The sequence below is a fragment of the Mytilus trossulus genome, chromosome 3 (assembly GCF_036588685.1).
Source record: "Mytilus trossulus isolate FHL-02 chromosome 3, PNRI_Mtr1.1.1.hap1, whole genome shotgun sequence".
In the NCBI taxonomy this organism is placed as follows: domain Eukaryota; kingdom Metazoa; phylum Mollusca; class Bivalvia; order Mytilida; family Mytilidae; genus Mytilus; species Mytilus trossulus.
The window spans coordinates 52612119-52900476 of NC_086375.1; the positions used below are offsets into that span (position 1 = coordinate 52612119).

The following is a 288358-nucleotide window of genomic DNA, read 5'->3' on the forward strand; positions in this document are numbered from 1 at the left end:
TTTTAATGCCAAATTAGAGTTTTGACCCGAATGATACGGACCACTATGTGGGGTATAAAAGTACAACACTACAAATGACAACACTGATAAGTAATGTGTATTTTTTTATATTTATTTCACATGAAGTGCAAAGAAATGTGTGGCTTTTTGAGTTTTAAGAGGAAAACGTTGTCCTCATAATGCAAATATCCTAGTTATTTCATTTGTAATTTTAATTGTCTACTTAGAATTGTTGTCTACATTGAAAATCATGATGAATATGAGAATGGAATTGATAAAATTGCTTTGGAAGGGTTTAATTTTACGGATTTTTCTTCTTCAAAAGTCATTGTTGAAATAATACAAAATGGTTGAAACGTTATCTTGATGGCATGAATGACATTAATTTTAAAACTGTTCCTAAGTCATTCAACAGATGTTTAAAATTACTTTAAATGTCCGTTTTGTTCAAATTTCTATGTGATATAAGCTTTGTTTGAAAATTCTCATTGTGTATTTCTAATATTATTAACTATTGAGTTTAGAATTGAAATTCGAGATATGACAACAAAATTTTGGCATGTTAGTCTTTAAATTATATAAACAAGAATAAGATGCAGTTTAAAACTAAAACATTCAAATGAAATTTTAACACTATCGACTGTAAGATCCTGTAATGGAGATTTTAATCAACATTTAATTGTCCCCTAGATCTGTTAAAAGGAGGAGATTAAGTCCAGTGATTTGCATAAGCATATTTACTTTCTTTACAAATAAAACTTTAAAATCATGTTTACAAGTATTTTTGGACAGTTATGTTCACGCATGAATACTCAACTATTAACAATTCACGCGTCATTTCATTGGATGGGATTTCATCGTCTGCTGTCTCATAAAATAAATCAAAATAATAAAATAACCCCGTTTTACCTGTTTTCTCACCTGAATACAAACTATCAAATTTTGACAATTGTCCGCGAAGTTGTGTCCTTCACACTACTTTATACTATTGATTTGTGCTGGTGTCATGTTCTTGGACATTTTAATACGAAAACAAAAGTTCATAGATATATTATGAAATATAATTTTAAGTTTGGACAACTAATTTATAATGTCTACATACAGGTATAAAGTAAGTACATTTAAACATATAATGTGTGAAAACATTTGTACATTAAACATTATTTTAATTTTATACATGTAGTATGCCAGGTTTTTTTTTAAAACTATTTCAATGAAGTTTTGACTGAACTTGAAAACTTTTTCAAGTTACACTTTTGTGTTATATTGTTAGGTTTTGCATATTCTGTTTGTCGCAAACATTTTATGTTCAATCTTTCCGAGTCTGAAAAGTTGAGAGAATAAATTTGCATACAACTGTTAGATGTCCAAGACGATTGTCTTAGGTACATTATGATTATATGTATTATTAGTGAAATGCTATTCTTTGAATGGTTATCAAATAAAGACTTCAAAATTAAGGAGACATCTGATATGGCCGATGTCCCCGAATTTAATTCACATGGGGGCCATTTTATTTTAAATGTATTTCAATCAATAAAAGAATCAACATCTACTTGGTTTTTTTGTTATCACGTTACTTGGCGTATTTCAAACATGGAACACAATTATCAATGTCTAAAAGACGAAATAATCATTGTCAGAAGACGGCGCAAAACTGCAACTTTGATTGGTTTTGGAAAATGTTCTTGTATTTTTCTTAAAAATGAATAGGAAAGACATTCTTAATCAAAACTGGAATTATATCGGAAGTAAATGTATTGTTTCCGTTTGGTTAAAGATATCCTTCAATGCTATATGTTTTCTTTAAGAAACCTGTACACTTTGCAATGTTGTATCAAACGTCTCCAACAACAATGGTTAGCATTTCATTCATTATTATGCTGTTGATATTAATAAAACCATTGAAATAGTTGCGAAGCAGATGCATTTGAGTATTGTGGAACTTATAGAATTCCGACAGATTTTTCAACAACTTTCTGATTTTGAACAACTTGAGGAGAAAATTGTCCTTTCTGTTAAAACTTCATCATTCTGAGAATTCACCACTCATGTTTAACGCTGAACTAAAACTGAAATTTGACACTCTTTTTGAAGTGCATGCTTATATTTATCTATATTTTCATACTTAGAAATAATTTTACTGCAATCCCAACACTTTGTCATATATTACAAATTATTATCTATATGTCATAAAATAGATAGATATTTATATGAAACGAATGTTTGTTTTCTATATGGTGGTTCTTATCATTCAGACATTTCAATTTCAAATGATCACTTGTTTGCTTATTTCAATATTACGTCAAGATGAAATATTGTTATACATAAAGATCAGTCAAGAATAACAAATCAATCTGCAACGATGCAATGTAAACAAAGTGGCTAAAACAGTTAGGAAAAATGTGTTTAAAAGGAGATCGTAATGAGGAACTTACTAATCGATTGATCGATACTGTTGTACTTACTGCAATGCTTACTATGGAAAAAAACAATATTTTTCTGTTTGAAATCGGTTGGAGAAAAAAATGTCAGAGCAGTCCTATCAAATCTGAATCTAGACAAATTCTAATTAAAATAGAACTGCTGAGATTTTTTATGTTTTATATTTAATACGATTTTTCAAAAATATCTGCCCCCTCTATTGCCTGAAAACTTTTTTTCTTTTACATTTTTTTTTACCTTTTTATCTAATTTGATTTTTAATTTAGTGGTCTAAAAACGTATATACAATGGCCAATTTCCAAAAGTAAATAGTTCGCATTACAAGAAAGATAATTGCGTAGTATACGTGCAATCCAGACCCCTGTTCTATGCTAATGAAATATTTGAACGCAGCTACTGATAGGATGTTTTCCTTGTTATGAACAAGATGAACATTACGACGAACGCACTGGCATAATTCATGAAAAAAGGTTTAAAAACTGAGAATAAATAGAAGTATTATATGTATGTATGGTCATAAAAATAAAATAATTTTACGACCCTTTCAAAGTTTTTTAAATAAGCAACTTGACGATGAGTGCTATTTCACAATTGACAAATGTGAGCCACTTTGTCAAGTTCAACAAGTCTAAATGAGTTAAACAAATGCGTAAGCCAAACTAAAAAAATATAGCTATTTAATATAAAATTTGGCAAATTTATATCTTTTACCATTGGAAGGGAGATATATATGAAATGAATACTGCAAAAAAAAGAGGATTCACGTTCGGTTTTACAAACAAACAAAATTTGCAAGGACAAAAGAACACCGCCACGACTTATGGTACAGCAGTATGAAACAAGTGGTCGGGGGAAAAATGAACCGATTACGTCCACGCTTTTAATGTCCTCCTTTTTTACTGCACAAAACCTTTCGGAATTTTTCAGTTTTCTTCCTCTTTTGGTTAAGAATAAAAGTTCAATATCAAGCCATTAAATGACTCTCTCTTAAATTCAGTTCTTACCAGACGTTTTTCTTCAGTCAATCCTTTTCTATTCAGAATAAAATAAGCAGGACTAAATGACTTATTGTTCAGTCTTTAATGAGCTCTTCAGATCAAAATGGCTGTTTCTGTCCAAATTGGTCTACTAATGAATCCTGCACCGTTCCATCCACTGTTTCTCTGAAAGTGCGATGAGTTTGGAAGTTTATGCTTAAATGATGCATCGTGATAAATATATCTGTTATAAGTAACTCTTATACCAGCGCCTAAGCTGGATATTATATACCCATAATAATGGTTTTTCAAGTAAATTGTCGCCAGTTTAATCATGGTTTGTTTACTATACAAATCCTTGGTTTAATGCAATTTTGATTTTAACCATTTTCACCATTACTAACTTTTTTCTTTTATCGTAAACGGAATTCTTGATCAATTCAAATGCGTGAAATGGTACGAGTCTGTAGCAATCTGTCTTACAGTTAACTAGGGAAATATTTGGATTGATTGAATGTTTCTTGAAGGGAACATAATCTTAAAATTGAAATCAATACATCTGTATTTCAATCATTGTTGTCCGGTTTAAATGAGATATCGCTTCATCTTGTCTATTTCAATCAATTTCTGCCTGTAACAGTTACAAAAATTTGATTTCATAAGCATTGCATAATTTTTCGGCACCTACGATTTAAAGTTATTTCATGATGTTTCGATTAACTTGTCTTGATGTCCACTTGGGATAGTTTGATAGATATGACCTATTGTACAAATTTAATTAGTTTATAAACATTTGTACTTTTTCGTAAACATTGTGTAACTTGACTTTGCGGACAATTTTGCCCTCGGTGTAGATTGATAGATAGTAAATGAATGACACAGCAATTATGGAAAGCTTTTAGTAACACCAAAGTGACTCACCTGTCCAAAAGGTTTAGATACAGATTCGATAAAATTCAAATGAAATGTACAAAATGTGCCGCTAGTGAACACAATAACAAGTTTTAATTCCGTTTAGATAAAACTGTAATGGTGTTTACTTTGAGTTAATAGATTGTGTTTTATGTTTAGATTTACTGCAAAAAGAGTACATTATTGACTTCAAACAATGAAACTTTTAATTATTTTTTGTCAATTTTGTATAATTAAGACTGCCTAGTGTTGGATGTTTATTACAAATCAATATTATATAGTTGTATTCTTTTCAGATTGCCTGACAGAAAGTACTTTCTTAACTTCTGGACTGACTTATTGTGGACACAAACTGAGTACGTTACAGTTTTCTTTTGTGATATATATAAAACCTAAGCTCGAAGTGTAAACCTGTTAATTATTTAGGAACCAATTCACTGAGAGGAACTCTGGAAAAGCGCTTATTTATCAAAGTCAGAGGTAATTAATTTCATACGTAGTTTTTTATTCTCTGCTGGAGTTATACTATTTTTCTTTTTCACTTAACAACAAAAGCGTCGAGTAGAAAACGTTGTAATAGAAAATTGTGTTCGGTGTTGGCCGAGCGACTTTTACTAGCTCTACTTCACTTTTGTGAACTTTATGTGGAATTAATTTGCATATGAGTGAGAAAAAGAAAAATCGGTTATTTACTTATTATGCAAATTTAACAGCCAGTTGACTTGACCAAAATATTAATTAGAGACTTATTGCAGTACGAGATATCTATATCACAAATTAACAGACGAAAGGTGGAATTAGCGTGTCATCACTGAAGTTGAAATTAACCTACGTTTTACAGGTAAGACAATTTCCCACGGTAGTTTTATTTTTGCCAAGTAATACCTTGTATCTTGTGACAAAAGTGTATGTAGTTTAATTTCATAAAAACTTTGCTTTAGAAAGGCTGATTGCTGCTATTAAAAATTCATTTGTATTAAAATTCCTTGAGGCAGTAAGACAGTAAAATACCAACCTGAAGTTAAAGAATTAAAACATTTAATCTACAAAATGTCACGAAAATCACTGAGGATTAAAAGTTAAGAAACCTTAAAGAAACGTGTAAAATTTTATTACATACAAAAAAGTCATGTAACTCATGAAATCAGACCTATTTGTCGAGTTGTTTTCTTCTTGAGTTTAATACTTAGTACTGTCATCTAATATCTATTTTTTTTTAGCACAATCGCATGCTTAGTTTCTTAGATTTTTTTTATGATATGTATACATAGCGAATGCAAAAGTTGTCAGTAATACTTGTCAAAATTGGTAAAGAGGGAGAAATAAAAATGATATCGTTATGTTATTAATAGTTTCATATGCTTATAATGATTGATTTGAAATTCCTTATTGGATTACCAACTTAAATCATACTGAAGCCATTGGTATTTGTCGTCTGCCGAGCTTCGTCCTGTCAAACAAGCATGGGAATTGTCACTCAGTCAAAAGAAAGATACGTTAAAATAATGAATTGACGAGATTTTGATTATCTGTTTTCTTACTGCAATTTGCATAATAATAGCTAGTGTCGGACAGCAACGCAACGAAATTAACCCAATTATCACAAGCATTTATGTGTTGAAGACTAGTCTTTGACGACAACCTCCCCACCAATTAATAGTAGTTAGTGATCTAACAATATGTTACCAACTCAGGATATGATTCATCTTGTTCTAAGATAATAGCTAGCAAAATATAATTGCTCATTAACTTTGAAGCCGTCCCTCCTCTGTTCCCCGAGTAACAGTGATTTAGCGGCTGTCGTATATTTACGTCAAAATTCTCGAAAATATTTCGAAACTCGAAGCATTGGTTCAGTAAGCTACAAATCTTACTTGATTCTTTAAATATCATGTGTTTGTAAAACATTTTTTATAAATATATATCAACTAATAAATATACAACTCGGATCGTGTAAATGAATATAAATCATAGCTATTAACAGATGTAATGTTAAAAAGCTGTAAAAGTTGGATAATGATAACCCCCTTCGTTTTAAACGCTATCGATTAGGCATTTGAACATTTCCAAATTTTAGACAGAAATGGGATAATAAAGTATTGATGCTTCGCTAAAGACAGAGCAAACTAAAGATGTGTGTAATGTGTTACATTCATATTGTTTAGAGTATACACATCGGAATTGTTCCGTTCAAAACAGAATTTCCATGAAAAGAAAATTCAGAATCTTTAAAGCAACGTCAATGAGACAGCACCCCATAAAATACACAATGGAAACAGGATACGGTCTTTAACAATAAACAGATATCTTGCATCACTCGAGTCGTGAACAAATAAATTTACCAGAGGCCTTTTATAGGTGACTATATATGTGGTATGTCTTTGCTCATTGTTGCAGGCCGTACGATGACATATCATGTTGTTAATTTCTGTGCCATTTTGTTCTCTTGTGTGAAGTTGTCTCATTGACAATCATACCACATCTTCTTTTTTATATTCAACCAATGTACTCACAAACCAGTTCCTGTTATAATTGCTTAAAATATTGGGGACTGGCTAAAAAACAATGGGGGATATGATGAAGAAAAATTGGCAACCAAAGCTTTCAACTTTATTGTGAACCATCTGGTTTGTCTGTTCAAAATGTGTTTCTTAAATATTGACAAAAGTAATACATTGTAGGCTTAGATTTGCAGAAAAAAAAAATATATCAATACCAAAAATAATGCAAGTATAATTTGAAAATGCAGAATTCTTCATTACTGGTGACACTTTCTTTTTCATTGTCAGTGAATTAACATATATGATTTGGGTTTATATATGATACTGTATTGATTTGCATTTTGATATCATGTATTCACGATTTTTAAACCTTCCTAGACTGTTTTTGTACTTTTCCTTTTTATTGTCGACTTTGAAATTTGGTTTTATCAGACATGTGCTTAAAAAGGTTTCTTAAAAAATTATTTTAATGACATAAAAGTGGTCTGGAAAAAAAGTATTTCACATACCGTAATTAAACGTGTTTTACAAAATTGAGATTAGTTGTCAATTTTGTGTACAGATGATAACACAATTTTTCATTACGTGAATCAAATGAAGTGTACTTGGTTTACCTAAATTCTGATACATATTCATTCACTCGAACATACTCAGAATGTTCATGTATGCGTGAAACAGGATTTTATATTGAATTTGTTACATTCACGGATCACGTATTTAAACCTATCATATTGCGTAAAACAACCGAACATATGTATTTGTTTGTGTGTGGTAACGACACTTTATATTCAGTTATAAAATCGTTTCAGACGTATTTCTGCAATACAAGAGATTTATTGAAACGTAACGAAAATATGTGAATCTCATCTAGTCTGATTGTCCAAGGTTTCTAACAGCTATAACATCAGAATATCATCTAGTCTGATTGTCTGAGGTTTCTAACAGTTACAACATCAGAATATCATCGATAGTGTTTGTAGCTAGGTGCTGTGCTGATCAGGCATTTCTGGTTTCACTTTTTACCCAATATAGCAGTAAATGATGTTCGACTTTTTATGACGTCTTTACACTAAATCCATAGGATGTTGAATGTGTACTGCTGATAATTAAGTCTTATATTTATGATTTTTTTTATGATTTGTTATCGGCTTTGAACTAATGTAGTATTTTCAGATCTGTATTTCGTGTCTTTTTTTTTAGATGTAGAAGTACCCGGCCACGTCCACTCTGTGTTTTTGTTAGATGAGTTTCTATTTATACCCATCTGATGAGTCAAGCATTATTTAACTTATTTTTCTAGTTTGTTCGATGTACTGTATCATTACTGTCCCAGGTACGGTGACCTATAGTTGTTAATTTTTGTGTCATTTAGTCTCAAGTGTGAAGAGTTGTCTCATCGGAAATCATTCGGCATCTTCTTGTCTCTCACGGTCAGTCCGCATATCCTACCTAGCCAGTTCGTTAAACACTTACATATATATATTCGCGGTACATTTGAAATTTTTCGTTGCTGTGGTCATCTACCTCTATCTGACGAAACTTGTCACTCACTCATTGGAGGAAGTATTTAAACCTATAAAAGACTCTACTGTAATCTATAGCCCCTAACCTGTAAGGACTGTAGGAACATGTTATTTTTTTTATAAGTGTTTTATTGTTGTTTTTTTTTATCATTAACTTTTTAAACTTCTCAGTGCAAAGCTAACAAAGTAAAAATAAAATGAAACATAGTGTGACGTGATTTTTTTCTATTTAAAAAAAAAAGAAGCTTCAAGCTACATCTCCTGCCAACTCAATTAAGCAAGAATCCGCCTCATGTATCGAAGTACGTTCTCTGATGTTTAAACAGATACCGCTTATGTTTTTTTTGCTGCAAGAACGGATGGTATTTTAGCTAATTTTGCTGAAAATGTCCCGAAGAAAACCCGAATTAGAGAATGCATTGACCATTTCTGTAGAAAGTTGTTTTTCACCTTGTTAAATAACAAAACCCGCAACGATAATGAAGTCACAAGACGTCGTATAATAACATATAATTAGGAATAATTTCTAATCATCTTGAAATATGCTTTTCGTTATAAAATTATTGATAATAAACATCATTGATTCAGGATTAATATCATGCAAAATAGTGAAAATAAGGGATAAGCGGTCCTGTTTATACTTGCAATGGTATCGTTTGCACATTATTTTTTTTCCAATATAAAAACATGTGCAAGAATCATAATAAATAAAGTCAGGAGCATGTTATTCATTGGTTATCGTTTGTTGCCAACATAAATTCCTTTTCGTTCATTATTTTGCTAGTTTTCTCGTTGTAATTGATTAACATTTTTTTGTTATTTTGGGGCCTTTTATAACTGACTATGCGGTATGGGTTTTGCTCATTGTTGAAGGCCGTGGGTAAAAAGAAGAACGATCAAAAACTCAATTTGTGACATGCAATTAAATACCTATGGACGTCCGCTTCAGATACGATTACAGCTTACTTCTTTATGTAGTGTTGGTCTATTACTTAAGAATATCACAATATTAGAAATTATGAGTAGTGAATCGCGGCAAGTGAAACAAAATTTGACAACCAACATGAACTTGTATAGTTACAATGCTAACCAGGGTCGTTAGAACAAAAACAAGGCCTTAAAGGTCAATGAATTCAAAAATCTGTAATCATTACAAAAAAACAAAAAAAAAACAAAAAAACAACAGGTACCAATGGGTCCCTCATTTGGGATAACACGCAGACATGATAAACCTGATACTTTCAGCTATAATGTATCTCTTTATCAAACCGCATAATAGTAACTGGACATAAAATATGAAAATACAATCACTGCAATCTTCTTCATAAGCAATGAAATTATACTCGCTTTTATGAGCAATATCTTTTTTTACACCCTTTTATTTTATATGGAAATTTACATCTAATTCTATAAGGTATAACCAAATAGGAAACTCGATTACGTCCGTTTAATAGCCATATATCTCTTCATCGAGTATTTACGAGTGGGATATTTTGTCTGTGGTTTAATCAGGGGATACAAATTATTATTAAATGACATTATATGAAAACTATCTCTGAGATTCTAATCGAACGTACTAATGAAATACGATGACAATACTATACAACCGTGAAACACTGTTAGGGGTTTTACTGTACTTGTTTCAAGAGACCAAGTTCTCGGATTATATTGACAGAAATACCAGGTCGTTATGGTTCTCAAACAAGGAAAATCTCTCTGTTTTGTTACACCATTGTAATTCATTTTAGCACCCAGAAAACTGTCTTTAGTCTTTTAAAAAAAGTAGTCCTAGATACATGAATATTAATGATTAGTTATTACTGGCTTTGACCTAGCTGCCAGTAACTGAAAGAACTCGCAAAACTGATCTGCACTGTGTGTCTTTCTTTGTTTTTTGGGGATGTATCAAAACCCTGCTACTTCCGGTATGTGTCTTTTGTTAAATGTATTTTCTGTTTTGTATTGGGCTGATTTTAGGGCCTTTCCACTGATTTTAATACCTGCCGACTTTACGGTATGCATTTTCCTCTTTGTTGAAGGTCGAACGATTGTCAACAATTGCTTACATCCTCTTAATTTGATCTTAGTTGATATAATAGTTGTCTCATTGGTAACCATAGCAAAACTCCATATATTTATATTGAGGTAACTGATAAAGTTGCTACATCCATTAAAATTTGCATATATATACAACTAATCAAATTAAATTGAATTCAGATAAAATAAGCCGAGTACACAAAATTATTATATCAGAGAAAGAAAGAATAATTGTATCATTAAACAACACAAATAAAAAAAACAAGACATGAATTAGGTGATATACTGTAGATTGCTGCCTACTACGAAGTTTAAGTGTGAGCTGAGAATTGAATTATTGATCCCTGTTGCAATAAAGATATGGAATGAAACAGGAATCAATGAATATCTGTACTTGCACTTGTTAAAAAGTTCTTACTCGGCATCTTTGCTCAAATCTTGTAAATAAAGAACACCGAATGTTCAAACATTAAAATATATTAGATTTTATTTTCCTCTTTTGAATTTTTTCACTTTTTTGTCGTGATGTGATTGTGAATTCCCTGTTTTCTATGAGACACCTTATCAGATTATAACGGAATTCACTGTTATTGAAAGACATCTCCCTTCAGGTAGCAGAATTTCCTATATTCTTAAAGACGTCTACTCCGAGTTGCTAGCGGGATAACCGGCTTATTAAATTGACCTTTCCTCACACGGTATCGGAATTTCCTATTTTCCTTAGGAAGTTGGTCTGTGTGATGTCACTTGCGAAATTCGCTTTCTCCATTATGACATCTATGACAGATTAGCGGAATTTCACGTCTTCTTCGGAATATCTTCTCTGAGGTGATAGCGAAATCCTGAGTCTTCTGTAGGAAATCTTCTATGAGATAATAGCGAAATCTTGAGTCTTCTGTAGGAAATCTTCTCTGAGGTGATAGCGAAATCCCGAGTCTTCTGTAGGAAATCTTCTATGAGATGATAACGAAATCCTGAGTCTTCTGTAGGAAATCTTCTATGAGTTGGTACCTTGATTGCCTGTCCTCTTTTTGCCAACTTTCCTATAGTGGTAGTGGAACTTCGCGTCATTTTTGGGGGATCGTGGAATTCCTGTTTTCTTTATGACATATTTCTGATGAAGTAATACAATTCACTGTTTCTCTTGGTCTCTCTTTTCTTGGATGTAGTGGAATTTCTCGTCTTATTAAGAACTTCTAACTGATGTGGTAGTGAAATTCCCTGCCTTGTAATACATACAATGTGGTATGATTTCCAATAACACATTAACAAAAGTTCAAATGAAGTATTGTGATAAATGCAATGAACATTCGTCAGTTTAATGTACTTACCTGTTTAATGTGACAAAATAAAAAAATATAAATATCGCTCTGCTATTTAAGGGGGGAAAAGTTTTAGTTTACAAAAAACACTTTCTCATGAAAAAGAAACATCGTCTGGAACTAGAAATTTGATATGCACGATGTTGAATTAATTTTAGATCTTTTTTTCATATTGTCTTTTCAGCTTTATTTTAGCTGTTGCTTTTCTAAGAAAGGAATCAATAAATTAGTAAAGAGTTCAGAAAATTGTCCAATTTTCTATATAAATCAAGTTGCATATATTTGAATAAATAATATTACATGTACAAGAAATTAAAAAATAAAAATTGATTAAATTATTGTGCCTTATATTGATACTTCCTATCCATGTAGGTCACTAAATTAAAATAAGTGTTTTGCATGTTATACCTACAGTTTGGTAACTTTTAAATATACAAATATACCAAGTTCCTTGAATGAGATGACCACCACCTTCAGCTTATTTCTGTGGTTATTTCTGTTGACATATTGTTGATAACGTTAATAGAAAACAACTACACATAACTACTCGGACTTTCCCAAGGCATTTTTTTTTATCAATTCAAATTAAAAAGAAAACAGCCCCAATGTTTAAAGTTACCGACTCTAATAACAAAGTATTGATCAACTATATGGATTTTGTTATTCAAATGACCCAAGCAAGATTTCTCAAAGATAAATAGGAAACAATCAGGGGCTGGTGAAGAAAGCGAAATGAAAAGCCAGCAGACATGCGACCATTATGGATATGACCACTTCATCAATTACAGATTCACACATCATTAACCCTCACCAATAAATCACATGCTATTTTTTCTAAGGACTATCAAACTCAATGGTTTTGCTGTAATAACGAACCTCAAATTACGTTCCGTTGCGAACTAACTTGATAATTTCTTAACTATGTAATTGAGATTCAATTAAAATGCCTTCCATTTTATATATCCATGAACGATTACGGAAAGTAGTTTGGTTGACAATAAAATTGTGCTTTTGTTGAGTTTCCCGAGTCTATCATTAAAATCCTTCTCAATTCCACTGCAGTATTGGAAAACAAGCTTTCTTTAAATATAGATATTTTAGATGGTATATATTGAATTATATTTATATTGAAATTGATTAGATTGAGATAGTTATAAAAACTGGCAGCATTTTTGAATAGTATAGCTAACTTGAATCAACTCTTTTACAGAAAGGAACCTGTTAGGAATGACATTATTTCGTTCAAACTATGATATACTGTTTGTATGTTCATTTTCAACTGATCTTAAAAAATACTTCTTGACATAACTAAATGTATTTGCCGCGAAGGAAAGAAATTTACATATCCTAAATGTTTTATCTGTAAACCCTCATTACCATTCCATAACTTTAAGCATGTGGCGCCGTTCTTAAATTCTTTCAGTTGTGGAAACGTACTTATATTTCTCCCAGCAAGTAGTAAGGTCGCGTTATAAATTTAGAATCTTATTTTTTGCATGGTATGTTTGACATGCTTATCAACAATTAATCACTTTGCATGCTCTAACATTTGTTCTTGCTATTTTACACCTCATTACACCAGGCAATTAGCAGTTTCAGTAGTTTTCTTGAGATGAAAACGCCAGTCCGGTCATTATTACATTACGTTTAAATTAGAATCATGACATCTCATAACTTTTCGTGAGGTTTTATTGATAATCCAGATGAAAACTAATTTTGTGTTCCCTCCGTGACATAACTGTAAGGTTTCGAATATTTTCCTGTAATAATAAACAACTCTGGAAGATTTAAAAGAATAATTAAAAAAAAGTTCAGAAACGAAGCGTTATTTAGTAGAAGTTTCTAATAGGTCAAAAATGTATAAACTGCAGCGTCATCATTCGGTCACAGTATAAAAAAAACCAGAACAACGTACCCTCTCTTTCAATTTACTCCTCATGCATACTAGCATGCATATGCCTGAACCTGAAATAAAGTGGAGGTCATTGCTTGTTTAACGCTGCCTGTCATATTTGTTTCTCGTTTATTGTTTTGCCATAAAACAAGCCTTTGTCTATGTATAGGTTTTTCCTATTTGAAGGCCGTACAATCATACCAATGTGGCACATCGTTTAATTTTTTTCAATTTTCTGAATGTAATTTAAAACTGAGATAAAAGCCTTTCTACGTATCTTTCAAAACGAATTTCAAATGTTTATGATATCTCTCTCATATCGTTCGCTTTTTTGACTGATTATATATTAATCAGATATATGAAGACAAAAACAAACCATAAATTGTTTCAAATAATTGGGCATATTTTCTTATATGGTTAAGTCTTGAAAAAGGTCGTTTAAAACGATTCTCCAACACCAAACTATTTGAAATATTTTGTTCGAACATGCTCTAGTCATAATGTGACTTGTGGTAATATACCAGTATCATTTCATCTCTCCGGAGTACATATTATTTATATCTGATCAATTATTCGTCACTTTAGACCAAAGCAGGTGTTAGAAGTGTACCCTCTAGTCACTGTTGGTTATGATCGGTCCATGATGACCTCCTAATGACATCCTCTGTATTGAACGCTAATGTGATAGGATCGTTATGATATTTGATGTGTATTAGTTAAGTTAAATGGTAAAGATGTCGCATTGTAATCGTTAATAAAATATTCTACTTTGTATTTCCCCATTAAACGACTTCTTTTCAAATTATATTAAAATGAAATATTTGAAATTTCATAATTTTTGTGTAAAGAAAAAAACTAAGAAGTTAACGATGACTTGAACTAGGTAAGTTCATAATCTTATCGATATTTACTAAAAATGAAAGACTTGATATATTATTCCCTGATGCATTTATTCCACAGATTTGAAACGTGATTTAGTTGTAATAGATTTTGAAAAAGCGAGAAATTGATGTATTTTGAATAAGAACAAAATATGTATATCACTATATATTAAATTGAAATTCATTTCCTTTAACTGATAACCTTTGTTAAAGACCACATGTAGGAATTAAGGAAGATGGGATATTAAAGGCAACCCTATAACTGGAAAATTCATAGATAAGTCAACATATGTTAACTTTTTGTGATTAAATTTAACATAGATTATCAACAATATACCATTAGTAACCAATCCTTTTTAGTGCCAAAGCATTTACGATGTAACTACAGACAACCTCTAGTCAAAATTCTGACTTTCGACAGGCATATAAAATCTTTTCTGTTGAAAAACTGAGACTAAAATTTTAGTACGATTAACTAGAATTTATAAAACCAGTAATGGCACCTTTTCTTTCATTCATATTACAGTGATGTTTACTGCTGAATTTTGTCCAAGGTCTTCCCGTTCATGACAAGAAAATAAGGTTTATCTTTCAGAAACGTTAATTTTTATTACATACCATATTCAATTTACCCAATTTTGGTGCTTCAATATGGTATATGTGGTATTTGTAAACTTTTCCAATTTCATCTTTGCTGATTAAATGAGGTTAATGGAAATATGTCTGAAAGAAGCAGGGCAAAAACAAAATCATGAATATTCTGACAGTAGAACCGATAAGTGTGAATGGTGAGAAAATTATGACCTACATTTGTTACATCATGTCTAATATATTGGACAACAGCTTCAGGGAAACAATTTTGCTTCAACTGATAGCCGTCCAAAACTTCTATATAAATTTTGACCATTTATATTTAAAATTGTAACAATAAGGTCAAGGTTGAAAGTAAAAAATGTTCAACCAAATTTCCTGCAATTTAAAAAGACAATTACATTTTATAAGCAATCTTATTACATATTCTTTAAATTGAGTTGGAGTAATCTCAGTATATCTTTTTGTTTCAGATGCATGATTATTTGTTGTTGTTAGTTTGATCCGTATCTTTGCACTATCAGAAAAAAATAAAGAAAAATAAATTAGCATGAACCTATTACTGCAAAAGTACTTAACAGATTATCGCCATGATAATTCAAGCTTAAAGTGCAAACATTTTTCCAATTTTTTTTTTATAGTGAATGCAGTTCGAACTGTAAGCAAATAAAACAACAGGAACAATGAAGAGCTACTTCCTTTATTTTCCTGAGATAGAAGTTTATTTCTCGCTAAACCGGAAGATCGTAGACAATGCCCCCGTCTTCTTCAATGCTGAAAATAGACAGACATGCAACAATTAATATCACTTAAAACACTCCACTTCTCAACACCAGGATATATAAAAACTGTCAATAAACCATTCAATATTTACTGGGCTTATTATCCCAGCTGAGATGTTAATTTTCTCTTAATGAAATTTTGATCAATAGAAATCGAATAAGTTGTACCTGTATGATATATTTAAGTATCTATTTAACCACATATTCCATTAAATAACTTTATATATCAATATTTCGTTAGGATAAACAGGTATTCCTATATATAAGGCTTTTCATTAACAGTTATATTGATCTGTCAATCTTTTGATAAAAAAACGTGGAGATTTCACAATTAATTCAAGAAGGAGGGTTAAGTTTAGTAGTCAAATTGGACCTGCGAGAAACAATATCTGGACTAGACTCAGTCTTGCTGCAAAATAACCAGCATTATCGAAAATATCAATACCTTAGTCAAGATGATTGGTACACGCAAACCTCCACTATATCATTCTACTATATTATAGATCAACTCAAAATCACTTTTGACAGCTGATAACTAATTTAGATCAATGTTACAGTTTTACGCATTTTTGTTTCGGACATCAAACTGTGGATTACGGAATTGGACATCTCCATCCAGTTATGTAAGTCGTTTTCTTTTCCTTCGAGGTTTTTAACTATTCTCTTGTTATAAAACGTTAATGTTTTACGAGAATTGCAATGATTTCGTTTCTTTGTTTGCCATGTTACGTTATTTTATCTTTAAAAAATGGAGCATAAACCATACAATATCAAAGAACTTAATTATTACTTGTAAAGGTCTTTTACATCCAAAAACATTTTTTCCGTTTTTGTAAAACATTTCAAGTGTGAGAAAAAATCCTATCGGAATATTTTTTTATTGCCTTGTGAAAGTTCTAGATATCATTTTACTGTCAATATAACATAGAAATATAATTCTAATGCAACAACGTTTGTAACGTTCATTTTGATTGGATAACGTCACTTATTTACATGGCATCAATTGACAATTGATTCTATGGGACGTACGCGCATGCATAGACGGCATATGACAGATTTTAAATGCTTTTTTTAACGTTGTTTTCTGTCAGTTTCATTAGAATGGAGATGACAATATTTTATTTTAAGCTTCGACGGCATCAATTGGGGATTTGATGGTCGCAAAAACCCGTTTACTGACTCCGCTAACGCGTCGCCAGTAAACTTAATTTGCGACCATCAAATCCCCAATTGATGCCGTCGGAGCTTAAAATACAATGATACAGTTATCTCCTAAATGACGTGTTTAAAGTTAAGTTGCTGTCAAGTGTCAGAATGATTGAAACAAGAACACTATAGGTCTCAACTAAATTCTCAAAAATTAAATCTTAGGATTTGGCAGACTTTCTTAACGTTTGGGAATTGCTGTTTCATTGGCAACCATACACATCTTCTTATTTTCACAATATATCTAATTTCATTTGTGTATTCAAATGTGTTAAGACTAACTGTTCTATTTAGAAAGTAACTCCAATTACACAGTCTACCTGTGATTTGCCTTTAATCCTTATATAAGTTTCATAATGGAATAACATTAACGGAACCTATTTTTCTGGAAGCTGATATTTAAATAGAACACTTTAATATAACAGCACGATGCTGTAATACGAACTTTGATTTTTTGTAATCGGATATATGGTTACATTGCTTTCAATCTCTCAATCCTATGATTCCAAACCATACTTCCTATCAACAAAAGTAATTAATTATTTTATTAATAGTGGGAATATAGCAGATCAAATAGCTAATCCTCATATTGGAAAATACAGAGTGTCACTGACTGGAAAAACTGCATGTGATAATCGTTTACGAGCGATATAGCAACAGGATCTCTTTTCGCTTATCTAAATGTTTGGTTTTATATGTGAAAAATCTTTTATACGTTTGCATTAATATTGATACGTATTCGATTGGTTAAAATTTCATTACGATCAAAAGACAGAAAAATCCGTTTGCAATTGAAGAAATTGCGATAGTAAAGCTCAAAGTCGTTCTACCAAATGTCATAAATACTATTGGGAACCAAGTGGGTGGCGTACAACCTTTTCCAATTTATTCTTTTTCATAAACAAGGATTATATAATTGATTAACTAAAGCAGCAGAAATTGAAATTAACACTAAAAGAGAAGAAAGGGTTATTTGAATCGATTGATTGGTCTGTAATTACGCAACTTTCAGTTATGATCAGTTGCGCCTCGCTTAAATTATGTTAACGGATCTGCGTTGTGTATTTAGACAATGGTTTTATTATTGTCCTGGTTCCAATTGTACTACATGTTCTATTACTGGCCTTTCGTGCATGACAAGGAAATTATTAGATTTGTTTTTTAAAGGGGTGAGATTTTAGTTAAAATCATTAAATAATAATAAGAATTTGTAAATTCAAAGTGAAAATGTGTTCTGTGGAGTGAGCACACGTCATATGAAAACCATATAGATTCAGATTCAGGTTTTAATAGTTTATTAACGCTATGTCCACTTTGCGTGGTAAATAATGCTGTTAAATAATTGGCATAAAAATAACTTATGATTTATCCTCATTGGCAAAGAAATATTAGAAAGATAAAAAAAAACACCTAAATAATGAATACATACAGTCTAAAATTTTAAGTGGTTTAGAAGACCTAACTAAAGGTGGATTCCATCAGTATGTATACCGGACTATATAGAAAGATAACATTGAAAACACCTCCGTTAGTTTTAAATTAATTGAGAGCACAATGACAATTTTTGTACGAACCTTTTTCTAGTTGTAAGAAATTGATTTGCATCCACTTACAAATAGTTGATGCATGTTAAGGAAAAGAACAAATCAACAGTAAATACATATAAGGCAGGTCCTGTAAGATAATCAACCGAGATGAAGGGCGGGGGAATTTAAAATGACACTGCAGACTTCAAATAGTTGTTGCAATGTTAATTTAATGTGAAACGTCGAAGAGAGCTTGCCATTCTCACTTTCAAGTCGATCGAACGGTCAAATTTATCCATATCGCACAGACAAGCGGACTCTCTACTATGTGAAAGGTTTTGATGTCGGTTAGAAGAAAACAAAGAAATGACTATATATCTATGGCATTCTATGCCGCATCCAATCCTTGAGGTTTAGCAGGAAAAAATCATTAACGAAAGAGCAAAGAGTATTCGAATAATATTCTTGCGTCGTTCCGTGTCCAAGCAATTTAAGTTATTCATTGGAGACATTTGCGACAGGAAAGAGTTTTAAGCAATAGAATTAAAAGATATTTAGACTTTTACCGTTTTACTAGGCGCCAGACACGAATGATATAAACGTATAAAAATTATCGTATAACTTTTTAGCCATTTATCGAAATAAAACATTACAATTTATGTTATTTAACCATTACTGGACAAGCAAATCTAATAATTTGATGTGTATAAAACGAACATGAAATGACATAGCCAAAAGCTACTCCGGGTAGATAGTATAATAATTATCAACTCGTAAAACAAATACCTTTTAAGTGATTGGGGATGTATGTATTTACTAAGTAAAAGGTTTTAAATGGGTTGCTTCAAATGCATCATAAAATACCAGTAACAAATTTTATCAAATCGATGGATTTGCACATTTCTATTTATTGCTAAGAGTTCAGACTGGGCGTGTTATCATTTAAATTGCAGATTGATGAAACATTATTATCCAAGTATTGAGCCAGTATCAGTGCATTGAGTTAAAGTTGAAAAACTATACAACAATTGTTAAACGAAAGTTATGCAATATCATTGTCTAATTAACCGTAATCATATTTCTTCTGACGACTGGAGCAATTAATGTTTTTTTCTGGTGCTGTATTCTAATTTTCAAATGCACGCTTTAGATATGCCATGAGAAAGGCATATCCCTGCAATAAAGTAATTGATTTTCCAATGTTATCATTCTCTACCATTAGTGAAAGTTTTTTAGCTTTGAAATCGACAATTAACCTTTCTTGTCAAATAGCTGGTCTCCCGATTCCTAATTCCGTGCTCTATCGCCAACACATCAATTTTATTGAAAAATAATTTGCTGATGCAGTTTAAAGATTAAAATTAATTACACTGATTGTTGCTAATATGATCGATTTGACATCAATTGTTATACTGTCGCGGAAAAAGATATGTTTGTAATACACACTTCTGTAGGTTTCCACTCAAGCGTACAAGTTGCGATTGTCAGCTTAGGTCATTTTTCATCTGTATTAAATCAAGTGAAGTTACAAAGTACATATGATATATTAATAGTTAGTCTTATCAATTCACAATTTTAATTTCACTAACTTCAGTCGAGTCAATCCACTTAGTTTTCACCCGAATAAACCCTTTAATATTAAGTAAAATACCATAACGTTCCAATACTATCCATCCCTATGGCATACTAAGCTCGTTTATTTAAGAAACGTTCAATGTCCAACGATTTGACGGAACATTTGTGATGAAGAAGCCAGTTAGGATATTGGATTGATTGGACCAGGGTAGCATGTGTGTATTAATTAAGGTTTCGGAATAAGTTGTTGGCAGCGGAGATGTTATTCAGACAGAACAATTAGCCTTTCGACCAAATTGGTTTGTTTATGCTGCTCTATGTATATTTAACTTCCAGGGAAATTGATTTAGTGGATTTTAATTGGCTTTTATAATGTGCTTAAATTTTACAAGTTGTTCAAATTTGTTAAAATTTATGAGAAATGACATTTTTTTTTATCTATTTTTCAGTCAGCTATGAGGATTAAGAAAGGAAATTTGTGTTGTCTCTTCCTAATAGGACTTGTTATTCAGATAGGAGCAACGGGTAAGTCAAATTATTGTCTTCTCATTTAAGAATTCAGTCCAAACTAAATTGTAAATCATGTTCGATCTTTTGTGCAAACAATAAATAAAATTGTGAAGCATTCTTAAAAAAAGAAGAAGAAATGTTCTTATCTTTATCGTTTTTTGCTTTACAAATTTATAAGCGTATGCTTCGATTTTTTGGGGCAATATTCTAACTTCAAACTTTTATAAATAGTAAACATATATAATTGCAGTTTTACAAAACTATGTCATACTCAATTATTCAATTGAAATGGTATCAACCAAGGCTAAAATGTTATTTGAAGGATATATACAGATTGATAACAAATACACGCATTATTTTGATATAATGTAGCGTTTTGTACGTCATTATTTTCTTTTGTACAGTAGTTTTGATATAATCTGTACAATTTGTGTATATTATGTGAACATTCCCGATCAGATTACAAACGTATTTAAGATAGAAAAGTAATTTAAATATTTTAAAAAGTTCAAATAAACAAAATTAAATAACCAGTTTACTTATTCAGTCAATAATTGTGATTTAAAAATTGTTATCAACACGATAGCAAATATTTATATTGTCCCAATTCATACAAATACATTGGAAAGCAATGTTGACTGGACTGAAACCTTAAAGTTCAGCTTAGAACAAATTTAAATGCAATTGCATTCTGTGAAAGAAAGAAAGAAAAACAAAAAACAAACCCCTTCGGTTGTTTTGAATAGAAATCGTTGTTAATGGTACAGCTCGATATTCATAATAGATTCTAACATGCAAGAAAGTCATCTAATATATATGCTTGAGGAAATAGTTATAAAATATTAATTGTAAATCAAATCTTTTGTGTGAAGGGTCAAATCTTACATTATTATAACAACCTTTCAGGAAATAATCCAAAAATGGTGGAAATGATTTTTTTTTTTTTATCAATTTATACCATTTGACGGGGCATTTTTTCTTATTTGGTGTACTTAAGCAATCGTACCTATATACTAGTAGTAACTTTGTGACATATTTACATTGAGAAAATTGATAATCGTTGTATGCAATACTTACTTCCAGACAATATCAAAATGACTAGTAGACAGAATTTTAGACTTAAGCCATCAATTTGGGGGATTTTGATCTGAACTGGTCTTTAAAGACTGAACAATATTTTCATGTCATGGTAATTTTTTCAGACATATCTACCATAACAATAATTCAATACTGTTCAGTTTCTTCGGTCATTGTAAATTAATTTCAGATCAGTCTATTTTTAATCTTTCCAAGTAGCTGTTAATTTATCGACGCAAATCAATATGTAGGTATAATGGACAGTACTGGATTGACTGCAAGTATTATGCTTGGAGTGGGTCTCATTGGGGTCTAAGTGTGACGCGGGATTGCCGATTTTTTGTAAGCGTGACACGTGAAAGTCAAAATATTGTGTCGTGAAAACGGGAAATGAGGTCTAGCGGGACACGCGAAATGACAAAAAAAATGAGAATTGCTTACGTACATAGTGTAAGCGGGATACGGGAATCTGACAAAACAGTAAGCGGGATCCGGAATCGGAACCCCCAACGAGACCCCCTTGGATGTACCGCATCGGTGGATATATTTGAAAACATACTCAAAAACTTAACACGACTTGCTTGGTATTTGAAAATAGGTTTTATCAAAACTCGATATTATATTTTAACATGCGTAATACATTGAAACAACTTACTATTTTGAAACATTCTATCTGTTATTACAAAGCGTCAAAATACGATACATTCAGGTTATAGGAAAGTGGATCCAGTTTCACACTGGATGCTGGTCATTTTAGGGGTTTTGTTGTTGGATTAGGTGATAAAAAAAAATGAAAAACATGTGTCACCATGCTATTTAGAAGAAAAATGAGACAAAACTATAAGATTTTTCGCAATTTCGTTACTATGTTTATACTTTATCTGGAGCTTGTAAAAACCAAATTTGTTTATTAAGTTTTATGAAGCTTTTGGGCGAGTAAACACGGTCAATGAGACCAATGAGCTTCATTATGTGTCGAGTAGGTGGTTGTCGTTATCTATCGTAACACGTTATTTAAACAATTGATATACAACAACAATAATTGCCATTAGACCTGGAATAGACACTTAAAGAATGTCTTGCATACAACGCGCTTCAATTCTTTTTAAGTGGTTTATCGAATTCATTATTTTGATTTCATATGTGTCTTTTACTAAAAGACTGGCACTCTGGTAATCATTGCATGATGAAAATGTTCAAATCCATCTGTATTTGAATACATAAATCAAGATCAGTTATGTTTAGACAAAACAAGGAATATTTTTGTACATAATTGATTGTATGTTATACTTTCTTATTTCGATAGGTGTCAGATCATTTAAAAAAGTGCTAAAATATGTATTAGAAACCATTTTAAACGCAACAAAAGACGTACTTTCAAACCCTGTTGAGAATTGTTGATTAAGCAAACATTGTGTCAGCATATTCGCAGACGACTCATTTGGAGTAGCTTATATTGCACAAGATACGCTAAATAATTTAAATTATATACAACATTTAACAATTGACATTACCCGAATGTGGTATACGACTGTGTTTCGGGTATTCTAAATTATTTAAAGAAAAGACAAGCAAGTATATATCAGTTTCGCACGGTTAACTACACACACATTTACAACATAAGATACGATTTTTCACCCCTTCCTATTTCAAACAGTGCGGTTCATTTATCACCTTCGTTCTGTGTATTTATTCTAAATTTCATCTGCTATACCTGTGTCTCACTCTGTAGTGTTGTTTTTAATTTATGAACACAAAGTATACTTTATAAAGTATTATGTAAGGGATTTCATTACCATAAATTACCGGAAAAAAAACATTACTCTATTATTTCATAGATAAACATATTTGGTTTATAGTTTGGCTGTACATGTAGAAATCTTATAACAAACCGGATTTAACATCCAAATTCTAATGTTGAGGTCGTTTAAAGAGCCCGTAAATTGAGAAACGACCCATGTATGCATGGCTTATGTATTGATTCTTTGAATAAACTCACTCAAAATATGACTAAACTATATTGCAATACAGCTATGCAAACGGTTGGTCGTACATCCTGTCGATACCTATGTTTTAGGATTCAACTAGGTTCAACTTTAAGAATGTTTTTAATTCGTGGGATATGTACTGATTATTATTTCAGTTATGAAAATATGGTTTATTTGTTGAAATCTACTTTGAAATATAGCTGTTTGTCACTGTGAGCCTAATTAGATCGGTAATTTGGGTTTTATCTTGTGTTCAAGTTGTATTTGCTGTGTTTTAAAGCATTTTCCATCGGAATTTTACAGCATGTTCTTTTGTTGTGCTGTATATATCGAAACCAGATTAGGAGAGAGTTAAGAACTCATAAAACATATTTTACCCCGCCATATTTTTCCAAGTCAGAACCATTTATATCAGTGGTTGTCGTTGTTTCTGTCTTCTTTATATGTTTTACGCTTTTTTTTAAAACAAAATTAAGGCTGTTGGCTTTTCGCATTTGAACGTTTTTACAGTTTTTAACCGGGGCTTTTCGAAGTCTACTTTATGGTATTGGTTTTGCTCATTGTTCAAGCTATGACTAGGTATGCTTGAATCTCTACAGAACGCACACAGCTGTCTATAAAGAATGAAGTTGAATGACACCAATCCGAATAATTGACATTTTGGAATGCTGTTAATATATATCTACTCTTGACAAATAAGCATTATATTCGGTATTTAGTTTCTATTTTGACTGTTTCTACTTGTTAGAGAACCAAATTATAGCGTCAAACAGTTGTGTTCTAGCAACACCAAATTATGTAAACTGTCATGGCATGACAGTTAGGCGATGTTATTAATTCCACTCTCTAATTTGATGTTTAACTACTAAAGTCTATTTCGGTTTACTTTTTACCAACATGAATGCAAATTCTTGTTTGGGAGTGTCTGACAGGTGAGGAAATTGGTTAATTATATATACTTGCATATGTATATTTTAATTTTTTGAATACATACACTAAAATGAACGGGTCATTTTGGAAAGTGAAAAACTCGCAGTGTTTATATAGAAACCCTTGTAAAAACCCTTGTAAAAACCCAAAGGATGATCTGTTTGTGACATGCTGAAATACCACAGGCGCTAGTTTTACCTATATACCTATATTTAACGAGGGCTAAATGTCATTTTATTTCCAGAGACATGTGTCTATGAAATACCTCATAAACGTCGTTGGCAATGATATTTATTTGAACCCTTTCCCATATAAACACTTTCTAAAAAAACATGATGATTCACAATGTAATCAACATCCTTGCGAGTATATTCTTATACGTAAACAGAACCCGTCATTTTGATGAGATGAAATGATTGCTCGCGTTGAGAGAATATACAGTGATTGATGATAAGGAGATACAATACTGAATTACACAATAAGCCCCTTACTAAGTTATTCTAAATGACCGAAGGCGTTACTTTTAGTGACCAAAATGCTGTTTTAATATTTTATAATGCAAAAAGAAAAAATATGGAATGCTTCATTTTCAAGTTTGATAAAACATTTACCCTTCTCTTAGAAATAAAATTGAGAATGGAATTAGGGAATGTGTTAAAGAGACAACAACCCGACCATAGAAAAAACAACAGCAGAAGGTCACCAACAGGTCTTCAATGTAGCGAGAAATTCCCGCACCCGGAGGCGTCCTTCAGCTTGGCCCTAAACAAATTATTAATATATACTAATTCAGTGATAATGAACGCCATACTAATTTCCAAATTGTACACAAGAAACTTAAATTAAAATAAAAAAGACTAAAAATGTTTGCATTTAACCATGTCCTTGTAATATCATCCCGAGGGGTTTGTTAGAACATGCATATGAAACAGTAGGCACACATTTAAACCAAGAAATAATTATGTTAAAGAAACCTGAACATCCTCACAGTTACTAAATAAAGGCAACAGTAGTATACCGCTGATCGAAAGTCATAAATCAAACAAATCCGGTCGGCAAACTTAAACTGAGGTAAACACATCAACTATTAGAGGAAAACAACGAAACCACAGAAACACTGTAGTGCAACAACAAAAAAAAACGACAATGCAACACACACATAATCGAACTATAAGATAACAACTGCCATTTTCCTGACTTGGTAACATACTTTACAGTTCTTATATATGTTTCGATTAAAAATGTTTTTTTTTTTTTGGAAATGTGTCCAAAATCGTCAGCATGATACGCACGAGTACAAAACAAACGAACAGGCAAAAACAGTTGATAGATATCATAATATAAATCTTGTAAATATTATGTAAAACATTATGAAAAATATTATGTAAAATATACATCATTATAAATGGGAGGTCTTTAATTGTTTCTGTTAAATTTATTCACAATACTTATCAAATATGGTTGATTAAGAACTTAGCATATTATATAGACACATGTGTTACCCTCTGTGTTTGTGTTTGGCATATTTTCGGTGGGTTGCTGTCTCATTGACGTATACATACCTTCATCTCCTCCTTCTATCCATTATCATAGTTGCACTATTTAAAGAATAAGTCAAAGTCAAACATAAAGTCACAAATCAATGTTCTATACATTTATCATTATTTATAAATGACATTTCCATCTAATTGACATCAAGACACTTAACTATCATTATGAGAATGAATTCCCATCAATCAGTAATGGATACATCATCAACATTATTTACACCTTCATATGATTCCATTGAAGCTATTACATAATGTCATGTTCAGCTTTCATAATGGTGCCTATTGGGAAAAGTTTAACGGAATATCTAACAATTTGTGTGTTATACAATTATTTTCCAGACACGACAATTTGTTCGAACTGTCCATCCCCATGTAAGTTCCGAATGTTACAACCCTATAATCAGTACCTGTATGCTGTAATCACACTAACAGCACACTATACTTATTTTGTAATTATATGCTTTGGAAAACCTTTGTATGGCTTAAACTGTAACATATCAGAAGTTTATATACTAAAATGGAAGTATTGTTAAACGAGCTAGCTATTACAATGGTCCTATTTATTTAAACGTATTTTCTGTTTCGGTTATTACCATTTGTAGTTGTTAAGACTTTATTTACACAACTTTGAATTTGTAAGAAGTCAATCCACAACAAATGATTGATTACTTAAATAATGGTGGATTAATGTCCCATCAGTTCACATGGGCAATGTCACGGCGTCGAGATATATAAACGTGTTTGTCATTGCTTTTTGAATAGAATACTGTAAAACTAGTAAAGAATGCTGTTATGAAGTCAACTCATACCCAGAATCTCTGTATGTGCCGTATATGTATAAAGAAAGAATATATATATTAATTGAGTGCCACATCTGGAGCAGGATCTGCCTTACACTCCCGGAGCACCTGAGATCTCCCCACATTTTTGGTGGGGTTCGCCTTTAGTTTTCAATTACGTGTTTTGTAAACTTGTTTAACTGTTTGTATTTTTTGTTAGCAATGGCATTGTCGGCTTATTTTCCACTGAGGAGTGTGAATGTCCCTCTGGTATCTTTCATATCCTTTTAACCAATTAGATGTTTTCGCGATCCTTTGGAGCCTTTTTATACAGAAAAGCCTATCGGAAATTAGTGAAAACTATATGTAACCATGCTAGACTTCTGATAGTTTAATGACAAAAAAGAAGTTTTGTTGGTTAGAAATGAAAAGCATTGCTTATGTTAGCATGTGCATGTTTTTGAGAATAGGTTAAATAGAGCGCATGACCTTAGCTTGATAAGATACTTTTCTTGGAATGAATGTTTGATAAAAAAAACCTTTGGAAGACGACAGAGATTAGTGTACTGATATAGTATTGACGGGACCGTATGAGTATCAGATGTAAGATGACATAAAAGTTAATGAAAATAACCATGAAAAACCTATATTGCCAGCAAAGAACTGTGGCTAGAATCACATTCTGTCAATACTTATTGAAAAAATTGAAACAACCGTATTATTGTTACGAGAATGAATTATTGCTTATATATCATTATTTACTACGTAATTCACAGTATAGCGTCTAATGATAATACCATCTTTTATTTGATTTGATTTTCCCCGTAGGATTCGTTGTATATCGGATTTTTTGTATGATAAGATATTACTTCAAACAAAAACATAACAATGGATTTTGATTTGTTGATAGACAAAAGTTCTATAATGAGAGGTAGAATCAAAAGTTCAATAGTCTGAGATAGAAATTAGAATATCTTTACAATATTATAGAATTTTGCAAGTCAAAAGAAAATCTTAAAATGAAACAGAAACTTGAAGTTAACAAAGTTAATCCGGAGTAGGGTTGTAATATAAAAGTGGACATAATGTTCAAATTGTGTTCTTATTTAACCGAAAATCAAACGCAATCGTTCATGTTCGATTCACATCTAGAATGACATTAAAGCAAATATTGCATTCCTCCTGATATATGCTCTATCTAAAAAAAAAATATATTGTAACAGTGAAAAAAAAAGCAACTGTAGTAAACCGCTGTTCAAAAGAGAGAACACAAATCCCGGTAACAAGCCAAAACCGAGGGAAACACGTTAACTATAAAAGGAAAACAAAGGCACAACAGAAACCCTGAAGTGCAACAAAAACGTGGAAAAAGGGGTCTCCCAACACAATCTTCAATACTTCTAACGTCAAATCTCATTCAATATTATATATTTAAAAAGTATACATGTAATTTGAACATTTTATTACAAACACATATACTTTATTATGTAATATTCTGAAACATTGCAATATACCTTAAAATAAAAATATCAGCTAAATGTTTAAGCTATTATAACATCTTTCTCTCCGTAGTAGATATGAAGAAAGCAATCTTTTGTATTATTGTATGAACATTGCGTAGGTATTTTATTTTGAAAAATATTAAAATCATAATTCTTATCTTCAGATCCCTGTACCACAATATCTTTTGGTAGCTATGAAACTTTTATACGAAACATTCCCGAAGATACTCCAGTTGGTGAGTAAAATGTTTGTTAATTGTATTTAAAATTGAAACATATCTGATACATCCTCAGTAATCTTTAACATGAAGTATCTTTTACTCTAAGAACGAATCAGTGGCTTGTCAGGTGTAAAATATATGGTTTATTATGGAGTTCTCTTAGTAGATATTTTAGCAGGTACTTATATAAATACTGTACTGACTACACATAGTTTTTAGTAAACATCCTTTAAAGATATAGTGAAATCTTCAATGGTTTAATTTGTGTACGAGTGTCTAGGATTGGTATATTAGAAAAGCGATGCCTAATATTATTTAGTGTCCATTAGTATCATGATTATTATGTTGTGTTTTATATCAGCGTCCATTGTCCGTCTTTATTACAATTCTTTGTTTTATTACCGTAATGTCTGAATTCCTTTCTGTCGTTGGTTAAGACAAATTATCCAATATACTGGAAAAGCCTGATAAATGTTTATGTCAGACGTGACTTATCTGGCTTGATAGACTTATATGTCAAACATCATTCTTTGTCTGATCGTTGATATTTCAACAAGTCTATATACGAAGAACGAAAATGAAATATGCATTAATTTAATTGAATTTGAAAACTTTAACATCTTCCTTAATGAAATTTAATTCCTTAGCGGTTTTATTGAACCCCAATTTCTCGCTTCATGTTTTGTCACTGTGCAATAACTATATAATGCTAAAACTTAAGTTTATGTTGTCATAGAACAGGAGATCATAAAATGAAACATGTTTTGTTATATTCACCCTCTCTCTTATTACCATATATGTCGTTTACGATTGTAGATATCGAAAGCTACACTTTAAATGCGCACACAAGTCTCTATTGTCTGTTTAACAGCAATTGTTAGTTTTATTTTTATTTCTTGAAAGGTTCTGTGATCGGTATATTGGATACTTATGGCACTGAGAACGAGATCACTTTACAACCAATCAACAATGCTAACCTTCGGCTAGAACTGCCATCAAGGAACATCACATTACAACAACAACTAGACACAGACAAAGGGTCAAGTTCCCTATCACTACGTATACGATGTACTCCAAAAACAGAGCCTTCTTCTACGGTAAAATGTCACATGTTTTTAAGAAATAAGATGTGAAGTATATTCAAAGGTTTTTACTTCGGGAATTTGTTGATTTGTAAACATTACAATAGCACACCAGAAACATAGAATTTGTTCAAATCTCTCTTGGTTTAATGACTTTTGAACAGCGGCATAGTACTGTTGCCTTTATTTGGAACTATCGTTGGATGCTATTTCTTCTAAAGAGTAGGTGGGCAAAAGTTACGGTACATTTAAAATCAAAAAGATTTGAATCAATATTATTTTGATATATTTGATTTGAGCTTTTCAGCAGATGCTGCAAAATAGTCTAAGTACACGCCCTTTTTTCTTTTATTTATTTAAAAAAAACCTTCATAACAAAGTTGTAATGATCTCGTATGACGATCAAATCAAGACTATACTCCTTTTTTATTAGTGTCCATCACGGTATTTCTCATATTAATAGCTGAAATAGGATATAGTAGCTATATACAGATAATCATAGCTTGTTTTGCAATATTGTGTGAAAAACACCAATTGTGTAAAAATTAGAATTTATGATAGAATGAAAAATATATCTAATACCCTGATGTTTATTAGGCGGATAATTGAGCAGTCTATTTACCAATTTGTTTACCTTGAAATGTATAAGATGCTTTGTCATTACTTGCTTACTTATGATACTTAATCCTCCTTGTAGGTGACTGTAACAATTAGAGTACTCCTGGTCGATGTCAATGACCATGCGCCGACCTTCTCACAAGATCAGTATACGGTAAACATAAGTGAAGTAAGTACATGTATCTGGCAGGCATTAAAATAGAAAAATCTGTTTACTATATATAGACTATACAATACAGAAAAACTATTAACAATTGTTTATATCCCTGCGATAGCACTGACCGAAGATCTTTCATAAAACCGTTATTAGCCTGAAACAACAGAATGTCACAACGTGTTTTGTTGTTGTGTTTTTATTTGTCTGATTCAAAATAGTCTTTCCCAATGCAAGAATGAATAATAACATGTATTCATATAATCTTCATATTCCTAAGATTTAGTAATGAAAGTAATATCATAATCATTCAATGCTTGTTGCCGTAATTAAAAAGATACGAAACAAACGAGATCAGAGTGTCATAGAATAGAAGTTCCTTTATATCTTATTTCCAAAGGGAAGAAAAATTATGAATAGAATTTCCACTGGGAGAAATATAAAAGTATTTGTTCCTGACGAAAAAAGGGTTTGGAATATTATAACAATGTTTATAATACAAAGTTTTCAGAGGAAAGTCTGTTAGTAGGAAATAACATCCATCAATCAATAACCGTCTAAAGACAAAAAATACCAAAAACAGTCTGTGTTTTAGAGAAGGCACCTTCATAAATATACAAATACTTACTATTGCAGCATGAGGAGAAATGAGATTCTGATGTATATACCAATTGATCCCGTTTTGTCCTTTACTGTCTGATGAGCATCGAAATAAAATCATGTTTATTAATATCACCAAATAATTTATTGTTTAATGTTACATATATTTTTGAAGGATGCAGCCCCAGGTTCGACAATTTTTAGAGATGCAAAAGCTCATGATGACGACAAATCTGGAGACGGCAATGATTTGTTTTCATACAGTATATTACCTGGTCCATTCTCGGTAGGAACACTATATTATCAACACTGGTAGAATGTTCAGATACAAAATCAAATTAGTGACATTAATAGTTATTGAATAAAAACAGAAGACGAAATTATTTTTACCTTTTTTTTCAATCTCGGGAACTTCAATTTTCAATTTGGTTCACATTAAGTTAGATAAGGCAAATTGTTTTCAAAGTGATGTTATAATTCATTGTTCTGTTTTTTTTCTCCCTAGAATTGTCTTATCTCTTTGAATATGAATACCAATTACCGAGCTTTCACACAGATTAACCCATTTACTCAATTCATTTCAGGATTATTTTGAATATGAATATCCGTTATACCCAGATATAACACTGAAAAAGAATTTAGATTTTGAACAGACCACTTACATGGAATTAGAAATCATGGCAAAGGTTTGTACAATAATTCATACGCTCATATGAATCAAATGTCAAAAAATATTATTCAACTCGACATGTAGTTCCTTTTTCTGTCTGTTTTGTTGAATTCATCAACTGTGTTATTATCGATATAGGTAAAACTTAATACATATTAATGGTATGGACTCTGAAACCTTATTTAAAAATACGGATGTTGATACGTGTATGCCTTTTTAATGGTTGTGTGTTTGGTTGCCTTCGTATAAACGTTTGCCCAAGAACTTCCTTTAATGAATAGTGCTCTTAATATTACAATAATATTCTGTTGTAAAGACACGGAGTTCACAACATATCATCTAAATAAAGGCAACAGTAGTATACCGCTGTTCAAAACTCATAAATCCATGAACAAAAAACAAAATCGGGGTAACAAACTAAAACCGAGGGAAACGCATTAAATATAAGAGGAGAACAACGACACAACACCGAAACGCAACACACACAGAAACGGACCAAGCATCAGACAAAACACCACGAGAATAACAAATATAACATGAAAACCAAATACATGAATTTGGGATAGACAAGTACCGTGCCACGTCTTATCTCAATATCTCAAAAATAAGAGAAAACACAAACGACTCAACGTTAAAATGCAACACACAGAAACGAACAATACTATAACAATGGCCATCTTCCTGACTTGGTACAGGACACTTTTAAAGGGGAATAAAAGTGGTGGGTTGAACCTGGTTTTGTGGCATGCAAAACCTCGAAATTTAATGGCAAAGTTAAATATAACATTGAAATGACAACATAATATTACAGGACTACAATACAAATAAATAGGAGAACATATTAGTCAAAGAAAAACATGATTAATATATAACAAAAAGCATTAGGTTTAAAATTCAATACGCCAAAAACGCGCCTTGTCCACACAAAACTCCCCAGTGACGCCCAGATATAAATGATCGAAAGTGAAAAAAGGACAAAGTTGTACAGCACTGAAGAACAAAAGTTGAAAAGGTTTCGCAAAATACGGCATTGTTTTTATGCCCGGGATAAGAACATTCTATTTATTTTATTCATTGTAGGATACTCCAGTTCGTGGAAGCAGTTTAAATTCAACTGTAAAATTACGGATTAATGTTAAAGATGCTGATGATTTGAACCCTAAATTTGTGTACGACCAGTATTTTGGAACTGTTAGTGGCAATTCAGTCCCGGTAAATATTTTTAAAATGACATCTTATCATTTGTTTTGACTGATATTTATACAGTTTTATATCACCCTAAAGTATGTTATTTTACAAAATGTTTTTTAAAAAACCTTGATATGGAAGTTAAAGTTAAATCGCAACGAGATGTAAAAAAATGTATTGACAGTTAAAGGAGAAAGTTGTGAAAATATGAGATGATCTAAGAGTGAAAAATTGTAATTGGTTTTTTTTTTAATTACAGGGAACATTGGTTACAGTTTCACCATCATCAGTTTCAGCGTATGATCAAGACACACTAAATGCTGCCGTGAAGTATGAGTTAACAGGTAATACTTTGACATACTAGTATGTTTTTAACAAATACATACTGACATGTTGTGTCTTTGAAAGTTTTTGCTGATGAAGATACTATTTTTTTTTTCACTGTCGTCTCTTTTCCTCTCTTATAATTGGTGTGTTTTCCTAAGTTTTAGTTTGTTACCCGGATTTGTTTTTGTCTCAACCGATTTATGACTTTCGAACTGCAGTATACTACTGTTGCTTTTATTTCTCATATCAATGTACACAGACCTAAACACTGCTGATTTCAAGAAGCAAGAGCCTACGAACATTGTTCTGAAGATATTTACAGGAAACTTATATTCCAGTCATTTTATAATTTTAAAGTTATGTATATTTGTTCTATAGAATGATTGAGATATTTGTCAATTCATTTTCAGATCCGAAAGGAAAGTTTACTATCGATGACCAGACTGGTACTGTAAGGGTAAACGGACCTCTAGGGAGTGACGCTAACGCCATAGTCATCTTAAAGGTAAATATGTCTGATGAAAGTTAATCCAGAAAAGTTCGCCAGAAGCATGAAATTATATATCGTGTTGTTTTTCATTTTTGTACCTGATCTACTAAATATATGATACTTATATACTAAATTAACCAAACTATATCAACTCATTAATTTGAAAATGATACTGTATGGTAAATTGACTTCAGCATACATTACCATCTGTTTCAATGTTTTCACAATTGACCAGTGATAGCTGATATAGCAGCACAAACTTAGTCGGTTGTGATGATTAGAAACAACCAACCATAGCTTAATTAAATTTTTATTACATTTTGTTTTCAAAAAAGCATCGGAATAATTTAGTCACTTATTTTATAATCGATGTGATTTAATTTGAGAAGGAAATAGAAAATTTCACATAACAAAACAGGATGGTAGAAAATTAAAATTAAAATTAAATGCTGAATATAGTATGTTAAACATGCATCTCTTCGAATTAAAACTGCACTTAGTGCAAAGAACCAGTTTGTGGAATTTCACAGAAGTGAGAATTTTTATTAACTGGTGAAGCGTCAAATAGTTACTTAATTGAATTTTCACACATGTTGTGCACTGACGAAAAGTATGATGCCCTGATTCGTTAGGAATTGCCAAGAAAAAAACCCAAAATCTGTATCACTAGAGAGATTTTACTGTCATGTTTAAAACAGTTTCTACATCAACTTGTAATTTCCAAAGTTCTTAGCAACCAGAAATGCATGTATAGTTTATATCACAATTATAGACTTGTAAAATATGCATTTAAATATACTCGCATATTTTGAGTTTTGTTATATTTCGCGGTCTCGTCTGTAATTGAAATAATCATTAACACAGTTAAGATTTTTTTAATCGTTACAAAACTGTAAAAAGATATTTTAAAAATATTTGCCTTATACAGGGAAGATGGATTTTTAAACACTAAATATGATAAACTTTACGGTGAAAAATAATTTTCAGATGCTAAAGTTAACACAATGTGTAAGATATTTTTTATTAGGCCATGTAATTTTTATATTTTCCTTTCCTTTCCTCAGGCAATACAGACAGATAACCCATTTCGCTGGTGTATATCAACACTAGCTATTGACATAACTGGAGTACTACCACCACCAACCCAGAATGAAACACTACGATTTCAGTTTCAGCGGTATAATGTTACATTGTCTGAAAGTACTCCTGTTAATACAATTGTAAAGTCCTTACATCCCACTGGACAAAAGAAGGTATTTATACATTTTTGAATTGTCTTCATTGTGTCATTAGATTTCAAAATATAATCATTAACATTTCCCTTTATCTTTCACAGAAAATAAAGTTATTAAAAGTGTTAATACATTTTATCAATATAACTTATTTTAAATGACATATTACACAGAGAAAGTTTTAAAACACTTAAGGGTCTCTTTATCACATTATCCTCGAGTTCTTTTGTTCTTTTTTTAGTATAACGATCTTCGATATAGACGTCGATTTTAGATCTTAATTTAGAGTGTGCAGTTTAAATATGTTTATGGTGAACCTTTAAATGCAAACAAATAATGTTTTTTTTCTATTTTAGGACAGTACTTTATCATACAGCATAATGGAAAATCAGAATATTTTCATCATACAATCAAGGTTGGGATTTAAGTTATTTCAAAACAATACTAACAAAAGTACCACAATCCCATAACTGAACTAGAGGAAGACAAAATTAACAAAAAAAACGAACTCCAAAGCAAAATGAAAAAGGGGAAATCCATTAAAACTTACACAACGATATCAATTAAGCATTGGTCACATCCTAGAGAATCATCATTGAACTCATGATTACAAAATGTAACCACTAATAAAAGATACCAGACTTATCAGTTTGTACACCAGGCGACTTTCATTCCTTATATTCAGTAAAGACACATGTATATTAATAGCATTGTTTACATTGATACACAACTGTATACTTACTTACTTACTTAATCCTCTTCGTGCTTTGATACACATAAGGCCGACACAACTATATGAGTACTATAAATGTATGAATTGCTGGTGAAAGTATCCCGCTTAGATATGAAGCTAACATAACAAATATCATCATCTCGTCAATGCGGTTTTATATTGCATGGATTACGCAATTTATATTAAGTAATATTTACCTTTTTATTATAAGTGAAGAAAGTAAAATGGTATTTATACATTAAAAAAAACTCGAATATAGTTTTACCAATGTTTAGTAATTCAAGATTGTATGTTTGTAGTGGCGATATTTTACTTGAAAAAGCTTTGGACTATGAACAGAATCAGTACTATAAGATCACTGTTACTGTTAATGATGGAGAAAATGTAAGTACAAGGGTGTACACATTATTATGGGACGGATAAATATATCATTTATAATGATTTTCTGTATCATTAAATCTTACAAACCCAAAATGTATCAGTACGTTGGACAGCATTATGTATATACTAGAATATTAAATAGAGTGTCTGAAAATATAAATGATTATCGTTGTAAATTTATTCAGAGACTGAATATGACCAAAGGAACAATCAAAAAGTAAAAAATAACTACAAAAAACTCAAGTCTTCAAAGCACTACATGGAAAATGAAGATTGTGTATGGTATGAATCGAGAAAAAGAACACGGGATTTATGATAAAATTGCAACATAAAATTAGATTTTTCATACCTTTATTACTTCTTTATAGTTCAAAATGTTCAATTCATTTACAGACAGCCATTACAAAAATTAACTTTTATGTGGTGGATGTTAACGATAACAGCCCTGTTATTGGAACACCAACTGTTAGTCTGTCTGCAGAACGTGTAAAAGGGACGGTTTTAACTGTTATTGAGGTATTTGCTTTATTACTTTATAGACTAGGGTTATTTTTATATCAAACTGAGCATACTATATATTTACTGTAGCCGTTTGGATTGACACTTAAATTTTTTTTTTTTTAATAATTCAGATAATAGTCATTTATTTTTGTAGTCATAATATACACTTTATATATCATTTCGTAAATATAAACCTTGTTTGAAAAAATAATGAATAAGATGTATGCATAATTTAGCATAATTAATTTTTCCTTTGGTAATTTGTTGTATGTTATGATGGTAATATTTATTCAAATTTGCTGTAATGGATGATTTGCAATAATCACGATTCATGAATCTGCATTTGAAATTAATTAATCAGGTGGACAAATCGAATGGTCAATTATATTGTAGGTTACAGATAAAGACTCCAATTCTCAGTTTACATTCCAGTTGTTAAGTCATACAAGGTAAGGTTATTTGAAATTGAATTTCCTTCTATCATTTATTGTTTTTTTACATATTTATTTCTTCGTTTATTATTGAGATAAAATTGATGCATTTTTTTCACAATAATTAAACTCGTTTTTTAACCAATAAAACAGCTACGTTTATAACAGATAATTAATTTCTTTTGTTTTGTGACCAATGCATTCAATGAAGTATCTGGGTGTTGATTCCTCGCTATGTTGAAGACCCATTGGTGGTCATTGGCTGTTTTTAGCTCTTTTGTTGTGTTGTTGTCTCTTTTTCACATTCCCCATTTTCATTTAAAATTGTATCCAAAATTTATTTTTAAATATCCTTAAAGTTTATGTTACTTCAGTTACTCTTATTCATATTCAACTACATATGCGAGACATCATAGTGTGCCATGTCTTGTTTCGTTAAACATCTTCAGCATGTTGATGATATCCTTCCCTCAATTAAAACATTACTTAATTATTTTTAGTTTATTTGCTGTCGACTTGATTGGACAAGTTTCGATAACTGGTTTACCAGAGGAGTTAATCGAAGAAAAATATATTTTGACTGTATCTGTGAAAGATAATGGAGCACCTGTTCGTGAAAGCATTGCCCTGGTAATTGTAAATTTTCCAGCATCTTCACAACCAGTAGCCAAGGCAGCAATTATGACTGAGAGCAGTGATATTTTAGCAATAGGTTTAGGTGCTGCAGCGGCGGTTTTATTCATAATTGTTATTATACTTATTGTATACATTATAAGGAGGTAAGTTGGTGTAACACGTTATAGCTTAGAAAAGTAAAATAAAAACGATACCGACTTCAAGGCAAATTCAAAACGCAAAAGTTCCATAAAAGCTCAAACATTTATAATGATGGATAGCAACTATCATATGTCTGACCTGGTACAGACATTTGTTATGTAGAACATATAATTGTTACAATACAGACCACGCAATGGGTGTGTTTTCTTCTAAAATGTGTAGTCCTTCTAATTCTAACTTTAGTCCTCGGTATATATCTTAAAACTCATCTTTAAAAAATAGAAATTTATGTTATTTCTTCTATACTTTTAACTCGGTTTGATATTACTTCCAGCCAATTTGTATTCTCTTCAAATGCTTGTTTTAAAAACAGCACAAAAACAAGTGCATTCGCATCTACATTTTATAAATGTAATCTATTCATCATTACTTGAAAAAAAAAATCATAATTGAAAATGTTATTATTCTTACACTTAGCCACAATTATTCTCAAATCATTATTCAGCTCACGATTTATATTATTCAACTTCTATTAAATTCTTCATAAAAAAAATCCAGACACTTCCGCTTAATTTTCTTTTTATAGATTATAAGTATACTCGAAACGAAAGCTTAGAAATTTGTTGAAGTATTTTGAATTTGAAAATACACAAATTAATCTGATATTAGTTGCATTATTATTTTGTGTCAGTACAATTTCTTTGAAATTCTCGGAATACTAGACAGTTGGTCTTTGTTAAGGCCTGTTTGTGACACTATTAGTTCGTTATAATCAACACAAGACACAAAATATAAAAAAAATAATCTTATTTTCACTCAGAGAAGTGTTTTGATAAATATTGATATCATTTTATCAATCAATTTTAGTCTGATTAATTTTTTATTCAGTTATAAAACTAACATTGAAATATTACATATGTTCACCCTTAAATAATTTTAAAATATCATTATTTAGTATTTTTTAATACCTGTTCTTTTTAAAGGAAACTATGTGGTTACGTTTGAGCAATTGCGATGGGGACAAACTGTGCTTCCCTTGAATTTGTTTTTTTGTGTCTTCACAGTGATGATGTTTATCATTATTTGGGATTCTTTAAGAAGTATCAGATAACAAATAATAACTTCCATCTGTCGTATCCTTTATTGTGTCTTTTATGAAATAACTGGATGTTACCTATTTATCATTTGTACAACCACCGACGGTTGCCACTATTCGAACAGACAGGGAGCTGCTGACATCTCATAAGCATGAGTTCGAATCCCTTTTATTAGTGTGGTTCTTTTTGTTTAATTATTTGTTGTGTTTTAGTTTAATGATGGCTGTGTTATGGTTAGTTTCTGTTATGGTAATGTCTGTCTAGTTGACACTTTTTATTTGTTTTAATTATCTGGTTTGTAGCGATGTATTACTTTGTCATACAACTGAGAGGTTTCGCTAGCTAAAAAAACAGGTTCAAGCCACTATTTTCTACATCCGAAAGTGCCTGTACCAATTCTGGAATATGAAAGTTGTAATTCATTCGTTTGATCAGTTTGAGCTTAGGGACTTTCCGTTTTGAATTTCCTCGGAGTTCAGTATTTTGTCATTTTACTTTTTGAATGATAGTTCATTTTTTAACTGATCAGGCCTCAATGAAATATCATTTAATATACACTTTTGAAATATCTTTAAATTGAAGAAAAGATACATATATTGTATCTGAAAACCATTTTTGCTGAATATTCTGATTTATTTATATGCATCCACTTGTCTTTACACAGCTTTCATTATTCGTCTTTATATATTCATTTTGTTTCACAAAATATCAATTTTTTAAAAATACAAATGTGAAGACATATTATCTGAAATATCTTCTTTTCAAAGAATGTTAAAACAAAAGATTTACATCCACACTTTAAATCAAAATACAAAACAAAGCAAGCAAGTTTATAAGTTTTTATTCTTTCAAGTCAGCCCAATAATGCATTCTTCTATGAACTTGTTCCACAAATCCATAATGATAAACAATATATGTTTATAGAAAGTAGTGAAACAAAATACAATATTTGGTAAGCAAGTGATAGTTTTATGGCAGTTTATACAAATTCAAATTAAATGTAGAATCAACTTGCCTGAGCTTTGAATTTAAATGCATTTATACAAATCTTACAGAGAAAATATATCATGAAAAGTAAATTTTGCCTTAATTTGAAAATAAAATTAAAAAGAACAACTGACACACAAGCGTCAATATAAAAAAACCTACTTTTTAAAGTTAGTTTGTATAAATTGAAATCGATTAAACTTTAATCTATTTTAATTAATATTAAAGTCATAAGCTGAGCACATCTGTTTAAGATTTGATTTCTTTAAAAGACAATAATATTCATCCAGAAGGAGTAATCAGCGAGTCCGTATACTAAGACAAAACACAAAAATTACAAATTGAAGTTTCATACTATCTCTGATTGTTTCGAAATCTATCAACCTATAAGTTAAATAACTGATTTTCTTGCAGACGCTTATATGCTGCTGAACAACTAGACCGAGTGAAACACCAACGAGGAATGAATCCACGTGGTTTAACATATAGACCTGGAGACCCTTCACCAGTCCCATCTCATTTTGATTTGAAGTTCAATGGCGACCTGGAAGAAACTTCTGAAATAGATGGATCAACAACCATTCAAGACAATCCGTTGTCAGATAGTCGTTATCGATATGGTTATCCAAATTTAAATGGTGACGTAGATTTGGATGCTGGTGATGAAGAGATTCATATTGACACTGCAGTTGTACCCTTTGAAAGAGAAGACTATTTCAGGGGAAGTGGACGAATGAAAACATTCGGTGGCGGTCACGAGGAATGCAATAGTAGTGATAATAGTTACGCTAGCGACAGTACTGGGGATAGTAACAAAGGACTCATGAAAAACCTGAAGAAACAGGCTTTAGCGAATGGGTCAGATAAAATAGGAAATACTAACAGAATACCTTCGTATATGTCGGACGTAAGTGTTCTTTATTAAGGGTTTTGAACACTGTTTATGTACCTTTCATGATAATAAGTTCTGCAAATATATTTTTTTCTATAAAAAAAATCCCAATTCTCGAACTACCCACAAGAACATAATTTGGAGTTTAGTTTGTGGTAAAGCTAAATACAGAAACGCGCTTTGGGAGTACGGAATTAAAACAAGTGTTATTTTAATGCATGTAGACAAAGCATGAACGAAACGGTGTTTGACATGTTCTGAAGATTTTTTCCATTATTATGGCAGCTTATTTTGATTTGCTTTTTCGAAAACACGCTAATACACAAACACACACAAATAACGAATGCAGATTGATAAGATTCGACTAGAAGACAAACTCAATATTCAATGTGAGCTTTCTGCGTGACACAAAGTCAAATATGAAAGACAAACTGTATGTTAACATAGGAGTTTTTGAATTATTTTATTTTTATTTTTTATTCAAACACCAGTTTTTCCTTACAGAGTGTGTTAGATAGTAGACTGGGGCAGAAATCATCGAAAGACAAACCAGAAATAACAGTTTACTTCTGATACACATCTAGAGACGACATGTGCAATAATTTCATTCCTATGTAGGACATAAATATTTTCATACATTAAGTCAGTTCAATTACATTAATAAATATTTATAGTCACGTTTACCTAAATCCAGGTGCTAAATTGTGATTTGTTTACATTATATCAGCATATATTTAAGTTTGTTTCGTTAATGTAAATGATATTATGATCCTTTGCCGATCATGTATAATTTGTAGTTTACTTTGATCTTTTAAATAACATATATAACAGTTTTCAGAATTTTGTGATATTTTTGTACTGTAATTTATGAATATTAATCTTATATTTCTATATAATATCCTTAAGTTTGATATATATATTTTTTTCTCATAGTAAGGTCTTTTGAAGAAAAAATGTTTGGTTCACATGTTTTCTTTTTAAATATGGTAGATGCTGGCATTTGCCATATGCACTGTCAATAGGTATATCAAACACATGTCTTGTTTGTTGGGAATGTTCTACTTCATGCAAGTAGTAAGCAATATGTTCTGTTATTTCAAGTATTTCCAATATGTGTGTAAATTGAAGTAATATAGGTTTTGCTTATTGCAACCAGCTTAACAAAATCGTTCTCTAATTTTCTTTTAATCCCTGTGTTAAGAGATTTTTAGTAGCTGTGTCCATTGCATTCGTTACACAATGAACTTGTTGACTTTTGCCATAGTTCACCACCCTGTATACGAATGTATATTATATTGCATAATCTTCTCGTCTTCATATTATGATAAATTATTATTTTTCTTTTGTACATTAACTTACTCTATAGTTGAAAAACCACTTGTTATTAAATAAAACAAGATTGTTTTTACGTCTTATTTTTTTTTATCTTTGTCTAGAAAGTCTCATTTTGTTACATGTGTCTTTTTTTAAGTTTTTTATGGTTTCTACCCCTTTTACGTGTTATATGATTATGGCAGACATGAAATGAATCATAACAAAACTTATTGATTTTATTGAGATGACCAAATTAACTTATAGTATATTTTTCTAGGACAGACTTAAAGGGATTTATGATCTTTCAAAGAATTGTGATTGACTGTGTATCATGTTGATGCTCAGTGTTCATATGAAATCTTTTATCTTAACTGAATGATCAATTCCACCCCTCCCGAAAAAAAATTCATGAAAATAATAATCTTACTTCATTTGCCGGGATTACAGAAAAAAGTTATTAAAATTGTTTAATTCTCTTTTTTCAAGCAATGTAATACACACCATTATTGAGACAATTAAACTTTATAAACATTAAAGTAGTTTTTATATAATTGTATATATTTATGTTTTTTTACAGAAATCCTATGACTTCTACGTTTAGAAGATATCTGAAGGTTTATAAAAGTCATTCATTGATTTCTGAAATAGTTTCCGTTTTTATTTCATATGTTTAACGGAAATAAAAATGTATTATTTAAAGTACAATCCTTTTTTTCGAAGTGAGCAGAAACTATTTTTTCTGACATTCCCACAGCTACTGAAATTTATAGTTCTTTTTGTTTACTTTTGACAGAATGGGTCAAAAGAGATAGTATTATATATTTTATTTCATGTAAGATGGTTGATTAATTAAACAGATTATTAAATTGTCGACTAAGATATATGTCTTGCCTCGATTGTATGTTGTTTTGATAGTAAAATGCAAATTTGAATTTAAAATGACAAGACTTTTAACTTCAAATATACAAAACAACATAATTTCAATGAACATGAAACATATATCAATGCTTAAATCACTGCATGCCAAATTCCAAAGTCAATAGAACATGACTAAAGGTAGATGGCAAAATAGAACACATGGCATCCACGTATGCTACTACTAAAACAACTCGTACTAAATATCATTGACTTATTTCAACTGGTTATATTTACAAACTTTAATAAATTGTTGACAGTGTCTTCTTCTTAATGGTCATGCCGTAAGCATGCCTTCGCAACTTTGTCGGTCCGAGATGTGTCCATCTGTTAAAAGACAGACTGAATAATTGTTCTGATTGAAGTTTGATCCATTTGGTGACCAACATCATACTACTGACTATAAAAGAGGCAGTAGATAATAAGGGAATATAAAAAACTCTCAAGTCGACAGACAAGGACTAGGACAAATAAAGGATAATTCCTCAGATCACTTCATAGCAAAAACCTGAACAACACGATTCCCATCAAAAGCCTGTGTTCCTGAAAAATAAAAAAATACAGATACTGCTCTACAAGTTTCTTCCGTCCTGTTACACCTATTAAATATGTTGATAGGTTATAACAAATGCTCCGGCACCACAAATAACGGATTGATAACTGACTTATTCAATCATAAGAATGTTCCATAAAAAAATATACCGAAATCCTAGGAAAATTCCAAATCGAAAAGTTCCTTATCATATTACGAAATCAAAAGCTGAAACACCTGAAACATATGGAAAAAAACTGTCATATTCCTAACTTTGTAGAGACGTTTCTTGATGTAAAAAAATGTTTATTAATAGTTATCAAAGGTACCAGGATTATAATTTAGTACGCCAGACGCGCGTTTCGTCTACATAAAACTCAAGAGTGATGCTCAGACCAAAATAGTTATAAACCAAACAAATACAAAGTTGAAGAGCATTGAGGATCACAAATTCCAAAAAGTTTATTAAACATGGTTAAATAGTTATCTAAGACTCTCTTTTATGACCGTTTCATAAAATTACAATATATTGACAACAATGTGTGAACACAAAACTGACATAATAGGTAAAAATGTCAATAAATATGTGACGACAATGGATAGACAATACTGTTGCCAAAAATATTACAACAATTTTTGTTTAGGTTCGTGTTTGCCAGTCTAGTTTTCCACGATGTGTGTGTCTGGCGTACTACACATCAACAAATTAGAAGGTAATATACCAAACGCGCACTTAATTACAATCGGGTTACAAATATAAATGCATTACACTCGTATCAACTTTACCAGTTTTGATAATAAAGACTTTAGTTGACACAGGTTGTCCTTTCTACTATAATTACAGAAGCATAGTAAAATAAAGTTGATACAGTAAGTAATGCAAAATAAAGCAACAGTTATTTATCGTTGTGCAATTCTCATCAATCAGTTTACAAAGGAGATAAGGTAAACACATTGACCATCGGATAAGTATGTTTTCCAGAGGGACAGAGATGAGGAGTCTATAGTGGTCTACTTTTACTTTCACAAATTGTGACTTGTATGAAGAGTTGTCTCATTGGCACTCATAACTTTGTACTTGTTTGGGTTTATAAATATCTTTGATTTGAGCGTCACTGATGAGTCTTATTTAGACAAAACGCGCGTCTGGCGTACTAAATTATAATCCTGGTACCTTTGATAACTATATACCACATCTTCTTATATCTGTTAACCTTTTGTATACCAGACTGGCACTTCGTCTGGTCTGAGACCACCATTGTCGTCCCTTGATTTTCGTTGTTAAAAAATATAGTCCCTAGTGTTGACATTGGGTTACTTGCCATTAATATTTATACCCCTTCCAAATTTATTTCTCCATGTTCAATGCCTCAAATTGCAAGAAGGGGGATGAAATTACACTGTAAGAAAATTTGGGTCCAGAATTTCAAAGGAAAGTAGTGATTTGGTCCAGCTGAAAAAGGTTGAAAATGAGCACTTCGGAAGCTGTCAAAAGATTTCAAGACGCCCTAAACATAAAATTGTCCATATTTTGGGCTAGAGGCGATGAAGTTTTCTATAAATTTGATATAATTTGTCCCAAAAGTAGTACAACACACTGTAAAAGTTTCTTTGAGAAAGCGCAGGTGGGATTTTTTTTATTTTCATTTATGTTCTAAAAGAAATGCACTACGAATTAATTGTGTTCTTGGACAGTCTAAAAAACTCACCAGTGATGCTCGAATAATTTAATATAAAAAGGACAGAAAGGTACGAAGTTCAAGAGCGTTAATGACCCAAATTCCGGAAGGGTTTGAGAAATACAGCTTAGGTGTTCTATTCCTAAGGTTGAAAAACCCTTAGTAGATCTTAGTATTTTGAAAAATTCACAGATCTTTTACAAGTTATTTATCGTGGAAAATTCATGTTAACTCAGAAGTATATGTCATGAAACGTGCACGTCAACAACTATATAATTGTATTAAATAAATCCATTGTAATTTACAACTGACAACATCTTAATTGGTTTGAATCAACTTGGCGGATGATTCCGGCTACAAAATGTCTGCAAACAGGTGGCAACAAAAACAAAACCTCTGTTATTTTCTCTTAGACATATAATAAAACATTATTTTAGTTTAAACCCTCGTTACTTTCTTGAGAAAGTAATCTAGAGTATTGGTGAAATCTGTGTCTTTTTCTTGGTAACGGTACTATTCCAAGTTGGCGTTCTAGTGTTTTAATATTTTCAACGTCACTGTTGTAAGGATTATTTTGCAATGAGTTTTCGACCCTACTAGAAGCGTGATACTTTTCATGCGTTTTCGGTTTGCCTTCATGTAATGACCCTAACAGTCTGGAAATGTCATCTTTTGTGATGGTATTCCCATGAAATATCGGCAAGGGTAACCTTTGAGAAGCTTTCAAAGATTTCATGTAGTTTAATTTTTCAAGAATTTGTAGGTTCAGTTGAAATAACAACATATAATCAGCTGTTTTTGTATCTAATGCTTGTAGACTTGTTTGCACTAATTCATTCATTTCCCTAACATTTTTCCTGCAAGTATCTATTTCGCTTGTCATCCTTCGGGATGCTTCACTTTTCAACTGTTTTAATTTTTCCCTCATTTCTACATGAACTTGGTCAATGTCAGATTTCATTTTAGAGACCCTTTCGTCGATAATATGGCCAATGTCATCGATGTTTTCTTTATAAGCATGTTTTTCAATATGTAAGTCTCGAACAAGCCTGCTCAGCTTGCCAAAGCCTTCCTCACGGATTATGTTGAGGTTTGCAGTGAGCTGATTCAATGAAAGATCTTTTTCGTTTTTACCGCCTGAAATCAAGGGAGATGCTGTGTGTCCATGATCATTAAAGTTAAAGTTCGATGTAGTATTCCTCAAACATCCTGTGCCGAACACCGATAAATTTGAACAATGCTGATCCGAAACCTTTGTAACAGACGTTCCATTGTCTCCTTCGTTAGTAATTTCTTTTCTGACTGTCTTTTTAAACAAAAGTGTGTTTATGCCTGGTATTTTCTCTTCCATCTGTAAACAAAATTTGAAAAATGGTTGAACGAAATAAAAAAAAAAAATCTAGATAAGAGACTTAAATGGCTGAACTGCACGAATGTTACATAACCAATGAAAATTATTCAAATTTATGATTACATATGAAGTGGTCACGGTTAAAAATAATAAAAAAAAAAAACACCGTTTTAAACATATAAAGATATGCGTATTTTATGTGATTGTCAAGTTCAAGAATCTAGGTTGATAGTATAACGTAAAATTGGAACCATCCTTTGAAATTTTACTCATTATACTATCATCCGGTTTGCCTTTAGTACAACCTGGTAAAAATTAACTAACACAAATTCTAATTCTTGAATAAAAATACTTTTTATCTTTTGTCTTTTGTTTCACGGTTTCAAAAGTATGCGAATTTTTACCTTTCTATACATGATATTTTGATGTACACGTTTTTGGACTTTTTGGCATTTGCTTGATTGCTAATTTGAGCTTTGCTTAAAACCAAACACAACTCTCATATTATTTTTGAGAGGTACATATATGAAGAAGAAGTGAGGTAACCATAACGAATCATAAGCTAACGAGAAACATTATAAACATTTAGAATGCAGCAACCAGTGTTCAATAATAGACAGTTGTCCGACTTTATATCGTTTAGAGTCTATAATTAAAAGAATAAATTTATTAAAAAAATATCAAAGATCTATCATCAAAATAAATTCACATATATCGCGAAGAAATATATGACGTACGACAACTACTATCGAGGTCCCTGTTCTCCAGTTTCCAAATCAAACTCCGTTGACATTTGTCACATGACCATTAATGGATGCTTGTTTACATGAGTTGTTGATGTATATACGTTACATGAAGGTTTTTGGTGTAGATTTGTTTGCCCTAGGTCCACAAAAAGTACTCAATAAACTGAAAGATCAGTGTAAGCCAAGTGTTTCGCAAATTTCTGAAAAGCAAATTAACAAAATAAAATTTGCAAATTGAATGATTGTGTACTTAACCTTTAGAAATTATTATTCAAATAAAACTATTGCTTTTGTGCTGTTCAGGATATCAGTTACTAGAAACAAATAGAGCATCGGCTTTTGTTGTGGGATGTATAGATTCGCTGCAACGCCCGGTCAGCGTTTTCGATGATCTGATGTATTAAGCACTTTTTTTTTTTACGTCGTTATACTTTTAAACATTGTCTCAGGTTATTGACATGGTTTGGCGCCAGCAACTTGAACTATTTTAGCCAGATTGAAGTGTTTTAATATTATTCATGTCGGAGCCTTTTATAGCCATCTGTTGTAAATGTGTGTTTTGGTCATTTCCAAGTAAAAGAATATTGTTATCTATTATAATAAGAGAGTTTACATAAGTTGACAGAAGTTATTTCTAGTGTTTAGTATATCGAATGAGTAATTAACGTACGTTTTACTTTATGCTATTAGTTATTAGTTATATCGATAACGTCGTATATGGCGCAACTTTGTCATGTATTGTTCAGAACGTTACCGTTGGGTCAATATTTTAAGGGCATACGATACAGTTTTGATCCTGTATTTACAAGTCCGTGAAAATTTGCATGTAGGCTATTTTTTACCTGATTAAATCAAATATTTAATAAAAAATATACCTTCATGTGCTACTTTTTGAGTAAAATGAGGTCGAAATTTTGTATATTTGCTCAAAATTCAGATTTGTGGCCATAATTTCTTTTTCGAAAGAAAGACATAACTTTTTTGTTATAAAAGATAAACACAAATTGTTTTTTGTTAAATAATCGGAAATTTCTGTATTTTATAAGTATCCGAAAAAATTATGCATTTTTTTTCAGAAATAACTCCAGTTTCATCAAATGTTCATGAATTGAGGAAAATACGTCATTTTTTGCTGCATGTTTATAAAAATTAAAAAAAACCTCTATTTACAGTTTTATAAAATTTGGGTCACATAATCTCCCAGCAAAATGAAACAAAATGCCGTTTTGAAAAATAGGGGTCCATGAACTCGTTTTCAAATTAAATCAGTTTGAATGATCAAAATCAGTCGAAAAATGCATCTTTTCCCGATATGTCACAGTTTGACGTCGCGAAAATAACAAATTACGTTAGCAACGTCATTACCTTTCCTGTAACTGTATCGTATGCCCTTAAGCGTGAACCCAAAAGTGTTCATTTGAGAGCTCTTAACTGGAAGAATTTAAAATGTGTCTAGATTTGATTATTCATAAGATTGTATTATTATAAGCATTTTGAGTCGAGGACTCCTATATTTTATGTAAGCGTTTTACGTTATGTTTTTTTTCCTGCTTAGAATATTTACTTCCGGTAATTTGAAATAAATACGAGTGCAACGTCACGTTAGTCAGTCTTTGCTGTGTTTACCTTTGGGTTGCAGCAAGGCTCGTCCCGGGGGTCCTAGAGGTAAGAAGCAGCGCATTAGCTGTATGCCTTGCATTTATTTACCGTATTTATCATTGTAATATTTTAAAGATAATCCCAGTTGACCCGTACGAAAATACATGATAAAGATTATTATTTTAGTAGTTTCGTCCCGTATGTTTATTATGTATTATTGTTGGAATATTGTACTTGTATGGAAAAATTTCGGCTGTATAATAAAAGTATCATTTTTACTATTGATCATTTATTCACGCTACCAATGACGAGAGAGAACAGACAACAGATTTAATTTGACGTCCGTATTTATTTATTACTCCGTATGTTTACTAGTTTTATGAGTATTCGTATTTGCTGGCTTTATAACTATATCAAAACATAGCAAGAAGCAGAATTTACGACACCATCTATACGGTATGGGTTTTTACTCATTATTCGGAGCTGTACGGTTGCCTATAATTACTTACCTCCACTTTATTTGAAATTAGTTGGACAGTTGTTTCAAAGGCAATCATACCACATGACATGGGAATAAAGTTATAGTCACTACATGTATTCTTCCGATTGGCAGTGCAATTGAAGAGGGGTGTCTGTATGGTTATGCGGGATTTACGAGTTCACAGACAATTCCGGCCAGAATGGGCCGAAGTTAAATCCAATGCCTCGATTTCGCAGTTGTAGTCAAAATTCAATCGTCTTTGAACGACCTTTATTACATGACCTACCTATTGTGTGTATTGGTACTTTGATCGCGTTCTCAACATGCATGAACTATGTGCAAATGGACATTTGGCATCCGTTAATAAATGCATCGATATAAATAACTGTAATGGCAGATAAAGACGAGTGGAACGCGTGCATTTAAAATTGACAGAGGAAAATTCGACACGAACTCAATCGGAGTGGTGTGAATAAGTATTACCTAACTAATAACTTGAAGATTTTTCCGTTTTAAAAACCTTGTCAACAAAGTAACTTCAATTGGCACTCGATATTTACGAAAAAGCATCAAAATGATAAAAAAAATATACGTATGTCTTAACATAAATATTCCTATTATATCAAATTAAACGGAAACAGATTAGTTTAGCAGAACCTTTAAGTATATGTTTATTACATTATCTTAATATTTCAACAGAAAAAACAAAGAACATAATTTACTTTTTGCACATTTTTAAAGCACATAACATATAAAACTCACCATTTGAAATGAACAGTCAATATATTGAAGTTTTATCTATCTTAGTTCTCTTATACCTCAAATGAAAATAACTTTGTATATAATCTTGTTCAGATGTCATTCAAGTAAATATGTATTATTGATAACTTCATAATCTTGTTTAAAGGGCATTAAATTTATTCAATACACATCTATAAAGTATTTATAAAGAATTTACAATTGATTTTTGAACAATAACCAAGTTTTAAACTTAGCAGACCATAACTTAGTTTACTTAATGAAGGATTAATACCGTTTTAATAACAGAATCCCAATTAAATATTAAGACGCTAAAAGCATAATTATTCGAGGGATTTAGCTTCCTCAATGCGATTTTAAAAACATTTTCTTTTAATTATTGAAACTTTTCATACCATAGCTTATTTTTACACAGGAATCAACATGCTGAAATTGTTCTTTTGTGGTTTTCTTCATTTTGTAGTACGTTTCCCCTCGCTTCATTTGTTCCAACTAAATTAACCGTTATTTTCAATTTTGCCTTTTTTTTCATAAAACGACACAATTATATTAAAAGGTAATTATTATTACTTTTTGGAATCGGTAGATTCTACCCGAAATGAAACTTCTCGCTCAAGTCGATCATGCTATAATGATTTAAACAAGCTAAACAGTTCAACCAGAAGTCCCTTATCAATTCGTTTAACTTACATGTAAAGTGATTTAGAGCTTAGGCATTGTTGTGGACCGCATGTTTATCATGTTTTTTATTAAATTTTTTTCGATCGTCTCAAGCATTAAGAGTTGTCATTGATAAATGAATGGTTATAAATAAAGGTTTGGCTAGCTATAATACCAACTTCAATTCCAAGTCAGGAATATGACATTTGTTACCCATTTGTTTGATGTGTGCTTTTAATTTTGTTATCTGATAAAAGACTTTCCAATTCGAATATTCCTCGGGGTTCGGTGATTTACTTATTAACGGAAGCCGATTTTGATTTTAAACATATTTTATTCATTAAGATATGAAAAGGATTGAGCAACAGGCACAGCCTATAAAAGCTCTCTCCATAAAGCTTTTTTTTTATCGGAAGCCGATAAGGGTCATTAAAAAAAAATGTCGTAAATACGACATAGCATGTCGTAAATACGACATAGCATGTCGTAATTTCGACATAACATGTCGTTTAACGACATCGCTATGTCGTAATTTCGACAAAATATGTCGTTATTTCGACATTGCTATGTCGTAATTTTGACATCGCTATGTCGTTATTTCGACATTGCATGTCGTAATAACGACATCGCTACATATATAAAAGAATATGTACTATGATTGCCAAGAGACTAAATGACACAGAAATCAACAACTTAAGGTCATCATAATGCCCCCAAAAATTAGAAAAGCCGCCACATAGTCAGCTATAAAAGAGGAACGAAAGAGAGAGAGAGAGAGAGAGAGAGAGAGAGTCCTCAAATGCTGTGTGGCAGAGAGTGTTATTAATTAATTATTAGCTCCCTTGGTAAAACTCCAAACTTCATATTTAATGTATTTCATTGTTGAATAATTTCATGAAGCTTTATAAGTATATATATATTTGTTAATTGCATAGCTTTTGCTATTTAAATTCATTGGTTAAAGATATTTATCTATATTGTAAAGTTTAATATTTGCATCGTCGCAAAATCTTTCGTCACCTTCTTTGGTTGCCTTTTGTGAGAAACTCTTATATTTTAAAGATTCCGTAATGAATAACACCGACCGTGCAAGGGCTGTTTAGCCAGTCAAGTACGTTATAGATTTGGATTGACATGAAAACGTCTGCGGGCCGGTGGTATGATGGTGGTAATAATCTAGGAATAGTTGGAGCGAATAATAGGTGGAAAATCATGAAATTCAGTCCTCCTAAGGCTAGCTAGCCAGCTTCCACCTCCCTTTATATAAGCGCAAACTACATGCCTCTTGTAATGAGTGTTAATTGATATATTATTTACTCTATATGTACTTTCGAACGGTGGGCACGATGTTCCTACAACCCCTAGGATTTTAAAACAGAATCTTCGAAATTTTATTCACCAAACAAAATAAAAATGTTAGAAAACATGAACCAATATTTAAACAAATTCAATTCATGTTTAAAATTACGTTTGTACATCAATTGATCATACACTTAGTAATATCTAGTATATTTGAGGATTAAAATAACAAAGCTATGTAAAAAAACGGATGTCCAACGTTACATTTATGAAAAACTGTTTTAACTCTTTTGTATAGTGATCCTACTTCTTATTCTCTGATCTTCTTGATTCTTGGAAGGAACAACGACGTGTCGGTTCTTTGTGGCGTTAAAGCCGTTATTTTGCCCAATTTCATTTGACTCGGTGGCTGCATATTAAGCTGTAATTAGAAAAATGTCCAACGACGTTTTTCGTTAACTCAACGACTGAAAGTATTTATAAGCAGATATAGCAGAAAATATGATAAAAAGAGTAAGACAAAATTAATATCTTCCAAAAGTACAAATATGTGCCTCATTGTTTGCGAGTTCAAATAATGCTGATTCATAAAATCTTCTCTACACATTTAAAACGCGATTTGAAAATTCGATTTATATATTTTTTATAATTGATCAAAACAAAAGTTAGATACACGAAGAGTAAAAAATTCCAACATTCTTTTCTTATTAATGCCTCGTTCACACGGACATTTAATTCGAATTGAATTCGAATCGAATGCGAATTGAATTCGCAAATCGCGTTTACACACTCTTCTTTTTTAATTCAAATTGATTCGAATTGGCTAATTCGAATTGATTCAAGTTGGCTAATACCAATGATCTAATTCGCATAAGAAATACGCTTTTGTGAATACGAATTAAAAGTTAACGTCGTTTGGACAGTCAAGCGAATTTGACGCGCATTGTAAAGTCGTCACTTCAGTAAGGTAACTTCGTATTGTAGAAACATCGTGTCTAACGTTTGAAAGTAGATATAGAGCAATCAATTCTTCCATTCACGCTCATATCCAGGAGTCATGTACGTTTCGCCTATTCTCAGGGAGGAGGAATGTTTGGCTTGCCTATGTACTGGCCTCTAAAATGCGAATTGAAATTTATGTTGCGGAAGTACTCCGAAATAGATCAACAATTCAAACGAGAATCTCTTTACTGTATATATATACTCGAAAAAAATACTCGAAATAATTAAATTCTAAAAAAGTTATGGTAGAAAGAAAGTAAGTAGTAAGTAAGTAAATTTTATTGAGAGTCGGCCATGCTATGAACAAATTCACACAGCAAACGTGAGCTCTCTAGAGCTCTAAACCGACTTGATAATTAAGTAACAAATAACAAATTAAAAGCACATTTGACAGACTACACATATAAATAGGGTATGCATGAATTACTGCCTAAACACTCTTATCTTACTCAAAGAACGGACTCACATCCCAATATTTAAATAAACACAATTTCAGATAACGAAAAGCTGTTAAACCAAAAGACATCACTGAAAGATATATCAACTCAATGAAACTAATTTTAAAGTCACTGGTTAGCAAATGTATCTTTTAATTCGCCCTTTTGTGTATTATTTTCGTGATTGTACATAATCCTGTATAAATACATGGCAATTACAACTAAAGTTCAGTACTTAATTTAAATCGTATAAAGTACCTGTCTGGATAACATAACAATGAGATGCTTAACACAATCAAATGAAATTTTAACATATTTGAACAACACTATCAATGAGAGGCGTCATACCAAAACTGTAGTAATGCAGTACATTTTATGGCTCACATATTTTTTTAACGACAGGTTTTTTTTTCTGGTAAAAGGATGACAACTCTTGTGTCTTTTTTCTAGCTGCTTTTAACTGTACTAGTGTGCATAAACGTTGTTTTCGTGGAGTGAATACACTCTGGTCTATATGTCATTGTGTGCTTTGTTACATATTTGTATGTTTATTTTAGTGATTAAGATTATTAACCAATGTTGACTGCTGTAGTTTTGACATTTTTACCTAGTATTCCTGTTTGTTTTGTTCACGTATCGTTGTCAAAATAATGGAATTTGATGTGACTGACATACGAGTGAGAGTTTTAGCTAGCTTGGTTAAAAAGTATTCAGAATGTATACGTGTCATGTAATAAAAGGGAAAATCACAAAAATACTGAAGAAAATTAAAAAACGAGAGTTCCTAATCAAATGGCAAAATCAAAATCTCACACATCAAACGAATAGATAACAACTGTCATATTCCTGACTTAGTACAGGCATTTTCTTATGTAGAAAATGGTGGATTGAACCTGGTTCTATAACTCTTTTGTAAAACTGTCATTCATGATACCATTAATCTCTCATGTAGATATCAGTAAATGCGACTAATCACCAGTTTTTCTTCCTACCATAAGACCCATAAAATTCTACTTATTGAGCATAACATGTTTACCCTTTTGATGACCCTAAGATTACCTGAAGTTTAAGTGGTTTTATTTTTTATTTTTCTGTGTAATTATTTGTATACAATTATTTGTCTCTTCGTCATTTTGATTTCAAACTGGAAACCTAATAGACAGCTAAACACTACTTTCTTGTAGATTACATGAATTTTTTAATTACGCTCTTTACGTTCCCTTTTTAAATAGTATTTTCCCATTTTTTAATATTTAATTCTTATATTAAACAGATAAACAAATTTCACCCAACCGTAAAGTATGATTTTGGCAATATGTGTTGTTACAGTTCTGTATAGAACATAAATCTTTTGACTGTCATGAAGTTGAAGAATAAGATAACCTGTTGTATGAACATGATTCGTTGACGCAAAACACCTCCTTTAAGCGTACTTATATTAAGTTACTATACATCACGAGGGATTTTGATTCACGTTTGTAATGCGTGAACAAGATTGCTGTACACATAAATATTATGAAACATTTATATAAGCAGCTTTTAAAAAACGTTATGCTAAAGTCTTAAGGATATTATTATATCAGTATGTATTTATATTTTGTTGTTGACGTGAATGGTTTTTTTTTAATAATTTTTGACATACAAAATCTATGAAAAGCAAACTAATCCATATACATAACAAAATTCACAAAAAGCATGGAGCTGTACAGTTTTAATCAGATGTTTTCGTGAATTATTATGTTTTAATTTTAAGTAAAATTGAAGATGCAAATTTGTGTAAATTCTCCTTATTTATGTCCTTCTCCGATAAAAAAAATCCTGTAGTAACTTACTAAGAAGACTTTGAAAAAGACGTTACTTAGTAGAAAAACTTATCCATTTGTCTTTTTTAACAATAAATATGTGTAAACTAAAACGTACTAAGAGAATTACACGTTAGCAGTTATTGGGAATGTTTATTCCCCTGTCGACGGAATGGTACAAAAACTGAGACGGTAGCAATACTGTTTTTATCAAACACAGTATCAGTTTGATGACTCAATTTGTCCTCGAATTGTAATTATAAGACAGTCAGTTTTGTTTCTATGTCATTACTGTGTTTATCGTATTGAAGGTGGTCCCGAGCAGGAAGCAGTTCTTAATATGGGGAGGGGGTGTTTCCTCATCTCTATCTGATTCCTATTCACTCATTTCGTCCGAGTTTCATGGCACCCCTTTTAAAATATTTCACTTGTCAATTCAAATGTTCATTTATTTTCGCGTATTTTTCAATTAAAATCTTAAACCTTAAACTCAACACCTTCATTTATACATGTATATGTAGTTGTTGTTGGACTATTAGTAACCGAGGTTAGCAAAAGGTCTCCAGTAAGTACTTTAGTACTTGCTTCTTCCTTGTAATACAGTCTTCAAAAGCAGTCTCCTTTCTAACATGGTAATAAACTCACTGAATTTACTATCATTATAAACTATCAAATGTTCCAGCGGCATGTTATCGGGGATTAAGAAATATTCATTGGGTGAGGTTCTTTATTTGTTCATTTTTTACATAACATCACGACTCACTTATTAGAATGCGGAAGATCAATAATGATCCTCCTTGAATAAATTGCCTATCCTTAAAGAGCTTAATATGATGTCTTCCTTGTAATTACTGTATTTGCAAAGTGGTTACTACTTCAGTAATCTAAAATTCATCTTGAAAAATATCATATTATAATATATGTGTCATTAGAATAAGCTCACAACAATAATGAAATGTCGGACACTTTCATGTATCAGTACTTACCGTAGATATTAAACAATGTCTGTAAAGGCTTGACTAATTGAAAGTGACCAAAAGAGAGTAAAAAAACACAAAAAACAAACATTAAAACTCATGAGACGAAAATAAACTGTTTGAACGAATTTTAGTCTTTAATGCTAGAGCAAATGTTTGTCTACCATAACCCCATAATATTCCGATGCAGTAAAAAATTAAATCACAAAAATACTGAACTCCGAGGAAAATTCAAAACGGAATGCCCCTAATCAAATGGCAAAATCAAAAGCGCAAAAACATTCAACGAATGGAAGCAACTGTCATATTCCTGACTTAGTAAAGGCATTTTCGTATGTAGAAAATGGTGGAGTAGATCTTGTTTTAAAGCTAGCTTAACCTCTCACTTGTATGACAATCGCATCAAATTTAATTTTATTGATAACGATGCGTGAACAAAACAAACAGATATGAAAGGTTAAAATGCAAAATATAGAGCAGTTCACATTATTTTATAATTTTAAATCACTAAAAAAAAAATGTGTAAAAAAGAAGCACAAAATGGCATGTTGACCAAGCATAAAAAAGTAAAAGGCTAAAATATAAATCTTGACTTGCAAATTTTCCATCTCTATTTGAAATACTAACGTGATTGTGTGTGATTATGCCAATACATTCATAGAGTGTCGAAAAATAAAAGTAAATGAGCCTTTGCAATTTTATTATTCAAAATGTGTAGGTATTCTTTTCCATTAGGACTCACAAAAGCAAATTGCTTATTTCTTCATGCCAACTTTGACCAATGAATCAAACGTATTTAACGTTCAGCATCGTGTATGATCCCAAAATACCATAATGATTTATAACTTTATTATAACATTTATTTTATATTTTAATAAGCAAAATAAACGGGCATCACGTATGTTTGTATAAATATGACTGTCTGTATATGCATCAGGAAGTTATCACTTTAACAATTAGATGCATTACTACATAGTATCTACTTTGTGTAACATTTAGATTTCTAAAAACCATAAGAAGGAAGCGCTGCGCCCATGCAATTATCCCTATCCAAATGAGATGCTTTTGATTGGCCATTTAATTGATTATACCACTTAACACTTCATAATAAGGGGTATATAACAACAGGGCAAAACAAAGAAAACATAAGACCACGCAGCAACAACACCGAATTACGTAAGTCTACATCTGATTTTTATGTTAATTTATATGTGCTAATATTGAACGATTGAATATTGTTGCGTTTCCCACAACATAGCTTTAACGAGGTATTTTATACATAAGTATGTGATGAATATGACAGAAAACAGAAAACAATTGAATAATACAGTGATAACTAATTATAACACATGCATTTGTATACCATACTTACTAAGAGTTCTATGTATACGGGACAAATCAACAGAAAATTATAGTCGTCTTCAATATTGTTCATATTACAACATCTACCAAAACTAAGAATTTTGTCATATAGACCTCTTTCTAAATTGAAATTTGTAAGTAATTTTGTATTAACATCATACATATATATATACCGGTCAAGTAAAAAAAACAGATATTTTTTACGTTTGGACCTTTAATGCCTTACTCAAGTGTACAGTACGGATTTTGTGCATTGTTGACAGCCGTATACGTTGACCTATACTATAGCTACTAACATTCACGTCATTTTGTTCAAGGGTGGATAATTTTTTTCGTTTGAAAATTCAAATTATACCAGATCTCCTAATTTTTATTATTATTAATTACATGAACTATTAACATACGGTGTAGTTACCAAATGTCTGCCAAACCCTTTATTTTTATGTTTATTTTTTTCTATTGTATTGACGGTGTAGAATGTTCATTCTTAATAAATGTACAAATGCAATTATTATTTTAATATTCAATATGGATAGTATGCATATTGCTCATAGTGCGATTTGAATTGCCCGCCCATCAATGTCAATATAACGGATCAATTGACAATTGTCATACAAGTGGGAGCTTTAGTTAGCTTTAAAACGTTGTTAAACCTCAAACTTTTCTTTAGAAAATGCCTGTTACAAGTATGGAATATGACATTTGTTTCGTTGGTTGAAATAGTCGAGAATTTGACTTATAAGGTTATTATGAGCTTCCCACTTTTCCCGACGTAGTCGGTATAGTTTCGGTTTGTGCCCTTTGAACTTAAGGACGCTTAACTATGGCAACAGAATACGCATGCTCGAAAATCCTTTCTGTGATTGGACAAAATGCTGTCATGGTGGGTGATTTGGTTGTGTTTCAACAAATGTCTCGTTAATTATATCGTGATGGAAAGCAAGTGAAAAACTATAAATATTTGAACTAGATCTTACAAAGATTTCTATTTCTATTTTATTTATATTTTTATTCAAATAATTGTTTCTCCGCTAGCTCTTTGCATCCATGACAGCTGTTTATTCGGGACAATTATATATTTTTTAATGAAAACTTTGTTGTACGAACGTACATGACTTTTAGAACGCACCTACGCATGTGAGATTTCCGCGGGATTTAATTAAAGAGGTCCTGCATCATTGTGCTTCTAGGGTTATTGAAATGATAGTTTTAAACACATACTCAAATTTAAATACGTCGGATATATTTTTTAAAGATAGTTTTTGTTTAATTTACCTTGGAGTTTGTTATTTTTTAAATTTCAATAAATCCAAAAGTTAATCGACGATAATCCTGTCAACTGGTTTACAATTACCAATATCTTTTAGGTATGCCAATATGTCAAGACTTTCTATTCTGTGCATTGTGTTCGTACTCTGTTTCCAAGGATCTTCGTCACAGACACCTAACTGTAAGTTACCCTATAAGATATGAATGTATACGCTTATAACTTATATTAGAAGCAGTCAGGATCCTACTTCGTAAAAATTATCTCCCCATTACGCCAGTTCATTTTTACAATCGTAGAAACGGAAGCAATTGTAGGGATGACGCGCTACCAATTTTGCTCTTGGAAACCGATAAATATATCCCCATTGCACCATTACGATCCTTATATGTCAGTTGTATATTTAAAGACAAATGTATCAACTAGCTAATGAGCATAAGTTAATAATCTTGTCTGCATTGATTCAACTTAAAACTATTGTCTGATCGGTTGTCAGGTGGAATTTTCGAAAATTCATAAACATTTAAAAAAAATTCTAATTAAATATTTTGTCGAAAGGCAGACTAGATTTTTTTTAGTGTATGAAGACTATAAACTTTAGTTATCACACACAAAAAAATATAATTTTTCGAAGATATGCATTTTCATCATCCAACTTGAAAGACTGTCGTCAAGTACTTTCAGTAAACAAGAGGCTCTCAAGAGCCTGAATCGCTCACCTTAATTTTTTTTGGTTAAATCTCTCATCAATGATTATTTTGGCTTTTCAATTTATTTAAATGTTCTTTGGATCGTCCTATTTTCTTCAAAAGCAAAAAAAAAATCATGTTCTCCTATGTTCTATTTTAGCCATAGGAGCTATGTTTCTTTACATACAAGGAAATGAAAATTTCAAATTTATACTAGATACTCTGAAACTCATTTAGCCTAAGTTTGGCTGAAATTGATACAGCAGTTTCAAAGGAGAAGATTTTTTAAAGTAAGTCAACATGATGAACAAATTGTGAAAAAAAGTCTTTAAAGGGCAATAACTCCTTAAGGGGTCAATTGACAATTTTGGTCAAATTGACTTATTTGTAGATATTACTTTGCTGAACATTATTGCTGTTTACAGTTTATCTCTATCTATAATAATATTCAAGATAATAACCAAAAACAGCAAAATTTCCTTAAAATTACCAATTCAGGGGCAGCAACCCAACAACGGGTTGTCTGATTCATCTGAAAAATTTCAGGGCAGATAGTTCTTGACCTGATAAACAATATTAACCCATGTCAGATTTGCTCTAAATGCTTTGGTTTTTGAGTTATAAGCCAAAAACTGCATTTGACCCCTATGTTCTATTTTTTTAGCAATGGCGACCATGTTTGTTGATAGATCAAAACTTCGGATACAATTTATAAACTAGATACCCTAAGGAACATTCAGTTAAAGTTTGGAAGTATTTGGCCCAGTAGTTTCAGAGGAGAAGATTCTTGAAATAGTTTACGACGACAGACGACGGACGACGACGGACGCCAAGTGATGGCATAAGCTCACATGGCCCTTCGGGCCAGGTGAGCTAAAAAATAGCGATTCGAACACACCTTCTCTGTTTTTGTGACTCATTAGATAGGTATTGCACTTGACCCATATATTTCATCTTTAAGTACTGTGATTTTTTTTTTGTGTTATAACGTCAACCTGTAGCTTTAATATGTAAAAATGATTGAATCTGAAGCGAGACGATGTATGAAATATTCTTACTTTGTACGATATCAAGACAAAATACTGAACTCAAACACGCCCCAACATAAAAAAAAATGCACTCGATTTTCTCTTTTCGATACAATTGCTACCTATTTTTTGGATTTCTTTTCTTCAGTCACATAATGGAAGGGCAGACACGAAAATTACTGAACTTATAGATTGATATGTTTTCCGTCCGTGGTAATTTTTTCAAAAAAATCGGAGGTTATGCATTTTTGTCATCCAACTTGAAAGATACCCATGTCGTCGACTTGATATGATCTAATTGTTCTGCTTAACTATGAACTAGATAAATTGAAAACTTATGCAAGTGGTGTTTTTAGAATAAAACACCTCTTAATTGAGAAGAAAATTGCAATTTTGTTTGATTCTATTCACTTTTAAAAAATTTGTCACTATATAGTAAACAATACAGTAAACATTTATCGCCTTCTCTAAAAAAGAGCTTTGATTCTTTTGTTCTATTTCAACCTGGTTTCCGACTGAGAAGCAAGTGCTCGTATGACGTAAAGTTTTACGACAAAGATCATATATGAAGTTCACTTTTCAATTTTTTATCTCTTATCTTGAATAATATAACTAGATGGTAGAAACTACAAATAACAGAAATGATGAGCAATACAAGTTCTCCATAAAATGCCAATATGTCCGAATCCATTGAATGCCTCCATATAAATGCTCTTGTCCTTGAATGTCAATTTTTGACTAATTTACAAGTGTTTGCCTATTCATAACAGCGATAAGTAGAAATTGTGAACATCAAAAGACAAAAAGCTTAAAGATCTTCAAAATCAAAAATATGATGATAACTATCAGACAACTCCTTTTAAGATTTGTTTGACGATGTTTTACTAATTTTCTAGCAATGTTTGCCCTTTATCTAAATTTATAAGGATAGAAACTTTAAACAGCAAACTTGGTCACATTTATGTAGTATTTGCTGTTATTACTTTCACTAGGTCAGTATTTGTGCTTTTAAACTATCAATAGCCAGTGCTAATTTTCTGACTTGATTTAACTATATATTTTCAGTTTATGACTTGTTGTGTAGTTATAATAAAACTAGTGATGCAACTCCAAAATATAAGTGGACTTAATACAGCTTTAGATGAAAAGATTAGGTCAATTTTGTTGATCACAACCTAGGACAAAAGGGTTGGGGTGGGGTTCCAACTATATGTTCCCATTCTAATGCTTTGATCGTTCAAAAAAAGGGGGAGGTTCCAACCCCCGGACCCCCCTGGGTCCGCCAATGTGAAGGCTGTTCAAGAAACAAGTCATGAAGCACATTGAAATCGGTTCAATAATAATATGCTTTTACAAGTCACTACACAATTACTTCATTTACTTTTTTAGTCAATTATGAAAAACTAGTTTAATCATTTTATAATGAAAAATTCATTAATCATATCAATTAATATATAAAATGTATTATTTTGAAATTAGGGTCGAGAATTTTAGAGCATACTGGGGATCTTTCTGGGAATGTTGGTGGCCTGCGTACATGGCCTAGTGGATCAAACCTTGGAGGTTACCTGCACGGTGATTTAACAAATCCTAATATTATAGACGGTAGGTACAACATGAACTAAGGATAAGAAAACGTATTTATTGTCGCTGGTTTCTGTGCTGCTATTTGGTGTATTTACTGCAAGGCAAACACACTTAAGTCATTTTAAGAATGAATGTCAGTTACCGTTAGTTTTTTTTTCAACAAGGGACAAAATAATACAAAGTACATAATTGCAATCAGATGGCTTCTACATGTGGTTAGATTTGAATAGCATGCATGAAATATTTGTCACTGCTTGGACGTTAAGCAACCAACAATCTACATGTGGAACAGGATTTGTATGATAACGCATACACATTGTACTCTAATTGATTGTTAAAATGCTTTGGTCATTATATATTGTACGCTGTATATGTGTAATGAATAATGCTCTTACCATTGAATTTATAAAAGTAAATATCGAATTTGGTAAGGATAAATGTTCATGCAATCCTTTGCAAGTTATTGGTCGAAAGATAATAAGATCCATTAAAATATAAGTAGAGTTCTATGTAGTTTTCTATATAAAAAAGTATTCATCAACATATGTTGTTATGTACAGGAGGCGGAATTCGAGGCAGATACCAAACAGATCGGTTTCATTTCGGTGGAGACGCCAATGTGAGACAACCTTATGGTCGTCGACCTTCATATGGTAGGTCATACATTTTCATTAAATGAACAATTTTGTATTACTATTGGATCCGTGATGTTTCCACAAGTACGCTGCTTATATGTGATTGTTGTCCTTTCTATAATTTAGTGACATAAACAAACAAAAAACAATTTCAGACATTTTTTCTCTGTAAATTAAAGTCTTATTTATAATTAAGATTTTGCCTAATGAATATCAAATTTAGTAGGGACTGCTAAACCACGAAGGTATTAATACAAAACCCCTGACAACGTTCCTGACTGAAGAAATGCAAGCTAGTATGACTTGTGACGGTGTGAAACTATTTTTACAGTCTCTTTTTTTTTTTTTTTTTATCATTGATAAAACAAAACGAACGTTAAAAAAACGAAAAACAGACAGGTGTAAATATAACAGCACTAAGTAGTACCATATCAAAATATGCTGGCCGTTAATGAATAAGCCTTTAATGAAACGTTGTTATCAGTGCATAAAAAAACACCATCTCCATTTCGATCTTGTGCAATTGACCAAAGCAAGGTTTGTGGAGAAGCGAATTACTTTGTGCTATTTTTATCACCAAAATTATAAGGTCATATGGATTTACATTAACTGTAAGACATCGTCAATTCACTTTAGTGTTCATGCTATCTTATTAGACGGACTTGAATTTGTTCCTTTTTTATATACACTAATAGAAAACACCCGTGATATCGTTGGTCTGTCACTGAATTAAAGAATATAAATATGCGTAAGCCTTATTTTAGTATTGGTATTGTCATCTAATAAAGTCATTCCGATTATAAGATGAACAGTTTTCTCTGCTTTCAACATCTTTCTGTTTGAACCCGTCGACCTGGAACTTATCAATTATTGGTATTATTAATTTTATTTGGAAAACAAAAGGGCCTGGAAAGGAGTATGTTTTAATCAACAGCATTGTCCTTTATGAGTTAATAAATAAAGTTGAACTCTTTGATTCGCTGTTTTACGTCATTCCGGCTAACAAATTGAAAACTGTACATGCTGTACCTATACGCCTTATTTTTATTATTCGTATTGTTATCTTAGATAATCATACTGATTAAAATACTACAATCGGGAACAATGTGACAATGATTGAATTTAGTAGTGCCAACCCTGTGATTACGACCCGTTTATATAGCAAAATCCTAAATACAGCGTTTGGTGGTGCACCTGTCAGATGCGGAACGTAGAGATAAGATAATAGGTAACAGGTGAATATACTATTGGTATCGGTATCGGATTCGACACGGAACTTCTTTTTATTGGCAATATTAATTATGTGGAAAACAAAAGGGTCTGAAGTGGTGTAATTTTTAATCAACAGCATTGTACTCTATTAGTTAAATATAAAGTTGAATTCTTTGATTCTTCGTTTTTACGTGATGACGGCTGACAAATGGGACATCGTTATTTTAGTATTATAGATATTGATTGTGGTCTTGACTTTGTTCTTTGGATGTATTTTTAGCAAAATACTTTAAGATTATTTTTTTTTGGATTTAATGATGTATGATTTTATTTAATAAGGAGTAGAAGCGTATGGCGGTGCTGATTTCGGAAGAGACAGAAGCTGGAACATAGGAGGAAGAGGATTTGCACGTGGGCAGTTTGGAAGCAGACCGAATGATTATGGATGTACGTATATATAAAATTCAAAATAGTGTTTAATAAAAACAAATATCAAAAAGATTTTTTTATGATTGTCAATGAGACATCTATGCACAAGAGACCAAATGACACAGATATCAACAACTATAGGCCACCATACGGTCTTCGTCAATGAGCAAAACCAATACCGCATTGTCAGCTCTAAAAGACCCTGAAATGACAAATGTAAAACAATTCAAACAAGAAAACTAACGACCTTATTTATGAACATGCAGATGTATACGTTGTGTCTTTTCTATTTTTAGAAATGTTAAAATATACTGCGATGACTGGCCAGTGTTTTTGTTAGTTGCTGTTCTGCTTTCTATTGTCTGTTTCTTTTTTTCCTTTTGGTATACAATTATTAAATTTGTGATTGTATGTTACTACCTTATCAAAATGCATTGCCCATTGTTTGTACTGTCTAAATACAATACAAATACAAAAACTAAAAGGGCTAGTAGCTGGGACTAATTTCGATATAAATATACTATTATTACAGTTGGTGTCACTCTCACTAAGAAGTTTGGCAGACGACGTAGATCCATTTCATGCCTCGTACAGTGCAGTACATTATGTGGACGATCTGCAAGATGTAAGAGAAGATGTTTAGGGCGTACCTGTGCAAATTAAAAAGATTTTAGAACATATTAAATTTACTATTTTTTCTACATACAATATAAATAATGGAATACGTTTTCAAAATAGTACAAGATTTATACAAAATTAAAATCATATACAAGTATGAAATACATGTTTACTTATAAATTTGCCACTTGACGTTTAGAAAACAACACCCATTCAATCATATGGATGGCATTGGTTTTATTGCTGAAATGTATTCCAAACCTCAGACATCCTTGGAGTTTTTTTTTCATATTCAAGATGTAGTTTTTAGCTTAAATAAGGTCGTTGGTTTTCTGTTTTGAATTGTTAAACATCTTTCATGCAGGTGCCTCACGGGAGGATTATGTGTGTCCTTGGCATTCATACCAACAATATACTGGTATATATGTATACATTATTTAAACCTCTAAATGACTATGAGTCTATACAAAAAATCCAAGTTGAAATAATGTATGTGTTAACTTCGTTAGCATTGAACTATCATAGACTTATTATTTGCTATCTTTGTGAATCTGACAAAAGTATTGAGAAAGATCCATGCTCTCTGCCTGTTAAAGAACCATTACAAAAATACTGTAGGGTCCGTAGATGGACTGTTAAACCCCTAGTTTTTGGTGGGGTTGTGTTGTTTTTTCTTTAGTTTTCTGTGTTGTGTCATGTGTACTATTGTTTATCTGTTTGTCTTTTTCTTTTTTAGCCATGGCGTTGTCAGTTTATTTTCGATTTATGAGTTTGACTGTCCCTTTTGGTATCTTTCGTCCCTCGTTTACAGCATTTCTTATTCTGTCCTTGCATATCTCGCCCACCTATTAGATTGATGGTCATTTATTATACCCCACAATACGCATGAAATATTTTCTACTGAACATTACGCAAACAATCAATCATATCGATCATATCCCATCCTAAATCGTCCTAAACACAAGGCAGTATTCATTCGAAGCAGCAAATAAAGGCAACAGTAGTATACCGCTGTTCGAGATACATAATTCGATGTTAGAAAAAAAAAATACTGCCTTAACTCCAATTTAAAAGGAGCGAGATCGAGTCCTTCGACAGAACAAGTGTCTCATGCCATGTATCATGCAACTGACGCACCTCCCATGTAAACATTTCATTATATGAAATTAATACACAATCAGTAAACTTACAGATCAAACGACTGATAACTGTGAGATTAAATAGATATAGGAAGATGTGGTGTCAGCGCCAATGATACAAGTCTCCATCATAATAACAATTTAAAAGGTAAACAATTATAGGTCAATGTACGGCCTTCGACAAAAGACTTAAAGACCGCAAAATATATAACTTGTAAGCTCAGATACGTCATCGTATATGTCAAACCAATTCGTGATGGTGACCGTAAAACTTGTGTACTTTCGAAATGGTGGTTCTTCCTAACAACCCTGACAGTGTATGTTTGGTTAAGAGTTCTGCCCTGTTAATGAAGTCCATATGGAGTGGGCCAGCATGTATGTTATTTTACAATTGATTTTGGACTTTCCCTTTGAATTTTCCTCGGAATTCAGTATTTTTGTGTTTTTACTTTTTATGTTACAATTGTGCATGGTATGTTAATGGCATACGATGAATTGAACCTACATGTTTGCAACTATAAATGAACTGACAATGGGAAATTAAAATCGTCATTATTATCATAGATCATACTTTGAAATCTGTTTCAATTTAGGAAAAAGACCCAGATTTGTAGTTAACTTCAGTAGTATCATAATGGCAGGTTAACTGGGATATATGAGATCCAAGTAAACTCTGAAATATGTACTATTGGGTGACAGGATATCATTAATATATCTGAACGTGAAGTCAAAGATCTTTTTTGTCTTTGAAGGAAGGGATTGTATGTATTCTTCTTAAATTCTAAATACAAAAACAAGTCGGTCTGTATAAGAGTCGTAATAATGTATCCTGGTAGGATGACATGACTTTATGCGACCTGTTTCACTTTGAACTGATACATTGCAATTCAATTCAGTGTGACGGTCTGATACAATATATATAGCGTTTACTTGCTCTCTTCTTGATATGCATGTACCAGCAAATAGATCAACACTCAAAGTATTTAGAGACTACTTGAACAAAAATATACTATACAATTGATCTTTAAACTGTTTCGACGATTTGGAATAGTTTCCTTATGAAGGCAAGTTATTCCATATTTATGCAGTTTTATAATTCATACAATTGGTTTTTGGTTTTGGAAGGTGTAATTGGTATTGATGTTAATTTTTAACATTTACATATTCATTTTTTCCTTCCAAATAATCAGGTGTCAATTCAGTAAAAGATTTAAATACCATAAAAGCCTTCTTATATTTAACCTTCTCAAAATATCAATTCATTTCAAACAAGAAAACAGTAATGATGATCTTGTTAAGAAGCCAGCTTCTAAAATAGCCCATGCTGACCTTTTAAAATTTATCTTTAAAAACAATTTCAATCACAGACAAGAAGCAATTTACTTCCATATTTTTGCACCAGAGCACATTAATGTTTTCAACGTAAAAAATTAGTTGTATATATAGGCAGGTGTAAATTTGTATTGTAAATAAAACAAAAACTGATACATTTTAACATTTACATATTGAAAATTTCCTTCTAAATAAGGAATTGTCAGTTTATTTAAAAATTTGAATAACATCATTGCTTTCTAAAATCTTAATTCTCTCTCCATCATGATTTTTGTCATTTTTTAAGGATGATGATGATCGTATTATAACAATTTATGAAATAACATATTATTTGTTCAAATATCATAATTCTCTCTCAATTATGCTTAATTAGTAATGATGATGGTCTTATAATATCATTTTATAAAATAAAATATTGTTCTAACATCATTATTCTCATTCAATGTTGATAATTTAAAAGCTATTAATTTGTAATGATGATGGTCTTATTATCTCATTTTATATAGCCCTTGTTGACCTCTTCACTAATTAGTCCAACTGCAAATATATCTATACAAAAAAAGAAAACAAACCATTTCCATCATTTCAAAAAGGTTAGGATGTATAAACCCGACGAAGTGTAATTTGTCTAATATATCTATTCAGATACAGTTACCGAAAGGTACAGCATTAATGAATTAAGTCGCATTGATTGATGTTATACAGGATGGAAAGTGTACAGGAGGCTCAAATCCATGTTATATACACAGATAATCCATTATTGTAAACCACATACTGACATCGTATACCACATATGGTGTTCGTTACAGATTCAATGATTTGACTATAACTTTACCAATAACACTCTTTAAACTGTTACGGCATTCGCCAATGAAATATATAACATTTAAATGTTTGGTTTTTTTCTTGAAGGACGAGAATATTATACGGTCATATGAAGTTAAAAAAATATTGAAACGAGTCTATCCTATAAAAAATATCATTAAATGATCATAAACATATATAATGATGTACTCTTATCATTTCAATTCAAAATGTCTGTTGACGTCATTTACATGTTGCAATTGACACATTTCACCTTGAATGTCCATTTTGCACGTTCGTTATCGCAATTATATATGAGTCAAGGCCTTGCTAGAAAAAATAATACATCACGATTTATAAACATCTAACATCTACGCATACAACATATTGTTGTCCTAATATTCTTTAGAGTAAGACTTAACTTGGCTCATTTCTTAATATAAAATACAGCTTGTCTCAAAAGGAGGCAAATAAAAAAAATGAAAACTTAAATTTGGCTGACAAAAGTCTTGTTAACACGTAGAAAACATTATATGTAAAGGAAAATTACACTTTTGATTTTCAATTTCATGGAGCAAAAGGTAGCCTAATTATATCTTCTTCTTTCGCCTGTAGAAACACATGCCCCTTGAACATAAACGGTCCATACGGGACCAGAACATAAAATAAGATTTATCATTATGTGTGAGAGGGCATCCAGTCATATCTGTATACACGCGAGCCTTGATACATTATATAAGAGGAAAGAAGATATATAGATAACTATAAAACAGGCGAAAAAAAATACAGACAACATCATGATAAGAGATAAAAAGACAAACACAAAAAAATCATGTTACGAAATAAAAAGACAAACAAACAACATCATGTTAAAAGATTAAAAGACATAAAAACAACATCATGGCAAGAAAAAGACATGCAAACAACGCCATGGCAAGAAAAAGACATACATACAACATCATGGCAAGAAAACAACATACAGACAACATCATGACAAAAAAACGACATACAAACAACACCATGGCAAAAAAAGAAATACAGACAACATCATGGCAAGAAAAAAAGACATATACAGACAGCATCTTGACAAGAAAAAAACATACAGACAACATCATGGCAAGAAAAAGAAATACAGACAACATCGTGGCAAGAAAAAGAATTCTATTTCAACTATTTGTTATATTTACTTCTGATGCCGTTATTCAGTTTGTGCACCAGAGAAAATTAGTGTTGTATATCCTATCGTAGTCTAAAATCGGTCATCTAGTTGGTTCGTTCGGTATTTGTGCTTGAACATAACACACTGTGAAACTACCCATTGGCGTCACTACGTTACTTCTAGCGTAGAAAATTATTGCAGAAAACTTTTTTTCTACTCTTAACAATAAAAAAAACCATGTCTACAGGTAAGTTGTCAGTGTTATTGTCAAGTATTGCTCAAACATGCCATTTTTCTAATGGCCGTTTCAATCACGACTTCCGAATGTCTAAAAACATTCTAGAACTTAAATAATAAACATTAGGCATTGTTTTTGTCTGCAGGTTTAAATTTGTATTGTTGTTGATTTGTGACACTTTTCCTTTATAATAAGACGGTGCCAATTCATTTAAAGAAACTAATAACATTATAGCTTGCTGATATTTAACCTTTTTCAATGGATCAATTCATTTTAGACTATTAATAAGTAATGGGGATCTTGTTAACACATCACCATGCTGACAGTTGAACATTTATCTTTTAAAAACAGCTTCAAAGATGAGGACAATTTTACTTCCTAATTTGTGCAAATTTTCTTCGTAAAATTGAATTTCTTTAGGTGTAAATTTGTGTTGTAAATAAAACCAAACTGATAATTTGAAACTTAGCATGGTGAAAAGTTCCATATAAATGAATAAGTGATATTTCATTTGAAATAATAGCTTGCTGATATTTAACCTTTTTTTCAAATCATCGTTCCGTTTTATACTATTGAACATGCAGTGATTATAATCTAGTTAACGCATCACCCTCTTCATCAGCCAAAGGTGTCATTTTTAGCAATTATATATATCTTTGAAAACAATTTCAAAGGTAAGGCTCTTACTTCCTAGTTTTTTTCACAAGAGTACATCAATATTTTCTTTGTAAAATTGGATTTGTTATGGCAAGTGTAAATTTGTGTTGCGGATCCATGGGGAGGGTTCCGGGGTTGAACCCACCTGTTTTGGGATAATCAATGCATTTGAATGGGAATATATAGTTGGACCCCCCTTTTTTTGTCCTGGGTTGGGACCCCCTTTATTTTAAACGACTGGGTCCACCCCTTGTCCTTCTAAATGAGGAAGTACCATTCCAAATAATGATTTGAAAAACAGAATAGCTTTCGGGTATCTTATTTCTCTCTTTCAATACTTCTCAGTTTCAAAAATATTAATTAGTAAAAATGAATGTGTTATTTTTATACCGGCTTTTCAAAAAGCCTACGCGTCTTGCGTAAATACCAAATTTAAACCTGGTATTTATGATGAGTTTATTTCCAACCTTTTAGCTATACAAAACAATTTCCATTACCATTTTAAAAAGATGGGAATGTATAGACCTGACAAAGTTGGATTTGTCTAATATATATATATATATATATATATGTACATAACAGGGCTTCCCCAAAATGGTACAGCAGTAATCCTATGTTGTATTCGTCGAAGCTATGAGCAGGAATGTGGCTTACATCCTTAAACAATAACCCATAAGTGAATAATGTAATGATAACATGTAATGCTGTCAGTAAAAGTTGCAATATTAATAATTTAAACCTTCTATTCAATAGTTTCATTTCAACAGCGAACTTTTTACTTTGTACTAGGAATCATTAGAAACTCATACAATACAAATTTCTTGCATGAATTAAGTGCATTACTAATATTTTATATGTATATAATTCTTAACGAAAAGCATGTATATATTTGGACTACATGTATCATCTTTCAGACTTTATTTATTATATCTTTAATTGTCATTTTTAGCTCTAATTTCCCCACAAAATTATCTTTTAGTTAAAAATGTATGCTTCTACTGATCTGATGATGCACTCCGTATCTTCGTGTCATGAACAGTTTTCAGCGGATTATCTTAATAATGGACAATAATTGCTTAATCCGTATTTACATGTATTTCTTTGATATTCTGATTTATGCCTCTTGGAAACATGTTATATTCAATCTAGAAAAGGTTGTCGATCCGTAAACACAAGACTAAATATTGTAACATCGTTTAGGCGTTTATATTTTTGTCTGAATGTTTATTTAATTGTTAAACTTTATACCGACTTAAATCTTCATTTGCTAGTCAGCACGTATACCAGTGTTCATTTCAACTTGAGCTCATAGAGAAAACAATTCCTTGTTGTCGTTGCATAAAAAAAATATATAATTATACGTGCGTCATCGACTGAACACCAATGTAATTTCGACCTCATTTGCCTTCAATAACTTCCAACAAGCAATAAGCGAGTATCGTTTTTCAAATAGACTCTTAGCTAATAATTTTTATGTACACACCCAGTATACAGCTATATGATACCATTCGAAATCGGATTATCCTTACTTTCTGTTTTGCCTGGTCGTCTTTACTGAATTTACTTTTTTTAGGCACGACTAAACATGGACATTTGTACCAAGTGAGGAATATGAAGGTTGTTTCCCATTCGTTTGATATTTTTGGGCTTTTGATTTTGTCATTTGTTAAGGGACTTTTCAATTTGAATTTTCCTTAGAGTTCGCTATTTTTGTTATTTAACTTTTATGGAAGCAATGATGCAACATTAAATTGGGGTCAAGAAAGAACTTTATTTTTTCTTTCCAAATCTTTGTTCTTTTGATTAACAAGTGGTGCGAATGATTCCTTACTGGACTTGCTATAAGTGCGGTATCAATTGACATAATTTAGAAATTATACATATGATAAATCATAGAAAACTACAGACATGGGCATAGCAAGCGACTTGGGAAGTATACGAAAGGAAAGAAATATTAGGCAACTAAAATACACCACTTTTGTTGTATATCTTTTTATAAAGTTTCCTGTTTGAAAGAAAATAATTTCTGTTTATATTACATTTGCCTAAAATTCAGTTCACTTGCACTGGCACTTGTCTCAGAATTATTTTGTTTTTCCTATCTGAGACAAGTGTCTGTATTCACTTGGGTAAAGTCTCGAAATACGGTTTGTAAAAGGCGCACGGTTTTTTGTAGGAAGAGGGACTCGGTCTCTTTATGTGTTGAAAACCTTTTGTAACCAGTACAGTTAAGCAAAAAAAAAAAAAAAATCAAGTCATGCACTTATACAATTAAACATAGAAAGCAAGAGAACACGTATAAAATAACAAAAACCCAAACGTTGCAATGATCTACATGTAAACGACATACATGACATAGAAGTATAGGTACAGGGATGACAAAATGTAAAAATAATCAAATTAAAACATTGTAACCAAACTATTTGGTGGCTATTTAAAGGGGAATCAATTCGGTATAACGTTCAACAATTCAATAAACATACCTGCAATGATATAAACGATGTAACAAAAAAGACAACCAAAAAAAATCATGTTACGAGATAAAAAGACAAACAGACAACATCATGGAAAAAAGATAAAAAGACATACATACAACATCATGGCAAGAAAAAGACATACATACAACATCATGGCAAGAAAAAGACATACAGACAACATCATGGCAGGAAAAGACATACAGACAACACCATGGCAAGAAAAAGACATACAGACAACATCATGACAAGAAAAAGACATGCAGACAACATCATGGCAAGAAAAAGACATACAGACAACATCATGGCAAGAAAAAGACATACAGACAACATCATGGCAAGAAAAGACATACAGACAACACCATGGCAAGAAAAACACATACAGACAACATCATGACAAGAAAAAAACACACAGACAACATCATGGTAAAAAAAAGACATACAGACAGACAGCATCATATATAAGAAAAATGACATTCAGACAATGTGGTAAACGAAAAAGGCTTACAGGCAGCATGATAGTGAAAGATTGAAAGACATACCGGTAAAATCATGGTAAAACAACAATAAAAAGACATTCAGACAATAGTATGGAAAAAAACGGGGGTTTAACGCATATGCTGTTTAATGGTTAGGAGTGTTTGCTCTTCAAGTAGCAACCGTTATGTTGCTCATGATGAGTAAATATTCCGTGATAAGTAATTAAATCAATGAATATTTGATGAGCCAAAACTGATATTTCTAGATATTCAGTTTCAACTATTTGGTATATAAATTTACTTCTGACGTCGTTATTCAGTTTGTGCACCAAAGAAAATAAAGGTTTTATAATAAAGATTATGCATTGTTTTTGGCAGGTTTAAATTTGTATTGTTGATGATTTGTGACATTTTTCCTTTATAATAAGACGGTGCCTATTCATTTAAAAATTCTAATAACATTATAGCATGCTGGTATTTAACCTTTTTCAATATGTCAAATCATTTTAAACTATTAATTAGTAATGGCGATTGTGTTAACACATCAGCCCATGGTGTCCGTTTAACATTTATCTTTAAAAGTTATCAAAGGTACCAGGATTTTAATTCAATTTCAACTAGAACACACCCGCGAAATCGCGGGCATTTAGAGCGTATTTGAAAGGATTTAAAGTGTTGTAGAAACAAATTTGTAAAAGATTTAATGACTTGAGAATATCAGGAAAAGTATAAAAAGTCATAGGTACTTGGGGACAGGAAAATGTTTTTTTAACCCTCCTCCTTTATTTCCAAAATGCCCATTTTTTGTTTTCTATTAATTTCATTATGAACATACATTTAGTGTACATGTATTATGAACATTCCAGTCAGGAGCCTGTAATTAAGTGGTTCAGTGATATTTGTTTTTCGTTCTTTTTTTGTACATAAATAAGGCTGTTAGTTTTCTCATTTGAATTATTTTACGTTGTAATTTCGGGGCCTTTTATATAAGACTATGCAGTATCGGCTTTTGCTTATTGTTGAAGGCCGTAAGGTGACCTTTAGGTGTTAATTTCGGTGTCATTTTGGTCTCTTGTGGAGAGCTGTGTCATTGGCATTCATCCCACATCTTCTTTTTTTTGTGAAACATTTAGTGACTTGAGAAATTCAGAAAAGGTATCAAAAGTCATAGGTAATTTGGGACAGGATAATTGTTTTTCTAGCCCGGCTCCTCCTTTTCCACCAAAAAAAAATCTTTTTTTTGTTTGTTTGTTCTCTATTAATTTTAATGACACATGAATAATTTTAGCAGTTATCTGTATATTATGAACATTCATTAAAGGGGGGTCAGGACAGAGGCTGATTTAGGGGACCCGCCCCCCCCCCCCCTTTTTCTGGAAAATAATTGGTTGCTTATATAGGGAATCACTGAAGCATAACCAAATCGGGCCCCTCTTAGGCAGTCAACGGGCCCCTGCGTATGAAAATTTCTGGATCCGCCACTGCGAAGAGGCCCTGATCCCAATATCCCGTGCTTTAAAACATGAAATCCCGAGGCTCTGAATTTATTATACAAATTAAATATCTCGACATCCCGAAATTCGAAAAAAGAAATCCCGGATCCCGAAATGGTCAATCCTTAAATTTCGATCTTAAAAACACCCGTTCCAGACGTCCCGAAAGTGTATTTTCTTCTTAGAGTCAATTCGCAGTTTAATAATTGATCCACAGCAGTAGCTCACCTTTTGCTTATTGTTAGAGGCCGTAAGGTGACCTTTAAATGTTAATTTCGGTGTCATTTTGGTCTCTTGTGGAGAGTTGTCTCATTGGCATTCATACCACACTTCTTTTTTTGTGAAACTTTTAATGACTTGAGAATTTCAGAAAAGGTATCAAAAGTCATAGGTAATTTGGGACAGGATAATTGTTTTTTCTAGCCCGGCTCCTCCTTTTTCCACATAAAAATTCATTTCATTTTGGTCTCTTGTGGGGGTCGGGGCAGAGGCGGATTTAGGGGGCCCGCCCCCCTTTTCTGGAAAATAATTGGTTGCTTATATAGGGAATCACTGAAGCATGACCGGAGACAATAAAAAGACATTCAGACAATAGTATGGAAAAAAAACGGGGGTTTAACGCATATGCTGTTTAATGGTTAGGAGTGTTTGCTCTTCAAGTAGCAACCGTCATGTTGCTCATGATGAGTAAATATTCCGTGATAAGTAATTAAATCAATGAATATTTGATGAGCCAAAACTGATATTTCTAGATATTCAGTTTCAACTATTTGGTATATAAATTTACTTCTGACGTCGTTATTCAGTTTGTGCACCAAAGAAAATAAAGGTTTTATAATAAAGATTATGCATTGTTTTTGGCAGGTTTAAATTTGTATTGTTGATGATTTGTGACATTTTTCCTTTATAATAAGACGGTGCCTATTCATTTAAAAATTCTAATAACATTATAGCATGCTGGTATTTAACCTTTTTCAATATGTCAAATCATTTTAAACTATTAATTAGTAATGGCGATTGTGTTAACACATCAGCCCATGGTGTCCGTTTAACATTTATCTTTAAAAGTTATCAAAGGTACCAGGATTTTAATTCAATTTCAACTAGAACACACCCGCGAAATCGCGGGCATTTAGAGCGTATTTGAAAGGATTTAAAGTGTTGTAGAAACAAATTTGTAAAAGATTTAATGACTTGAGAATATCAGGAAAAGTATCAAAAGTCATAGGTACTTGGGGACAGGAAAATGTTTTTTTAACCCTCCTCCTTTATTTCCAAAATGCCCATTTTTTGTTTTCTATTAATTTCATTATGAACATACATTTAGTGTACATGTATTATGAACATTCCAGTCAGGAGCCTGTAATTAAGTGGTTCAGTGATATTTGTTTTTCGTTCTTTTTTTGTACATAAATAAGGCTGTTAGTTTTCTCATTTGAATTATTTTACGTTGTAATTTCGGGGCCTTTTATATAAGACTATGCAGTATCGGCTTTTGCTTATTGTTGAAGGCCGTAAGGTGACCTTTAGGTGTTAATTTCGGTGTCATTTTGGTCTCTTGTGGAGAGCTGTGTCATTGGCATTCATCCCACATCTTCTTTTTTTGTGAAACATTTAGTGACTTGAGAAATTCAGAAAAGGTATCAAAAGTCATAGGTAATTTGGGACAGGATAATTGTTTTTCTAGCCCGGCTCCTCCTTTTCCACCAAAAAAAATCTTTTTTTTGTTTGTTTGTTCTCTATTAATTTTAATGACACATGAATAATTTTAGCAGTTATCTGTATATTATGAACATTCATTAAAGGGGGGTCAGGACAGAGGCTGATTTAGGGGACCCCCCCCCCCTTTTTCTGGAAAATAATTGGTTGCTTATATAGGGAATCACTGAAGCATAACCAAATCGGGCCCCTCTTAGGCAGTCAACGGGCCCCTGCGTATGAAAATTTCTGGATCCGCCACTGCGAAGAGGCCCTGATCCCAATATCCCGGGCTTTAAAACATGAAATCCCGAGGCTCTGAATTTATTATACAAATTAAATATCTCGACATCCCGAAATTCGAAAAAAGAAATCCCGGATCCCGAAATGGTCAATCCTTAAATTTCGATCTTAAAAACACCCGTTCCAGACGTCCCGAAAGTGTATTTTCTTCTTAGAGTCAATTCGCAGTTTAATAATTGATCCACAGCAGTAGCCTCACCTTTTGCTTATTGTTAGAGGCCGTAAGGTGACCTTTAAATGTTAATTTCGGTGTCATTTTGGTCTCTTGTGGAGAGTTGTCTCATTGGCATTCATACCACACTTCTTTTTTTGTGAAACTTTTAATGACTTGAGAATTTCAGAAAAGGTATCAAAAGTCATAGGTAATTTGGGACAGGATAATTGTTTTTTCTAGCCCGGCTCCTCCTTTTTCCACATAAAAATTCATTTCATTTTGGTCTCTTGTGGGGGTCGGGGCAGAGGCGGATTTAGGGGGCCCGCCCCCCTTTTCTGGAAAATAATTGGTTGCTTATATAGGGAATCACTGAAGCATGACCGGAGACAATAAAAAGACATTCAGACAATAGTATGGAAAAAAAAACGGGGGTTTAACGCATATGCTGTTTAATGGTTAGGAGTGTTTGCTCTTCAAGTAGCAACCGTCATGTTGCTCATGATGAGTAAATATTCCGTGATAAGTAATTAAATCAATGAATATTTGATGAGCCAAAACTGATATTTCTAGATATTCAGTTTCAACTATTTGGTATATAAATTTACTTCTGACGTCGTTATTCAGTTTGTGCACCAAAGAAAATAAAGGTTTTATAATAAAGATTATGCATTGTTTTTGGCAGGTTTAAATTTGTATTGTTGATGATTTGTGACATTTTTCCTTTATAATAAGACGGTGCCTATTCATTTAAAAATTCTAATAACATTATAGCATGCTGGTATTTAACCTTTTTCAATATGTCAAATCATTTTAAACTATTAATTAGTAATGGCGATTGTGTTAACACATCAGCCCATGGTGTCCGTTTAACATTTATCTTTAAAAGTTATCAAAGGTACCAGGATTTTAATTCAATTTCAACTAGAACACACCCGCGAAATCGCGGGCATTTAGAGCGTATTTGAAAGGATTTAAAGTGTTGTAGAAACAAATTTGTAAAAGATTTAATGACTTGAGAATATCAGGAAAAGTATCAAAAGTCATAGGTACTTGGGGACAGGAAAATGTTTTTTTAACCCTCCTCCTTTATTTCCAAAATGCCCATTTTTTGTTTTCTATTAATTTCATTATGAACATACATTTAGTGTACATGTATTATGAACATTCCAGTCAGGAGCCTGTAATTAAGTGGTTCAGTGATATTTGTTTTTCGTTCTTTTTTTGTACATAAATAAGGCTGTTAGTTTTCTCATTTGAATTATTTTACGTTGTAATTTCGGGGCCTTTTATATAAGACTATGCAGTATCGGCTTTTGCTTATTGTTGAAGGCCGTAAGGTGACCTTTAGGTGTTAATTTCGGTGTCATTTTGGTCTCTTGTGGAGAGCTGTGTCATTGGCATTCATCCCACATCTTCTTTTTTTGTGAAACATTTAGTGACTTGAGAAATTCAGAAAAGGTATCAAAAGTCATAGGTAATTTGGGACAGGATAATTGTTTTTCTAGCCCGGCTCCTCCTTTTCCACCAAAAAAAAATCTTTTTTTTGTTTGTTTGTTCTCTATTAATTTTAATGACACATGAATAATTTTAGCAGTTATCTGTATATTATGAACATTCATTAAAGGGGGGTCAGGACAGAGGCTGATTTAGGGGACCCGCCCCCCCCCCTTTTTCTGGAAAATAATTGGTTGCTTATATAGGGAATCACTGAAGCATAACCAAATCGGGCCCCTCTTAGGCAGTCAACGGGCCCCTGCGTATGAAAATTTCTGGATCCGCCACTGCGAAGAGGCCCTGATCCCAATATCACGGGCTTTAAAACATGAAATCCCGAGGCTCTGAATTTATTATACAAATTAAATATCTCGACATCCCGAAATTCGAAAAGAGAAATCCCGGATCCCGAAATGGTCAATCCTTAAATTTCGATCTTAAAAACACCCGTTCCAGACGTCCCGAAAGTGTATTTTCTTCTTAGAGTCAATTCGCAGTTTAATAATTGATCCACAGCAGTAGCCTCACCTTTTGCTTATTGTTAGAGGCCGTAAGGTGACCTTTAAATGTTAATTTCGGTGTCATTTTGGTCTCTTGTGGAGAGTTGTCTCATTGGCATTCATACCACACTTCTTTTTTTGTGAAACTTTTAATGACTTGAGAATTTCAGAAAAGGTATCAAAAGTCATAGGTAATTTGGGACAGGATAATTGTTTTTTCTAGCCCGGCTCCTCCTTTTTCCACATAAAAATTCATTTCATTTTGGTCTCTTGTGGGGGTCGGGGCAGAGGCGGATTTAGGGGGCCCGCCCCCCTTTTCTGGAAAATAATTGGTTGCTTATATAGGAAATCACTGAAGCATGACCGGAGTGGGCCCCTCTTCGGCAGTCAACGGGTCCCTGCGTATGAAAATTTCCGCCACTGCGGAGGGGCCCTGATCCCAATATCCCGGGCTTAAAAAAAAATGAAATCCCGAGATTCTGAATTTTTTATACAAATTAAATATCTCGACATCCCGAAATTCGAAAAAAGACATCCCGGATCCCGTAATGGTCAATCCTGAAATTTCGATCTTAAAAACACCCGTTCCAGACGTCCCGAAAGTGTATTTCCTTTTTACAGTCAAATCTCAGTTTAATAATTGATCTACAGCGGTCATTGATATATTATTCAGACCCTCTCTTTAAAAAAAAAACCCTGTGACTGCCGTGGATAGTAAACTTGAAAATGATATCAGACAGAAAATACACTTTATTCGTAGTATATGTATTTGTTTCAAAGTAAAAATAAAAACTCAAACCGGGGTCTAATCTGACTTTAATGATCGATATAAGACAGAAAATACTGTATTCGAAGTATTAATGTATGTTCAAAGTATACAGAAAAACGTAAACCGGAAGTCTGATCTGACTTAAAATTTCGCCCAATGAAGGAAACATATCCGGACGTCTTTTTTCTCATTTTTCACCCAAAATAACTCAATCTGAATAATCATATGAATGGATGACAAATGCGATTTTGCACTGTACCGATAGGACACAGAGTCATGATGATTAATTTATTGTGGAAAGAAGAGAAGCGACACCCAAAATGAGGTCTTCTCGTTTAATAGTATAGAAGACAAGGAATATTGTTCTTCCTTATTTGTGCACTAGATGACATCAATGTGTTCTTAATAGAATTTAATTTGTATTGGGAGGTGTAAACATATGTTGTAAATAAAACGAAACTGATAATTTTGAAATGTTCCATCTAAATAAAGAAGTGGTATTTCATTTGAAATAAAATCTTGCCTGATATGTAACCTTTTTCAAATCATCATTACATTTTATACTATTGGACAGTGACTATTAACCTGTTGAAAAGGGTCCTTCTAAATAAGGAAAGATCATTCCAAATAATGATTTGAAAAAAACATAATAGCTTTCGGGTATCTTATTTTTCTCTCTAAATTTTCATACCGGCTTTTAAAATAGTCCTTTCTGAAAAATAAGTCCAACCTTTTAACTATATAAAGACAATTCCCGTTATCCTTTTAAAAAGCTGGGAACATACAGACCTGACAAAGTTTGAGTTGTCTAATATATATGTCATAGCATGGTTTCTAGCTCAAAATGGTACAACAGTTATCCTATGTTGTATTCGTCGATGCTATAAACAGGAATGTGACTTAATCCCTTAAACAATAACCCATTAGTGAAACCATATAATGATAACATATAATGCTGTCCGTAAAAGTTGTAATATGCATGAAGAATATAAAACTTCTATTCAATAGGTTCTATCAGAAGTCCATTACTAGTATTTGACTTCTGGTTCTATTCAACAGCGAGCTTTTTACTTTGTACGAGGCATCATTAGAAACTCATATAAATGTCTTGCCAGTGGCGGATCCAGCACTTTTCACAAGGAGGGGCCTGCTGGCTGACCTAAAGGAGGGCTCCAGTCATGCTTCAGTGATTCCCTTTATAATTAACTAAATTTTTCCCGCACACGGAGGGCGCCCCCCACCCCTTGATCCGCCTATGTTTGCATGAATTAAGTTCATTACTGATATCTTATATTTTAATACGTATATAAAACCGGACGAAAAGCATGTATATATTTGGACTATCATCTTTCAGACTTTATTATGTATTTTATTGTCATTTTTAGCTCCAACTTCCCAACAAAATTATCTTTTAATTTAATATGTATGATTCTACTGATCTGATAATGCACTCCGTATCTACGTGTCATGAACAGTTTTTAGCAGGTTATCTTAATAATGGACAATAATTACTTAATCCGTAGTTACATGTATTTCTTTATTATTCTGATTTATGCCTCTTGGAAATTTTGTATATTCAATCTACGAAAGGTTGTCGATCCGTAAAACACATGACTAAATATTGTAACATTGTTTATGTGTTTATATTCTTGTCTGAATGTTTGTTTAATTGTTTAACTTTATACCGACCTGAATCGTCATTTGATCAGTAGTCAGCACGTATACCAGTGTTCATTTCAACTTGAGCTCTTAGAGAAAACCTTTTTTTTCGTATAATTCCCAAGTCGCTTGATTATTGTCCATTGCTATATCTTGTCAGAATAATTTACTGAAACTGCTGTCTTCGAACGTAGATACGAAATCCATTAAACACACGTTTAAACAAGAAAATAATTATGTTTCAACTTTGAACATTTGATGAGCTTTAGGTGAAAATTACTTCGAAACCTTCACATCAGCTCAACATTCATCAAAGATCGTGCCTGTAAAGTATTAGTCAGACCGCAAATGGAATACGCCACGCCAGTATGGGACGTACACACCAGCAAATCCACATAGATAAAATAGAAAAAAGTACAAAGATGAGCAGCACGATATGTAACCAGCAAACATAGAAATAGAGTCAAGTGTCAGCAATATGATAACTGAATTAGATGGAAAAGCATACACTCAAGACGGAAAAGAAGCAATTCATATTCAATTTGACATATAAAAGCAGTGATAATGTGTCAATTTTGTTATGATAGTAAAATAGACGAAATTATGAATGCATTCCAAATTCATAACTTGCTACAACAGGCATCTTCAGAAAGAGTGACTACATCTGGAAATCTGATATAGATATAGTCATATATGATCATATAGGTATTAAATGAAACAAAATAAAAATAGTGTATGTATACTTTAACATGTTTAAAAATAACATTTAGATAAAATTATAAACATTTTACAACAATAATAGTTCAGGATAGAATATAGAGAGAGAGATAGATGAGAGCAAATTCTGGGATCATCATGTGTCTCTTGAATCCCTCAGAACTGTACTGCATATTTTTTGTGACAAATTATGATCAATGATTCCGATCTATAACTATGATAACTGTACGTGGATAAAATGAATATATATATAACTGACTTAGATGTTTGTATTTGCCAAAATTAGTGTGGATTGCTATGTCTGGTTCTATTGTCTAGTGGGATCATAAGGTTAAGGCACTGGCTACGGTTACATGGAAATGTAACAATAATAAAAATATTATTGTTACATTGGAGACTAATTGCCGGAATGCAAAGTTGGGTAAGGAACTGATTAATTATGAATGTAACAATAATTATTGAGGCTACAGTTACATTGCGTTATGTTACACGAAAAACAGTAATGTACGCTAGATTTATTAAACTTAAATTGTTTTGTTGCTTAATTCTTTCATATGTACTAAATAATACTTGTTAAAATGATAAATAATAAATATCATTATTCAAATACAAATGGTGTTTAAATAGTTTAACGTATTAATGGTTTTGATTTTCTTAAAGATACATGTATACTACTTCTGATAAGTAGTGCCAAAGGCTAAAAATATAGTTCATGATGGTTTATTGTTGAGAACTCGGGCTGAGAAAAGTGTGCCCTTCTAAGTATTTAACTGCACAGCTACTTTTATAACTTTCATTATACTTTGAACAATGGACGAAGAGAATCCTATTACCAATTTTGTATTGGGTGAAACTGAGTAGTCTTAGGGTGAAAGCATTAAAACTTGGGATGCGTTTTAAACGAAACTGAAACAATATCAAGACACAAACCTACAATCAAAAGCAAAGTTTGCTAACTGTGAACTTAAATACTATGAACTTCTGTATACATGTTACGATGATGTATCCATCCTCAATCTCGTCCATGGCCAGGATGACGTAATTTCGTTTCAAAATCAGATGGAGCTCACCCAAACCAAAGGTATTTTTTTCTCCTTTTTTAACCAATATACATATATACGGATATTGCTTGGAGTTGTTTCCTCAAAAATTTGTCGGACTTGAACATGCTCCAAAAAAAAACACTTCAATGACTGGATATGAAGAAACTGTCATTCTAAATAAAAAAATCAAGAAAGTGTATGTTATTATTGTGTATATTTTATATAAAATAAATGTCTTTAACATTTATTATCATTAGTACATATATTACTAGCCCCATCGTACATTGCTGTTTTTCATGTAACAATAACGCCATGTAACCGTAGCCTCAATAATTATTGTTACATTCGTAATTAATCGGTTCCTTACCCAACAATGCATTCCGGCAATTAGTCTCCAATGTAACAATAATATTTTTATTATTGTTACATTTCCATGTAACCGTGGCCAGTGCCTAAGGTTAAATGTAGGGACTGCAATAATTTTGCAGAACTACTTTGTTTCAAAGCCTGAGCAAATAACGTTCTATTTGTAATTCAAAATGAAATTACTTGTCAACCTTTTAAGCCAATATCAATTTTTCGGGAAGAAGTCTCATATTTAATACATAAATAGCGTGACCTAGAACAGGTAAGAAGGTAAAAACGTGAAAATCACACACGTGCCATCGTTCGGATTACCTCTAGTTTTATAATAGAGATCAAATGTCCTTGACCTCAGTAATATAATTATTGATATGACAATGTTATATCATACCTTTTGAGGGGGAAACAATCTAAAAAGGTAACAATTTAACGATATTTATGGTTAAGATAGCATGTATATATACAATGTATTCATATTTTCTTATAACTTCAACTTCGGCTCATCATGATATCGTTTACAGTCATAATTATATTTTTGACAGTTTTGTTTACATTTCTCTTTCTGTGTCTGAATGAATATCGTCGTGACGATAACATCGCTGGCATTAATGCCATTAGCCTTTTACGATTTCTGTTCATTACAATAGGTTTAATAGTGAATCGAGGTACCGATTATCAGACTTTTTGTACCAGTTGAAACAAATAAGCTAGCTACTTGGCCATGGTGAGATCTGTACTAGAATACGATTAGCTCACAACCAGGGAAATAGAAAAGATAGAAAGCATACAGTAAAGAGGTCTACATTTCATCTTGCACGACTTCAAGTTCCGAGAAACATGGTACGTAACAAATATGCTTTCAAATCTGGAAGTACCACCTCTTCAAGTACAGTCAGAGGAAACATCAGAGGCTGACTTTGTTCTACAAAGTGGTTTAGGGATTGGTGCTAACTATTAAACCATCAAACTACCTGCAAGAATCCAGAAAAAAACGCCAAGTCAAGGCAAAATTCTTGAGTTAAACTGATCGACTGCTTTTAACAGACATCCAAAATAAAAGAACTCTTTTTTTCATAAAACAATAGTGTAGTAGAACCATTTTGAAGATAAGTTGAACATTGTATGCCAAAAGACAGTTGAGGAATTCACAGGCGCCCTTCAAAAGCTAATAAAGACTAACCAACCAGCTCTCCTTCCAGTGCACATATATATCGATCTGTGATAAGGATCAGGCACTGTGAAACATACAGATACAAATAAAGATCTACATGTTATATATACATATACTTAAACGTAATAGGTAAAACGGGTCTTTCACCCAAAATTCAGATAAATTATACATGTTTTACTTTATCTTTATTAGGCATGATTACTGGTGTATGATTTGTTTTTATTATGGAGTGTTTAAAGTTCCAAAATCTCTACTGATCTTATGTTGTACTGCAGTTCAGGAAAGGTACAAATGCATTAACAAATGTGTCCCCACCCGAACTGTGTTGTATATGTATATGTACTGACTTTACATAATGGGTCTCATTGGTGTCTAAGTGTGACACAAGATTGCCAATTTTTTGTAAGCGTGTCACGTGAAAGTCAAATTATTGTGCCTTGAAAAAGGAAAATGAAGTCTTGTGGGACACGGAAATTACAGAAAAATGAGAATTGCTTACGTACATAGTGTAAACGGGATACAGGAATCTGATGAAACAGTAAGCCGAATTCCAGGATCAGACCCCCCCTTGAATAAGACCCCCTACACAAAACTATAGATTTGCTTTCGCACACATCTATTGGGTCAGGGAAACATGGTTCACAGTATCATAAGGACCATAAGATATGTAGGAGTTATGATTCTGCAGCTAGAAAATACTAGGCATAATTTTTACAGTAATGTATACATGGTATATGGATATTGAAATATCTGAAAACCTGTCTTATAAAAAACTGTTTGCCTATGATGATGTGGTGTTGATGGTGCTTTGATGGAAAAGAACTGTCCACATCTTCCAGTATGTCTTATAGATTCTCCAATCAAGTATATATAAAAAATGATTTTATTAATCAATGTGTGCACCTTCAAGAATTGAAATACTAAAAAATGGTCCAGCTTGGTAAAAAAAACGTTTGGATCAGAACACCAATGATTCTTTGATTTTAATGTCCTCAATCTTCAAGTTGCCAAGCATAACTCTACTTCCATCTAAATTTTAGATAAAATATATAAGTAAACCTCTTATTTTGGTCAATTGGCTTCTGTTGGGTATGGTTGGCATAATTTTAATTATTAATGAAACATTCTGAGCTTAGTAATAAGAAGAATCAATAATTTAATGTAAAAAAATATTGTTTTTATGGAAATAGATAATATTATTGTGTTATTTAAAGAACAAATTCACTATTGCTGAGAAAATTCAATTCCTAGCAAGTTATTTTAAAGCAACATAGTATGCCTTACCAAAATGTAGGTGGCGGATGTTATAATTATGGTTATTGTTTCTAAAAATAGTTCAGTAAAACTAAATACTTTTTCAAAAACACTTCATCTGTAGTCTGAACTGTGATGTAGTAGCATTCCTTTCAGTTTCAAGGAAAAATTTGAGTTTCCACCAATGGTCACCACCTCAGTCATACATTTTTGTATTTCAGAGACTGAGAGATTTTTACATAGAAACAAATTTACATGGCTTTACAAAAAAGGATTGCATTGATTACATGTTGTAGGTCATTGTTACATGTATATTAAAATTCATATGGATCCATGCATTTTTCAAACAGTAAAACTTGTTTAAGCCCCACTGAAGCGAATATCACCAATGTGGCATCAAGTTGTACCATAAGGCCTTGTCTGTATGTTTGGAAATTGATTTATGTTCTATAATTTTAGTTTGCGTCAACCAAGTGTTATGAACATTATACACAATGCTTATTACAAAACACGAATCAAGTTGAATTTGGGTGGCATAGATTTTAGCTGTCCAGTGTTTTGCCCCTTTAAATGAAAATTGCTCTTTTTTTTCATTTTCCAACTTAGATTAGCCTCAACCAAATTTTATGAGATTTACATGATTTATACCCAGTGTTTATCACTACAAAACTCAGATCTATTGTGGATTTAGGTAGCGTCTTTTTTTTATGCTAGCAGGGGCGACATCTGCCATCATCTATCTGTATCCCATGGACACATTCCCCATTTTTTTTTCCATCTTAATTTGTATATTTTGCATGGATTAGTATGATTTGGAAATTGATATGTCTTACATTTGCTGTTACATTTTTCTTCATGATATTGAAGAAAATATTTGAATGCTATTATCATGATTATATGAGCATCTGAATATCTCATTTTTATAAAAAAAAAAAAAATGTGAGGCCAAGTCCCTTGTGTAAGGGTAAAACTGAAGAAAGTAAAAAATATAATTTCAATGCTAAATATTTATCATCTGAATTGTAAGCAGTACTTGGTCATACATGTACCTTTTTCATATAGTACATATTGCTGTGTTAGATTTTGATACAGGAGAGAAATATCAAGTATATATTTTTAAAATGTTTAGTTTCAATAGAAGAAATAAACAACTGGAAACAATGTCAAAGCATGAGCTGTCATTTACACCTTTTTAGCTCACCTGGCCCGAAGGGCCAAGTGAGCTTTTCTCATCACTTGGCGTCCGGCGTCCGTCGTCGTCCGTCGTCGTCGTCGTCGTCCGTCGTCGTCCTGCGTCCGGCGTTAACTTTTACAAAAATCTTCTCCTCTGAAACTACTGGGCCAAATTTAACCAAACTTGGCCACAATCATCATTGGGGTATCTAGTTTAAAAATTGTGTCCGGTGACCCCGCCAACTAACCAAGATGGCCGCCATGGCTATAAATAGAACATAGGGGTAAAATGCAGTTTTTGGCTTATAACTCAAAAACCAAAGCATTTAGGGCAAATCTGACATGGGGTAATATTGTTAATCAGGTTAAGATCTATCTGCCCTGAAATTTTCAGATGAATCTGACATTCCGTTGTTAGGTTGCTGCCCCTGAATTGGTAATTTTAAGGAAATTTTGTTGTTTTTGGTTATTATCTTGAATATTATTTCAGATAGAGATAAACTGTAAAAAGCAATAATGTTCAGCAAAGTAAGATCTACAAATAAGTCAACATGACCAAAATGATCAGTTGACCACTTTAGGAGTTATTGCCCTTTATAGTCAATTTTTAACCATTTTTCGTAAATCTTAGTAATCTTTTACAAAAATCTTCTCCTCTGAAACTGCTGGGCCAAATTATTTGAAACTTGGCCACAATCATCATTGGGGTATCTAGTTTAAAAATTGTGTCCGGTGACCCCGCCAACTAACCAAGATGACCGCCATGGCTATAAATAGAACATAGGGGTAAAATGCAGTTTTTGGCTTATAACTCAAAAACCAAATCATTTAGAGCAAATCTGACATGGGTAAAATTGTTAATCAGGTGAAGATCTATCTGCCCTGAAATTTTCAGATGAATTGGACAACCTGTTTTTGGGTTGCGGCCCCTGAATTGGTAATTTTAAGGAAATTTTGCTGTTTTTGGTTATTATATTGAATATTATTATAGATATAGGTAAACTGTAAACAGCAATAATGTTCAGCAAGGTCAGATTTACAAATAAAGTCAACATGACCAAAATGGTCAGTTGACCTCTTTAGGAGTTATTGCCCTTTAAAGTCAATTTTTAACCATTTTTCGTAAATTTTATATATCTTTTACTAAAATCTTCTTCTCTGAAACTGCTGTGCCAAATTGATCCAAACTTGGCCACAATCATCTTTGGGGTTTCTTGTTTAAAAAATGTGTCCGGTGACCTGGCCATCAAACCAAGATGGCCGCCACGGCTAAAAATAGAACATAGGGGTAAAATGCAGTTTTTGGCTTATAACTCAAAAACCAAATAATTTAGAGAAAATCTGACATGAAGTAAAATTGTTAATCAGGTCAAGATCTATCTGCCCTGAAATTTTCAGATGAATTGGACAACCTGTTTTTGGGTTCCGGCCCCTGAATTGGTAATTTTAAGGAAATTTTGCTGTTTTATTTTGAATATTATTATAGATATAGGTAAACTGTAAACAGCAATAATGTTCAGCAAAGTAAGATCTACAAATAAGTCAACATAAACGAAATGGTCAATTGACCCCTGTAGGAGTTATTGACCTTTGTAGTCAATTTTCAATCTGCTTCCTTTGTTTAATATTCACATAGACCAAGGTGAGCGACACAGGCTCTTTAGAGCCTCTAGTTATTTTGCAGAATGGAAACCTCTATATAACAGTAGGATGTGATTAACTTAGCTGAAGCTGAAAATCAATACAGAGTTTTCAAAGGTCTGTAGATAATTACGCACAATACAGTTGTTAGCATAAGATTACACCTGATATTTAGTCATTTGGTTAGATAGAAATATAGGGAATACAAGTGAAAATAGTTTATTTGTAAAAGTAGTACATTACCAATTTAGTTAAAAAAACTGTTCAGGATTTATTTATTTATTTAAAAATGTGGATTTATTGTTGACGCATAATATAGTGTTAATTTTGTGTTTGTGACAGTTTAATTATAAAGGTAGTGAGATTGTATTTCTTTATTGTTGACACATTCATAATATCTAGTATTGATAACAACTCCTCAAGAAATGGTTGTTGGAATAAATAAAAGTGCTCAATATGATTGTCAGGTAAAGTATAATTACATAAATTAACATTATTAATGTTGTTATCTAAGTCTGCTCATGTGTCAATAATCACATTTATATTTCCTTTTTACGATAAGCGACATTGTAATTGCATGCATTCTGAAGATGACTTTCGTTTAACAGGTAACCATTCTAATGTGACTTCATTTTTTTTTATTAGATTGATTGTTTGCTGAACGATCAGTGTTAAAAATTTCAGGACGATTCCAAAAAAGAAAAAGCATATTCCATGTATAGGACAGGTTCCTAAAATAATGTAAAATACAAATCAAAACCATGCAGTTTTCTGAAACTAACACATGTACAGCAACAGTGTAGTCTGGAGATTAATTTGGAAGGAAAATACTTTATATTAATATCTTTCAATTGTGATAGCATAAAGACTTTGGTTACCTCTGTCTCATGTACACACTAACTTACTAAGTCACTGGACGAAAGATATGACAAATAAAAGGTATACCCAAATAACAACACACTACAATGAAAAAAAAAATACCTATCTTTGTCTTATATAAGTTACTATACCATGAAGTATCACAAAGGAGGGGGTCACTTACTGTGTAAAGAGGGGAAGGGATGAGCTGCAGGAATAGGATTCTATTTGCAGCTTTATGGTCAAGAAATTAAGGTGAAATATATGACAAGGTTGCTGGATAAAATCAGAAGCTATCGAAACGATGACATCAGATAAATAGAGAATATTATATAGCATTTTCAATATCACACCTGCATCAACCCGAGACATCAATATAATCACGAGAGCTCTGCTCGAGGGATTATATTAATTGAGGATTGATACAGTGTGTGATATTGAAAATGCCATATCATATACACTTTATTATATACTTAGTAGTATTTCAGATTTTATTTCTCATAGACTGAACAAATTTCTCGGTAGCTAGAAATATCAAAGTTTGCTTCATCACCACCGTCTTTGAAAAAAAAGCATTATGATATATTATTAAATGAAGTGACGTCATACAGATTAAAGGTGTGATAAAGCCTTTGCAACCATGCTGATATCGATATCATCACGGGTGGTTGATACAGCAAGCTTGCCAATGAGTGTATTACACATACCATTTATCTGTATTTACTACTAAGTATATAATAATGATGTTTTCCATATGTATAAATGCCTAAAAATATAAATTATTGTTGTTAATAAAAGTAAATGCCTTAGGTATCTATCTCTCCATGAAAAAGTGTAATCATGCAAGCTAATAATGAATTTTTAGGTAAAAAATATATGATATGTTTGTTTTTTATAATTCAAGATACATATGAAAAGAGTGGAGTACTGGACGTCTCAGATGCTCAATATCTTATGTAAAAGTATACATATTGTCCTTGAACTTTTGTAAATTTTTCTGCATGTGAACATTGTTTTATATTGAAATGTTTTGTTTCAGAAAGCATTAGAAGCCGATAACAATCAAACCAGCAGCATGGATTGGAACAGAGGAGGATCACATTGTATCATGAATGTTGGGGTTAACAGCATGTGTAGTAACCTTGGTTACTTAGAAGATGGGGAATATATCACATCTGATGATTGTGAAGGTACTTTTATATCCCTGTTTTGATAAATTCCCCTTTAATTATAAGTAAAAAAGATTGAACTGTTATACACTATGTCTATGGTATAGTATGGTTAGCAATTATAGCTCAACTTCTCTACTTAACCCATAATAGATTTACCATAAAATGATAAGTTTTTAATATTTTGCCATTTTTTAATTTATTTTTAACTTTAACGAAAATCATATATAATATCATTATGTTTTCAAGCAACAATCTCTGCAAAATTCTAATTATAAAGTGTTGTTTTCATTTCTTACACAAATTTATTTTTATTCATTATACATGTTATAAAAATATTTATAATAAAAAAAAGCTAAGTGTATACATATAATTCAGAGTTTAATATGACATCCATTATCACTGAACTATTTACATATTTGTGTAGGGGACAGCTGAAGGACTCCCTTAGTGGCCTTTGGCTGATGTCTGCTCTATGGTTGGATTGTTGTCTATTTGGCACATTCCCCATTTCCATTCTCTAATTTCAAATAAAAAAAAAAACATAAAATAGGACTGAGATTATGCATATGTCAATATTGGCTTGTTGGAAGAGCCTACTTATATCTAGTTTCAAATTAATTATGTTTGATCACATTTTAATGCATCAGAGTAGAATTTCAGTTTTACATCTCATATTTTAGATACATTGATAGAACTTTTAAAGAACCTTCAAGAAGAGAACCCCATACAGAGAGCATACAGGAGGCAACTATGTTTCTCCAGAATCATAGAACTGGTAATGATTTAAGATTGCATGTTATTTTTTTAAATTTATTAGGCTCAAAGTATATATATAATTCGTCTAATTAGATCTGTAATGTACTTTCTTTTTAACTGTTCACAATGAATTCAACCTAAATTTGGAATCTTGTCTGTCTGGTCTTGTTTGTCAGATACATCTGACTCCAAACCATGTGTAACATACTACAAGAATAGTATTTGCTAGTGTACATGTTTTATAAGTCTGGATTTAGAAATATGTCTTGCAACTCAATTAAGAATCATGTGTCATGTGTGTATCAATAAGTTTTTTTGAATTTGTTTTTTAACTGACTGATATACTTACAGGATATCATTCCATTGATAAAGTATGTCAGAGACCAACCAGAGATATTCAGTGCTGCAATAAGGTAAATAGAATACTAGTCATGTGAAGGATTATATCAGAACGTCACTGTACCACACTCATTAACATTTCAAATTTTCAATATGTTTCTATGTTTTGTACTGGATTAAAAAAAACCTGAATTTTGGTGAACAGATGGATTCTAGCAGATGATAAATGGTTGAAAACCCTATTTTGACCTCAAAAAGATCTTTTTTTTTTGTCTTGATGGGAGTGCTTCTTCATTATCATATACTGTATGTCAGGTATTAATTCACAAGTTCAAGAGCCAAGGGCAAGTTATATTATAATTTTTGTTATCATTTGCAACTTTGGTGTTGCACGCATATACATTAAAATAATTTTTGCTATTATAGAAAATGTCACAGAGCAATCAAAAACCATGAGAAAAATAAATAAAAGGACAACATTATGATTAAAAGAAAAACAACAAAAAGACAACACTGTGCAAAATATTACACAGAAACACAAGACAACACTATGGCTCAAAGAAAATCAACAAAATGACAACACTCCAAAAAACATTTACACAGAGAGCTAAAAACCAGATACCACTTGCTCAAAGAAAATGTCAAAAAGACAACACTTACCAAAAACAGTACACAGAAAACTCTAAACCTTTAACAGCACAAACTTGAAAGAAAAACCTTGTGTGAACTCATGTGCCTAAGAAGGGTTAGCAATAAAATTAATTCAGAATTTTTCCAGAGTTTTGGAATTTAAAGCTTGACTTGTATAGAAACATGACATTGTATAGAAACATGTCTTGCTAAAGACAGTACCTGTATTTTGGTTATTTTTTATTGTTCATTGACATATATCCCAAATTTCTCCTTTTAATTCATTCTGATTTTTAAAAAGCTACCTCCTTTAAAACACAATTTTGTTTTAGTAAATTTATGTGTAATCCTTATTAACCTACTAATACATAATATATACTTCCTCAGATTACTTGCCTCACTGATCCAACCAGTTGAATGCCTGATTTTGGGTATACCTGTTGATGTTACATTGCCATGGGTTCCTGACGTGAAGAGAATGCTATTTACTACAAGAAAGCTGTGCAATGATAAAGACTTGATTCAAGCTATTGTCACAGAGATTATGACAGTTATAACTGATGTAAGTGGATAAAATGTAGATTTTACTATTGTCACAGAGATTATGACAGTTATAACTGATGTAAGTGGATAAAATGTAGATTTTACTATTGTCACAGAGATTATGACAGTTATAACTGATGTAAGTGGATAAAATGTAGATTTTACTATTTTCACAGAGATTATGACTTTTATAAGTGATGTAAGTGGATAAAATGTAGATTTTACTTTTGGCACAAAGATTATGACAGTTATTACTGATGTGAGTAGATAAAATGTAGATTTTACTTTTGGCACAGAGATTATGACAGTTATTACTGATGTGAGTAGATAAAATGTAGATTTTTCTATTGTCACAGAGATAATGACATTTATAACTGATGTAAGTGGATAAAATGTAGATTTTACTTTTGTCAAAGAGATTATGACTTTTATAACTGATGTAAGTGGATAAACTGTAGATTTTACTTTTGTCACAGAGATTTTTACAGTTATAACTGATGTTTGTGGATACAATGTAGATTTTTCTATTGTCTCAGAAATTATGACAGCTTTAACTAATGTAAGGGGATACAATGTAGATTTTACTTTTGACTGCTGCAATTGAATCAGTGGACACAACATTATATCATAGAATATCCAACAAGTTGACATTTTTCAAGTTGATATTTTCTAAGTTGACATTTTCTAAGTTGACATTTTATAAGATGACATTTTCTTGCTGTGTTGAAAATCCATAGGTGGTCTACAGCTGTTTTCTGTCCTTTGGTCTGATTGTTGTCTTTTTGACACATTCTTCAATTTCATTGTCAATTTTATTACATATTGAACACTTTAAACATGTATTATTTGAAAGAAGACAAAATTCACATACAAAAGGTCAAATGGTTACATGTGTCAAATTCCCCTACAATAGATCAAATGGTCACATGTATGTGTGAAGTGTAGATCATTGGCAATTAGGAAGTACAGTTACAGGATTTAGGTCAGGCATATAAAGTCACACTAATATATAAGACTAATGATATATTTTGAATAGTGATAGTTTTAACAAAGGTTGAACAAATATATATGATAACTTTCACACATTCCTAGTATATATTTTTATGAAAAAATTCACATGTACATTTGTCAAACACATGTGAGGTAAAAATGAAATACTATCTATCCATTCATCTGGGCTTTTAAGGGCTTCCACAAGTGAAATGCTTGCTAGATTTTTGATGAAATGTATATCGAAGGTTTTATATAGAAAATATTAAAATCTATATAGGTATTAATATAGTTTCAGATTAACTATTTTTAGAGGAGTTACACCCTTTGCATGCCTGTTCTTCATGTCAGTGTCTTGTAAGAAGTCCAAAACCAACAATTCTTTGCAGATTGAAAAATGCTATCATAGGTTCAAATCAGCACTGCATAAGCATTTTCCAAAATAAGGGGCAATCTACTTTGAAAAGAGCCATATCCTTGTATATATTAGTTATGAAATTGTTATGCTATTAACAGAACTCTCAATCCTGTTTTTCTTGTAGAATATTTCTGATATTTATATCAATGGTTAATATCGTCTGTCTTAGAAGAGTTAAATAATCAGTGACAATTTACCTGTTTTACAAGAATCACTTTTATATTTAAAATTGCATCGTAATTATTATTATCTGTATTTTACAAAATTTCCTTTGATCTTACTGACTGTCAGATCATTTCCTTTCTCAGCACAGAAGAGTGATAATATAAATTATCGCTAGAAACTTAGGGCCCATGTGCCGCTGTCAATGAAATAAACAGATTATCAGTGGTCATCTCAACCTGATTGCTCTTTTCACTTTTACAGTACCGGCTCAAGTGAGAAAATCAATCTCATTGAGATGACCAATGATAATCTATAAGTAGGCTCACAACTCCATTTTTGTTGTATTTAAAAAAATACAAATCAAAGATTTATATCAGCAAGGTCTTGTAGCATTTGATAATCCTTGTCTATCAACTATAATTGCAGGAGTATTAATGTCCCTTTGAAACAAAATTTTATGAAAAATTGCATTTGAAGTGACATAACATTTATTTATGTATGAGATTGTTTATTTATCATGATATCATATGTTCTCTGTATTGATGGTTCTATTACCTGTTTATCTTAGCATGATGGACAACCAATGCCAGAAGAAACCTGCGACTTTATCAACAAGTGTCTCCTAGTGTTCAGAAACTTGTTGTACATACAAAACATTGAAACCAATCCTAACCAGGAGATTATAGTACTGTAAGTAGATCTGTTCTGCACAACCTGTAGCTTTTTATATGTTTGAAAAAAAGCATGCTATCAACTTGGAAACTAAAATACAAATGTGAAACTGTTAACAAAAAAAAAAGCTTTACTATAGGCAATGAAATTTCTTAGTACTGTATTCAATAATTTTGCCTAGGATATGAGTTCATTGGCAATAAAAAAAAAAGGAACACATGTATTTCTGAGAATTGAAAGTTTGGTTCTTTTTTTATTTCCAATTACATTGTTAAGCTAGTTATTTTGTAAAGATATATAATACATGTATTTCCATTCTTAATTTTATGTCATCTTTAAGATTTAACACACTCAAAGTTAGAAAAGAGCATAAATTATAGTCATGTACCATAACTGAAATGTTGATTTTTTTCAGCTATTTGCTTGAGAGTGGTTTAGGTGAACTTATAAACCGAATAGTTACCCTACCCCAAAGAGTAAGTATGACTAACATATCTAGTACTATTATGCAGCTCACAATCTAGCAATATTTAATTTATTTTCCCATAGGACTAAATCAAATCTTACTGTGTAAGAAAAATGAAATGAGAGTATACATTTCCTTGTTACATACAGGAATATAAAGGATATTGGGGTGAACATGAGATTAAAAAATATATTGAAACACTAGAAAATAGCATACCTATAAAAAATATATTGAAACATTAGAAAAAAGCATACCTATAAAAAATATATTGAAACACTAGAAAAAAGCTTATCTATAAACATATATTGAAATACTTGAAAATAGCATACCTATAAAAATATATTGAAACACTAGAAAAAAGCTTATCTATAAACATATATTGAAACACTAGAAAATAGCATACCTATAAAAAATATATTGAAACACTAGAAAAAAGCTTATCTATAAACATATATTGAAACACTTGAAAATAGCATACCTATAAAAATATATTGAAACACTAGAAAAAATCTTATCTATAAAAATATATTGATACACTTGAAAATAGCATACCTATAAAAATATATTGAAACACTAGAAAAAAGCTTATCTATAAAAATATATTGAAATACTAGAAAAGAGCATATCTATAAAAATATATTGAAACACTAGAAAATAGCTTATCTATAAAAATATATTGAAACACTAGAAAATAGCATATAAACACTAGAAAATAGCATATCTATAAAAAAATATATTGAAATACTAGAAAATAGCATATCTATAAAAATATATTGAAATACTAGAAAATAGCTTATCTATAAAAATCTATTGAAACACTAGAAAATAGCATATCTGTAAAAGTATATTGAAACACTAGAAAATAGCATATCTGTAAAAATATATTGAAACACTAGAAAATAGCTTATCTATAAAAATATATTGAAACACTAGAAAATAGCATATAAACACTAGAAAATAGCATATCTATAAAAAAATATATTGAAATACTAGAAAATAGCTTATCTATAAAAATATATCGAAACACTAGAAAATAGCGTATAAACACTAGAAAATAGCATATCTATAAAAAAATATATTGAAATACTAGAAAATAGCATATCTATAAAAATATATTGAAACACTAGAAAAAAGCTTATCTATAAAAAATCTATTGAAACACTAGAAAATAGCATATAAACACTAGAAAATAGCATATCTGTAAAAATATATTGAAACACTAGAAAATAGCTTATCTATAAAAATATATTGAAACACTAGAAAATAGCATATAAACACTAGAAAATAGCATATCTATAAAAAAATAAATTGAAATACTAGAAAATAGCATATCTATAAAAATATATTGAAACACTAGAAAAAAGCTTATCTATAAAAAATCTATTGAAACACTAGAAAAAAGCTTATCTATAAAAAATATATTAAAACACTAGAAAAAAGCTTATCCATAAAACATTAGAAAATAGCTTTAATATCTGTGATAGGTATACCACAGTGCTTTCATTGTGATTTGTGTTAGTTTGCCTTTTTTAGTACATTTTTACCTGATGATTTCAGGTGATACATCTTTTATTGCTTCAATTATCATTAATCTTAAATGGATGATGCCTTATTTGGGGAATAAACATCAATTTGATTTGTCATATAAACTTATAGTTCCAAGTCACAGCAGATATAAAAAGACTGATAAAAAACACTGTTATTATCAACCTGATTAAGATTTTTTTTGAACCTCAAAATGCATCATCACATTTTGTGCCATTGACAAATTAAGGTGGTACCTAACACTACAGGGAGATAACTCTGCAAAAATCAGCTAAATGTTTTAATTACATTGTGTTGTTACAGGAATATTAGGTTTCTCAATGATCAAAATAAGTGTTTGTCAAACTGCTATATAAACTGTGTATTTTTTCTGATAAAATGGTTGGTTCAAATTTTTTCAAATTTTTATATTATTGTCAAAGGGTCAAAGTAAATACTTTGTAAAATTTTAAGAAAATTAAACCAGCCAAATAAATTTTAGTTAAAGTGTTAGGTACCACCTTAAATTATTTATATCATCGTCTTCAAAAACCAATTTCAAAATAGACAATATAAACAATATTTCACTTTTTAATAGTATAGTCATCCACTTAATTTTATTTTCAATTCATATAGGTATATTAAATCACCTCAGCATGTACTGTGATTGGAAATTATCTATACTTGACCTTCAAGATGTGTTAATTAAATATGTCTATATAAATATTACAGGAATATTGGTGTTCTTCAATCATACAGTTAGTATCCCTGATGTATACAAGACAGGTAAGATGTCTTGACAACATTTTTTTTTAATTTGTAAATAAAACAATTTGTCTCAGCAATGCTAGACATAGCAATTTACTATTCATTCATAGTCCACCTTGTAAAAATTTGTTAAGTCTGTTCAGATATGGAAAAGTTCATGTAATGCTGTTTTAAGTATGATTGATGAATACTCAAAAATTTCCTTTTATTCCAATATCCAATTCAAACTAATCAGATATTGGAATAAAAGGAAATTTTTGAGTATTCATCAATTAGACAGCAACCTAATTGTGCAAAACATATGAGTTTGTATATGAAGCTCAGTATTCACTATGTTTTTATGGATATTAGTGAAAAGCAAATTTTAAACCAATTCTTTACATTTGTTTATCATAAAATTGCCATTATATTTCATCCTGGTTTGTGCATATACCACTATTTGCCATCCTCATAACAGGGACTAAAGGTTCATCTTTTTGCTCACCCATTTAGCATCATCTGTTTGCTCACCCATTAAGCATCATCTGTTTGCTCACCCATTTAGCATCATCTGTTTGCTCACCCATTTAGCATCATCTGTTTGCTCACCCATTTAGCATCATCTGTTTGCTCACCCATTTAGCATCATCTGTTTGCTCACCCATTTAGCATCATCTGTTTGCTCACCCATTTAGCATTTTATTTATTTTTCAGACACTGGATATCCTGAAACCCTGTCTGAGCATTGATACATCTGATGAAGAAAGTTTGTCAGATTATGAGGACAGAGAGCATGACTTTCTTCCAACGACAGCTATGTGTTACAACGACGAAGATGATAAAACTTCTTACACAGCCACATGTTCATTGCCGGGATTATTTGGCAAAACACTTCATATGGACGAATCTGGTGTGACTGATCTAGATACTGGACAGATTGAGAGTTCAGAGGTTAACGGTGATCAGAAAAACACAGAGGAGGACATGCTCACTGAAGATTTATCTGAGGAAAATAAAATTGAACATTTAAGGTAACATCACAACCTAATGATAAATTAGTCAAGTCAATTATAAACAGAATAGTTTTGAATTTGTGATTTTATAAAACAAGGTTTTCTTACATTAAGTTCTTTATTAACTTTCTTCTTGCAGATATTTGTTTGGTTTCCTATGCTTTAATAAAAAAAATCTTTTGACTCTCATGCCTTATATCGGATATGTCCATTACGTCATCCCCTTCCTTTTCATGAATGTGACCTACCGAATAAGACTATTTATCAGATTTGTAATCACATAAGCAACACGACAGGTGCCACATGTGGAGCAGGATCTGCTTACCCTGCCGGAGCACCTGAGATCATCCCTAGTTTTTGGTGGGGTTCGTGTTGCTTATTCTTTAATTTTCTATGTTGTGTCATGTGTACTATTGTTTGCCTGTTTGTCTTTTTCATTTTTAGCCATGGCGTTGTCAGTTTATTTTCGATTTATGAGTTTGACTGTCCCTTTGGTATCTCGTCCCTCTTTTATATCAAGGTTTAATTATTGTCCAGATATGAGAATGAGTTCATATGTTTTTCTGCTGGGGAATAACTATTTGGACATCAAATCTTAAATGATTAAGAAAAATAAATGAAACTGTTCATTGTAAAAAACACACTGACCACTCTCTCTGCCACTTGATAAAATTTGGAACAGGCCTACAGTCAATTTGTTCAGAGGTTAACTGTGAATTTGACTCATTTCATATTTGTTGTTTCAATGTTAATAGGATCATTTCACTACAAAAGTCAAAAAGTCTGAAAAGACTATTTTTTGTCTGAATTTGCATGAATTTTTACTTGACATTCTTAATTTGTCTGCATAATTTTTGAAAATTCTTGACATAGTATTAGTTTGTATGAAAAGGTTCTTGATTTTTCTTGACAAGTGTCTTGACAGTATTAACATTGTCTTAAAATTTCTCGACATTTCCTGTATCATCTGATAAGAGTCTGGATTAGTCTCGACCAATTCTTGACTGTCTTAAATTTGTCTCGATCTGTCTTGACATATTCTTGACATTCTCAATAATGTCTGAATTTGTCTTGACATATTCTTGACATTCTTAATAATGTCTGAATATGTCTTGACACATTCTTGACAGTATTAAATATGTCTTGACACTATCTCAACAGTATAAATTTCGCCTGAACGGTTTATGAAATCTTTTGGGTTTGTGTGGCTAAAAAAAGAGGAGGGGGGCTTTCTAGTTGGTCAAAGAATTTGTTCTCGTCTTGATTCAAACTCTGTATTTTTAGAACAACCCCAAAACATTTTTGTTTTATATTTGGGTGTTGAGTTTTATAATTTTTTATCAACAAAAATTTGTGATAACGGGCTCCTTCCTAAAAAGAAAAAAATGTTTAATTCTATATTATGTATGTTTGTTTGAGACCAATGAAATTATTGATTAAAAATTATAAAATTCAATACTCAAATTTGAAAAGTAAATAGAAATCATTGATGGGACCCATTATGAATACTTTTTTTTATTATTATTTCTGGAGTAGATAATAATTTTCTTTTAATCTTTGGAATGTTTATGGCAGGTCAACTGAAAAGTTGTATGGCTGTTTACATGCAAATCAGTAATTTCTGTTTGACAGTTGCGTGTATTCTGGGGTGTGTTATAACTTAATTTAATGGGGAACATCCTGTCCATGTATAATACTTAATATATATTCCAACAGATGACATTACACAAATTTTTCTTCTGTTAAATGAATGATTTTATATCATCATAATTTGCTATTTATATAAACCACATTTTTGTACAATAATTATTTATCATATTAACATTGGATATTATGAATGTAGAGTGAAATATGTCTACCATATGATTGTTTTTTTATAATTTAATTAATAATTAAGATTTAGGAATCAAAATTTGTATTTTTTACAAAAAAAACAAACATTTAAATTGTTTTATATCAACACACCCTCATTTAAATTATTTTATACATTAGATTTCGTAGCCATATTTGCATTTGTGAAACTATTTAAATACTCAAATTTTCAATTGTTTTACATGCCCAACTTTCATATTTGTTGTAAGGGATGTAACTTAAAAACAACAGTATATTATGTAAAAAGAAATAAAGATTAAAGTTATATTATGCATATTGGTCATGATTTGTAAAACTCAGAACTGTCAAGTAAATTTAAGACACAATTCAAAATGTTCAGAACATGTCAAGCCAAACTGAGAAAGAATAAGAATGTCGAGAATATGTCGAGAAATTTCAAGACAGTATTCAAATGTCAAGAATTTGTCAAGAAATTTTAAGACCATATTCAGAATGTCAAGAATATGTCGAGTAAATTTCATACAAATTTGATATAAATGAGAATTTGTCAAGAAAAATTGAGACACGAGTCATACTTTTGGAGAATGTCAAGTAAAAGTTCATGCAAATCAAGACAAAAACTTTTACTTTTGTAGTGTTTGAACTGCACATTTATCACAAACTGTAAATATTGATATTCTCAAAAATGTTTAAAATTACAGTTGGTGGATTTCTTTTGTTATGACAGATAATCTTTTTATTTCAGGTCACTCCTGTTGCAGTTTACAAATGATTTTATTATTAACTGTTTTGGATTTTTGGTACACGACTTGAAGGTAAGAAATCCTTTTATCATAAATCATCAATATCATTACATAATAATGGAACAATAGTTGACAGAAGTAATACATACCAGTACTGCATATACTTGTGATTCTGTTCTGATTGATGTATGGGGATTCATGTAACAAACAGGGAATTGGCTATTAGCTTGTACATTGCCTTTCTTAATATTTTGGAAAAAAGTGTTATGTAGTATTAGTATTATGGCAAAAATTATCAGTCACTGACTATGCATAAAATAAAGTATATTTAATAAGTAACTTTGTACTTTTCAGAATGTTTTGATCTCAGATGTGAAGGATAATTTAGATGAAACATACTTCTTGTGGGCAATGGCATTTTTCTTAAAAATAGCTAGAAAAGAAAATTTACCATTTAAAGTCATAAGGTAAATATAAATGTCTTTCATAAATCAAGATTATGCTGAGTTCACATGAAATTTGAATTTGATTCGCATTAACTAATTATAATTAGTTTTATTCGCATTCGATACCTTTTACGTCCTAACGTCAATTCTAATTGTATTGAAATGCACGTCAAATTCGCTTTACTGTCCAAACAACGTTAACTTTTAATTCGTATTAACAAAAACATATTTCTAATGCGAATTGACTTATTCCAATTAGTTGATTTTGAATCAATTTGAATTAAAAAAGAAGAGTGTGTGAACGCGATTAGCGAATTTGATTTGCATTCAATTCGAATTGGAATTCGAATTAAATGTCCGTGTGAACAAGGCATGAGTATTATGACTACTATTGGTGTGAATTGGAACCTTATGTTTAAAATGAGTAAACTCTGTTTGTGAAATTAAATGATGATCAAGTCAAAGTAAAATAAAAGTGTTATATACAAATATATCATGCTTACAAGGGGTATTTGCCAAAAATACCGGTTGAGAGGTACAAATTTCCAGAGCCGTTAGGCGAGGGAAATTTGATTACCTCGAAACGGGTATTTTTGGCAAATACCCCTTGTAAGCATGACATAATTGTTTAACTCCACCGAATGTTCAACCTCAGAAAGTTTATTATAATCAGGTATCATATGAAATTTCGACTTGAATGTATAATTATTGTATACACTGCAGCTGTGCTATTTGCGCAGTCAAATTGCATTCAGGGGTTAAAAAATCCACTAGCCCGCACCCGGGACTAGACATTTACGTCTCGGGCAACCAAAACTTATAACCCAGTATGCCCGACGGACTAGTAACAAAAAATTCTTGGCGTGTCTAAAATAGAAAGTGGAAAATCCCTTCATCACTTTTCTGTCTTAGCCAATCAGATTCAATTACGTCATCCGGGATTCCATGAATTTGAACTGGTTTTTACAGGTCCTCACCTCATGCACAGTAACATAACGGAACATAACACAGTAACAGTTTTAAAAATAGAACAAATAACTCCGGGTGGCCCGGTATCATGTATTGATCTCAGTTATTGTACTTTCAATATCGATTTCTCGTTATATGTTATAATGGGGATATTTTTCATTGGTTCTGTCGAGTTTTTCAATTAACGGTACCGGGGGGGGGGGGGGGGGGGGAGGTATAATGTATTGATAGGTATTGATCGGTCTAGACTCTTGTCGGACAACTGTTTAAGCAGGGAGCACGAAACTATGTCAATGCAACAAAATATATCAACATATTTTACTACGGCAAGCGCAGAAACTTCATCAACTTCAAGTTCAAAGCGAAAATCGGCAAATGAAGGGGATTCTAATGAGGCTGATACATCTAAAAAAAAATAGAAAGTACGATCGGGACAAGCGAAAAAGAACGTTCATAGCGACATGGAATGAAAGATTCCCGTGGGCAAGGTCGGTTGTTAAGGATGAAAAGCCCGAGACTATGTACTGTGAATACTGTCGGTGTTTTCCCGAGTATGCAAATAAAAAATACGCCTTGTATGTGGGGACATCAAACATAAGAATTGATCCACTTGTTTCCCATGATAAAACAAATGAACATGTTTTCTGTGCAAGAAAATATTTAACGGCCCGGCAAAGTACTACAACAGATAAAAACAAACTAGTTTATAGAAAAAAAGTGACTCCTGTCGAAAAGCATATTTTTAAAGCTATAGTGAAATTATCTGACAAAGAAAAAAACAAAATGAGATATCTGTTTATATCCTTGTTATAATTAAAAAATAAAACATAAACCTCATTTGATTTATTTTATTAAATTATAGTGTACAAATGCCCTTTCAAAACATGACACACATTCCCAGCGTCTTATGCAGCACACCCTGAGTGATTTGTAAGTGATACTTGGGCTAGCAGGTTGGTTTTGATGGGCTAGCAGTTCTTGAAACAGGGCTAGTAAAATCCTCCTGCCAAAAAGTCCTGGGCTAGTTAGCTGTAACAAAAAATTTTAACCCCTGTGCATTGACAGTATAATCATTTCTTAAAATAAAAAAATTATGTACAGTCACTGACTGTATATATATCTCCCTTTTCATGATAATTAGCTGGTTCTCGGCTGACTACTGCACTTTGTTCATCAGTTTCAGTGAAGCATAAAACAAGTGGATTCCAGTTTTATGTGACCGGTTGACAATTTTTTTTATGACGTCATTCCCTGAATTTTTACGTCATTCGGTCCAAATTCAATACTGATATTTTTTATCCTAAATATTTCATCTGGAACCATATATGTAGAATGACCATAAATTTGTCATATTAGAATAGACATAATTCCTTGAGTTATTTTTAGACATGGTATTCCCCATCTGCCATGGTATTTGCTAGGGTATTTCCCATCATTCATGGTATTTGCTAGCAAATACCCGGCACATGGAATTCCCTAATGGCAAATACCCCGGCAGAGAAAAGAAAATCTCAATATATAGAAATTGGTGAAAAATACCATGTTTCTCATCCAATCAAAATACAGCATTATTACATAAGGTGGAATTATTTTCCAAATACTTTTAAAATCACAAATTCTTGATGCTTTATTCAACTAAATGCCAAATAAAACAATTCTGGCTCAATGTTGTGAAGCAAGTCTTCAATTTATCAGTAGATCAGTTAGTAAGGATTAGACTGGAATCACCATTTTTCATTGCAAAGATAAGAGTAGTTTCTAAAGAACTTAATGGAACAAAATTTGTACTCTTGGATAGCTTAACTTTAAAATGTCAACATTTATAATGCTAATATTGCTTTGGTTAATGTAGGTTGGTTTTGAAGACAGAGTTGTTTGGTTTTCTGACATATCAAGGAGTGGTATTGACAGAACAACTTCTGATAGCACAGAAAAAGAAAAATAATCTCACTAACAATATAAGAAGGTAAACATTTAATTTACATATTTTGTATTATATCTACTGGGTGCCTTGCAATTAAATCATACAATTTCTTTTGTGAAATACAAAACAGATTGCAGGAACAGACATCATGAGCATGACCATGTCATTTTGTCAAGTGAAATCCAGTTATCATTTACAGCTGTCATATCAGCATAGGAATAAAAAAAAATCACTAAGATACAACCAAACAACACAATTATAGAAGACAAATGTCATCATGAAGAGGATAATTTCTGTTTAAAAGTAGGCTCTACATTTCACGAGTTATAATATAAAAAAATTCTTGATGATAGTAGATTGACAGTCTTATCAAATTGATAATTTATATGATCTGTTTAGAACAGTTTTATTTATGATATAGTTACACTACTTTTGATACTTTTTTTTGTGGTTTTAGGCTTCATCTGACTATTACTGCACTTAATGAAATATTGAAGACTTTGTTAAAGTGTTCATCAGATGAAACATTAGAGGACTATGACAAGGAATATTTAGTGGGATTACAGAGTAAGTATATTATAAGTTAGTGTGTACATTCTTCTTGCTCACCAAGCTAAGGTAGTAATGAAAAGACCTAAAATTTTTATGAAAACAACTTTAATCCAGCCATATAAAAAGGGGAAATCATATGTCCCGCAAACATTACTCCTACATAGTCTGAAACCATGGAAACATAAATTCAACATAATTAGTCATCCCTTATTTTTATTATCTTTGTATTTAAATTGTTTCATAGATCAAATTTATTCGTTCATTGTGTGTTAATTTGTGTTTGAATTAAGCCATTCCAATGGATATTTTATAGTTTGTATGTCTACTTTGTGGTGTTACACTTTTGTTTCAGATAAGGGATGAGGTTTGGTACCATTATAAAACGTTTAATCTTGCTGCAATTGTTTGCACCTGCCCTAAATCAGAAATCTGATGTGAGGTAGTTGAAGTTTGTTTATGTGGTTCATAAGTGTTTCTCATTTTCAGTATTTAATAAACATTAGACCATTGCTTTTCCCCGTTGAATTGTTTTCCACTAGTAATTTTTTGGAGCCCTTTATAGCTTGCTGTTGAGTTTAAGCCAAGGCTCTGTGTTGAAGACCTTACCTTGACCTATAATGGTCTACTTTTATAAAATGTTACTTGGCGAGATAGTTGTTGTATTGGCACTCATACCACATCTTCCTACATTTATATATAGTCAGAAACCATGTAAACAACAACCTTACATAGACCAGAACCATGAAAGAATTAACCTTTCACATTATGTAAGCATGGAAACATTAGTCCTACTAAGTCAGGGACCATGTAAACAATTTTGTAATTGTTTTCTAAGCAGATTTAAATTATATTTTTCAGAGGACCTTGCTAATGTGACGGAGCTTAGAATGGTGTTTTTCCTACTTATCAGACATTATCAATCCAAAGATACAAGTTTGTGTTTCCTAGAGGACTTGATCAGTACAAATCATACATATCTATCATTGTTAGATTCCTGGGACAGGAAAGGATGGGTTATTGACAGCTTTAACATGATGGAGCATATTAAATTGTTAGTATATATAGATTGGTTGACATTACAAAAGCACACTTTTAAAAGTTGTTATGGATCATGGGAATTTGAGTAGTTTTAAAAAGTGTGGGTTGAAAGTTATTTCTCATAAAGGTTTGGTGACATCAACTTGAAACCTGGTAAGCATGTTAAATGTATTGTGAATTACACCAACTGGTTTTACACATATTTAGCCCATTACTATACAAGGGAATATGGTAGAGAGAGTAAGGTATACTGTTCTTTTGATACTTATTCTTGTTTTTAAGTGATAGGAAGATCATATTTAACATATTCTGCTAAAATTATGTACTCATTTTCTGAACATGAAAGCTATCACTCATAACCAGTTTCAATCATTTGATGTTCTGTGCGACATGTAAGTAATCAAATGTTTTGGGTATGCAATCGAATTATACAAAGTCCTGAAATCAAGTATCCAGGACAAATTTTGTTTAAAGCCCTGAAAATTGATACACTCCTAAAATAGTTCAAATTTATGGTTTCAGATATGCAAATCGTAACATCATGCAGTATTATGGTACAATGCTTGAGAACTTTGAGAATAACCGATCTGTGGTGAATCTGTATGTGTTTACAATGATGCACCATATAGCTGGAGACTGTGAGAAACCTGAGGTATTGATGCAGATGCCTATTATACAAGCTTTGATGGAAATTGATGGTAGCAAAAACTGCATGACAAAGGTAATACTTAAACTGTACACCCTTTTATTTACTACAAAAGTTAACTAGTAACAAATACGGTTGAGTTAATTGTGAGTAATCTGTCTGTGATATATTACCAAACACTGAAGATGATGTACACCATTTTAGTCTCTATTTAGCAGCAGGATATTTGAATACAAACTAAAACTTTATATAGGATGCTATACTCTTTCTGTCATCTTCAAAGTTACATAAATTAGTAACTGGCGTGTTTTTATTGCCAGATTTTGTATAATTTTGTGAAAGAAATTATGAAATGATTTATAGCTATTTAGAATCTTACCAAATTTGAAACTTTGAATCTATTTTTATAATACTTGATTTTTATCTTGTAGGAGATGAAAGACTTGAAGGAGTTTTTGTTAAACAGATTTGACAATCTGACCAAAACTGACCCATATGCAGCTGCTATGGAATTGTATGGTATTCAGGAAAATAAAGATCAAATGTAAGTTACACTATCCCTGAACAATTTGTTTAAAGGCCAGCTGAAGGACGCCTCCCGGGTGTGGGAATTTCTCGCTACATTGAAGACCTGTTGGTGACCTTCTGCTGTTGTCTTCTCTATGGTCGGGTTGTTGTCTCTTTGACATATTCCCCATTTCCATTCTCAATTTTATACATTATGTTTTGCTGCCTTGTGCAGATGTTTGACGAAAAGGAAAATTTGAATCAAGCAACTTTCCCTAGGAATAATATTTTATATTTTAAGATTCAATCAATCGCAACATGGAAATTAGATCTTTTCGATTTCTTGAGTAATTGAGATTTATCCTAACAAGGCAAGAATCCAAACAACAAAACTTATGAATTACAAATGTTTTTTAACATAATGCACGATTCATCTACAACTTATTATCATATATAATTATGCCCTGTATACTTTACTTAAATTACCATACACACAGACACACACACACACACCTTTCCATTTCATATCCTCTTTGAAATTTTAACCACTGGATGTTAAGCAATTAGCAATCAAATCAACATATCCCTCCCTTTCTTGTTAGCCTTGTAATCTTTCTTTGATAGCTATCTCTCAATATATATTTAAATATATTTTGTTTCAAATACAATAATATCCATGTATGGTGATTAAGTGAACATGTACCACATCATATTTCAGTATTAAGAAACATGTCAATAGACTAATGTCACTAGAATAGAATGTCTTGTATTCAGACATTGCTTTACAGTTTGGATGATAGTAATCACATAATCACCATTTTTTTGCCAATATAATCACATAATCATTAAATATTTGCTTATCTTTAGTAATCAAATAATCATAAACTAAAAATACAGTCCTAGGTAATCAAATAATCATGAAATATTTGGCTTAATAATCAAATAATCATTAAAAAAACCGGCCAAGTAATCACATAATCAAAAACCCCATGAGGGCCCTCTTAAATAGATAGATAATTTGAAGTTTATATTTGAAGTTTATATTACAACATTGTATTTCAGTATTTAGAAACGTGTCAATGGACTAATGGTCACTAATGTCACTAGACTTAAAAGTTATGTATTATGGCATTGATTTACAGTATAGATGAAAGTGTTAATAGACTGATAATTTGAAATTCTGTAATTTGACATTATTATTTTGTATGGAGGAAGAGGTGCTAACAGGCTGATAATTTGAAATTTTGTATTATGACATTGTTTTTCAGTATAGAGGATAGTGTATATAGTTGTCGTAACAGGGGGTTTAGGGGTATGGGTATGTGCACAGACAAACAGGAAAGAAATAGCCATTTCCTAATGAAGGAATTAAAAAAAATGACCAACAGCCTCCAATTTGCCGATTGCAGAAAGAAAACACTCTGAATAATAAACACAATGCATGAAAACACATCAAAATATAAATTGCAAACGTTTTGAATTTTGAAATTTTGTAATATAAAATTGTTTTTCAGTATGGAAGAAAGTGTTGAAGATACCAGTGGACCAACAGATTCTGCCGAGGTGGATGATATGTTGTTTGCATTATATACAGAATTACAGAACACCAGAGACATGGTTGATACAATGGTAGACAGATTTGCTGATATAGGAATCACCATCAATGCACAACAGGTTCGATACCCATGATATCATTTACTTTAAAAAAAATAAAAAATAAAAAAAATATCCATCACAATTTAAAAACTATTGTTTGATTTTTCTTTACACTGAAACACTGACATTTCCATTTGATTCAAGTAGCATTCTTGTCTTTGTTCAGACACACACTTCACTTTATCATTTTCAGAATATAATGCATTTGGTTTTTCACTGTTTGAAAACAAAGGTTGTTTGATTTTTTTCATTCCAAATTACACACACAAAAGTCTTCAATCATGAAATGTTACTTTTTTTTTACCAAGGAAAATTTAAGTTGTTTACATGGCCTAGGGCAAGTAATGAATTTACTTTAACAGTACATTTATTAACATTGTACATTTGAATTATCTTAACATGCCACATCACAATAATTTGAATTGTTTAGGACACCTCACCTGACAGTGAAATGAATGGATCTTATGTATTTAATATAGGTGTTATTTATTTTCAGGTTTGGTCCAGACTTTATGACAATGGTTTGATAGATGATACTGAATACTTTGCAAATAAGGTAGAGTCTCAGATTCCTTTGTTAAGAAGTATTATTAACAGAGTCTTTTCCTAATAAATACACACTTTTTTATATTTAATTGTCAGTTTTCATCCCATGTTTTTAAAAGTTATGAACCGAAAAATAGATTTTCAATAGGAAAAAGTCTTAACAGATATTGTTTGGAATTCAAATGAACAAAAGGTGCATTTAATAATTGGAAATAAATATTATAAAGATAGCATGAATATTGACAGTTTTTGAAAAGTCTTTAACATAAGCTTTAGTACTCACATCAAATCAACACAGCATCTAGCAGTACTTCAATATATATACTACATATTAAGTTAAAGAACATTAATAAAAGATCATGCAAATAAGCTATCATACAACAATGATTAAAATACATTTACTGACTACCACATGGCAAAAATAAAGAAAATAGAAGAGGAAGATTTTCTTAATCATTAATAAGGTTTATTCAAAGAGGGTCATAAAGGGAAGGGGTATCCCCACGGAAGAACAGGAAATAACTTTGCCATTTCAGGATAAACGAACAGTTAAAATTTCCTACACGTTGATCTTTTAACTGACTTCACCAACCCTCTTCATAATACGATGAAACATATAGATTATCTTTCAATAACTGATGATGAGATTTTGGAGATAAAACAAATTTTCATCTTTAAAATATTGATCAACTTTAACAGTAAAAAAGGTTTAAAAGATATATCAATACTATGGTAGTTATAAAACATTTTTTTTTCATATTTCAATTCTATGATTATCTCTCCCAGAAATTAGTGACCGTCAAAGATGAAATAGAGAGTAAACTGTTGGACAGTGAAGATAAGGATGTGATACAGTGGTGTGTTAATGCTCTTAAAGAGAAAAAACAGGACGAGAATCTCAAATGGATCCAAACATTACTATGTGAAACTGCATACGTTAGACTTGGTAGGTTCTCTATTCTGGAATGTTTCTTATTTTTAGACACTCCTGAGTTTATGCTGAGGCGTTCCATACCAGACGCAAAAATGCAATTTGTAAACATTGAAAATTGGATAAATGATATACATGTAAAATAAAGAAATACCTGCAAAATTAATACAACAAAACAAATTTAAGAACTGTTGAGTGAAAATATATATGTATTATTTGAATCAGTATAAACCAAATGATTTTATTTCTGGCAACAATTTATAGAAACAACATTATGAAAATTCCATAGAAATGATGCAGCAAACTTTTGTGCTATTATAAAGGACATCTTTGTCCCTATACACTGACAAATGAAATAAAAGTGAAATATCAAAAAAAAAGCTGAAAAGGCACAACTGTATATGATCTTTTTAAGTTATTCAATATAAAGACTTGTCAGTGTATTTTTGAAATTATATTTTTTTTTTAAGGGAAACAGTGTGAAAGAAATCTTCATTGTCAAGAACCAGTGACAATGTTTCATGTTGGTAAGTAATTGTTTGAAAATAAATCTTTGCTAGTGCTAATGTAAGAGTAATTGCTCATATCATTTGTAGAAATGATTATAATGATTAGACTCAATTTACAAATCTGGCAAAGTGGTCTTTAACTTATAGCAAGTTTACCCTTTAGGCACTAGTTTCAAACATAAAAAAATTAAATTGTAAAAGTAGTATTTAACACAGAGATTGGCTGTATAAGGTGAAAATAACACTTTAACACACATTGATTTGCATGCATTGAAAATAAGGCACTTTTCTTGTGTAATCAACTCTACCTAAATCAATGAACCAGAAGCCTTTATTTTCTAGTATGTTGGCAAAACATTGAAGAGTTGCATCTCATTTTGCACACACTTATATATATATATATATACATGTTATTCAGAATATGCAGATGTAACAAGGGATAATACCAGGTCTATTTTTACTTTCATTCCTGATGGATCAATACCATTTTATGTAGCTTAAATTTCACCTGTATTTTTGTCCATCTGATGAGTTAAGCCTTTTTCAGCTGATTTTGATAGTTCGTTCTTATGTTGTACTGTTATATACCACTGTCCAATGTTAGGGGGAGGGTTGGGATTCCGCTAACATGTTAAACCCGCCACATGCTGTCCCAATTTAGGAGCCAGTTAATTCAGTGGTTGTCGTTTGTTTATGTGTTACATATTTGTTTTTCTTCATTTTTTTACATAAATAAGGCCGGTAGTTTTCTCGTTTGAATTGTTTTGCATTGTCTTATCAGTGCCTTTTATAGCTGACTATGCAATTATGGTCTTTGCTCATTGTTGAAGGCCGTACGGTGACCTATAGTTGTTAATGTCTGTGTCATTTTGGTCTTTTGTGGATAGTTGTCTCATTGGCAATCATACCACATCTTCTTTTTTATACCTACAGTTTTAACCAAGAGCCTTCAAACTTTCTAAATGTTTTATATAAATTGAGTACCTAGACTTCCCATTATGTATAAATTTGGATAATTTTGCAGACTTACCGAAGGTAAATGTTTTATTTTGTATTTTAAATACCTAATAATAGTAATTTCTGTTTACAGTAAAAGGAAGTTCTGTTCCCTTGGTGATATATAAAGAGGAACAAGAGCCAATATTACATGATGAACACTTTACTGTACTCTTACACTACCTTGGATTTCATACACCACAGGATGTTGACATGATATTCCCCAGAATTCCAAGTTTCTGGACATCAGAGCAGCTAATTCAACAAGCAGAAAAACTGGGACCAATTAGTTCAGGTAATACCATAGAAACATTAAAAACATTGAATGAATTGACAGAACTGGATACGTGCATAGTGGAAAGTAAAAGAAAGAACCCTTACTTTCTTAAGCTAATTATAATATGCCACAAAGGTCAATAAAAGCACCTGTAAAAGATTTCCTTTCCATGTAAAAATGTAACTGATATATCAATTTCTGCAGTTTTCAAACCTTATTATGCCCCACCTATGATAGTAAAGGAGCATTATATTTTCTGGTCTGTGAGTCTGTTGTCCATCATCTGTCCTGCTTAAGGTTAAAGTTTTTGATGAAGTTAAAGTTGGAATAACTTGAAACTTAATACACATGTTCCCTATGATATGATCTTTCTAATTTCAATGCCAAATAAGAGTTTTTATCCCAATTTCACGGTCCTTTGAAAAAAGAAAATAATAGTGTGAGTGCGGCATCCGTGTACTATGGACTCATTCTTGTTTAATAATACTCAAATTTTGATATTTTTGTAAATTTAGTTTATGATCTAACAAATATAATGCTTATGCATAATGGAATAAATATGCAGAATTTAATATATTCATAAGATACCTAAACTATTCTGATTTTTTTCCTATTTACAAGAGATGATAACAACATGTTTTTATTTTCTTTTGGGTTACAAACAAAGAATAATAACTTCCGCTCTTCATGCAATATTTGATTGTCAATCACTTTTATTTCATATTATTGAAAAGCAGCATTCAATTTTACAATAAATATTTATTTTCAGATATTCTAAAGTTTGATCCAACATCTGTGAAATATGAAGATGAACAGTTTACATTCTCTACCAGACAGAACGAAACCATATACAGTAATTCCAAAGAGATATCAGTACAGTATGTACTTTATTTGAGTTTATTAAATGATGGGAAAGGTTCCCAACAAATCATAAAGATTATTGTACTTTATTCAATTGCCTGTAAAACACTTTACAAAGACAGCCATTTTAATTTGATGAGTCAAAAGCATTCTAGAATTCAAACCTACGGTTTTACGAGTAAAAAATGTACAAATTCATATTGACTTACTGTTATAATGATTTATACTTAATTTCCAAGTGATTAACAACAACAGAAATGTCCATTTTGTTATCAAGCTGTTTAGGATATTACTGACCCTGGAATTTCAATGTCACATACATGTACCCCACGTTTCATTGGAATAAAACATGGATTTGTTTACAAAGAGAAAGAGCGATTTATTAGAATTAAGGATAATACTTTTTAATAGCAAAAAATACCTATAAAGACAACCAACTTGAGCACTTTGATTGTGTAATTTACAATATATATCAATGTTAAAACTCTTTTGATGATTGAATAATCACTTACTTTGTTTACAGTAATATTATTTGACCATAACAAATTCTGGTAATTTGATGTTGTATCTTCAGGAATAATCGTTTTGAATTTTCATGAATTTGACCTCATTATACTCGAGAATTTACTACTTTATCTTCATTATTGTAGCCGTCCAATGACAGGTGGAGGAGACAACAACATCTTCTGGCTCAAACAGATTCAACAGTACAACCAAACCAAGCAAAGGACAACTTCAAACTATGGTGAATGAGAGGTAATATTTTACTTGTAAACTCAATTTTGATACCTTGTTGTATAAAGAGGGGCAATTGACATATCTGATGTGACATATTTGGTCAGTTTGTTGTCTCTTTGATACTGTCCCAGTATCTTATCTCAATTCTGACCCCATTCTATATACTTTAAACCCGAAAAGTCTAGTATCTGAAAACCAAAGAAATAGAAATACATGCTCTTAGTTAAATAACTGTTCACGCAAAAGTGGGCATTTCACAGAAAAATTAATACAAAAACATGTAACTTCAAAAATCAAGATAATGATACATAAGTTAATAAAAGATATGATAAAAGATAAGACCAAAGAGATGATTTCAGCTTTCCAATTGTGAACTTTCCATTTCTAAGTAGCAACATTCCAGCAGCATCTGCATATGGGGTATATATCTCCCAATTGATACAATATTCCCGTACTTGCATTTCCTATCATGATTTTCTTGATAGAGGGTTGCTGTTCACAAGGAAGCTATTAAACCGAGAGTTCCAAATGGTGAAGTTGAAATCATCCCTTCGTAAATTTAATGGACGCCATCACGAGTTGGTTGACCGTTATGGAATAACCATTTCACAAATGATATTGGATATGTTCCTTTCGTTGTTACTTCAATCCCCTTCCCTTTCATGAATGTGACCTACCAAGTTAGACTATTTAACGGAGTTGTTATCACATAAGCAACACACACCTGAAATCACCCCTAGTTTTTGGTGGGGTTCATGTTGCTTATTCTTTAGTTTTATATGTTGTGCCATGTGTACTATTGTTTGTCTGTTTGTCTTTTTCATTTTTAGCCATGGCATTGTCAGTTTATTTTCGATTTATGAGTTTGACTGTCTCTCTGGTATCTTTCGTCCCTCTTTAATAATGGCTGCAGAATGTTTTCAATATTTGAAATGTACATGACCGTTGGATTTTTCTGTTTGAATGGTTTTACACTAGTAGTTTTGATGCCCTTTGGGTAGTACCTAACACTACAGGGAGATAACTCTGTAAAATCAGTTAAATGTTTTATGATGTTGTGTTGTTAAGGGAATATTAAGCTTCTCAATTATCAAAATTATTTTTTGTCAAACAGCTGTATAACCAGTGTAATTTTTCTGATAAAATGCTTGGTTCAAATTTTTTGAAATTTTTATATTATTGTCAAAATTTAAAAAAAATAAAACGAGCCAAATTAATTTTAGTGAAAGTGTTGGGTACTACCTTTAAGTTAATAGTTAATAGCTTGCTGTTCATTATGGGCCAAGGCTCCATGTTGTAGTCTGTACTTTGAATTGTAATGATCTACTTTTACAAATTGTGACTTGGATGGAGATTTGCCTCATTGGCAATCATACCATATCTTCTTATATCTATATATGTATACCAGTATGGTAAAAAAACAGATGAATTTATATGAAGTTAAACAGTGATTTATTTAAAAACTCAGACTTCTTGTTGACCTAAAGAAAAATGATGTTCATTGAAACATTTTGATTTATGTTATACTAAATAACTAGAATTAACTTTTCAGATACCACACAACGACTTATTGGAGGAGAACTATATGATGTAACCTTAAGCTGATAATAAAGATCAGTTACTAAGTGTTGTGCAATGTGAACTTTTTCTTCTTTTGACAATCATGGCAATGGAGGCATTATCCATTTGTATATTCTGACAACGCAGGAAAATGTTAAAATGATGTACTGGCAGTATCAAGTGTTCAAGACAAAGAAAATGAAAAATACAATTTGTAAACAAACTGAATCAAATAATTATCATCATGTTGTTAATTTTATTTTTCACTGTAGTGAATTTAGCATTTAAATGTTACCTTATGTTTATTTATGATTGTTAGAGAAAGCAATTGCTACTTCAATCTTTCTATGTGTGATCATTTGACTGGAACTCAGGAGTACAATGTAATTGTTTTAACCATTGATGTAGTTAGGCTAGAATTAACCAGATATTTGTTGTCAAGTGGAGTAATATATATAAAAAAGATTTTAATCAGGAAAACTAAAGTACAGGCTAAAATTGCTCAAGTCTTTATAATTAAATGTTTTAATTCGAGTAATATAGTTGTAAAAGATTAGTTCTTTGTTGTTTGCTTAAAACTTAGTAGCCAAATTAAATAACATGAATATTGATGAGGATTTTCTAAAAAGTCCATTTACTCTTCACATGATAATATGAGATATGAGTAGTAAAAAATATGACACCTGTGATGGAAATGTGATTTAATAGTAATTTTAAGAACTAGATCTAACTCCTCTTGCAGATCCTATTCCATCAGTATGTTTTATGAGATGATTATGAAGGGAATTGAGACAGGAAAATAGAAAATCTGGTTTGAAACAAAAATTTGATGGGTGCTATATGCTATGAACTAAGACATATTCATGACAATAGGAATTATCTTCACGATGGTCTTGAAAAAAATTAAACAATTACTGACAAAATTAAGTATTTCTGAAATAAGTTTCTGCATATTTTGTAATTTCTTATCAAAATTTAAAAGTCTAAACATTGTGATATTTATACATTCCTGACATTTCATCTCTTTTGGAATTTTCCCTCCCCGGACTGCAGTACAGAGGACATATAATTACTGGGCACCATCTGTTTGTCTGTGTTAACATCTGAGAGATTCATAATTACTTTTTCACATTTTGAGTTCAAGGGGCCATAAAATAACCCTTTCTTTTAATTTTAGTCAGATTTTTTTAGCATATGTTTTAACAATACTTTTTTATGTGATCACATGTTGATAAGTTAATTTTATTTTTTATACTGTAGAACTTTTACTTTTTTAAAAGTATATTAAGATTTCAACAGAGTTTCAACCGATTATTTTTTTTAACCTTACTTGTACTAGTGCAATATTTACTTATATATATATAAAAGGTATTCTTAAGAAAAAAATCAGGTTTATTCAATTTCATATTCGAACAATTCATATTTTACTGTTCAGTTTATTGATCGAGTAAATAAATGTTTTGCAAACACTGAATTTTCTCTTGTTTTCTGTAAAGTGGTTAAATTTCATGGATAATAATGGAGATGGGACAATAAACCCAAATATGGCCCTAAATTTAGTGTAAATATTCAAGTTATCTACATGATGAAATAATAAATTTGCCCTGGGATCACTTTATTATGTAATAGGTGTTCTGGGATTGAAAACAAATTTCACACATTGCTATAGCAGTAGACAGTTATGAAACTTTATTTTCCTTCATTTGTATGAACTTAAAAGTTATTTTGGACTAAACTAGTAAGATCTTACCAAAATAACGACCTTTAAAATAACTATTAAAGACGCTGATACAATTTTGCTGCAGACAAATATTTCACCAGGAAATATGAACTGACAAGTGCATGACATCTTCATTTTTGTGAATTATGTGTATATTTTTATGTAACAATGTCATCAAATGTTTGTAAATATTTTCTTATTCATATATATATATTTCTTATTTCATGGATACCTCTGTATGATGAGCAAATAAGAAGTAGATCCCAAAAACTAATATTTTTGGGGCCAAATATGGGCTTAATAGTCTATTTTCAAATGATCTGACATTTGACCCTTGATTTTATAATTTTTGACAGGTTACGTTTTCTATCGTAGGACATCCTGGTAACCGTCAAGTAAGAGCAACTTAAAAAAGTAAAATCAAGCGAACTAACTGCCAATTTTTGGAGAAAATTGACTGTATTATGTTTTCTATACAAGACAATATTATCAGACGAAAAACAGTAAACATTCCACCCAAATTGCACAATTACATGTTTGATTTTACTTTTTCCAGTTACTTTTACTTAACCAAGTATTAGGATGTCTAACCACATAGAAGGTGTCGAAATATGAAAATCCTGTGTCATAAGTGGGTTATTTGAAAATGGTCTAATACTCTGCTCCTATGGTAATATTTTTGACCAAACCAAACCTGTTCATAGGGATTTGTCTTCTTGCTATTTTATAATTTATAACCAAAAGTAGAGAACATAAACTTGTCTTGAAGAAAATTTCCCACTTTACAGCATACCCGAGATGTTTACTGTTGATATTTGTTGTAATTAAAACTAATAAATATATTACTAATAATCATGTCTTGTGGTTTTAATACAAAGTGACTGTTATCATAAATAGTTGTTTACACTTAGGCCAGCTAAACCAAAGGTCCTGGCTAGTGAGCTTTCCTCATCTTTTGGCATCTGTTTTCTGTGTCATCATCTGTTATCATGTTAATTTTTACAAAATATTTTCTTCTGCGAAACTACTGATCCAAATGTAACCAAACTTGACCACAATCATTGTTAGGACATCCTGTTTAAAAAATGTGTCCTCTGACTTTGCCTGCAAACCAAAATGGCTGACTGGCTAAAAATGGGACAAAATTGGACAACTGTTATAAATAGAGAAAACCTGACAGCAGCAAAATTTAAAAAAAATTGAGCTCAATTGATTGTTCACATATGTCAAAACTGTCAACGACTTCTTATAGGAGTTATTGCCCATAAATGACTCACCATTTTTATACGACCACAAAAAATGAAAATTTTTTGGTCGTATATTGGTATCATGTTGGCGTCATCGTCTGCATCATCATCCAAAGACTTTTAGTTTTCGCACTCTAACTTTAGTTTAAGTCAATAGAAATCTATGAAATTTAAACACAAGGTGCATCACCATAAAAGGAAGGTTGGAATTGAATATGGAAGTTTTGGTCCCAACAGTTTAGGAATTAGGGGCCAAAAAGGGCCCAAATAAGCATTTTCTTGGTTTTCGCACTATAACTTTAGTTTAAGTCAATAGTTACAGCAAAAGGAAGGTTTGGATTGATTTTGGGAGTTTTGGTTCTGTCGTAGGACATCCTGGTAATCTGTCAAGTAAGAAAAATTTTAAGAAGTAAAATCAAGCGAACTAACTACACAATTTTTTGAGAAAATACGGTTTTATGTCTTCTATACAAGACAATATTATCGGACTGAAAACGGTAAACTTTCCACCTAAATTGCACCTATTATATGTTTCGTTTTACTTTTTTCGGTTACTTTTACTTAATCAAGTACTAGGATGACTAACCACATAGAAGGTAACATGTCAAAATATAAAAATCCTGTGTCATAAGTCGGTTATTTGAAAATGATCTATTAACCTGCTCCTTCAGTGATATTTTTGACCAAAACCAAACCTGTTCACAGGAGGGATTTGTTTTCTTGTTATTTTATAATGAATAACCAAAATTAGAGAACATACACCTGTCTTGAAGAAAATTTCCCACTTTACAGCATACCAGAGATGTTTACAGTTGATATTTGTTGAAATTAAAAAAAAAAAATATCTTACAAATAATCATGTCTTGTGGTTTTAATACAAAGTGACTGTTATCATAAATAGTTGTTTACACTTAGGCCAGCTAAACTAAAGGTCCAAGTGAGCTTTTCTCATCTTTTGGCATCTGTTTTCCTTGTCATCATCTGTTATGTTAATTTTTACAGAATATTTTCTTCTGCGAAACTACTGATCCAAATGTAACCAAACTTGACCACAATCATTGTTATGATATTTTGTTTAAAAAATGTGTCCTATGACTTTGCCTGCAAACCAAAATGGCTGACTGGCTAAAAATGGGACAAAATTGGACAACTGTTATAAATAGAGAAAACCTGACAGCAGAAAAAAATTTAAGAATATTGAGCTCAATTGATTGTTCACATATGTCAAAACTGTCAAAACTTCTTAAAGGAGTTATTGCCAATAAATGACTTACTATTTTTTGGAAAGATTAGAACTTGTTCTAAATCTTTACTTAGGCACTGGCCTCCCTAACAACATGACAGGTTAGCTAATGTTACTAAATGTATTCACACTGAAATATAGTTCCCTATAACTCTCATGTATGTGCACAATATACACACATAAACTGAGTATAATTTTAGAGAAGTTCATTCAAGAATGTATGTAACTAAGGTGTGTTGATGTGCAGGCTTCTTTTTAAACATTTTGATTAGGTAATTAGGTATTGATTCAGTACTAGTATGATTGACAACTGTGATTATCAACAAACAATCCGAGACAAGGTAGACCTTTAATTGCAATGCCCCACCTCCTAAACTGTCAATCAAATTGACCACATTACCTTTCGACCTCTGTCTTTCATAATTATACATACCCATCATATATGCAATATACAATTCAATATACAAATATCTGAACTTATAATTGAATACAAAAATGCATATATATCAGATGTTTAATAAGTACGTCTGAGTCAGTGACAACTGTACAACAGATTTATCCATCGGATCACCAGCAGTCATTTGTGATGGTGATACATGGCTGTGTACATTATGTATAATACAACTCGTCTAAATATCAACCCAACAATGTTAGACGTGTAAATTTTTTGTTCTTGCCTCGCCGGGATTCGAACCCATGCTACTGCGATATCCTGACACCAAATCGCTTGCACTGTAGCCGTCCCGCTAGACCACCTGAACACCTGGGCAGATGTTTAATATATATAAGGATGATAGATTTGTTTATTGCCTATTTCTTTTGATCTACATTACATAAAGTGATTCTGTAAATTATGTCTGAAAGATAAATGATTAATGGATTAAAAAAAGTAAAATATGAATATAAATATGAATAATAATGGTATTCAAGTAAAGTTTGGCCAAATCAGGAACCTGATGTTCAGTGGTTGTTCTTTGGTGATGTGGTTCATAAATGTTTCTCGGTTCTTTTTTTAGGTCACCTGGCCCTAAGTGAGCCTTTTTCATCACTTGGCCCTTGTGTCGTCTGTCGTCTTTAACTTTTACAAACATTTTCTCCTCTGAAACTACTAGGCCAAATTTAATCAAACTTGGCCACAATCATTGGGATATCTAGTTTTAAAAAATGTGCCTGGTGACACATCAACCAACCAAGATGCTCGCCATGGCTAAAAATAGAACATAGGGATAACATGTAGATTTTGGCTTATATCTCTTAAACCAAAGCATTAAGAGCAAATCTGACAAGCTAGGGTTGTATTATTAACAGATTTAGATATTGAACCATCATTGATAGATTATAAGTACCATCACATCGACATGTTTATCATTATAATAAGCTACATCAGTACAAGAATAGTCACCGTTCCACCGAATTCTATAATTGGAAAACAACAACCTGTACTTATCAAAAATCAAACCTATCAACAAAGTGAAAGAATTTACACCACCGTTATTACAACAAGTAGATATATCGACTGATAATATAATATAACATCACATCATATTCAACTTGGAAACGATTTTATCACATAATACCAAGATATATAAGATGAGTATGGTATTGCACGTACCAACATATAGCTACTGTAAGAGCACGATCGATCATTGATCACCATTCAAACATCGACATTGCCACATACCTTCTTCGATATATGTAGATGTTAAGAGCTATTTTTACCACATGCTCAGAGCAGAATTTATTGAAAAGTCTCATAGTCCATATGCTTCCAACGTTCTAGTGAAATATAAGAATGACACACTTAGAATATGCGTGGACTATAGGAAATTGAATTTAATGTCAAAGGAGATTCCTATGATTTGCCAAGAATGATAGATACGTTAGACTGGATGGCTGGGAACAAGTACCTCTCAACCGTAGACATCGATCGAGATACTAGAGGAACATAATGAGAGGACAAAATTCATCGTAGGCTTGGACTCTTCGGGTACAACCAGATGCCTTTCGGACTTCATTGCCTCTGAGCTCACATGCCTATATTTTATGTTTTCATAGACGATGTCATCGTATTTGCTTAAAACATATGAAGAAGACATAAAGCGACTTTAGAGGGTCTGCGACCGATTTCGACAAGCCGACTTAATGCTTTCGTCATCGAAATGTTCTTTCTTCCAGCCAAAAGTCAAATCTGACAAGGAAGTAGAAACAGATCGAGAAAAAGTCGAGAAAGTTATGAATTGTCCTACATCAAAGCTACATCAAGAAGTTCGGATTTATAGGATATTGCCGCTAATTCACCCGTAACTGCAGTCAAAACCAATCAAATCCATCGTGCCAACTTCAAATGTAAAGAAAAGGAAGAAGACTGAAGAAACAATAACAATAATCATATAATGATGATAGCCAAGAAACAACTTTCACAACACTAATGCAACTTTTCTCTTCAAAACCTATATTTGAATGTGTTGTTTACTCCAAACCACTTGAACTGTACGCCAATGCTTCTACATCAGGAGCAAGATGAACATCAACGTGTAATCACTATCCAGCACATAAGATGGAATTTCTTACCTTCAAGTGGTCAATAATGAAGTTTCATGCAGGACAACCTTTATCTATGCCAGTGGCCACACATTTATAGTTTTCAGATAACTCAACCATCAGCTAAGATTCCATCAAAGAAATATGTGGACATATATTCCATTGATTGACTCATATGCAACATCACCAGATTCCATCGACATCGGTAATTTGGATATGAATATAGATGTTTCAACTGGTTAATATAAGCTATGGGTTCTACTGCTTCGCAGAGACAATATCATTGATACATCATCAACTCATTCTACCATCTTCACACATCAAGTTAGTTTAAAAAGCAATTCACGAAGAAATGGGTCATCCTGGCAAAGATAAAACTACCAGTCTTATTAGAGAACGCTTCTATTGGCCTGGGATGATCAAAGATATTGACAAATGGATCAAACATTGCGAAAGGTATATATTAAAGAGAAAAGAAATATACCCAAGAAGAGAACAATTAGTCAACATCACAATATCTCAGCCAATGGACGTCATATGCATTAACTACCTTACTCTAGAACCACCAAAGGGAGGAATTCAAGACATCTTGGTAACAATCCACCACTTTATCAACATGCAACCAGACTGCAGAATCATTACTTGATAACTTCATTGTGCATTGTTTGCCTAATAGAATTCACTCAAATTAAGGTTAAACCTTTGAAAGTAATATCATTCAGGAACTTTGCCGACTAACAAGATGACAAGAACTGCATCATATAATCCAATGGGGAACGGCATGACTGAGAGATTAAAAAGAACATTACTGTCAACTTTACAGCCAAAAGATAAAAAGCATATGTTGCTTCGGTAGTTCATGTTTACAACTGCATGGCGCACTCGACACTAAGCAACTTGAAAATCACAATACTTTCTTATGTTTAGCTGACAACCAAAGCTTCCCATTGTCTTATAAAAAAGAACTACTTGAACACAGACTGTACCACGGAGGAAAGTAATAGCGATGATTTTGAGATATATGAACATTAACGACCAATGGTTCACAACACTCCTTCTAGTGTTGAGGATGATGAAACAAAGTCTTGATTGACACCAAAAAGTAGTATTACCTCCGAAGTCAGATTAACACGCCTATTACATAGATGTGCAGGAACTAGATTATATAGACGAGGTTAAGAGCAAGAGATGCCTTAAGAACCACAGACGCTTGATCCAGCTCATGTTGAAGATGATACACCTCCAGTTTTGCCTCGTCGATCATACCGTTCTCTTTCAACGTTCGTATCGAATATTTTTTTTAATAAGATTCTATCAATGCCGAAATTAAAAAAAAATCCGATAAATACATCGAAAGCAAACGATATGAACTTACAAAATGCTTACGTTATAGAAGAGGGGCGAAAGACATCAGAGGGAAAGTCAAACTCATAGACCCAGCTCATGTTGAAGATGTTACACCTCCAGTTTTGACTCGTCAATCAGGTTGAGGAAATACACAACATAAGTGGTTACAGTATGGTGATTTTGTGACAAAATCTACAGTCCAACCAACTAATACACCAGTAGTTACACCAGCTGAGTGAAACCAGCAGGCATGCAAATTACCCGTCTAGCTGTATCGACAGGTTTTTTTTTCAGGGAGCAGAGAAGGCTTTATTAGCCATTTTGACAAAAGACTATTGATGTTTTATATATTAGCTATACTGATAATAAACTCATCATAGCTATACCAGGATTAAAATTTTATATTTACGCCAGACGCGCGTTTCGTCTCCAAAGGACTCATCACCGACTCTCGAATCAAAAGATGTTTAAAAGGCCAAATAAAGTAAGAAGTTGAACATGTTATGATACTTTTAATAGTTTATTTGATAAGATCAGTACATTACAGCATCAGATATAATACTATTTCATTTTTTATTTTGCATATGTATTATGTTGTATATTCTAAAATGATGTGTCCATTGAGGCAAAATCTCAAAAAATTAAAAGCCATTTTAGAGTCATCTTTGCAGTTTACGATAATGCATTCACACCAATTACTCTGATACTAACTTGCATAACTGTGATATAAACCCTCCTACGATATGATGTACCAAGTATCATGTTCTCACTTTTGTAGATCTGGTTTTCCTGATGATTTTTGTACTGTAGTGTAGTTTCTGTCTGTTTTTTTGTACTTTTAACATAATATGCACAGGAAATGTAGTGTCAAATAAAGGTTTTCTGTATCGTGACATTTTTTGAAGTATTTAAGGGGTCAGATAAATATATAATTCTTCGTTCTGTCGATGCGGTTTCCTGATATTTTGGCATTATGCAAGGTCATGGGTTTCGCAGTGTGTATGCCGTCTTTCTCAGTATGTGTACTGATTATTAAAAGTAATAAACTATTAAGTAACTGAGAGTACTATAATATCGGTGATTTGTTTATCGACAAGAGAGCAAACGTTTTTCATTCTTCAGTTCTTTCAACATCGAGTAAAGGTATGTATTTGCTTAATTTCATATTGAAAATATAATAATTCGATGGAACATCCCTCAAATGAAATATTTATGTGTGTGTTTTTTTTTTTTAATAATTACTTCAAAGTAATTTATGATACGCGAAGAGTTAGGCCTCAACGGTGGACTTTGTTTCTTGACGCATTGATACCGAAGTTAGTGTCTGTTGTATTCTTATTAATGCAGGTTGTTTTACCAATAAGTTATAGTCAAATATCGGCCTTTTCACAAGGCAAACCCTTTTTTTACCCATTCCTCTGAGTTCAGTATTTTTGTGATTTTACTTTTGATGATAGTAAAAAGCTTCTGTTTACAGTCTACATCATCATTTTTAAAGACGTGGTAAATTTCATGTGTTCAGATAGTCCTGAGGGCCCTCATGGAGGCGTCCAAGTAATCCCATAATCCTTTTTTTTGTCAATACAATCATATGATCATGAACTAATCATTTTTTAAACAAGGTAATAAAATAAAATAATCATGAAATATATTGTAGTCATTATAAAAAAAAAACCAAGTCATTACGTAACCAAAAACCCCACCGGGAGGCTCAGTCCTATAACAAAAGTCTTTGTTAGTTCATATCGTTTGCTTTCGACGTTTTATTCGGATATACATTTTTTTAACCAAAAATGCCGAAATTATAAAAAATATAATCTGATAAAAACGTCGAAAGCAAACGATATGAACGAAAGGCTTATTTATGTTATAGGAGATGGGCGAAAGATATCATAGGGACAGTAAAACTTATAGATTGAAAATAAACTGACAACGCCATGGCTAAAAAATAAAGACACACAGACAAATAATAGTATGCAAGGCAAACCATAGAAAACTAAAGACTAAGCAACACGAACCCCACTAAAAAAACAAGGGGTTCTGATCCGCTTTACTCCGTTTGTCAAACTACATGATTGGTGAAATTGTAACTTAACAGCATTTACCTTGGAACAGTCTTTCAATATAGGTCCTGTCGGAAAATACGCGAAGTACTAACATTTAGGAGATAACTGTATTGTATTTTAAGCTCCGACGGCATCAATTGGGGATTTGATGGTCGCAAATTAAGTTTACTGGCGACGCGTTAGCGGAGACAGTAAACGGGTATTTGCGACCATCAAATCCCCAATTGATGCCGTCGGAGCTTAAAATACAATATTGTTATCTCCATTCTAATGAAACTGACAGAAAACAACGTTAAAACATGTATTTAAAATCTGTCATATGCCGTCTGTGCTTGCGCGTAGGTCCCATAGCATCAATTGCCAATTGATGCCATGTAAGAAAGTGACGTTATCCAATCAAAATGAACGTTACAAACGTTGTTGCATTAGAATACGTTATGGTAACGTTGTTACCATAACGCTATACTGTGTGACGTTATATTATATGCATTAGCTATCACAACGATCAAACGTATAGAAAACACAACGCATGATTTATTTTGATTATTCAACATTTAATGGTGCCGTAACCTTTGGATATATATGGATTCAAAGCTGAAGTCAGTTCGTGCTGAACACAAAGGAGCCGTCACGAAGCTCCTGGTGAAATTCGACGAGTTAAAGTCAAAAACAGACACAGAAGTTGACGAAGTGAAAGCCCTTGATGATGCTGTCACGCAGAAACAGAAAACATTGATTGACCTGAATAACAGACTTTTGGAACAGACATCGGAGGAAAATCTGGAGCAGGAAATCACCGACTCAGATGAGTATATGTACGAACTTGATTGCAAAATTAGACAAATTCGAAAATTCATTAAGTCCTTTGAAACAAATATAATTTCTCATGATACTGTTGGTCCTTCAACGAGCAGACTTAACCCTGACGCATATAATTTCATACCCGAAGCTAGAGTTAATATGAACACATGTGCTATAGATTCTATGAACCAGCAGTATTCAATTCACGCCCCTAAAGTGCATACCCGTCCGTCAGAGAATGTCATGTTTCAAGTCCCGTCAGGACCGAGATCTTCAAAATCTAATTACCATAGGCTTCCAAAGTTAGACTTACCCTATTTTAATGGAGATATTATCAAGTGGCAGACATTTTGGGATTGTTTCGAGTCATCGATACACGACAACGAAACATTAACGCCAATCCAAAAGTTTAATTATCTGAAAGCCCAGCTGGAGGGAAGCGCCGCGCAAACAGTAGAGGGATTCGCTTTGACAAATGGTAACTACGAAACCGCAGTCAACCTTCTCAGAGATCGGTTCGGACAGCCTAGCAAACTGATACATGCTTACATGAAAGCACTCATGAATTTACCCGCACCGACAAATGATGCTTTTAGTTTGAGGTCTTACGGAGACAGATTAGAATCATACGTACGAGGATTAAAGTCACTTGGTCAAACACCAGAGATGTATGGTTCACTTTTGGTACCTGTAGTTTTGGACAAGTTACCGATTGACATAAGAAAGAATATTGCAAGAGAACACGGAAGAGATAATTTGATATTAGATAATTTACGCAAATCTATAACTAAAGAGATCGACATACTCGAAGCTGGAGAAGGAGTCACAGATTCAGACAGATTGTACGCTACTGCATTTTTCATGGGTACGCAATCACATTCATACAAGAGCAAATTCACAGACACACATCAGAAGACAAATACACGTACATGTATTTTCTTAAAGGTGAGCACTATCCGACGGAGTGCTCTGAAGTAACAGACGCAAACGCTAGAAATCAAATCGTAAAACAGAAACAGTTATGCTTTAACTGTTTAGGGTCACACCGAGTGGCCGCATGCAAGTCTACTAAACGATGTAAAAAGTGTAACGGAATGCATCATACTAGCATATGTAGAGGCAAAGAGGTAATTCCAGGTACGACACCGGAGCATACAACACAACAGTCATCAGTAAACAAAGTTGAAACACCAAACGAGACTAGAGTAATGTATTCATCACAACAGAATCACAACATTCTCCTGAAAACAGCAATTGCACCAGTTGTATATAACGATCAAGAAGTAGAATGTAACATCTTATTTGACGAGGGAGCAGTGTTCTTTTATAACTCAGAAACTAGCTGATCAATTAGAAATAAAACCCAAAGAAAAAGTAAGCATTCAACTGTCTGCGTTCGGAGATTTATCTCAGAAAGTTAGTAACTTAGACACTGCAACAATACAACTACAGACCGACACAGGAGAAAATGTGCATATTAATACACTCATTGTTCCAGAAATTGCCGTCCCAATTAAGAACAATATTTCCCTGACTACAAGGAGCTTGCCACACTTAAGAGAACTTAAACTTGCACATTCTATGCAAAGTACAGAACGTTTCGTAATTGACTTTCTCATAGGCGCCGACCACTATTGGGACATTCTCGAGGACAAAGTAATTAGAGGAAACGGACCCACCGCTGTTCAGTCAAAGATCGGATATCTATTATCAGGACCGATCAATAGAAACATCAACCAGCCATCAACAGTTCTTGTAAACGTCATCGCACACAAGAACACAACTATTGATAACGAGAAAGGCAATTCCACAGAAGGGTTGTCTCAGAAACATAACCATCAAGATGATGTACCTTCAGGTATGATCGTTACCAAAAGAAGACCCTTTGAGGAAAACATCCAAGGAAGTGACTATCTACCAAGACCGCCCGAACGAACACACCCTCAACTGGTGGAGTCAAGAAGCCACATAGATACAGGACAGAAACTTATAATGAAAGAAATTTACAGCTGAGCCTGAAATTACCGTGTGTGCTAGAAGGAACATCCATGAATGGACTAAAAGATAAACTGTAATTGTGTTCAGTCAAGGTTAAGGAACTAGATTATTTTATTTGAGATGGACATTAATTTTAAATTATTTATCTCTATTGTGAATTTTACATTTGTTTAATTGTCGTTACATATTTCACTTTTTTCGGCCCCCAGAATGTCGGAAATTACGCGAAGTACTAACATTACGTTATGGTAACGTTGTTACCATAACGCTATACTGTGTGACGTTATATTATATGCATTAGCTATCACAACGATGAAACGTATAGAAAACACAACGCATGATTTATTTTGATTATTCAACAGGTCATTTTACATAGCGGTTTAAGCATAATTATATAACATCAGCTAATCTAGCAAGAAAGATGGTGCAGTAGAGGCAGCCTTTGAGTCTATATTTTTTATTCCTAGCATATACTAGTAATTCATAGTCGGTATGTCTATTAAACCTGGTAATAGTGCTACCTGGTCGAGCCGACTTTATCTGAGTACCAAAATGACACGGTAAACGTAACCAGTCATATACTAACTAGGCAAAACTATAAAGTACGATTGAACTTTTACTTTTTATCTTTGTAAGAGCTTCATGAACCTAATAAACCTGTGAATCATACATCCTGGTTACGAGGTCTACATGGCCGATTATTTGTCGTCCAAGAATTGAATATTTGACTTCACTTTATAGCTGATCTCCGCATCAGCAGTAATTGATGGGTTTTAATAGATAAATTACAATTTTTAGTGTGGTTTGCCTGATCTTCCAACTATCATAAAATTGAGAATGCAGCTATCATGCAGCTTTCTAAAATCAATTGCTAATGCTTTAAGTTCTTTGATGAAGAGTTACCGCTATATTTTGGGCATAACTGGCAGGATCTAAGGTTCACATAATGGACTTGTTGAGTAGATGTTTGTTAGTTGCGAGCTTAACCGATTGGACACTGAGCTCCAAAGGTAGCTCTTGGCTCCAAATGAACTAATGGAGCCAATAAATGTCACACAGTGAATGTCATAAAAAACAGATTATACCATTTTAAACAGCAGACGACTTGAAACTTAATAGTTTCACTGAACTTGAATTCATGGGTATACTTATTATATATGAATAAGGATTGCAACACCTATTTAGGGTGATAGTGAATTTTGGATCGCAACATATTTAAACTGAAATAATTTTTGGTGACAAAAACGTGAAATTACTCAAAAATTAACAATGCTTCTGGATTATAATACAATAAATAAACCCTGGAAATTTTAATTATTATGAAAGATGAATGAAATATGATTTAGGACACCACATTGGTTTGATTATCAACTGTCTAGACAATTGTATTTTCTATTTTATACTTTTAAATAAATTGCACACAATAAAAGGTTTGTTTTACTGATGTCATTCAGTATGAAATTATTTCGTTACTTGTGAACTAATTTAGAAATTCTGACAGGACAGTTATCTTTCACCCATTCATGTCTCTTAGTGATCCTTAGTGTAGACAGCTAACGGCTTTATCACTGCTATTGTACTTTGGTTAGTTTGTTCATATGTTGAGCTTATACACTGCTAGTGACAGGGTTGTGGGGAGGGTTGAAGATCATACTGGGATATAAAATGGCTAATATTTTTATCATTTGTACTATGGTGGATAGTTATCTCATTGGCATCAAATCACATCTCCTTATATTAAGTCCTGAAAAAGAATATTGCTGCCATTCTAAAAGCACTTTTATAATTTTTGTAGTTTATACAGTATTATTCTAATATATACAATTTACAACCACAACAATTGATTTATAAAATTCCATAATATTCATTGTTCACATTCACTTTGTTTCTGACTGTTTCTTTTTGTTTTCTTTTAATTTATCAAAAAAGTCTTCAAGTTCACCGAATTTTTCACTATCAAATTTACCTTTGTTATTTTGTTTGTCATCATCTTTGAGATTTGAGATTTTATGGTCACGATCTTTTGAATGACCTCCTCTATTATGAGATCTTGATCTTCTTTCACGTGACCTTCGACCGCGCGATTTTGAACGAGATCTTGATCTAGACCTGTGAGGTCTGTTTCCTGATGACTTCCAGCTCCCTCTTCCTCTTCCACGACCTCCTCTACCACGACCTCTATATGAACTGTATGATTTCTGTCTCCTCGGAGATTTAGAACTAGATCTCAAACCTGCCACTTTTCTTCCTGGTGATATAGATGGTGATTTTGAGTCTGTAAACTTATTCCTACCCATTATTACAGGGCGTGTTTTTGCAAATCCTCTACCAGGTTTTCTCATGGGAGGAGACCTCTTGTAAGATCTCCTTGGTGATCTTGAATTCCGCTTTCTTGATCTTGATCTAGACCTTCGTGGGGGTCTTGACCTAGACCTTCTTTGAGGTCTTGACCTAGACCTTTGTGGGGGTCTTGACCTTGATCTATGTCTAGATCGTTTCCTTGATCTTGACCTTGTTCTAGATCTTGTTCTGTGTTGTGATCTTGGTCTTGATAAGGATCTAGACTTGGATTTTTTAGATGGAGATAGACTTCTCTTTCTGTAAGACCTTTTGTTATCACTTGATGCAATATGTTTAGGATCTTCTTTTTTTATTTCTTTCTTTTCATTATTAGTTTCAGGTAATTTAGGTAATTTAATGTTACTTGCACCCTTCAATTTTGAAGCTTTACTATCTGAATCAGATTTTGTAATTTTACTACTATCAATCACTGGTTGCTCATTAATATGGAACATTTCTACAACACCAACATCTTCTTTCTTTTCAGTCTGTTTTCCAAATTGGTCATTTGTAATGTGAATTCGAATTCCTTCAAATTCCCTTGAATTACTTCTTCTAGTTCTATCTTTGGCATGATAATCTTGTTTAGAATAATTAGATGCTTGGTTTAAATCTTCTCTAGATTGTTTAACTGCTGGTGAATTCCTCATTTCACCGGGACTATCATCCCACTTTGATTTCACAAACTGATTGACAAACTCATGTTCTTTTCTTTTCTTTGGGCGATTCTTCATTTCTCCATCATCTTTTCTGATTAAAATATTACTATATGGCTGATCATTAGATGACTCCTTGGGAACAACTCTACGAATATCTCCAACAGCTGAGGAGCCACTATAGTCCATTTCAGAGTCTCCTTTCACTATAATTTCTCCTGATGTTTTACCTTGATTGCCTGCTAACTTTTTCTTCACTTTCTTCTTAGTTTCACCAATTTCTTTTCTTTTCTTTTTGGATTTAACTTTCTCATCAGTGCCCCCTTTTTTCTTCTTTCCAGGTTTAATTTTACTTCTATTTTCATTCTTTGATACATCTTCTGGTAAATTCTGAAGTATTGTTGACTGATCTTCCTTCTTGAATTCGGTACTGTCTGCCCTAATTGTAGCTTCTCTTGACTCCCTTTCGAATGATCTTCTTGAAGATATTTCTCTTTCAAAATGTTCATGCTTTGGCGGCTGTTCTTTACTATATTGATGACTGTCTCTTGGACTCCATGTCTGTAATCTGGTTGAAGTTAAAGTCTCTGTAGGACTTTCAAAATCTCCTGATTCTGATGGACTTCTGTCTCTTCTTACATTCCTTATATCTGTTGGACTTCTGCCTCTATCATCAGTGATATTTCTCCTTGAATCTTCAAAGTTGCCAGGACTTCCACTCCATGATGTTTGACTTTTGTTCATATCATGTCTTCCCTCCTGATATTCTGATGGCCTTTCATGTGAACTGTTTCTTCTGCTGTAGCCAGGACTTTTATCACTTTCATACCGACCATTCCTTCCATCCATTGAATTATTTCTTCCTTGGTAACTTTGATCCTGATTATACTGAATATTTCTTTCATCTCTTGAATCATTTCTCCTTCTGTTATCAGGACTATTACCATGAATATTCAACATATTTCTTTCTTCCCTTGAGTTATTTCTTCTGTTATCAGGAGATCTCCCTTGAACATTTGACATATTTCTTCCTTCCCTGGAGACATTTCTTCTGTTGTCAGGACTTCTCCCTTGAACATTCGACATATTTCTTTCTCCCCTGGAGACATTACTTCTGTTGTCAGGACTTCTCCCTTGAACATTCGACATATTTCTTTCTCCCCTGGAGGTATTTCTTCTGTTTTCAGGACTTCTCCCTTGTAGGTTTGACGTATTTCTTTCTCCCCTTGAGGTATTTCTTCTGTTATCAGGACTTCTCCCTTGAACGTTTGAAATATTTCTTTCACCACTGGAGACATTTCTTCTGTTATCAGGACTTCTCTCCATGATAACTGTACTTTCTTTATATTTGGGTAATGGACTTCTTCCTCTCTCGTATTTCAAGCTTCTAGATCTGGACCTTCTTGGACTCCTGTCATCTTTTCTCCAATGCTGATTTTTCTCATAACTTGGACTTCTGGATGATCTACGTCTACTACCTTCAAAGCTTTGAGATCTACTTCTTCTGTCACTTCTACTTCTTCCAGATCTCCTACAAGGGCTCCTGTTCCCTTGGTGACCACTATAACCCTCCTCTGTCATTGGTTGATTTTGATAATATGTTGGTGGTACTCCTGGGTGCATTTGCTCTTGACCTGTGAACTGGTTGCTGTACCTATACATCTGAGCTTGTTCTGCTCCAGGGTTACCTATCCAGTTAGGTGGAGGATGTCCATACATATGTTGATTTACGCCATACTGCATTGAATTAGGAATTGGTTGTGCTGGTCCCACATCACTCTCCTGAGATGAAGATCTGAACATGTCAGAAAAAGATTGGCCACCTCCTGACAAGAACGAGGACTGTAGGTCAATACCATACTCATGGTGTGGCTGAACCTCTGGTTCCTGCACTGGTTCTCTGTTCACATCCCCTTCAGGTGGACTACTGTTTCTGTGAGTCCTGTCTCTTTCTCTGGAATAACCTTTCCTCTTCCTTTCTCCGCTACTTCTGCTTTCGGAAGAATTTGATGAAGAGGTTGATGATGAGCTGGATGATGGAGAACTATCTCTAGATATTCTCCTTTTTTTCCTGAAAATATAAATAAATGATTATTTCAAAAATAACTTTCAGTGAACTACTGTTTTCATTTTCTTACATATATAGTATTAAAAGTTGTATATTTTATAGTAATCTTATTTTTAAAACATTTTTTTTCAATCTTTGAAAAAAGACACTTAATATATACATAACACTACTGCATGAGGTTTTTTTTCTTTTGGAATCTCCAACTGATATACCTTTAAAATGATAAACCACATATATTCATCATAATATGTAGCTTGTCTATATTGATCATCAGGTCTACTGTGTGTTGAGGAACCTCTTGTTTTATGTTATTTTCATCCAAGAAAAATATCCTACTGAGGTGGTGCCAAACACCTTCACTAAAATTAATTTGGCTCGTTTAATTTTTATAAAATTTGTATTTACTTTGACCCTTTGACAAAAATATAAAAATTTCAAAAATTTGAACCAACCAATTTATCAGAAAAATTACACTGGTTATATAGCAGTTTAACATACACTAATTTTGATCATTGAGAAGCTTAATATTCCCTTAACAACACAACGTAATGAAAAAACATTGAGCTGATTTTACAGAGTTATCTCCCTGTAGTGTTAGGTACCACCTTAAGGCATTTTTTTTATTTCTTAATGCTAATTGAAGAACAGCCAATGGCAACAATCTAACAAAGAATGAGCAGGTCACATTGGGTTTAAACAAGATTCCACCATTATCATTTATTATTGATAAGACTTCTTTTGGTAAATGGAAACAATATCTGAATTCTTCAAATTTGAAACAAAATTCATTATAGAAAGAACTTTAAGACCAAAAATATGATCTTAGAACACAAAATTATTTGAGTGTGACATAGAAACAGGAAACATTTAAAATATGACAAATAGTTTAAGCCTTTTTTTTGGGCTGGTTTAACCTTTAATGTAATGATGATACATTTGGATCACAATTTTTTTTTCTTTAATTGTGAAATGTTTGTTTTGAAAACAAGAAAATTGGTTTCAATAATGAATCTACGAAATTAGATACAATTCTAAAAACATATATTCTAAGATAATGTATATGAAATAAAACACAAATTTAACAAAACAACATAAAACTTTTATGCTAAAAATTGAAATCAAAATAGCATTTAGATTGTGTGTACATAAAAAAATATTCTTTCAAATTGAATCTTAAGAAAAAGTAGGTGTATCTCTTGTCAAGTTTCCAGATTCTTTTCTATTTTTTATCAGCATAATTTGTAATTTGTGATTGAAATTGTTTGAGGTTCATTCAGTATGTTCTTATTATCTTTAATCATTTTAATCGGTGAAGGACAGTAGTATTAGATGCTTTCTGATAACAAAGAATATGTGTGTTTGTGATTTGTAAGTAAACAAGACAAGTGAAAGCTAATTTCAATGATCACCTTTTTCATCTTCTCTCCTTTCGTTTTAAAAAATTTCTTACAGTGCTGGTCTTTTCCAAACTACACAATTCTTATACTCATCAGTGAAAATGTTCACCTTTGCCTTTTATCTTCTCCTTTAATTAACTTCTTCAATGTCTTGGCTGTTTGTTCAAAGCCTTCTGGAGACTTGTTTCTTCTTTCGTCTTTTGGGCTAGACTTTCTTCTGGTTTCTTTTTGTTTTCTTTGACTCTGAAAATAAATTTGTAAATTGTGTCATGAAAACAATCAAACAATTTTAGTTCATTATGATAGTTAAGTTGTTTTATAACTGTCTTAAAACTTGAAGGAAGCTTCCATATTTCTATGTTTTTAAAACTTAAATAGATTTTTATCATAATAAATAACATACCCTCCTGTAATGCAGAAATCTAAGTGCTTCTCTTGCGTCAACAGATGCTTGATCCAAAGACATGGCTTTAGTATATAGTTCCTCTGCCTCTTGATACTTCTCTATGTCCTCATTTCTAAAAAAAAAAAAATAAATATGTTATTCTAAATTCAGTTGTTAGTTCATGATAAAGTGATTTTGCTTTTAAACTTTTTTTCTACTTTTCCATGTATTTTAACATACTGTATTTATTCTAATAAACGCCCCGGGGAGAAGCCAATTTCCGAAAGGGGGCGTCAATTAGAGAAATGAATTTTGTACCTTACTTTATTGACCTTTACTTGAACTTTGTTGAAACAGACTATAGTATCATACACGTGTTTCTTATTGTCTCCATAATCTATAAATAGTGTTTATCGGTAATGTGAGCTCATCAAATAATTTGTTAAAATTTTAGCTAGAACAAGCATGCACATCAATGGAACATAATTGCAACAGCGTACTATGTAACTGACAGATCTATTTTTGGAACTTATACACAGTGTTGGATTATCAGAGTGGATTAAAACATGGGCATTATTGATTTTACGTTCCATGTTTCTGAGTGACCGGGCCATGTCTTTGCAATATTGTAATGGTTATGTTTCAATTCTATTTTTTTAACTACAAAATGGGGGCGTTTATTTGAAGTCAAAAGTTCTGAACGCACAATTTCCCGTAAGGGGGCGTTAATTAGAAGGGGGCTTTAAATAGAAAAAATACGGTATGTTACTATTGACAGAATAAAAAGGTTGGAAAGTTTATGCTTTACAAAGCGAATCATTTATTTACATTTCAAAATATGTAAATGTATGTCTTTGTTACCAACTTTATCAAAACAAAATCTTAAATTAGAACTTACGATTTTCCATAGGCCAGAAGTGTATCATGTAAATATTTTCTTGCATTGGCATGTAATGAATTAATCTTCAAGGCAGCTTCAAAGTCATCAATGGCTCTGTTAAAACTTTCATTATTTGCATATCTGAAAGAAAAAAAGAAAAAAATAGTTGCATAATTTTTTAGGTGCTTAGTCGCATAATTTTTTAGGTGCTTAGTAGCTATAATATAGTCTCGTCTTAAAACAAATTTCTAATGACTTTAGTTTTGCTTCAAACTTTAATGAATCCTGCAAATTCTTGTTTATTATCTACATAAATTAACTATTATTCTACATTTAATGTGAAGATTCAAAATAAACATAGTCAAATTCAAATGATTTTTTTTAACTACATGCAAACTTACAATGCTCCTCTGGCAACCAATGCTTCAACATTTGTCTTGTCAATATCTAATGCTTTATTAAAACACTGTACAGCTTCAGGCTGCTTCCCAGCTTTAAAATAAGTTATTCCTTGTGCAACACTGAAAATAAAATAAATGTTAAAATATATTTTCCAATTTAGATGTAAAAAGTTTGTCTTCTTGCTGATTTACAATTGGTTTTCTTTTTTAAAAGTTTTTTAGTCTCTTTTTTAATGGGCACTTTGACAACTTGCCTTTCTCATAATCCTATTTTGATGTTGATTTTGCTGTATGCTTCATTTGTATCATATCATATTTGTCTTGTCAATATCAGCTGAGAAACTGATTGGTACTAATCATGTCCTGGTTTTTCTATATAATCCATATGTTTCATACATGCCAATGCATATTTCTCTTTTTGCTTTTTGCTTATTTTACATAAATAGCACCTTTATTAGGAATAACATTAGATTAATTACAAATGAAAACCACATAGATATTGTATTGTAACTAGATGATTTGTCATTCTTACCTTGTATGAGCCATCTTTTGAGACTGGTATTTTCTCAAATTTTCTGCCATATCTTTTTCTGGGATATTTATTCTACAAAATTGAAATGAATTTGCTTATCAAAATTGAACTCAGTGAATAAATAGTTCTATAAATAGTTATAATGATTTACATAATGGATCCTTGAATCCCAGGAATTGTTTCATTTGTCAATAATTACATTAGATGTAAGTTTCATTATAATACGTTATTCTGATTGGCTAACATGTTATTCCGTAAACAATTGCATCAGACAATAACATTTATCATGCATGATGACACGAGATCCCACAAAAAAGTGCACAGGTGAATTAAATAAAACTGGATAAAAATCGTGTTTTCATGATTTTAGCTAAAGAAATGTAATTATAAGTATTGAATACTTCTTTTTGAAACTTTATAGGGTTGTAAAAGCGTTGACCGTGCGTACATTTTTAGAATAAAGCGCTTCCGCCCTTCATACAAAATGTACTTTGGTCAACGCTTTTACCACCCAATAAATTTACAAAAAGAAGCATTCAATTCTTAATTAAATCCTAACCATTACAATCATCACTAAAACACAAGGATATTTAACTATAGTTATTGAAAAAGATTGTGAATTCTTAGCAATACATTTAATTTGGTCCCTCATTCTTGAAAATAATTTGTTTGAGCAATTCTTTAAAGAATTTCGCATGACCATCTAGGTAGACATGATAGATATGCATTTTTTTTTATATCTAGAGGTTAATATACAAATATCTTTTTATGGGGGAATTCATTGGTGAGATTTTCATGAATTTCTGGATCATCTTTATAAAATAAAGACCCAGAAGAAAGCATTAAGATAAAGTTTCCAGAACTTGCTTACACTTACTGAGTATTCAATGGAATTGTATAAAATAGAACTTTTTATTTACATGTGTTTTTGATGTCAGCATTCTTGACATTACAATGTTAAATTCATATATGTAATGATCTACACCAGGCCTTATTGTATCATTGTAGAATTGTGCTATTTGTAATTTCTACATCTTGTTATTTACCACTTTGTTTTCGTTTCTAATATATAAGTCAATGATATACATGTATACCAACTTCTATTATACATATTTCAATGTCAGCCTTGACTTTGGTTAATACCACTGCTCCAGTACCAGTCTAATGTACATATTGTTAATTCATAAAACTGTAAACATTTATAGGATTTTACACAAAAAGCAATACTTAAACTGATTGATCATAAATTCATCAGTTTCATGTATAATTTCTGTTGTTATCATAACATGGGTCTTAAATGTGCAGAACTCATGCAGTTTTTATTCCTGAAAAATCTGAACATGTCCCTTACATTATTCCTCAAAATTCAGGAACCAATTTACCCAACTTAATTTGTAGCTTTATATAATTGTCATTGTTGGGAGACTGGAAGTATGTTGCAATCCACCCTCAACTACATAAGTATTGAAAAATAACAGCTCTAACACAAAATGAACTTTTTCAACTCTTTATTTTTTGCATTCCCTTGTCAAAAAGCTTTAAATTGTTCCTCCCAACTGAGAAACTGATTGGTACATCTTTAAAATACAGTGCCCCTGCATCAAGAAACATTTCATTATACATGCAAATTGATTCACTCTTATATAGCTGTTATATCAGCAAGTTTTTTGAGAAAAGATAAAATAATAAATATCAAAGGAGTATTTCCTTTCCAAATTTGACATTCATATAATGAAAACAGACAACTAAATTGTAAATGGTCATGATCCTGGTAGAAATTAGTCCACAGAACCAATAATGGAATCTAAAACATTAATTATAAGACATGAATGTCTTGTTTTCATGAAAACTTTCACTATCCTTCTTTTTCCCATTTAGGATTCACAGAGAATATGAAAAACACTAAAGAACACATATCAAGTGCATCAATTTGAAAATAGGTATTTATCTATTCTAAACTTCAAAAATTTCTAAATGTGCACATTGTTGACCCTTCAATGCTATATGATATAATTAGAATGACAATATATAAATGCTGTGCCTCAGATTATGATGTAAACATATAAATATATATACAGACCTATTGAGTCCTCTCATTAATGAACATGTTTCTTGCTGGTCAAGTGTTTCCAACATAATACCAATGTTGCCACTATTATTGAACCCCAGAATAGAATGCAGCAACTCATCAAATGTTAGGCCTCTTATATGAAGTTTTCTCCTGAAAATATAAAAAGGTTCAATATACTTATACAAATCTCCTGTCACCTTTTGTTCCTAAAAAAGACAAGTTTAAAGACAAAATTAATATACATAACATTACTTCTTTTAAAAGTTTTCTACTGAATACTAATAGTATTGGTTCATTATATCTATCTGTTCATATTTATTTACCATGGAGGCTATCATTTGAAAGGTATGTTACCAGTGTCAGTTTTCGATATTTCAAAAACTATCAAAAATGAATGGAGATTATGTCTATGGGACAAAACTCTTTAGAACTGTTAGCATGTCAGATGCAACTTTAAATTCAAACTTGATCTGTGTTTTGTGGTAATAAGCATTGTGTATAAGTTTCATACCATTTGGTTTGAGAACGTAAACTTATGTCGGGACGTACCTACAAACATGGGTAACACTTAATCCCCCCTCCTCAGCGACAAGGCCATACAAAATTGTTAAATGAAATAAATGTCCTTTGGGCTAATGGGAAAAAATTCTTTTAAGCTTTTCATTTTTAAAACCCTATTTAACTCTTTTAAGGCAAAATATGTAATTTATCACAGCTAAATATGTTTAACTGGAAAAGAATTAACTTATTTTTCAGAAAACTAAATAAAATGCATTTTCCATTATTAGAAAAAGAACTTGCCTAATACAGATTTCCTCAGTGTATTCTTCATAGTAATGGAACTGATCCATCATAAAGGATTTCTAAGTCAAATTTCAAAATTAACTTCTTTCACCAATCCTAGTCTTATTCCTTCTTTTATTTTATGTAATTAACAAAGACAGTTGTAAAGATCTATACCATCAATTGATTTTTGTCTAACAAGGCATGCATGTGTTGTTGTTTGTTAAAATTGTTTGTGTGGTTAATCAATGAAACATCTGGACAAAATATTTGATATTTCAGAAAACAATTGATTAAAATATCATTGATTCATATGACAGAAAAAGATTAAAGATTTAGATCAAACCCTACTTTTAAAATTGATTTTTTAATAGTATTTATTGATGACATGGATGAAGACAAAATTAATCCTAGTTGATCAGTATGTAACACTTTTCTTTGCTAACATTTATAGTGACACACAGAGCCTTAAAAGGGTCAAAGTCAAATATACCTTAGTAACATGTTAAAATTTATAAAGATAAGCTGCTTAAAATTGAGACAGGCTATTTCTCATTAAATGAACAAGATGATAAAGTAAGATTGAACAGGAAGAAAATTATATACATTTTTTTGGTATACTACTTAACCTACTAGTGCGTTAAATGGAGATAAGAAATGTAAGCACCATTTCCTAAAATAATCTAATTATATTTGTATGAGAGGACTTTCAAGAGAATAAAAAAAATAATAATATTTAAATCAAGTATTTGTTTAAGACAGCAACCAGTACTTGCATAACTTGGGCTCTTTCCCCATAAATTCTTACAACAAAGATTGATTGTAAATTAAACCGAAATGTTCACGACTTAGAGAGTAATTTTTCTCGTAACATTTTTTTGTGAAACTAGATGCATTAGTTTATTTGCAAAGTCAGCAATATAATGTCATGCCAAAAAGAATTACTGTGGATTCATTTATTTTCATGGGTATCAATTTTCGTGGATTGAGAAAAACTAACATTTTCGTGGATATTTGAATTCGTGGTTTGCCGATTTCTGTGTACAAAGCATATAGAAAGTTTGTAATTCGTTGAACTTATGAATTTGTGGTTCACCTGTACCCACGTAAGCCACGAAAATTGGTATCCAACAAATAATAATGAATCCACAGTATAACAGTTTAAATATCCAGTTTTTTCCTTACAACATTTAGACTGAACACTCATTTTTTTTATATAAACTTACCTATACTGCACAGGAAACTCATCTTCATTAATCAAAGCCTACAACAACAAAAATAAAATTGATATAACAAACTTATCTAATACCAAGACAAAAAATTTCGTAAGACATGACACTTCTAATAGTTCAATAAATTAAGGCACAATAAGGGTTAAACTCCAATGATATATTTTAGTTAAGGCGACTTTAATATTTGGTCAATGGGATTATTCAACATAATTTAAAAACTTGAAATATTGAAAGACAAAAGTTAGTCCTCTCTATATTCTTATAATGGTTTATCACAAATGTACAGATGCTAGAATGTTTAAATAATACCCACCAATTTATATTCTTATAATGGTTTATCACAAATGTACAGATGCTAGAATGTTTAAATAATACCCACCAATTTAACATCAGAATGATGCTCTGGTAAAGATCTTTCAACCATTGATACTATCAACTTTTCTGTTTCAGGATTCACACTTAAAACGACAGCTGAAAAAAATGATTGAAAAATCTACAGAAACATTTATTTTATGGTTAACAACATAATTTTTTGGTGCAAGCTATGTCTGTGGGTAGTCATCAAAAAGAATTCTTTAAAGTGATCATATGTGTATAATTTTTCCCCAATTTTTTGTTCTTAATGATCCATTAGATTTGGGTTTATTTTGTAGGATAGTTTTCTCTTAATCCATTAAGGCTTATGTTTTTTTTTGTAATACGAAAGCAATGTATAATTGCAGCTATGGTAATCATCTATAATTCTTCTTTTTAATCATAGAAATACTGGTAAAAAATGTTTGTTTATTTTATCTGCACAATATATGCAGCTTACAGGCCAGGAACTGGAATGTACATGCAGTCAATATACAGTTTGTGTGATTGTTCCTGAAGGGTAAGGACATCTGATAAAAGATATATTTAACATTGCATACCTCTAACTTTATCTCTGACTTGGAATCCTTCTATAGCATCTTGATTTGGAAATAACTTTGGTAATTCTTTAACAGGACAAAAAGCCTAGAATAAGAAGAAAAAAACACACTTTTATACATCAATAAAATTAGACTAATACATTAAACAAAGTAAAGTGGAATCTATACAAGTTAGTTCTCTAATAAAATTAAAATGAAATAAAAATCTTTTATACATGTAGCAACTGCAAGAGCTGAAGCAATATAAGATATATAGATAAGCTTAATACTAATTGGTGACTTACAGATATTCTGAGCTGATCAATATCCCTTGATTTACCATTGTCCAGACACAATAATGTGATGACCAGTCCACTGTCCATTACAGAGGAAACCACACCTATTACTATGTCATGTTTCTCAACACTCTGAAATGACATGCAAATATTAATAATAATAAAGATATTAACAACAAAAGTCAAATAATGTGCATGGAAATGTGTGATCAAATTGATCAAAAAGGAGAGAAAAATTTGTAAGAAGATTCAATCATACAAAAGTTCTGTAGTGCATGCATGCTCGGTAAGATGTGGTGTGTAAACATGGTTAATCAGGATCAGTCTTCAAGAGACATAATTTTCTTGATTTTGTAGTTGAAGAAAAAAATCCAACCAATTAACCCTTTTTCTTGAAAGATGTATTAAAATTGTGTTTGTGCCACAGATTTTTTTTTGCATGAAAAAAACCCACCTAAAATTAAGAACTTACATTAAAGAAATTCTTCCTGCATTCCATTTCTGGGATACCCATATAAGTCTCCAAAGGTGGCATCTTTGCAAATGTATCTGTGAAAAAAATAAAAGGTTGTTTATATACCAAATCTTAAAACTATAAACATCTTACAATGTAACAAAAAATACAATTAAACATCAGTCAGAGGTGTTACTTAAACAAGTTATTTTTTTAAATTACCTACAGATAGATTTATGTTTACTCTTAAAGAAATTTTATACTCTCTTACAATGCATATATTCCTATTATAACTTTATACCTTCATAGTCTGAAGTCTTTCTTTCCTTTTCCTCTTTTTCTGAAGGTGTAATGAAAAGATAGTCTGCTTTCTTTGATATAAACCTGCAAATCCTCTCCTTCAGTTCAGGATCCCTAAACATAAAAACATTTGGCATATATATATAAATATACATATAAATCATATTTTATCCTACTGTTTTTCATACTTTTTAATAAGCTAATTCAATCATTTTTTCAAAACTTTCCTTACCTTTAACTTTATATTTTACCGTTAACCTAGCATTTTTTCAGCTAGCCTGCATATGAGGCTTTATCTTATTATAGTCAGATTATTAAAAGTATTTCCCACTTCAGCACCTGAAGGCCATTCCTGCATGTTTTTAAAGGATTTGGTAACAATAGGTAACATTTTATCAAGGTATGGAATGGTTAAAATTGTGAATATTGATATCTTTAATTAACTGTTGCTTATTCTGCTAAAAATATAAATCAATGTTCGAGATAGGAACAGTGTAACCATACATTTAGCATAGGGGTAGATGAAAGGTGGGAAGTTTGATGGTCACCTTTGGACCCTTGTTTCTCAGGAACTATTTGAGATGCAGTGTTTTATTATTGCATTTTTCAGTATTCTAGTTAATATTTTTCTTTTATAATTACACTTACTCAAATCCTGGTGGTTTTTCTCTGTATTTTGATATATAATGAACTACATTCTCAGGAAAATGTTGATTTTCTTCTTTCAAATTTCGTATCAATGCCGGACCATTTTTCTGAACTGCATGTCCAAGAAGGAAAGAGTCCATCGTTCTGAAGACAAAACAATGCAATCATACTGGTAAAGAGAATTTTCTATATTTAAAATACCAATATATATGTATCATAGATTGATTTCATAAAAAAGGAAAGACGTTTTGCTTAATCTAAATATACATTCTGAAAAGATATGTGTTAACTGAAAAGCTTTTTATAAAAAGTATTTCTTTATAACTTATTTAAGGCCCTCCATGCATAAGCATGTTTTGCAGCTGTTTTAAAGAGAATAAAGTGTATAACAAATCTGTGTCATTTTGAAGTTATTTTACAGAGTTTTTAAATTTTGAAATCATTTAAAACATTTGATATTTATAGTTGATCAGAACATTTTTTCACTATATATGTTTGAGAAGGACCTGAAGCTTTTATAGATCAAAATTTTAATAACAACAATATTTGTAAGTTTGAAATTTTTTCTTGGGTTCTCATTAAGATGGGGGGAAAATATACAATATGTCAGCTTACTTTGATACTTTACCAGAAGATATTAAAGATACATTAGGGCATTAAGGTCATTTACAAAAGTACTGGTTTGTCATAAATAATTACTAGTCACTGAATAAATCTCAGTGAGAACCTTATATGGGTTATCATCCATAATTCCTAGAAAAAAGGAAACTGTTTATGCAAGAATGAATTGTTTTGTTAATAATTTTGAGTTTTGGGAATATATCTATATTGTTCTTAACATGTCTTTAAATTGGCATTATAAAAATAAAGAGCTTCATCAATTTTATTAAAGTTGACAAAAATTAAATCCAACTGTAAATCCAATTTTAAGCCACACCATTGAAAATCACAAATCACAAACTAATAGTCTTATTATACTGGTACATGTTGGACAATCTTTCTTTATATGCTGTCTATTATAATCATAATGGGTATAGATCCAGTTGTTGTAATAACAATTTAGCTTTGCCAACTTTACAAGGTTAACATCTCATAAACTCTTAGACAAAGAAAATTTCTTCATATCTTTATGAATTTCCGCATTAGTAAACATTTCATCCATGTCTTTGCAGACTTATTCCTTCTGCTACTTTTCAATATTCAAATATTCCATCAACTTCTTCTGCTTTGTCAGTAATTTCTCTGCACATTTTCCCAGTCATCCATTATTGTCATTTCCATCACAAATCAGTTTTTTTGTTTCAGAAATATCCAGTCCTAAAAAGACATTAAACATGCATTAAGACATGTAAAATAACTGTAATTATCACTGACAGACTTCTTAATAGCTATGATACTTAGAACTTTTTAATTCAGAAATTATTGCCTGCATTTTTATTGCCTTGGTTGAACATATTGAAAAAATGGGAGAAAAATTAAAACGATTTCTTGAAATGCTGCATACAAATAATGATATTGAAATGTAAAATGCAACTCTTTATTTTTCAACAAAATTGTCTCTATTAGAAAAGCAGAGAAAATATTTTAATGTATAAACATGTACATGTTTTTTTTTATAATACTTAGAATAACTTTTTTATTAATTTACTTTTTCATATTTTCTTTTCTAAATCATTTTTCAATTACATGGCTAGTAATAAATGTATATGACTCCAATATTCACTTACTTTCTTCACCATTTCCTTTAGAAATTACTGTGTACTGTTTTCCTTTCATAGGCTTGAAATGAAATGATCTAGAAGTGATTTAAATCTGTCCTTTCTAACCCTTTCTTGACACTCCAATAAATCTTTAATTATATGTACCCAAGAACTCTACAAAACAAAATTAGTATGTAACAAATTTAAAAGTTTTTTTGTGAATATTGTCAAGATAACAATAAAGCCTTAATTTTATTGTAGAGAACTAACAAAGAAAATCAATTTCATTTGAAAGTGCATCCAAGTGTTTTCATATTGTTGTGTGTCATGTGTGTGATCCATATGGCATAAATATGCAAATGCTTTAATTTCAATATAATTTTTTTCTTAAAAATTGAATATTTCTCATTGATCTATTTTAAAAAATAACATGTACAATGCAATGATTTATAAACAATGAAGAATAATATCAGAGAAAAAATATGAACAGGAATGCTTCCTTTAAAAACTTACCTTTTTAATTTACTTCTTCAGTTTTTCAGCTTCATACAATGCAGGTATCAGAAAAATATCTCAAGAAGCAATTGAAATCTTTTGCTGTTGAGTTAATTGGTCAAGCAAAACTAAAAGTTGTGCCTTCGATTGTAATATGAGTTCAGGCAAACTGATAATGCTATCATATGTATGGCACTATCTTATTTTTGCTTTTTACTTATATTTTAACATGTACACAATGTTCTTTAAAACACAAGAAACCTACAAACAACAATAATGCCTAAATGGTTTAAAAACTTCATTCATATCTGAAAAATAAGTTCTACTGATTCTATAAATAAAGGAGAAAGTAATCATGGTAATGTTCTTCTATAAGTAAATCTGTCTTCTATAAATAAAAGAAAATCTGTTCAATGTTAAAACTTCATGTAAATTTTATGCCTGCTAAGAACAAAGCCTTGCATTCATTTTATTAACTTAACATAAAACAAATTTATTACACATCCTTTTTAAACTTGTAATGTACAATGTATGTAGATGAATAATATTGATTTAATTATTGACACGATCACACCTAAGGAAAGCATTTGACTGTTTACCCAATGATCTTCTTTTTAAACTTATTAAAATAAACCTCATGTACATCCAAACTAGATCTATTTAAATGTAATATCACAAAAAACAAAGTGTAATAAAAATAGGATAAAGAACTGTGTCTGGCACTCCTCTGGAATCAGTTATCAAACCCTTAGGAAAAGTTAGTAAATCCTTTGTACATGTATCATGGTTCTAATCCAGAAAGTAGGAGACAAATCTAGAAAAAATCCAGCCAAAAAACTCCAAAACATTCACATAATACAGCCTTCAAACTAAACAGCAAAAGTATTTAGTGTGATGATGAGTTGAAACTTCTAGTTGAAACCATAGACTTAAAACTAAATATCAATACACAATGTATCTAAAAAAATTGTTAAAAATCAGCACAATTAAATGTACTAGACTATCTAAACTTACCATTTATCTCTCATTCTTTCTTACCTCAGCCCTTATACAATAACATGGCACTTTTGCAGTGAACTCTTTTTTTTTTAGAAAAAAACAAAAAAGAAATTTAGGTATGGGATTTGCTCATTGCTGAAGGAGCTATGGTGACATCTGGCTGTTTATTTCTGTGTCATTTGGTCTCTTGAGGAAAGTTGTCTCATTGACAATCATACCACATCATTTTTTTATACTAAGATTTATTAAAAATGGAACATTTAAATTGTAAATAAATCCATATGGATTTTATACATAATTTCATAAGAAAAATGTCAGTTTACTGGGTACTGACGGACCTAAAAGGGGGATCCATTCATGCTTCAGTGATTCCCTATATAATTAACCTAATTTTTCCAAAGAAAAGGGGGGGGGGGGGAGACAGCCTAGGTCCCCATTGATCTGCCTATGCTTAAAATCTTAATTTGTTCTGATGTAAGCAATGACATATCTTGCTGCTTCAGAGCTAATCTTATCCACCTGCTTGATATGGTTCTTCAGTGTTTCTCATTTTTATATATATTACTAGACTGTTGTTTTTTCCCTGTCTGAATGCTTTTTCACTAGTCATTTTTTGGGGCCCTTTATAGTTTGCTGTATGGTGTGAGCCAAGGCTCTGTGTTGGAGACTACACTTTGACCAATAATGGTTTACTTTTGCAAAGTGTGACTAGGATGGAGAGTGAGCTTTATCTTTATTAATCTCATTCTTTTCATTTTCAAACAGATTTATAATGTTTTGCTGTCTTAAGCTATAACTAATAAGTTGTATTATTTTTGTGTTTCTACCAGTCATGGGTGCTTTTCTTTATTGTTTTTTGCAAACCTGTGTGAAATGTGTTGATATCTACATGTATGTCTAATTGCTTGAATATGTTTTATGAAATTATACTCTTCTATCTTTTTACCTTGCATCAATTTTGTTTGTATATATAAACAAAAAATATACATATACAAATGTTTTATGCTCTTAATATGTCTATTATCAGTGTCATTGGGAGCTTTATATACAAAATTAATACACATGTTGCTTTGCTAAAAAGATGCTGTATGCACTTTGTCTTGATTCATTTGTGCTGCTTGTTGGTATTTGCTGTTAAATGTTTGTTGCTATTAATATTTGTTTTTACTTCCATAACTTGTCATGTATGTTGTACACTTGGATTATTCAATACATGTTTCATTTTTATTTGAGCTATTTATGTTAATATATACATTGTACATTGTAGACTATTAATGCAACATGCTTGTTAGGTTCATTTTGATTGGATAAAGTGACGAAATCTCATGTCATCAATTTGCAATAAACGCTATGAAATATTTGCGCCAACGTAGACGGTGTATGCCATATTTTAAATGTGTGATTTTATGTCTGTAAGTTTTATTAGAACATGTAGAATGGAGAAAGTAATATTGAATTTTAAGCTCGGGCGGCATCAATTGGTGATTTGATGCCGTCTGAGCTTAAAATACAATACAGTTGTAGATGTTATCTCCTAATTCATGTAATTATATTTCAGTCAGGTCAAGATTTCATGTCCTGTGTTTGATTGTTTATTCAACATGTCTTTAAATAAAGAATATTTTACTTATATTCTTGTAACCACTTTGGGTAACAATAGCCTTATCACTATTTGACCGCCATTACATTAGTCATTACTGGATATCACACAGGTTCCCGTAAAATTTTGACATCATAAAACAAATATCTGCCGCCACAATAGAAAAGTGATTGCTGTGTGCGTCAAAAGATCAAGCGGCCGGTCAGCCAGGATTAGCGATAGGGTCTATTTATGGCCTGTTTATAGTATAATTGTAATATTGACACAAAGACAAAGCCAAAGTCTTAAACGCTGTCTATTTTAGTATTTATATTATTTATAGTATATATGAACAGTCTTCACGATGAAGTATTAAATCTACAGGCCCAGAGCTCATTTTTTAATTTTTTTTAGTTAGATTCTGTTGGCCTGTAGATATGATTTTTACAGGCCCGAAAGCAATTCTACTATAATAGCCTGGGCTGCCAGGGCTGCCACTCAGCGTGAAGACTGTATAATGAATGAATTAATCAAACAAAACAGTCTGACCATTGTGTTGATATTCTAGTATAAATTAATCTAAAATAAAGAAATATGGGGAAATTGACGCAGTTAATCGCTTTCCTGCAAAAATCCGAAGTATGTAAAACCGAAAAGTCCGAAAACGGAAAAGCCATGCTTCGTGGATTTCGTCTGATTTGATGGCGAATGAAACACTACCATAAGCATGGTAAGAACAAAGACGAGTTCCAAAATGTGAAGTAAGTGCTTCTCTTTACGAAAACTGTAGTAATGCCTACCAATCGAATTTCTATTTCTGCATATTATTGTATCGCTTATAACATTTTTACAGACTCTCAATCTCCCTTGCCAAAATAAATTATGAGAATGCTACCTCCACACTGGAGAAGCAAGGTCATTGGCTTACCGTACTTTCCCGAAGTATTCCGTACACAACCGATTGAGTTGTCCTCAGTTTACAAGATCTGATAGATCCTCGGATAGATCAAGTTAGACTAAATAGACATATAAAGTCTCTGGACTAAATAACTTACAAACTTCATTAGTTAATTCATATTTGATTAAAATATTTCCCTATACATGTATAACGGTTAACCAAGGATTTGTAGACTACAAATCCTAATTATACTCAAGAACGAGAGAAGTATAAGGAACAACATCAAAAGATCGATGTAGGATTAAAAAAAAACTCAAATCAAATATATAGTTTGAGGGTGGGGGTTTCAACATTGCTGCAAGTTTTGATAATCCAAAATCGATTTTACATATATCCCTATTGGTCAATCAATTCTTTCCAAATCAAGTTAAGAGGGGTGTCACGGTGGGGGTCAGTGAAAAAACTATGTGAATTAAGTTTTTTTTTTTATCCTACATTGAACTTTTTATGTCGTCCCTAACTATGTCTCACGATCTTATTTTCATCATTGTTACTAGAGCTATGAGTGGCTTGTTGAATTCCATAAATTTCATAATTGAAGATAAAACAATTTGCAAGTTTGACTGAAATTTTAAAATGATCTGAATGTTGTTAACGTTTTCCTATTCCCCATGGTTAAGTGCCCTTTTTTATATACTGATTTTTATTGCATAAAACTGGAAACATTGTGGATACAAAGAACGCACGGGCGACTGACAGCCGGCCTAAATTTTGAGTACTCAGTTAATTTAAGTAGCGAGATATATCAATGATACGCATACGAAATAGAGTCAGGAAATTAAGGTTCTCAAAAAGCATAATTTAATTGATCGAAAGGTTTACCAGGAACTTCAATGTACTCTGCTTTCTATACAGGTGGGTAATTTGATTTTAGTGTGTTTCTTTGTCTGGAAATTGGATTTTGAAATTATCATAGAGAATATTGATATCATATATATGTTTTCATGCACAATTTTCTTTTACTTTTTATGTACCAACATAAAACATTAATGAAATGTATGCGACTGTCAGGAGTGAGAGGTTTAGCTTGATATAAAACCAGGTTTTAATTCATCATTTTCTACCCAAGGAAATGCCTGTACCAAGACAGGGATAGGACAGTTGTTTCCATGATTCGTTTGGTTTGTTTGCGCTTTAGACTTTCCCATTTGATCAAGGACTTGAGTTCAATATATATTCAAGTTTTGTTATATTTTATTTTGTTCATATATATATATAAATATGCCTAATCCGGCATTGTCCAATATATTTTTAATGGTCTTTATCCATAAAATATCATCATTGTGTGATATATAATATATAATAAGAAAATGTTAACTACAATTAAATACATTAAATCACTCTTATACAATACAATATTAAGTATAACGCAGAGTCTGAAATTCATAAAATTGTTCATTTCCAATGAAGTTAATTTTAACGCGATATCATAGATCATACATTCTGGATCTCCAATGTCGTAATAAAGGTAAATTAAAAAAAAACACTTTTATAACGCACCTGTTTTATAAAGTGTAACTTTAAAATTATGATGCATGAATGTTAAAACGTAAAGCTCGTGTTGTCCCGTGTTGTATAAAGTAATTAAAAGCATCTGCAAGATAAATTGTTTTAATTAAATCAAGCAAACGAAACTAATGTTATTCTAAACAAATTAGTTATAGATAATTTAATCACATCAAGGCATATTGGAAATGTTAAATCCCAAAAATCAGTAATTAATTATGAACATATACAAATCTATGGAGCATAACGAGTTTAGATTTGTTTCTTTTTATAAAAACGTGTATTCAGTAAGAAATACTTATGTAAATATATCAAGGTATATAAAATACTAGTGAATCTTTTCATCTGATCCGTTTGGTGATCGTGTTTGAGCACGAATTTAACACCAGGTATCGATCCTTGTAGTTTATATACACATTGAATAGACACAGGAGATTATGTGAAATTTATTTGATATATCATACGTATACATTTTATTTTAGAGGAGTTTATGTTTTGGAAAGTTTAAGAGAACTGTATACATGACAACATTTTTATTTTAAAGGAATTTATGTTCGGAAAAGTAACTATGAAAGTACAATATACATGACATAATTTCATTTTAAAGGAATCTATGATTGGGAAAGTGTAAGAGAACTACATACTTGATAAAATATGGATACTTCCGTCAAACTTGGTGTCGGGATAAGTTTCACGCTGATTGCAGTTTTAGGATTGCTATTTAACATTTTATATGTTTTCGTTTTCATCAGAAGAAGACAACTTCGCCAACCAACTAAATACTTCTTATTCAGTTTAGCTTTAGTAGACATAATATCTATCACATTCTGGACACTGTTTAGTCTGATATCAGCTTTCCTGGGAGAATGGGGACTACCAACCGAGGTTTGCCAACTTCAAGAATTTACAATGTCTTTTTGTCTCCTGTTGAATATGCATACATTCATGCTGCTGGCATTAGAGAGGGCACTTTTCATATTAAAGCCATCTCGACACAGTGAAATATGCATTAATACGGTAATTGTTATTATTCTAATTGCTATGTGGCTTTTTGATGCAGTTATTTCAATTTTTCCTTTTACCGGATGGGGAGAAATAACCTATTTTGAAAACCAATTTCAGTGTTCTATGGACTATGAAAAAAACACGCGACAAATGAGATTTGCAACAGCCGTCGCCGTAGGAATTCCGTTTTTAGTCATGGTTATAGCTTATGTTATCATATTCATTAAAATGAAAAAGTTACAAAAAGGAGTATCTGGAGGAGGCCAGATAATATTGGAACAAGCAGATTGTGCGAACGGAGACAGCTACTCGGCTAGGCTTAAACGACAACAGCTGAAATTCCAGAATGCTGGAATGAAACGAAAGAAACCGATATTAGGAAGAGAAATCGATAAAGATGGATTTGCTCGAGATGAAAGCTCAGATGAAGAAAATAAGACGTCAAAGGACACAGAAGGAGTTAAAAACATTTTTTATTTGTATAAAAGTGATGTGACATGGATCAAAACCTATCTCATCATAACGGTAACATATCTGTTGTTATGGATACCGTATATTATCATTACGTATGTTCAAACTTTCGACCGTTACCATGGGATTCCTGATGTTGTGTTTTATATTTTTGTTATTTTCACACATTGCACGGCATTTGCAAAACCAGTGGCTTATGTTATTCATAATGAAAATTTCCGCAACCATTTTAAGAAAGCAGTTACCAAGAAGACCAAATACCGAAACTTTGAAAGAAATTGACCTTATCTATTGTTGATCTTGTTATGATGTTGACATTGCAGATAAATATTTACATGAAAGAGGATTTGAATTTTAGTATGTTCTTTGCGTGGGTTGGAATTTTGCCAAGTTAGTTTAAATTTGATATTAAATCGAAATGTCCTTTTAAGATACAACATAAAGAGAAATTTATTTAAATCCCGAATTTAACACAGTAATAAGAAAGTTAACAACCGCCACGTGTGGTGAAAAATAGTAATTACGTTTTTAAAAACGTCAAATAGAGGTTCTGTATAATTAAGATCGTTATTCTGGTAACTTTAACTTGTACATTAGAAAAATCCAATACACCCATACATGTTGAAATAATTGTTCTAAACATGCACACTTTAACAAACACATCCCAATGATATATGAATGTAATGTTTATTTCTTTAATTTTTTTTATTCATTACTTTGTTTTGGTGAGTTCTTTGGCAGATGTAGACATGTTTGTTAATTGAAGTAATAAATGTGAAAATGGAAATGGGGAATATGTTAAAGAGACAACTACCCGATCAAAGAGCAGATAACAGCCAAATGACACCAACGGGTCTTCGACCCAGCGAGAAAATCCCACACCTTGAGGTGGACCTAAGCTGGTCCCTAAATAAAAATTTATACTAGTTCTGTGAAAACGGAATAACCGCGTTTCACATATGCTATCGGATATGTTCTTTGCGTAGGAACTACAATACCCTTCCCTTTCATGCATGTGACCTACCGAATAAGACTATTTACCGGGTTTGTAATAACATGAGCAACACGATGTGTGCCACATGTGGAGCAGGATCTGCTGATCCTTACGGAGCACTTGAGATCACCCCAAGTTTTTGGTGGGATTTGAGTTGCTTATTCTTTAGTTTTCTATGTTTTGTCATGTGTACTATTATTTGTCTGTATGTCTTTTTTTCATTTTTAGCCATGGCGTTGTCAGTTTATTTTTGATTTTTGAGTTTGTCTGCCCCTCTAGTATCTTTTGCCCCTCTTTTCCAAACGCGAACAGTTAATCAACAGATAATATTTTTTAAAGGTACGTTCCTCTTTTCTTTTCGTCAATTCCAGTGGGAACCTGTACGACTTAAAGATTCTCAAAACTACTTTATATGAGTGATATTGATTTTGTCTAAATAACCGATCATTATATCTCGCATTATATATGCACAAAAGACCAATACCTGTGAATTGTAATGCTCAAACAAAGCACATACATCTGATATTTTACATATTTCATTATTTATGTGACAGAACATTGATGAACTATACGAAATACACACACCACTAACTGCTGTTTTCTTTATCAAATATTAAATATACACATGCAGACACAGACAACCTATTTATTGATCTTCTTTTTGAGATGTTGTCTTTTAAAATGGCTGAATTCTCCGTTCAAGCAATAGTGTTATATTTTTTAAAGAGAGTTGGAGGCAACTTCAGCTCAGTAGTTGGTTCTTCGGTATTGAGAGGATTTGTAACTTTTTAAAAATTTCCCGTTGACAAATTTAGAATTCATTTAGAAACTGAGGTTACAACTTACTCAGGCAAAGTTTGCCTTAGATGGATACGATTTTATTTTAGGTCCATTTGGTGATGAAGTTCAAGGCGTATGTATTATCCTCTGGTTTCAAAGGTTAAAATTTCAGAGTTCCGGTTAAATGTGGACCCATAAAGAGCGCTTCGGACGCACGACAGTTTAAAGAGTTTGATTTTACTTGTAATGAGACGATGCCACTGCTGGTTAACAAACTGTTGGCCCCAAAGGGTTACGTGAGCTCAATAGTCAGAGTTTTGGTGCGGAAATGATTTTTCACTCATTTTAACATTTTAATCCTGTGGCTATTTATAGCTTGCTGTTCCGTGTTGTAGGCCATACTAGTGACTTATAATGGTAAACTTTTTTACAAGTTGTGACTTGGACATCTCTGGCTTTCTAATGCACTGGTTCCTGACGAGGGTGAACCCATTTTTTCATGAAGGTAAGTTAGGTAACACAGTAAAGCGCATCGGACGCTCGAAATTTATAAAGTGTGTCTCAGTTACTGGCACTGAGTTGATACCACTGCTTGTGAATTGTTATTTCTTTATACACCTCTGGCTTTCAATGTATAGATTTTAGCGTTCATAATGAAGGTTTTAACAAAGTTTTGCTAGCTATAAAGAAAAGTCAAATGATAAGTAATTTTCGCTCCGTTGATTGGTCTTTTGCGATAAAAGATTGCAAAGTTTAAATCCCTGTCAATAATGTGCTATTAAGAGATTTCATTTGTAATGTTGAAGGTCTTGTTGGTTGGCAGGCAAGCGAATCATGTGAAAGAGTTACAAAGAAAATAGAGGACTGTGATCACATTCTAAAAGTCCGCCATCACAGACTTATTCTCCAATTAACTTCCTGATCTGGGACATACACATATACGTGATGTGACGTTTATAATTTTCAATTTATTTAAAAAAAAACACAACCCTGAAAACAAGTGTTCTTTCAGTATCACAGTTACTGAAATTGAAATACGGGTCAAGTGACCTCAATCTCAATCTAATGGCACATCAACCTATTCAAATGCCGGTATGTTTATCAAATAAATGTCAGATGACCACGAACATGTTGATGTGGAGGCATGGTTATTTCAACAGTATCATTATGACTTTGTTTAGGTAGCTTCATATGGACGTATATATATGCAAGCAAGATGACAAGGCATTTTTTCTAATTTTGTCCTTGCAAACAGAGCATTTTCTGATAAAAACCAGGAAAACGCCTACTATATATAAATGATTCTCGTAGAAGATTTATATATTTGAGGATTGTAACTTAGTTGTTTTGCAAATCAATTTCCTAGAAACTATACAGGTTGGTTCCTACGATCAGCCTGTTCATCATCCTGTTGAATGTTACGTACTATAGGTGTGTTCAGTGGTTCTGTATCTTCAGCCCCTTGTTGTATTTGTCCCGGTTTTGTTGAACAACACCAAACATTATTCTCGGTCTTTCTAGGCATCCGAAGTTTAAGTTTACAGAAGAAATTTTCCTGTCGATATGTACTACAATTGTGTTTGGGTGGGTATTTGATTCTTACAAATGTTCTGTCAGTTTCTATAAATTCAAGTGGGCCTCCTCTTTTCGAAGCTTTTTCTACAACTGTAACAAGATTTGGACTGAAGTACTGTCTACATGCCACCAAACTTTCGAAAGTATTATTCGGATTAATTATTGAATATTCCGAAGGATAAATAATTACCAAACTCTTACTATCTTGTGCAAATTCTTGTACCTTCTGCCATATAACTGTAAATAAAGCAAACTAGTTTATTCATTGATTGAATTTTAATATATTGTTTGAAGTGCAAAAAAACTTTAAATTTTCATACATAAAGGCAACAGTAGTATACCGCTGTTCGAAATTCATCAATCGGTTGAGAAAAAAAAATCCGGTTACAAACTAAAACTGAGGAAAACGCATCAAATATAGGGGGAGAACTACGACACAACAGAAACATAACATTTGAAATGTAACACACAGGAACTAACTATAACATAACAATAGTAATTTTTCTGACTTGTAACAGGACATTTAAAAAAAAATGTAAGTTGAACCTGATTTTGTAGCATACCAAACCACCCCTTTTTATGGCAATGTTAAATATAACGTTTAAATTACAACATTACATAACAGGACTACAATACAAATACATTGGATAGTCTATGGGCGTTAGTTATTGTGAAAGAACACAATTTATTTAAGAAAACAAATCTAAAAGCGACATTCTAGCACTACAAATGTTCAAAAGTCTGAAAAGACCAACCGTTGTCTTGATTTGCGTGACAAATAACCTCGACATTCTCAAAAAGTATGACTTTTGTTCTAATTTATTTTTAACATGCATACACATTTTTTTTAAAGGTTTTCAGGTGAATAACAAGAAAAAGTAATCAGAAAAATTTATAAAACCAACTTATGGATACAACAATAGATATAACAATGTTTGTATCGACATGTTATTAAAAGCTGGAGAAACGGGATGTCACCAAGAAATCTCCAGAACTTTCAGGGATTTACTAAATCACGTATTTTTCAATTCACTATACATTGATTGCTATTTTACGATTTTTTCCGTTGATCTTATGACATGATAATTCATTTCTCGGGAGCCCTGTAAAGTGATATGAACAATTATTGCAAAAAACACACCCCAATTATGGGCGTTCGTGCGTTGTCAATAAAACTAACAACGTAGCGACCACCGATAATCTATAAGTAACACATCAACAATTTTTCAACAATATAATCCGAAAAGGTTATAGTATGGGAACGAACCCTAAATGTGCATAAATACATTTGATCTTACCAGTTCCACCAGTGATGCTTCCAGATATTTTGACATTATAACCGTCTGATTGTAACTTTTTTTGAATTCCTTCAGCAAGTTGTAAATCCTCGTCTTCATGAAGTATAAAGACATGGTAACTATTTGCACCTAATTTAGAAAAAAAGTATAAATAAAGGACTGCAGCATAATCATTATGACAGTTATACAACTCACAATTATTCTATACTAAACTGAAGCAAATTTAATAGATAAAACTATAACAACACCATACACCAAACAAATTAGGAGCATCCACAAAATAAATTGGAGGATAATATACAGATTGTAAGGAACAGTTTGACTGCCATAACAAAAATGTAATTTCAACCGTTTGAAGGATCTGAATTAGATTGAAATTTATTTCTTCTAGTTGTCTGCCCATAGACTGTTATTTGTATTCCCGCGCTTCATGGGAAATAAACATTCGAAAAAGACGTGTTTCCCAGTTAAATATTTTTATCTTGCTTTGTCGACATGATATTATGTATCATAATGTGCAATTTAAATCAGCACATGGCACTGTCGTGTGGGTATTGAATTTGAACTTTAGTTTGGTTTATTAGTCTTATGTGTACAGGGTTGGGTAGTCTATGGGCGTTAGTAACTATAGAGGAACAAAATCTTATTTATGAAAACAATTTTAAAAGCGACACTCTATCATTTCAAATGTCCAAAACTCTGAAAAGACCACTCGTTGTCTCGATTTGCATGACCAATAACTCGACATTCTCAAAAAGTATGACTTTTGTCCTAATTTTTCTCGAAATTTTTTCACTCATATCAAATTTGTATGAAACTCGGCATGCTCTCGACATTTTGAATACTGTTAAATCTCGACGTTAAAATTTGTCTGGGAATTTCCCGACCGGTTTTTGACATTCTTTTTTTGTTGCTCAGTATGTGTTGACCATGTTGACATATTCTGAGCATTTTGAATTGTGTCTTGATCTTACTTTTGGTCTCTTTTGTAGAGTTGTCTCATTTGCAATCATACCACATCTTCTTTTTCTTTATCTTTGAAATAAAGCTTTAGTATGAAATAAATCTATAAGACATTGACTCTACATATTTGGTTCTTTTACCATCAAAATCTGTTAAAATTACTGGTCAATAAAACCTTTATTGGCTCATGCAGCAGCAAGGTTAATCAAATATTACAAATTATATAAAACATAGTTTTTGATAAAATAAGAATTACCTTGGTCCATTAAATGCCAGTAAGGTATCCGTGAAAGGATAAACAGCTTTATTCTGAAGTAAAACACCGCAGTGAAAACAAATACCAGTGTCAATATAACAACACATGGCGCAACTATTCCCTTTATTTCTTCCGCTGTTATCAAAGTCATTTTCGTTATTTCCACACCTAAAAATTACAAATACGAATTTTGTTTTTAACATTCAGAATTTTCTTAAATGAAATAATATTTATAGATTTTATATTTGAATATAATATCAATTAAATGTGGTATTTGTGAACAACGTGATATAGTAAGACAAGTACTTCTTTGCAACTCTAACATATGCATACCTTTTGTAAAACAAACCAATAACTTCTTTATGTTGTGTTTCATAAGATTTTGGTATGCATGATATTTTGAATTGAAATTAAAAAAAACCCGGACAAAACAACTTCAACAAAAAGAAAAAGGCTAAAAAATGAAGAAAAAAACAATCAATAACCATCGCACAAGAAACCAATAACTGAGCAACTTTTCCAACTATGTGAATACATAACGGACTTCCGGAAATCAAAAAGATCCAGTGTAGCATGGATAAAAGGCCTTTCTTTTCATTACAATTTTCTACATAAGGAAATAAATGCCAGTACCAAAACAGGAATATGACAGATGTTTTCAATTGTTTCATGTTTGCTGAAGAATTTTTCATATTCAATTTTCCTTTGACTTCGGTATTTTTGCTATTTCACTTTTTAGCCCTTGTTGTTGTTTATGGCTATGCCATATATGTTCTATAACGGTTAATTTGATTAGGAAGAACATAATTCATCTTTTTACCACTTCAAACTCTTTGTGCAATAACTTCCTTGAAAGCAACAATCATCCATCAAGGATTTCCTGATAGGAAACATCAGGGATGAAATATTATGTGAAAGCAAGAAATATATATATACATTGTATATATAAAAAAAAACATATAAAAACATATATTTCTATATATTCAAAACATTTTTAAATGGTACGAGGCATGATTAACCTGTAAAAAAGGACAAGGTCCGCATTATTTTCGAGATTCTTTTTGTTTATCAGATATATACAAATTTGTGGGAAATCTAATTATAGTATCCACCGACAGCGTGAACGCGCAAGTGCAACTATTTGAAAAAAATATACAATTTTGGTTTTACTGTTTCAAAATTGATTTTGATTATGATTTTTCCCCTTTAAATGATGTTTTACCCTAACATTTTTTTGCTTAATAAAATTATGATTATGGAAAAGATGTATACTACTGTTGCCTTTATTTACGGTTAGGATGGATTTCGTCCTCTTTAAATGTATCCAAAAACCTTGGTGACAAAGAACCCTATAACACTTATATTAAATCCTTTATGAACTGATTCTAACACAACATAGAGACAAAAATACGTGCTTTACTTACTTGCTTCTTTGAGTTGGACAGTAAACGTTTTATCTCCATACGCCGAAGATACATAACAGGTAAAATTCTGTTTGAAATCTGTCTGTTCAATAGTTTTTATCACAAAAGTAGATACTTCAATGGTATGCTTTGACCTTACAAATACATTCAGATCAAGTAGACTCAAATTAAAATACAATATGACTAAAATGTTATACAGAAGATTTACATATGCTAGTAGTTTTGTAAAATTTGCTACTATTCTTTTTTTTTTTTTTTTTTTTTTTTATCTTAAACATATCATGTGTTGTGGAAGTTTGTTTCCAACTGCAATGTTTTGATAACAAGTGCATTTTTTACACTATATTTTTTACGGTTAGACTGTTATTTGTTATTTTTAAGAAAAAAAAATTGAAATGTGTCCTTTAACTTTGTAAACACTCTTAATTAAGGTTCTAATTTTATTTGCAAATCTCCTTTATATCTTTATTTAGTTTTCAGTAGAAATTGAAAAGGAAGGGGGAAGAATTGAAGCCTAATTATATTTATATGATTACATTACTATTACATTCCAATTACAGTACAATTACATTACAATTTAATTACATTACATATGGGTTTTTTTATATCCACTGTACTATGAACGCATTTCTTAATAACACAAACGATGCAAACTACGCAATGTTTCTAACATACGTTTGCAAAGTTTGCAAAGGCATCTACAGTTTGTTGTTCATCGTTTGTTGGTACAAACGCTACATTTGTTTCTAACTTCAACCTTGAATTTGAGTTAAAAAAAAAGCAGAGAACATTGGAACAATCTGCAAAAAGACAAACAATGCAGTGAAACCTTCGCCCTAGTTCCTATGGTATCATATAAACGTATCGAAATATAAAGGAATAACTTGCTAAATCAAGCCAACAGTTTGGAGACTTATGAAAATATGGAAAAAAAATGGTGTAAAGTCTAGAATCCTTACTTTGTTGGCTGAAGGAACTTTATTTAATTATAACCGAGGAATAAGTCAGCTTACCAACAACATGTGCATGCATTATTTAAAGTTCAAACAGGGTCAGTAAACACTGATTAAACGATGAATTTGTTTCTAGTTTTGTAGCGTTTAGCAAACGATAACAAACACCACACAGTTTTACAAAATTTAGGTTAGAAAGAAATGCATATATATATTTCATTTTAATATTTAATCAATTATAGACGTACGTTTCAAAGGCATCTGTAGTTTGAGTTTACCAAACACAAGATGTGCTGTATGCGTCTTTATGAAAACCTAGTGCGTACTTTTTTCCTCGTTAATACATATTTTGTTAAGAAATTTAGGCATTATTTGTGAACAGAAAAGCAGTAATACACGAGGGGTGCCACATGTGGAGCAATATCTTCTTACCCTTTCGCAGCACCTGGTATCACCTTAGTTTGTGGTAGATTTCGTGCTGCTTTTCGTAGCCTTTAGTTTGCTATGTTGTGTATTGTGTGCTATCATTTGTCTGTTTGTCTTTTTCTGTTTTAGCTATGGCGTTGTCAGTTTATATCCGATATTTGAGTTTGACTGTCCCTCTGGAACTTTCCCCCCTCTTGCAAATATCAAAGTTTAAATAAATAAGATATAATAATACCTGTCTACATTTGTTACATTATATCTAGGAAATAATGTATCATCATCTAACGTGTCATAATTTTCATCATACCAAGATACATCTTTCGCAGCATCAGAAGTGCACCCAAAATCACCGGTACAAGTAAAACTAACTGTTCCGCCGAGACGTCCATACTGAGTCTTAGGTCCATACGCTTCTGGTTTTACTCTGTCTACACAAGCTATGTAAAAAACATGATATTTCTTACTTAAATGTCAAATAAATTGACCGATTTTTTTTAATATAAGGTCATATAATATGCACAGAAGACTAAGTTTAGCATGCATGGGTTTAACAATTTCTGATAACATTATGATAACAAGCAACTTAATTATTCACAAGTCTTAAATAAAAGGCGCTTTTACATTTTTATTAATAACTTTAAATCGGATTTTGTTAATGTTTTAAGGATCGTTTGTTATTTGGAGCTGAATAGTTCTGGAACATTAAGGACTCATTTTTTTCTTCTATATTTTCGTCTGTATTCCGTTTGATTTTCTTGTACTTGTTCGTTTGTCTAAAGGATTGTCTAATACTATTTCGTAATGCTTTTTATTTCTTTGAAATACCGCTTAAGTTTGGTAGAAACAGGATCGCTATTTCCCAGCACAATAATCTAGGGGGACGACCATATAAAAAATCCCCTTGGGTTAGCAGGATTGATAATGTGAATGTTGCATTTGTGATAAAATAATCCCTATTAGGACAAATTAGGGATGAATATGAGCATAAGACAAAAAATTATTTTTAATAAATTATATATTTGGGGAATATGGAATGTCACTTATGCGATGAATTTATTTTGTTAAACTTTATCTGTGATAAAGTATTCATGACAAAACAAGTCAGAACTTCCTGAGAGTGAAGGCAAAGCATGTACTTTTTATCCTTATTTTATGTGTCTTTTAAATAAATAGAACAAAGTAAGGGTTCAACTGACCTTTATTATAGTATTTGTATTATTGATCAGCATGCACACTTCATTATTAGGGCTAGTATCTCATTACTATGATTACTGCATGTAATGGTTCAACAATATTTTTACATACCTGCAGAATCATCGTAGGGTTTCACGACATGATAAATCTTACATTTATAATATTTCATAGTGTGATTTCAACGTTAAATTACAATCAGGTAAATTTCTTAGCTTATTTAAATTTCTAATATGCGAACTACTTTTTTTTTTTTTATCTTAAGACCTATTGTTAGGTTGACATATTCATCTTGCCAAAATCTCTTGAGATTGATCTCATTTTCACTGTTAATTTTAGTTTTTATGATACAGTAGTAGAACCACCGTTTCTCTATCCAATACAAAAGTTAGCTAGAAAACAAGGTTTAATCTACCATTTGTTTATGTGTCTGAATATGCTGAATATGCCTTTACAAAGACAGGAATATAACAGTTGTTTTCCAGCCGTTCCGTTGGTGAGAGTAGATTCTTAGATTTTATTTGGTTTATAAATTACTTTTTTTTTAATTTACCTTGGAGTTCGATATTTGTTTTCTGACATGTCGTTTTAAGTTTTACACTGACTTGTGAATTTTGAATGTCCCTTATTTGTATATTTTGTCTGACACTTTAGTATCATTTGCTTAAATATTGTTTTATTTACATTAATTCTACGTAAGAAAATGACAATACCAAGTCAAGATTATAAAAGTTGTTTTGCTTTCGTTAAATGTATTTGAGCTTTTGATATACCATTTCATAAAAGACTTCTGAATGTGAAGTTTTCATGCAGTCCGTTTGTTTTGTTTTTTTACTTATTCATGTAATAACTATTATTTAATACTACTTACAGTATACTTCTATTTTGGTAGTGTGATTTGCAATAACTTTATTCTCACTGGAAAGTGCTATACACCTGTAAATCCCTTCGTTACTCCAACCAATGTCTGTTATCCGAAGGGTCTGGTTTTTATCTCGAAGTGAAGGCTGATTATCCGACATTCTGTTGACATGAAACCAAGGGAATAGTTGCCACTGCAATCCATCCTTTTTCTTGAATTCCCAAATTATTCTATCATAATTTTGAGCGCAGCAATAGACCTTTTTATATTTTCCAACTCTTGCATAATCAAAATCAGCAATTCGGTCTTTTATGAAAATCTCAGACGCTGTAATAAAATTAACGGTACCAATTTTCTTGCACCAGATGCGCATTTCGACAATACATGTCTCTTCAGTGATGCTCGAGGCCAAAAATATTTGAAATCCAAAGCTTATATAAAAGATGAAGAGCTATAACAATTGCATTATTTTTATCAGAAATGGAACATATTCTTTCAAAGTTTTCAAAAACTTTGCATGTGCAAAATAATTTCCTAGGAAATAAGGATACATAGAAGTGTAGCTAACAATATCTAGAATTTACAATTAATCTACATTTTTCTTTTATCGATCTTTTCTGAAACAAATGGTCTTATTATGTTTGTGTTTGTGTGTGTGTAATACGGCTTTCTAATCGAATTTCCATTCATTTAATATTAAACATACCTGCAAATGGTGATCACAACTATGCCAATCACTAATACAAACCCTTAGTTGATACCGTTTTGTGTGATTGTTGATAATTATAGTGTGCAACTATATGAAATAAGAAGGTACCACACAGTAAATCATAAATAGTAAATGGTGCCAGGATGATGAAATGTTCAAGCAACGGTGTGCTTTATATAACACTTATGTACGAAAACCAACATTTGAGACAGCAACCAAAGGCAACCACTATAATACACATAACTTGTTTAAAAATGAGGTAAATTCAAATATTATAAAGTTTTGTAAACCTATAAACCTATGAAAACCTTGAATTTTCAGATGTTATCAAGGCAGAAGTCCGTCAAACATATAAATACTTATCTACTCATGGCTTCCAAACGTTAGAAGAATTTATACAAAGTTGTCCTATTCAGATCTATCTCCATTGATATACTCCTTACCTTTTACCCAAAATTTCAGAAATGATGATATTTGTGAAATGTATTCAGCATAGTGCGTTGATCATAATTAGATTTTACGGAGCCAATGGAAAATAACTCACATTCTTGAATATGCGTACAGACTTTTCCCGAAGAAAATGGTGGGTACCAACTGGTTGAATAACTGTCTATAAGCATTCCACTATTATGATAGTTGTTTATGGTTCTGTAATACTGCCACAATTTGGTGAGTAATCTTAACAGATATTATTTGTTAATTTGACAATAATTGTTATACAGCAGCAAAAATCGTGAAAACAAACATTATACAACAGACAATAAAATTTGAACAGATAAAACAAAAAATCTGTCAAAGACACATAAAAACAGCTGTTGTAGTTGACAGTAAATCCAATCAAGACAGACACAAAAATGTAACAATGAAAAACATTACAGGATCAAAAATTAAGACCTTTGTAAAAAAAAGCTTGGTACTTCGGTTAGCAGATTTGATCATTAAAAAAATAAATAATGTGTTATGATTGTCAATGAGACAACTCTGCACAAAAGGCCAAATGCAATATAAATAAACATTCATAATACAGGCCACCGTATGGCCTTAAAAAAACGAAAACTCATACCGCATTGTAAGTCCCCAAAATGACAAATGAACAATAATTCAAGGATAACATTCTGATTTATGTACAAAGTAATGACCTAAAACAAATATGACATACATCAACAAAGTCAAAGCTATTTATATGTATCTACAAAATAAAGATGGTGTCGCCAAATTTTATTATTTTTGCATTTGCATGTGTCAAATAATTGTTATGTTTCAAATAGAAAACAAATTTCATTACATAATCATAAGCATGTGATGTAAGCTACTCACTTTTAAGTGTTGTATTTCCCATCAAAACACAGGACGAAAACACGTTGTCAATTAAAACAAACAGCAATGTAGTGTAAATCATTTTAGCCACAGTATTCTTTCTTTTAGTGCATTTAGTATGTATTATCTATATAAGTGTGTCAATAACTATATTTTACATGTATCCGTGGATAAATTCTAAATATAGTACAGTGGTTTTAAAAATTCCTCCGTTTTACATCAACGACTACCTGTGACTGTGCATTCATACAAACTGTCAATGTGAAATGCATCGATAACTATATTTATCTTTCGGAAACACTCCTACAACGTTCTTTTATCAAAGGGGAATACCATTACAAATACCGTTCGAGAAGTTTTTCATTCACAAATACATATACATAAACATAATTTCCATCATTATACAAATTATTTAATGAAAATTACAAATAAATATATACAAAACAAAAGATGTATGGTTAAGATTTGTTTCAATATGATGAGTCTTTTGTAGACGAAACGCCCTTCTGGCGCAACTACAATTTTCAATCCTGATATCTATGATGATATCACCATTCCTGTATGATAATTTTTCTATAGCAGCCATGGACTTAAGAGTGACACAGAGAAGCATACATTTATAAAGTTGAAGTTCTAAGTGATATCTCAGTTTCTTTAGAGCATATCCAACAGTTTATTTCTGACGGTGATAATTTTACTCTTTAAGATAAGTAGGCCATTTGTTACCTGCTTAAATCAAATAAGTAATGAGTCTTTTGTAGACGAAACGCCCTTCTGGCGCAACTACAATTTTCAATCCTGATATCTAAGATGATATCACCATTCCTGTTTGATAATTTTTCTATAGCAGCCATGGACTTAAGAGTGACACAGAGAAGCATACATTTATAAAGTTGAAGTTCTAAGTGATATCTCAGTTTCTTTAAGGGCATATCCAACAGTTTATTTCTGACGGTAATAACTTTTCTCTTTAAGATAAGTAGGCCATTTGTTACCTGCTTAAATCAAATAAGTAAAAATGAGGTTGAAATTTCAGATATTTGTTAAAAATTCTGATTTTTGGACGTATTTTTCCTCCCGACAGAAAAACATAACTGTTTTGTTTTAAAAGATAAACACAAGCTGTTTTTGTTAAATTATTTATAAGTTTTCTGCTATATAAGTATCCTATAAATTTATGAAATATTTTGTTTAGAAATAAATAAATTTATCGAGTGTTCATGAATGTAGAAAAAACATATATTTTGGCTGTATATCTATCAAATTTAAAAATAAAATGCATCTTTGACTTTTTCATGAAATTTGGTACAAATAATCTTCATACGTAATGAAACCAAATGAAATTTTAAAAAAGAGGAGTCGATGAACTCGTTTTCAATTAGTTTGAGTGATAAAAATCAGTACAACAAAAAAACTGTTTTTACGCATTTAACGTTAGCGACGTCGTTATATCCCCTGTAACTGTATAGTATGACCTTAATTTCATATTTCTGAATGACGATATTAATTCTTATAATAAGACCTTGCATAATATGTGACGAAGTTAGACTGATTATGGTTCCAGTTTTTTGCTTTTGAACAGTTTGTTTGTAGAAAATTGAAATCGCTAATATCACAAAGTGCACATTACCAATATGACTATGCTTTTTTCAACTGTGGTTTTAAGATTGTTTAGATTTTTCCGGTTTAAGAACATTGGTCGTACGGTGACCTATAGATGTTAATTTTGTTTCATTTTGGTCTGTTGCGGACAGTTGTCTCATTGGCAATCATACCACATCTTCCTTTTTTAATATTGGTACTTGACATAATGATTTTTAGCAATTGGAATGAGTGAAAATAGTCAAATGGCGTTATATATTTTTAAAAATTTTAAAGTTACAGAAATAAGACTTTTTGTTATAGGAAAAAAGTGATTGTAAAAAATCAACTTCTGAAAATAAAAAAAATAAAAAATGCTTGGAATTATATCACATACATGTACAATGTTTTTGATTCTATGAGATTTTCCTGTCGTCTTCAATGAATATATAAATAAAGCCAACAGTAGTCTACCGGTGTTCAAAATGTATAAATTGATTGAGAAAAAACAAATTCGGGTATATAACAAAAGTATATCTTTATTTAAATGGTCCTTAATTTTAAGTCGAGTAAAAATATATATACATATACACATGTACAACTTAAAATAATCTTTCTAAACACTTTACTTATATTTACATCTGGTGATTGAATAAAAATGAACTTTCAATCTTTAGAAATCGTACAACACAAAACTTGTTGGCCTTTCAGTTGACTTTTTTCCATTATGGTGTTGGCAGTTCCTTCTCGACTTACGGAATTTTAATGACGCTATTGTATCTACCGCCTCTTTTGATAAACTTTAAGGTTTAAAGTAGGATAAGTTATATACATGTATTGTAAAAATAAAAACATACATATTATTGAAAATTATCTGTTTTAAATCGTTCTTTTGAATTTGGTGTAACCTTCAGTGATAGATATTTAAAAGTTGATGAAATACAATGGGTTGGAAATTTTTAAACATTTAAAATCTTTGTGGTTATTATGTTACCTTAAGCTAAGTATTAAGTTTCTATTTTAAGTATCAAATTAGTGGGGTTCCGAATTTAAAATGCATTTTTAATCAAATCTGCAACTAATACAAATAGTTATAAAAAAGGATCGACAGACATTGTATCAAATAACATGGTTAATTTAAAAAGTAACAAAGATAAAATATATGCTAAACACAATCATAGTATATAATTATACATTTACTTAACATGTCAAAATAAATTCGAGTAATATTTGAAAATTTACCAATGCAGAAAATTTCAATCCGCGCTACAAGTTTATACATTGGTTCCGTATTTTAAAGATTGATTTGAAGAATGTTTAATTGTGGAAATCCCTTCAAATCCTCTCTCAGAACAATAGATTTAAACTTGAGTACTTTTTTTTTAATAAAACACGTTGTCTACTCCTTTGTAAATATGGCAATTCATATTGACAATGCTCCAAATCCTATCAAACTTTACAATACTGTGAATCAACTTATTTCGTTTTTACCAAAGTCTGCGTATGTTCCTTTGGAAAGTGTGTATTTCGTTAAATATTCAAATCTATGGTTCTCCTGAACCCCGGAAATCAATGATCAATGATAAATCCACAGTTCCTACGGTGGAGATAATTGAAGCGAAATGAAAGATTTTTCAAAGCAAATTACAACAAAAAGATCAATCGTGTTCTCTGAGGGTAGGAAATCAAACAAAACATATTCAACAAATTAAGTATGGAGCAAAAATTCAAAACCATTCTTTTTTGTTGAATTATTTTTGAAAAGTTTTAAGAAATAATGGTGCGTTTTGGAAATATTTAATCTACCGCTAAAATGACATAATTACATGACGGGAATACAGTACAATAAACTCATCATAGATACCAGGAAATAATTTTGTATATACGCCAGCCGCTCATTTCGTCTACAAAAGACTTACCAATGACGCTCGTATTAAAAAAAGTTTTAAAAAAAGCCAAATAAAGTACGAAGTTGAAGAGCATTGAGGACCAAAATTCCTAAAAGTTTTGCCAGATCCAGCTAAGGTACAAACAAATGCCAGAACACCAAACACAAATATTTTATGTTGTAAATTTGACTTCCACTCAATATGAATACACTTGTATTTCTTAAGTATTTAACGATTGCAAGTAATAGCTTACTAACATGTGTTTCTTAGAAAGTATGTGTATGGAATGATTCTTTAGTCTTAAGTGCACAATATCTTCAAAAGTTTGTATTTTATTTAAACTAGCTGTCAAAAACTGCAAGTACTGGTATATCTGTGCTTAGTGTTTAAGTTGTTGTTGTGGGGATGTATAAATTTCCTGCCACGACCGGTCTGTATTTTGCGAGATATCGTTCTGCTTTGTATCGATATGATGGGTTAATATAACAATAGGAAGATGTTATATTATTGCCAATGAAACATCTCTCCGCAATACAGTAAACAACAGATATTAAGGTGATATGGGTGTCTAAATTGCAAATGATAGAATTTGTTCATACTTTGCCAAAATGAAGTTTATTGATTTATGTTCAAAAATATAATAAAAATGATAGGTCAGCGAGCATTTTCTCAAACTAAAGGTTGTGACAAAATGTGTCATTTTGTATAGATTATACCGGAAAATTCTCATAATGTAATTATGAGCTAAACTAAATGATAGAATTGTAAATTGAAAGACGGGAAGATAGCTTTTAGAAAATGCTTTGAGAATATCAAAGGAAAAGATAGGATCACCGTACGTTTTATTCTAGCTAGCATATAAAATAGCCTAATTCCATGTAGATTCCATAAAAAAATGCCCTATTTCAGAGTTACTCCCCCTTAGCATGTCAATTTAAAAAAAAAAGTATTAAAAATATCCATACACTTTTATCAATATTAATATTTTAAAGTTATAATCATATACATTTGTTCTTTTAAATGAAAATTCACATTAGTTATCTGCATTCCTGCATCAAATTTTGCTAACTTGATTGAAAATCAGGACCTTAGGTTCTTAGCTTTTTATAGCTTGTTCTGTTTTATCACTGTCCCTTGTCAAGTGTGGTATCTTCAACTAGTTTAACTCCACCCTGCCTCATCCTGTACGTGCCTGTCTCAATTCAGGAGCCTGTGATTCATTGACTGTCGTTGTCATTTGTTATTTTGTTAAATAAATCAGGCCGATAGTTTTCTCGTTTGAATTGTTTTACATTTGTCATTTAATATGTCTATGCGGCACGGTGACATCAAGTTTTTAACTTCTATATCATTTTGTCTCCTGGGTAAAATTGTTTCCTTGATAATCATACCACAATTTTTATACTAACATAACAATGTTGACTGGTCGTCGTAGTCTTTCATTGTCTATGTTATTAAAGTTCATTATAAGCTTTATAGTCCAAATTAACAAATCCCTTATTGTATGAATTTCGCGTCTGGAAGATATTCGTTGTTAATTTACCACATTTGCATTCAACTATAGACGGAATGAATATCTGTCCGGTAGAGCTTGTTCATCTTTATTTGTTATATCAAATGATTTAAACTTTATCTCTGGTAGGCACGATTTTTATTGTCTAAACAGCATTTTTTATTTTGAATTTCTTTATTTCAATCTTCATCATATAACTACAGATAATCTGCCAATTACATTTTTTCTCAAAAACGATCGATTGGTGAAGAAGCTCATATGACAGGATTCTTCGAACTATGTTCGGAATTCATGATTAAATGATTAATGTTGAAAAAAATCATCAAATATAGCAGGCTTATAGATCTGTACTACAGACACCGTTTTTTCTCTCCAAAAGACTCATCAGTGAAGAACGAATCGTAAAAGGTAAAATAACAAATAAAGAACGTAACTTAAGAGCATTGAGGATCAAACATTCCGAACGACTTTTTCACAAATATACGTTAAGGATCACTCAAACCAATCATTTATTATGCATATCTTAAATCATTAACGACACACACAAAATTGCAAACAAGTGTTATATGATCTAAATATTGACGACCTCAAGTCTAAACTCCCAGAAGCGTTTTTTTTTTTTTTTTTTTTTTTTTTATCTCAGACCCTGAACTATTTTTTAGAAAATCAAAATTTCATTTCCGGAACCTCCCACTCTTGAAAAATTAATAAAATGCTTGCAATATCAGCAGGAGGTTTTCCTAGCCACAAAAGCAGGTTAAATCCAACATTTTGGTCTTGGAATGTCCTGTACCAAGTCATGAAATGGACATTGTTATTTTATAGTTCGTTTCTGTGTATGTTGCATTTTAGTGTTGTGTTTCTTTTGTGTCGTTGTTCTGCTCTCATTTTTGATGTGTTTTTCTCAGATATAGTTTGTAACCCGGATTTGTCTTTTTTCTAATCGATTTATGAATTTGGAACAGCGATATACAACTGTTGCCTTTATCTATGTAAGATGGCATTTGTTTTTGAGAAGCTCATTGGTTCCGTTGTTTCCCCTTATAGTTGATGCGTATCACTCGGTTTTGGTTTGTGACCCTCAATTGCTTTTTGCTTAAATGATTTATAACTATTAAAAGAGGGTATACTACTGTTGCGTTTATTACAGTGTTTTTCTGACTATATGATACTAAATTACAGATAGTCAGTTTTTAACTGCATGACATGTTCCCTTTACAAAAATTTTCTCCGCCCATATAAAACTATTCAGAAAATGTTTATATATTCGGTACGACATAAGCTTATTAATTAGATATGCCAACAGCATCAGATACCTGATCATTCCTAAACTTGTTGTTGCTATTCTCAATACTTAATTTAAAGACTCTTTGATGTTATCTTGTACTGTAGATATTCGTTAACATAGAATTTAATATAGCAGACATTGTGCCAAAAAAAAAGTGAAAGACCAAACGAGTAAAAAATATAAAATTAATACACCTATTCGAAACGGCTATACCATTGATAAATCGATTATATGTGCACTACTTGGTACCTTTTCAAATACTACTTCTGATGGTCTATGTTTGCAATACAAGAGATTTGTTCGTATTTTGAATGAAATGAAAACATTAGATTTTTAAAAGTATCAGTTCACACAAAAGGGGAAGGGGAAATTCAAAGATGTTTTACAAAACGTGTGATGTTAAGAAAACAGCTAAATGTTTGGGCGGTACAGTATCTCTATTATAGTTGTTTTTCAAAACAAGAGCAAAGAAACCTAAATTTGGTCAAAACTGTTATGTACGGACAATACTATATAATACCATCCTTGCTTCATCATTTTTCCTATATTTAAAACGGCTTTGTTTTGTATTTTAACCCTCATGCTGTATTGATATCAAGGGCGGCATTATAAGTTTTGATAACGGACTTTTTGACCACATTTTTTTACACGATGCCAACAGAATGATTGTGGGGAGGTGTGGTGTCAGGGGATACAATTTCTTGATAAAAAAAACCCACAGAACGACCAGTAGCATAGATAGATGACAAACCTTAGGAGATGACAATAGATCCAAATTTACACTTCGGACAAGGCGTTTCATATGAAATCAACTTCGTTCACCGCTTTGACAACCAATAAATTTACAAAATTACAAAAAAGAAGCATTCAACGTTCAATTTTCTTAACAATTTGCTATAAAGCGTGCTTTGAAACGCACCGATTTCACAATTTTAAATATATTAATAAGACGATACAAATGTCTGCAATCAACATCAAGTTTTCTTCACACAAAAAAGCGCCCACTAAATTCGACCAGTCGAGCTTTATGATTTACATAAGCCTCATATGAACAGTTTTTATTTACTATCTTATGACAATCTACTGTTTTTAAGATTATTTTGATTAATTTGCTTCATACAAGTGCTTTCACAGTGTATTCGTCACCTAGGGAAATGTTGACTCTTTGGCTACATGTTTATTAGTTTAAAAAACTTATTGAAGACTCACATGCTGACATTGGGTACTTCAATAGTTCCTTATCATTTTTAAGGTGAACTATTAACAAATATACTAACACAAATAAGGAAACGCTTTATATGCTGAAGAGATACCGTTTTCATTTGACGGATGTTCCTAATGTCTTTGCAAACTCTTTAAAAACTATACAATTTGGTTACTATAATCTGACCATACTTATGCAGATGATTCTTCTTCGCTATTTGATAAATTATGTTGTCCATTAAGTAATTCTGTATCTTCAGCACCTTGTTGTGTTTGGTCGTTATTTTTTGTACAACACACATTATTTCCTGTCCTTCTAGCCATCCGTAGTTTAAGTTTACAGTAGAAATTTTCCTGCCGATATGTACTACAGTTTTGATTAGGTGGATATTTGATTCTAACTAACGTTTTGTCAGAGTCTATAACCTCTACTTTGTCGCCGGTTCTTTCAGCTTCGTCAACAACTGTAACGAGATTCGGACTGTAGTACTGTCTGACCCCCATGAAACTTTGGAAGTTGTTATTCGGACTATCTTCTGAATATTCCGAAGGGTAAATGATAACCAAACTCTTACTTTCTTGTGCAAATTCTTGTGCTTTCTGCATCAGATCTGTTATAAAAAGCAAAAACTAGATAAGCAATACAGGTTGCATTTCTGTAAATATTGAAAATGCATTTTCCAATAAGAACTCCCTTTACAGGTAAAACTGTACTTCTTTTACTCTGAAGTTTTGAAAAAATCGTATCCTTGAATGGAAAGTTCATATCCACCACTATTATTTTCAAAGGTCAAAATATAGGGCTGTGCGGCATATTTTCAACGTTTACATGCAAAGAAATATTCACTACATTTCTTAACTACCCCATCCTCGACTGTAGGGTTACCACATATTTCAATATGAAGAATATGTTTATTTACTGGTAACATTCCCAAGTTATGTCTCTATAAGATGCAACCTACAGATTAGAACTGGGAACCAGTTTGTAAACCAAATTAATTATCTATGAATATTCTATTTGAAAAACAGCTGTATATACAAAGTGCAACCTACAGATTTATTTAAACAAAGTTTTAAATTGTCTTAGCCGTATTTAGCACACATTTTCTATATTTTCGGTTTTCAATGCTTTTCACATTTGTTTTATTATACTTTGACTGATAAGTCTTGTGAAGTCGAAACATACGTTTGGCATACCGAATGGTAATCTGGGTGTCTTTGATTTTAGATCTAATCGATACCAATGCTCGTGAGATTTTCATTCATGAGGTTTTCTACATAAGGAAATACTTGTACAAAGTCAGGAATATGACAGTTGTTATCCATTTGTTTTGAGTGTTTGATGTGTTTATGCTTTTGAGTAGGAACATTCCATCTTGTATTTTCCTTGGAGTTTATTTTTTTTTTACAAAATATATACGAATCAAAGATAACGAATCTAACCAGTTCCGCCTGTAATACTTCCAGATATTTTGACCGTATAAGAGTCTGATTGAAGTCTTTGTTGAATTCTTCTTGCTAGCTTTGTATCCTCATCTTCGTGGAGAATGAACACATGGTATTGTCGATCACCTAATTCCAATGATATAGAATAATGACTTTACCATATGATTATTACACGAATTTTTTTTTATGTTTTCTTATTTTCAACTAAAACAATTATTATAGAATTAAATAAAGACAACATTAATTATACATTGAGGTTCTGAAAAAAGAAATCACCAATTCACCAACATTCCAACTGACTCCATTTTCAGAAAACGACATCTGTAACAAACATAAACTTTTAGCTACCGCTTTACAAGCAGAGCCAAATACAATGAAGTTCAAACTATGTATTGGCTCCCGATTCTACACAAAACACCTCACAAAAAAGATTTATTTCGTCTTCAAGCCATTGCTCCACTACTAAACTGTCTATTCTTCTTACCAGCACACTTGGTACAATTAAAAACCTTATAATAAATTGTTCAAATAAGGCCTTCGAAAATAGTGGAATTAATTATTTTTGAAGTGTCAAGAACTCGTTGGAAGTACTTGATAAATTGCATGCTTATATTGGTGATTTTGAATCTGTTCAAAGTTTTGGTTTTTCTACCCTGTATACCACATTGCCTCACATTCTCATAAAGAAAAAAATAACACATCTAATTAAATGGGCATTTAAAAAGTCAGAATGTGAATATATATGTTCAAACTCTTTTAGTTCATTTTTTAGTAGCAATAAACAAAAAAACTATGTTAATTGGACTTGATTTGATACTATATATGCCCTTGAATTTTTACTCGATAACATTTTTGTTCGCTTTGGGGATTCCGTATATCGTCAGATTATCGGAATTCCAATGGTGACTAACTGTGCACCACTTATTACGGACCTGTTTTGGTATTGCTACTAGTTACAATTTATGACAAAAATAAGCAAAGACCCATCGGAACAACATCTGATAAACAAATTTAATAATACTTTTAGATATTTGGATGATATTTTGGCTCTCAATAATGACGACTTCAGTATGTATATTAAAGAAATTTATCACGTTGAACTTACTTTAAATAAAGCTGATACTAACAATGACCACTGCCCTTTCCTCGATCTCGATATCTATATCACTAACGGAAAGCTGAATACTAAAATTTATGATAAAAGAGATGATTTTTCATTTCCTATCGTTAATTATCCATTTTTAGATGGTGACGTTCCCTTGTCACCATCTTATGGTGTTTATATATCTCAACTTGTACGATTCGCTCGTGTATGTAACAATGTTTTAGATTTTAATGAGAGAAATTTAAGTATTACTGAAAAATTATTACACCAGGGTTTTCAATATCACAAACTAGTCAAAACATATACTAAATTTTATCATCGGTATAAGGACAGCATTCGTAAACATAGCTCAACATGCAGACTTCATATACGTTCAGGTATTTCACATCCAATTTTTTATGGAAATATTCTTTCTAAAGCACAAAGGTGTCAGTTTTCACCTCAGAAACTAACAAAACCTTTGAATAGACTTATTAAGAAGAGATATAGTTGCGATACTGTTGTCAGGTCATTAAAGATTGCATATTTTGGCGTTAATATTGATTCACTTACAGGGTCTTTGCATCGGATCTAAACACATTTATTAAAAAAACAGTTGTTGGCATGACACGGGTTATGTTCTTCTCATATATGTTATGATGGTATGATACTAAACCCCTAAAGGGAAGGATTGTGCCTGATGTATTACCAATGTTATTTCAACTGATCGGGCGGAGCTAGGAATTAATTTGCATAAGGACAGTCTATTTGAAGATGTGTGTGATAAGGATGATTGTCGTTATAATTATTACTGATTTCTAATCACATATCAGTGTCATCAAAGGAATTTACAAAAGAATTACTAGACACTTCATTGATGAGTTTATCCTAATACACCTATCTATAGATGGACTGGTTTATTATGAGCGAACCGGTTATACTCCGCCCAGTCAAGCGAAATAAATCGAGTAATACATATGATGAAATCATAATCTTTCAGCCAGTTTAATTTAAGACTGGAGCTGGCATGTCAGTTAACTGCTAGTAGTCTGGTTTTTTTTTTTTTTATGTATTATTGTCATTTTGTTTATTTTCTTTGGTTACATCTTCTGACATCAGACTCGGACTTCTCTTGAACTGAATTTTAATGTGCGTATTGTTATGCGTTTACTTTTCTACATTGGCTAGAGGTATAGGGGGAGGGTTGAGATCTCACAAACATGTTTAACCCCGCCGCATTTTTGCGCCTGTCCCCAGTCAGGAGCCTCTGGCCTTTGTTAGTCTTGTATAATTATAATTTTAGTTTCTTGTGTACAATTTGGAAATTAGTATGGCGTTCATTATCACTGAACTAGTATATATTTGTTTAGGAGCCAGCCGAAGGACGCCTCCGGGTGCGGGAATTTCTCGCTACATTGAAGACCTGTTGGTGACCTTCTGCTGTTGTTTGTTTCTATGGTCGGGTTGTTGTCTCATTGACACATTCCCCATTTCCATTCTCAATTTTATTTCAACAGTAGTATACCACTGCGTTTGAAAATCATATATCGATAAAGAAAAGAAATTCGGTTTAAAAACTCAAACCGAGGGAAACACGTTAACTATAAGAGAAAAACAACGAAACAACAGCAACACCGAAGTGCAACAAAAAAATAAATAAAAAAAAATGCAAAATACATAATTTTTTTATAAGAAAACAACTGTCACATTCCTGACTTGGTACAGGACATTTTAATGGGGAAAAAGTGGGTTGAATCTGGTTTGTGGCATTCCAACACTTGCTTATTATGACAATGTTAAATATACCGCTAGAATTACTTAACAGGAATACAGAACAAATAAATTCAAGAACTCTCAAGATTTAAAAAATACATAAATAAATAATGTGATAGTACAAATTCACATATTAACTACATAATAACAAAGAATACCTTTAATTAATTAAAGGGCAGTACACAAAAACATCATAATAGAATTATGAATTATGCGTTATACGAATGTATGAACGCCACACAATAGTTTGTTGTGTAACTAACTGCACTATCTAACTATGTCGGCCTTTTCCCAAATCAAACTGTGTAAAACAAATAAATCCTGTGCACAAAGTTGCTTTAAACTAAAATTAAATAGTCTTTATAATTATAGGCAACAGTAGTATACCGCTGTTCAAAACTAATAAATCGATCGATAGAAAAAAACAAATCCGGGTTACAAACTTAGACTGAGGAAAACGCATTAAATATACGAGGTGACACAACATGAAAATGAAACACACACAGAAACGAACGAAGCATTAGACAAAATCCGATGAGTATAACAAATTTAATAAATATAACAAATATAACACCAAAACTAAATACATTATAATATGAAAAAGTATCCAGAGTAACAACAATAAAAAAAAAAGAAATTGAAAGAACTAATAAAAAATTCCTTGGAGAATAGAGTAGCTGTCATAAACATTTCAACTTGTGTTTTTTAGGTTGTTATTGTCTATAAATATGATCATAACAAGTATTAAAATGTCAAAATGAATGATGTCACTACATTTTGTTTTTACTGTCATACTTCAGCATTTCGTATAAAAAGATGTAAACTTACCTTTGTCTATCAAATGCCAATAAGGTATACGGGAAAGAATAAACAGCTTTATTCTCAAATAAAACACAGAAAGGAAAATAATTGCGACTGTTAAAATAATAACCGATGGTATCACTATTGCCGTTACTTCTTCTGCTGTCATCCAAGTTATGTTGGTTATTTGGATCCCTAAAATATAAAGTAAATTGATTTTTTTCTTAAAATTTGGTCCAATAAACTTGAGTATAAGTAAAGCATGTAGAATTGTCTTCCTATATGTAATTTGCTATATTATGTACATAAATGTTAAAAAGCACACATGGATATGGAATGTGCTTAGTCTTGTTGATCTTAACACTACTCAACAGTGGTAAATTACTCATTGCATAGTTATTGTCGAATGGGAAGTTGGAATTGTACTACAATATATATATATATATATTAGGACCACCTATTTTACAACTTGGACATCTTTTACAGCAAAAAATCAAATTACTGTATTGTGAAGTTAGAAAATGTGCAATATTAAGTATTAAAGATTAATGAAAGTACCATTTTGCTATGTGTTATAAGAAATTTGAATTACTACGTGAGGGAAACACATCAACTATTAAAGGAAATCAAAGGGACAACAGGAACATCAAACTGCAACAAAAACAAACGCCAACACACATAGAAACGAATTAATTGATAGCAATATAAATTCTCTACACCTGATAATTGTCCGGAAGAGAACGTTTGAAATGAAAATATTTTGTTCGTGTTTGAATTGAATGACAATATATAACAAAACCATGTCATAAATTAACAGTTTCACATTGAGAACTAAGATATCAATATCACGTAATGCACCAAAGATGACGGGAAACTTAAAAGCTTTCAGATGAACGTCAGAAGTGTAAGCCACTCCTGAGTTTTAAAGGGGCACTTATTGTGTTATTCTAGACAACAAACCATCTGCTTAAAAGATTATTCAGGGGATGCTATACACGCGAAAGGATGTTGGAATTTAAGCTACGATTTGATATTAAAATTGATATTTATATAACTTACTTGCTTCCTTTAGTTTGACAATAAACTTGCGATTTCCTTCCTGATAAGTCGATGTTACGAAACAGGTAAAATTCTTTTGGAAATCTCTCCGTTCAATTCTTTTAATTTCAAACTTGGATTCTATAATGGTGTGATTCGATCTTTGAAAAATATACAAATTAAGTGAAATAAGTTCCATTTCATGTTCTCCGGAATATTTTTTGTATTAAATTGTTAATAATAGCTTTATTCCAAATGTTACATTTTTCTCAGATGGTTCGATAAATTTGCATGCTTACACAGACGTAACAGATATCAAGTGAAATTAATAATTTTATAACTAAACCGTTAAAACGTAATATCTTTTACTCAATGATAACACTTAATATACTCAATATTAACACAAATTAAGTTGGTTTTTTTTTTTGCAGTATGTTTCACATTAAGGATGCTCGCTTGTCATGTTCAAAACAAATTGTCAGATTTTCGGAATTCTATGGTTTTATCAATTTGAATGCCTTTATAATTTTGGTCCATTGATCCCCATTTCTTCTTTTAAAATTCTGTTATATGTATAATTATAATCCATCTGTAAAAGTTTTATAACAATCTTTGTTATTTTTTAATATTTTTGAAATTTAAACTTGACAATAATAAACTATGAACAATCAAGAGAGAACATTTTCCCGCCAAAATTTCATTGGTGTATATCTCGTAAACAAGCACATTGGCCTATATATATATATATTTGCTATTTTGGTTCCTTTATTCATCCTCTATCAATTTATACTAGTGCTATGAAAAGCTTCTTATTTTGAAACTGAGTAGCGAACTTCCTTAAGTTATCTTATATCAACTTTCTAAATTTTTAAGGATATGCTATTTATACAGCTCACAATTCAAAAATCTATCGCATTGTCTTCTGAATGAAGTAGGTTAAAATTGTTCTACTGTGCCCATTTCGTGTTGTCTATATATTTTTTTTATTTTGAAACAACAAATCTAGAATTTTATAGGATCTACTATTTATATGAGCATTTAACAAGAATAAATATATGATTTATGCATATAACAATGTTTACTATAGTAACAATTTTTTTAAATGTTAAAATAAAATGACAGTTTTCTGCTCAATAACAAAGTGTTTTATTTAAAAAAACACCATTTGCATAAGTTTTCAATGTATCCATTACATAGTTAAACAGAACAATTAGTTTCAAGTCGACGATATGGGTATCTATCAAGTTGGACGTGGAATACATAGTTTACAAAGGTACCAGGATTATAATTTAGTACGCCAGACGCGCGTTTCGTCAAAATAAGACTAATCAGTGACGCTCATATCAAAATACTTATAAAGCCGAATAAGTACAAAGTTGAAGAGCATTGAGGATCCAAAATTCCAAAACAATTTACCTTATACGTCTAAGGAAATCTCTGCCTGGGATAAGGAAATCATTAGTTTTTCGAAAAATTTAAAGTTTTGTAAACAGGAAATTTATAAAAATGACAACATTATTGATATTCATGTCAACATCGAAGTGTTTACCACTGGGCTGCTGATACCCTCGTGAACGAAAATGCATAACCTCCGATTTTTTTAGAATTTTATTTTACAACGGACGGAGAACATATCAATTTATAAGTTCAGTAAATTTAGTGTCTGCCCTTCCATTATTTGACTCAAGAAAAAAAATCCCCAAAACGAGTAACAATTGTATCGAGGAGAGAAAATCGAGTGCACCATTTTATGTTAGGGCGTGTATGAGTTGAATATGTTGTCTTGAAAACGTACAAAGCAAAAGTATTTGATACATCATCTCCCTTCAGATTCATTGCTCTTTTTTTATATCAAGACTACAGGTTGTCTTTATAACAATGCACAGTACTAAAAGATAAAATATATTGGTCAAGTGAAATACCTTTCTAATGAATCACAAAAACAGAGTATGTGTGTTCGAATAGCTAATTATTACTAAAAGTACTTGATGACAGTCTTTTAAGTTGGATCTTTGAAAAGAATATTTTTTTTGTGTGTGACAATTAGGGTTTACGTCTTTAACCACTGAAAATTTTAAGTCTGCCTTTCCACGAAATATTTACTAAAAACATTTCTAAATGTTTATGAATTTTCGAAAATTCCACCTGCCAACCGATTAGACAATGGTTTTAAGTTAACTCAATGCAGGCAAATACATTTGTATTTTAAAATACAACTGGTATGTAAGGATCGTAATGTTGCTATATGGATAAATTTATCGGCTTGCAAGAGCTAAATCATCAGCGCGTCATCCAAATGGCGTAATGGGGAGATAATTTTGACGAAGTAGAATCCTGACTGATAAGATTACATTGGTGGCGGACAAAATAAAATGCTTAAATTCCCATACCACTTTTCTTATTACATTTATCAATTTTAAATGCCACACATCAAATGTTTTAAAAAATAGCACAAAGCGATGAAAATATTATAACTGCAACTAAAATAAAGACAGATCGCACCATGTCAAAACTAAAAAAAAGCCAAATCATATTTCATTCCTAAAACAATCAAGATCAAACAAAACAAGCTCCAAACATTTCACAAGACAATGAAGTAAAAAAAAAATAATGCTTAAATCATAACGTTTTCAAGATTGATCACCAGGAAAAACTATTTATTTTGGGAGGTTTTGAGTATAGGATATGACTTTTATCCTCGTTGCAAGATAAAACGATAAAAGATTGTAAATAACTGATAATTTCGTTACCATATATCTATGGAGGTTTCCTAAAGAGTGTTCATCGGTTTTGTAGAAATTGGGTAATTGTGATATAGGTTTCGCATGTACAGATTAAAGAGTAAAGGCCAAATAAAATATTGAAGAATGAATGATAAAGTGATACCTTTCTATTGTTGTTACATTATATCTAGGAAATATTGTGTTGTTATCCAACGGTTTCAACTCCATTTCACTTTCATCATACCACGATACATCTCTGGCAGCATCTGGAGTACATCCAAAATCACCGGTGCAAATAAAACTAACTGTTCCGCCAACACGTCCGTACTGAGTCTTAGGCCCATACGCTTCTGGTTTCACTCTGTCTACACAAGCTATGTAAAAACATTTTATTGTTTACACATATTATGAAAGGTGAGGTTATCTAGAACGTTTTCGCAATAAGCAAAATGTTTTAAGAATTTGGTTTGTTTTTAGCCCACACTATTTTGTGAATAAAACGGAACAATAAACAACTTTTTTACAGGAAGGAGGTTTTGCTAGCTATATGTAGGGAAATTTCTGAAGTTTTCATTTCGTATTGTTTGTTGTACTTCTGTTTATTTCCTTCTGCATTCTCAAATGGCGTTTGAACTGATTAAACAAAATAATTTCAATCCTGAGATAGCCTGTGTAATTTTCCAAATCAAAAGTATTTAGAGTATAACATTTTACGTAGTACATATAAATGCTGAGCATGCAATTATAAGGCCAGTTGTCTATTATTGTAGGTAACAGATGAACTAAAAGTTATAAATAAATCTGCAGGATGATTTGTTATGAAAATAATGCATACGACTTTCATATCACATGGAATGCTTTACACAAGATATAATTGAGCGTTCACATAATTCAAAATATTACTTGACCGCAACCTCATTCCATCTTTTCACTTGTTTTACTAAATAAAGATATCATAATTTTGAGCATAAACGGATTACACAGTATATGCCATTGTTTTCATTATTAAATTATCAATGTCAAATCTTGGCGATAAGGTAAATTATTCATTTAGTAGTTTAAAATATTATAATTGTATAAGGCTGTCAATGACATATCCATGTGGAAAGAATTTTTTGACTTTTACTTCCATTTCAAAGTTCAATAGATAGTTGTATGATATCCGATGTAAATCCTTTTAACATATATACCATCATTCATTCATTATCAAAATCGGAGATGAGTTTTTTTTCACTGTAATTTAACTCTTGCTTATTTTTCTTACTTTATGATAGTATCATTTCCCAAAGCATTCCCAATCCATTCTTCTAATACAATAACTTAAAAAAAAGCTTACAGTATACATCTATTTTGGTACTATGATTTGAAATAACATTATTTTCACTTGAGAAAGCAGTACATCTATAAATTCCCTCATTATTCCAACCAATTTCTAGTATCTGAAGAGTCTGGTTGTTATCTTGAAGTGAAGAAATCCAAGGTAACGGCTGCCATGTTAATCCATCTTGTTTCTTGAACTCCCAAGTTATTCTAGCATAGTTTCGAGCACAGCAATATATCTTTTTATATTTGCCAACTCTTGCATAATCAAAGTCTGCATTCCTGTCTCTTATAAAAAACTCAGACGCTGTAAATAAAATAACAAATGTTTCTATTAGAAACGATTGCATTAATGGAAAAACGATTTGAATGACCACAGAAGATATCCGAATTGTTGTTATTTTGCATAATTGTTAAGAATTGTATGCTTGTAGTTTGAAAATCCCTCTACATTAAATTTGTTTAGGTATGACATAATTTACGATTTTATTATAGTTATAATTCATTATTTTTATCCTAATGCCAATTTATTATTCTCGTTTAATATTCTACTATAATGTAATGATAATAAGAAGCACCTACCCTCCAAACCGAACGAACTCCGTTAGCTTTAAAATATTCAATCATATCATTACACCCTATAACTAGTATATACATTGGACGATACAAAATTTATCATACCGTCTCATTTTATGAAGTTGTCCAACTTTTTTAAAATGAGATTGTCGTTTAAAACTTATTATTCATCGATAGCTGTAATGATTTCCGGTAAATATTTAGAACAAATACCACTCTATTCATCCTGAACAAAATGAAAATTAGGAAATCCATTGATGCAGCCAAAAATCCAACAAAAGAAATACAATTACAATCCGCTTATGACATCTATAAATAAATACAAGGAAGTGTGACATGATTTCCAATGAGACAATCATTCATGAGAAATAAAATGTTAAACATCACAGGTATTCGTAACACAATCTTCAACATGACAGCTATTAAATTACTCCAGATGTTCACTTGCATTAGTCAGTAGAAATACATGTATTCTAATCTGTCTAATTGATCTGATGTATCCCTAAAACCTATTTGCATTCATAAAAAAGTATTGTTTCATTTTTAAATCTTCCTACTAATATCTAAATAATTATAAACATGTTTACCAATGGTAGATTTTGCATGCATAACATAGCATGTGTCGAAGCACACTGTTTTACTCCTTTCTTAGTTCTCTAGGTTCACTCAGTTTTTGTTTGTTAGCTTGATTTTTCGATTAACTACTGTTGTCTAAATTTGTCCCCAAAAATTACTTTCCAAACAATGTTTTATTATTGATTCCGATATGACTGATTTATTTCTGTGGATAGGACTATTGCGTATTGTTAGCCTTCAGTTGATTTATAAAGTTAATTAAATTATTGAAACGGTTCTAATGCATATTTGAAAAATACCTACATGGTCCAAATACTCATATAATCCGCCCCGTTAATAACCAAACGAGTATACACGTATATGGTCCGACCATACGCGTACCGTCGGACCATATATGTACGGTCGGACCAAATGAGTATCCGCATATGGTCTATATACTCATATAGTACGGAACATACACAGGTTAATGAAAATATTTTTATTGTAAACTCTATTTTTGCTGAAGTTGTGACGCAAGTCATATTGTAAGGAAAAGGACGTGTGTGCGTATTAAAAACCATATCATACCTTCTTTTATCAACACATTTTCATTATTGTAAAGAAGGTAAGACATAACAGTTTACAGTTTCAGAGGTCTGATAATTGCTCGAACCAAACGATACCCTTCAAAACTTAACAAAAATGGTAATACATAACTGATAAATGTAAAATTATGATTAAATATACTTACCATTATATGTAGTATTTTGTGTCAAAACACAGGACGACAAAACGTGTTCAATTAAACCAAACACCACTGCTGTGTAAATCATCATTCACTCAACTTCATAAATAATATCAAGGTTTTTCCAAAAATCTACTTTTTAAAGTCCAATTTACCTGTATGCATGAAAAAAATGCCTTTAAAAAGATATTGAATATCAAGTTCATTCATTAAAACCTGCATTTAACAAAGTGGACTCCCATTTATTCAAATTCCTAGACTAGAATAGTTTCATTAAAAAAATACATGTTCACAGAAAAACAACGTAAACTATTTAAGAATTTATTCATATTATGGATTATTTAGAATACCCATATATTGGTATATCTTCCTTACCTATATAAGGAAGCTGTTACATGATTGCTATAGGACAACTAAATGTCGTAGCCGTATAGCAACCACGTGTCACCGTGCGGTCTTTAGCTATCAGCAAAAAACATACTAGAACTACATAGAAGATGTTCATCTTATATTTTGTAATTATTGTAAGTGATTAAGTAAACTTTTTATGTGTTATAAAACTGAAAAGCATTCTAACATCTTAATAATTATCCAGATGAATAGAAGAACGCATGTCTCGTCTACAAAACTCATTAGTGAGGCTCGTATCACAAAGGTACAGAAAAAAGTTCAAATCAAAGCATTTAGGAATTTAAATTCCGAAAGCTTCTACCATATATAGCCAATGTAATCTCTTCCAGGTGTATAGAAATTCCTTAGCATAACAAACTATTAAAATTTCTGTTATCGGTGAATTCATCATATGTCTACAATCAATGTTGAGAAAAAGAAAACATAAGTGCTGACTACTGGTCTGGTTATACGTTTGGAGAGGAAACGTTTAAGACAAGGCGATTGTTGAAAATTTACAGCATTTGTTGTTTTTATCTACCTTATACATCATATTTCATAATAACCTCTCTATTTGAATTCCCTATTACGGCAACGCCTAAATTAAAAAAAAAGTTCCATTCTTCTAATTTAAGGAACAATAGACGACATATCAATTCAAATGCCTCATAAAAAGAAACAAAGACAATATACATACTTAACACCTTTCTACTTATCTTGTATGATTCTGAAATATTTTTAAAAATTTCAGGAAAAGACTAAACTTTATTATCCTCAGACACACAGAGAAAAGGGAAGATATTTAAATACTGATAATATAGATATGTGTCAAATACATAAAGATAAACATAGCATTCTAAATTTGATCAATATTTGTAAAGGCATGACAAAAATGCATTCCAGACTAACAAATTCATTCGTATAACTTATTCCAATCACCTATCTGTAGATATCTATCATCCATCTATTGTCCAGTTAATCAATACAATGCACTTCATGTATTTCCCTCTAGGAATTGCTAAAAAGAAATCCTGACTCAGTTTATAATATTGTATCTTCTAGATATGTGGGAACGAGGAAGAAGAATCTCAAAATCCAGAAAAGTTTGTAATTTTTTAAACATAAAATGCATTTGAAATTGAGTCATCTAGCTCATTCCATGCTTTATAACTATATCTAGATTCACAGGTTTGTCTGTACTTAGATTATTTCTGTCGTGTAAATACGGCGTTGTAAAACAATCGGCTATGATGAACTTTAAGGGACTAAAAAGTAAAATAACAAAAATACCGAGCTCCAAAAGGAAATTCAATATGGAATATCTTTATTAATTGTCAAAATCTAAAGCACAAATACATCAAACGCATGGAAACTAACTTCAGGCATTTCCTAATGTAGAAAAGTATAGATTAACCTGGATTGATAATAAGCTAAACCTGTCAATTGTATAACCAGTGTCAGATTTATATGAGGTATAACATATGCAATGGACGAAAGGAATAAAACAATGAACCTACTTTTTGACAGATCTAACGATTGCTTGAAATATCTTGCTCTGAACTTAAGACTAGAAAAGCAGTTCATAAAATTAAATGCTGACAAGGCTAAGCAGTTTTGGATCCTCAAGTGGAATTAGAAATTTAGTTCAAGGTATCAAAATCCAATGATACTGGGTATAAGATTATTACATAAACGGGAGAAAGAGGATGGCATTTTGGTTTCAACAAGTGGCCAACGGAATATATCCTTGATCATCTGTGAATAAGAACACGTGGGTAAATAGAACTTAATTAAGCAATCCGTTATCAAACTCTAGTTTTCGAATATCATGGCAAATAAACTCATCATAGATACCAGGACTAAATAAACTGAGGGATATATTCGGACATCAATATAAGTGAACTCCTACAATATAATGTGTCCTCCTAGACAATACAACAAATCTGTGTAACAAACTGCTGCTGATAAATGTCTTCTTTTAAGTTTCATTTTTTTTCTCAACCTTAATTTTTCATTTCGGGATATTTTTTGGGAGTATAATTTAAACAGCTGCAGAATATAGATTTTTAATACATACACGCAGTATTGATAAAACTGTTGGTATTAATGAGAACCGTCTTTCAATTTTAGTTGATATGTTCACCTCGGCTTAGTTTGTAGCACGAATTTGTTTTCTCTCAGTCGATTTATAACACCAACATATTACTACTTTTGTCTTTATTTATGTTAACTTCTGGTAATGTTGCTGAACTGGAAGAATGTGAATATGTATGCGATCCTTAAAAGTCTGTTTTCCTTGTTAAAGGTGCGAGGCTTTGAAGAAAATGTGTTTTATTTTTTACAAATGTAAAAAACATATGTGATATATATGAACTGGTATTTTCCTCATTATATGTACTAGCTTTTGAGAATATCAACCATTATAAAAATGTTTATATTTATTCATTTCGAAATTAACAATGCAAATACTGTCCGTGTCAATTGTGATAAACAAGTGAAACTGTGTGCTACTGCTCACTAATCATACCCCGCCGCAAGTGGATAATTTTAAAAGTGTAAAATATGCAAGTGTTCGGCCAACAGGAAATTGTTGAGAGATGATTCTGAAAACATATCACACGGTAAAGCTGACTTGTATAAACCCTGAAATCAAATTTCAGAAACCCTTGTATTGTAGTTCCTGAGAAAAATGTGACGACAAACTTCACCTTGGCTATCATGTGTATAATGATACAAGTGTTCGGTAAACAGGAATTTGTCGGGTGCTGTATCTGAAAACGCATCGCACAGTATAGCTGACATATATAAACCTTGAAACCCAATTTCAGAAATCCTTGTTTTGTAGTTCCGGAGAAAAATATTCGAAAATATTCATTGGACTGACGGTGGGGGTATAAAAAACGAACCTTCTCAATGAAATTACATATTAATTGTGTCAGTGTTGACAATATTTTTTCGACATATTTTGAACTTCGGTCATACTTGAAAAAAAGTTACAACAATATTAACATTCCTTCGGTTGTAAGAATGGATTGTATCCCTTTAGTTGTAGAAATACTAGGGTAACCACCTTGTGCTGCAAGAAAGTAAGTCGTGATATAAATTATCTTTTTTAAGTTAGAATTTAGTCGAATAACTTTGTTCTGAAATGTGTTCATTATAAGTTGACTTGTTTGATCTACAACATGTGCAACATTTTATGTTTTGTGAACTCCTTCTCGGCATTCTAAGTTTAAGTTTACTATAGAAATTTGTCTCTTCGAAAAGCGAAAAATCCCCTCCATCCGGCCAAGTTATCTTCCTTAGGCCTACGTCTTCCAGAGCTTTTACACGTTTTTCAATTTCTCTCTGTTTTATGACTGTAATTAGACTTGGTTCGAAATAGTTTTGTGCACCAATTTCTCTTTGAAAAGTTGTACTACAAGCTTTTGTTGGATAAATAATTATTAAGCTACCACTATTCTGACAGAATTCGCCAAGTGTTCGTATTATATCTGCAAATAAATATATATTTATATATAGACCATTTATATAATTTCAGTAAACTATCATCCTTTGTGAACATATATTTGAGCTTGGTCATTATTTACAAACTACATACTACATACAGGACACAATCGTTAGAATATGCTTCAAATTAACACTTCGCGAGAGGATATAAAATCTACTTTGACGTAGTATTTTCTGGCACTTCAAACATTATGTGACAGAAAAAAGAAAAGAAGAAAAGCAGTAAATATCAATTTAAAAAAACTTTTGTCTAATCAATCTGAATTGTTATTGCCATTTTGTTTTATCATTATTCTTACCTTGACCTCCTAGAACTTCAGAAGACATTATAACAGAATAAGCATCTTCTTCAAGTCTAGTCTTCAATACTTCTGCTATTTTTCTATCTTCAAATTCGTCATCGTGTAATATCAAGGCATGATAATCTTTGCTTCCTGAATATAAAAATTAGAAATGGCGGTAAGATTGGCAGTAAGACAACTTTATCCATAAAAAACACAGGACAGAGATCTGACTTATACATATTATTCTAATTTCTAAGTGGTAATGTGCATCACATAAATACCTAACTAATATTAAACAACGCCCGTTTTCGTTTATTTTATGTCGATTTCAACTATCTAAGTACTTTAAACCAGTTGCTGAACAAGCTGAAGCCCCACAAATCCATTGGTTGCTTGAGCATTTATACTAACAAAGCAAGCAAGCCAACCAAACCTTTCGACTTCAAGCATTAATAGAAAAGATCTAATATGTAGCATTACTGATTACGTTACAAATAAGACAGGTTTTAATTGTATCGATGTTAAAACTGTCGTTAAAAATAAGATAACAGGAATCAACAACAAAAAACAGGAAAGTACAACATACCACATCAACCACCAACGCTGACTCCTCTGAAAATAAGTAGACAGATAAACAAAGATAGACAACATCGAACACAATAAGCTAGCTATATATGTTGGTTGAATACTGCACCTGAGGAAAAAATCCTAAACAACATTCCACGTTTCTTGTAGTCTCATCATAAATAATTAAGGGTCATATGTGGGACAGCTGTTGAAGGCTGTTCATTGATCAAATGATGTTTGATTATTTGTGTCGTCGAGTTGCTGTCTCGTTGACTTATATCCCGCCTTTCATAAATTCATTTAGAAAAAAAAACAATCACAAAAAAATGATAAACATCATACATGTGGTCTTTGATGTAACCTGCTTTATCAGCAGAGTGTGCATATACAATGCGAGTATTTTTTCAAATAATCTCTATCAACAACATCGGTGATCACATGGTATGTAATATTTTCAGCGAAGCACACATGGTATGTGGTTAAAATTTGTGTGTGTGACATAACGATATGTTATAGAATCATTTTCATAACAGCGTAAACAATTGCATTACCTATGTTGGTAATACCTTATTTTGATACTGAATTTACCTTTAACTTGTTTGTCATTGGCTATCGATAACGGTGATTTCACACTCAGTCTGTCTGAGATATTCCAATGTGGATTTATTAGAATGAAAGAGTATAGTACATGCAGTTGCATGTGATAAAAAGGGTAAATTTAATATTAAACATTTAAATCAACACTCAATGTTTAGTCCTCTAACTGTTATTTATTCGTATTATTTGATTTAGGCGTTTAGTGACAAGTGAGCGTTGCATACCTTGGCATATGTGAATTAAACAAAGGAAGCAGACAGTTCATGACAAAATTGTGTTTAGGTGATTGTGATGTGTTTGTACATCTTCCTTTACTGAACATTCTTGCTGCTCACAATTATCTCTATCTATAATGAACCTGTCCGTGTAGTTTCAGTGGAAAATGTAAGTAAAAATTTACAAATTTTATGAAAATTGTAAAAAATTGATTATAAAGGACAATAACTTCTTAGGGGGTTAATTGACCATTTTGGTCATTTTGACTTTTTTTTAGTCTTAAATTGCTGTACATTATTGCTGTTTACAGTTTATCTCTATCTATAATAATATTCAAGATAATAACCCAAAACAGCAAAAGTTCCTTAAAATTACCAATTTAGGGGCAGCAACCTAACAACGAGTTGTCCGATTTATCTAAAAATGTCAGGGCAGATAGATCTTGACCAGATGAAAATTTTATCCCTGTCATATTTGCTCTAAATGCTTTGGTTTTTGAGTTATAAGCCAAAAACTGCATTTTACCCCATGTTTTATCTTCTATTTTTAGCTGTAGTGGCCATCTTGGTTGGTTTGTCAGGTCACAAAACACAATTTTAAAACTAGATAGCCTAATTATGATACTGGCTATGTTTGGTAAAATTTGGCCCAGTTGACTTATTTGTAAATCTTACTTTGCTGAACATTATTGCTGTTTACAGTTTATCTCCATCTATAATGATATACAAGATAATAACCAAAAACAGTAAAATTTCCTTAAAATTACCAATTTAGGGGCAGCAACCCAACAATGGGTTGTCTGATTCATCTGAAAATTTCAGGGCAGATAGATCTTCACCTGCTAAACAATTTAACCCCTGTCAGATTTGCTCTAAATGCATTGGTTTTTGAGTTATAAGCCAAAAACTGCATTTTACCCTATGTTCTATTTTTAGCTGTAGCGGCCATCTTGGTTGATTTGCCCGGTCACAAAACCCAATTTTTAAACTAGATAGGCTTATAATGATTCTGGCTATATTTGGTAAAATTTGGCCCAGTAGTTTCAGAGGAGAAGATTTTTGTAAAAGTTAACTAAAATTTACGAAAAATGGTAAAAAAATGACTATAAAGGGCAATAACTCCTAAAGGGGTCAACTGACCATTTTGTTCATGTTGACTTATTTGTAAATCTTACTTTGCTGAACATTATTGCTGTTTACAGTTTATCTCCATCTATAATAATATACAAGATAATAACCAAAAACAGTAAAATTTCCTTAAAATTACCAATTTAGGGGTAGCAACCCAACAATGGGTTTTCTGATTCATCTGAAAATTTCAGGGCAGATAGATGTTGACCTGATGAACAATTTTACCCCATGTCAGATTTGCTCTAAATGCTTTGGTTTTTGAGTTATAAGCCAAAAACTGCATTTTACCCCTATGTTCTATTTTTAGCCATGGCGGCCATCTTGGTTGGTTGGCCGGGTAAAAAAACACAAATTTTAAACTAGATAAATCAATGATGATTGTGGCCAAGTTTGGTTTAATTTGGCCCAGTAGTTTCAGAGGAGAAGATTTTTGTAAAAGTTAACGCCGGACAACGGACGACGACGGACGACGGACGCCAAGTGATGAGAAAAGCTCACTTGGTCCTTCGGGCCGGTGAGCTAAAAAAACAAATGCGGATTACACACTAAAACAGAGGGAAACGCATTAAATATCAGAGGAGAACAACGACACAACATCAAAATGTAGCACACACAGAAAGGAACTTAGCATTAGACAAAATACGATGAGAATAACAAATATAACATTGTATGTAACATTTTTTTTTATTTACCAACATTTATCAGTGAGATGACCACATGGTATATACAACGTTTTCTACTTCATTAACTTTGCAAATTGGGAATTGTATGACTTTTGTAAATAGCATTTTCTGAATAAACCATGTTATATTTTCTACCTAACTAACCTTTATCAGATAGGTGACCACAAGGTATACGAGAAAGTATAAACAACTTTACTCTCGGCCGGAACAATAGAAGAAGAAGACCAATCACCATGAGGATTCCCGAGGCAATAATGGCAACTATAACACCAGCTGGTAGATGCATCTTTTTTGTAGTAGTAGTATTTGTGATTGAAACAGTTGTTCCTGTATGAAATTAAGACATTTCTAAATTATAAACAAAATACATACTAAACTAAGTATTTGTTTAGTTAAGGTCTTCTTTTTTTCCAAAAGGAAAGACCTTTCTTCATTTTTTATTTCTTTTTTCGCCGAACTTTAACAACGTTAGCTGTCTTTACCTTAAGACATGTTGCTTTCAGGTTCACACTTTGTAACAGAGTCACAAATACCTATCCGGTACTCACCCTATTAGTCAATGTTAGTCTGCACAATTCCAAAAAACCTTGTTATGAGGTGAACACCGTAACAGTAAGAGGTAGAAAAAAAACGAAGGGTGGTTTATGTCAAGGAACAGAACCTGTTTTGTTAGATACATTTGGATAGAAAAGATTCAACGACTTCTTGGTTGTATTGCGCCTATTTCGAAATCAATCGATGTCTGTTGGCCACTACAACTCAGAAACCGTGAGATGTAGCTGTTCCAGACCGTATGAATATTTGGAACGTATGCGTACTTTCTCAAAATACTCATACGGTCGAACGATACGAGTACGGTCTGACTAATATTAAAAAAGAATGTCATGTTTATAAGATACAAATGCATTTATATAGCAGATCAACATAACTTAACTACCAAATTAATATAAAAAAGTTCAATTGTAATTGAAACAAATCTTTTTATATTTCAACTTTTTTAAAATTCACGCTAATTAAATATGTTAATCTCTTGCATCTAGCATGTCGATCAGCAATACATTTATTGAATTATGATCAGTGAAATTGAAGACGTCGGAAGTAAATATCATGTGGGAGGTCAATTGTTTTGGAATATTTAGCAACTATACCACAAAATGCAAATGCAAAGAAACATGCATGAACTGCATACATGAAAATGTAAAAAATATTACGTTACTTGAATTGTGTCACCTTGGGCGATATTACCATAGATTTACTATTAAACAAAATTTAATACTCAATTTCAAATGTTCGTTTGTTCATTTTATCTTATTGTAATAGTTTAAACATATTTATTTATAGTGGATTGGGAAACAAGTTTTGTAACTTATATTAATCCCTTTCCACTTTGCGGGTGCGAGTGCTGCCTTGTACCGCCATTAGCCTACTCTTTTTCGAAATCTACAAGGGTGTCTTTAACGTGCAAGAGATATGGCTCTCTCTTAACACGGTGTAATATATATAGGGGGTTGAATCCGCGTTTCCGGAAATACTGTGCAGTCCGTATATGATTTTGTTATATACATGTATGTAATTGTAATCACATGTACTGTCTCTTTTTCATTTTGCAAGTGCCATTAAAGGACGTAATTTTATTAGCTGTTAATGTTTTGCCTCTCGCACCCCCATACAGGATCATTACATGGCGGAGGACCCGAAATATTACTTCATTCAAAGGACTTTATTTGTGTAAACCTGAACTGAAATGATCTGAAATGAATTGAAAATTGTTTTCCCCATAATTTTCACTGAAGTGGGAAAACCACGTGGGTGGTCAAATTTTTGTATGTGTGTCCATGCAGATTAAAATTTTCTTCAAGTTGCCGTATGAATCCCAGTTTTCTGTACGTGAGATTCATCTCATTACAGGCGTAATATTTAACATGCACATTTATTTTTTTTTATCTGTACGTGAGATTTATCTCATTACAGTGTTGGTTTTTTTTCTGCGTTGATGTCGGCGCCGAAATATAGCAATTTAAATGATATGAGCGATGGTGAGTCTACTTTAAGTTTACACTCATTAGTTGAAACGGTCGACGAATTTACCGACGATTCACTTTTAAGTTCATATTTATTGGCACCGACTAGGCCTTCTCAAAACCATGAATTAGATCAAAGTTTACATTTATTAGCCCCGACTAGGCCCTCTCAAACCAACAAATTAGATCGTTCTATGCCAATTTTAACACCACAAATAAGTTTGGTTAACAGATTGCATCAAAATAATTTGACTTATAACACAAGTGCATGTTACACTACAAGTACGCCTAGATTAGAACATACAAGTATACCTAGAATAGTACATACAGCTGTCATGGAAAAACTAGCTCCGTGTAGGAAATTCAGGGGATATTCCCATGAAAATGGACTTGTTTTCTTGCGCGAATTTGACTCTTTCGCTACACTACATAAAATGCCTTATGAATACCAAAGGCGAATAGCAGCTTTTCATCTCCAGTTAACGGGCCCGGCCCTCACGTGGTTTAACTCGTTAACATTCAATGACAAAAGCTCCTGGGAAAAACTTATTGAACTGTTTAAGAGAAAATATGTAAATCTCGATTGGCAAAGTCCAACAATCATGCTAGAAAATGAGGTTTTTGAACACATAAAGTTGTCACCGGGTCAAGCACTCGAAGATTTTTACTGCCAGCTTGTAGAAAAAGCTCAATTATTACACAAAGCTGATCATGAAATTCTCACCAAATTCATCCAGGGTCTTGCCGAAAAGTTAGCTTTCTTTGTAAGGACAGGTAACCACAAAGACAGTAATGGTGCACTATCATCTGCCAAAATGGGCGAAGCATACGGGTACAGGTTACATGATGAGATATCTGTTTCTGCCATCAAACAACAAATTACACCTAAAGCTGTTGCCGAACAAAACCCGTCAGTCGTACATGAACTGAAATCTCAAATTCAAGACAATTGCCAATGCTTGACGAGGATGTTTATTTTGAACCTTTTTGTCCGTGAGATTTATCTCATGACAATTTATTAATCTGTATACAGCGATGTTTTTCTTGAACTTATTGTCCGTGAGATTTATCTCATGACAATGCCCTTTATTGATGGTACAACGACTTTTTCTGGCGAACTTTTCATGTTTTTTTCCGTGGGATTTATCTCATGACAATCCGTTACTATGATGTCAGATGAAATTCAGTACAGAGCGGAGCCCTATTTCAATGTTATTCAATAAGAACTTTTAAATATACGGACATTAGTTTGTTTGCATATATAATATACATGTACATGGAAACTGATTATAAACTGCTTAAGATTTTTTTTGCATATGTTGATATTACTTATCATTTTGAAATACTTGAACAATTCGTATTTTGTATGTTTAATTTGCTTGATTTTTTCTGAGGAAAATAATGAACGATTGTTGATATTGCGTATACATGACATTATGCTAAACACATTTTTATACATGTAGATTTTTATTTCAATTTCATTCACATGAGTATCAAGTTTGAATTATCTAGTCTTTAATATTTGATTTATTTAATTTTGTAACATAATAGCAGAAAGTTGGTACTGCTGCGTTTTCAGATTTGTAATTCAATAATTATTTTCTATGAGAAATGCCGATTTTTGTATGTTTATATTGAACATCGATCTTTACTATTTTTGAAATATGTTGATGAGATCGTATGAATATGGTTCATTTTGTATTTAGTGGATTTTTAAGGAAACACGATAGTGATATACAGTTTCAGTAGCAAACAATTTAAGGAAAATGTAGAGAGAATATTTTTTTTTGTTGTGTTTTTTTTTTGCATGGTATAAAGACGGAAATCTGTAGTTTGCGTCCAGTTTTGGAACTTTTATGAGGAGTATATTATCTAGGATCTATGTTAGTGATATCGAGATAATTTCATAAATAAACCCCGTGAATTGTATCTTTCTGATATGTTTTATCTGTTAGCAATTTTATATTTTTTATGAGAGTGTGTGTGTGTAAATGGGTTTGGTGCACCATGATTCTGTGAGAGATTGTTGATATATTTTTTTGAAACTTGCAACTTATGAAATGGGATCATTATAGGACATTTTCACAATATTGTAAGAGTTAGGGGCTCTGTTGAATTTATTACTCAATGATACATGTATCACGAAACAATTTCAGATCTGTAAAAATATATTTAACTACTAACTTTCAAAAGTTGAGATTTCGCAACGTCAGATAATTGTAATTTTTCATGCTGTGTTTTGAGATGGTATATGAGTTGGTGCATATATATTGTAAAGCGAATTCAACCCTGAGCAAAATTTACATTTTTCTTTTGTCGGGGGGATGTAATATATATAGGGGGTTGAATCCGCGTTTCCGGAAATACTGTACAGTCCGTATATGATTTTGTTATATACATGTATGTAATTGTAATCACATGTACTGTCTCTTTTTCATTTTGCAAGTGCCATTAAAGGACGTAATTTTATTAGCTGTTAATGTTTTGCCTCTCGCACCCCCATACAGGATCATTACAACGGGTCAGCCATTTATCGTCCCCTTCCGACGGACTATCATCGTTTCCTCAAGACTATACTCGCAAATGGTGTCAAGGAAGAGCCGAAAATTGAGTTCCTGAAATTTTCATCCCAGACAGGAATCGAACCAGGAACCTTTGTGCTAGTAGTCCGATGCACTAACCACTACACCACGGCTCTCTTATTGTAATAAATTATCAATAACAATTTGTAAAACTAAAAATCACTTGTAAAATAGAGATTGTGATAATTGCTTGTTTTAATTTAAATAATTACCCATATGATAAAATAACATGTATGGTCAGCTCGTACCGGACCGTACTCGTATACTCATACGGTCCGACCATACGCGGCTGGTCGGACCGTACGAGTATACGTATACGGCCCGGACTGGAACATAGCCACCTATGATTTTCACAAATGATCATTATGTGAACTTGAAAATGTCTCAATATCAAATGTGTACGTTGACCTTGACATTTGGCTCACAACTTATGGAATAATCTCAAAAACAATTATATTTACGTCTTAGTCTTGAATAGTGGAAATTGGTCATTTAGGTACAACCATATTAAAATTTACCGAATAGATTTGACCTTGGCGTAAGTTGCAAATCATCCGTTATCGGTTTCTAAAAAGACCAAATTATCTTTAACTAATAAACTTAAGATTCTAGACCAAAAGAGTTTTTTGCAATGACACTGGGACAATTGCCCTGACAAAGGTCACAAGGTTAGCGTCATGTCCAAGATAGCGAACTATGTTTTAAGCTGTTTAGTTTTGATCTCTCTTTAAGGATCATAACCCATGTTTACAGATTCTTAAAAGTAGCGAATGAAGTGTTTTACCATACTTTAAAGGTTGTGTTTTGACGCTTTTCAGAGCATTCTACGTCCAAGTCAACATATTTTTTACATTATTATAAAGGGAAAAACTCTCAATTATTCACGAACAATTGGCATTTAAATGTATTAATTGTTTTTTTGGTACAATTGGGGCGAACAAGAGAGCGATATAGTGTGTAGATAATTGCATTTTGATGAAAGCTGTAGATGTCTGTAGGTTTTTTTTTCAGCAATCATAAATGATACTTTTGTTCAAAATGAATATCCCCAAACCCTCGTATCTAAATTGTAAAAGAAAATCGTTGGGTTCGAATTTCTGTAAAACTATGGATTCATCTGAATGTTTGAAAAGAAAACTATGCTGACTGCTAGAAAAATGGTGAAATGACTTTTGTTTATTTCGGGTGTCTTTCAGTTCTTTTTTATACGCCCGTCAAAATTTTGACAGGACGTATTATGGTATACAAATGTCCGATGTCCGTCTGTCTGTCCGTCCGTCTGTCTGTCCGGCGTAAACATGTCGCACCGTAACTTGAGAACGACTTATCCATTTTTTTTAGTTATATTAATCTTAATATCTGTATACTTTTTGGTGATGATTCAAAATTTTATTTTTGAGTTATTGAGTATTTTGTAAAAAAAAAAGGGGGGGGAGGTTTTTTTTACATGTCGCACCATATCTCAAAAACGATTAATGATTATTGCTTAAAACTTTACAAATGTCTTTGTTATATTAATCTAAAGATCTGTATACTTTTTGTTGATGATTCAAAATTTTTGAGTTATTGAGTATTTTGTTAAAAAATGGGAGGGTTTTTTTACATGTTGTGCCGTATCTCAAAAACAATTTATGATTATTGCTTAAATTTTACACACTTCTTTGTTGTATTAATCTAAAGATCTGTCTACTTTTTGGTGATGATTCAAAATTCCATTTTTGAGTTATTAAGTATTTAGTTAAACAGAGGAGGGTTTTTTTACATGTCGCGCCGTATCTCAAAAATAATTTATGATTATTGCTTAAAACTTTACAAACTTCTTTGTTGTATTAATCTAAAGATCTGTATACTTTTTGGTTTTGATTCAAAATTTTATTTATAGTGATATTTAGTTTTTTGTAAAAAAAAACAGGGTTGGGGTTTCACATGTCCCGCCGTGTCTCAAAAACAATATATGGTTATTGCTTAATACTTTCTCAGAAACTATTTATGATTATTGCATAAAAATTCCACACATGACGTCGGGCGTATCATGCGCTCATGGCGCAGCTGTTTATTTAATTATATTACTATTTACTTGTTTTCTATATTATTTAACAGTACTATACTTTTTGCATCGGATATTTATATAACAAATTGTAAATATAAAGATATATACTACCACCTTGTAATTGTTACGAGAAAACAAATGTACACAAACACAAGTATTAAGAATCAAGTTTTATACTTACGTTTCTTTAAAATATGAACTTCAAAATACTGATAATCAGAAGTGGATGATACAATACAGATGAAAGTTTGGTTAAAATCACTCTCATTGGTGTCTGTGATAGTTAGATTGACTTCAACGTATGTTTCACCGTATCTGATAAATAAAAAAATAAGAATGTGTCCCCAGCACACTGGTGCCCCATCAGCACTATCATTTTCTATGTTCAGTAGGCAGTGAAAATGGGGGAAATCTCTAAATTGGCAATAAAAATTAGAAAGATCATATCATGGGAAACATGTGTACTAAGTTTCAAGTTGAATGGACTTCAAATTCCTCAAATACTACCTCGACCAAAAACTTAAACCAAAACTATAACCTGAAGTGGGACAGACGGACGAACGAACGGACGAACGAACAGACGAACGAATAGACAAACCAACAACCATTTTTTTCTTCGAGATAAAGAACATAATATTGACTTGCAGACAATATGAATATTTGTAATTTTGAGGATAAAATAAATCAGAATATAACTATCAAGGTTTCCTTTACAATCTGAAGAGTTAAAAAGCGCATATAACACAATTCATAAAAAAACCGGAGAAGATAGATTGAAATATATAGTCAGAAAGTTACTCATTCTGGTGTGTTTAATTTTATTTATCACAAAACAAATCATATTTATAACTTTCAAACCATAAAAATGAGTAGAATCAAAATAACTTACTTTTCTGCGTTACTGGTGGAGTATCTAGAGTTATTTATAAAATCATAGTTCTCATCATACCACCCCACTTGTCTGAATTTGTCAATTGTACAACCAAAATCTCCAGCACAAGAAAATGTAACAGTGTCACCAATACTAGCATACTTGTCTTGTGGGGCTATATATAGTGGTGTTTCTCTTTCTGTACAAGCTGGAGTTAAAATAGACAATTAAGATTATTTGATTGTTACATGTAATGCAAAGAGGTCAGGCCAAATCTTTATGAATTTGTTTTATTTACCATCTGACTACTTGGCTCCTTAGGATATGCACTCTCTCTATTGGTTTGATTTCAACATTTAGCAGTGACGTCCGATTATTATTAGTGTGATTTTCATTACTGAAAGCTTTTGCAAGTTCAAACCTAAATAGTTAGGTGAAGAATGCTATCAACTGATTTTTATAGTTCGTTCTTATGTTGTACTGTTATGCCATTGTCCCAGGTTAGGTGAGGGTTAGTATCACGCTAACATGTTTAACCCCGCCACATTAATTATTTATGTGCCTGTCCCAAGTCAGGAGCCTGTAATTCAGTGGTTGTCTTTTGTTTTTGTGTTGCATACTTGTTTTTCGTTCATTTTTCTATTTGAATAAGGGCGTTTGTTTTCTCGTTTGAATTTATTAAACATTGTCATATCGGGGTCTTTATGGCTGACTATGCGGTATGGGCTTTGCTCATTGTTGAAGGCCGTACGGTGACCTATAGTTGTTAAATTCTGTGCTATTTTGGTTTCTTGTGGACAGTTGTCTCGTTGGCGATCATGCCACATCTTCGTTTTATATCACCTGTATTGCTCCTGATCTGGAATCGTGTCCTTTGTCGACAATACTAAGCCCTTATAAAGGTCTTCAATTTCCTTTTATTTTGAAGCAATAAGTCAGCTTTATACTAAAAAAAAATTAAATTGAAGGATTATAGATTTATTTCGGTTTGTGGTAAAGTAGGGTCTTCAATTTCATGACAACGTCGAGTCATATATGTGCGTCTTAAATGTACGAGCATGCCTGCTGTGTGTGACAACTAATTATTTAAACACATTAAATATATACTGAAACCGAAGATCAAACGTGGATTGCATATTAGAAATTGTACCATAACTACAATTTAATGAATCAATACCAAGTTGTGGTCCAAGCTAAAACTAAAAAACAGAAATCAAATATTACAGACAGCAGCCAACGATAACCACTGAATTACAGACTCTTGGCTTAATACATACCCGGTTTAGATTTAATAAGGAATTGTGTTCTCTTTTTATGTTTTTTATAGGATTTTCCATACTGGGGACCACCCTTTTCTTAACTATATTTGATATAAAATTCACAGACACAAAACTTACAAAATACTTCTAAAGTAGTGTTGTGCTCCGCTATGATACTGTTTTCAGACATTGCTATGCATCTGTAAATTCCAGCATCTCCGTTTCCTGTCTCCATTAGCACTAATGTCTGATTATTATCTTCTAATTTTGGTCGGTTATCACAAATACTGCAGTATGGTTCCCATGGAAATAGCCGCCATTCTGGATATTGTTTGTTCCAAAAATACCACAGTATCCTGCTGATGTTATGTGCACAGCAATCAATTGTCTTTGATTTACCAAATTGGGCATAATCAAAATCTGCTATTTGATTTTCGTCAAATATTTTAAAGTCTACAAGATGAAAATAAATCGGTAGTGCTTGAAGTATGTAGAAATAGTTATCAAAAGTACCAGGATTATAATTTTATACGCCAGACGCGCGTTTCGTCTACATAAGACTCATCAGTGACGCTCATATCAAAATAGTTAAAAAGCCAAATAAATACAAAGTTGAAGAGCATTGAGGATCCAAAATTCCAAAAAGTTGTGCCAAATACGGCTAAGGTAATCTTCTCCTGGAGTAAGAAAATCCTTAGTTTTTCGAAAAATTCAAAGGTTTGTAAACAGAAAATTTATAAAAATGACCATATGATTGATATTCATGTCAACACCGAAGTGCTGACTACTGGGCTGGTGATACCCTCGGGGATGAAACGTCCACCAGAAAAACTTAAACAAAATGATAAACCAAATATTTCTTGTCTATAATGCAATGCATTATTTAACATTAAAAGTTAAAGAACCACAGGCTCTCAGTGTTTCGTACACTTTGTCAACTATTGTTCATGTGGAAGTTTCTAAGTTATGGCTGTTAATTGATAGTCCAGTCAATCTAGCATAAATTTGACCCTAACTTGAAATTAATTGCAACAGAAGATTTTTAAGTTTTAATCTTTAGCATTATACCCCAAATATACACAGAAAAAGTCCCATAAAATCTTATTTGAGGAAGACTAAAAAAATCAACATTTAAAAAAAATCATATTGAGATTTGCATTGAAAAGGGAGATAACTCTTAAGAAAAAGGCAGAAATATCAATAAAAGTTGATACAAAAATAACTGTACCGTTTCTATTCATCAGAATTTATTGATTCTTGATTTTTTAGTGGTGTTCAGGGTATAAAAAACAGCTCTAAAGGTGTTTTCATATCATTTATCAAGCTACATTTGTATAATCTAGATTTCGTAATTCATTAGTTGACCACTTATTGAATTTTTCAACATGTCAAGTTAAATGATCTCAAATTTAATAAAAAAAAAAAAAAAAAAAGCATGATTTATTCTTTTTGTGGTTTAAAGTTTCTTTAGACAAAGTTAGATGCTGAAAAATAGGATATACAGATAGAAACAATACAAATTTTTTACGCTATTTTTTCAAAATGGTCACAAAGCTTCAAATTTGCAATTTCTTTAATAAAAAATGCACAATAAAAATAAAACTACATTTTATGAGCAGCAGATTATTCAATTTAGTCAAATATCAACTAATAACCCCATCAAAGTATCATACTTTACATAAATATCAAGAAAATCAACCAGAAACTGACCAAAAAAGACTAATTTTTTCGGATTTATCTCCCCTTCCAATGTTAATTTCCATAGGAAATTGAAAATGCTGATTTTGAATTCTCCTCACGTTAGATTTTATGGGACTTTTTTTTCTGTGTATAATAAAAACACAAAGCTATAGATTAGAACTCAAACATTTTCTGTTGCAATTAGTTTGAGGTTAAATCTTAGTTTGACTTGACTATGAGCTATATTTGGAATGAAGTCATAATCATAGAATAAATATTATTTTATTTTGTACTTTACATGTATGAGTTTAACATGTGGTAAACTGGATTGTGTCAGACGATTTATACAATTTACACAGCCTAACGGGCGCCACTTAAGAATTGATCTTGTTACCTAACAACAAAAAACACACACAAAAAACACAGTTTTGTAAGAAAATTGATATCACATCATGAATATGCAATATCTCAGCATAATACGAACCATGTATTATATTTTAAGTAAAAAGTCAAGATTTTGTATTGTCACAGTTGATTTCAGATATCACAACAAAAAATGCTGATCAAATAATATAGTCTAAAGAAGCAATACACAAAAATAATAAGAAAGGTCAATCTCAACTAGGAATTGGCTTTTCACAGCACAGACCAGATGCTGGATGTATAGGACCGAAAATAAACTCATCTTAGATACAAGGCTTCAAATTTTGCGTTTCGTTTACAAAAGACTCATAGATCGAATCTGAAAGTTAAAAAGGCCAAATAAAATACGAATTTGAAGAGCAGTAAGTGTAATAATAGGTGTAAATATTTGTGTTTTCTATCGGTTTGAATTAAAATGGTCATTAAAAACATGTTACCCTTTTATAGTGCAGTGATTCCATACCTTCCTGGACTGAGTAATGTTTGTTGATACAGGTACCACCAATAAAGACCGGTAAAATAAGTAAAACACCAACCACTACTTTACCAGCAGAAAGTTCCATAAATAAATTGTTTACAGGTATTCTGTTCAAAAGAAGGAGACATACGTAAAATTGTCATAAGTAGTAAACACGCTACACAATTTGGATATCGATAAATCGAAAACTCAAGTTAATCAATTGTATTTTGAAATTTGTTTATAAATTAAAAATTGAAAGGTTATCCAATAATCAGTTAGCATTGTATTATTTTTTTTTTAAAAGTGTCCCTCGTCACTAGAAAATTCGAAAAAAAAATCATGCAAATAAACACTATGAATTCATTACATTTGACTGAGTATAATATTTACTTACGTTAATAAAGGCACCGATGAACAATTAAATAAACATCACATAATTACAAGGAAGTTTGGTATATGTATTACACAACTTTAAACGAATAATGGATATCCTAGTCATTATGGAAATCAACTATCTTCCATTGTTACTCATGTTATATCCTTTTAAACATGTGTTTTCCTAACAAAATAACTTCCTTGATCATATCTGTATACATTAATTACAGGTATAAATATACAAAGATATGGAATACTCCAATAAACGATTCAATCGGATTGTTTTATTTTACTAAGGCTATATACAGTTTTGTGATTATTTCTAAAGATACAGTATATGGTATAAATTGCTTTTCTGAATAGTGTGTCAGCTAAAATAAAATTTAAACCTTGTGTGAACTCAACCATATACTATAATAAACTTATTATAAAATACAGTGGGTGCGATGTAGGAATAAGAAAAGTTGGGATGTGAGATTTAGGGATGAAAAAAAGTGTGGTCGTGTGGGTAAAGGGGGGAAATGTAATAATTTGAAGAATTATAGTTTGTAACTACTTGTCGGTTGAAATTAAATGTGTTGAATGATGTTTATGTAAACATAAGTTATCCTGTAGAGGTCCGCACTCTTTTACACCTTTTATTTCCCTATTGGCTATGGGAATATTGAAATAAGAAGGCTTTAATAGGAATAATCTGTTTAATTAATATAACTGTTGATGCAATATCTATACCTTTTGTGATACAGACTGAAATTATCTTTATAACATTGGATCTTCAAAACGTAATGGTCGTGTAACTTTTCTATTCCGTTTTATCATCTATTTCTATTTACATGTACATTCCTTTGATGTATATTTCTAGACTTAGTTATCACTGTGGTCACTACATATGTTTCATTCTTAATTCAGAGGGTGCATGATTCATTCATGAATTATCATCAGGCTGACCACATAAATTATAACGTCTTTAATAAAATTGAGAAAGGAAATGGGGAATGTGTCAAAGCAACAACAACCCGACCATTGAGCAGACAACAGCCGAAGGCCACCAATGGGTCTTCAATGTACATAGCGAGAATTCCCGCACCCGTAGATGTCCTTCAGCTGGCCAGCTAAAAATATGTTTACAGTCTAGTACAGTGATAATGGAAGTCAAACTAAACTCCAAATAATACGCAAGAAACTAAGATTAAAAATCATACAAGACTAACAAAGGCCAGAGGCTCCTGACTTGGGACAGGCGAAACATTGCGGCGGGGTTAAACATGTTTGTGAGATATAAACCCTCCCCTATACCGCTAGTCGATGTAGAAAAGTAAACGCATAACAATACGCACATTAAAATTCAGTTCAAGAGAATTCCGAGTCAGATGTCAAAAGATGTAATAAAAGAAAATAAAATAAAATGACAATAATACATAAATAGACTACTAGCAGTTAACTGACATGCCAGTTCCAGACCTCAATTAAACTGATTGAAAGATTATGTCTTCATCATATGAATATCAGGCACAATCCCTCCCTCCCGTTAGGGGTTTGGGATCATACTGTCATAAAATATATGAGAAGAACATAACCCGAGTCATGCCAACAACTTTTTTATTTTTTAAAACAAATGTGTTTAGTTCCGATGCAAACTCCCTATAAGTGAATCAATATTAAAGCCAAAATATGCAATCTTTAATGACCTGACAACAGTATCGTAACTATATCCCTTCTTAATTAGTCTGTTTAAAGGTTTTGTACGCTTTTGAGGTGAATACTGCCATGTTTGTGCTTTGTAAAGAATATTACCATAAAAGATTGGAAATGAATGTATAAGAAGTCTGCATGTTGAGTTATGTTTACGAGTTATTTCCTTATACCGATGATAAAATTAAGTAAATGTTTTGACTAGTTTGTGATATCGAAAACCCTGGTGTAATAATTTTTTAGTAATACATAAATTTCTCTCGCTAAAATCTAAGACGTTGTTACATACACGAGCGAATCGTACAAGTTGAGATATATAAACACCATCAGATGGTGACAAGGGAACGTCACCATCTAAAAATGGATAAAATAACTTAAGAAATGAAAAATCATCTCTTTATTCATAAATTTTTGTTTAAGCTTCCCGTTAATGATAAAGATATCAAAATCGAGGAAAGGGCAGTGTTCATTGTTAGTATAAGCTTTATTTAAACTAAAGTTGAACAGGATAAATTATTGAGAGCCAATATATCATCCAAATATCTAAAAGTATTGTTAAATTTTTGTATCAAATGTTGTTTCGATGTGTCTTTGCTAATTTTAGTCATAAATTGTGACTCATAACAATACAAAAACAGATCCGCAATAAGTGGTGCACAGTTAGTCCCCATTGGAATTCCAATAACTTGACGATAAACGGAATCTCCAAAGCGAACAAAAAATATTATCAAGTTAAAATTTAAGGGCATAAATTATATAGTATCAAAGCATGTCCAATTGACATGGTTCTTTTGTTTATTGCTACTGAAAAATGACCTAAAAGAGTTTGTACACATGTACTCGCATTCTGACTTTTGAAATGCCTAGTTAATTAGGGATGTGAATTTTTCTTAATTAGAATATGAGGCAAAGTGGTGTATAGGATAGAAAAATCAAAACTTTGAACAGATTCAAAATCACCAATATATGCATGCAATTTATCAATTACTTCCAACGAGTTTTTGACACTCCAAAAGTAATTAATTCCACTATTTTCAAAGGCCTTATATGAACAATTCATTATCAGATTTTTTATTGTACCAAGTGTACTAGTAAGTAAAACAGACAATTTAGTAGTGGAACAATGGCTTGAAGATGAAATAAATCTATATGTGTAAGGTTTTTTATGTAGCTTCGGAAGCCAGTACATAGTTGGGACTTTTATTGTATTTGGTTCTGCTTGTAAAGAAGTAGCTAAAATGTTTTATTTGTTACAGATGTCGTTTTCTGAAAATAAAGTCAGTTGGAATGTTGGTGAATTCGTGATTTTCTTTTTCAGAACCTCTATATAAAATTTACGTCAAACAATAATCATGATATTATTAGCAGCTTTATCAGCCGGGACGAAAACAAATTTCTTGGCTAGTTCTTTAAGTTTATGTTTAATACGCGAAATAGGGTTTTTATGGTTGTTGTTAAGAGTAAAATGTTCTTTAAAATGTTGCATTCGAATATCAACTATCTTCATTACTGAACTTAAAAAAGGGTCAGAAGATTTTTTGTCAGCTTTTTCCCATTTTACCCATTTCAAACAGTAGGTTTTTTCCCATTTTACCCATTTCAAACAGTAGGTACGGAGTGAATCATGGATGATATTACGACACTCATTTCAATTAATAATTGACGGGGAACGATAGTTAGGTCCTTTACTGAGGAATGATTTTAACTCTCGGTCGCGAACGTGTTAAGGTCTCCTTAGCTGTTATGACATGTGAAATGGGGCCATAAGGGTATTCAGAATTTCTGCAATTACATGAAATAGTTGTATTTTTAATGATATTTACATCTTTACACAATTGGTTTTAATTAAACACATATTTCCGGGTAGATTTCTTGTAAGTATAACAAATAAGAGGGAGTTTACTACGGTATTATCAAAATATCGGCCAGAAATCTAAAATCTGTAAAGTTTATAATTGCTATTTTTGTCTTTATAAGGGGTCATATTTTATTGCATAGTTCGGAAATATGACTGTGAGCAGGCTTTCGAAAACTGATTCTATTGTTATATCACCACATTTAATTTTTTTTTGCTAATCAGTATTGTTCTTATGGTAGATCTGGTGAGTCAATCCCGCTTTCCAAACTCTTTTATATCTTAATTATATTGCGGTGTAACGGCTTTGTCTTTATTTGATAGTGCATGGGTGTAGCAGACATGTTTTCTCTATGCGCTTGTCACGTAACAAGCCAGTCTGTTATCGTTGGTTGTTGTCTGACACTGTTATGTCTTCGGTTTCTTTTTGAACTGTTACATTTATTGTGCATGCAATAACTGTTCAGAGTTCTATTGTCATGTATTTCATTTTATTATTTCATTGTTATAACAAATCATTGTAATCATTGTATGAAATTTAAAACCCCGCAAGGGTCCATAATTGGATTAATAAAGTATTCTTATTGTCATCCTGTGGATTTATTTTGGCCGAACGGTGACCAGCTGTGACCTGTCGACAACGTTGTCCTCTTGTCTTTGTCTTTATCAATAGTTTCCCCATTGACAATTATTTCACAATTCAATTTTGATAGAGTAACTATATTTTTTTTATAACTCTTGTCGAATGTCTATTATAATAATAAAATATGCAGAAATTTAGACGGAAGTAACATTTGAAGTGTACATTTCCATCTATATCCGTGTTGTTAAAGCCTTTTGACATTTTACGTTTATATAAATCTGCACCGTCATCGCAAACACGCAATTTCAAAGCTAATTTAGAATTATACACTCTATAAAAGGGAACTTCAACGGAGAATCCTCATAAAAAAAGAAAGGTTATGAATAGAAAAAAAGAAGTCCTATTTATCATAGATTTGATGTATATATATTATAAGTTACAAGGTGTGTTAGTGACCTTATCCGATATTATGCATATGAGATCAGTAAATTCCATATGGAGTGAGAGCGAAGCTCGAATTGCAACTTTGAATGATGCTACCAAAATGTTGGTTTTTATCAACATTTGTTAAAATTATGGTTAAAGATCTCCTTCAACAAAAATTTCATAAATGCATCTTAAAAATAAAAGAACAAATCAGCAAGCAGAAGGGGCATAGTTGTTTCTGATGCGAATTTAGATTGTTTGTTGAAAAAAACTTCTTCCAAAAGTAACAAATAAGCAATTTGATGATAGTTAAGTTGTTTTGCTCGAGTCAGTTTGATAGGGACTACGTGGGATATCATGCATGATATTTTCTAAAATTTTGCATTACTATTAGTTCGGCAGATCATTGTGACGGATTTTATTAAGCCATTTTCTCGTAGGTTAACTTACTAGTATTTATAGTTCGTTCTTCTGTTGTATTGTTACACCACTGTGCCATTCATACCACATCTTCTTTTTTTATATTTATTGACGTTTTTGTTTCTGTCGGAAAATAGTTTTCTTCAACAAACTAAAGATTCTCCTTTTTATGTTTTTGACAAGTTCCGTTTGCAGGAAAAGACATCAAATCAAATAATCGTTGTTGTAAAACCATGGAAACAACTACTAGTATAGACAGTGAACTTTAAATTTAAACTTCAAACTTTAAAAACTGATTAAAACAGTAGGAGCCTCCAAGGTTCTAGATGTTTGACGCTAGGGCCTTGAATGCACCTAGTGTCTCTGTCTGTGGGATGTCTGGTGGTAAGACGTAAGCTTGGCTCTTTACTTTTGTTTTGGTGAAAAAAATAATTTGTTTTGGACCCTGAGAAAAAAAAAGGGTGTTTCACCCTCAGCTGCCACTATATGTAATGCTAAATTTGAAAGGAAAAAATAGTTTTCGGATTGTCGCTAAAAAAATAGATTGTTCTTCGCCAAAGGCGAAAAAAAAAATTGCACAGAAAAAAAACCATAGCCCCCTCCAGAAAATCAAATGGTTGCTGCCTAATGTTTCTCCTAAACATTCCGAGTGTTGTATTTGCTTTGTCAGTTATCTGTTGTATATGTTGATCCCATTTGAGGTTTTTCTGGATGGTAAGACCTAAATATTCGGCTGCCTGCAATTCTTCGAAATTGTGACCATGGAGATGATATGATGTTTGGATTGGTATTTTCTTGTTTTTAACCCTCAATATTTTGCATTTGTCGGGATGGAATTTCATGCACCATGATTGTTCCCATTTAGCTAGTTTATTAAGATCTTCTTGTAATAATTTTCCATAGTTTTTTATGTTATTATGAGACAGGCGATGGTATCATCTGCAAATAGGCGAACCGTAGCATTTAAATCTTCTTGCAAGTCGTTAATTTAGTATAGAAAGAGGCTTTGCCAACAGGACGGATTCCCACTCAGCCAGTTATTTGTCCACCTACTTGTGTTGCCTTTTGTTCCATAAGTAAATTGTTTGTTTACTAGTAAGCTGTGGTTGACCTTAGCAAAAGTCAATTATCAGCACATCAGTGTGATCCAGAGCGGACCAAGAAGATGGGGTCCGGGGATTGGAACCCCCTTTATTTGGCCCATCAATGCATTTGAATGGGGACATGTAGTTTGACCCCCCCCCCCCTTTTTTTAAATGGCTGGATGGTCCAATAATCATATTATTAACTATGACGTTTTTGGTAGTCTTCATAGACGATTTGGTCAAAGGACACAGTTAAAATGATCGTCCCTAGTGTCGAAAGAGTATAATTGCATTTTATTTTATTTTCATTCACTTTCCATATCAATAAATATACTTTATGCATGACATTATATTTAAGGGGGATAGGCTGTCAAATTCAGGATCACCGATTTGACTCATTTTCTGATTTATAACATACTAAAACGTACATCTTTAGTATTTTAGTCTAGACGCCTTCCAATAAACCATCGAGGTGACCTCAGAAGACTGTCAACATGCAGTCATATAACCCGATGATAAACTTACACGAATAATTAAGTCGTTGTATCCCGCTGATCTACGATAACTGCCTCTCGTGGGAGAAAATCGGACACGGAGAAGGATTTAACTCGAGTAAGATATAAACATAAATATAAATAGATAGTGAACTCGTGCAATTGGAATTTTCTAGGTTCGTTTGATTGTTTGCTATAGGTTAAGATATATATCAAGCATAATTTTTAGCTGTTAAATGTGGACTTTTTTTCTTTTTGATGAAGTAAAACGCGGCTTATTAATACGTAACCCAACCGTCAGTATAGAAAGTATATTTTACTAGTATAGAAAGTCCCTGCCCAACTCTAGCTAAGGTGTTATATTGAAGGTCACATGAATACGGATTCAATGAGGTCGAATTATTCACTCGCAAGAAAATGATTCTTACAAATTTATGTGGTTTTTTTTCAAAAATTAAAACAAACTTGCTGCGCTAAAGGCGAAATATTATTTCATTATTTCATATTCATTTAATGAATGGCTATTATTTATTTTGATTTTATTGAACCATAAAACTAATTTTTGACTCTTCACATTGAATAATCCGCGAAGCGGATTATGTAAAATGTGAAGAGTCAAAAATTAGTTTTATGGTTCAATAAAATCAAAATAAATTATTGCCATTCATTATAAATAAATTTCTATCAAAAATAAGGCTCAAAGAACTTTTTATATTATTTATATTAACAATAACAACCGTACACACATGTTGGCGTATGAATACACAACGTCAGAGTGGGCGTGTCGCCATCAAAATTGACAACATTGAAAATAAAACTAATAATTTTAGCCAATCAGAAGACAGTAAAAACACATCATTTATTTATTAAAGATTGAACAAATCTGGCAATCATATTGTTATCTAATGTCCCTTTAAGTGGTGGAATACAATTTCATGTTTAAAAATGTTATTTGTCCGGTTAAAAAAAGCAAGGATTTGTATAGTGAGATACAAATCCTTGAAAAAAGGTAGGAAAATTATTATGTCTGAAGCTGTGAAACTGAAATATAAACTGGACCCCTTTTGTATTCATGGTGTTCGAGTGCGAAGCTGAAAATGGTCATAGATGGAATGGCGGACCAGTTTAACTGAAATATAGACCATTTGTTCTCAAAGAGTATCAATGCAGTGTACACACTTTTTTTAAAGAGTAGGTGCGGGTTTTTTTTCAATTTGAATTTGTTGTATAAAAGAAATCCCATACGAAAGATCTGTGTTGGGGCCATTTATTTTCGGGTCGAGTTGTCTTGAACAAAGGGCACCTGTTCTTTAAAGCTTCTTTCTGATGGAGATCATGCGTAACATAGATTCAGACTTTTCATAGAAACACCAAACAATATTAGGTAAAAAAATGTTTTTGATTTCTTATTATATATTTGTACATATTTAAGATTAACAACGATTGCATTTTGTTTATGGTTCCATTATTCAAGTCTTTTATAAGATCTAGATTGCACCTATGTAAAAAAAATTGTACACAACGCTTAACGGTTTGTTTATTTTTTGCCTGATCCTGATCCTAAGGTCAATATTTAGTTTGACACAACTAGTTGGCTGTTAAATCAGAGTTTTCTTCTATCAGTCCTATTACAATTTCTTTGTTTTGGGCAGTTTCTTCTGCAGTTCTGTGTTTGGAGCTTCCCAATCGGCTCTGGTAACTTGACCCTCCCTTTACTTTAGCATAAAATCTGCTCCTGCCTTGTACATGTATGTGGACTCTGACTCTGCAAGATCAATATCTTCTTTTGTTGTTTTTGTCATATGTATCATTGTTGGTAATATACTCCTCCATCTGTTGTTTGATTGCTTTGGCTATTTTTTTAAAAACTGGAATCCGCTTGTATTCGCTTCACTCAAACAACTGCCCCGGTATGACACAATTTTTTAGGGCAAAATTTTGCCCTGGAGATTTTAACGAGATTGGACAATACTTTTTTACTTAGCAACGTAGTCGGTACAACATCAGAACATGTAAACAAACAGAACAATTTGGTTTCTTTTGCATAGAACATACCTGTCAACTGACCCGTATTCTGCGGGTGTGACCCGAGATTTTCACAATTCTGAGGGATCACCCGGGACACCCGCCGGGTCATTCAAATCACCCGGGAATTCCGAAAATGACCCTCGAGTTTGATTTCATAAGTAATATTCCTTTGAAATACCAGCAATTTCGTAATTATTCCATGAACAGGAAGTTCATCTAGCTACGTAAACTGTCAAATTAAGTGACCCATTAAGTGCATGGCTTCACTTGACAGCTTTGGTGTCAAACACACTGTTAATTAACACCAATTTACCTTAGCTTTAGGTCGTAAATAAATTGCACTTGGTTTACAAATAAAGGCAACAGTACGTAGTATACCGCTGTTCAAAACTCATAAATCCATGGACAAAAAACAAAATCGGGGCAACAAACCAAAACCGAGGGAAACGCATTAAATATAAGAGGAGAACAACGACACAACACCGAAACGCAACAGCACACAGAAACGGAATACAAACATATTTCAAATAGAGTTAGAGTTACAATGTACTTCCCCTTATTTGTCACCATTCAAAATTTTTCCTTATATTTATGTTTTATGGGTGAAAAAGGTTAAATCATAATAAATATAAAATTCAAATACATACATGTATTGAAAAATAACTTTCCATTATTTTAATACCTTAATACAATTTTGAAAAAAAAAGTTGAAAATTATTTTTTACATTTACACTGCTTTTAACTGTACTAATTACTACATTTTATGATACTCTAATTTCCTATTCTAATCATCATACATCATCACCAGTCACTTCTCAGTCATTACAGCTGAACGGACGTGCTGGGCCAGCTCTCCTTTACCCGCTATCTTCGATGAGGGTTTACTGTTAGATGTTCAACGACTTACTCCTTTAGATGACAGAAACCAATCCATGCCGTACAGAGAGACGTAGTAGTTGGTGTACCCGCGTTAACATGCCTCCAAAACCATTGTCTATTATGGGGAGTGTCATGCCGATTAACGTCCGAGGGCTGTATCCTAGGCTGTTGGGTGATACGACCTACATTTCACTGCCTCACGGCTTTGGTCCTGATAACGCTTCCTGTCATCTTTTGAACTTCGTCCGAGATCATCTACCAGTACTCCATCATCGAGGTTAGCGGGCTGCCAAGCTGACCAAACTGGCCCTGAAAGCAGCCGTTGTGAAGAATAAACACCAAAATAGTAAAAAACCAAAATCTACTCACCAAAACTAAGATGGCGGCCTCCATATTGCGACCTCCACTACTTGTTCCTGACCCATGGCATCAAATCATTTAAAGCTTACCAAACGCCTTCGGGCACCGAGCCGACCGTGCGAGGGCTGAAAAGCCAGTCAAGGTCGTTAAACACTTCCATATATTCTAATCATGGGTGGTATGTTTAATAGGAAGGCTACACAGCCAGTAGTCTCAAACAAATTTAAAATTACATTTGACAAATAAATTCTAGTATTTGATGATGACGAAAAGTATGGAACATTAAAGACTATGTTACACAAAATTATAAAAATCATTTAAAGCTAGCTAGTGCAATGAAAAATAATTCATAAGATTTAAAATGACTTAACCAAGTGAACATGCATTGATGTTCTGGTATCTTCCATATACATTATAAGAAAATGTACCATAAAGTTTGTACGCGTTATGACCTGAGATTTGAGTCTTCAATGCAGGTCATGACCTGCATTTTCATTGTCACAGGTTGACAGGTATGATAGAAAAGCATCAATTAATGTGTCAAATACATCCCTATTCTAGATTTAAATAATTTATAAAATTAGATAAAGAAAAAATATTGAAAAAGGTATAAATTTGACATGAACATAAAATTCCGCTAAACCTCATGAACGATTTTTCGCAAATCAAAATGGAAATTTTTGAACTGAAGGCTGTGGTTTTGACAATGCATTTTAAACTGTGAAATAAAAGGTTCCATTTGATTATTCATTATTGGATGAAAAATAGATGATTCCTTTTCATTTGCGATAACGTTTCTTGGATTGTAGCATTAGAAAAACTTCATGTGTACAATATGAATTGCTGTGTAATACACGTAATTTGATTGGTCAACTAATCAGATTCTACAATAGATCGGCTCACACCGGCTGTCTATGAACAAAGTGTATTAGTCAGCCGAGAACCAGCTTATGTTTTTTATTGTATATTTGGTATTTCTGGGACTGAGATTTCTTTCTTTGGAGGTTGATTGGTTGTATATTGGCCTCTTCTTCCATTGCTTCTCTTCCTGCTGTTCCTGGTAACCTAAGGCAAACTTATAACCCTTTTATTGTATAGCTTCCAGTTTTTTTGTATTTTCCATTGATGTTATCTGACTGTCAAACTGGGCACCAATATTCAATAATGGATCTTATATTTATGGCAAGCCAAAGTGGACAAAAATATATATGTTTTTAGTATTTAAAAATTCATTTTCTAATTTAAGAAAATCATTTTCTAATATTTGAAATTCATTCTCTAATATCAAAAAAATCATTTTCTAAACTAAGAAATTAATTTTCTTTTATTAGAAATTCATTTTCTAATATTAAGAAAAAGTGTTTAATATTAGAAAATCATTTTCTTTTTTAGAAAACACATACCAGTCGACTGGCATACATTTCCGCCCCAAAATCTCTATGATGCGTGCTCCTATACATGTAGTTAACTATCCATACTATTTTGCTGTTATTTCTAAAAATTAGTGATAATTTTTGTAAAATTCAAACTTATAATTATTTCTTTTTAAGATTGAAAAATGGTGCTTCATCAAAATGTGAATGTTGGGCAAAGGGTAGAAGTGAAAGTTCACAACAGAATATACAGAGGAACAGTCAAATATAAAGGTGCTATTATTCACAAACCAGGAGATTGGGTTGGAGTATCATTAGAAAAACCAGGTAAGATAGAAAAAAATCATAAATGGGGAAATAAAAAAACCCATACAAGTATTTTGCATTTGTTGATGTTAGAATTGAGTCATGGATTTTTCAAAAACATCGCATTATATAAAAGGTAAACCTTCTTTTGGGATTACTTGTTGGTTATTTTAAAATTACGATTAAAATTGTGATAAGCTTACATGTACATGTACATTTATCATAATTGCTCAGTATTTAATGTCAATGTTGAGACTTAGAATATATTTGATCATGATGATGTAAATACCTTATATTAAGTCAAGTTAACAAGAAGTCTGGAATTATTGTATACTTGTACATAAAACATGGTCTTGGAAAATAGTTGTAATAAAAATCTTTACTGAATCAAAACATATACATGTATGTAGGTTATCTTTAGTGTTAAATTCTGAGATTCTTTATTTAAATGTCTCAATTTGAATCACAGAACATTTAAATGATCTGACAACTGTAAAAAAAATTAAATATGTCATATCAAATAAATTTTGCATTCAGGGACATTTCTCAGTTTATTAATAGATAAAGGTAAAATGATAAACATGTTTTTTTTTGTAATAACTATTAAAGTACTGCATAAGAAACATATTTTTAGATTACAATCATTTCCTTTTATCATAGAAGTTCCTTTCCAACATACATGTAAATCTAACACGGTTTACATAGCCAGAAAAGTTGCCGAAGACAGGAGATACATTTGTAGTTTTATAATAACATTTGGAAAAAAATAATTTTGTATACCATTTTTTAATTTAACCCTTTAGTTAAATACTATTATTATTTTTGAGTGCATAGTCTTGACAGCTATATTTAATTTAATAGGCTTGACAATAAGTTGACAATGATTGAATTATTTGCAAACATTTTTAATTGAGGTTATAGCATGTCAAATACATTCAATATTTAGATTAGGAATTACTTTACATTTGAATAAATTAATGTGATCTAACAACCTTTGAGAATAACTTGCAGAAAAAAATAAAATGTGATTTTAATAATAGAAAATTATTTTCTTAAAACTTAAAATACATGATCATACATGTTTATGTTCAATAAAATATTTAAAAATAATCTGCAAAGCAAATACCACTTCTGTAATTATTCTTTGTATATCATAGCATAATATAAACTGTATAAAAGTTATCATACATGTATTGAATAATGTATGTCTTTTAAAATATATACATAAATTTCCGTTATGATGATGCAAAATAAAGATAGGGTCACCGACTTCGTTCTTACGGTATACATCATTTAAAGTTGCGTTCTATGTGGAAAAATCAAACAAAACGTCGAAATAATCGTAACGTTATCGCGTTGCAGGCCGTAAAACGTTGATTTTTGACGTTTTTCACTACAAACAAGGTTACAAATTGAGTATTAGACAAAAAACGAAGTCGATGACCCTATGATTATTTTATATCATTAAAACAGAAATTTATGTGTCAACAATATATAGTTTTTTAAGAAAAATCTATGAAGTAGAATTCGAGATTTGGCGTTTTCAAGACAAATTTTAGAAGGTTTTTCGCCGATTTTATGTGCTTTCTATACAAATGTTCACCCATTTTGTAACATTTCAATCAGTAATATTTCAAGTGATAATTGAGATAAATGCATTATTTTTTCGATTTCTTAGTTGTAGTTCAAAGAGCCAAGGTTGTATGCAAATTTTTAGCAAAATCTGCGACATAGCCCATTTACTGTTCCTTGACCTTAAGGAGTAATTGCTTATTATATTCAATTTTTTATCAATTTTCATAAATTTTGTAAATTTTTACAAAATAATTGCCACTGAAACTACTTAGCCAAGTTCATTATAGTCTAGATAGACATAAATGTAAGCATCAAGAATGTTCAGTAAAGTAAGATCTACAAACAAATCACCATCACCAAAATACAATTTTGTCATTAATCCATTTGTGTCCTTTGTTTGATATGCACATAGACCAAGGGTGAGCGACACAGGCTCTTTAGAGCCTCTAGTTTAATTCCATTGTGATTAATTACAGATTCAATATTTCTTTTTTTTTCATTAAAGTCTCACCACTTGTATAACATTATACATTACAATATACGTATAAAACATTGTGTATAACATGAAATATTGGATAACATTTATAAAACATATTGTCTTTTAAAACTAGCAGTAATTATAAAGTATCATTACATGTAGCTGCAATGCTAAAACATATACAAATACCATTCTTTTAAGAATTATGAGAGACTAATATTAAAGGATTAATTTTATACAATATTTTACACAATTTTAAAACTACATTTATCTAAGATTTAAAATACATCATCAGCTATATACAAATAAAAAAAATTGTTCTTTTACATAAAATATTATAGCAGGTTTTAGCAACTACCTGACATACATGTAGTTCTTCATTTCTGAATAAAAATATAAACTTTTCATCAATAGACAAGTTATAAAATTGATCGATATGTTTTACTGCTCCACTTTACTATATCTCAAAGGTCTGCATATAAAGGACATAAAGTAAATACATGAACATGTTTTTCGTCTTCAATTTCATTTTTACACATAAAACAACATCTTTCATTTATTGGTTTATTCTCATATCATCCTGTTTCTATTTTAAGTGGTTCAACACCACATCTAAATTTTGAATAAGCACTTCTAAATTTAATAGACATATTTTGTTTTAAGTATATTGTGATTTATATAGCTTATAAGTACGAAGCTTGTTACCATTACTCTGTGACAAAATTTTCGTTTGCCATTCTGCAATATATTTATTTAAGAAAATAAAACATTATCAATTTCTAGAACAATATTCTTATGCAGCACACAATTAATACTAGTATACAATTCAAAATTACAATCTTTAAGTTTTTCATGGCTCTATGACACCAGTTTTTTTTTATTTAAAGAATTTTTATGTGACCATTTGAAAACTTTATAATTTATTCTGTCATTGGTCATGAGTCATGACACTACATCTTGCCCAGTGCATGAAGACACATGTCTATTGCTTTACACTAGGTGGTCTCAAATAAAGGGACTAGAAATGAATTCCCAAAAAAATCAAATGCTCCTTAAATGATCTTAAATTAAGAGACTACTATATTTATTAAAATATTCAAATGATGATAACATCAATTACTTTATCTCCAATGAGTAAAACCATTCAACATACAAATTGTAATCCAAGATTTAAAATGACCTCATAATATATATTTGACAGTTGAAGATTTTATGTTGACAGGTTTGTAATATTTTGTATATATCCTGTTTTCTGAATATTAACAGACTATAAACACCTCATTGCTGATCAACCATGTATTTCCTTCCAAATCCTAGCTGTATATACATGTATGAACCTTATGTTTTCTGTCATATCGTCTACAAGTAGAATCTCTGCTAACCATCAAATAACAGGGAGAATGGTGTTAATCACTTTTAAGTATTAAAATACCCTTCAGTAAAAAATAAATAAACACAAAACTTTCTTGTATTAACTGGTACAGGATATTTCCACTAAAAGAAATCTTAGTTTGTGTCATGTCTATGTTTAGTGTGGTAGTTTAGACATAACTTTACTTCCCCACCTTTTCAGGAAGCCATGTTGACATGCTGAATCATTTATCCTTATTCCAAAATCACCATTTTTCATTTCATTAAAAGACATGTGTTTCCTGCAGCTTTTGAAAAGGGTTGGGCAATTTTTTTCTCAGATTGTGCTCATATGGTGATTGGCTTCACTTTAATGGCACCCTTTTCATGGTGGACTTCACATTAAGTTAAAGGGCAACCACTCTTTAGATAAATATACAATTGCAAGCACTGTTATATATAGGGAATAAGAATGCATGCAATTCTATTTTCAGTAGATATATAAATATATAAATTATAAATTTCAAATGATAAGTTTCAGGACAATCCATTTAAGAAGTACTTACACTTATATTTGATAATTCGTTATAGTAAACATGCTGTTTCATAATTACTTGTAGTTACCACCAATTTCAGTTGCAAGTACAACATGTAGCAAATCTTTTCCTGATTAGTGATTAATGCTACACTCTGTTTACTCTTCAACTGTTTAGTTTTCTGATAAGGTTTACATTTTTAATGAAGGAGTACTTATAATGACTGTTCATATTTTTAATACAGTTGAAAGATATACAACTGCATTTGAATATTTTGCAGAAGATTTTCTTCAGAGTAACAACTAGGTTGAACTCGGCTTACAATATGAAGAATGCTGTCCAGGCTCTGATTCACTAGCTAGACATCAACACAATAACTGATCATATGATTATATATATAGATACATAAAATGTAGTTTGATAGATTTATAATAAAAATATTTATATTCAAACAAACTACCTCCAAAATAAATATCCTTTCATTTTTTGTATGTGGTGCATTGCATCAAAAAATGAAACTAGTCTCCAATATCTGCATGTTTGTACAGTGCAGACAACTTTTTTTTTGTCAATCCTTTGATTTAATATCATTTTTTTTTTTTAAATTGAGTCAAATTTTTATTCTAAAAATTTACAATGTAACATGTAAAATATGATTGATTTTATGAAGATTTTTTTTTAATTTGATTTTTTTTTCACATTTGAACTAATATAATCATTTGAAATTTATACTCTAGATCAACACTTATAGTTATGTTCTGCTTTGATTATTTCAGTTGGAGATAATGATGGAATGTTAATGGGAAGAAGATATTTTCAGTGTAACAATGGACATGGAATCTTCGTCAGAGCCAATTGCATCAGATTTATTCCTTTGACTAGATGGTATGTAAAGTAATCATGATGCATTTTAATCATGTTTTTTAAATATAGTTCAAATTATTTTTTACTCAATCACATTCATTTATATTAAAGATAAACAGGATATAGTAATCATGCTAGTTTAAAAAAAACGAGATAATAATCAGAAAAAAGAATACTTAAAATGCCCCTAAAAGGTTTATGCATGGTTTAACATATATATATGTGATACAGCTTGTAGTGGAATTTTGAGGTTATTTAATTTTTATCTTATATTTTCATCTATACTTTATTTTCAATTATCTTATACACACACTACATGTAGGGTATGAATTATCAGTTATAACTTGATGTCAACTATTAAAGATGCATCATAAAAGATTCATTTATTTTATTGTTATGCCTCACTTTTTTGTTGTTTTGCAAAAATTTAGTTAATCCTTGTAGGTTTAATGGAAAATGGTATGTGCATCCAGTCGTTATTTTATCTGTCTTTGTCTGTTTGTCCACTCTATAGAATTTTTTGGTCAAGGTATTTAAACATGGAGTTGAATGAACATCAGTTTGAGACCTAGAGCATATGTCATTTTGATGTTAACTCCCTTAATTGAATGCCATGGAAATGTGATAATGTGAAACCTGTGAATTCTCAGGTTAAAGCATTAGTTACTTGATTGATACCTTCATTCACGTATTGTTCAATGTTTTATTTACTGTAATTCTAGGACCTACAACAAATACCACAAAGTAGCAGACAGAGCAGAGGTAGATGAACCATTATTTTATTCATCTCCAAGTAAGTTTATTTACTTTCAATATATCACATTCATATATGTCCTTTACATATAATAAAGAAGATGTGGTATGATTGCCAATGAGACAAATGTTAACAAGAGGCCAAATGACATGGACATTAACACATATAGGTCACTGTAGGACCTTCAACATTGAGCAAAGCCCATACTACATAGTCCTGTTTTGTGTTTGTATCAACTGAGATAAAAGTAGCATGATATTAAGCATATTGATGTTATTAAGTTTCTGTCTGCCATTTGTTCATTGTCATTCAACTTATTTTCATTGTTTAGCAACTGCTTAAATTCTGACCGCCTGGAAGTAACCTGAAAGTGGCGCTAAAAAATGGTGTTAAAAAACATTTGATTAAGGTCTGCTCATTGTAAACAAGCAATGTGTTGGTATACATTAACTGTAACTAAAAGATCCTAGTATTTTATAGTCTTCAGTGTGGTTACTTTATTTATTTCAGAAGCAGCTGATCCAACAATGATATCAGAGGACATGGAAAGGAGGGTGAAGACAGGTGCTTCATTTGGTGGTTAGTATTGTATTTTGTACAGGGATCTTGGAATCATAATCTGTGATCATCATAGTTGTCATGATTGTTATCGATAAATTTTCCGAGAAATCAACAGGAAGTAGCTGTTATCATGAAAATTTTGTAATACACTTATTAAAACAGCTATAGTTTTTAACTTCTGGATGGTAACTTGAGAAATGAAATTGAGAATGGAAATGGGGAATGTGTTAAAGAGACAACAACCCAACCATAGTAAAAAAAACTACAGCAGAAGGTTTTTAGATCGATCAAGTTCTCTGAACACAATTCCATTTAAGTTTCATATTTTGTTTATGCAGAGTTATTCCCCTTGATAGTGTAAGAAATATCTCATCAGCTGGTTTTAATGTGACCTGTTGAGTTGCAACATCATCCAAAGCAGATTTCATACATTAACAGCATTTTGTTAAAAGTAAGTCCCAACCCATCCATTAAGAAATAGCTAATACAATGTATTGCTCTTATTTATATTATATAAGCATGGAGATCTGTTTCCTATTGACTCATTAAATTTAGCAATTTTTCAAGAATGTTTATTTGTTAAGAATTTGGATAGTGTACTCTATATATATATATATAGTCAAAGTACCTCAATTGATTCTTAATACATAATTAGGAAAATTAGTACCATAGGTATTAGATTTAAAAAAAAAATGCCCTTACATGTATATACAAGTACATGTAATAAATTCAATTCATTAAGGATTACTATTTTAATACTTAATATTTACTCTTATGTTATATTTCAGACAATCCTTTCAGTAGAGCAAAGCGATACCCTTTAACACATTCAGTAGGAAATCGTATTCCAGCAGCAACAATGACCAGATCGATGACTTCCTTGAGCTACACAACACGACCAATACATGCTGAATATGACATTGAAGATGATTTTATATCATACCCCTCAATACCCAGAACTCACATGCCGTACTCTGCACTACGGAATCAAGTAAAACGAGGCTGGGAAGGGGCACACTATGTAAGAGAAATGTCTGTAGGAACAGGAAGAGACTCGATGAAGTTTAGTCAATGGAATGATGTTTCGCCATAATTTTATTTTAGTTTATATTATACTATGGTGCACAGTATTATTTAATTAAAATTGGTTTTAAGTTTCTTCAACTCAGAAATGTCAAGCCTATGCTGCATGCATTTAGTAGTAAAATTAAATGATAGTTTAGATCATGGATAAAATTCAATTGATTTATGGATTTGTGTATGTGTTATCCACATTAAAAAGGTTAAATTATTAATGTGACAAGATTGCTCTTTTTCTAAATCCTACCAAGCATGCAAAAAGTAACAATTTTAGAAAAAGTTTTAAATATACAAATATTGTTAAACCTGTGAGTTTTTCATACACAGAATATCTTCTTCAAATTAAGAATTTACTCTTTTATATTCACCTGAGTCAATTGACTATTTGGATTTTGAAAAAAATAAGTAAATAGAATCAAATGTACTTTAAAATCATGCACAGACTTGTTGACATCTTTTGAATTTATGAGTCAACGTATATTGATGAATATTAGGTTAATTAGTCGGTTTTAAGTGCCACAATGATGTTGTAGGACTTGTTCTTAAAGTATTTGCCCCCTAGTGATTGCTGTAATTGGGCATTTGAAACAATGTTATGAATGATATTCACCTGAAAACCTTTTGTTTAAAAGATACCATTGGCATGTTATAAATTAAGGAAAAAAATGTGTTAAATGCATCTCAAAATCTGTATGTATATTATTTTGTTCTAAATTTACTATCCACAAAATGTCAGCAGAGATCATAGGAAGTCATTCATATTCTAAGTTTTAATTTTTGGAATGTTATAATTCACAAGTTAGAAACTTGTGGTTATTCTCATGAATAAATTGACTATGTATCATAAATTAAACATTATTTGTTTAAAGAAAATATTTTGCACTTTTAAAAAAACCTCCAGGGGCAATTACTTGTCATTCTATAAATTCAGGAAGTGTTTGTTATTGTGATTTTGTCATTTTGGATTACTGTAAAATGCAATTTTAGTTTTGCTCAATTGAGAAAAATCTTGTATAATTCATATGAAAAAATTCAAAATGCTAGTTTGAATTATTGTTATTATAATAACCTTGTCTCATTTTTCCAAATAATAAAAACATCGCAATGTTTTCTGAATTTACAGTAACATGAAAAATATCAACAGTGCAATTCACTGCTATATCAGTAAATAAATATGCATCAAAGACATTTAACAAAATTTTAATAAACAAATCATGATAAATGATTAGCTGGACAAAATAAAGACTTGAGGGTAAATAGAGAAATCCTTAATTAAGTGCAATTTCGATTTTTTTTTTTTTTAATACTGAAGATGAAGAATCAAATGGTTTAAATAGTATATTCATGTTACATTCTACTCATCAATTTAGCATAAGACTAGTATAAAGACATAAAATTATTGAAACATAATAGTTGTCTATATATACTACTAAATTAAGAGACTAGTATTTATATAAGCAAAAAAACTCATGTTTACTTTTTTAACGAATCGTTTAGGTGACATTATTCAAAGCTCACTGTTTTATATGAACAGTTAAATATCATATAAGGCTCACATTTTGTACGAAAAGTTTTAGGTGACATAATTCAAGGCTCACATTTTTATATGAAAATTTTTAGGTGACATTTTATATAGATCACATTTTTATTGTAAGTATGTTTTATTTCAGTACAATATATATCCCATTTATTATTCCTTACAATTTAGTTATGATTTGTATATGAATATACACTCTACTATAAATTTCTGTGATAAAAACCTTTAATGATAAGGTTGGATACATTAAGTATTTCATTATTTCATTATTTGTTGTGGTAAACATGCTTTGTAAAAAATAATTTTAAAATGAAGAAAAAGATACCCTTCAATACCAAAGTTTGAAATATATTGCACAATGGGAATTGATTATATACAGATAAAGTCATACATTTTTATTTAAATTTCAATTTACACACATTTGTGACATACTATCCTTAAACATGTGGAACTTTGTTATTAGAATTATGTTATTTTTCATATGGCATTTTCATCATTGTATATTTTTATGGGGGAAAAGGGAGTGTATGTCTTTCAGTTTTTGAAATAACTGAGTTTGCAATATTTGTTTTATGTACTAAGGTGGCAGAAATAAGATAAAACAATTGCTGTGATAATTTGTTTTTGATTTTTATTGTTCAGTTTACTTTTCCAATATTGTCAAGTACTGTTTTTAATTGTTGAAGTTTTCTGTAGTTTTTTTTTGGTCTTTTTGACAATGAATTTTAATTTGGAATTTTTTACCAAATTTTTAATTATATTAACTACTATAAATGATTTATTGATGAATTACACATTTTGTAAAGATATTTTCATGTGTGTTTTACATGTTATCTTGTAAATTATATACCCTGATTAGTATAAGATAAGTGTTTACCATCACAACCTCCACAACGATTTTTTGTTCTACCTAAAACATATCAAAGATTATCTCCTGAAATCAATTGATGAAATGCTTTTTTGTTAACATAATTCAAGATGGGCACCAGTTACATAAAGAAACAAAAAGAAAAAAGAAACAAGAAAGACTTTTATCAGTGGCAGGAAAACTCTCACAAAAATGGAAATAGTGATTAGTAATTCAAAAGATGGGGTATATGATTATAAAAGCATGTTTTATATCCCCACTTTCTGAGTTGGTTGTAAACTAGAATGACCTGGTCAGTGTGTATGTTTGTCGGACCCTGTAATAATCTTAACAATTGTTTCAGCTTCAGTGTTAAGGAATGATTTAATAATAAGTCAAAAACTTCCTGTTCTATGATACTTTGTTTTTATATAAGACCCATTAAGGAAAGAATGTTTGTCCATGTCTTAATTAGAAACTACATAGTATTATTATTTGCATGACACACTTTTTTCACACTTTTATTCATGATAACAGAATTAGAAAACATTTACTAAATATTTATGAGCATTAGAACTATTTTTATAGAAATGTTTTATTTTACACATATCTAGTATTTTAGAACACCTGCTTCAATTATTTATTTTTAGGAAATAGTTTACATTGTTACTGTAGTCATTGTTATATTCTACTGATGTTATTTATTTGTTTATAATATTGCATGTTTTAATGTTCAGGAAAAAATAAACTATGTTTATGCTTTTACTTTATTTTTCTGTCTTGATTTATTATTGAAATGACACAGCCTTGAAGGTCATATTTGATATCAAAACTTATAACTACTCATTTTTGAGGTCTTATATATTTTTGTCTTACTGGTATTCTTATGGCTTTCTCTGAAGCGAGTTTAACTTAGATAGATAGTTTCTGTGTAGGCTGTAACCTTCTATTATATAATGTGCCTTGTTGGATAGAAATCGACCAAATGCACATACATATATCAAACTTTGACAGGTTTTTTAACATTTAGATATGTAGTAAAAGATGAATTTTGATCCTTTTTGTTTGGTTCTTATACACTTTGGATGTGGACAATTTATTACAGCGATTATGTTCAGTAGATTAAGGCCCCACAACATTACATTAGTAACAGTGGATGCTTTTGAAATCAGTTAATTAGGTTTTTTTAACTTTTAATTCATTATCAGATGTGCCATAAAAGTATAGATTAGCATCACCATACATTTACTTGCTAGCATACCAGCTTATTTAAATTAATTTCTGGAATGTGACCAGACACAAATTATAATTTATTTTTAAATCTAGGTTTAGTGGTTTTTCATTCAAAGTTTTTTACTTGGGGTTTTCGAATTGAAATATAAAAAAATCACAAAACTGCCAATCTTGTTATTCAACTTTAGAAAAGTGCGATTGCAACGGAGACAACTATTCACCAGAGTTCAAAGTAAGTGGATGTATAGTAAACCATATGGCCTTCAAAAATGTTTGTATAAGGCACTGCTATGAAAAATGTGAAACAATTCAAACGAGAAAAGTATCAGCATAACATAAAACAAAACATATATTACAGACTTGCAAAATAATACATGTTAAAATGTTATTTTCAATTCAGTGGTCAGTGATTTGGAACTAACATGTTCATCTACATAGTTTCCTTGAATTCTTCGTTGAAACATTTAGAATTTATTTAGAATTTAATATGTGATTCAGGTTCCAACTCCTTCTAGTACAGTTTACCTTAGGTCGTTTTATTTATCCTTTGCTACTGTCGCTGATATTTGCCGAATATACCTGAATTAGATTTTCTCTTTTGCACCGGAAGTTTGAGCATGAAACACTATACATGCTATATTCGTACAGTGTAAGAACAAACTAAACTTATTTGACAAGCTTTAGTAATAGAGAGAAAAGTGAGTCGTACTGTGAACAAATATATGTATTCTTAAATGAAATCTTGAAAATTTGATTAGTAACCAAAACTAAACTGCGACATTAACAGTAATTTGGGCATACCCGTTCGACTAGTACTCCAACAGAAGCAGGATACTAGTTTATCACTTTGTGTTATATGTACAATTGTATTTGTATATATATATATATATATTAGAAAGGTTGATTGGCGGACAAAAAGATATACTCAACTGGAATAGTAAGTGAAGAAATAAGTCCTAGAAAGAAATAACATTTGAGGTATGATCAAACTTTCCCTTTCGTGTTTTAGTTTTCATGTGAACAATCTTAACACCATCCAAGAAACATACTACAAAACTCAAATATTGACTGAGAGCCGTTTTCCTAAATGATTGAAAGAGGTTCTATTTGCGCAGGAAAGTTATCTGCATATTTTAGTGACACTTTTCCCAACTTTTCATACTTATCTGAAGTAAGGTACACAAGTGTGAATACTTTGACTTTCAAGATTAAAAGCATTTATTGATTTTTTCCTTTCGATCAGAGCAGTGCTATAAATACCAGTACTTGATTGTATGTCATCCAGTGGAAAGGCGAAATCTACCGACATTATTGATTTTAAGAGGGACAAAGAAGATACCAGACTCATAAAACGAAAATAAACAACGTCATAGCTAAACATGAAAAAGACAAAAAGACAAGCAATAGTACACATGACACAACATAGAAACTAAAGAATAAGCAACACGATCCCCACCAAAAACTAGGGGTGATCTCAGGTGCTCCGGAAGGGTAAACAAATCCTACTATAGATCTATATATGGTACCCGTCGTGTTGCTCATGATATTACAAATCATGGGAATAGTCTAATTCGGTAGGTCACATTCATGAAAGGTAAAGGGGATTAAGGTTATGACGTCAGAAACATATCCGATATAATTTGTGAAACGGTTATTCCATAACGGTCAACCAACTCGTAATCATCCACTAATGGCGTCTGTAAAATTTACGAAGAGATGATTTCAACTTCACCATTTGCATCCTCCTCTATGAAACTAATTCAATTCTATCTATTTAGTCCATCAAATCAAATAAAAACGTCCTATAATACCATTATACTAGTACCATGAAAAATGAATTGGGAGGATATCAACTCGAATCACCCCCTCCACACGGACCTTTACTTGCTGTAAAAAAAAATATATAAAACTTGAGACCTTAAAAAACGTAACTGCATGAACAAAGTAAACAAAAACTTCTAGACTATTGTGAATTCTGACGGGGAGGTAACAAAATAAGTCTATGCACGAGCAAATGATTGAGTAAAATCGAGAATGGAAGTTGAGATGAGGCAACAACCATACTAAAGAGCAAAAAACAGACGAAGGCCATCAACGGGACTCGAACACAGCTAGAAAATCCCGTACCTGTTCAGTGACGATGGACGTCATACTAAACCAAAAAAAACATATAAATATACTTAAATAAAAAAACATATAACACTAACAAAATCAGGAGGCTCCTGATTTGGGACGTACGCAAAAATGCGGTGGGGTTTAACATGTTTAGCGAGATCCCAAACCTCCCCAATATTGGAGTGACTTCATACGAGAAGCATATATATAAAGTATAACAATATTACAGGATATGTGTTTCTGATACGACCAACGCTATTTTTTGGCAAAAACAAATAGTGTTCATATTGGTCAGATTTTGGAAGAAGTTAAGTTAACAAAATTTAAAGGTTTTAAAATATAAGATTATTTGATATTTCGTTTGTGTAAATTCGGCTCACATATGTGCATATATAGACCATATCAAAATCGAATTTTTGGAGCACTCACACTACATATAAAAATGTAACGGCTTCTGGTAAATGTCTTGCAAGATGTCCAATGTCGGATTTTGCCGTTTTTTACAAATAAATTGTCATTTGCAACGTTATTTATTAAAAATTCAGATCAGTTGCATGCTAAATAGTCCTTTTCCGTAATTGTGCTTTATCTTACAAAACAGCTACATACTTTTTGATTACTTGCGTAGTCGAAACGACTTCGTGTCTTGCAAGTTTGTCCACTGGACGATTTTCGTACGTTTTCAACACCGTCGATTCTGGGTACGCTATTTATGGTGGATCATCTGTATATATAGTTTTTCAGATAGAATTTTCTTGAAAGTCAGATACTATCAACAAGACCACAAAGCATCATAAAAAAAATCCGATGACTTGGTTTGTTCGTTTAGATGAGGTTATAAATTGTGAAAAAGTTTTGTATCACAAGAGGAAATTATCTTTATCAAATTTTCTAATTTGGAAAGCGTAAACTGACTGCGATTTTTTAATTTTTTTTATTTCTCTGCAATAAGATTCATGTGTTTAGAATTGAAAGTGAAATAAAATTAGGCCTAAAGCGTTGCTATATACCTCTCCACATCATGCAAAGACATATGTAGACATATGAGATGAATTATAATTAACCTTTTTTTTCTGACAATCGTTTCATTTCATAATCTAATTGTACCACTGTTAAAGAAAGTATAGTGAATTTTATAAGCAAGACCCGTTTAACTTGTTATTTTCGGGGGAAAACATATATTTTAGCAAAATATATATCCTCCTCCTTTTCGGATCTAAAGGGGAAAACATTGCACTTTAATACGTTTTATGTCAATTGATCTCTGGTAGAGAGTTGTCTCATTGGCACTCATTATACCATATATATCTTCTCATTTCATAAAGATATGCATTATCAAAATACGATACATTTTGTTCAGTGTTTGTTGCTTACGTTACCTTCATTGGGAAATATTCGATGCATATTCAGTACAACATAACATTTTAGGATCCATATTGATGTGCAAAACAAAAATTGCAAGCGAAATACAAAACTTATTCAAAATTATCGGTAATCGCCGTAAAACTTAAAAAGACGTTACCATTTGAGACGCAATATCGTGCTTAACGTCTGTGTTATCAATGTTATATATTAAGCTCTGAATGTGCTGAGGAATAGATTACCATTAGCTGTATTTGGAAAACCTTTACGAATTTTTGTCATCAATGCTCTTCAACTTCGTAATTGTTTTTTGTTTTTTTTAACATTTTTTTATCTGAGCGTCACCAATTAGTATTTTTAAGACGATCGAGCGTCTGGCGTAAATACAAAATTTGATCCTGGTTTCTGTGATGAGTTTATTTGTTACATAATAATAATGCTTTTTAGAGTGTTTCTCTAGCTGCGTTTTCTGTGATTCGGAACTAACATTCTTTTTAACATATTCTAAATTCACAGTTGATACACATAAAAATTATTTTGAAATTGAAAATATCTACCAAGCAATACTTCGACATTGATTAACGTGCAAGGCTAGTAATCATTTCAAATTTAAAAAAAAATCACAAATGAATGTGGGTTGTTCAAATCTTATAAACATTTGAAGCAATACAAAATCTTGTCCTTTAAAGAAACGTTAACATTGGTTTATCTTTACACAAACATTAAGTAGAGGATCTAGTTCTGAAAGTGAATTTAGTGAAAACATGTTATTGTCGATGTTGTTTTGTCCAGTATAATAAATTGTCACTCATTATAGATATTCAACAGATAAACAAATTAAGGTCATATACGGTTTAGTCCAATATTCCCATGTTGTCCTTATTATTGAATTAAACGTATATGTATGAATAAAAGGTCATGCACTGTACTATCTAGGAGGAAGCCATGACATAAATACCAACAACAATCATACTGATAACATCTTGACGTCTACGAATCAAAGGAATCCGGATTTATACACCTTAGTTCTATAGACTTTCATATTTCACGAATGAATGATACTTTTATCTATAAATAGTATAAATAGTAACCCCGACCAAGGGAAAAGCCATATGTTTCCTTGATAAGACACACTGAACTTTGAACAATTTCACTTTACGAACAAGAATACAACGATGAAGTCAATAACTTCCATCGTTCTTGGATTGTCCCTATTGGGTCTACTTAGGGCTACACCACTACCAGAGGTATTTCATAATTTCAAATAACGTTCATTTTTGGTCATAATTTAGCGTTGTGGAAAAAAGATTATACAAAGACGTGACATTAGTACGAATGTAGCGATCTTATCATACAATTTAAAAAAAAAAAGGTAAATGCTTCACATTTTCATTCCCTACGATTACGCTATGGAAAATATTCGTAAAACTAGTTTAAAAGTTAAATTCTACAGAAGTACCAATTAAAAGACACTGAGAAATGCGGAATAGTCAAGGAATCTATAAGTTTGACAAAGAGTCATGTTAACGATAGGTTTAAAGAAGAACAGAATATATATTAAATATATAAAACAAAAGGTTATATAGGATCTCAAATTGAACAATATTAATGGTGTTGAATTGAATATCAGATTCCTATTTATAATTATATAAAACATTCACTGTAATCATTGTATGTTTGTCTTTCAGGTACAAGTGGAACTTCTAGGTAACGTAGTGTTTGCTCTTTTAAACAATATAGATACACAATAATTAACTTGTAAATACATTTTCTTATGTTTTTCGAAAATATAAATCATGTCCTGTTATTTATTTGGAATTAATAAATATTGTAGAAATATATGTGTTGATCGTTTATTCAGTTTAATTTTCTTGGCTTTTCGTAATTACAACATTGATTGTATATATGTTTTACGTTTTTGGTAAACATGATTTTATTTAAAGAATTTATTGTTATCTTTTTGCCAGAAAGCCCTGTAGACAATCCAGAAGAAACTGAAGGTAAGGCTAATGTATTGTTTGAGTTCTAAAACTAACAATTTGAAACGAGAAGACCAATAAAACACGGCTTATGTCAGTTATATAACAGAAGACGATTTGCCATGCATGATGAAAATAACCCCTTCTAAGAAATCTTTAATAGCTTAGCGAAGTGTAAAATTCAGAAAATACTTCTGAAATATGAAAATATAAATTCGAATAACTTTTATTTTATGTATTACAATTTGGTTTTGAAATAAGGCAAGCAAAAAATATGCAAAAGTAGTATACCGCTGTTCATAAGTCATAAATTGATTGAGAAAACATATCCGTAGTACAAACTAAAACTGAGGGAAACCATCAACTATAAGAGGAAAACTACGAAACAACAGAAACATTGGAGTGCAATAAAAGCAAACGACCATGCAACATACATAAAATGTAAGTACTATTACATCATTAAGTAACACATATATTATCTGCCTTTATTTTATATTTTAGGTTTCTTTGAAGGAGATATAGAACTAGATGGAGAGGTTTGTAGCTGAACAGTTTAAAAGAAATTCTTTATATTTTACCTTCGGGACTGCGACACCTAAAAAGAACAAAGTTTCTGTGCGTGAAACCAAATCGTTTATCATAAAAACAACGGCTAAAAGGAGGCGGGTCAATGAGACATTATATACTTATAAAACAAAAGAGAAAGACATTTAACAATATTGTTTATTCAGGGGGGGAAACATCATTCCATATAGTTAGGGTATAGACATATGTTTTCATAGATTACGGTTCAGTTTTAGATTAATTTGATTTATGACATGTAACGATGCAGAATTTTGTCTGTATTTGCTTTTCCGTGTGTTTGTTACACGTTATTTCTTTAACTAACAAAAAATTAAAAAAAAGTACTAATGTTTCTAAAATATTTCTTTAACTGTTCATATTCTTTTCATATGTTCTCTTTTAGTCTACATTGTACATTTATACTGCTACTGTTTGACGTTTTCAGACTAGAAATGCAGTTAATACTCATTATTACCGAAGTGCTACATGGCCTAATGGTATTGTTCCATATGAAATTGATTCACACTACTGTAAGTTGCTGATTTGTTTAATTTGTTTTAACTTTATTCTAAAACCGGTGTGAAAGATAAATGTGCCAAAAGGGCATTGTTTAAAGATAACTTTTAAACATAAGTGTTTCTATGCTATTTACAATGAAATACCGGTAGTGGTTACAAATGACACATTTTCTATAAATCTTTCGTCGGCTCAGGATATCAGCAACTTATTGAGATAACCGTAGCTGTGCTATTCGATATAGTGGGTACACATGAGTTACTTCCAATAAACCTTTTTTTTGGGGTATCGACAACTCATTAACATAAGCGTATCTAAACTATTAACAATGATATAATGGGTACACATAATGCATATTATATACCTCTTTGATCGGCTTGGGGATGTCGACATCTTATAAACATACGCGTACTTACAATTTTATACCGGTACAAGTTACAAATGAAGCAAAACAAGAATAAAACATTGTTGTTAATGAAATAGGTTTATAGCTCTTAAGCTTTTGTATATACGTGAAAATTAAACAATCCAATGCAGCGAATATTTTTTTCTTTATTTGTACAGCAACAGAAGTAAGAAACACATACTTACAAGCCATGAAGGAAATTGAAGAAGATACAAAAGTACATGGAAAAACATGTGTAAAATTTGTCCCAAAAACAAGTCAGCACCATGATTACATATACATTTTACCACAGACTGGGTGAGTAAAAAAGGATATCAATCCTCTTTGAAAAAAATGAATAATACCTCATAACGGTAGTATTAACATTTGCATTTACATGAATAGCCTTAATTTTTATGAATAAATAGATTTAGTAAAGACAATTTGTAATTCAAATGTGTATATTGTAGATGTCACTCTCCGGTCGGTCATCACTCTGGCAGAGGTCTTGTATCTTTAGGACATGGGTGTGAAAGACAAGGAACTGCAATGCACGAATTTTTACATGTTCTGGGATTCTGGCATGAACAAAACCGATATGACAGAGATAAATATGTGACAATCAATTTAAGCAATGTTGTTACAGGTAATTATCTGCATTATTTAACATTACAACATGAAAAAGTAGAAGGTTTATTGACAAGGTTAACATTATGTTTTACAATGATGATTCCATGAAAGTATTGTTTTAATGGATTATTTCTCTAACATCACATTCATTTATGTCAGAATGGTATATCATTTTTTTTTATCGGTGGCCGGCAAATGATTATTGTAATAATAATAATAATTAACATACATGTGTTTTATATTTGATTCTTCTTTGCTCATACACGAAGAAGATTCATATATGTGTTTCTATTATTCAACTTCCTCAGGCAAAGTTGGCTTTAGATGAATTTGGCTATTTATTTTAGGTATTTCTGACATATTCAGTCTTCAACGATTTTCAGCACTTATCTTCTTCGGATTTCAAATGTTTGACTTTGAGCGTTTCTGTTGAAGGTAAATCCAGATAAGCGCTTCGGACGCAAGTAATTATTAAAGGTGTTGTTTTTAATTTTTTTCAGCTCAACATAAAGACTTCAAAATCCACACAACACATGATATGACAACTTTCGGAGAACCCTACGATTTTGGATCCATCATGCACTACGGACCATACTCTTTCGCTATCGACAAATCCATACCAACAATCATTCCAAAACACTCACCAGGTGCAATTATGGGTCAGAGGTTAGCTCTGTCAAGGGAAGATGTAGACAAAATACAAAAACTTTACAATTGTGGTCAAGGTAAACATGCATTTTTTCAAATTACGATATCTATATAGGTCGCTATTAAAAAAATATTCATCATTTAAAAAAAGGGAATTTTAATGTAGCGGAATTTGATGAGACTGTTATTAAAGTGAGAGGGTTAGCGCTATAGAACCAGGTTTAATCCACCATTTTCTACATTTGAAAATGCCTGTACCAAGTCAAGAATATGACAGTTCTTGTCCATTCGTTTTTGATGCGTTTTGTTTTTTGATTTTGCCATGTGATTATGGACTTTCCAAATTTATTTTCCTCTGAGTTCAGTATTTTTGTGATTTTACTTTTTAGTAAAATCATATAGATTCTACCACAGGAATAAATTATATCATCTGCATTTAGCACCTTTCGGATTATTAGGTCCTCAATGATCTTCTACTACATATTTTATTTGACCTATTTTATTTTGTTATTCGAACGTAACTGATGAGTCTTTTTTTTTTCATAATACAAAACAATAAAAAAAGATTGCCTGGTTAATGCAACTACTAGTATTAGAATTATAACCCTAATCATCGATTGATGTGGCCTTATTCAATTAACATTTTTCTTTATGTTTTAGATCTTACTCACATTGCTACTCCAGTAGAGCCAAGTAAGGAAAATATGTTTCTATCCATTTATATATTTGTATACATTCATACATATTTATGAATGTGTATTTTTTTTTTATTGTATCTGCCTAGTAATAACTGACTGCGATTAATTGGTAACGTAAACACTTTTATAAAAGCAGAGACAAGTTCACGGTCGAAGACAAAAGGGCGGTGACAAACAGTTTACTAAAAGACAACACAGAAAACCAGCAGCTCCGGGTTAATAAATGACTCGAGTGATATAAAATAAAATTTAGAAACGAATTCAAGACTTTAGAAACAAACAATTGGAAGGACCAAAAATATGCGGAAACGGAATATTAATAATTGTTTTTAATGTGATTTATACACTTAAACAGAGGCAACAGTTGTAAACCGCTGTTCAATAGTCATAAATCTATTATGCGGATCAGAAACCACATCAGTTATAAGATTGAATAAAGGAACAGCAGAACATTGAACTGTATCAAAAACTAACACCAACTAACATAGAAACGGACTGTTTGATAACATAACATTGATTTAATATCACGTACAAAATCTGCAACGGTAAATTGTTTTAATAGAAGCATCAACCATTTGTCGTCAAATACCGCTTCAAGTAGGTTTCAGGTTAGTTTTTTTTTTGCATGTCTAACACTGATGTATAATACTTTTTGGGAAATTGGTCAGTTTGATTTTAAATCATAAAAGAACTAGAGAACCATATTTCTACAGATGACTTATATTTAATATCTCGGTTTTTCGTGGACAATTATGGTTCGAACGCCTGTAGGTTTTTTTTTATAGCTAGCTCTTTATTATAAATTAATTGAATACCTTTATTACTTTGGATATTAAAACATTAATACGGTTATATAGTTATCCGGTGACTGGTTCAGTGTCGTTTCACCCTTTCTGTGTTAATAGTCGCATGCTGATTTGTTACAGCTCATCTCGTTGAATGTGACTTTGAACATGGTATTACAAGTGGTAAATGTAATCTCGAACAGTTACATGATGACCAATTCGACTGGACATTGAAGACTGGTCCATCTGGAGTCAGTGGATCTGGTCCTTTGGCTGACCATACTAACGGTGCAGGTAAGTTCAAACGATTATTTCATCTTGTTTAAAATTTGTTATATAAAGTTAACATTTTGAACAATAACCAAAATAGTTCACAAGGAAAAACGCAGTCTAGTTTGTTATATGTATATATATATCATTTAAATTTGTACTTGAGTGATATTCTTTTTATGTGGCAACTCTACACGATTTGATATAATATGAATTATGTAATCTTTATTTTCTGTACAGGACACTACCTTTTGGCCGATGCTCGACTTCACCATAACAAGAAAACAAGGATTCAGACTACAACACTACCATCCGGAGTAAACTGTATTGAATTCAGTTATTTTGTTCATGGTAGCCAGACGAAAACATTTTTGATCCGCGCAGAAGCTCCCAGAATTCATCACACAATTAAGCAATGGAGTGGAAGCCAGACAAATGGATGGATGACACAAAGAATCAATATGAATGTACCTTTATCCTGGAAGGTGAGCCTTCAGTCTTAGTGTACAGTTTTTTTTTTTAATTTGAAATTCTACACATACGTATGCGTGCATGCACGATGCGTATTATTTTTTCTCGAGCATTTTTTGTTGTTGTTATTTTCAAGTATCCATGAATGGTATTATGAATTCTTATCATCATCCAATTCTGTCCGTACATCAAATGTACAATTTATCACCTGCAAGAGGTTTTAAGCCTGGTATCGATTCGTAGTAAAAACATTTAACAACAACAAATGAAAGTTTTGAACGACCTTGACAGCCCTTACACGTTCTGTATTGAAAAAACGCATTTAATACCGGTATAAGAATATATATATACACCAATTTGATCAAATTTTTGATTTATTGTTAAACTTGTCTACTCTTCAAAGTAGTAAGCAAAGCCAATTCACAGACTAAAATCTTAATTAGGTATACCATTAGATACTTATATAAGCTACTTACTAATATATTTTGCACATTTGTATTTCAGCTTGTGTTTGAGGCTGATATTGGCAGTGGAGATAGAAGTATGATGGCAATTGACGATTTAAAGGTTTACCACGGTCATTGTGTTTAATATTAATTTAAATATTTAGATGTTAAAACTTACAGTTTGTTATATATTGATAAAACATATTTATATTATTTTTTTGGGTCGTTTATCGATAATATCTGTTCCATTTTTAGAAGTTTTTTGTAGTATTAATGTGTCATTCAGTTTATAATGCTGCATGGCCTTAAACAGGAATATATATCATTATATTCATCTACTGGCTTGTGAGTTATAGAAGTATTTATATTTGATCTAGTCATGCAATGTAATGACCAAAATAGTAATGCTTCTGGGTGTATATAGATTAGGAATGCAAATAGCTACAAATAGACAGCAAAAGATATATAAAACAGAGAGTTACACAACAGATATGAGTTACAATAGAATATCTAAAAATTAGAGACTGACCGTTATAAAACACTAAACGAATACTGATACAAGGCATTCATCATCTTCCCTTTCATTTTTCACAATCGTTTGCCATACATGAATTATCATTTGAATTTAATAAGTAACACATGGATTTTTTTGTCTGGAGTACAAACTATTCACTCTTTCTCAACAACTCATTCCAATAAAAATCCATTATATATATATTTGTGTTGCTCTTATTAGTTTTCTTGTGTAATGTTTGATCAAATTATGAACTATTATTTCTTTTGAACTGTTCTTAAAATAACTGTTTCTTATAGTCCATATATTGATTTTAACTTTTTTTTCTGTTCCTTAAAAGAAGAAAAATACACACTTAACTGACCGTCAACTGACTCAAAAATTAATCCGGATCTTCAACCTCCAGCATATATGTACTTTTATACCCAAGAAAAATTGCAATTTGACCAAATATTATAACTATTTGTTTAATTGAGAAAGTGGAAACTACTTTTCTGGGCAAGTTTCTGTCAATTTTGCTGTTTTAATAATTTCGAATTTAGTTATTAATTAAAGAGCACATCTCCCTCATGAAGCACCATGATTACTTCATCAGCTTTGGTAATACTTTTTGTCCTTCTTGGTTTAAAAGTTTTTCACTTGTTTTATAAGCTTTGTATGTTTTTAGTTTTGCTTGTTCTGAAACACTATGTAACACTTATGTCGAAATTGTGCATCTGGTGTAGAAAAATAAAAAGCAGAAACACAAAACCAAAAGCTCACACACATTAAACAAATGGATAAAAATTGTCATAATCCTGACTTTGGTACAGACATCTACTTATGTAGAAATTGGTGGATTTTAACTGACTTATGAAGAGCACTAAACCATTATTAATGTGGTCATTGTCATCATCATCATCAACGTCAACTCAACACCTATGTCTTCCCTTCTGTAATTTTTGTTTTTAAACTTATCTATAAAAAGACGAAATTTATTTAATTCATAATAACTGCTGCCTGAATGGATTTTATGTCTTGGATAAATTAAAGAACCTTAGTGAGCACGCTCACATACCCCACGCCCCCAAAATGTCATTGGAGAAATAAAATATGTGTAAGAAAAAAAATTTGCATCATAATTTTCTGTCAATATGCACATCTGCATAGTATGTCCTTATTATCTACAAAGTTTCATAAAATTATGTTGTGTAGTTTCAGAGGAGTTGAGATGACAAACTGTTGCAGTAGTACATTAAAGTAAATAGTTCAAAGGGGCGTAACTCCTAGAAAAAAAATTGAATCGCAATTTCCTGTCGATATGCACAACTACATAGTATGTCCTTATTATCTGAAAAGGTTTCGTGAAATTCTGTTGTGTGGTTTGAGAGGAGTTGCGATGACAAACTGTTGCAGTAGTACATTAAAGTAAATAAGTTCAAAGGGGTGTAACTCCTAGAAAAAAAATTAAATCGCAATTTCCCGTCGATATGCACAACTACATAGTATGTCCTTATTATCTGAAAAGGTTTCGTGAAATTCAGTTGTGTGGTTTGAGAGGAGTTGCAATGATAAACTGTTGCAGTAGTACATTAAAGTAAATAAGTTCATAGGGTGTAACTCCTAGAAAAAAAATTAAATCGCAATTTCCTGTCGATATGCACAACAGCATAGTATGTCCTTATTATCTGAAACGGTTTCGTGAAATTCTGTTGTGGGGTTTGGGAGGAGTTGCGATGACAAACTGTTGCAGTAGTACATTAAAGTAAATAAGTTCAAAGGGGTGTAACTCCTAGAAAAAAAATTGAATCGCAATTTCCCGTCGATATGCACAACTACATAGTATGTCCTTATTATCTGAAAAGGTTTCGTGAAATTCAGTTGTGTGGTTTGAGAGGAGTTGCGATGACAAACTGTTGCAGTAGTACATTAAAGTAAATAAGTTCAAAGGGGAGTAACTCCTAGAAAAAAAAATGAATTTGCAATTTCCCTTCGATATGCACAACTACATAGTATGTCCTTATTATCTGAAAAGGTTTCATGAAATTCTGTTGTGACGGACGGACGGGTCAAAAACACTATACCCTCCGCAACCTGTTGCATGGGGTTTAATAATTACTAGTGAATACACCCTATAGTCCAACACAGATAACAAAAGCTTTTTGTAATTAAGACCACAGATAAAAGTTAATGATGTTAATGTTTTTATTATAAATGTATTACAAAACTTAATATCAAAATCATATATAGTTTAATAACAATTAATGTTACTGAGAACAACTTTTCTTGTATATAATTATACAGAAAATACATTAAAAATACTCTCTTATTCTAATCCAACAGAATAGATTTTTTTTAAAATAAAATAAACATATATGTCTGAAGTTGACCAATGTAATTGAAATAGAGATCCTATGACTACTCTTCACACACAAGCATCTGAAAATGTTTTGTTTTACTTCCTGCTTAAAAGACATTTAGGGAACCTCAATGATATACAAACCTTTAAAAATCTTAAGACCGTAATTTATATTAAAATGGACAGAAAAAGAAGTAAAACTAGAAATGGAGGTAAAGGTTGGACAACGAATCTATATATACTTTTTAAGTGCTTTTACATTTAAAAAAATTTAAATGACAATCATGATAATTTCAAACAGAAATGTTTTGACACCATGGACAAATAGTATACATAGGAATAAACTGTAAACATTTATTAATTTATTTATTTTTATCCATGGAATGCAATAATAGTAATAAAATGTAAAAATTTATAAAAAAAAATAAAAATATAACAATTAATTTATTACAATTTCTTCTAAACAGATGAACAAATGAAACAAATGATTTAACAAAATCAACATTATATTGGAGTAACAACTACATTTAGATTAAATAATGTAAATCATTATAACATAGATAATTATGAAACATGTCAACTATTTTATAAAGTGTATAAATGGTTATAAAAAGGAATCCAGTTTTAACAACCATAAATAGTACATTTTGTAACACATTGGATTTGATTTTATGCAAACCTTTGATTGTCAATGTTACATTCATTGTGATAGCTATAAAATTATATATTCATAAATTTCTTATCAAAATGTTTTTTATGTTTATATTTAACAACAAATATTGTTTCGATAATAACAATATTACATAAATATAAAAGAATTAAGGTTTAGTGAAAAATTGTCATTTTTATCACATCAGACAGAAAACAATTATAAAACAGCAACACTTTATAAAAAAAGGTAGTATTGTTTGAGCAACATGTTCTCTGTGTGGACAAAATTTTAAAAAAACGTCAACACTTTGTTAGATTCTTAAGAATTCTTGTTTGATACACATTTTCCCTCTGTAGACAAGCTGTCACCAATTAATTTTGCAAGCCTAAACATTTCAATCAGAGGTATCTCAGAATCATCCATTGTCCTTTAATAAAGTTTTCTATATGAGGAATTAATCCTAGAAACTGAATTAATATAAATATTAAATACTGTCCCACAGGTACATATAGAATAATAGGTAGGTGAGTTTTTGATATCGAATATATCATGTGGAATATCTAGACGAGCCCATTAGGGTGAGTTAAGATATTCAACATGATATAGTCAGTATCAAAAACGAGACTACCTATTATTCTGTTTATCAGTAATTATGATGTCACGCAATGTATTGCCTCATATTTTCAGTGATACAGCCAGAACGTTGATACTCGAAAATATTAGGCAGTAAGATCAACGGGAAAATATACAAATTTCCGATAATTATGATTATTCCTACAACTTAACAATATCCTGTAAAGTGAATGTTTTTAGCTCTTCTAGTGTTTGATCAAGTGTTTGTTTTGTCTGTGGGAAACTTCTATTGGCCGACTTCATCATAAGCTGAACTTTGACCTGGTGTAAAATGTCTGTTGACCTCGTAATTAACATATCTGCAGCATGGTGTGACCCTGAACATTTTAAAGTTCTTTTTGAAAGCTTAATGAGACGGTGGTCCTGAAAAATAATAAAGTTGCTTAAACATTTTTAGCACAAACCTTAAGAAACTTAAGTGTATATGGCTATGGTGCTTGCCTGAGATAATTTTATTAATGTTTTCATTAACAAATTCAGGCATGTATTATCTGCATTTTATTTCAAAATGGGACCAATTATCTTTTCTGATATGAACCTTACCAGAAAACTTAATTTTTTGAATTAATAAGGCCGGTTTCTAGTTTTTATTGTGCTACAATTGTGAACTCAGGGTCTTTTATAGCTGACTATGTGTTATGGTATAGTTGTTAATTTCTGTATCATTTGTTGTCTTGCAGAGAGTTGTATCATTGCCAATCATACCACAACTTCTTTTTTTATATTAACACTTGGTGTTCAAAAGTTATGTCAATATCTTCCTTGAGTCTACACAGAGCAGCACAAACTCTGTCTAATTCCTTTTCAATTTGTCTTAGTGAATCTTAAGCACCTAATGATTTTAAGAACAAACCTCTTAGTGAATCTTAAGCACCTAATGATTTTAAAGAACAAACCTCTTAGTGAATCTTAAGCACCTAATGATTTTAAAGAACAAATCTCTTAGTGAATCTTAAGCACCTAATGATTTTAAGAACAAACCTCTTAGTGAATCTTAAGCACCTAATGATTTTAAGAACAAACCTCTTAGTGAATCTTAAGCACCTAATGATTTTAAAGAACAAACCTCTTAGTGAATCTTAAGCACCTAATGATTTTAAGAACAAACCTCTTAGTGAATCTTAAGCACCTAATGATTTTAAGAACAAACCTCTTAGTGAATCTTAAGCACCTTATGATTTAAGAACAAACCTCTTAGTGAATCTTAAGCACCTAATGATTTTAAAGAACAAACCTCTTAGTGAATCTTAAGCACCTAATGATTTTAAGAACAAACCTCTTAGTGAATCTTAAACCACCTAATGATTTTAAAGAACAAACCTCTTAGTGAATCTTAAGCACCTAATGATTTTAAGAACAAACCTCTTAGTGAATCTTAAGCACCTAATGATTTTAAAGAACAAACCTCTTAGTGAATCTTAAGCACCTAATGATTTTAAAGAACAAACCTCTTAGTGAATCTTAAGCACCTAATGATTTTAAAGAACAAACCTCTTAGTGAATCTTAAGCACCTAATGATTTTAAAGAACAAACCTCTTAGTGAATCTTAAGCACCTAATGATTTTAAGAACAAACCTCTTAGTGAATCTTAAGCACCTAATGATTTTAAGAACAAACCTCTTCCTCTTAGTGAATCTTAAGCACCTAATGATTTTAAGAACAAACCTCTTAGTGAATCTTAAGCACCTAATGATTTTAAGAACAAACCTCTTAGTGAATCTTAAAGCACCTAATGATTTTAAAGAACAAACCTCTTAGTGAATCTTAAGCACCTAATGATTTTAAAGAACAAACCTCTTAGTGAATCTTAAGCACCTAATGATTTTAAAGAACAAACCTCTTAGTGAATCTTAAGCACCTAATGATTTTAAAGAACAAACCTCTTAGTGAATCTTAAGCACCTAATGATTTTAAAGAACAAACCTCTTAGTGAATCTTAAGCACCTAATGATTTTAAGAACAAACCTCTTAGTGAATCTTAAGCACCTAATGATTTTAAGAACAAACCTCTTAGTGAATCTTAAGCACCTAATGATTTTAAAGAACAAACCTCTTAGTGAATCTTAAGCACCTAATGATTTTAAGAACAAACCTCTTAGTGAATCTTAAGCACCTTATGATTTAAGAACAAACCTCTTAGTGAATCTTAAGCACCTAATGATTTTAAGAACAAACCTCTTAGTGAATCTTAAGCACCTAATGATTTTAAGAACAAACCTCTTAGTGAATCTTAAGCACCTAATGATTTTAAGAACAAACCTCTTAGTGAATCTTAAGCACCTAATGATTTTAAGAACAAACCTCTTAGTGAATCTTTAGCACCTAATGATTTTAAGAACAAACCTCTTAGTGAATCTTAAGCACCTAATGATTTTAAAGAACAAACCTCTTAGTGAATCTTAAGCACCTAATGATTTTAAGAACAAACCTCTTAGTGAATCTTAAGCACCTAATGATTTTAAGAACAAACCTCTTAGTGAATCTTAAGCACCTAATGATTTTAAGAACAAACCTCTTAGTGAATCTTAAGCACCTAATGATTTTAAGAACAAACCTCTTAGTGAATCTTAAGCACCTAATGATTTTAAAGAACAAACCTCTTAGTGAATCTTAAGCACCTAATGATTTTAAGAACAAACCTCTTAGTGAATCTTAAGCACCTAATGATTTTAAGAACAAACCTCTTAGTGAATCTTAAGCACCTTATGATTTAAGAACAAACCTCTTAGTGAATCTTAAGCACCTAATGATTTTAAAGAACAAACCTCTTAGTGAATCTTAAGCACCTAATGATTTTAAGAACAAACCTCTTAGTGAATCTTAAAGCACCTAATGATTTTAAAGAACAAACCTCTTAGTGAATCTTAAGCACCTAATGATTTTAAGAACAAACCTCTTAGTGAATCTTAAGCACCTAATGATTTTAAAGAACAAACCTCTTAGTGAATCTTAAGCACCTTCTGATTTTAAAGAACAAACCTCTAAGTGAATCTTAAGCACCTAATGATTTTAAAGAACAAACCTCTTAGTGAATCTTAAGCACCTAATGATTTTAAAGAACAAACCTCTTAGTGAATCTTAAGCACCTAATGATTTTAAGAACAAACCTCTTAGTGAATCTTAAGCACCTAATGATTTTAAGAACAAACCTCTTAGTGAATCTTAAGCACCTAATGATTTTAAAGAACAAACCTCTTAGTGAATCTTAAGCACCTAATGATTTTAAGAACAAACCTCTTAGTGAATCTTAAGCACCTAATGATTTTAAAGAACAAACCTCTTAGTGAATCTTAAGCACCTAATGATTTTAAAGAACAAACCTCTTAGTGAATCTTAAGCACCTAATGATTTTAAGAACAAACCTCTTAGTGAATCTTAAGCACCTAATGATTTTAAAGAACAAACCTCTTAGTGAATCTTAAGCACCTAATGATTTTAAGAACAAACCTCTTAGTGAATCTTAAGCACCTAATGATTTTAAGAACAAACCTCTTAGTGAATCTTAAGCACCTAATGATTTTAAGAACAAACCTCTTAGTGAATCTTAAGCACCTAAGAACAAACCTCTTAGTGAATCTTAAGCACCTAATGATTTTAAGAACAAACCTCTTAGTGAATCTTAAGCACCTATTGATTTTAAGAACAAACCTCTTAGTGAATCTTAAGCACCTAATGATTTTAAGAACAAACCTCTTAGTGAATCTTAAGCACCTAATGATTTTAAGAACAAACCTCTTAGTGAATCTTAAGCACCTAATGATTTTAAGAACAAACCTCTTAGTGAATCTTAAGCACCTAATGATTTTAAGAACAAACCTTTAGTGAATCTTAAGCACCTAATGTTTTTAAGAGCAAACCTCTTAGTGAATCTTAAGCACCTAATGATTTTAAGAACAAACCTTTAGTGAATCTTAAGCACCTAATGATTTTAAGAACAAACCTCTTAGTGAATCTTAAGCACCTAATGATTTTAAGAACAAACCTCTTAGTGAATCTTAAGCACCTAATGATTTTAAGAACAAACCTCTTAGTGAATCTTAAGCACCTAATGATTTTAAGAACAAACCTCTTAGTGAATCTTAAGCACCTAATGATTTTAAGAACAAACCTCTTAGTGAATCTTAAGCACCTAATGATTTTAAGAACAAACCTCTTAGTGAATCTTAAGCACCTAATGATTTTAAAGAACAAACCTCTTAGTGAATCTTAAGCACCTAATGATTTTAAAGAATAAACCTCTTAGTGAATCTTAAGCACCTAATGATTTTAAGAACAAACCTCTTAGTGAATCTTAAGCACCTAATGATTTTAAGAACAAACCTCTTAGTGAATCTTAAGCACCTAATGATTTTAAGAACAAACCTCTTAGTGAATCTTAAGCACCTAATGATTTTAAGAACAAACCTCTTAGTGAATCTTAAGCACCTAATGATTTTAAGAACAAACCTCTTAGTGAATCTTAAGCACCTAATGATTTTAAGAACAAACCTCTTAGTGAATCTTAAGCACCTTATGATTTTAAGAACAAACCTCTTAGTGAATCTTAGGCACAAGAACAAACCTCTTAGTGAATCTTAAGCACCTAATGATTTTAAGAACAAACCTCTTAGTGAATCTTAAGCACCTAATGATTTTAAGAACAAACCTCTTAGTGAATCTTAAGCACCTAATGATTTTAAGAACAAACCTCTTAGTGAATCTTAAGCACCTAATGATTTTAAGAACAAACCTCTTAGTGAATCTTAAGCACCTAATGATTTTTAGAACAAACCTCTTAGTGAATCTTAAGCACCTAATGATTTTAAGAACAAACCTCTTAGTGAATCTTAAGCACCTAATGATTTTAAGAACAAACCTCTTAGTGAATCTTAGCACCTAATGATTTTAAGAACAAACCTCTTAGTGAATCTTAAGCACCTAATGATTTTAAGAACAAACCTCTTAGTGAATCTTAAGCACCTAATGATTTTAAGAACAAACCTCTTAGTGAATCTTAAGCACCTAATGATTTTAAGAACAAACCTCTTAGTGAATCTTAAGCACCTAATGATTTTAAGAACAAACCTTTAGTGAATCTTAAGCACCTAATGATTTTAAGAACAAACCTCTTAGTGAATCTTAAGCACCTAATGATTTTAAGAACAAACCTCTTAGTGAATCTTAAGCACCTAATGATTTTAAGAACAAACCTCTTAGTGAATCTTAAGCACCTAATGATTTTAAGAACAAACCTTTAGTGAATCTTAAGCACCTAATGATTTTAAGAACAAACCTCTTAGTGAATCTTAAGCACCTTATGATTTAAGAACAAACCTCTTAGTGAATCTTAAGCACCTAATGATTTTAAGAACAAACCTCTTAGTGAATCTTAAGCACCTAATGATTTTAAGAACAAACCTCTTAGTGAATCTTAAGCACCTAATGATTTTAAGAACAAACCTCTCAGTGAATCTTAAGCACCTAATGATTTTAAGAACAAACCTCTTAGTGAATCTTAAGCACCTAATGATTTTAAGAACAAACCTTTAGTTGTGACTGTAATAATTCTTGCAGTTGTTCTGTGTGATCTTCTATGTCATCGCCATCTTGTTCTATACAATCAAGAGTTTCCTTTTCTACAAACTATATTTTTATACAGGCCTTTTTATTAACTTTCAAATTTTTGGTATACTATCACCTTAAAATATCATTATCAAAATATTTTTCATATCAAAACATTCAATCATATTTGAAAGAAAGGAGTACCGATTTTGGCCTCAAATTTCGGGTTCATCTGACGAAAGTTGTTGACCACTTTTTAAACACTTAAATGTCTATTTTATTTGATTCAATTAATTTATGTGAAATAATTTAACTAATTTAGTCATTAAAAATGCTCCTATTCAAGCTCAAATATGAAAAATCTACCAAATATGCTGAAAAATGTCACTTTAAAGATGGTTTTTGTCACAAATGAAAGTGGCCGCATCCGTGTTCATCCTCAACCTTTATATATGTTATGTATTATCATCAAATACAACTTCCATTGAAATATTTTGGATGAGCACGAATGCAGCCACTTTTGTTTTACACGGAAACCGTCTTAAATTTAACCAAAATGCTAGAATTGTGAAGATTTCAGTAATTTAGCATGACTTAATGGTGCTAGTACTCGATATGTAAATCGTATTGTCAAAAACAGCCCATATTTATGTAGCAGAAGCATTCTACTGTCCAATAAATAACTAAAAGTATACTTTTTCACAATTTTGTAAAACTGCCATATTTTGGGGCCAAAAGGGGTCTTACTGGACCTACTCCTTTAGCTTTCTGAGCTATAGATACAGCTAAAATTGTATTCAGTGAATGAAGATTACTAAAATTGTTTTTTTTCATAAACCTTTTATTGAGAAAATGATCTTTACACTAATGATTTTCATTAAATTTGTAAGCACTGCAGTTAGTACTTAAAAGTTAAAACTTTAAAATCATAAAAAAATCATAGTATTCATTATAACATCTACAGTACCTGCAGACTTATTTTTTTCCTAAACAAGAAATTCTACTCTCTAATTTTTGTGCTATTTTCACATTTCCTGACCGGTGTGAGAAAACCTTTCCACATTAGTGAAAGATCTGTTCTCGGCAAATGATTACCGGTAGTTGAAATTTGATTATGAAGTCAAAATGTTTTGTTTTCTTCTGATTTTTGCTATTGTGATGTCATGAAAAAAAGGGGACCATATCTGATGACGTCTCATATAAAGAACACAAGTTTCTGAAAATCTTTGAAAAAGAAAGATTAAAATCATCAGAGAAAAAGATTCCGACACTATAACTCGTGTATTAAGATATTTCTCCACTTGTTGCAGTGTAGGAATCTATATTTCTTGATTTAATTTTAATTTTCCTTACTTTACAGCATTATAAAATAACATAAATATGCTCTTCATAGATATAACATATATTTTACCTCGTCTGTTAGTGTTAATTTCTGTGGTATATTATCCCTCAGCTTATACTTATCACATAGATGTAATGTTTCATATGTAAGTTGCCTTATGTACAGTTGTGTGCTCACTATTGCCTGGAAGTAAAAAGTAGAAATCAATGTACACAGGAAAACAAATAGTTTAACTGATATATATTGTAGTCCTTATTCAAATAAAACAAAATCAACTTACAGATCCTCTTTTGAACTACAGCACAATATTTCTATGAAAAAAGAAAGGAGGAAAATGAGAAAAAAAAAGTATATACATTAATTCAGAAACATTTCTGTTCAAACCATCTATATCAAAATCAGCTTGTCTAAAATTCTTTGTATACACTTCAGTATTATTGAAGGATAGTTTCTTCTTATATGGTCATGGTCTACAGAATTTGTATATTGTTGGTGGGGCATAATTTCCTAATATAATCATGGCCTACAGAACAGAATTTCCTAATATTTTCATTACAGAACTCTTGTATTCTTGGTTGATTAGCATATATTATCATCAAGGTCTAGAACTTACATGTTTATCCACAGTTCTCTGTATACATTCCAGTATTTTTGGTGGGGTAGAATCCCCTAAAGTTTTCTGTAAACTCTTAAATCTAAATTGATTGTCAAAGTAAAAGTCACATTTCCCCTGAAAAATACAGAAAATTCAGGATATCACATGAAAATGATTATGCTCGTTCAAACATAATAAATCAAAGTAAACAATTTATGAACCAATTTCCAAGCATCAAATCCTACAGCCATATATGGATGTAGAAATGTATTAGGGTGTGGATGGGGATTAAAAAATAGAAAGTATTGGAGAAAAAATGCAGAATAAATGGCTAAAAATATAAAGAATAGAGAGAAATAGCCAAAAATAAAGAATGAGATTTATGGAGTGCTCAAACCTAAGGAGTTCAAGGGATAGTAGCTACAATTTTGACAAAATTATGAACAAGTTTTTAAGCTTCAAAAATCAAAGATATGGACTATAAATAAACAATAAGATCGCTAAAATGTTTTCATAAACTACAGAAGTGTTGATAATTGGTAATTCATATCGTGTTGCGTGCCTATTCATCTCATTAATTATGCATCAGGTTTACTTCCCGAACTTTGCCGACACAGGGAGTGAGCTAACCAAGATATAAATAGATATGAACACATGCTTTTTGTTTTCTCATGTATTTGATAATTACTTTATATTAAACGTACATATTTGACGCCATTTATCAAATTATGTAAATAAAAAATATAGCAAAAACCGGCATATTGTTCCAACCCAAGATTCTCCAACAATGGCGATATTATACACTTGTTATTACATTTGTATGATCAAACCATGCAGATAACGTAAACACGTGTTTGTGTGTAGAATAGGGGCCTCCATGAAGGATACACGTGAAGAATAATACTAAATTGTAGGAAGTTGATTTCCAGTTTCTTCTATGGTGTGAGATTCCTGCCCGTAAATTTATTAACATATTTTTGACAATATTGAACACGTTGCGATTATTTTCATATGATCTGGAATTTTTAAGTAATGTAAACAAGTAACACAAACTGTCGGCTACTTCAGTTTGACTTAGCCTGCGTCGCAGGTGTTTTGAGTGATTTTAATTACCAATCTCATCGCCGTTTTTTATTTTTAATTTACAATAATTTGTCTGCACCTCTTTTTTCTCTCTCGCAGAAACTGCAAATTCACATACCATTTACGCGATAACATTCCCGTTTGACAAGTTTCCCTTCAGAGCACAATGTGTGATTGCGCATTGGGAACTGAAGAGTTCAAATCGACATAGGTCATATGAATAAGGGTTAACATCCAATTATTATCTATAGACAAGAAATAAATTTAGGTGTTAAACATTAAGCTTCTAAATGATAAATGGAAAGTAACCAGTAGTTGTTTTAATCATTTTTATTAAAATTTTTGTACAAAATCCGGCATAAAGATTTAAAAAGTATTTTTAATGAAAATCGTAGCTACTATCCGTTTAAGGAAAATGGTCTAAAACATCAAGTGTTTCCTAAATCAAATTAAATCATTTATTAGATATTAAACATTTCCAATATTATAATTGTTTATGTTTTCATTGCTGTTCATTTAACAAAATAACTAATTGGTAAATTACCTTCAGACAATTCCTAAACAGGATGGCTTGAGTATTGGATTCTGGGTGTAACTTTTTCATTCTTTGAATGTTAAGAACATATTGAGCCAAGTAATCAGCTAAATCTTCCTAAAATGGAAACTCATACAGTCAAGGGTTGGTTAAGTATCATTACAATTTCAATAGAGAAGACATATTTTGCATAAAATATAGCAAAAACAGATAATTTCTGATGCATCAATACCTAAACTATATCCCGGAATGTACTGTATATTCATTATTATTCATTGGATACTAATCTTCCTGGATTTCATGGGATTAGGTGAACCACAATTTTAAATTTTCAATAAATTGCATATTTTCTATAGGTTTGTATGCAGTCTTTAGCAAAACAATGAAATTCAATATCCATTAAAATGCAAGTTTTGCTGAGTCCACAAAAATTGGAACGCACAAAAACAAATGAATCCACAGTATCACATATATAAGGGAAAAATTAAAAATTGAATTGAATCATTACAAAGTACTTTTAATTATAAATCAAAAGAACAACAAGAAGGAAACAAAATTAAGGAATAACAGAGAAAGGAATGATATTTTATATACTTTACCTGTGCTTTGGCCACTGTCTGAATGTTGCTTTTCCCACTACTGTTAAGCTTTCTGCTATTATCCTCTAAACTCTCAACAATAACCTGGTACTGTAAATAAACAAAAATCCTTTCTATAATTATCAATGTAGAAAATTTGAAAATTTTCAATTTTTGCAAATTGGGAAGTTTTCTGTAAGTCTGAGGAGCTAATATTTTAATTAAAATAAAAAAGAATACAAAATCTGAAGGACAATATATGACTTAAATTGAACAGACTTTATTGTTTTTTAGGGTGTAGCAATTTTTCAAAGAAGTTACATTTTTTGGTTTAAATGGCCTTGAAAAAACTACAATGCATGATCTAACCAGGAAAACATCTTAAAGAACTAGCAATTCGATCTGAAAAAAATAAGTGCTTAACATCTCCAAATCCTCCTACTGGGAAAATAACAAAATAGTGTAATATTTCATGAACTACCTCATTTAACTGATCCTCCATCTTCACTTCATTTCTATACATTGTAGAATGTACTTTGAGTAACATTTCTAAAGAGTCACCTCCCTTAGCTAACATCTTTTCTTCCTTCTCTAACATTTCCAGCTGTCTATTTCTCAACCTTTCTAAACAGGATTCACAAACTCTAATATACAAAGCAAGTTCTGGTTCTACAGAGGGACTCTAAAAGGTAAAATAAAACATACAAATTGGTATTGTTAAACTTCTGAAAAAAGTGTTATAAGTATCTTATAACAATGTTCCATTCTAATTATTTAGTTAGTTTAACATTTTGAACAATTTTATTGCACAAGATACAGTTGTTGAATCTATAATTTCTCTCATGGTGTTTAGACAATATGTAGGCAATCTTAATTTTACCTTTTCTAAGAACTACCAAAAAAGATTCTATCTATAAGGCTTGTTCTCCTTTTTCTTGACAGCATGAAAAAGCAAAATAAGAGTAAAGCAAGAAAATTAAATTCCAACCAATGAAGAATTAAGATCAAGTAATATCATATAATGTTTTCCCTACACACACAGAAGGATTCTTTTGACATTATTTTAAAAACATGAACTTCTGGATTTTCATTCACCAGTTAAAAGATAAGTGCTTAACTCAAACTTTTCCTATCAAACGAATAACACAAATTTGGTGTCAACTTGGAGTTGTATTCTTCTCATATATGTTATGCTGGTATGATACTAAACCCCTAACAGAAAGGATTGTACCTGATATTCATATGATGAAGACATAATCTTTCAATCATTGTAATTGAAGTTTGGAGCTGGCATGTCAGTTAACTGCTAGTAGTCTGTTGTTATATATGTATTATTGTCATTTTGTTTATTTTCTTTGGTTACATCTTCTGACATCAGACTTGGACTTGTCTTGAACTGAATCTTAATGTACCTTTTGTTATACGATTACTTTTCTACATTGGCTAGAGGTATAGGGGAAGGGTTGAGACATCATGAATATATTTAACCCCACCACATTTTAGCACCTGTCCTATATCAGGAGCCTCTGGCCTTTGTTAGTCTTGTATTATTTTTAACTTTAGTTTCTTGGATATAATTTGGAGTTTAGTACGGAATTCATTATCACTGAACTAGTATATATATTTATTTACGGGCCAGCTGAAGGACACTCCTGGTGCAGGAATTTCTCGCTGCATTGAAAACCTATTAGTGACCTTCTACTGTTGTCTGGTATATGGTCGGGTTTTTGTCTCTTTGACACATTCTCCATTTCAATTCTCAATTCTATTGTTGACTCTGCAAAAATACCAAGCTTACATTCTACATTTAGATATAACTCATTTTATAGACCTGTTTTTCCTAACGTAATGAAACCAATATTTCTCATGATATCTACATGTACAAACAGCCTAGTAAATCACTCATGGCATATACCACAATAATGGAACTGGATGCAAGTGTAAGAAACCCAATCTTGGACCTTTACCAACCTGTTACTATATTGCATGACTTATACACCAAACTACAAAGTGACCTGAGCAAAAATATACCAACTTATAAGTCCTTTACTATCATACTAAAATACTATAACAAGTTGACCTGATGCTGCTTCTAAGATATGTTTTGTGTTGTTTCTCAAACTATTGAAAATGTGTACTTAATGACACACACAAATGATATCAGCCTTTGGAAAATATAAAGAACGAAACCTTTATGCAACAGCATAAATAGAAGTCAAGTTGAAAGTTAAATTTTTTTAAATTAACTGTAAAATAGTTGAAATGGCAATTTAGCCTCAACATCATTACCCACTGTTGACTGTCTTTATCATAACAATGAAACAACACTTACACCTATAACTTTAATGACTGCCAGTCTAGGTTCTTTAGTGTCCTCATCATCAGGTAGATATAATATGACATCTTTAAAGGAACAAGATTTACATACAGCCCGGCCACATAATTTACAATTATGTTTATTGCGAACCAAGTTAAATTTCTGTTGACATTTTTGGCATTGATTTGCCATGTTTTCTTGCTGAAAAAAATCATCATGATATCATTTAGAAAATTTTGCCAAGTTTTTATTAAATTATCAAATTAACATCAAGACTAAATATTACTTTAATTGTTTTTTGGGGGGTAGCAATTTTATCCCAACGGAGATACAATTTTGGCATTGAATCACATTTTCTTCAACAATCTGAAATAAATGTTTATTTTATCTAATTAAAATTTGTGTTTTTGTTTGTTTTTATTTTATTCCTTCATTTTATGATGTCATTGAATTTGGCAAATGACCAACCGACACAAAGAATTGACAATTTGTTGCACACATACAGAGTAATAATATAGAGCATTAACTAGGTTTGAAAAAAGATAATAGTCTCGTACAAATGTTAAATTTTTATTTTCAAAGAATTCAAATAGCTTTATCAACCCTAAAATGTAACTTATCCTTAAACAAGAATGTGTCCAAAGTACACGGATGCCCCACTCACATTATCGTTTTCCATGTTCAATGGACCGTGAAAATGGGTAAAAAATATAACAAGGCACAAAAAATTAGAAAGATCATATCATAGGGAACATTTGTACTAAGTTTCAAGTTGATTGGACTTCAACTTCATCAAAAACTACCTTGACCAAAAACTTTAACCTGAAGCGGGACAGACCGACAAGCAAACGAACTGACGGACAAGCAAACAGATGCACAGACCAGAAAACATAATGCCCCTCTACTATTGTAGGTGGGGCATAAAAAGTGTAAAACAAATATAGATTAGATGCTTATGAGACTTAAAACAACAATGATTGTGGAAAAAAAATATTCAAAAGTTGTCATCTTATAGAAATATTCAACTCTCACACTTGTGAAAGTTATTGCATTATCGATTGATGTAACTCCCTATCCTTTCGTAAGATAGCAGTGTCATCCATTTACCCATCTATACCTACCAACCAAAAAGCAGATTTCTGCCATGCTGGTGTAGATACAATATTAGTCATTTCATGTATGGTTCTTTTCATTTCTGATGATCCGATACTCTCTTTGAAGCCATTTAGCAATCGTCTTACTTCTTTTTCTACATCCAACCTGCAATATCAACTTATTCTCAGTACTTTTTTCAATGGAAACATATTTGTCAAGATATAAAAGATCTGTGTACAACTCAAATAAACAAACTCTTGACAAATGAAAAAGTTACCTTTCCTTTATAAAAGAACAAAATAATAAGTTTGAATAACAGCAGATATTCAATCTTTTTTATAAGCGAGGAACTAGAAAAAACATGATGATATTGGGTGTGTTTGAATATACCCCTGAGGCGGCCTATGGTTACCCATCGGTACCTATGGTTTGATATTCTATACATAAACAAGAATGTGTCCATAGTACACGTTCTTGCCCCACTCGCACTATCATTTTCTATATTCAGTGGACCGTGAATTTGGGGTCAAAATTATAATTTGGAATAATAATTAGAAAGATCATATCATAGGGAAAATGTGTACTAAGTTTCAAGTTGATGTAACTTTAACTTCATCAAAAACTACCTTGACCAAAAACTTTAACCTGAACTTCGCACTATCATTTTCTTTGTTCAGTGGACCATGAAGTTGGGGTCACAACTATAATTTGACTGACATTAAAATTAGAAAGATCATGGCATGGGGAACATGTGTACTAAGTTTCAAGTTGATTGGACTTCAACTTCTTCAAAAACTACCATGACCAAAAACTTTAACCTGAGGCGAACGGACGCACAGAGGGAGGAACGAACCAACGAACAGAACGAAAGAACAGAGGCACAGACCAGAAAACATAATGCCCCTCTACTATCGTAGTTGGGGCATAAAAATCAAACCAAAGGTACCTATGGGTAACAATAGGATTCCTCAGGCATATATACAAACACACCTAGTATTAAGGCTCAAATTTTTCAAATTTGTGCATTTTGATTATGACTATCTGAATACTATAAATAACTAAAATGCTAAAATAGTGAAGATTTCAGTAATTTAGTATGACTTAATGATGCTAGTACCCAATATATGTGCCAGAAGTCAATGTTTGCAAGTTTGAGTCAAATTATACTTTTTGTCTTTACTTCATTTAATTGAGTATTTTTGCTCAAACTGAATTTTTTATTTTTCATGTTTTAACTTTCCAATTTTGACATTTAACAAAATCATACCTGCCAAGTTTTCAAAATGCCCATGGGGGTTTTGCGTGCAAGATGGCTGCCAAAAAAAACTCCTAAAAAAACTTCAAGGGGACCTTCAAATACAGTGTAATGTTGTTTTTTTGCTTTTGACTTCATACTTTTATAAACCTCAATTCATTGTAAAATTAATTGTTTTATTAAAATTTTGGACATAATTGATTTTTTTAAATTTCAATTTCGGAGCCTCCATGGGGTAAATCCCCTGCAAATAGTGACAGTTGGCAGGTATGCTAAATTGAGCTGTATAGTAGAAACTTCTGTATCTGTATTTGTTTCATTAAAATCTTTATCTAATTCTATTGAAATTAATAAAGCACATTGAAACATATACATGTATATCCATTAAAAAGCTCTCATAACTCCCTAATTCAAGCAAAAGTACATTAAGATTCAAACAAAATAAGACATGAATCTAAAAAATTAAGGTTAATCTTTAAAATTGAGAATGGAAATAGGGAATGTGTCAAAGAGACAACAACCTGACTATATAACAGAGAACAGCAGAATTTTACCTATTTCTCCATGTCCCTCGTACCTTTCCATTCTCTGACACAATAGCGTTTTCTTGCCCCCGTCTTCTCAAGGCAAAAAAATATTCTGTCAACCGTCTTTTCTGTCCTTCCGAGTCTTTACCTTCATCAAAACATTTCTTACAAACCTAATTCCAGGAATAAGTACAAATAGTATTGCAGTAGATTGCTTATATAAATATTAATTAAAGCACGAAATAACAGGTCAGGTAAATACAAATGAAAGTTTCACCCAAAAACTATGTAAGCTGAACATATGTAAAACATTAAAGATTTCTAATGTATTTAATTAAGTTATTGTGCACCCTATTGAACCTTTCCATAGATTCACCTGAAAGTTACCTGTCCATTTAAACTTTTGGCAGTTCTATTGTCCCATTTAACAAATACAACAGGTATTGTTCTCTGTATAGTTTATTCACCAGGACCTTTAAATTTCTTCTAAGAGAAATCTATCACTCATTGATTAATCTACCAGAGTAAAAAGTTTACCTGCTAAACTGATAGAAATTACTTGTTTCACATGAAAAAAAAATGCCTGTGATTTCATGTTTATTAAATATCTATTATATTTTTTTCAATCTAACAATTTAACCATAAAAAGTTTGTTTTAAAAAAAAAAAGTATTGTTCGTATGAAAATTTGCATCTTTTAGTTTATGTTTAGTTATAGAATACTTTTAAGAAGGCCTTCATATATAAAAATCACCATTTCATTGCATTTTTAGGTTTTTTTTATCAATTTTTTTTGGAAATAGGAATAATGTTGATTTTTTTCAGAAATCAACTTTTATTAAATGTTTGAATCAGTGTTTACATTCAACAGTTTGAAAATATACTACATTCAAACGCATATACAGTTTTAATACTAATAGTAAAATGTAATTTCTACCAGTTTAGCAGATAAACTTTTTACTCAGGTGGATTAATCAATGAGTGATAGATTTCAGTTAGAAGAAATTTAAAGGTCTGAGTGAATAAACTATACAGAGAACAATACCTGTTGTATTTGTTAGATGGGACAATAGAACTGCAAAAAGTTTAAATGGACAGGTAACTTGCAGGTGAATCTATGGAAAGGTTCAATAGGGTGCACAATAAGTCCACATGATATTTTATACACAGCATAAAAACTTTAATCAAAACAGAAGCATAAATTGACATGCATTTTCATATTATTAAGATGCTATTTATCTTTTTATATTTTTTTAATAGACTTCCTAAAGAAAAAACTCTTTTCATATTGCAGTTCATAGTCTATAACATCTATGTACATGTTCCGGACCATATGAATATTTGGACCATACGCGTATGGTCATGACCATATGCGTATACTCATATGGTCCGACCATACGCGTATGGTCCGACCTTATGCGTATGGTCGGACCATATGAGTATAATACTCGTTTGGTCATTAACGGGCAAGACCATATGAGTATTTGGACCATATAGGTATATTTTGTTTTAAATTACATTATTAAAGTTTCAATAATACAAAAACTTTATTATAAAAAAATGATGGTAACATGACAATGTATTATTTTTATAATACAAATACTACGTGAAAACTTAATATTGATGCCATAGTTAGTTTTCATTGTTAATTACATTCTTACATGAAGGCTTAGATGACATTTACTTTCATACGGTATCATAGTGTTTTATTTTGCATTTGCAAGTTGTGCATGATCCTTTTCATTTACACCTTTTGTTTGCGAATGAAAAGCTAGCCTTTTTGTTGCTCTGCGTACAGTGAAACCGAGGTTTTGGGCCATTCCCATATGTCTACGGTGTTTTTTAAAAGAAGCTCAAGATCTCAAATATCGTAACTTGACTGGAATACATCATCTTCACAAACCACTTACATACACTATGTTACTTTCCAGTAACTTCTTAATTATGTAATGTTGTTCTGTTCATTTAGAAATTTCTGGAATATATTTTTTAAGTCAAAATATTGTCATTCACTCGTAATAACAATAAGTATAAAATGTATTTATTATAGATTTGACTAGTAAGTAAAATTAACTAGGTGAAACTTCTAATTTTTATTTAGCTTATCTTTTTATTATAATATAATAATAAAATTACCTATATGATATTGTCTTTTTGATGAACGGTCATATCATATGAAGAGTTTAGAAGTATTAAAAGTAAAATGTACTAGAGTGTTAATTACCCAGACCATACGCGTATGGTCGGACCATATGAGTATATACCCATATGGTCATGACCATATGCGTATGGTCCAAATACTCATATGGTCCGGAACATACACATATATGTTTTATGTGTCGTACGGTTTTCTGTCCTTTCTTAAAAATAACAAAAATTACTTTATATGCCTTTCCCTCTGGGTCTGGATGTGCCAATCTATTTAGTCTTCTCAGGTAACTCACACATTCTTTACAGAATATGTCACCGCATCTAAAAAATGTTCATATTGTAAAATAAATCATCTTTTTATAGAACCACTTTCAGCTAATTACATGTGAAGGTGGTAAAGGGGGTGCTTGCATGGAAAAAGTGTGAAATAGACATCAGTTCACGTTCGGCATGAAATAATTTCTGCCATGAACGTTGCATGAAAAATAAAGACTTTGATGTGAATCTTTTGTGACTATGTCATCATGTAAATGTAGCGGAATTTGATGAGACTGTTATTAAAGTGAGAGGGTTAGCGCTATAGAACCAGGTTTAATCCACCATTTTCTACATTTGAAAATGCCTGTACCAAGTCAGGAATATGACAGTTCTTGTCCATTCGTTTTTGATGCGTTTTGTTTTTTGATTTTGCCATGTGATTATGGACTTTCCAAATTGATTTTCCTCTGAGTTCAGTATTTTTGTGATTTTACTTTTCACTGTCCTCTTGTATATATAAACTCTCTGTTTTACATATTATTCCCTATTTAGTATACACATTTATGCTAAAAATGATGTATGGCTTTTAAAAAAGTATTTTAAAAATTATCAATAGCCTGAACTTTTAAAATGCAAATAAAAGAGCAACATAATAGTTAATACCCTATAATTGTAAATTTCTTAATACACAGAAACATTGTGCAGAACATTGAGGAAGAAAAGCTATGTTCAGTATGAGGAGAACTACATTATCATTATGTTTAAATGTTATTAAGTGTAAAAAAAAAAAAAACTCAAATGTGATGGTTTATTTGAAATTAGGTAGATATCCACTGCAGTATGAGAGTAATAATAGAGTACTTTAATTAGTGACAAATAGATTTAATAACTGCAACAAGTGTGTTATGATATTTCTCTGCTTGAGACAGTTAAATTTTGATATTAAAAATGCAAGGCTTGCCGAGCTTTTTAAATAATTAAAATTTAACTGCTGAAAGTGGAGAAATTTAGTAATACACAAGTTAAAGTGGTGGATTCTGTTTCTCTAATGATTTTTATACTTCAGTTTCAAAGATTTGAAGAAAGTTGTGTACTTTTTATGTGACGTCATCAGGCATGGTCTCCTTTTTTCATGACACCACAATAGGAAAATTCAGAAGAAAGTTTAACGTTACAATTAAAATTCAACCAATCAATTGCTAAGAATAGATTTTTCACTTGTGAGGAGAAACATTTTTCTCATACCGGTCAAGAAATGGGAAAATAGCGCAAAAATTAGAGAAAACTGTATATTTAGGCCTTGTTATAAATCTTGTGTTAAATTGTTCAAAATGTATGAATTGGGCAACATATGATAAAAAGATTAATATATAGTCTTGGTATGAATATTTTTGTGGGATAATCAGCGGTTGTTTAATGTAGACAGCTCATATTTACCTTTGATAAGACAGAATTTGTTTGATCAAGCTAACCAAGAGTTACAATTTTTATTAGATTCTTCAGCAAAGTGTAGATTATATAAGTATGTGGTAACAAATGTAGTTTTGATTGATTGATTGATTGTTGGTTGTTTAACGTCTAGTGGCACAAATGTAGTTTTGCAATTTTATTTACAAAAACTCATTCCTGTAGTTTCCATTTATGTAAAACAAGGATTTGTTTGTCTTTACATAACCTTTGTATTGAAACTGGACGTTATGTTGGTACCAATAGAAATGAAAGAAATTGGTTTTTTTTTGTGATTTAGGAAAAACGGAAAATAAATTTCATTTTATCCTTCAATGTAGTAAATTTACTGATTTGGGAAAAAAATATTACTAGTTTAGTCCATCAACTTTTAAACTAATAGAATTATTGTCAGGTGAAAACACAAAACAGCTTTGTAACTTAGGAAAATATATACATTTCTCTTTTAAATTAAGAAACAGTTTATTGTAATAACACATAAGGCTCAAAGTTAATTAATAAAGAATTCGAATTTGAAGTAAAAGACCAAGGAAACAATAATGGCTCGAGATGGCTTGAACCATTTGACTTTCTATTGTTGTTGTTATTGCTTAATTTATATAATTGTATAAACATGTTTGTTTAGTAGCAGACAAGGTTTATGAAAGCTTTATTGTAATCATTTGATAACAATCAAAATTGTTATTATAATTTAATTTTATGAAAACAAAATAAGCACAAATAAATACACATGCAGATTATTAACTAATAACAAATGTTCCTACAGTTTGTCATTTACCTAGTGCTTGAAATGTTACACAATTTGTAAAAATAAGTATCTCTGAAAAAAAATATGGTAATATGGATATTGTCTAATTCTATATTCGTCTAAAAATGTATTTCTGATATGAAGAAATAAAACTCATTCTGTAATGCTCAGAGGCAGATTTAGAGGGATGGCCCAGGGGGTGTTGTGGGAATATTTTGGTTGGTTATATAGGGAATAACTGAAGCGCAACCTAAGCAGGCCCCATCTTAGGCAGTCAGTGAGCCACCACTTAAACAAAAATTCTGGATCCGCCACTGGTTCTCTGCTCAACGTGTCGAAACTTTACCTTCTACAATGGTGTATTCTTTCTATCAGGGAAAACTTTTTCATACATTGTTTGTTCCTGCAGTTCGTAATTCCATCTTGAATTTTCCAATGTTGTCTTGTTATCTCTAAAAAAATATCAAATCTAACATCATTTTTAGTATATATGAATAAAGCCAGTTCAACTGTTAACGCATCAATAAGTAAAATCCATCAACAAACAGGTTTCATCCTCCAACTTCTTCAACCATTTCACTATTTGCTCTGTAAATCTCAACCTTTGCAGATACCAAATATAGTCTAGTTTGTTTTATCTATTTGTAGCATGCATGAATTTGTTAATATTTATAGTTTCAAATGAATATACTGAATCCCAAAACACTAAAACTTTCTGTTTTTTCATTGGCCGCCAAAGTAATTTATGCTTGAAAGTTTTAAGAGTTTTAAAAATTTGATAAAAACTGATGTTTATTAGAGCGAATAATGCATACTGGTACTTAGTGAGACAATATTTTGCCAATACTAATATGATGTGCCAAAATAAAGTTATTTTTTGTCAATAGTAATATATTTCTATTTCTACATGAAATTTGTAGTATTGTGGCCTGATTGAAAAAATGTCAAAATCTTACGGTCAATTTTAACCCTTCACAGGTCCTTTGATACATTGATTTGCAGATAAATATGTATTTTGTTCAAATTGATAGCTTTTAACAAAATTCTGCACTCAGTCACCTGTGTTGATATCAAATTCAGGAGCATTTTGTTCTGCTGTGCTGGCAATTTCAACTTGTCTGGTCCATAATAGTTGTCCTTGTTGTTGAGAATTGTATTGTTGTGCCATCATGTGTTTTCTGGATTACAAACTCATTATTGTGTAACTAAATTTTCCTGTAGCAAGAATATAAGGTTTGTTATTAGAACATTTCTTTAGTCATGTTATAAAGTTTATTGATTCAAAAAAACATAATCTTTTTCAATTTAAAATCAATCTGATCATTATACAGATCCTGAGACCTGAGAACATGCTTTATTTATTTCGTTAATTTATGGTTTTAACCCCGCCACATTATTTATGTATGTGCCTGTCTTTAGTCAGGAGCCTGTAATTCAGTGGTTGTCGTTTGGTCATATTTGTTTTTACTTTTTTTTTTTTTACATAAATAAGGCCATTAGTTTTCTCATTTGAATTGTTTAACATTGTCTTATCAGGGCCTTTTAAAGCTGACTATGCGGTATGGGCTTTGCTCATTGTTGAAGGCCGTACGGTTATCTATAGTTGTTAATGTTTGTGTCATTTTGGTCTTTTGTGGATAGTTGTCTTATTGGCAATAATACCACATCTTCTTTTTTATATTTACTTACAATGATATAACATTAAACCTATCTCTGTGTCATATGATAACAGTAAACCTATCTCTGTGTCATATGATACATTGTAACAGTAAACCTATCTCTGTGTCATATGATAACATTAAACCTACCTCTGTGTCATAAGATAACAGTAAACCTATCTCTGTGTCATATGATAACAGTAAATCTATCTCTGTGTCATATGATAACAGTAAACCTATCTCTATGTCATATGATAACAGTAAACCTATCTCTGTGTCATATGATAACAGTAAACCTATCTCTGTTCCATACTTTCTGTTCTGGTATTTACATGAGCCAATGAAATTCCTGCCTTCAAATTATTATTGTAGTGTATTATTACAATAAAAAAATATAATTTCATCATGTCTTTTAGGTTCACCTGAAGGAATTTTAAAATATGACTGGTTTTACCCCAAAAAATCTATGATGAGTACAGACAAACTGTTCGAACCTAGAAAAGTTTTAAGGCATGGCAGGACCTACATGTAGGTGCAAAATGTATATATACAATGTAAGTTTTATGAAATTCATGATTCAGAAAATAAATTACTTGCCTGGATTTTGATGGAATATCTTTATTAATTGTAATATTGCCCATGATTTCAAAAAAATTTGAGAGGTCTATAGAAAATCAACTTGTGGAATATTTTGATTAATTTTTTTCACATTTTTTTGTCAGCATAAAGGATATGGATGCCAAAGCGCTTTATTAAAAATAATTGAAGATTGGAAAAAGGCTTTAAATCAGATTAAATATGAAGCAGCTATATTAATGGACTTGTCCAAGGCTGTTGACTGCCTACCCCATGACCTCCTCCTACTAAAATTAAAATCCTATGGCATTTCCCCCTCATCTCTTAAACTTTTGGAAAACAATTAACTAAAAGAAAACAGTGTGTTAAAGTTGTTACAAATTCAAGCTATTGGCAAACACCGTTTAAAGGGGTGCCACAAGGGTCAATATTAGGGCTGACATTATTTAATATTTTTTAAGTGACATTTAATATTTGATTCATAAAAGTGAACTCCGTAATTACGCAGATGACAAAACCCTTTCATACGCAGACATAGATTAGGATAAATTGTTTAAAACTTAAGAAGATGACAGTAAAAAAAAGAAAAAAATTATATAAAACTGGTTCTCAATAGATAAAATGAAAGATGATCCAGAAAAATTTCAAGCAAAGCTGTAAGTAAAATGAATAAAGACGAAAACCTAAAGTTAAAACCAGGAGGTAATGAAATTGAATGTGTACATAACGTTAAACTTCTAGGTGTGACAATAGGTTATAATCTAAATTTCAATGAACATGTCTCTATAATATGTAAAAAAGCAACCAAACAATTAAATGTGTTAAAAAGAATAGGTAAACACCTGACTAAACTTGAAATGTTAACAATTTATTATTCTTTTATAATGTCTAACTTGTATTCCTACCCACTAGTTTCATGTTTGACACTTTGGTGGGGAGGTTGATACAAAAAAGATAGAGAAAATTCCAGAGAAAGCACTATAATCTATGAAAACCATTCAGCATTTTTATTGTGAAGATCTACTCCGCAAATCAAAATTACAATCTTTAAAAATAAAAAGAATGTGATCAGAGCTTATGTCTGGACTTTCTATGCTTATACCAGCTTCGTGTCTTATGTCAATTTGGTCTAATTATTAATTATAAAAAAAAATATTAGTAAATTGTGTAGTGGAAACAGTGCCATTTTAGCCACAGGGACTCGGTTAGCAGATTTTTAGGTTTTTTTTTAGTATACGGATCTGGATAGTAAAGTGCACATTGCTAGAAAACAAAGAAATATCGATGACATCGTCAAATACGTTAATAAAGTAACACAAATAGACAGGAAATACTAAAAAAAAATATAAAAAACATTGATTAACAAAATTTTAATCTGCTGTTAGGTGTCAGTGTAAAAGTAGACCTACTCTGACACAAAATAGTGCTATTGATGTCCTTGTTTACTTAAACTAACAAACAAATTTGCAGAAATGAAACTTTTGGTGAAAGATAAATATATCTAGATCATTTTGAGCCAAAATTTATTTGTCTATGAGTTTGCATTAAAAATTGAGGATTAATGCGCTCCATAGTATGCTAATTTTAGATTTCCAGAAAACCAGGTTTTTGTTTTGGAGTACTTCTATTTAAAGGTCAGTTATTTTGTTAGAAGGCTTTAAAGGTATGCTGAAAATTGGCATGTAGAAAGCTGAAACATGTACAATTCAGGATATACCTGGTTTCTATGAAGTTAAACTTAAGGTAAAAATTTTAGAAAGCTGTGAAAATTGCAAAATTTGGTTGAACAGATAGGGATTTATAATTGGTGGTCTGACACCTGTTACCGAGTCCCTGTGATTTAAGCATTAATGTCCAAGTGAACCTTGTATATGTATTTCCAAATCCTTTGATGTAGAGAACACTAAATTATAATTTACTCTATTGGTATCACAATACAAATGTAAAATGTAGCGTGACTGACAAATATCTGATGTTGGTCACATTTTTTTGTTTACATTTAAGGAGATTTTAAAAACAAAGTAAAACACGGTGATCTACTGAATATGTTTCCGAAATAAATATTTGTGCCGTCCAAAAAAAATAAAATAAGCTGTACTGAGAACAACAGATTGTATGGTCTTATATGTGTTCCAACTTAAACATACATAGTTGTATGCTTTAACGGGACTAAAGAACTGAAAGTGGACCTGAAAAGACCTGAAAGGACCTGAAAAGACCTGAAAATATACAACTAAAATTATTCAAATTGCAATAACTTTTTTATTATTGGATGGAATTTCTTCAAGTTGGAATTTTATTAATTGTCAATATCCACATTTCATTAAAATTTATTTTTTTTAAATTAAAAACTAAATTTTGATGCCAAAAGTTGGACCTGAAGGGAGAAATGAAAAGACCTGAAGGGACCTGAAAATCTATGTTCGGACTAATTCTAACTTCAATAACTTTTTTAATATTGAATGGTTATCTTTCAACTTTAGATTTTGTGAAACTAAAAATTCAGTATAAGGATAAAATTAAAAAAAAAGATATGAAAAATATCGTTGGGGTGTGAAAACTCGGACCTGAACGGAAAATTAAATAACATAAATTTGCTTGAAAAGACTGTGGTCAAATTTATTCAAAATCTTGAACTGTTTTCAATCAATCTCTTGAAGTATGAATTTTGTTATAGGAAAGGTATAATTTATCATTAAAATGATAAAGAATTTTATCGAAAATATAATGGTTGAGCTACAAAATTCGAACCTTGTCGGGGAAATAAAAGACATGAATAACAGGATCATAGGGGTAGATGTATTTAAACTCGCACAGCATTGTCTTTTCTATTTGTTTTAATTTTAGACAAGTGTCCATTGAAGAGAAAGAATGACTTTATATTTATACAGGAACATATTTGAATACAAAATACCTTGTTGATGATGAATCCTAAACCTAAAGAAGAAAGAAGATTGCCCGGTGAAATTATTCAAACTAATTCAACTTGCTTATACTGCATTAATATATATATCTTAAACTGTTTTACTTATAAAATAAAAATAATAGTATTGCTACCCCATGAACCAAATATGTAATTTAAAGACGTGTGTTCGTCCATTGGAATTTTTAATTACATAACGTGTGCCAGTTGTAATTTACACCTTGTATTGATATTAGGTGATAATTGGATCATTAATCTAAATAAACATTCCACTTTAATCTTTTAATTGGATAATCGTTAAAATTAAATATTGTTATCACAATTTAAGTTGCTTTTGACTCTTCTTGAATGAAAATGCAAATGTTTTATAAGCTATGTTGAATTAACTATATATACACAGGTTCATTCAGGACTTAATTTTTCATCCAGCAGGTCCGACATTTGTCACAAAGTGCAGGTTCCAGACTTGGGACACACACACAACGATTGTGATGGGGTTATCGTAGTTTAAAGACACCAAATCTTTTTCTTAATTATTTATTTCTATGGTATATCATGTCTCTTTGACTTATGAGTTTAGACATGTGAGTTTTGATTATTCTTTGGTATCTCCCGTCTTTTTTGTATAAGTTTTGCGTATCATATTAGTATCTTCCGTCAATAAAAATTAGAAAGGAGGGTGACCGAAAGCCTTGACATTGTAGTGTGATCCCAATGAGACAGTTTTCCAAAAGAGAACAAATGACACCGAACATGAAATGTTAACAACCATATTTTTCGTTTCTGTTTATTATTTTCTTTTTTTTTTAAAAGCGGAATTTTAGGCACATTTAGATTTTTGAATTTACGTTCAGGTCCGAGTTTTTACACCAAACGATATTTTTCATGTATTTTTTTTATATTATCATTATATTGAACTTTTTGTTTCACAAAAACAAAAGTTGAAAGATATCCACTGTATATTAAAAAAGTTTTTGAAGTTAGAATTATTCCGACCATAGATTTTCAGGTCCCTTCAGGTCCAACTTTTGGCATCAAAATTTTGTTTTTAATTTAAATTTTTTTAATTTTAATGAAATATGGCTATTAACAATTGATAAAATTCCAACTTGAAGAAATTCCATCCAATAATAAAAAAAGTTGTTGCAATTTGAATAATTTTAGTCGTATACTTTCAGGTCTTTTCAGGTCCACTTTCAGGTCTTTAGTGTAACCCTGCTTTAACAGTGTGAAAGTAAAAACACAAAAATACTAAACTCCGAGGAAAATTCAAAAAGGAAAATCAAAAATCAAAACTGAGGCAAAATCAAAAGTCCAAACACATCAAACCGTAATGGATAACAACTGTCATATTCCTGACTTGGTACAGGCATTTTCTAATGTAGAAAATGGTGGATTGAACCTGGCTAAACCTCTCACTTTTATGACAGTTGCATCATATTCCATTATATTGTCAACGATGAATGAACAAAACAAACATACTCAAAGAGTAAAAATGTCAAAAATAGGGGTACAACAGTCAATAATGTGTTATTGTAGCGGTTTATTTCTTCCTCTGTGAAATTTTATCCTGAGGATAATTTCTCCCGGTAATTTTTTTCCAGGCATGGTATTTCACAGGTTGATTTTTCCTTCGGAGTGTAAATCTATCTGTGTTATGCGGATATTATGTACCGGTATATATTTACCGTACTATATTTCACAGAACCGTGTGAAATAGAGTCCCATTATTTTCTATGTAAGTTACTCACAATCAATATATACCTGACTATAATAATAAAATGTTTCACAAAGGTAGAACAAATTTGCATAATTTCTCAAAGGGAGGTAATTAGGAGAAATTTATACATTTTAAGATATTAATATAATATATTTCTGAATGTATTTCGTAGTGTAAGTCCTTGAATCTTATTTTTCATTTATTCTTTTATATAAAAAGATGACTTACAATTTGATTTAATAAGACAGATAACATTTCACAGGTAAATACTATCCAGCTGTTAAACATGCTTTTGTTCCAGTATATTGTTATGCTTATAGATTATCGTGGATCATCTCAACGAGATTGATTTTTCTCGCTTGAGCTGGTACAGCGAAAGTGAGAAAAGCAAGCGAGTTGAGATGAACAATGATAATCTATTTATCGCTATTTTACCTATGACGACGTTGTCAATTTCATCATGTTCATGTCAATTTCGTTAGCAACGCCACGTGGCCTCCTTAGTTTCTAGTGATAATTATTCCATCTCAAGCGAGTAGCATGATATGAACATTATCACAAAAAAAGATCAAACGAAAAATGCACAAAATAGCGATAATATGATTTATCTGATTTCCATATAATCAACAACTGCATCTCTGTCCCCAAAACAACGTGTGGTTGCTGGTGATCTCAGAAGATCATTGGATGATTTTAAGGGTCATGACCTTTTTGGCTGACTGGATGAACCAACATATGATAACAGGTGTTAATGAAATTGACAACTTCGTGCAATGTGAAAGGCACTCGAAGGGGATTTTCGGTAAACAAAAAAAGAAAATGTCTTTTTAATCATTAGAGAAACAGATTCTTACATAGTTACTCGTGGATTATCGGATTTATCCAATCTCGATAGTTAAATTATAAATTTTAAAGTACTCGCCGAGGCGGCTCGAACTTTAAAATTGATAATTTAAATATCTCGATAATTGGATAAATCCGATAATCCACTGGTATCAATGTAAGAATCTATATATATCATGTTGTTCGTTTTTCTGCTGATTTTGTTCTATTTTTCAGGTTGAAATGACTGGTACTGGTAGCGTATTCCGATTGTAATCCCAATTTCAGACAAAGACTCCGACCATTGTAATCCCAATCCTTCGTCACGGCTTCAGACAAAGCTTCCGACCATTTAATGGCGAAAATAGCGACACAACATCTACAAATATATTATGCTTCTTATGATGGAATTATGTATCCGCTGAGCTTCTGTTTCCCAGGGCCAGCATCCGATATATTTTGGAAGCAATAATGTTAATAAGGATATTATATTGAGATATATATATATAAGGAAATGACATTATAAGGAATAACAATAAGGTGGAAATAAGGAATGGACAATAATGTGGAAATAAGGAATAAGGAATGGACAATAATGTGGAAATAAGGAATAAGGAATGGACAATAATGTGGAAATAAGGAATAAGGAATGGACAATAATGTGGAAATAAGGAATAAGGAATGGACAATAATGTGGAAATAAGGAATAAGGAATGGACAATAATGTGGAAATAAGGAATAAGGAATGGACTATAAGATTTAATTATATATACTAGGGACTTGCCAATTATGTTTCTCGGCAGTCCCATTCTTTGTCAAGCCGTGGCCGTACAATTTTGTACTTTTGCCAAATAAAATATTTCTTACATTATATTTGTTTGCCATTTGGTCCCACGTTGTCTCAGATAATCACTAGTAAATCATCATTTTGATTTGTTCTTGGTAAGTGCATTCCAGAATACGCGTTACGTAGGTTAGATTCTTATATGCGACAATCGAAAAAAAAAGAGAAAAAGAAGATTTTTTTTTTTCGTTTCATTGCAATAAAAGTTAAAGGCAGGATTTTAATATTTGATGTATCAACTTTGCTTAATGTCATTTTGGGCATGATATCCAATTATATAACTATGTTTTGATTGTACCTAAAGATACGTTACGATAGGTTATACGGTTTATCTGCGACATTGGTATTAATGGGTAAATCAAAGTGTATTTTATAACTTTTGATTCTAAAATATTTTTGTGGACAAAAATCAAGATAGTGTCAAATAAAAAATGCAAATCTAATCATGATTTAGATGAAATAAAGTATTTTAATTCACACCGATATTTGAGTTTTTCTTGGCGACATTCGGAATTCGTGTGATTTCCGTATATTGAATAGAAAATCACACAAATATATTTACGATTTACATCCCAAAAGAATATAATTTTATTTTAGTATACATATTAATCAGTTAGAACACGAAAAAGATTATCTGTGACATATGTTAAGCTTGCATTTTGTGGTTATTTGCCGGCGACACTGTAATTTGGTAATTGTACCCATTTTTTGGGAATGACTGTTTTACATGTATTTCACTAACCTTATTTAATGATGTTATTATTTTCACAATAACGATCTTTGAATTTACTTCTGGTTTTCTTCCCTATGTTTCATGATAATTTTCTTTTAAAAAGGATGATATTCACTTGAATATTTCAGGAAATTTTTTCAATGATAATTTGTGAAATTGTTTCTCATAATTCTCAGATCTGCAGTGACATCACAACATGTAACTGACCAATCAATAATTAGCATTTTTGTTATGTAAACAATGATGATAGGTGATGCGGATAAGATTCCTCTAGATTTTCCATAGACTTATTGCAAATTAATTTAATTGATATATATCATAACCAGTTGAATATAGTAATTTTACTCTTTTAATACTGTTAAAGACACTATATACTATCGATACATTTTTTTTAAAACTATTTCGCTTTAATTCAAATACACTATTATTATTTCATAGTATAAGTTTTTTTCTAATAACTATTCAATAAGATAACTATCCAGATAGAATTTCACGGCAAAGGAAAAAATATCCCAGGAAAATATTTTCCTCCGGATAAAAAAATAACAACAACTACTGTGACAAATCTCACCCGGATATAATTTTGCTTTACATAATCATCTTAATATCACTGTAAAAACATCAAACGAACGAAGAAGCACAAAAAGGCATACATCAAATTTAACATACTAATTTTGTTTTTCTAATACAACTTAATTTATGTATGTAAACTCTTCCCGTAAAGGATTGAAGGTTTTCCGTACTGGTGTAAAATTGAGCGCTTGAAATTCGCACAGGTAGACATAAAAATAATTTTGTCGTTCAAAGTATGACGGCTACATACATGTAGAGTCACTTAAAGTAGATATAACCAGGAACATATATGTTAGATATACTGTTCCCAGATATAACAAAACAGATTTAAAAGTAAAAGTAATAAAAATAAATAAAATAATTGTTTGGTTCAAAGTATGACGGGATAGATAAGTACAGATTCACGTCAAATGTATATCATAAAAAACAGACTTAACAGAAAATGTAGTATTATTGAATAAAATACTTTTGTCATTCATAGTATTCAAGATAATACGTAAAAGTAATAATAGTAAATGAAATAATTTTGTCGTTCAAAGTATGATGTTTTACACAACCACAGAGACACTCCAAAAGAATATATCAAAAAACTGACTTAACAGTACAAGTAATATTAATAAAGACAAATAAAAGAATACTATAAGACCCTGTTCACACTAGCATTTTTGTTATCGATCTAATTTGAATCGATCTAAATGAAACCAGTTAGCGTTCACATTATCTTTAATCATAAAGATCTCTATCGGTCTAATCTGAACCACTGCGTTCACACTACAATTAAAAACGCAATCGGTCTAACCTTTTTGCCCGTAAAACTGTTTACAAACACTGTGTATAAATAGAACTGATTTATACAATGGGTTCCATCTTGGTTAAATTTGTCCATGTTGACCACGTACGCTTTAGGTCTGTCTTCCACATAGCCTGGTTATTTGTCTGCGCAACAAACGGTGGCTGACGTACCCATGAAAATTCCTTCTAGTGCCTCTCTAGACATTGTTAGGTGAATCAATTTCTTTCGACAGTTATGTTCCTCTAAACCTTAAAAGTGTTCAAAGACCAGTCTGTAATCTCGATAAGCTGGTGAATACTCATTGTCATTATTTATATACAGCTGTATAATGTTTTACTTTTAGTGTCGGAACTACTTGTATTGTTGCCCACCATATCTTCAGAGGTGTCGACTCCTTTGCCTGTCTGCAAGTAGTCTGTTTCCCGGCCGTTATTGAAATTCTTGACATAATATTTGTATATTCCGAAGGCATACTGAATGTTTTACGGAGGGGACCAACCTAGTCTGCAAGACACCAATTCGCAGTCTCTACAAATCATCTCGTTCCGGGGTTTCAGATCAACCAAAAGGAATCCGCATATTCTGCTCCTCGCCTCTTCAACTTTCCGTAGAAAGAAGTCCGACATAAACAAATATATTGGGGTCTATGGGGTTGTTAAAGTGCACGGCATAATGACAGTTACGTCTCTGGGTAGGATCAACATAGAAATTTACATTTAACACCACTTTCGAAACTTTATGTGACGACTGCCTTCCGTAAAAAGATCGTTGATTCTTCAATCTTAAGCCGATGTGGACATAACATCATCAAAATGATCATCATAGTACATCTTCTCTTTATATATACCTCTACTTTGGATGGAAAAGTTGTCGCTTTCTAAAATGACTGTGAAACTGCTTAAAATAATTTCATTCGTGGAAGCATGGATTTCTGTATTTCTCCCTTGAGTGGCTATTATCTCTTGTACAACAAACTTTTCTTTCTGAGCACGAATGGCACACCTATTTACTCGAAGTTTTTCATAAAATAAGAGGGGATCCGGTTACTATTATGGTAAACGGAAGATTAAAAACAAAGAGAAAAGAAATCATGCTCTTCTTTCAGACGACTATACTGCTGATGCTGCTGCTGGGGGTCGAATGCGGGTTTTGGCTAATAAACAATCTAACATGGGGTAAAGTTGTTTAATCGGTCAAAATCTATCAGCCCTGAAATTTCTAGACGAATCAAACTACCCATTGTTTGGATGCTGCCACTAAATTGGTAGGAAATTTTGTATTTTGTGTTTGTTATTTTCTTGATACCTACTTGATATAAACTGTAAACAGCAATAATATTCAGCAAAGTAAGATCTACAAAAAGTTAATATGACCATAATTGTCAATTGAACCCTTCAGGAGCTATTGCACTCTAAAGACAGTTTTACACAATTTGTTCATCAAGTTTGCTAACATTCAAAAATCTTCTCCTTTGATAGAACTGGACAAATTACTATCAAACTTTAACTCAATGTTCCTTGGGGTATCTTGTTTGTAAATTGCAATATTTTTTTTGTATCCATCGCCAAACATGGCCACCATGGCTTAAAATAGAACATAAGTTTCAACTGTAGTTTTTGGCTGATATCTAAAATAAAATAAAGCTTTTAGAGCAAATCTGTCATGAGGCATGAATGTTCTATTGGTCAAGATCTATCGTCCGTAAAATTATCAGACAATTCCAACAAGTAATTGTTGGTTGGCTGCCACCAAATTGGTCGTTTTTACAAAATTTTGCAGGTTTTTGTTTTTATTCTTAATATTAGTATAGACAGATATAAACTGTAAGCATCAATAATGTTCAGCAAAGTAAGATCTACAAAAAAGTTATTATTACCAAAATTGTCAATTGACCCCTTTATAAGGAGTTATTACTCTTTAAAGACAATTTTACACGATTTTTTCATCAAGTTTGCTAATGTTTCAAAAATTTCTCACAGGTAAGAATATTTTTTTACAAGTTCTGCTTTAATATATGGATACCATGAAATTTTTACGAACAATGTAATAAATTGTAAACTTTGCTTTGGGGGAATGTGGGAACAGTATATGTAACTAATATATATGTTCCTGGGGGAATGTATCGTTTGTATAAAATTTCAATAAATCACTTACAAGTTCTAAATTGTACTGTAAATATAACTTTTTGATTATTGATTAGCATATGCATTGTAAATTCACTAAACCATATTTCAGCTACAAAATGTTGAACGTGTAAGTTATATATATTGGCTATTATCCAGCAAACATACAGAACTAGATGGTATACATCGATTTTAATTTAGAGACAACTAACTGGTATATGTATTGTACGACAAAAAGTAATATTGTATCGTAGAAATTTCTTTAAACTTGATTGAAGCACACTATTAGTTGCAAAATTAAGAAGTTTAACATGGGTATAGATCTTGATACTCAGAAAATTATAAAGATAAAGAAGATATGGCATGATTAAGACATTATCATCCACCAGAGACTGAACAAACATCGTAAACATAAGCAAAATATGTCATCATTTGGCCCTCAAGAACGAGCAAAACCATACTGTATAGTCATCTATAAAAGTCGCCGACATGACATAATCATTCAAAAACAATTCAGACGGGACAAAATTTCTTGCTGAAAATGAATGAGAGTGATTTACCGAAATTATTACAATATTTCGAATATGTTGCACAAATGATCTAATTGTTGATTGCAAAATCTAATATTTTTCAGTCTATATCTAGATTATTTGTTTAAATGTTAACAGTATTGATGGTATTTCTAAATAGACATATTCTAATTCAAATTAATAAATATACAATATGTAAATTAAGACAACGGTAGTATACCTATATTCAAAAAACGCATTCAACTTCGCATATCAACAATCCCAAAGATCCTCTAGCTTTTGGCCATGTCGAGCTAGCTTACATATGAAATTAATAATCAAAATAGAATATACACTTCTAAAAAAAATGGGCATTTAAAAAAAGGCAGTATAGGAATGTATTACATTCTTACTCTTTTAGGTAATTTTTCAGTAACAACAAACAATAGAACTATATTAATTGGACCTGCTTTACTACGATAACTGCTCTTGAATTTACTAGATAACATTTTTGTTCGCAATGTAGATTCCATATATCGTCAACTTATTGGAATTTCAATGGGAGCTAACTGTTCATCACTTATTGGCACCTATTTCTGTAATGTTATGAGTTACAATATTTGACTTAAATCAGCAAAGAACTATCGAAACAACATTTGATACAAAAGATTTAACACTTTCAGATATTTGAATGATATATTGGCTCATAATAATAGCCACTTCAGAATGGTCACTAAATAGATTGATCCTGATGATCTGACCTTAAACAAAACTAAAACTAATAATAGTCTTGCATGGATCTTGATATCTTTATCTTTAACGGGTTTTTATAAAAGAGAGGATTTTCCATTTGCTATTGTAAATTATTCATTTTTAGATGGCGACGTTCCCTTGTCACCATCCCATGGTGTTTATATCTCTAAGGTTGTGATTTTACACTATTGTTTTAGGTTAGGGCGAAGATTGGTACCTATTAAAACGTTTTAACCCGCTGCATTTGTCTGTACCTGTCCTAAGTCAGGAACCTGATGTTCTGTGGTTGTCGTTTGTTGATGTGGTTCATAATAGTTTCTCCTTTTTCATTTTTTTTTATACAGATTATACCGTTGGTTTCCATGTTTGAATGCTTTTACACGAGTCATTTTTGGGACCCTTTATAGTTTGCTGCTCAGTGTGAGCCAAAGATCCGTGTTAAAGACCGCACTTTGACCTATAATGGTTTACTTTTATATTATGACCACTATATTCATACTTAGGGGGAGGGTTGTCTCGTTGGCACTCATACCACTTCTTCTAGCTATCTTCAACATGCAGACGTTTTACACTTCCAGGTATTTTTCATCCAATCTTTTATTACAATATTCTATAAAAAGCACACAAACGTCGACATTTACATCAAAGCTCTCCAAAAATACAACAGACTTATTCAGAAGGGATATAGTTACGATACTGTTGTCATGTCATTACATATGTCATATTTTGATATTAATATTGATTGTTTTGGCATCGGAAATAAAATCATTTAACCTATAACTGTGCAGTTGTTGGCATGATATGGGTTATCTTCTTCTCATATATTTTATGATATTATGATAATAAATCTCTAACTGGAGTGATTGGGCTTGATTTTCATATGACAAAGACATAACCTTTAATCAGTTTAATTGAGGTCTGGAGCTGGCACGTCAGTAACTGCTAGTATGTTAATTTATGTATCATTTTTAATATGCTTAGTTTCTTTGTTACTATTCGCTGATATCGGATACGGACTTCTTTGAACTGAATTTTACTGTACGTTTTACTATATGTTTGTTTATTCTACATTGGCTACATAAGAGGAGGGTTGAGATCTCATGAAACATGTTTAACCCGCCGAATCTTTGCGTATGTCACGAGTCAGGAGCCTCTGGTCTTTGTTAGTGTTGTATGTAACTATTTTAACTAGTACACACTTTATTTAGGGGCCAGATGTAAATTACTAATAGCTGAAATAATTATAGCTTACTGTAGTTGCATAATTATAGTTTACTGTAGTTGCAATACATATTCTAATCACGAAGCTATATTTGTAGTACAATTTAGAACATGTAAGTGATTTATTGAACTTTTATGCAAGCGATACATTCCCCCAAAGCAAAATATACAATTTTTCACATTGTCCGTAAATACTTCATAATATCCATAAATTAAAGCAGAACTTGAATATTCATATTAACCATGGTTTCAATTCATGCAAAACTGATCGATCTTTTATGGTCTGATAGACGAAAAATTTGATTGCGTCATATGTTTCAAATTTGTATCAAAAACAACCCACATTTATAGAAACAGAGAGAGAGAGAGAGAGAGAGAGAGAGAGAGAGAGAGAGAGAGAGAGAGAGAGAGAGAGAGAGAGAGAGAGAGAGAGAGAGAGAGAGAGAGAGAGAGTATTTTCTGCATTTCCTTTTGATACTTTTGCAGTGTTACCAAACAAAATAACTTCTTTTGTAAAAAGTACACTTGAATATTCATATTAACCATGGTTTCAATTCATGCAAAACTGATCGATCTTTTATGGTCTGATAGACGAAAAATTTGATTGCGTCATATGTTTCAAATTTGTATCAAAAACAACCCACATTTATAGAAACAGAGAGAGAGAGAGAGAGAGAGAGAGAGAGAGAGAGAGAGAGAGAGAGAGAGAGTATTTTCTGCATTTCCTTTTGATATTTTTGCAGTGTTACCAAACAAAATAACTTCTTTTGTAAAAAGTACACCAATTCCATTGGTCAGAAATCAATTTCCAATCTGTTCTAATAATAATTGTGTATGTTTACATTCCCAAAATAAATGTTCTAATGTTTCAATTTCTCTATTGCAAAATGTACAATTTGGATTATCATAAATCTTAATTTTATGAAGAAATTTGTTTGTAGCTAAGATTCGATGATTGAATCAATACTGTAGCCACTGTAACTTACTATTATTTGTGACAAACAATGGCAGTTTATAATTTTTTTCCAATGATTTTAATCAAGGTCAAATATTTCAGTCAATCTTAACTGACTAGTGGGAACACTTCCATTTTTATTTAAAACAATATACACATCTTTAGATTCTTTTGAACTTTTAACAAGTCTTTTAATAGCAGATGGAATTAAAGGTAGTTCTTATTTGAGATTTTTTCCCCCACAAATGATTTTGATGCTTGATGTGTAGCAGATATAATACTATTATATCTCATGAAATTCACATTTATCTGATACATTTCTTCAATTTTTTTTATGAGAGAAAAAAGTCCCATCTTCGTTTTCAATATCATTTATAAATCTTATACCATTTTCAAACCAATCTTTATAAAAAAAAAAAAAAGGTTTATTTTCTACCTTTATATAATTGTTAAGCTCGATTGGACTAGCAAGAAAGCATTCAACTGAGAAGTTGCCATGCTTTCAGAACATCTTGCCAAAATTTATTTTTGATATTTTGTTGTAATTTTTGGATATAAATACTTCCACAACCATAAAATGACAAAAAAAATATTCTGCTATGTGTTGTCTGTTTTAAATAATCTCCTTGTCCATGTACACTTCAGTACTAAAATAGATGCACTAAGATTTATCATTTTGAGTCCACCAAGTTCAATATCATTTTGTAAAGCATATCTCTTATCATCACTTGAATTTGGTAAGGATATAAACAAATGATTTAAAAAAGGCAATATCAATGGCTTTACTACAATAATTCTGCCAATAACAGTTACACATTTTATTTGTCCAATTTTTTTATCAAAATGATTTTTTGAAAATCTATCAAGATTAACATCAAAGCTAATACATAATACCTTAAAACATGTTTATCCACATGTAAGGTTTCTATTTTGGCATAATACCTCATTACTATACTTTTTATTTCTTATCCAAATAATTTGTGTTTTAGAAAAATTAATATTTAAACCAGATATATTTCCAAACCAATCTTATTCATTTTAATGTTTCATTCAAATGACAAATTTTACTAGTTTGAATACATTAGATGCTGTACATAGGACGCAGTGGGTACGTTTCAAATTATAATAATGTGTGGATAGCAATACTTGTAAAGATTTGAAGTAAAACTCCTACACGCACTTGACATAACCCAAGTTGATATGGAGAAATTTTTAAAATTAGATGTAGACTGAGCTCTTATTCTAAATTTTGTAAGAATAAGGATAAGTAATAGTATCATTTTGGTTGAAAAAAGCAAGCATTAAAAGATTGATTTAAAAAAAAACACCAGATTATGCCCCTTTTTAACATTAACGTTGACGATAAATTACACTCTTCCATAAAATGTACCAAACTCAATGATTTGAGTAATACATTTATTTTCAGAATATTTCAGATATTTCAACATCTTTTAATAATCTTATAGACAAGGAAAAATTCCATTTCATATCTCAAAAAAAAGATAATGATGTAGGGAAATGTTACATTAAATGTATTAAGGAGAAGTTCAGACGTTCACTTACTAAAGTTTTTTTATGTTTTGAATTATAGAAACTGCATTTCTAGTATATAAAACTGTACCTCCTCAGTCAAATAGATAAAATCGGCAGGGGGGACACATGTGCGCAAAAGGCCCACTTGTTCATCAATACAGCACACCAGAGAATCCCTGAATAATTGTATATTCCTAAAGCCACGAAACAAAGCTTTTGTAAAACACATTAAAATCGTAAAGGTTTGTCAAATTAGCTACACTATGGTTTACATCACTCTACTGTATTACTTAGAGAAAGAAAGGGATACAAAGGGACAATCATCTATCAATAGTCATTAAGAATACATAATAGAGACCGATTACCATACCACCAAATTCCAATATATGCATGACTGTTTTTATGCATACCATTTAACATCAGCAATGGTTCAACTAACATGTTAATCTGCCATACCGCATAACTATTATATTGCAAAACCTATGAATTGGCATCTGAGACTGCAAACAGAGCCAGAAAGAAAAGGAGGATAGGTTATGATCTTAACGCCGGAGCGACTTCATAGTTTTGAGACAAGGAACGACTTTCGAGTTTTGAGACAAGGGACAACTAACGAGTTTTTGAGACAAGGAGCGACTTTAGAGTTTTGAGACAGAGTATTCGTGAAAGTTATGGATACGAAGGGAAAAATAATATAGGAAGACGATGTTTATGTCATCACGGATCAACACAACTGCGATGTGTATATTACGCTGTGTAGAAGGAGAACAGAGAGGGCAGTAGACGCACGGTTCAAAGAAATCTATAAGATATTGACATTCCAGTACATAATTTTTATCGCATATAGTGCCAGTGGATATGATTACGATGTTCTAGCTCAGTTGAAAGCTCAACATGATATCAACAAGATGAGGTGGAGACACAGTGGAACCAGTTGTGATACCATGACCTCCAGTGCATGCCCCTACACGTTCTACACGTATTCGTCATGAACAAGAGAAGTGGAATAACTCAGATGAGTTTGTTTACAAGATTGCTGCTCCTATACAGCAACAATAAGACTTTTAAAAAGGCTTATATCTGATTGTATGCGACTTTGTTTATTTGCAGTATTATACAGACTAGCAGGCTAGGCACTAATTGCAGCAATTACTATTGATTAGTATTTTTTTTGTACTTTCTGAAATATTTGACATGTCTTTATTAAAGATAACTAATAATACATTAATGTGCTTCATTACAAATCATATGATAATACACAAACAAATTTAGTTGTACATTTAGTGTATAATAATACAATTGTACATATAATTTTAAGAATTTTTATTTATTTTGGAATCCTCTTTAATAAATTTGTTTAAATAATTACATTCAATAATCTTTTGTGGATTAAAAAGTTTAGAAACTGAAATAATTAGGCTGCAAATGTTTTAAAATTAATCGATGATATTGGAATATCTTTTTCCTTATACCTTTATTTAAAAGACAAGACATAAAAAAAACTGCTCTTTTGTATCTAGTTAAGTTCAGAATTTGGAAATCTTTTTCGTCTAGAATATTTGGTTTATCATGTGTACCCCGCTTTACATGTATATAAAATGTTTGAAAGCGGCGATACTCTAATAAATTATTTGTTTCTTGTTGTTGTTGTTGTGACCAATGAGCACTGCTACGTAGTTAATAAATAAACTCATCATAGATACCAGTTATTTTACTTTTTATCTTGGATTCAAGATAGAAGGGAACAAAATGTTACTAAAATTCACATTGTTAATGTTCAAAGACGTTGTGTTGGAACATCAAAAGGCTATTCTCTTTATAAAAGTTACTGTGCCATTTCTTTTGGTAAATATATAATTGGTTTCCATGATGTACTTTATAACCGCTGAGATAAATTTGAATGCCCTGTGTCTTCATGTATAACTATTCTCGCGAATATGTCAGCCATAACGTTCGTGTGTGAAAAGTACTAATCATTCAGAGACATATTTGGAAAGGCTCCCATTTGTCGTTACAAGTTTGTCTACTGAAGATTAATATTTGTTTTGTAAAACAAATGTCGGAAATCAACATATGATTGGAGTTCCGTTTCTAGTAAGCAAACGGAAAAAGTAAAGAAATTACACTTGGCTTGTATTTCCGAATGAAAAAAACATAATGATGATCGAATTAATGTCAACCGATTAGTCATTTATCGTATTTTAAAAAAAAAACAATAAACGCAGAATAACCAATTTCATTCTAATCTAACAGTCAACAACATGTACAGATATATATGCTGTCTGTTGACTATTTTATCTGCAAATAATTATGTTTTTGCTATACCTACAGGTAAGACACATTTACTTATTTTTTTTAAATTATGTACTTTTAATTCGTATTCAAATTGGATTGCAGTTCAACAGGATAGATGCAGATAATGTCAATTTGTTTTGGCTTGGTTTTAGGGAGGTTTGGCATGCCACAAAACCAGGTTCAACCCACCATTTTGTCCTTTAAAAATGTTCTGTACCAAGTCAGGAATATGGCCATTATTATATTATTGTGCGTTTCTGTGTGTGTTACATTTTATATTTTTTCTCGTGGGATTTTGTCTGATGCTTGGTCCGTTTCTGTGTGTGTTACATTTTAGTGTTGTGTCGTTGTTCTCCTCTTATATTTAATGCGTTTCCTTCGGTTTAACTTTGTTACCCCGATTTTGTTTTTTGTCCATGGATTTATGAGTTTTTGAACAGCGGTATACTACTGTTGCCTTTATTAAGGAAAGCGATATCTTTAGCAAATTTAAGGATACATGATATAAGATATTCGTTATCAAACTATCCTTATAACTATAAAAAAAAAACATGCAGCATTCGGAGGCTATCAACCAACATTTAAGTTTCCTCCTGAAAACAGTATTTTGCACACGAATGGATGATGTCCAATGATTTATAGCGTTTTATTTTTATACTAAAATCTTACTTTATGTATACAAGTATATAAAATTAAGCTTAAATGAGGGGATCAGATAACACATTTCAATTTATCTTTTGTAAACTGCTTACATAAGAAAGAAATAAAACAATCAGTAACTTTTGTAAAATGCTAACACTAGAAAGTAATAAAACAAACAGCATGTGACCAAGGACGTATATTATATAAGTTATACGTCCTTGATATTACACATTAAAAAATTCTTCGAAAACAGCAAAAATGTACGAACTGTTTTTGAAAATCCAACAACGAATTCGTATTGCCTTTTTACAAAATTACAACCGTGGAAAACTACTGTATAATGTAAGATTTTATTTAGATTATCATATTTAGTAGTCATTTAGTAGTTTATTTTAAATAATTCATTGAATAGGAATACATCAGTAACACCGAACCAGTTCCTAATAAATTTACGAGGTATATAAGAAGGTTTTAAAAAATTGAGGGAAAATGTAAAAATATGAGAAAACTATAAAACATAGTGATAATGAACCTCAGTTAGACAAAAAAAACCGTATTACTTGATTGACCAATGTGACATGTTCCTATGACAAGTATTAAAGGCATATCAGGACAAAAACTTATAAATGTGTTGTGATTTTCAACTTTGTTTTGTGTAATGCGGACAAGCTTTTATATAATATTTACGTTCTGGTTCACATGCTATTCTATCAATGCACATTATTCTGACTAGAGAGGTGAAAACTATATTTGTCTGAAAAAATAGTTATCAAAGGTACCAGGATTATGATTTAGTACGCAAGAGGTGCGTTTCGTCTACATAAGACTCATCAGTGACGCTCAACATATTTATAAATCCATACAATTAAAAAGATGTTAAGCATTGAGGATCAAAAATTCCAAAACGTTGTGCCAAATACGGCTAAGGTAATCTATACCTGGGAAAAGAAAATCCTTAGTTTTTCGAAAAATTCAAAGTTTTGTAAACAGGAAATTTATAAGCATGACCACATTATTGATATTCATGTCAACACCGAAATGTTGACTACTGGACTGGTGATACCCTCGGGGACGAAACGTAGAAAAACATCAATTATGTTACAACAGATGTCAAACAAACGTTTCAGCAAAAATAAGTAAACTGTTTTCAGTACTTATGTCTTTTATTCACTTTAACTTGTAATGCCTATTTAATAAATACATTATAAAAATTAATGATCTATATGTATCTTTAAAAAAAGACATTTCTGATATTTATTTTCATGGAGCACGGGAATGCTGTTAGGATTGTCTGGTCTCTTTTAACACAAAGTAAAATAGTATGAGAAATTTTTTTAGGTTGTCTACTTTGGTGAGTGGCATAAGCAATGAAGTTTTATTTTAAATTCACCAACCATAAATATGGCTGAATCATCTATCTTTCGATCTATCTTTTTTGCCTGGTCGTCAACTATATATACGATGCAATATCTGTCAAATCACGATAAACATGATAAAAGTTATTTAGGAACTCGTGCTACAAGAAAGGACAGAAGTTTGGTCCTGACGTACATGTAAGAGTAAATTTCCGTAAAATGAATTAACTCTAGTCTTACAGATGAGAAAACACTGGAGTTGTTCTTTATTGTGATTATTAGAAATCTGAAAATGACACAAAGTATAATTTTCTTTGATTTCTATAAATAGGAAAAAGTGTCTTCGTTTTCACTGCTTTCAAAGGTTCATGAGGGTGACATTCGTAGCTGCTGTATCTCGAAGGGACACTAGCTAAGAGATATGAAAAAAACCTAGAATAAATATGATTTTGTTTTTAGAAACCAATTTTGGTTCAAATTTGTAAAAATAAGAAAAGAAACATTGCTGTTGAATTACTCACGTCCAAGTGCATAATTCAACCTCATTGAACGTGAATTTAAAAGCACGTGCCCCTTTACAGTTTTCAAAGTTTAGACTTTTAGTTAATCTTTTTTTGAGAGATCGATAGACTTGTCCTATAAAATATTTGTTAAGTCGCCAAGGATGCTAGTCATTATCAGTTCACTCGTCAAATGTTTCGGTAAACTGTCATTTATTGTGTCGTTATATTTTTCGTCAAACGAATTCAAAATATTGATACATTTTATTAACTATTTTCAACCACAGTGAATACTTATTATATAATAAGAAATTTTATATTTTTCTCAGGGACAAGTTAACATCTACTATGTTAACAATGTATTTAAATATTTTCTACCGCCTCTTCTTGTAACATCTGGCATTAATAAAAATAATTATTTTTGGTTTCGTGAAAATTGTATTATGCAATAATGTACTAACTATTCGAGTGGAAAATTAAAAAGAAACGGAAATTTGCTAGACGTTAACCGACTTATTTGAAACCAACATAAAGTGCACATTCATCAAAATTGAAATTTAAGTTTTATTTGAAATTTTAGTTTCAGGGGGTATAGTATGAGAAATATCCAAGACACTCAAGCTGTATTTAAAACATACTCTACCCCTAAAGTGACCACCGTCATAAGTTTAGCTATCATGTCACTGTTTGGTTGCAGCTTGTTTAAATCAACAAGTTCACACTTATTTTTAATGTAAAGAAACGTAAAATTATGCTGTACATTACGTGTATTCATGGTGAAAATCAAAACATGGACATGCAATAATCTGTTGAACAAATTATTAAAGCGGATAAGGTGCGCTCAAATCTACTAGTATAATAGTTCTTATGTAGACGGACTCTTTCATGGTACTGGTCTTGTAAAATTATTAAGAAAAAGTAAACAATGGTATGGTTTGATAATCCGGTTGGTGAATCCGTTTTCACCAATATCAATCACAACTGCTTCGTTTGAAATTTTGTACAGCAGGGTTAACTTAGCAATCTTTCTTCTTTCCTCTAGTGTTGGTCCTTGTAATTGTAGCTGGTATATAATGAATTAAACTGATGACGTGTTGTGGTACCTGTTTGTAACATACCTTTTTTGACGTTTTTTTTAATATTTTTTGTTTATATTCGTCTTTTGGTAGGTTAGGATCCCATACTGAACTTGCATATTCAACTGGCGGTATTACTATTGCTGAATTGGCCTTTACCTTGATCTTTCATTTTAGGGAAACAATTGTCCTGTAAGCTTCCTTGCTGTTGTTGTTTATATGAACACCCCACTGTAGGTCAGATGTGTTTGTGTCTTCAAGAATTTTGATGATGATATATTTTTTAAGTTGTGTCCATGGAGCATATCATTTTGCGAATTGGTTCCTTATTTCTATTGATAAGATGGATTACATATTTATCAGGATGGCACTGCATCATCAATATTTTTTCCCATTTAGATTGTTGAGATCTTATTGTTAACTATTGTTTTCTGATGAGACATATGCAATATTGTCATCTTCAAATAGCCTCACTGTTGACGAAATGTTTTCTGGCATGTCGTTGATATAGAAAAAAAGAAGCTTGGTCCCAGTACTGGTCCCTAAGGTTTGTAGTCTGCTTTCATAACCTGTTGGTTGTTAAGATTACATACGACGTTCGATGTTTAATTTGTAAGTTGATCAAGATTTTTGACTAGAGACGGCATTTTAAACGTCTGCTCGAACTGATGATAGATATTTGGAATCCGAAATATTTATTGAATTTGTTTTTTCGTTTCATATTCTCTACCTTTATTTTTGGTGTTGGTTCACCTTTTGGACTGATATTTTTATTTATTTGTGTAGGGTATCGCTTTTCCTAGGGAGCAACCATCTAACTTCAACGGGGATTTATGAGTCTGAATTTCTTTCCGTGCACAGTGTGAACATTTTTATTTATTTATTTTCAACGCTATAAGATATACTTGAAATCTGGATTCAGAATATTTTGGTTATGCATCAGCCTGGCCATAGTATTTTTTCTCCATCAAATTGAGCATCAGAATGTTTATATTTTGGGGAAAAGAAACATATTCCCCTTTATATCGTTTATCGTTCCCTAAACGTCCAGACACTATATAAAACAATTGGTGACTACTATCTTGACGTTGTATGAATATAAGAAAATCCATACTTATACTAAAGATGCATATTGACATTTTAGTTCCTTCCAATTGGTGGCAGTATCCATATCCATATGACGTACTATCAATAGCGTCATCACAAGAAAAACTTCAACGGGAAAATTTAATTGACAGTTACACAGAAACCACAGTACAATCCTACGGTCATAGACGACTTAGAAGCTGCTTGGATCCAAAGATTGGTATTTTGTTTATAAATACTTTATGACGAAATGAATATATACTCCATTGTCACCAATTACTCGTATACGCTGTCTTTTCCTGTTTCGTTTCTTTCATATATATAATTAATATTATTTTCTGGAACTCCACCAATTCCTGTAGATAAATAGAAAAGACTTCTTTGTAGCATGTTCCTTTGTTTTATAGTAGATCTGGACTTGCACCTATTACTTTATTTCTTCAGGGAAACTAGGAAGAAAAGTAAGATATGGTTGTTCCAAGCGCCGCAATAAATCAAGACGATTGGATGGATTATGTAACGATTTTGAAAATCCAGCATCGGGAAGTCTTTATTATCGTTTTGGTGAGCACTTAGTATGGATTCTCATAATTGCAACAAGTTTCGTTTTGACACACATGTATTGTCGAAATGCGCATCTGGTGCAGGAAAATTGGTACCGTTAATGTTATTCCGAACTCTAATCAAGGGGATGAAACGTTTTTGCCTTTAAAAGTAGATATGCAACTGCGAGAAGATAACAACATATTTCGATATAATCATAAGTGCAGGCGAATCATTTAGATCAGAATTTTAATCAGATTTACTTAATTCATTCTTATTGTTCTAGTGACTAGAGTTAGTAAGATTATTTTGAACTTTTTCTAGTGTTACGCATTCATAAAATTGCTTGCTTGACATACCACCAATCATAAACTGATATCATTTGGTTCGTCATTAACGATATTAAAAATAGTGGAAATAAGTCTTTTAAAAATAAAAATGACAAGTTCAATGAGTCTTGTGTAATCGGTTGTTTGGTAGGTAAGTAGTTCTACAGTCTCAGAAATATAAACATAAGATTCTTTTTTTTTAGGCCGAAATGTTCCCCTGAATGCCACAGTTAGAGATGAGAAGAATTTGTACAAACCTAATCCACGTGACATTAGTCGTACATTGATGGAAAGGAAGACATTTATTCCGGTTACCATTGTTAATATCCTTGTAGCCGGATGGGTACAGTTTATGACCCACGATTGGTTTGACAGTGGCAAAAACGACAGGCACAGGTACATATTGAAGAAAACGGTTATTTTTTTTATAAAGCTGAGACAAAAGAAAGTTAGTAAAAGAGAAGTGAGGACGAAACTTTACAAACTAACAACAATAAATCAAATACCAAGAAATGTGTTTAAAGTTAAGGAATTAAGTCCGAGCACATAAACATTTTTATTTAGTTTTTCTAACACTACCTTGAATCCTAGTCTGTTAAAAGTTTGCCTAACTGTAAAATTTGTTTGAGAAAAAAAAGACGAGTATTTTTTGTGTAACTTTTTTTAATCAAATAACAGGAGCATTGAACAATCGTTTTGATATTTTAAACAACAGTACAGACCAAATTGATGTGATCTTGAGATAACATATACCCCAAATTGCAACATGCTCTTAAAGATATGTCTATTCTGTCAAAATTGAATATTTGGAAAATTAGTCAAGTGAAATATTAATTATCACTCATTGAACATATTTCAAACTCAAATTCATTTAGGGCTGGACTATTTATTTGTAAAATGAATGTCAAATTCCAACGCTTTTTTTGTAGTTTTATCGGTCTTGAATTTTGTAAGAATTGAAAAAGATTCTGTCAAGTGGTATGTTAGTATTATCCTGAAAATAGAAAATATCATTATTCATGATAACCTATAAAGATAATGACAATGTGTGAAAACGGGAGTGGAACTTCAGTAATTATAAAAAAGTATCAATTATCTAAGATAATTATTGGAAATTATTCTTATACGGTACCGGTAACTGCCAAAGAAGTAAAACTTTTTGGACTTTTAACTTATAAATCATGATATTGTTTTAAAATTGGAAAAGACTTGCCTAATAAGTGTCAAATATGTCTTAATCAAACTTGAATTTTAATTTAAAAATCGTATATTTGTAGACATTTAAAGGTTTCTATTCGGGATGACGATCCAGATTTTTGTGATACAATGGACATACCTATGACCAGACGAGATAGCTGCAGAAATTCTGAAGATTACGATACATACCAAAATACTGTAACACACTGGTGGGATGCATCACAGTTATATGGAATTAACAAACGAATAAATCGTCGTATCCGCACAAGAAAAGACGGCAAATTAAAATTAACTACAAATAACCGTCTACCGATTGATCCATCGACTGGATTGCCAATTACGGGTAGGTATATAAGTTTATCGCCATCAAATCTAAGCTTACTT

The 288358-nt window shown here is 31.4% G+C and overlaps 13 protein-coding genes across 32 annotated transcripts in view; 7 read left to right on the forward strand and 6 right to left on the reverse strand.

Moving 5' to 3' along the window:
• The first annotated feature begins 870 nt into the window (after window positions 1-870).
• On the forward strand, window positions 871-43070 carry LOC134711805 (protocadherin gamma-B2-like). 8 transcript variants are annotated; one of them, XM_063572693.1, is made up of 20 exons: window positions 871-1111; window positions 4631-5175; window positions 16423-16488; window positions 20622-20697; window positions 28673-28744; window positions 29633-29826; window positions 30509-30598; window positions 31359-31469; window positions 31768-31869; window positions 32934-33065; window positions 33301-33385; window positions 33779-33873; window positions 34923-35111; window positions 35447-35505; window positions 36123-36207; window positions 36598-36720; window positions 37099-37154; window positions 37637-37915; window positions 40412-40904; window positions 41394-43070. In XM_063572693.1, the coding sequence occupies exons 4-20, from the start codon at window positions 20628-20630 to the stop codon at window positions 41460-41462; spliced, it is 2304 nt and encodes a 767-aa protein (XP_063428763.1). In that variant the 5' UTR covers window positions 871-1111; window positions 4631-5175; window positions 16423-16488; window positions 20622-20627; the 3' UTR covers window positions 41463-43070. The 8 variants fall into 8 exon arrangements, with proteins under 8 accessions (XP_063428763.1, XP_063428762.1, XP_063428764.1 ...); XM_063572692.1 differs by lacking the exon at window positions 16423-16488; XM_063572694.1 differs by lacking the exon at window positions 16423-16488 and having other exon boundaries at window positions 4631-4814.
• A 2568-nt stretch (window positions 43071-45638) lies between these two features.
• On the reverse strand, window positions 45639-50405 carry LOC134709534 (uncharacterized). Its single transcript, XM_063569694.1, has 2 exons — window positions 50269-50405; window positions 45639-46680 (listed from the first exon to the last, which is right to left on the reverse strand). The coding sequence occupies exons 1-2, from the start codon at window positions 50269-50271 to the stop codon at window positions 45763-45765; spliced, it is 921 nt and encodes a 306-aa protein (XP_063425764.1). The 5' UTR covers window positions 50272-50405; the 3' UTR covers window positions 45639-45762.
• A 7094-nt stretch (window positions 50406-57499) lies between these two features.
• LOC134709535 (uncharacterized) lies at window positions 57500-65431 on the forward strand. 2 transcript variants are annotated; one of them, XM_063569695.1, is made up of 6 exons: window positions 57516-57618; window positions 59172-59254; window positions 62268-62393; window positions 62936-63028; window positions 64562-64669; window positions 65184-65431. In XM_063569695.1, exons 2-6 carry the CDS (start codon window positions 59182-59184, stop codon window positions 65312-65314), a joined length of 531 nt encoding a protein of 176 aa, XP_063425765.1. In that variant the 5' UTR covers window positions 57516-57618; window positions 59172-59181; the 3' UTR covers window positions 65315-65431. The 2 variants fall into 2 exon arrangements, with proteins under 2 accessions (XP_063425766.1, XP_063425765.1); XM_063569696.1 differs by lacking the exon at window positions 62936-63028 and having other exon boundaries at window positions 57500-57618.
• Window positions 65432-83819: 18388 nt separating this feature from the next.
• On the forward strand, window positions 83820-118580 carry LOC134711806 (protein timeless-like). 4 transcript variants are annotated; one of them, XM_063572702.1, is made up of 25 exons: window positions 83820-84009; window positions 89027-89100; window positions 90881-91031; window positions 91694-91788; window positions 92121-92182; window positions 93126-93300; window positions 95423-95544; window positions 95942-96002; window positions 98249-98302; window positions 98978-99294; window positions 101855-101924; window positions 102207-102319; window positions 105120-105233; window positions 105649-105758; window positions 106602-106794; window positions 107304-107502; window positions 107859-107971; window positions 109449-109608; window positions 110087-110146; window positions 110923-111082; window positions 111538-111594; window positions 112667-112867; window positions 113619-113727; window positions 114361-114466; window positions 116001-118580. In XM_063572702.1, exons 3-24 carry the CDS (start codon window positions 90917-90919, stop codon window positions 114461-114463), a joined length of 2763 nt encoding a protein of 920 aa, XP_063428772.1. In that variant the 5' UTR covers window positions 83820-84009; window positions 89027-89100; window positions 90881-90916; the 3' UTR covers window positions 114464-114466; window positions 116001-118580. The 4 variants fall into 4 exon arrangements, with proteins under 4 accessions (XP_063428772.1, XP_063428771.1, XP_063428770.1 ...); XM_063572701.1 differs by lacking the exon at window positions 83820-84009 and adding an exon at window positions 84016-84162; XM_063572700.1 differs by lacking the exons at window positions 83820-84009; window positions 89027-89100 and adding an exon at window positions 89174-89450.
• Window positions 118581-130732: 12152 nt separating this feature from the next.
• LOC134711807 (serine/arginine repetitive matrix protein 2-like) lies at window positions 130733-149995 on the reverse strand. 2 transcript variants are annotated; one of them, XM_063572704.1, is made up of 15 exons: window positions 149881-149995; window positions 144308-144451; window positions 143661-143773; window positions 143378-143454; window positions 142915-143037; window positions 142631-142715; window positions 142096-142187; window positions 141711-141748; window positions 139711-139851; window positions 137631-137702; window positions 137099-137218; window positions 136716-136838; window positions 135836-135950; window positions 135542-135675; window positions 130733-134038 (listed from the first exon to the last, which is right to left on the reverse strand). In XM_063572704.1, the coding sequence occupies exons 2-15, from the start codon at window positions 144445-144447 to the stop codon at window positions 130849-130851; spliced, it is 4563 nt and encodes a 1520-aa protein (XP_063428774.1). In that variant the 5' UTR covers window positions 144448-144451; window positions 149881-149995; the 3' UTR covers window positions 130733-130848. The 2 variants fall into 2 exon arrangements, with proteins under 2 accessions (XP_063428774.1, XP_063428775.1); XM_063572705.1 differs by having other exon boundaries at window positions 144308-144476; window positions 149881-149980.
• Window positions 149996-151785: 1790 nt separating this feature from the next.
• On the forward strand, window positions 151786-153361 carry LOC134711809 (rhodopsin, GQ-coupled-like). The gene has a single exon (XM_063572706.1). It carries the CDS (start codon window positions 152199-152201, stop codon window positions 153300-153302), a length of 1104 nt encoding a protein of 367 aa, XP_063428776.1. The 5' UTR covers window positions 151786-152198; the 3' UTR covers window positions 153303-153361.
• Window positions 153362-155778: 2417 nt separating this feature from the next.
• On the reverse strand, window positions 155779-166056 carry LOC134711810 (uncharacterized). Its single transcript, XM_063572707.1, has 7 exons — window positions 165769-166056; window positions 163752-164069; window positions 161925-162126; window positions 160311-160444; window positions 158887-159054; window positions 157668-157796; window positions 155779-156606 (listed from the first exon to the last, which is right to left on the reverse strand). Exons 1-7 carry the CDS (start codon window positions 165848-165850, stop codon window positions 156164-156166), a joined length of 1476 nt encoding a protein of 491 aa, XP_063428777.1. The 5' UTR covers window positions 165851-166056; the 3' UTR covers window positions 155779-156163.
• Window positions 166057-172121: 6065 nt separating this feature from the next.
• LOC134711811 (uncharacterized) lies at window positions 172122-185634 on the reverse strand. The gene is made up of 7 exons (XM_063572708.1): window positions 185310-185634; window positions 183444-183734; window positions 182271-182481; window positions 179406-179545; window positions 178374-178541; window positions 174686-174814; window positions 172122-173853 (listed from the first exon to the last, which is right to left on the reverse strand). Exons 1-7 carry the CDS (start codon window positions 185392-185394, stop codon window positions 173435-173437), a joined length of 1443 nt encoding a protein of 480 aa, XP_063428778.1. The 5' UTR covers window positions 185395-185634; the 3' UTR covers window positions 172122-173434.
• Window positions 185635-187000: 1366 nt separating this feature from the next.
• Window positions 187001-204715, reverse strand: LOC134711812 (uncharacterized). Of its 4 annotated transcripts, XR_010106239.1 has the most exons (9): window positions 204421-204715; window positions 204030-204151; window positions 201602-201916; window positions 200223-200412; window positions 199515-199648; window positions 192825-193007; window positions 190074-190099; window positions 189503-189637; window positions 188925-189187 (listed from the first exon to the last, which is right to left on the reverse strand). XR_010106239.1 is itself a non-coding variant. In XM_063572709.1 (8 exons), exons 2-8 carry the CDS (start codon window positions 204127-204129, stop codon window positions 188811-188813), a joined length of 1434 nt encoding a protein of 477 aa, XP_063428779.1. In that variant the 5' UTR covers window positions 204130-204151; window positions 204421-204711; the 3' UTR covers window positions 187001-188810. The 4 variants fall into 4 exon arrangements, 3 of the variants coding, with proteins under 3 accessions (XP_063428779.1, XP_063428780.1, XP_063428781.1); XM_063572709.1 differs by lacking the exon at window positions 190074-190099 and having other exon boundaries at window positions 187001-189187; window positions 204421-204711; XM_063572710.1 differs by lacking the exons at window positions 190074-190099; window positions 192825-193007 and having other exon boundaries at window positions 187001-189187; window positions 204421-204713.
• A 7535-nt stretch (window positions 204716-212250) lies between these two features.
• LOC134711814 (CAP-Gly domain-containing linker protein 2-like) lies at window positions 212251-226222 on the forward strand. Of its 3 annotated transcripts, none has more exons than XM_063572712.1 (7): window positions 212251-212340; window positions 215774-215923; window positions 219157-219177; window positions 220618-220726; window positions 221428-221498; window positions 221970-222038; window positions 222809-226219. In XM_063572712.1, exons 2-7 carry the CDS (start codon window positions 215782-215784, stop codon window positions 223111-223113), a joined length of 717 nt encoding a protein of 238 aa, XP_063428782.1. In that variant the 5' UTR covers window positions 212251-212340; window positions 215774-215781; the 3' UTR covers window positions 223114-226219. The 3 variants fall into 3 exon arrangements, with proteins under 3 accessions (XP_063428782.1, XP_063428784.1, XP_063428783.1); XM_063572713.1 differs by lacking the exon at window positions 212251-212340 and adding an exon at window positions 212464-212487 and having other exon boundaries at window positions 222809-226222; XM_063572714.1 differs by lacking the exon at window positions 219157-219177 and having other exon boundaries at window positions 222809-226210.
• A 5075-nt stretch (window positions 226223-231297) lies between these two features.
• On the forward strand, window positions 231298-238301 carry LOC134711815 (hatching enzyme 1.2-like). The gene is made up of 12 exons (XM_063572715.1): window positions 231298-231441; window positions 231883-231901; window positions 232162-232194; window positions 232675-232709; window positions 233183-233267; window positions 233818-233956; window positions 234109-234284; window positions 234769-234993; window positions 235577-235609; window positions 236541-236693; window positions 236910-237154; window positions 237645-238301. Exons 1-12 carry the CDS (start codon window positions 231370-231372, stop codon window positions 237729-237731), a joined length of 1302 nt encoding a protein of 433 aa, XP_063428785.1. The 5' UTR covers window positions 231298-231369; the 3' UTR covers window positions 237732-238301.
• Window positions 238302-240355: 2054 nt separating this feature from the next.
• LOC134711822 (uncharacterized) lies at window positions 240356-265493 on the reverse strand. 3 transcript variants are annotated; one of them, XM_063572726.1, is made up of 14 exons: window positions 265369-265493; window positions 262275-262430; window positions 261562-261667; window positions 258973-259063; window positions 256620-256765; window positions 254837-254975; window positions 253731-253916; window positions 251880-252080; window positions 251420-251509; window positions 250830-250937; window positions 249221-249337; window positions 248677-248790; window positions 247248-247346; window positions 240356-242086 (listed from the first exon to the last, which is right to left on the reverse strand). In XM_063572726.1, the coding sequence occupies exons 2-14, from the start codon at window positions 262384-262386 to the stop codon at window positions 241865-241867; spliced, it is 1731 nt and encodes a 576-aa protein (XP_063428796.1). In that variant the 5' UTR covers window positions 262387-262430; window positions 265369-265493; the 3' UTR covers window positions 240356-241864. The 3 variants fall into 3 exon arrangements, with proteins under 3 accessions (XP_063428796.1, XP_063428795.1, XP_063428794.1); XM_063572725.1 differs by having other exon boundaries at window positions 265276-265474; XM_063572724.1 differs by having other exon boundaries at window positions 265314-265473.
• A 15617-nt stretch (window positions 265494-281110) lies between these two features.
• The window catches only part of LOC134711816 (uncharacterized), a 14794-nt gene continuing 7546 nt past the window's right edge, over window positions 281111-288358 (forward strand). Inside the window, exons 1-5 of the mRNA XM_063572717.1 lie at window positions 281111-281282; window positions 285964-286125; window positions 286350-286469; window positions 286981-287173; window positions 288055-288317. Of these exons, the coding sequence (XP_063428787.1) occupies window positions 281213-281282; window positions 285964-286125; window positions 286350-286469; window positions 286981-287173; window positions 288055-288317 (808 nt within the window). The 5' untranslated portion in view covers window positions 281111-281212. The remainder of the gene's footprint in view (window positions 281283-285963; window positions 286126-286349; window positions 286470-286980; window positions 287174-288054; window positions 288318-288358) is intronic.

Coding starts and splice junctions, on each gene's coding strand:
- LOC134711805 (XM_063572693.1), top strand. CDS start 20,628: ATGAGGATTAAGAAAGGAAATTTGTGTTGTCTCTTCCTAATAGGACTT. Junction 29,827..30,508: donor AAACAGAGCCTTCTTCTACG/GTAAAATGTCAC, acceptor TCCTCCTTGTAG/GTGACTGTAACAATTAGAGT. Junction 36,721..37,098: donor CGGTTTTAACTGTTATTGAG/GTATTTGCTTTA, acceptor ATTATATTGTAG/GTTACAGATAAAGACTCCAA.
- LOC134709535 (XM_063569695.1), top strand. CDS start 59,182: ATGTCAAGACTTTCTATTCTGTGCATTGTGTTCGTACTCTGTTTCCAA. Junction 59,255..62,267: donor TTCGTCACAGACACCTAACT/GTAAGTTACCCT, acceptor TTTTGAAATTAG/GGTCGAGAATTTTAGAGCAT. Junction 63,029..64,561: donor TGGTCGTCGACCTTCATATG/GTAGGTCATACA, acceptor TTATTTAATAAG/GAGTAGAAGCGTATGGCGGT.
- LOC134711806 (XM_063572700.1), top strand. CDS start 89,409: ATGGTTGTTGGAATAAATAAAAGTGCTCAATATGATTGTCAG. Junction 109,609..110,086: donor TCACCATCAATGCACAACAG/GTTCGATACCCA, acceptor ATTTATTTTCAG/GTTTGGTCCAGACTTTATGA. Junction 113,728..114,360: donor TCCAAAGAGATATCAGTACA/GTATGTACTTTA, acceptor TCATTATTGTAG/CCGTCCAATGACAGGTGGAG.
- LOC134711807 (XM_063572704.1), bottom strand. CDS start 144,447: ATGGACTCTTTCCTTCTTGGACATGCAGTTCAGAAAAATGGTCCGGCA. Junction 142,716..142,914: donor TTGATCAGCTCAGAATATCT/GTAAGTCACCAA, acceptor TTCTTATTCTAG/GCTTTTTGTCCTGTTAAAGA. Junction 137,703..139,710: donor TTAATGAGAGGACTCAATAG/GTCTGTATATAT, acceptor TCAATTTTGTAG/AATAAATATCCCAGAAAAAG.
- LOC134711809 (XM_063572706.1), top strand. CDS start 152,199: ATGGATACTTCCGTCAAACTTGGTGTCGGGATAAGTTTCACGCTGATT.
- LOC134711810 (XM_063572707.1), bottom strand. CDS start 165,850: ATGATTTACACTACATTGCTGTTTGTTTTAATTGACAACGTGTTTTCG. Junction 164,070..165,768: donor GGGAAATACAACACTTAAAA/GTGAGTAGCTTA, acceptor ATTTTATTACAG/CGTCTGAGATTTTCATAAAA. Junction 159,055..160,310: donor TGTCCAACTCAAAGAAGCAA/GTAAGTAAAGCA, acceptor TGTAATTTTTAG/GTGTGGAAATAACGAAAATG.
- LOC134711811 (XM_063572708.1), bottom strand. CDS start 185,394: ATGATGATTTACACAGCAGTGGTGTTTGGTTTAATTGAACACGTTTTG. Junction 179,546..182,270: donor AATGTAACAACAATAGAAAG/GTATCACTTTAT, acceptor TATTTTTCAAAG/ATCGAATCACACCATTATAG. Junction 178,542..179,405: donor TGTCAAACTAAAGGAAGCAA/GTAAGTTATATA, acceptor TTTATATTTTAG/GGATCCAAATAACCAACATA.
- LOC134711812 (XM_063572709.1), bottom strand. CDS start 204,129: ATGGAACTTTCTGCTGGTAAAGTAGTGGTTGGTGTTTTACTTATTTTA. Junction 199,649..200,222: donor TCCACCAGTAACGCAGAAAA/GTAAGTTATTTT, acceptor TTTATTTATCAG/ATACGGTGAAACATACGTTG. Junction 189,188..189,502: donor TGAAGTTCTAGGAGGTCAAG/GTAAGAATAATG, acceptor ATTTATTTGCAG/ATATAATACGAACACTTGGC.
- LOC134711814 (XM_063572712.1), top strand. CDS start 215,782: ATGGTGCTTCATCAAAATGTGAATGTTGGGCAAAGGGTAGAAGTGAAA. Junction 221,499..221,969: donor ATTATTTTATTCATCTCCAA/GTAAGTTTATTT, acceptor TATTTATTTCAG/AAGCAGCTGATCCAACAATG. Junction 222,039..222,808: donor GACAGGTGCTTCATTTGGTG/GTTAGTATTGTA, acceptor GTTATATTTCAG/ACAATCCTTTCAGTAGAGCA.
- LOC134711815 (XM_063572715.1), top strand. CDS start 231,370: ATGAAGTCAATAACTTCCATCGTTCTTGGATTGTCCCTATTGGGTCTA. Junction 232,195..232,674: donor CAATCCAGAAGAAACTGAAG/GTAAGGCTAATG, acceptor TTTATATTTTAG/GTTTCTTTGAAGGAGATATA. Junction 234,285..234,768: donor TTTAAGCAATGTTGTTACAG/GTAATTATCTGC, acceptor AATTTTTTTCAG/CTCAACATAAAGACTTCAAA.
- LOC134711822 (XM_063572726.1), bottom strand. CDS start 262,386: ATGATGGCACAACAATACAATTCTCAACAACAAGGACAACTATTATGG. Junction 261,668..262,274: donor TGAATTTGATATCAACACAG/GTGACTGAGTGC, acceptor ATATTTTTTTAG/AGATAACAAGACAACATTGG. Junction 248,791..249,220: donor AGAGAACTGTGGATAAACAT/GTAAGTTCTAGA, acceptor TTTTACTTCCAG/GCAATAGTGAGCACACAACT.